Genomic DNA, 243,352 nt, shown 5'->3' with positions numbered 1-243,352 from the left:
CTCTGCCCATCCGACACGACGGCGAAAAGGTGCGGCATGCCCAAGAGAGAAATGAGGACCGGCGAAGTCGTAAGCTGGATTATGAAGTCGAGAAGAGGCGGGCCAACAACGAGTATCTGGTCCACGAGAGGATGGGTCGGCGAGCGCGTTCGAATCGCGGCAACCGAAGTCGCAAGGACTACAGCCTGGAGGAAATGTCCTCGTCGAGGAGAACTTCAGAGCTAGAGGAGACTTTCCGGGATCTACGAGAGCGCGCTTTGCGATCGAAGGTTAGACGATCGGGCGATCTGGAGCAACGCGTCGCCGAGAGCTCACATTCTAAGACGAGGAGATCGCGCGCTGTCGAACACCTCGAGAAAGACACGAGATACGCGATGGATCGCGGAAAAGGGGACAAAAATGAGGATGGAACGATTGAAGACGAGGCGAATTCGAAAGATAAGCTGAACAGATCGAGAAGATACCCAAAGATAGAAGACTTTCATCCGTACGACGTTGATACAATCAGACGGTTTTGGGCCGCCGATCCGGACGATAGCTGGACCTCCAGTACATTGCAAGTACAAGGTGATTATTTCGGGGATTATTTGGACGCCGATAGCCCGCCGCGAAAGAGATCCGCGTCGGAGAATCCGGCCGACAAGAGTATAACCTATAAGGATCTCCTGAGAATGAAGAGGGAGCTCGAGGAACGCGAGAGGGATGAGGATATTCCCGAGAGGAGGGAGAAGAGAAACGAGGATGACTCAAGGTGCAGTTCTGAGGTGACGACCTTAACCGTGGGTTGTTCCACGGCGGACAGGATGGAGTTTCAAAGTGACTGTGTCGACGACGACGCTATCACTGGTAATTATCTACCTTTTCTTTCCCTTTACTGTCATACCGAGAACCTTAGCCGCACTGACCCCTTGAATACGATCACAATACCGTGAGCAACGAAGGAGGATTATTTTTTCAAGGCATTTTGAGTGTAGAATTCGACGCGGCTCGGAAAGTGTTTTCTTAATGCTAGAAGGACTGACGATTATAGTCTAGAGGTAGATAAGCGTTTATTCTAACAAAAATTCTCTTTGTGAAGGAAAAAATTTTATTTCTACAACTTAACTCTTATAATTTTTATTAATTGTGCATTTTTACTAGGAAAATTGCGTATCTTATAAAAAAGAGAAACGTTGATTCTGATCAAAGGATTCATAAGTGACTCAATAAAAGATCCCATTCTAATTATATAGAAAATTGAATTCCAATGAAATTATATGTGAAATGAGTTATTTTTCACATATAATGTAGCTTATAATTATCAAAAAGATGTCGCAGATACAAGGTTTAATAATGGATAGTTTTTAAACTATTCAAAGTAAAACTATCAAAATAAAATTGTGCTCACAGAACATTTTTAATACTCAAAAATTATTCATTATTGAGCCTTATATCTATGACATCTTTTGTTTACTACATTACAAGCTACAGAATATATGAAAACTAACTCATTTCATCAGGACCAAAGTTTCCATGTGTGTGTGTGTGTGTGTGTATTGCAGGATCCTTTGAACTAATCTATCTAAAAGATATGACAGATATTTTAAAGAAAAAAAATATCTTTATATATTATATATATATATATAATTAAATTTTTTCATAATCTTATTAATATATATATCAGTTGAAAAAAGAGAGATGATTTTAGGAAATAAAAGAAATAAGAGCTCTCTATATTCCATCAAATAATCACAAAATACCAGAAAACATTGAAAATTTGATGTTAATTAAGTCAGTGTTAGCACATAATAAAGCTCACCGACGACATAATGCTTATCACACTTACAAAAGTATTATCCAGAGACAGTATAACGAATTCGAGCCTTTCAGTATTAAAGCGACAATATTAACACGCGCATTTCTTATCGAGCCCGAAACTTGCGCCCTGTTTATCAATCTCGGTAATGTCGTAACTTCATTACGATGGTCGAAGTGATACTCAAGCGCGCTCCCCTGCCGTGATTCCGCATCAAGATTGAAATGCCTGAATGTTTGAAAGAACCGCGAGGCACATTCGCTCCTCACCTCCTTCCATTTTCGCTGTGTAGACTGGCGCTTCTCAGTCCTATGGATATTCTCTCGACCCTCGACACTGAAGTTTATTTTGGGGGGAATAATGGCACTCGAAGGGTAACGGCCGTCGAGACGCTAACCCCCCCTCACCCGACCGTTATTATCCCGAAACTTTCTCCAACCCTCCCGTGTTTCGCCAAGACCTCTGGCAGCCTCGTGCTTTCTCTTTACCTTCCAGCCTACTCCTGCCACGGTAGATGGTTCGACGCCGAGGGCACGCAGTTCGTGATCGCCACCCCGTTGGCGCGCAGAACAGCGTGGTCGAACAGCGAGAACAACAGGGCGCAGCCCTACAGGAACAGCCGTAGACTGTGCTTCATGTACAAAGAGAGCGGCGGAGTTGTCAGTTTGACTGCCAGCACCATAGCGTGTCAGAGGGGCATCCCACCGCCCGCGCCGATGTTGGCCTTCAACGCTACCAGCACCGGTAAGTGGCAACCTCCGTCAACCCTTTCGCTTTCCGTCGCTATGCCATTTCATCCTTGGATTAGCATTAATTTGAGAACGTTAGATACTAGAACACGCAATGTAGTTTGATATATTACATTAGAAACACACATGAAATAATTTTAAATTCATTAATATTTCATCAAATATTGTTAGCGGAAATACTAAAAATATCAAAATTTAATTATTACTATTATATATTTAATTTAATTATTATTTAAAAATACTTCATTAAATATTGTTAGTCAATAATTAGTTAAATTATTGAATAGAAAATGAAATTATTTATTTTAAAGTAATATTTAAAGACCATTTAATAAACTTTTTATTTCTTCATGCAAAAATAAAACATGTTAATAAGAATAAAATATATTAAAATTTTCTATATATTAAAATATATTATATTATAATATAATAGTTTTCCATATATTCGCTTAAATAATTGTCTAAACATTCTTCCATTATCCAATTCACCACAAAGAAATTTATTTCAATATACATATTGTTAAAGAAAGAGAAATTATATGTATAAAATAAGTTTCTTGATGTCTATTAAACAATAAATATAAATTTTATATTAAAATATCGACATATTCTCTTGATATCGTGGGAATTTGGCAAACTCATTGCGACTGTGCCCGACCGGGAAAACGCGACGAAATTCTCCGTCCTTCCGCAAAACGTTCAGTATACTCCAATAACTTCCTCGTGACGTGAAGGCTGCGCCATCCAATCGAAATCGCGGAGTCAGCGATTGTCATCCATTGCGCCGCTCGAAATCTCGTCGCGGAGGGTGCGTGACAGCCACGTATAATCTAGCGCGACATTTGCGTAGCTCTCTGTGACAAATAGACTGCGACAGCGCGTTGATAAACGCTGAATTATGCGTCACCAGACCTAAGGCTATCTTGTAGGCGCGAAATAATCATTAAATATGGAACATATATTAGCAGCATTAATTATGATATTCATTTTACTGGCAGCCTCAGTTTTGATCTAATCAGATGTTATTATGCTGTATGAAAACATCTTTTATTTTCTCTAGGATTTAAACTACACAACAAATGCAAGATTTATATTCATCATAATTAGAAAAAAACCGACATATTAATTTATAAAAAAAAACATTCAAATTAATAATTAATTTTTAAAAAATATCTTCCACACACTCTCTGCTATTATGTCCAAAATTATTAGGCATCCTTATAAATTTTATAATTCTTATATAAATTAATATAAATACACCAAAATTTGTACGACTTTATTAATAAATTATTAATATTTAATATTTTATTACACTTCTTTTTTGTTATTAATTATTTACTGTAAATAAATATTTACTTAGTACTGTTCAAAGAAATACATATTAAGATTTAGTAAATTTTTTTTTTCAGTGTACGCATGGATCTTAATTACTTTTGGAAAAATATTAAAAGAGAAAGTATTTAAAAGAAAAACGCTAATATTAAATAAGATGTCTAATAATTTTGTGCATGTAATGTGGCTATAGAGTGGAATTTTATATTCAGTACGTATATTTTTGAAGAAAATATTTAGCACGTACTAATTGTAAAAAGTTTTTTGCATATGTATGAGAAAGAAATTGACTAATCATACACGAAAAGAACGATTTCACTGAAGTATCTAAACTGCTGGCTACAGATATGAATATAATTTTGTTAGAATATAAAAATAATTACGTAAGAATCTCAAATGTGATGAGCAATGCTACAAAAAGTTTTGATATTCTAGAAACTAGCTTGAGCTACATAATTATTTTCATGGTGCAACAAAATTATTTTCAAATCTGTCTAGCTAAATTTTTAGATACTTCAGTAAAACCATCCTTTCCATATAAGTACAATAAATGTTGCTTAGCTAAGAAGCAAAATATGCATCGCTTCTATCTCGCATGAAGCTAAGTGTACGAAAATACACTGTAAAATAGTAAAAATTGGTGACCTTCTATTTGCAGGTCAGTGCATGGAAGCGAACGGCGGACAGATCGGCCGATCGACGTACCTGACGATCGTCCTGCTGACGACGGTCACAGTGATATTCAGGTGATTCTAATCGAAAGGGCGACAATTATTCGAAATCAATTAAGGATCGAACTCAAACGCGGTGTCGGACACTCAGTGAAGATCGTTATAAGAAATATTCGCGATACAGTGATCGGCCGTGCGTGGCTCGATCGATCGGGCGGTATGTAACAACTGCAGATGAGTGCGATCTTAGACCGTGAATGAGAAAGATACGGAAAAAGAGGAGCCCATCGACCGATTAGACAATCGTGCTCGTGGCTCCTGTTAGTTTCTTCAAACTGTCGGGAGAAACTCGCGTTCGTGCGATCGTCGTTCCGAGGCCAAAGGGCAGTCGGCGTCGTCGATGATAAGGATTAACGAATGACGGACGACAGGATCGCACGAGAGATCATCCTGCGAAGAATCGATGGAAGATCTGCAAAAAAAACTCCTGGATTTTTGCAACAATTCCGACGTGTACGATTTTATTGGGGAGAGTCAGACGTCGAAGGAAACATCGGCGGCGTAAATCGCGATCGAAGCGATCGAGAGAGCATCTCGAGCGTGAGTTTTCCCTGGCCAATAGATTTTTTTACCAGACGTAGCGCGTAGGCACTAAGATTGAAATCGGGCGGAGTTGACGGAGTTGTTAGGCGATTTTTATGGTTAGGCCATATCACGATCGTCGGTATCGCGACGAATGAAACGCGGACCTCGGGCGAAGGACCGCAATTCGCCCTCGTAAGATCGATCGTCCCGGAGTCCTCTCGTTCTTAGCTGATAAAACGCGCGATCGTTACTCTTTAGGACGAACAGAAAAAGATGACTACTACGAAGAGACTATATTCTCAATAAGTGCAAAAAAGAAAGGGAAGATGAAGAAGCATTTACTCGGTAAATATTTTCTTCGCCGGGCGCGCGCACGCTCATTTCTTTGCTCATTCTCGGGCATGTACCCTCAATAAGTACCGAATAATCGACGATACGCGTAATAATTATATCGATTAATTACAAGTAATATACGCTGTCGTTTTTTCGACGGATCGAGGCGGATCCCCGCTTGTCCTGAAGTGACGCCGCGAAGGATGAAGAGAAATGAATCGCGGGTGAGTCGCTCGTTCTTCATAGGACGAGCTTAGCCGAACGAGAGCGGTTTAGCTGAGCGACAAACTGAGAATGAGGGTAGTGAGCCTTAATTAGCATGGCGGAGTCCTCTAGCCGATAAGAACAAACGTGTAATATTATTTCACCCCGAACCAGTCGAGGATTAAAGAAGGTCAAGAGATTATTAAACGAGACTAGGGGCTCCGTTCTGGATGTCACTATGGTACACCGGTTCTCTCTTCCTCGGGGCTCACACGGCTCACCACATTTTTCTTTATTCATGCGTCGAGAGGGGCCGCCGAGGAAATCGCACGACGCGACGCGTCCCTCCGCGTAGAAAGGCAGACGGGTGATCCTTTGATCTATATTTTCGCTTCATTAGCATCTCGTTAGACGCGACGCAAATGCAACAACTCCCCGCCTGATCCTAAGTTTTTATTCGTCGAAGATAAAGATCGCGTGCGATGTCACCGTCAAGTCGGGGGAATTGCCTTTAACGTTAAATGTGCGGTGGCAGCGCGAGATCTTTGTTTCCTGATGAGCAATCGATTAGCTTAATTAACGACGGGACGTGCGCGGACAATGTCTCTTCGGCGATGACCCGCTCGGCGCGAAATGTTAATGTTAAGCAATAAGCAATAAAGAAACACGAAATATGTATACAGAGACGTACACACACGCAGACACAGACGTTTACGCGGCAGCAGTACGCTCGAGAGAACAGTGATAAAGAGGAGATAGTGGAATCGAGCGTGAAGGCGTTAACTCGAAGGAGGAACTCAATCGGTTCCAATTTTCGCAATTAATGACGTCAAGAAGAAGGCCGGACGGTGTAGGACGCTACGATATTATTGTAACTAATACAGAGTCTATATTATATATATTATTGTACAACCATCTTTGTAATAATTAAGCTGTAATCGAGTGACGAGAGATGTAGAAGAAAGCGACAAACAAAGAGGAAGTTAGGAACAACAGACAGAGTGAGTGAGTGAGTGAGTGAGTGAGTGAGTGAGTGAGTGAAAACTGAAGCGTGTGTGCGAAAATGAAAGAAAATTGGAATGAGAGAGGGGGGGGGACTGGGGCATGAAAAAGAGTGAACCATAGGAAAAAGCCAATCGCTATTTTAGCACTTTTTCAATCGCGTCGTACGTAATTTCTACACCATTAAGATTTTTCGTCGGATTTTGGTTTAATCAATCAACGACGTCGGCGAGATCGGTTCTTGAGAGGAAGCAAGATGCGATGAAAGTCTCATCGAGTCGTCATTCGCCGTTCGTTCATCCGCGTTCAATTACTTTGTTCTTTCTCTTGTTGATCTCGATCGAAATTGCTCGTGACGTCATGACTTACGTTTTCGCAAGAATTTCGTCGATTCGTGTTATTTGCGTTTATACTTTTACTCCAATCGGTCGTCGAGATCGTTAAGATGCCTTTTCATGCTGATGCTCGATATTCATTTTCAGCATCAAAATAGATTATATGATCAAAATTGACGCTAGAAAATGAAAAATGCATGAAAATGATGTAGCGTCATGTATATGGCATTCATTTCTTTCTAATATTATAACAACATTGCAACTTTCTAGAAATAACATTGCAAACATTGCAGCAATGTTGCTGCAAGCTTCTGTATGAGAATAAATCTTGCTTTCAGCGTTAGACGCTAAGCGTCCAATTAAAACAACGCTAACGCTACTCTTTAATGGGTGCTTTCTAATTGTGAAATCACTAGATACTTTTGTGCACACGGCGATACAAGTTGTGTTCCAATTATTGTAATCGTCGACAAAGCACTACACATCCGTATTCATCTTGAGACTATTAGTGATCGGCTGCGTAAATTTGTTTTCCAGTAACAATTGCATGTTACTAATCATGGCTATAATTGAAATTAGAGGACGTTGAATGGCCGGTATTTTTGCTTTTTTTCGTTCAAAATAAGCGGAAAAATCTACATTCCCATACAGCATACTTTATCCCAGCGATGTTCCTGCGAATGTTCTCAGAACGTTGGGATATTCTGATGTTCTTCAAAACGTCTCTTAAACATCTGTGTTATATAGATTTAATCTATCCGAAATTGTACACAACGTACACATTCTGTTCAGTTAAGTCGTGCACAATATTACACTTCGTGCATTCCTGTGTACATTTGTGTTATGATACGTTGAGCAATTGGAAAATACCCAGCATCTCAAAGAAATGGCACCTTTAAACATCGCATGTTATTTCACGCCTACTCAAGGATCCTCTCGGACAACGCACTTCATTGGGCGGCAGTATCTCCGTTTCAGGGTTCTCAGAAGAGAGGGGCTCGATCGACTTTCGTTGACCTCTCGGTGGGTTGGTACACCGTGAAGGTATTATTATTGTCAGTGCGCACAACAATTGCGAATATAGCGCGGTTTCGTACCACGTGCGAACGACGCATTCTCATTTTTCACCGACAGGTAGGACTTAGGCTATTTAGGACACTAAGCGGTTATCACATTAGGAGCCATACTGTACCTACGAGCGCAACGTATACATATATATAGCGTATATGAAAAGTAGTGTTAATATCGGGTCTAGCCGTTAAGATTTCTCTAGCTTCTTAGGGATAATAAGCTCATTGTGAACAGCAATCAGATCTGATCTAGATGCCCCGCGGTCACGAATCACGTATGTACAATCCTAATGAAGCCCAATCGTCAATCTCGCGTCTAACGACGCGACTTTCGTGATAATTCAAAGTCTAATGTCGAAGGAGTGTGCGACTTTCGATGGAAAAACAAGAGAAAACGAGTAATCTATTCTATCCGTTCTAGGAATTTCAAAAACTAATATAAAATTAATTTTAAATTTCCTGAATTTTACAATGTCAATTTTCGCGAACTGAACTTTTTGAAAACTAAAACTTTCTAACAAAACAATTTATGAAAGATCTTATTTTTTAAACGTTTTTGCCATCACTGATTTCGATTCTGGCCTAAGAATTCTAAAATTCGAATTTAAAAAAAATGATCTGACTATCGTGAAATTCGATTTTAGGAAGTTCTTGATATCGCTGAGTTTCATGTAGTCTGAAACTGTAGAATTTCAAAAGGGTAGTAACATCCAATGAGAGAGGATCTAATGTCACAAGGCTCATAATCAGAGTTTGAAAATCAGTTCGAAAATCAGTACTAACTGTTTGCGTAGCATTGATGAGCTTCAAATAACGTGAAATTGGAAACTGGATGTTATTTCGCAGTTAAAAATTTCCAAAAATCATGTTTTATGATAACGAGATCTTTTTTTAATTCTGTTCGTTATAATTATCAAATTACCACAAATTTCATAAAAATTAAGCGAGCAATGTACAAAATAAAAGGAGGTGATCCCCAAATGAGATCGCCAGTCCACAAAGGATTAAACAGTGAATTAGATCGTATCCTTCAATTCGATAAATTGTGCAAAATGTTGTGCGGAAGATTGTATTCCGTATGATCCGAAAACTATTCAAAGCCCCGAATATTAACTGAAATTTTTATAATTTTGAAGAAATAGCTTTGAATTAAGCGTATTAATATAATTGTGTTGCCAATCGGAATATCAGTTGTTTGTTATTCGCTAAATCGCGGTCAGCAAAATAAATATTTTTGTTTAGAATGTTGTTAAAAAATTATTCAAATGCGAATGATGACACATCACACGAAAAAATCATTCAAATTTCGTGCCCGTGATTTTTAAAAAATTATTTTACCTGTATTGCCAGACGAATATTTCAATCATATATATTTTGCTCCTACATATTTCTGTTTGCTTTTATGATCCCGCTATATGCGAAGCTATGGAATGCATGCAATAATCAGATTAAGCAAAGCTGATGGCAAAGAGAAGAGCGGAACGGACGGGCGGTATTAAAGAATGAAAATGGTTATTCAAACATTGCAAAATATATATACGCGCGTGTGTTTTGCTTTCTAACTTTCCCTCCCTACATTCGAAAATGAGCGTTTTAGAAGTTGTGCTTCATTATCTACACAAAAATGAAGCTCTATATTAACATTGTCATTATACAAGAAAATATTTTAATATCACTAAACAAATTTTGGTCAACATTTTATTTCTCAACAGGTAATAGCTGTTTTTTGTAGATCTTTTTACACGATAAAGATATATTTTTCAAAAAATTCTATCATCCTCTTCAATTTTTATAAACCCTATTTTGAATTTCTTATGTAATAATACAAATTCGTAATATGTGTAATATGTGGCTATAAGAAATTTAAATATTTTTTTACTGTATATGAAAATAAATGATGATGGTATGGAGTCCTTTTTGTTGCTTATGTGATACAATTTCCAAAAATAAATCTATTTAATAGAGCTCTCTTATTTAATTTTAATATTCTTTTTGATATAATTTTATAATATACTAAAATAATAAAATTTATCGGTAATATTTGATGATAAAAGATTACAAAGTCTTCCCAACATCTAAATTGTGGTTTTTATGTATCTTGCTTTGTAAAGTGAAAGAAAAAGGTTGTAAATTGTTATAAATTTGTAGAGTTTTTTAAGAAATAAAGTCCTTGATTTCTCAAAATTTGTGGGAGTGATGGAACTTTTTAAACTTTGTGTTCTTTTTCAGCAGTAAAAATACTTACGGATCACTATTCAGGTTGAGAAACAGAAACTTTATAAATGAATGTAATAAATGAAACCAAAATATTTTGATCATTGACCACATATTGATTCCTGTGAGAAGACAACTTTACGAATTTTACATAATGTCGCATCATGCATAGAATTTCAGCGAAAAACCGCGTTTCGAGAGCGGAAGACGCGAGAATGTAGTCGAGTAAACGCTCGAATATTCTATTATTTTCGATTTGCCTGACGCAAACAACGTCGAGGGATTCAATAATTATCAGAGCATCCCCAAACATCGTTACTAACCCCGACTACCTCCGCTCGATTCGCTCTCTCTTTCACCCTCCCTCTCTTGCCAAACATTATGCACGGCATTTAATGAGATTGATGCAATCGTCCGATGCATTTAATCCTGCCAATTTACATTGCACCCTAATATCGTGCGCGAGCATTCCGCTAATGGAGTCATGGAGTCGCTAATGAGAAACAGAAACATTTTTCTCACTCGTTATTGTTTTCAATAGATTAGACCACCAGTAGAAAATTGCAAAAACTGACCGTTCCCTTCTGAGAGAAAATTCGCATTTTATTACGCTGTTTGCTTGATTTTTCGTTCAATTACAGTGGAAATTACGTGAAAATTATAAAATATTTACGACAGACCAGATGTGAGTGAACATTTCGCTTAATATAAAAAGTCGAAATCAAATCTAATTAAATCCTCCTTTCTTTTGGACACAAAACCGTTTAAATTTCCTTTTAGAATTATCCTCTGTTTCTTTCCGTCCGCCTTTTGTCCCACCGTCGAAGCTTGAGTACGCAAAATTTCGTAAAAAAGCATTCTACGTCCATTTTCGTTGAGAAAACGTCGATTTCATGTAATTCACAAGAGGAGAACCAGAAATTGAAACGCGCTTTTGAAATGTGGTTTGTTGCAAAAGATTGGTCCAGAACCGATTGACTTTTTTCCGATACATAGTTGATATAAATACAATTCGGATTAATGCTTTTTCATCATCACTTCGACAATGCAGTAGACAACAATGTTGTATTCGCATTAATCCACAAAATTAAATTCGTAAGTTAAATTTATAATGTCAAATTATACTCAATTTAAGTTATTTTTAATCATTTTTGTAGGTCGCCATTGCTTCTACTTAATATGTCATTAATTTAATTAGAACAATGGAGTTAAATAATTTCACTCAAGAAAATGTATTATTTAATTTAAGTTTATTATTTATATACTAAGTGCATACGCTAATATGGATGTTGTTTACTTTGAAACCACAGAAATTAATTGATTTACATTTTGACACACTTGGGAATTAAAAATCACAAAAGATTATTTAATTCAAAGGATTACCATTGCTCTTTTTTAATATCAAACTATATATTTATACCGTCTATGCATGGAATAAAAATCGATTAATCCTTTATTATAATACTTATTTCCTCTTTTCCTTGAGGTCTATTATCCTGCTAAGTAAGTGGTTAATTAATAACATCAAAAATTATTTTTTTTTAATTAAGATGTGTCTGAGAAGTTAGGATTTGAAAGTCTTAATATGAGTACGAAAAACTATCTTTTGTAACAAACTACATTTCAAAAGCGCGTTTCCACTTCTGGACCTTCCCTTATTAGAGAACGGAGTTGTTGAATTCTCTTTTTAGATACATAGCTCAGCGAAACTGAGTAGCGTTCAGCGAAACAAGCCAGAAAGTTGTTTGTAACAGCTAACGCCAATATTTTTGTTCGAAGCACCGTTCTGTGAAACTCATTCGTTGCAACAATCCCCTGAACGACTATAAGACGCGCTATTCTCGCGAACGCGTTGTACGCGGTTGATTTCACCGCAGTGCGGATGTGGCTTCGAAACCGATGTGAATACCAAACCGGGATTAGAGTACCGCGTGCATAGCAGTCATCCGGGCCGACGTACCGACGATTAACGATTTTATGGAAGCTCGTCTGATGGGATTATCGGATTACTTCCGTGTCGGTGCGAGTACTCCGCGCGTAGTATATTGCTCTCCGCGCCGCGGATTATGTTCTCATTCTTAAGATCGTCGCTGCCACCGACTGTGTCTCTTGAGAGATTTCGGATGTCCCCTGCAACCGAATCGCGGCGAAATTGGCCTCGTGACAAACGGACGATTCGAGTATACAGGATCATCAACCCTAGGTCTGTTATTTATTGCTGCATTCGACTGCATGACAAATGTTTTGGTTGTACATTATCAACTAAAAGTATCAGCAAAAAAAGCCAATATTGAAAATTTTTAGTCGTAAATACGCCCTAAAACCAACTGCAAGAAACAAAATAACAAATAATTTGACTTATAATGACCTAAGCAGTAATGATTATATTTCATTGTCTTAAGTAAATAACGAGTTTTAAACAAGTGAATAGAAATTAACTATGGCATAAAATTTATTAGACTTTTATTAATATATGTATATAAATTTAATTTGTAATGCTACTTTCTCATCAAATTTGTAAATAAGTACTACCAAACGCGATTTTACATAACAATCAAAGTAAACAAAAAAATTAATAACTTTTAGGCCAATTAGAGAATTGTGTTCAAATTTTACACAGATGCTCAGACACAATGATAGAACTAATAATAGATCTATGAAATTTTTGTATTTTTGGTATTGTTTTAAGATAGATACACATTCTTAAAACTTTCTTTCCCGCTTCCGTCAAACTTCAAATATATGTATATCTTATTTATTTCATTTTAAGTAAATCAGTGTATATTAATTCAGCTACAAACGACAGATCTTTAATAAACCGAATTAGTCGCTTTTGCAACAGACTAAGTAAAAAAACCATAAATTGAAAGTATTTAATTTTAAAGAAAATTATGTTATTTTAATTAAGTATATCACGCGTATAAAATAATATTCAGATAATGTTTTGTTTCTTGTGCTATTTTCACGCTACATAAGCATTTATTATTATTTATTATGTTCTTTTAATTTGAGAACAGATAATCAGAGCCTTTACATTATTAACTTTCTTTCTTACTAATTGCTTTCAATCAAATCTCTTTTTTTATTTATGCTTCAAATTAGTGTTTAGCATCTTTCTGGATTATTTGAATCATAATTCTCAGAATTCTTATTTTAGTTACTGCATTCTATTTTTGTTAGATAATAATCGAAATAAACTGAATTAGCTACCTGTATTTCTAGACTAAAAACTTAAATTAATATATTTCCAAAATAAACGACCTAATTTATTTTTGAACGAATAAGAAATGGGTTAAAACATGAATAAAAGTGATAATTCAGAATTTAATTGCAAAATAATATGAAATTTTACTTTGCTATTCTGTTAGTTTTTCTCTGTATATTGATATTAAAATATTTTTACTTACATTAAAATGTTATGCGATATTATTATGATACTGTGCTGCTATCGCTTTATTTTTATTTCTCGGAACATGTCAGGAATAAATGTTTGAGGCACATATAACGTTTCCAGTATTATTAAATATGATTCACTTTTAAATATTGATATATTTCAATGTTATTATTATTACTAGCCTTATTATCATATCTTTATTGAAAGACGGAGCAATGAGATGGATACAAAAACGATTTCCGGTTATCTCCACTGAAAAAAAAAATAAAAAAGCAACGGGCATGTTCGCGAGTTCGCAATTTATATCGTCATAAATATATTTACGGTTATGACTCCGATATCGCTAAACGCACGACGCTTTATTTCATAGCTTCCGGAAATATTGTAGATTCGTCGACTTACCGCGCCTCACGGAAGGATCGATACTCCGATAAAATCCCGCCCGCCCATACACAGTCGTTCGAAAACAATTCCGTGCTTATTTCCCTTCGCGAATCATACGCATATCCGGCCTACGAAAAAATCGGGAGAAGTATCGGGGATATCCTGTCCGCGGCGACAACTTGCGTCTCATATCAGCCCTTCGTTATCAAAAATAGTCCACCCATCAGGAGCATAGTAAGGACAAATCTATTGTTACATCAAACAGCTTGTCATCCTACTGCAGATCTAACCCAAATCAATTTTTATTTTGAAAACTTAAAGAAATTCTTATATATCCTTTTATTATTTTAAAGAAAAAATTTTTAACTGACAAAATTCGCAGTATTAATATAATTATACAGATGTTAATAATTATATGAATAACTGCCATTATGTGAAATTATTTATTGTAAAAAAATTGTGTTTCTTTTTAAAATTTCGAGATGTTCTAAACTTTTGAACGGTAGTGTCAGATAAGAAATACATTTTCTTAAAGTTCTTGCTTCAATGTGTTCCTGTTGAAGATATGAAAGTCATACATTCTAAAAAATGTCGTGTATTTAACACCATGCAATGTCTATATAATTCTCATCATGCTATGTGTATGTAATTAACCAACAAGTAAATTTAAAATTCCTGGTGTTTATATCAACGTCATCATGATATGGATTTAATACCATAAATATGTGAATTTAAAACCCATGGTGTTAAATCCACGTCATATTAATTTAACACTAACCAGTGATAATTATATAGACACCGCATGACGTTAAATTCATACCACTATTTTGTAATGATATCAGTCACTTAATTATGATTTCGAGAAACAAAAAGTCTTTTCAACATATTTTCTTTGAACTAATCTTAAATTGATAGGTTTAAGAGAAAAGCGACTACTATTATCGTTTACACTATCGTTTTCACCCTTCCATATCTAAAAACGGTTATAAGCTTTATATTCTGAGAAGTTATTCGACTCTAACGTGTTGGTCTTATTCGCGTTGGAAGCGTACGCACACGAGCAACATCCACGACTGGAAAATCGTCGTTGTCCGGAGATTAGAGTGCCTCCGGTGCCATATGGGGAAACAGCAAAACTTCCCCCAATCTGTAGGAGGTAACGACTCCCGCGTGTGCGAGGATGAGAGCCGCGATGCGTCTCGATTACGAGAGTACAAGAGGGGAGAGGGGAAAAGAAAAATGCGACTCGCTGATAGCCCGCGTTTTTCACGGTCCGAATGCCGGAAAGTTCTTGAGCATCATTGCCGTGGATTTAACTTTTCGCGGCAACGAATGGTAAGCGGACGATTTTTCTAATTTCGCTAAATTCTAATCTTCGCATTTGCCATCTAAAATGGTTTCTGGTCATCTTCCTCAGCTATATATAAAGTCAGCCAATGAACTTGATATACACTTCAAAAAGAGAGGAATTTTTTTACTATTCCACTTATTACATTTACGATGCGACAGCGTAACTGTAGAGTGATAGCAAAGAGATATTAAATATCGATAACATCCATCCTTTTTTTGTGTTCTTCGTCAAATTAAATTATTTTGGATCATTATTAAAAATAACTGGATAAATAAATTTAGATCCAAAATAATTCTCGACACAAATAAGCGAAGAAGACTATATTTGAAAGAAGATCTTGATGCTTAATTAGAGTTGCCACAAAACTGGAAATCAAGAAAAATTGTCAGGGAAATTAAAAACGGTCAGGGAAATCAGGAAAAAGTCAGGAAATTTTGCAACATTTCCTGGGAAATTAAAATTCTTTAAAGAAGTTTAATATGCGTTCATCATACCTATGCAGTTTTTAGAATACTACCAACTTAACAATTAAAAATGCGATCAGTTAGCAACATTAATAGTAATTTACATTGCTATATTAAATTGATTTTTCAAAACATTTAACAGTTTTCAAATCAGGACGAAAATACAAAAAATTTCAAAATATTATTAAAAATTAGAAAAATTGTGAAGTTTTGTTTGGAAATTAAAGAAAAATTATGGAATTTTAGAGGAATTTATGATAACCTTGTTAATAATATTTTTGTACGAATCTTATTCCAATTCAAGCAAATTGCTCGCCTATTTTTTATCAATCTTGAAACACAGTCCTAAACTAAAGTTGAAATAATATGTATGTAATATCACAAAATAATTCTTACCATTTCTCGCTATTTCCATCTAAAAGAAACATATTTCCCCACGGACGATCGTGATCTTTCTTTATAAACGCAAAAGTCAAGAAGATAAGACAGAAATGGATTAGTTCCCATTATGTCTCTACTTGCCGAATGTGTAGTTGAGACGTTCACCCTACGGTAGAGCACAATTTTGCCCTGCGGAGGTCAACATAAAAAATGCGTTCTCAGAACATGCGGAGTAGCTACGAGCCGCCGAGGCTTTCGCAAACCCCGGGACACGTCGCCGCCTTCCTCTCTCGAGTATAGCATAGTCGCACCCTCCGTCGATTCGAGGACGTTTTCAATCAAGGGACAATCATCCCTCGACGAGCAATCCAAGTTCTATCGGATCATTCCGCCGTTCCGTCCCCCGACGAGACACGCGGTTAGATTCGTCCTCCCCTCTCTATTTTCCCTCGTTCTTATCCGAACAACGGTAGGAATAACTTCCGCTACACCCTCACCGATAGCCCACCCCGAATGTACAACTGCGAATGCGTGCGCGAGATGCAATTACGCTATCCCGCATTTCGAATAATATTTGAATGTTCTCGCATCGAATTGATTCCCGATTGGTTTCCTCGCACTGATTTCAAGAATGACTTTTATTCGAATTTTTCATCGATAAGGGATAAAATAATTTTCTCCTACACTGAAAAAAATACTAAATCTTAATAAATATTTATTTGAATAGATCTAATTGTAAGTACATTTATTAAATCTAAACGTATATTTATTTAATACGAAAACCATTAATTTAATTTAATTATCACTTTTTTATTGAGTAAATATTTATTTACAGTAAATAATGTTAACTCAATACTGTTAAGAAAAATTTTGCATTTTCTTTGGATATAAGTAGTAACATAGTAAGTAGCATGAATTAAATTTAGAGATTAATTGATGAAACAGATTCTGTTATTTATAAATGCATTACTATCATTATTAATAATTTTTGTATAAGTTTTTTCATATATATTTGCTCTACAAATAATACTAGCACGATAAATTTAATACAAACATTCTTGTGAATAATTATCAAGATTTAATTTATGGAAATAAAGCTATAATATCTAATAATTTTATTTAAAAATAATAGTGAAATGCCCATATTATTGAGATCAACATGAAAACCCAATCGAGAAACAATTATTAATTTTCAATGTCGTTGGGCACAGAGTGGTGCAATTTTACGCAATTAGAACGGGTTGCTGATATGCGTATATGCGCATATTATGATTTCGATATGTGTACATAGATATACTTTGCGTGCATATTGTGCGTCCAAGAAAAAGCACGTTTGTGACAACGAGCGCAAAAACCGCGGGGCAATGTGTAAAAAAGAGAACGTCGACATTCACTATCATCGTCTAGTATTTTATTCTCGCACACTGAATTTGAGAGATCGAATCGGATTATCCGACACGAATAGTTGAAATGGAATCGAAGAACCGACCTATTCTGATATTAATGCGAAATTTCGACAAATGTACTGTAACGCGAGTTGAAAATTGCCGCTAAAGGCAGATCCCATTTCATCGGAATAACGTGGTAGAACGTTATAATTGCATAACATTAATTTTTTAACGGTATTACAGAATATGAAAAACTCGGAATCGAAGAGGAGAGACACAATATCTGGCATTAATGTAAAAGAATGAAACAATATTATTTATTCTGATTTTAATATTTTTTATATTTTAATGTAACATTAATATACGAATACGGCGTATATTAATATTATTATGTTTTTATTTCTTTTTTTATAGTTACACAACTTTTTTACTTTTACTGGCAATAAATTATATAATATAATAATTTATAATTTTAAATAACTTGCATTATAACTTGCGTAATATCATTGTATAACTTCAAAGAAAGTTTATAAGAAGTTTATGGAATTATTCCTTTTTGTTCTTCAAATACATATACACGTCTGATATTTTTATTATGTCTCGACGTAAATGGAAAATCGGTTCACCTAATTTTCAGGTTAGATAATCCCTTTCGAGCTCGTTAAGAAGTTTCGCCATTGGCGCGACGAGAGGAAACTGGATACATGATCGCTTCGAATTTGCATACTTCCTCGTAGTCTAAACCTCGTTTGCTTAGGCGAATTGTCGAAGTAAAGCAACGACGATCGGTCGACAATTCGTGCAACGCAAGTAGTTCTCCCAGCGATTTACCGAACCGGAACAGAATCCAGGTCAGATGAGCAATGGAAAAGTCTGTTTACCGAATACAGTATGTTCATGGAAATGCCGAAGCAGCCAATAATGGAATAAGCTATTGATCGACAAACAAGTACAGTAAAAATCCACAAAAGGTTTCCATTGATAATAACAAATAAAAACAATAAAAAATTATGTTTCCCTTTTTCAAATTAAAATTTAAGATACAAGTGCATTGAAAAATTAATTAAAAATTAATTTAGCCTTAAACTTTTGTTCAATTTTCAAAGAGAGATGAAGAAAAAATCATTTAATGACACTTTCCTTATTAAATTTATGGAATTTGTTAAAGATTGACATTACTCTGTTTGATCTATATACTTACTGTTGCAAATACATGTAACAAATACACATCGCATGGCGATTTCTATCGAATACGATTACTGAGTCGGCCTTTTCATGCGCGTGAGCGCGAAACGAGCACGTCGCTGCCATTTACGGTCGCACAATTTTCCGGCACCTCTGCTGCCATTTCTCTCCGGCTTTAATCGCTTGCTCGACATCGTCCCGACAATACGAATTGATGATCGAACGTAAAATCGATCGCTCACGTCGCGTGCCGAAAGCTTGGCTCAGCGAAGTCCATTAAGATCTCGCATTATGTGTCGCGAATCATGCCTCGAACACTTTAAATCGACCAGTTCGACTGTAATTTCGCGATTACACAACGGACAATCATTTACGGACTTCCGTTGTTGATGGAGTTTTCGATATAATAAATAGGTGCGGTGTTATCTTTTTGCAAGTGCGTATTTCTTCCTTCAAGCAATATTTTATTTACGATCTTTTTATCTTCGAATTACTTATCTTTAACCCTTCATTACTCGCGTGAGGTATCCAAGACACCCCGACCGTATAAATTTGTTAAATGTATGAATGCATTATATAACATTATTTAAACACATTATATTTAGCGCAAATTATTTTACACTTAAAAAACGTTTTTTCCTTCATCTTTATGTAAAGGATATATAAAATATGATTTTGAATTTGGATTTGATATATGTAGAATATGACGCTCGTTTCTTTAGTCTACAGCTCATATTGTCACAACCTAATGTGTGTATTTCGCAGCTAGCGACAATATTGAAAATTCTCTCGGACAGATCCTCTGTATAACCGATGACGTCTCTAAAGCCGTCGTCGAACAACACTATTTCATTGGAGGAATCGATCAGTTTTGTTACGTGAGTAATTCTCGCCGGTGCGATTGGCATTGTTATATAAAGTATACACCAGAGCATGTGCAATTAATTGCTAAAATTTCGGATTCTCAAGATCTTAAAATCTACTTAATGAATAAAATCAAGACTTTATTTATTCACTTTGAACGGTATTCATAGTCGATTTTTATATTGAAGATTCTCTTAAATACAGTCTCAGGATGTCAGCCAATCGGAAGGCTGTATTAGCATCTTAAGATATTACTTAAGACGGTCTTAAAATAAGAACGGATTATGAATATCGGCCTTTATTTAATATTTAATCCTAAATCAAAGAAAACCATGAAAATTGAGATATAATATTGGGGTATCAAAAACACGCGAGTAATGTAGGAATAATGTTATATTATTCTTAATGTCAAAGATCACGAATAGTTAGATAAATTTTTTAGGGGCGTATATCCGTTTGCGACTTCAATGTTAATTATAAGTAATTGCAATGTTTGCGCAGTTGTAGAAGTGTAATCATTATCCAATCATCCTGACATGCGCCATTATGAGAAACGAAACTGAACGATGTGACGATTTGCGATGAGATCAGCGAAAAATACGATTTAGTAATTTGTCGAATGAATGGCAAAAGCAATATTGAATGTGTGGGTGCGTGCGTGATATTACCATAGCGTGCGAATTGTGAGAAAAGGAAAGACAAGTGTGTAAGCTACCTGTGCCTTGTAACAAACTATATATGTATGTATATATGCAACACTTGAGAAAAAGAACGTAAATACACCTTATATATATATATATAGAGATACACGTGACACATTGACGCGTACACGCATACGTACATACAAACGAGATACTCTTATGATAATCTATTTAAACAATCGTTGCCGTCTCTTCTGAAGCAAAAACCCCCTCTCAGAATTTCATTGCAATGCCCGCAGAGAGAGAGAGAGAGAGAGAGAGAGAGAGAGAGAGAGAGAGAAAGAGAGAGATAACGGAGCAAAAATGACGAAGAAGTAAAAGGAAAAGAAATGAAAAAGATATGTTGTTGAATAAAATAGCAATAATCGAATTTCAGACTGAATTATGATTGAATATTATACCGCAAGTCTTTGTTGTCGCGGCGGCGACGCGCGAGTGTGTTAATTATTATAAATACTGTTACAGTGTCTTGCTACAACTGGGGAGATTAAAATAAAATCTCGAAGCTCGAAATATCTTTGGAGATTTTATTTCTGCCTATGAAGATATAACCCTAAAATAATGTAATAATAATAATTTTTTTATCATTATTAATAAGATGGTTCAACAAACAAAAAAACCAGAACAACTATTTTATAGTTTTTTTTTGAACGCTGAATACGAATCTGGCTTCCAAATTGTTTTATTATGTCACAATTTTGAAAAATTTACAAAGAGGGATTTTTTACACATTTTGTTATATTACAACTATGATGCGTGACATGCTGAAGAAGTTATTGCAATCAAAATTAAGCATATTGTTAGAACTCTTAATCTTCCAAAGGATTTTTTAGTGTTGACTATGTATTTAATAAGATATTTATGATTAAATATAGGATCTAACGATTTATCAAATAGCTTTCAATTATGTTTAATTAAACATAAGTTTTTAAGGCGGCTGTATACAAATGTAGTATCATAAAATTGACCAATTCAAAACCATGAACGACATCTATACATCTTGCAATAATCCAGATGTTTTCCAAGTTTTGACATCCGTCATATTGAATCCACCATTTTGAATTGGTCAATTTTGATATTGAATTCGCATTCAATAGCCAATAGAACTCTTAAATTTAAGTAAATATAGTTAAAAACTATTTGTTAAATTATCACTTTTAATTCACAACTTTTCCTACTCCACATTTATAACTATGAATATTCTATTAACTGTAGCCAATACTAAAAAATCCTTTTCAGGGCTGAAAGTCCTAACAACATACTTAATTTTGATTGCAATTAGACTTCTCCAATATATCATACATTATTGTAATATGACAAAGTACATAAAAATAGCTTTTTGCAAATTTAATTGCAAATTTCTCAAAATTGTGACGTGATGAAGGAATTTGAAAGACGCATTCGTATTAAACATTTAAAACTATTTAAAAAACTATTAAAAAATGACTAGTCTTCCGATGTTCAAAAAAATAAGTCATTTTTTTGTCGAACAGTATAATTATAGTATAGTATATTGATCACTTTAATTGATTCATCACAGTTTCTCAGTGAACAAGATAGGGAACAACCAGAATCAGCAAAACTTTATGGCCAAATTGACGTTTCTTCGCTTTTGCAGAAAGAAGTATGTCTTGGGATCGAATTCTTTTTCTCGCTTGTGCTTTTCCGGATTTATCGCCAGCCGTTGTTGCGTTGCGAGCGGCCAATTGGCGAAGAGCGATGCCCCTTTTTGATTTAAGGTCTCTCTTTCTTTACGATCGCGCAGTCGACTGTCTCGCACGGCTATAACAGCAATGCACGAACACATAAATTCTTTCTACCGGAGTTGGCTGGCACGTGGCAAGATCGAGATTCGGCGTGCGAGCTTCCGCCGTTATTTACTGCCATTTGCACGGGAAAGCGGGAGGAAGAGGAGGCGGTGGCTGGTTTTGATGGATGTCGCGGGATAAGTACTTTTTCTTCGTCCTTCGAGATCGTTTTGTAATTTAATGAAAATAAAAAAGAAATCGCGGGTATTCCCTGTCCGACGGAAGAAGATACATCGTCGCGGATTGCGAATCGCGAATGTGCGTCGCATCGGCGAGACATTGCTGCATCTCCTGAGATGTTAAAGAAGAAACGACCAGGTAATGTATGATACTACAGCTTTGGTCATAAATAAAAAGCATCCTCAACTTATTGCATTTTCTTGGAAAAAGCAGTAATAAAATTCAAAAAGCTAACGAAATATTAAAATTATTATAAAAGTCAATGTCGCGCCCTTATTTCAAAAGTGACACAACGTAAAAAATTAAATTTCCTAGAAAAAGGAAAAAATTATTTTTCAACTTAACAGAAAATTATTGACTAATCAAATAATATCGGTAAAAAATATATATTCTTAATATAATTAAATTATTTTTGCCATTTTTAAAAACCACTCTTTTTTTGAAATGTGACAATTTTTTTAAACCATCTATTTTAAATTTTATGACATTCTGATGATATTTTTATAAAATTAAGTTGACTTTTGCTAATTGATAAGATAGAGAAGAAGATGGCACCCCAGTTACATTTTACACAATAACTTTGTTAATAATTAATATTTATGTTTAAAATTTGACAATTACATTCATTAAAATGTTGTTGAATCGATTCTGGACTCAAAATTACGAAATATTTATTACTTAGGATACTATTAATAAAAATGTGGCGACATTGCATAATGACTCGAAGAAAAAAATGGGTGGCAATGTACCTTCCATAAAAATAGCCTTAAAATATTAGTTTTGTTTAGAAAACAGTATTTGGTTACAAAATTAACAAAAAAATAAAACATTTTAAAATATATGCAAATGAATATATATACACTCACATAACTTCTGCATATAAGCTGCTCAGTACTAAAAATCTCAGTACTAAAAATAATACATGCAATATAAACTAGATTAATAGTAGAGCTACAATTGAACATATCAAATAATTATTTTGAAAACCTCAAAAAAGAGGTCGTGAGTAATCAATATGTATAGAGGGCCACATTAGCAAAATACCATAGTATTGTTTAAATTTGCATAACTCAAAATATATACAATCAAATAAAATATTAAATAGCAAATAACACACTCAAAAATATATATATTCATGTGATAATACGCTCAAGTTTAAGAAAAATGAGGAAGTAAGTGTAATTAAATGCTAAAATGTATCTCAGAAACGTTTCAAAATACTTGAAAGTAAAAACGCATTATAATAAGTACTGGTTATTGAGTATTAGTAATATTAGCGTAATGGTATAACGGCAAGCTACTGAACTAATAATTCCATAAGTAATTATTATTTTGGCTACAATAGCGGAGATATTAAGGGAGGTCACAATATATACACTAGCCATAATACCACCTTCTCCTTTAATATTTACCTAACTCATTCATAGTAATAACTCGAAAATTACACTTATTTAGTTGTGCCACTTTTGAAGTTAAAAAGCGTTATTTTTTAATAAAACTATATTTTAATTTATTTTTCGTCAGCTCCATAATGTTTACGCCAATTTGTGGAGCTGCTTTTTTTACTGAGGCTATATTAGTTTTCAAATAAGTAGGAGTTTTCATTGTACATACACGTTTACAAATATTTAAAATGTGAATTACCTATATACAGCTATGAACGTGTTGTAAAAAGTTATTAATTATGAAGTATTCCTTTCCCTTGTGAATTTCTGTCCTCTAAGAACGAATACGATTGCTTAATATTAGTTTAGGCTTGTTCATCCTTGCGCAGCGAAAATTATGATCGATGATGATAGAGCATTATTATTTTCACACTTGTTTATCATATTTCTGTTTATAATGGATTCATTTATGTTCTCCGCTGTTTTTTTATTGTAGATTTCTCATGAATTCCCATTAAAATGAGCATGATAGAAATTAAAAGCTTAATAAAGACGAGGCATATTTTTTCCAAAGAGCATGATAAAAGCAATAATACAATGAAATTACAATTCGATATGTATGACGATTATGATATCTTTCTGCAGAAAGATCTTTCTGCACATAATTCCATAGAAGTAAATGATAATAGCTACGAAGAGTCATAGATCGCTCACTCAGCATGTTACACAAAAGAAACAAAACTGCTCACCCTAGTATCAGCATTTTATCATCTATTCTATTGGCATTATCCCTTTTCCAGCGCGACACGAATTTCCGCACAAAAGGAATATGTTTCAACCACATTGCGAAATTAATATCATTATATCGATCACCGCGTAAATACTGATATGACTTTATATATATGGCAAAACTCATTATATCTTACGTGAAGTATTAAATGCAAGAAAAATGTCGTTTTCACCAATCTGAAATCATAATATTTTAGACCTGCATTATTGAAAGGAAATGCTGATTAAATTAAGCGTCAAGACTTGAATATGTACGTTATTTAATTTATTCTAATTGATAAATGATAGTCTCATTCAAATCATCTCTAATATAATTTTTAAAAGTATTTTTTATTTTGCTTTTATCCTATTTTTACTTTATCGCATTTAATAATCATAAAATAATTATTAAACGCAATCACGACAGCATTATCATCATTATTAATTAAAATTTAATATTCTTTTTATTTCAAGCTTTCAGTAATTCGGTGGTTTCATAAGCCTCTCATTGGTTAGCTTAAAAATAACAAATAAACGAAAAACAATGCCTAGAAAACAATGTGATTTCTGGAAATTTAACTGGGCTACAACACGCTTTTCAAACTGCAATGTCTAATTATATTTTACTGATAATTAGGAGTTGATATGAAAGATTTTTACAACGCGTACGTATATAATAATATTCGTTTATAAAATGCAACATGGAATTGTTTCATTCTCATTAACGAGTATTTATCGAGTTTTCTGTTAACAGATATATTCCAGAAATAGATTTCTCAAAAACAATACTCGACTATTATATTGCAGATAATAAATAAATTACCTGATTGGTATATAACAATTTCTCTCTAAATATAATATTCAGAGTATAAATTTATCTTATACTGATTATGAGTTAATTAGATCAGTGTCAGATAATTTTCTTGTTAAATCTTTAATAAGATTTGGCAATATGAGACAAATATATTACTTCTAATGATTTTATTATGATTCCAGTTTCATAAATCGGTATTCATGTCTTATTCTTATCTTTCAAGATCTTTTAATATGATAATAGGCTCTGGGATTGCTTTATGACATTTTAAGAGACTATATTTAGGACAGTCTTAGATATAGAGGACTCGACTATGAATACCGGCCACATAGAGATAATCTATTTCTTCATATAAAATAAGTCAATCAAAAATATTTTTTATTAAAATCATTTTATAATTTTATCAAATATTATCGCGTAGAAGATAGTGTAGGTGTTTTTATGGTCGTATATTTCTATTGTTCTAAGACCAAAACAGGATATCTTGATGACTCCTATAATTAAGAACGCGCGATAACATCGTTTTATTTTTGTTATTGTATGTATGCATTATGTATCATCCGGCTTTTTGTATCGTGTGATTTAAGCCACTACCGAATGCTGAATGGTATAAGAAAACATGTTGAAAACGCATTTGTTGGCGCATTTTCTATTGAAAAAGATGGACAGATATCCGATTTTTTCGCAACCGAGTTTGCAATTCGGTCGCGGCACGAGCAAGATCGATAACAGTATTACCGGTCAACGCATCGTTCAGATTGGAAAATAATCTGTATATCTCACCCTATCTGCCCACGTATGTCGCCGCGTCGTGTGTTTTGAATATGTCCTATTACCTAACACGCTAGCATTCTGCGTAGAACAATTGAGATCGCGTGACAGACGGCCGTCTCTATCCGGTTGAATCAGACAACGCGACACGACGTGAGGAGATAGGTGCACGACCAGATATTTTTTAATCACGCATTACGCCCACCATAAATCTTTCCGAGCGTTGTTATCGTGCTGGATGCACTGTCCAAGGACCATATTTCATTGCCTAAGACGCATAATACGATGCATAATACAGCATTACATTTCGGGCACGACCGATGTATATTTTGCGGGGAATATAATTTATATATGTCAGTGATCTGCATATGAAGATTTTCTAAGGTTTTCTCGCAACGTACAAATATTTCAAAAGATACATATTTATTTTATTTTCCGATTCACAGGCGGTATCTGCAATCGAAAAACTCAGAACTTAAGAGCGACAAATGGATCGGCACTTAAATGTAGCGAAATGACTTGTTTATGATTCTTACGAGTCGACAACCACAGTTTATCCTATCAGCTTGTAGTTTTCTGCTAAGTAATTGCTGTTTGGCTGTAATCTCATCGTAATAATCTATCAGTGCTTACCGTCCGGTTGTTGAATGAATTTTCTTCTTGCGACTATACTGTCATCAAAGATTGAACTCATAGTTTAGAATTTCTAGAACTGTATTAATTAAAAGTTTCTTTTTACAAAATTCGACAAAAAGTTTAATCTAAAAATTCCGAGAAAACACGTTGTAGATTTTTAGCTTATATAATTATAATTAATGATGCAAATTTTCAAATTTTATAAGATGATTAATGCATGATAATCAGCTTCTCTCAATTTTAAAATATGTAAGTTCATTACAACTCAACTTCAAAAATTCTGTAATCTTGCGATAAATTTTGTAAAAACGACACTTGATATTCCAATATCATGCCGCAAAATAATCGAAAATTATATTAATGAGAAATACAAGTGTCAAATGACAAATCAAAGTCGACATTCTATCAATATAGTGTTCTAATTCAATTTTATTTATAGCGATCGAAATTTTTTCATTGTATCAATCGTTTCTCTACAGAAGGCAACGAGTAATTAACATCTTCATTAACATTCGTGACTGAAATCTTGGATAAAGTTCTTTTCGCGTTTTATCTTGCAATCTATTAATTATCGAGAGCATGCTTCACGGTTCTGTTAGTGAATACTTTAAGCTAATCCATAACTAAATAATAATGCTATTTATTAGTTATTTTCTCAAGATATATGCCTCGCAAAACTCTTCTATTCACATGACTCCATCTGGTATAATATCACAGACAGTCGCAATTGTCCAGATGCTTCTTCAATATTGCAATAACACTAATGCGCATACCTACAGTTGTACGGCTCACTTTTAAGAGGAGTCACCATAAATCTACAAAGAAGCCGTAAAATGATTATAAACGGTTGAAGTTGCACTTAACTACGCGCCGACGTTGATTTAACGCGGGCTTTGCGCGGCCGAAAGTGTATATTGTTGCGGACGTCTTTCCCTAACGAAGTATCGCCGGCGAAATCTAGTTTCAACACTTTGCGCCATAAGCTCACTACGAAGCTTGTTTAAAGGATCTTCAAGAACGATTATAGAAGTAAGCCCGGAGTGACCGAGCGTCGCGTGGGAGGAGGAAGAGGAGGAAAAAGTTTATTCGATCAAAGCAATTATTGAAAATTGCCGTACGGACGATCGAAAACTCACCGTAATCGACTCGTTATTACTTCCGACTTTCTGAAACGTTCGATGTTAATTTAAGAGATTAATTAAGAACTCTCGAGGTTTCTTTGCGGTGCATCAACATCCTGTAGATATCAGTACTCTTGAAGTGGAACGTGAGTATTCTCGAAATACTTAGGCAAATATTGTAGAAATAAACTTTTTTAAATTTAATTAAATTTTTCAGATAGAAATTAAAAGATGCATATGAGAATATCAATATAAATATTTTCTCTCATTTTGATTTAACATAGAAAACTCACTTCTGAAAATTATGTAACTATTTTAATATGTACTCTCTAAATCTGAATCAGTGGATATCAGTGCCAAGTATGCCACTGGTAATTAGTGACTATCCACTGATTCAGATTTAGAGAGTAACATCTCGTTAAATTCATACTAATTATCTTATAAACATTAGTAAGTGAAAGTCAATTGAGAAATGTTCAACATGAATGAGTGAAGATTATATTTGATTTAAAAAAAAACCGAATTTTAGTGCCTAATAATATTTTTGAATTTATATTTTTACAATTTCTAGTTATGCAAAATTATATAATATTATAATAAAATTATATTATAAATTTTTTGTACAAATACTCCTTTTGTGAAAATATGCGAAAACAATTTGATTAGAAACAAACTCTTGTTTTGAAGTTAATTTTCGTTCATGTTATTTTTATGAAGTCACTGTGTCGAGGGGACGCTCTGCTAAGCGAAAGCAGGTGCGCCCTTTAATAATTATAATCCTTGCGTGGAGGACATCTTTCCTCAAGAGGCGAGAGAGAAGCAAATTATACACGTAAACGAGAAGCACTCCATGTTGGCAAACGAGACGAACCGAACCCGTTTCAAGACTCGATTCCGAGTTTCCGGTAACAAACGGTGCAACGTTGAGCCCTCTGCTTTTTTTTGCCTATCACCGTCTTCTTTTTGTTTTCGAACTCTGCAATCTGGCCATTTACGGACTACCAAGGAACTCTTTCTCTTCCTCTTTTTACGTCAGTGCATCGAAGAGGCGTGTTACAGCATGCCATATAATAATGCAATTTACGACGAATTGCTGTTATCGTGACGAATTTCGGTATTCGTGCGGCGAGATTTAAACTTTTCACCGAAAAGAAGAAATGAGAATGTTTAGTGCATTTTACGTGAACACCTGCTGTTCGCATATACATATAAATAGATTCGAGAATGATTCTCTCTTTTTAGCTAAAAAAAATTTACGAATTTAAGTTAAAACTCTAATATCAAAAAATTGTTAAAAATCAAACATATTTGAAATATTTTTCTAAAAAAGAAAGTGATCAGTGAAATAAATAAATCACAAATTCTCTCTCTCAGATCACGTGAGCAATAATTAATATCGGAATAACGGCACTAAGTATTAATCATTGTTCTAGCTTTTCTTTGCGTTCGTCTTTGCGCAATTTAGGCGAAACATGCTGCCATTTAATCACTTAGGAACTACCAGGAAGCACGATTTTTCTTTCGTATCGGCGGAGCAGCTGCAACATTACAACCCCGTAATCATTTGTGATGTCATAATTTATCTCAATCTGGGAAATATGGTATCGACTTTCAAGGAATTGGAATTTTTATAGGGCAGCTGGTGTCCTAAGTGATAAGCTGATGATGAAACAGCAGATTAAATATGAATCACATGAACGAGCTCATTATTTCTGACTTTCCACCTAAAAATTCTATACATTTTAACATTTTATTGGTAAACTCTACCGCTATAATTATTAAATCATAAAATCATATTCCCCTTCAAACCCTGTCTACTTATATTGTAATCAAATGTACATCAAATTTAAAGACATTTTATTCGTTGAAATTATTTAATTCATATCAACATCATTTGAAATCAGATGTATATAATAATGTATATGTTGAAAAAATAGTCAAAATTTTGAGAAAAATTAATTTAGTATGAATTACTTATTGAAGAGTGCCCTTGAATTAAAAAAAAATTTAACATAATTCCAACAAAATTAAGTCTGAAGGAGTTTAAATATATCTTTTCAATATTCTTAAAAAAAAATCTGACTTTATCTCAAGTCAAAAGATATATCATTCATACTGCTTTTACAACGCTTATATGTTTCCTTATCGTGCAATTTATCATCTCCTAATACGTCAATTACGTGTTACGTTCATATAAATTATGACATTATATGTTTGTTCCCAATATACCCCTACAGATCCTTTTATATTGCATAACAACTCAATAGTTCCATGATCGCGTAATGCAAGTTGCGTAATCACAAAGATACAAAGACGAAGAGTCGGAGATGCATAAAAATAGAAGACGACTAACAGGGCAAAGGGAAGAAGGGCAGTTCGCTAAACATTCCGCGAAATAAACCGGTATTCGCATTTGCATCGTGCAGAAAATTAAGCGAAGTGCTCAACAGACAAGGAAGATATATCTGCTCGTAGTTAAAACGACTTTTATCGCGGCCCTTTTATTATCTCATCGTACATGAAGCCCTTTGTATATGCGCCTTTCAGCGACCATTTATTCTCGGTGAGTCAGATTTATTTAACGATAAAAAAGAATGTAAGATCTAGATGTTTCCAGAGTCTAATCGCCTGAAAGTCGATATACCAATTAAGAGAGCGAATTAATTATCCGCTTCATATTGCACAAGAAGTAGCATGAACGAGCATGAAAATGTGCGCTTGAAACTTTTATTGAAATCATGATTAAGTGTACCATATCGGCAAAATCAGGCACGTGGTTGAACTTTTTAACCATCTAATGTGTTTATTGTTGATGTGAAGTCTAGACGGCTCAATATAGCAATGTTCGGTGGACAAAAAAAGATGGAATGTACTAATAACATAAATGAATTTACAATACCTATTGCTTTTTCACGAGCTAGTAACAGCCTATCTGTTTGAATGTACGGATAATACGATTATGAAACAAATAGGCTGACCACAATTTCACTTTTTGACGTGATTCGCTTTCCCGGCGCTGTAATGGCAAAATGATCACTTATCAAGGGTGGAATGGCAGAAAGAGAGGGAGAAGAGAGAGAGAGAGAGAGAGAGAGAGAGAGAGAAACTACGTTATGTCGAATCAAATTTGCAATAGCTAATTATGGTGCGGTATAATCCGTTAATGAAGCTATACGTTAATTCGACGTAGAACGAGTTCTACCAGAGCATTATTTATAACAAACGCTGACAAATCCCTCGCCGAAAGCGCTCAATCGAAAAATTTTCCAATGTTATTTGGAAATTATATCTACTCGGCTGACGCGTGACATTATCATTTTGTGTATCATTTATGACGTGCGATACAATTCCGAATTCATACATTTTTAAACGTATAAGGTATCGCGCGATAACGGTAGTTTAGTCCGATCGCGACATTATTTTTTTTAGATCGAAAAATTCAAACGGAACGTGCAATAATTAATGAAGAAATTGAAATATTAAAACAATGACGCATACAAAAAATAACTCTTGCAGAAATTCAATAGTGGCCAATTAAATACTAAAAAACAGAGTAATTAAGAGTAATTAAAAAAGAAATACTTATTTGAAATATTTAAAATACTGAACAACAGTTTTTAATACTTAAAATAGTTAAAATAAATAAGTAATTACTATTTTTTAGTGTTAAATTTTAGTGGTTAAATTTAGTATTATTAGATTTTTTATAAGAAAAAATTCTGCAGTGACACATAAAGATAGCACCTATAAAGTGCTATTACATCTAACGCTAAAATCTTCGCTCGTGGATGAGTTAACTTACTTCTATCACGTGAATGGTCAACGTTATACAGTGATTATAAAGTAAGTTATAAAATTATTATTGGTTTCTTTAATTTTTTGTGGATAATGTATTTAACATACAACAATTACATATTAATGGATAGCGAAACTCTTAAAGTTTTATTTTAAACCCCTCAATTTAGTATATCAGAATTACCACAAATTCTTCACCCTGAAAATCCATAACTTCTTTAAAATTCCATAAATTTTCCCTCTTCTCTCTGATTTCCGAACAAAATTTCATGAGTTTCCTTATTGATTCTTTCAATAATATTTTGAAATTTTTTTTAGTTTTGTCCTGATTTGGAAACTATCTAATATTTTGTTGAAATAGCAATTTATCATAGCAATATAAATTATTATTAATGTTTTTAATAGTGTAATTGTAAACGGTTAAGGAAATCAGGCAAAGTCAGAGAATTTTGCAAAATTTTCTGGAAAATTAAAATTCTTGACTTTAAGGAAGTTTAATATGCATGTATCATATTTATTGTATTTTAAATGCACTACCCACAAAAATTCATGAAATCCTAACAATCATTTGGAATAATGTAATATATCGCTCGTTAAATAACAAATATATCATGTGTGATTTATAGTTGGTCAATTTAGGTCAAATTTATAGCTGTTTCAAAATTCTCAAATAAGGGCCACACATTTCCCAGTTGGAACATTCTACATTCTATTAGTAGGATATGTCATATAACTTGGGTCTCTAGCGATGCAATTAACACGTTTCTCATCAAATGTACAGTTGATTGTACACATAGAAAACTTTCGTTCATTTTATAACTACCGTTATAGGTGTACCTACAAATATTCGGCAGGGAAAATTATGCACATGGAAATGTTTCTCAAAGAAGTTCGTTTACTGAAGCATTTCTTACTTTACAATTCCAATAAGGAGCGTATTAAGTATAGTAGGTAAAGAGGCTTTCATTTGCATATTTCTAAAAATAGCATTCTCTGAGTCATTTGTATTCATGACTAGAAGAATTTCATACTAATTGAAACTAATTGTATGAAATGGGTAACAATGTAAGAGCTAATTTTTTAATATTATGTAAATATTTATAACTTTCTCACATCATGCTTATACTATCTTCAAAATAGAATTATTATTCACATATGTGAAATATATTATCTTGATAAAAAATATTATCTAGACAGTAAAAGACACTGCACTGAGAAAAAAATATCTTAATTTCAAAGAAATATTTCTTTGCTCGTATTCAAACAAATTAGGTATTATTTTGGATCAATGAAAATTTCTTTGAAATTAAAATATGTTTTTAAAGTAAAAAAATCTTAATTTCAAAGAAATTGATCCAAAATTGAACAAAATGTTTTAAAATGTACTCTCTAAATCTGAATCAGTGAATATAGTCACTAATTATCCAGTGGTATACTTGGTACCGATAATCAGTGAAGTTCAACTAAAAAAGAAAGAACGTTTAAGCATTATATAACTAAAATACTGATATTTTTTCAAGTTAATTTCAATTTTCCAATACAATATTCATTGAATTTAAGCATTAAAACAAGGTTAGTTAGATCACATAATAAAGATTAGCTAGGTTAGGGATCTCACATTTAATTCACTGATTACCAGTGGCATACTTGACACTGATTCAGATTTAGAAAGTACTTAAATTCTAACAATAAGATGAATGAATAATATATGAGTCAATTTAACATATAAATTTTAATTTTACTGAAAATCTATCTTTTCATGGTTTACTTACAAAACTGTGTCAATATTCCTCTTTTTTGTATTTATTCTTTTACATAATATTTGTGTAACCTTCTAACATATTCATCTTGTTGTTAAATTAACCCAAACAGTTCGAGTGGACCTTTTGGGACATGCGATTTATGTTAAATTCGACACGTTTTTTTTCAACTGTGTAACACGGAAAATCGGAGATTATAATAAATAAAGTTTCCAAGTAGCAAGTGGCATTATTTGTTATTATTTCGACATCAAAGTGACATCTTTGATGACATTTTGACGTCAAAATGATGACACATAACGTCACCTTACTATCTAATTAGTACAAATTTAACTGGTTTATATTTATAGTGAAATTACCACACGTGATTAATAATACAGTCAACGTAGGCGCGAAATGTAATCGAGTTATTTCACAAATGGTTCTTATTCTGTGACTGCCGTCTCCTAGCTCGAAATCACGGCATCACGAAGGTAAGATGATGGAAAGCAAGGCCGCGCCGCGTCGCCGGCCATTCATCGCACTCTTGGAATTCGTGTCAATCGCGTGTAATCCGGACGATCTGGAGGATCTAAGCGTGCGGGGGAAGAACTCGTGCAATGTGCCGTGAGGTACGTCATTCCGCGCATTCGTCTCGTCATTCCGTGACATCACGGCACCATGTGTACCGCGAATATCTCGCCGTCATTGTTCGGCGTATCGCTCACGTGTGACTTATTGCACGATAAACACATCTGGTCCCCTTCGTTCAGATAGAATTAGCTCCCTTGCCAAGTCAGTGTCAAGGTGATCGGTCGTTTAGATCCCACCATCGGTCGTGTTGATGGACGTATTCATACACTACGGTGACATACCTAGTTTGACATTATTTTCGCCGTAAACACGTATTTGATGGCGTACTACAACAAACAACATATGTAGGGTTGATGTGCGCGATAATCCATTAATTTTACAAATACACCTCGACTTGTAATAAAATTGTAATAAAAAGAACTGTAATTTAAAAAAATTACAATGAAAAGATTTCGTAAATTTAAAAATATATGCCGACTCCTTTTTATTTTACGATTGAATTAAATAATGTTAATTTTACTATCCAAAAATAATGTATAATAATATAAAAGATAAAGTATAATGAAATACCACAAAGAGAATAATTCTAATTAAGTATGAAGGATTTCTATTTTCGAAAGCAGATCTTAAAGGGTTTAATTATTTAACGTGAATTTATATACATCTGTATTTCCACAAATCGCGTGCCGAATTTTCTGCAAACTCGAAACGCATTTATGCATAAAATCAGAATAGTAATATTACATATTAAATTCTACAAGCGCGCGCAATTTAATAATTTTGATACTAATAAGCATTTAATAAGTACAAGAATCGTTTGAAAAGTTTTGAGCCTAACATAGAAACAAGTATTTTTTCGGTCAAATTCAGTTTTATTTTTCAACATAGTCTCCTTTTAAGTTTTAATACATTTTTCCCAGCGATGCTCTCATTCCTTTAAATCTCATTCAAATAATAGTTAGCGTGTTGTTCTGCAAAATAGGCTTCTACGGATGTAATCCACTATTTTAACTGTTTCTTCGCTCAGGAGTGAAGTAGTGGATCCAAGTTTCATCAACAGTTATTAATCGACGTAAAAAATCCGACTCGTGTGTGCGTTTCGCTTAAACCGCTCCAACAGAGTCTTGGAAATGTATATTCGATTTTTTCCATTTTTACAAAATCACTGACATCGATTGGCACAAATGAACTGTCAAACAACAATTGAGTGTCCACAATGGCTACAATTTTCACAGATATCTTTCAAAATATGTACGATTGTAGTACCAGAATGGTTTTGACGAGTAATGCCATCTTTATGTTGAGACTCAAAACTTTTCAAACGACCCTCGTATATTCATTATATGATGTTAATAATTAATCATCTGAATAAAAGATAAGAACTATAACTAAAAGAAAATACATGCGATTTTATGGAAGTTACATGTTCATGACTGGAAAATTACCTAAATATGATTGGAAATTTACAATTTCCAATCATATTTAAGCAATTTAGATAATTTTCCAGTCATAAACATGTAATTTCCATGTAAAATTACATGTATTTTTTTCAGTGTACACTATCTATTTCACTCTCTCCCTCTCTCTCTCTCTCTCTCTCTCTCTCTCTCCTCTCTCTTCTCTTTATCGCTTTCTTTCTTTAAAAGAAATTTTCAAAATATAATTTATTTTGATACCATTAAGTACATGTAATACACATAAATATAATATTGCTGTTCTATTTTCGAAGTTTTATTGCTTTTTGTTGACAACTTTGTTGATAATTTTATTAATAGATATTTGTGTTCGTTAGATAAAACCCGAGTGATTGAAATTTTAATAATTATTTAAATTTTTATAATTACTTATAAGCACTCATTTTCTCACTATTGCGAATTGGTACATCAACGAATGTAACGATCAATTTTTAATGAGCTTTATGGGCTGCAACTTGACGAACGTGCAATGATCTCAATTGAATTCAATAAACATCAATTAATGTAATCTTGATTTGCTATGTCATGTTGCTTTGTCATGTTGTCATCACATATGTACGCATGCGAATAGGTCAATGCGTATTAATAACTTGAGATCCTTTATTCCGTGAAGTAACGAACTGCAATTGCTGCGAATGAATGATACATCAATTTTTTTTATTGAACCTAGATTAGAAAATTATAATGAATAGACAAAAAAATAAAACCTTTGGAGTTGCAACATAGTTCCTCAGTAACATACATGAAAAAAAAGGTTTTACTAAAGTATTAATTTAAAAATTTAGCTGGATACAGATCTGAAAGTAATTTTATTAGACTTTAAAAATAATTATGTAGGACACCTCAAACTAGTTTTTGCAGCATTCAGTTTTGCATCTCATCACACTTTCCTGATTATTTAAATGATCCAATAAAATTATTTTCAGATCTGTATCCAGCTAAATTTTTAATACTTCAGTAAAATCGTTCTTTTTGTGTAATATTGGATTGCCATTTTTATTACTAATTATTACGGAGCATACAAAAAGACTTTCTTAAATCAATTATAATATGCTCATATATAAGCTCATATATATATATAAGCAAAACTATTATAATCCTGCTTCAAAGATTTTAGTCTTGATTTGATTGAATTTGTGTTGATGCTAGTATTACTTTGCACTCAATTCAAGACTTGCTTAATAAAAAATTTTGCATGAATACAAATTCAATCAAATTAACATTAAAATCTTTAAAGCAAGATTATATTTGTGCTTTCATATATATATACATATTATATACTATATATACACATATATATGAGCATATTATAGTTGATTTAAGAATAGTTTTTTTTTTGCAAGAGAGTATATTAATGATATAATGAATATATGTTTAAAAAATTGTAATTATAAAATTTTTTCTTGGCATAAATAAAAATGAGATCGAAAATATATCGATTCTTCTTATCAGATAATCTGCGTGATAAGAGTTTGGAAGAAAAAAATACTCGAATCTAATTCGTCTATTACCAATGTTATCTAATACTAATAAATAGAGCGTTATCTAATACTAATAAATAGAAAATAAACGCAAGATAACGAGATAACGAAACGTTTCTTATCTAACATAATAGTTTCGAAGTCATCCGAGTCAAAATCAATTGGACAAAAACTGATCTAGTTTATTATTATAGCTAACTCATCACTTTCTGAACTCTATAATATTTTAAGAGCTAACTTTAAAAATATTTATTGATTTTATTCATTTGTCTCAAAATTTATTAATAGAATTAAGAGCAACACTTTTACATATTTTGTATTTCTTTTCCAGTTATATGAAAATGATTTACTAGGTAAAAGGTTACTTTAAAAAAAAAAAAAAAACAACATGAAGGCAAAGTCAGACTTGTGCACAAGTAGTTTGTATTAAATTTTCCTAAAACTCACATGAATCCCACATGTCTCAGACAAGAAGATTGCACGGTTAGTAATTTTTATTCGCACGACTTGACGAGAACCGACACTCGTCGAACAACTTATCGAGCATTTCATCAAAGATAAAACCCGAATTAGCGCGATATAAAACGGCATCTATAATGAGATTTTAAGGCCTAAAATGTAAACTTTTAACTCTTAAACCGTAAGAAACTGACCAATCATAATAGATTATTCTCCTTCTTTTTGTTCTCTGTAATGTTTGTATTCTGTAATGGTCATTTTTTTACAGCTTAAGACTTAAGCTTAAGTTTTATGCCTTAAAATCTCATTGTAAATGTCGCTTAAAATAACACTTAACATCATCGTAGGACCGCAAAAGGCGTGCAAAATTAAACGATCGCTGGCACAGAATAAACGAGCAATCGGAAACAAGATGGAGGTGGAGGGGTACACCATGCATGGGAGTAAAGATTTTAGTATGAAGGAAGGGGGGAGACCCTCTTACACACAGGATTTATATATACGAGCGATCTCGCGCGGGCCTTTACAAGTCGCGTCGTACGCTCGGCCGAACCGGTCGGTTTACACAGTGATCACGGCTTCGCGTTTCCGCGGGAAACGGCAATTTTGTAGGAAGAATCGTCGCGGATGTACCGATTGTTATCAACATAATCGGTCACTTCTAATGGTGAGCTTGATTTTTTTACGAAACAAAAAGATGATCGCATCGGTTGACAGTAATGGAGTACTTTAAGTCGTGTACGAGCTACAATAGACAGTGTTATCACGTGACTCGCGCACTTTATCGTTGCTCTCTATCGTTATTACATTATAAATAACGATATCAATATGGTTGCTGATAGTGAAACAATGTGATAATGAATTTCACTGAAAAATTATTTTATCGAAAGAATGGTTTTGCTGAAGAATTTAATAGTTTAATTAAATGCAGATCTAAAAATAACTTTGTTGGACCATAAAAATAATTATGTAGAACATTTAACGTTGATAATGCTGTGGAAAGTTTTAACATTCTACACAATTATTTTGTTATACACAATTATTTTGATGGTCTAAAGAAAATTATTTTCTGGTCTGTATCTAAATAAGTTTTTTCCATGTTGAAATTGAGAAAAGAATTGTATGACAATCAATAACGTATAATTCAACTTGTAAGTTAATGCGCAACGCAATACTCGAAAGAATAAAAAATTAAGTGCAAAAAATAAAATAAAGAATAATTCTAATAACGCGAAATATGATTATAGCTGCGAGTGTTACAGAAACTTATTCTTTTCAACTTACTGTCTAAAGAACTATATTTTCTTTAGCCACAAACTCCTAACTACAATCATCCGCAACAAAACTAGAAAACTTCATGAACTCAAGATCAAGCTCAAGGACTTGGAGCATCGGAAACCACGGGAAAATGCAATCGGCAAAGCTTCAATTGGAGATTAAAGTTGAGATCGTCGTTCAGTGATCGCGTTTATCAACAAGCTGGATCCCCTTCACGGTGCCGAGTCTATGATCGAAAGCGTTTGCTCACCGGGATGATAACCACATGGTTTTAGATGTAATAGAATCAAGAAATCATTTCAGATAATTTGTATTCTTACAAATTCAATTCTATCGATCGGTCGATAACGACATAGTGGTATGTTTCTTGATTTTATTTCAAATATGAAATATTAAATCAAGCTGGAATATATAAATGTAATAAAATAATAGTATAATAAATTTTTGAAATCTAATTATAAAATTTTTAATATAAAATTTGTAATTTTGTGATTTTTGATAGAACTTTTCATAAAATTTATATGTGCTGTTTAAGAAAAATATTATTTAAAAAATTTGTAAGCACGTTTTAAATATGTAGAAAAATTTTCTTCTTTTTTTTATATATAAATGTCTCTCTCAAATCATATTACTTCCAAAATTAATGACTAATGTAATAAAGCAGACAAGTTTAAATCTCTGTCGTTCAAAGTCACTCAAAGAAACATTCTTTCTGTCAATGAATGAAAATTTTTGACGCGGACTCCCTCTAGATTTCTGATTACGAGCACACATATTTCAGCGGCCTTTAATAAAAAGCTTCTCGTTACAGACGATCTCGTGAAGTCAGTTGTAACGCGTGCAGAGATTGGATGTCTCTGCATCTCTCGATGGTAGATTTTAACTGTCACGGCTGAGCGAAATTTGACAGGTGAGTGAACGTTGTGGCGCAAACTTTTATCGGTAAATCAAGGACGATAAAAACCGGCAGTATGCGTCGTAATAATCGTGATTGCTCGTGAAACAAACTGAAATAACGCTACAGATAATGAACGGCGCGACAATGGCGGAAATAAGCCGAGCAAAGCGAATTATTACGATGCTACCTACGCCTAATCTGTAACCATTACTGGTACCTCAATAGTGAAACACATACACTCGCATTCTTTTCTTTTTAGATGAAACATGGTTGTAATAAATTTTGACTCGCCTTCCGTTAGTTACATTTAGCAGAAAAAGCAACTTTGCAATTGTACAATTTTTTATTATCATTAGTTTTTGCCCTTAGTTAACTCCTCACAAGATCTAATTGTAAATGTATAAACCAATCATATTAAAGAATATTACAATAATTGTAAAACGGCTTTTTCTGCTGAACGCAGCTATTATTCGCGGTTCTCTATTTATGATATTATTTATATATGTATATTGTGGTTTATACATATAAAGTTTCTTTCGCGTGGTTTCACTGAAGAAATGTTAAAAGCGAAACATCAAAAGTATCATTTAAACCATCTATGTTTGAGAGGGAATGCGTGGCGAGAATTTTGCACCGCACGCATTTACGACAAAGCAATTCGTCATTTTCGTCGATCGCTCAATGATTTAATTTCCGCGAAACTAGCCGTGAAATCAAAATCGATCAGTGGCAAAGGGGAAAGGGGACCTATCACTCGGTGTCGCGAGATCGACCATCGGCAAACGTGTAGTTATTCGAAACCAGGAAAAACGAGGGCATTGAATGCGGTTGCAAATAGGCCGTAAGTCATTGGCACAAAACACGTTTTGCACACATACAATAAAACGCGCATCACTGATTTTCGTAAATTGCGGAAATTTCTCGCGCATCCAGCGATTCCTGTGCTCGTGATTCTTGCTATAAATATTCGCAATATTATTACCTACTTGAAAAAATATTGAGCGAGAGATGTCGACATTAAATAATAATTAATTGTGTCAATCATTTTTAGATAACAAAATCACTCTCGTATATGATAAAATTAAAAGCTTTAAATATAGAGCCTGTTTGAGATTTCATATTCTGCGATAACTTTTATTATGATTACAAAAATTAATTAATTATTTTAAGTTATTAATTGTGAGATAATGTTAAAATCTCTTTGATACATTTTTACAAAAATATTTGATATCTGATTGTATAATATAATATATAATAAAATTTGTAAATTATATAAATATATATATAATGTGGATATCACAGGATATTGCGATAAAATAATATTTTAAATATTCAATATTTTAATGAAATAACACAGTGTATTTAGGAATTAAATTATAATTAAATACTAATATTTTACAGAAAAATGCATATGTGCATATGCAAATATGCTTTATTTAAAAAATAATACATATTGAGTGTATTTGTATAAAAACTTTTCAAACACACACACACACAGAAATGCTTAGTCATTCTGTTGAGTATCACAATCGCATCGCTGCATCAAATGAAGCTCATTATCGTTACATCTCAATCGAATATTGCGTCGATATATATTACTCAGCGACTCTTCGCGATATGACGAAGGAAGTGGAGATCGAGTATTATCATGAATTTGTATGAGCACATCGCACGTGAACAAGTTATTTAACCATGATAATTGATCGCCCGTTATTATCGATAAAATTTTAAAACAAAAGGTGTTTTCTATTTGATGATACAAATCGACACAAGAGTCGTTCTATCTTTGTTATTCATTGAATTCAAATAAGATAAACGTGTAGTCAACTTGTGTCATTAAATGAAAAGCACCCAAAGTCTTTAATAGTCGACAATAGAAAGTGTCTTATTGTAAAAACATTGCAACTTGCAACTTCAAAATTTAACTGACAGAATTTTTTTCCATTCTAGTTACTTCGGTATCACGTTTCACCGGCACAATATCGTTACTGTCGTAGATGGCTTTTTGAAAATGGAATAAAATGATAAAATTTCAATGAAGCCATTTATACTATTTCGCAAAAAACTGCCGGTGTGCATCAAACGTCACTAAAAAATAAATACTTCTAATCAACGAAAAAGGCCAATTGTCGGCATTACGACAGCACGTGAACATCACCAAGAAAGATGCATAAATATTGGCCAGTCGTGCCAGTCGATTAATCCGCGATTCCGTCGATATTGATATTAAAAACTCAATAAATTGTGAATTATTCATGAATGCACCGGGATCGGGCATATGGGCTTACGCGAGCTTTTTAACTTCTTCTCATACTGGCTGAAACGACGCTTTATCGACGCTATAGAATAGCGACAAAAAGCACGCGCGCGGCACATCGCACGAACACAGTGTTAACGACGCAAGTTGTTTTTGTTGAAAATTTTGCAACATCGCCTACAGCGTACCGTAAACAAAACTGCACTATCCGCAACAAATGGAAATTTTGCAACAGATCCGATATGCAATACACGATTCGCGGTACCGTTACGAGATACCACATTCGTATTCTATTATTAACCCTTTCGTTATAGCCGTCTCTACACATTATACGAGCCGTGCACATACTTCAAAGCGATTGCACCTAAAACATATATGACTGTCTTAAATATATCGTTATTCTTCACGATAAGAAGAGTATCGAGCATGGAATAAACAAAGTCTTTTTAAATGCTGTGATATCTATCCGAGGGAGTAACCATTTAATGTAATCGTGGGACAGAGTCCTCGAAATCATAAAATTCATATGAAATCTCTATGTATAATCCAATAATTACATATGCAACCACGAGAAATCATTATATAATATTAAATAAAATCGTATATTTTACCAAATTACTTCGTAGTGAAAAAAATTATTTGTAATCAGATGAAATTATATGAAATCGTGTAATCTGTGGAACAGTATTTCAGCTAGTGGTTACCCCTTCCTGGTGATATCGATAAATGTATATCGTATTGTATTACTCATCGTTTTAAAATATGAGTGCTCCATATGTATCAAATGACAGTTCATACTACACGGAAGTCTCTGCGTAGCGGGCGACTGCAATTGCTTAGTAACGAAAGGGTTAAGCAATGAGAGAGAAGATTGATCTAGAGTATGAAATCGTAGAGTACCAATTTTTTTTACCGGATACAAGGATTTCAACTGATACAAGAAAAGATATTCCTTACGTAAAACCAGTGTTATTTTATATGTGTATTGTTTCATTCTGCTTAATAAATTATAGGTAAAAATTTAATATTATAAACATTTTTTAATGTTTGTCATAAATTACTATAATATTTTATAAATTACTATTAATAGCACATAAAAACTGAAATACTTATTTTGTTTATATACAACAAAATAAGAAAGAATTGAAACTGAACATCAAACAGGAAGAAGAAAGTATGAGTAGATTACAGAGATATAATATATAACGGAAGGGGGGGAATGGTTTTGCCGAAGTACTTAAAAATTTAACTTCTAGATACAGATCTGAAAATAAATTTTGTTAGACTATAAAAATAATTATATAAGTAATACTAAAAACTAATTGCTAGAATGTCAAATTTTTTTGTATCTTTACCGATCATGCTTGAGTTTCCTATTTTGATGGTCTAACAAAATTATTTTCAGATCCGTATCTACCTAAATTTTAAAATATTTTAGCAAAATCGTTCTTCCATATAGGAAGGCCAAAGACGTACAATAATTATATTTTTCAACTGTTCATTTCAACGATAACTAAATAACGCATTGTCGATAAGAAAGTTATCGATGAGTCAGAACATCGATAATCACAGAATTATGAAACTGGACGTATGTTGCTACCTGCTATTTCTATACAATCGTACTAAAACAAATTACAATGACATTGTTCTTGTACCAATAATTAAAAAATGACAAATTCAGAGAAATTTAGAGAAAACCATTCTAATAGGGACAAACTTTACTTAGGGACACAAAGTTCAATTCTATGATTGTCCCTGAAAAACGGAGATGTTCTACAGTAATCTTAGGGTCATGAGACAAAAAAGTCTTAAGCAATAAAACGTAAGCAGTAAGTGAATTGGTCAATTACACACTGAGAGAAATGTTAATGAAATAATGTTTTGGTACGTATGACTATTATTTATTTTGTTAATATGTGACTAATAAAAACTTTCTTACTTTTTGATTAAAAAATTGTGTTGTTCAAATAAAAATTTAGTTATTTTAGTCAAATTTTGATTAGAGAGTAACACAATTTTAAATAAAAAATAAGAAAATTTTTGTTAATCACATGTCAATAAAATAAATGATTATACGTACTAAACATTTCTCTCAGTGTAGTATAGAGACTGCAAGGCCATAACATAAGCATGTAATCCATGTTGATTTTCTTACTGTTACTGCTTAAGTATTTTGTGTGCCATGGTCTTTAATCTAACTGCGTTACAGCCTGTCGAACTCTGAAGGCGATTTAAATTCTCTTGACAGTCAAGGTAAAATGGACAAATAGTAACTATCGTAGATAAAATATTATTAGCCGAGATAAAAATGTTATTAGCATTCGTAGCCTTCGTTCTTGATTAGCGTAGTGTTGCGCACCGCATTATTATGCAAGCTATTGACATTGCATTTGACAAGGAATTTTCTCGTATCGAGCTCAAAGTATCACGCAATCTTTTCATCAGAATAGAAAAACAAAATGCGCAAATTCTCGTGAAATTTTTGTCAAAAAGAAGTGTTTTGGATTAAATAGAAACCGATTCGAATGAATCAACGAATCTACTCGGAAAATGATGCGATGAAAATGCAAAGACGGCAAATCTATTAGCGACGATTCTACAGTGATAAATAATAAATAAATAATTATTGCCTAAGACTTGCTTCTATTAATATCGCGAGCTTTCTTATTCTCAGCGCCGAGGAGTGCGTCCGTCAAACGCGTGGCATGTTTCTCGCGTGCAACGCGATATCGATCGGTCACGAGACAATGCCCGATCTTGTTATCGATGCACACGTGACTCACAAAGCGTTCTTCCTCATAAATAAGACAATCGAGCTACACGAGTAGCTTCTCGATCTAATGTATGCGCTCATCAGCCAACCATGTTAATGATTAATATTTCTTAAATTAATCAAGATAATTCAACATGTTAACGATTCATCAGTACATACGTTACATATAGGGATAAAAATCGTCTATAAATTAATTAACATTTATTAATTAAGAATGTTAATTTTGCAATGATTTTTCTATTATTTAATTTAAAATTAAAGTAATAAACCGACGATATGTGTGAGTCGCCCCTCTAAAAAAAATTGTGTATTTTTATCTAAAGATGCTAGATTAGAAAGAAATATATAAGTTTGCTTTATTGACGAGATATTAATCGGTTTCGATTAATTCTTTTTTAAAGCGATAAACAGAACAATTTGGCGAATTAAATTGCAGTCTTGCAAATTTAATTATATTCTGAAGTATTAACCAGAATTTATTTTCAAATAGAGCTTATCTTCCTGAGTTATTCGCATCGCTCCCGTTCAGTACGGAGGGGATTTTATTCCATTTCCATTATCACGATAAATAACGTTAAATAAAATTACAACGAAACGTCACGAAGTCATAAGCGTCAGAGCAACGATAATTTGACCGTTATAATGAGAAATGTAAATAGAGCTTAATACACGGCCGCTTATTGTTCGAGGATATCGGACACTCGGTTGTGCGAATTAGCGATTCGGCGGAATGGGATAAACAAATGGCATAATTAAATATTCACTCTCATTCCACTGGTTTGTAAATTCGACCGGATTTCGTTCCGCCAACAACATACGACGATACCATTTTTATTTATTTACACGATGACACGTTACGAGCGGAAATTGCGTATTGCCTATATCTCATACGTGCGCGATATGTATATTATATTTCGCATTACATTGAATTTTACAACGCGGTACCATCGTGTGAGAACGAGGATATATTTATTTGAACGCGTGCGCCGCAATTAATTCGATTATTTACTTACGCGTTATATACGTGCGCTCTGGTTATTAACTGTCATAATTTGTACGCCAGGAATTTCTACTTTACACTTTGCAATTTTGCCAGCTAAAGAGATAATCGCACTTGGTGAAACTACACGTTTCGTGAGCACCGTGTTATACAAGACGTCCCGTGCGCAGTTCGCTAAATACAGTGTACATACTGCATATATCTCTACAGATATATGTAGTATGTACATTCTTTGAAGTCAATTATTTCTACGAGTGGAAACGTCGATTAATAATTGTGAACTACGGATCAGAAAGCTCTTTAGGAATTTGTAACAAGAAAAATCGATCCAAAAAATATAAAATTTAATAGTCAATCTACGCATTTTACAAAATCACTCTCTATATCATAAGAATACTGGTTTTCCTATTTTTTTATGCATGCATTTTATCAGTAAACGTCTACTAACTACTTACGCATATATAGTAGTTAAGTATGTAATACTTGTAAACCAGATCTGGAATGTTGAACATACTTTCCACAGACTAAGATTATTAATAGAATAAATGATTATGTATCCTTGACTGGTCGAATCTTTTCTAATCAACTTCTCGATCGATTGATCGACTGTTAGAGACGATGCTATCTTGTTACTGTCACTTCAGGAAAAACCCATGATGAGTTCGACAGTTAATGACAGACTCATCGTGAGCTTTTCTCAAGTGGGTCAATTAAATATTCCGCCATTCAATCAATCTGAACATCTAGTATTTTCATTAATCATTAATGAGAGATTTCACGATGAAATTCAAAGCAGATCAAGGTGCAGAAATTAAATCAATTTATTGACATTTTTATTTATATTTCTTTTAATGAATTAAGTAACAAAACTTAACTTTTTTGCTAATAATATGTATAATAGAATAACAATCCAGCATGTCTATTTTTTTAAGAGCAAACATTATTGGAATAATTAAACAGTTTGTTGCTTAATAAATTAAAAATTTGACCTATATTCTCGTAATAATCAATATTAATTAAATAATAGCAGAATATATTTAATTAATTAAAATTTTCAGTCAGTAGTTTTTACGTTTATTTTTCACTTTGTATATATCTTAAAAATTAAATATTTCTAGTAACCAATAATATCTTCCGATTCCATTTTTAAGAAGAGTACGTAAAATATAAGATTATCTCTCTAAAAGAAACTTTAATTCCAACATGAGTAATGCATATTAGAACACCGCTATTTTACGAGATCGTAAATTCACGATGGGAATAGAATTAGAAACAGAAAACCGCGGAGCAACAACAATGAATATATTTTATGGAATTGAAACAAAATAACCGGTACCGCTAAATAAAACAAACTAAGTAAAATAAATAAAAGAAAGAACCACATGCAAACATCGCATGCGGATTTGTATTATATAGTTTTTATAAAAACAAACCAAGAGAATGCCATAAGCTAGCGGCGATGTAACATACATAACATATATACATATATGCTGTAATATAAGCTACCTGGGAAATAACAAAATTAATAGTCAATTGATTGGTTTTATTATTATTTGTAATTTATTATTTATTATTCTAAAAAATTGAATATGACCATTTGGAAAAAGAGATATTTGAATGAATTATTCTTTTATGAAAAAGCGCGGAATTAATGAATATTAAATTCTGAAGAGAAGAATGATATTATATATGTATATATATATGTGTGTGTGTAAAATAATGAACATACATTTAACTCTGATTCGTTCCGAAATTTCCTTAACTGATATCTACGAATCCAATGTACTTCAAATTAATATATATTTACTTAAAGTAATTAAACAATTTTTTATATTTTAAAGGTCAAAATCTGAGAAATATAAGATCACATGCGATATAAAATTATCTAAGGTTGTAAAAAGTATTTGTTACAATCAATTTTTCGCATAAGTGAAAGAAATGTCCAGGGTCATTGGACCCGCAAATATCGATTAGGATAAAAAAGAGATTGAGAAATATTAAATAAAATATGATATAAACTGTCAGATTTCTAGCAATTTATGATTTAAACATAATACTTTGATGTATTCATTTTCATCGCTGTTTGAAATGTGAACGTTTTAAACATCTAATATTTATAAAAACACTTTGTACTTATAAAGAATACATATTTTTATGGCGAAATATGTATTGTCAATCATGATATTATTTTTACATTTTCTAAATATTAGCAACACATTGTTATTTCTTTGCTATTTAAGCGCTGCTTTCTCAAACATCTCACGAAATCCGATATTGTGATACGATCAAACGCGTTGGACGGTGATATTAATATTGGAAACAGGATCCACAATAAAGGGTAGACTGGCAAGGAACTCGTAAATTTACGTCGATAACCGACTATAAAAGCATACAGGAAAAGCGTGAGGTGACCGCAGAATAAATCGTTTGAAAAAATATAACAAACTACATTTATATGAAAGAAAAAAAGATTCTGCTCATAAGAGATCTAATTTTTGGTATGCAAAGATACCTAATACGACGTAGTTAAATATCACAGCTAATTATTTCAATATTAAATTAATGGCTAATTTTAAATAAAAAAAGATAAGTGATGTTCATCAAGTCTTCTAATAGCATCAGAAATATCGCGATATGTATTAACGATATTTTTCGAAAATGAGCTACCGCCATATCATTGTGAGAATAATATCGTGCCAATAGTCCGCGCTTACAACGTACCTCGTCGCCAACCATGAAATTCACGCTCCAATAGACAATGCCCATCAATATTCATACGATAAAAGCATGAGTGCTCAAATTTTGACGTAGCTATTACAAGCTGTTTTCGCGACCCCACTCGTACGTACACGAATCCTGGCAATCGTACGGTTATTCTCGTAGAAAATGACAGGATACGTTAATGCAGCCCGTCGCATAAACGACGGCCACAGTGTACCTAATGATTTATAATACGCGACAGCGCGTGCAACTCTATTTTCGCGTCGATAATTTGTTTTCGAATATACGTAATAAACTATAGGATCAAACGGAAATTAATGAAAGCTGAATTCGCTCTTTTCGCGGCTATAATTTCGCTATTGCGATCGTTGAACAGAGAAAAATCGTATGCGAATTATAATGAATATATTGTTGTTCTCTCACATTGCGGGAAATGCGCAAACATGGATATGTCGCAAAAATGAATCCACCATTATCGAGCGAAAATCGCTCGATTGAGCGAGTGTAGATACTAAACGAAGGAAAATTGTATTGTAGATGAATATTACTCTCTCACACATATTGTAGGAATAAAATCGGTACGTAACGTGGATGTGATAGAAAATTAGATAAATTACTGTTTAGTCATGTAAATATTTCATAAACATCAAGCAATCGAAACAGGCGATAAACAATGGTAAAATGCAAAAGGCTTTTCGAATTAGTGAAAAGTGAATGATTGAACTACCTCTTGTTGCTTGATTAACCTGTAACAGAAACATATATTTTTTGTGATACTAAAGAAATATATAAATTTTTAAGATTCACTAAAACTTTTTGTTATTATAATCTTTTAGAAAAAGTTTTAAAATTTTTAACTATATAAAAAATTGTAACATTTGACTTTTTTTTAGCATAAATATAGTATGATAATTAGCCCACATGAATAAAATAAAAACATGAAAATTAAGATTATAAAACAAAATTATTTCAAATTCACTATTCAGGCTGGGTTGTTTCCACCTTTCGATAAACTTCAGCTCACTAACTCTCTAACTCTCTAACTCTCTAATGCTTTTATTCTTTTACTCTTTTGTTTATCCATTAGACAAATTATCACATAGTTTATCCGGAGATGGAACAATCCCTCAAAAATTAGAAAAATCCCAGGGTCACCAAAACCTACGTTCTGTACAGAAAGAATGGTTTTGATGAAGTATTTAAAAATTTAGCTAGACGCGCTGATCTGAAAATAATTTTATTGGATCATCAAAATAATTATGTAGGACAATCGAGTTGGTTGCTAGAATGTCAAAACTTTTTGTAGGATTACTCATTATGCTTGAGCGATTCACATAATAATTTTGATAATCCAACAAAATTATTTTCAAATCTGTATCTAACTAAATTTTAGATACTTCAGTAACATTGTTTTTTCTGGAAGTTACGGGTTAATTTAATTTCCAATAACGATTTTGCTAAAATATCTAATATCAAAATTTATAGAAGCCACGATAGGCGACGATACCTACTTGGAAAAAACGGTATTGCTAAAATTTCTAAAAATTTAGCTAGATACAAATCTGAAAATAACTTTGTTGGAAAATAACTTTGTAGGACACTCATGAAAGCATGACAATGTTGCAAAAAATTTTGACATTCTAGAAGTCAGCTCGAGTGTTCTACATAATTATTTTGATGGTCCAACAAAATTATTTTCAGATTTGTATTTATCTAAAGTTTTAGATATTTTAGCAAAATCTTTTTTTTTTTCATGTATTGATATGATTTGATCGAACATTGGTTGATTATTGGTCAATCATTAGAAAGATCGTTTCTGCGAAACAACGTTATTATGTCCACTTTACAATGATTTACAACCCATCTTGAAATGAAGATATATACAAGAAGGTGTAAGGGTTCAGGTCGAGCGGTCGTGCGTGCAACGCTGACTTTATAAAAAAAGGAAAGCCTCGATAAAATCGGGAATAGAGCTATAAAAAATTTCTCGACGGCGGTCAACGACGGACGGCGGCGGAGAGTGGCCAGCGGTCGCATATTTCGCGCTCCATCGATCGGCCGAGAGGGCCCCGAGCGAGCGACAAAAGCCGGCTGAGCGGCGGCGACAGCGCGCGGCGCGGAGTATTTAAAACCGTTTAACCGGGCAGTTAATTACGCCAATAATTCCATCGATGGAATAATAATGCTGATGCCGTCCGTTGAGTCGCGGCGCGCGCCCCAATAAATTCGACCGGCGAGAGAATCAGAAAGGCCGAGTCGAGTCGTCCAGACTAGCGCACCACGCGACTACGCACACCTCCCGCAATGATATATTGAGCGACGCGTGCCTGTAATGTCGACATTTTGCCTTAATGTATCACGGAAAATACGGTAAGAGAGAAAGAGGGAGTGGGTCCCCTAAAATATCCTCACAAATATACGAAGGTGAAACATTCTCTACCTCGATGATGTTCTGATGGCGAATATTAAGAAAACAATTACGCCGTAAACAAAATTGGGATATTGTTGCTTTGGATATTATACTTTTCGGTGACTGATGCAAATTTTGCAAAGCGCGGTTTTTTTATTAAAACTTAATTCTATAAATTTTCAGGTAGAGATATCACTTAAGAAAATACGTGAACGATCCTTCTTATCTCCAAGAGATGTAAGACATAGAAATTAATAAGTAAATAATTTTACAAGATATATAAATCCATAAAATTGATATAATTATTCTTTTATTAAAAAAAGAAACGTTGTACATTCTAAATTTTTCAGAGTGAATCTTCCTCAAAACGATTGAAAATTTACTCCAATCGATATTATATATTTATTACTTATAATTTATTTGTATCCTGTGAATTTTTCAAAATAAAATCTCATTCAAAAAGAAATAAAATTCACTCCAATCGATAGTGGAAATACTGCCACTCAGAATGGAATGACATTTCATTTTTCGTAAGAATGAATGTTTAACTCTAATCATAGTGAATGTTTTATTCACTTAGAGTGAAACATCAGTCAAGATGACTTCAATATGAGACCTATAGGAGTACGTTCCGTTTCACGTGATTTCACGCATGATGCACATCATTTATCCTTGTTGTTTACGAAATGTTAAACAAGGATAAATGATGCATCGTGCGTGAAACGAAACGTATATCCCAGAAGTTTTAACCTAAAAAATATTATACTATATTTAAACTCAATAAACATCTTATTAGCATTCTATCTTTAAAAACATTATCGATATTTCTATACATATAATATGTCGACAAAACATAATATCGACATGACAATCAATATGTGATTCGTTTATTAAACTTCTTCTTGCATTGTTTCTGATTATTATAGATTATAGTGATGTAGAATATTTCAGATTCACGCTTTAATTTTTCTTACGAATGAAAATATTCACTCCACGATACAGAAGAATTTACTCCATACATATGAAAAGTCACTCCAACTTGAGTGATTCGATAATCACTTCATTTTTCGAGTGGAATTTCATTTTCAAGAAATTTAGGGAGTACGACGTGTATCATTTGTCCGTTGAGGCATAAGATAAAAATATATCTCCTAAAATCTGTGGAATTTCAGAAGCAGAGCACGATCGTATCAGCATAATGTTGTGTCTCCGAAATATTAATTAAAATATTATTAAGTCGCGTTAAATTATATTTTCTAATCAGCAGTGAACGTTAACCCATATTGAAATGTGAGCGATTAAGTAATTGACTACGATAAGAAATTAGCATGAAACGAGCATTAAGTCGATCCAATAGCCTCATTCGATATTTAATATTTAATTTATGATAATTGTTATTATACTCGACCGCCTAGATTTTAATGCGTGCAAATCGTTCGCGATATCGCAATACAAATTAAGGAATAACACGCGACAGTGCATACGCGGAGGTAACATTATTAACAAAAAGGGTAAAAAATATTTCCCAATACTATACGAGACAAAAAATCATTTGTTATTTTCGTACTTAATTAAATTCGCAGTATAATAATCGCTATTAAACGAATTTACCTAAATGCGAAATAAATGAGCGATTATTTTCCCCTATGCCCTTCTGCTTTATTTTTATGAAATACTATCCCTTTAATCCGGCTCTAATTAGGATCTTTTACGACGTGGAGTTGCGTACGTATTTTTTTTATTTCTTTTTTGCGCATTACATGCACGTATCTCGGCTCGAATGGATTCACAGAGTTAGATATCAAAAATAAAAATTCTATCCTATTCCCTCTCTCTTTTTCTCTCTCGTCGGTATGTTCTAGAATATAGCATTTTTCAAGTTCTTTCGGTCGTGGTCCACAGTAGAAATACATTTCACATAACGAATCAGTACACGTACATATACAAAAATTTCATGAAAGCATATTTACCCTTGCTACATATAATAGAGTAGAAACATGACAATGTTAATATAAAATACGATTTTACGAATAAAAATGTAGTGAGTAAAAAAAAAGAATTACATGAGAGCGAGATATCGGAAATGTGCCGAATATGAGCATTCTGATAAAAAAAACGTATTCTCTTACGATTAGATTACCGTAAAGAGAATTACTCGATTTATTGATTTCCGTGTAATCCGGCTTATTTTAGTATTAGCGTCAAACCCTGTTGTCTCTTTCGCTAAAATCTATCTTTCTTTTCATCACTTTTCTCATACGAATTTTCTGTGGCACATCAAAGTAAATCTCGTTTGTTTTCGTCACTCGGTATCGCGTTCGATATATTATTCTCTCTTCTTCTCTCCTTTCTCTTCTCTCGCGCAATTTTATCATACTCCTATTTTTTTTTCTATTCTTTGAAATACAGCTAGCCTTTTCGCAATTTCGATGGAACTTTGACCGAGATTTGACCCACTATAAAGCACGTGTTAAGTTTATCATCGACTAAGCACTAATTGTAAGTGCGAAAATAGGAAAAAGAAAAAAGCAAATGGAGCTGCTGAACGGAAATAGTAAACGAAATCATTTAAATTGACGCTAACACACGAAATTCAACCGAATTTTCGTTTTTTGATCTACAGCAAAAGGGATGGGAAACATTTAAATGATCAAACCTATCAGTGAAATGACCCTTATTGGGCGTTTAATTAATCGCGTTAATGTTAATTAGGATTGATTGTTAAAATTAGTTAAATTTTCTTTCTTCGTCTACTATCATTAAATGAATTATACATAGAGAGAATAATTTTGCTAAAGTATCTAAAAATTTAGTTAGATACAAATCTAATAATAATTTTGTTGGATTATTAAAGTAATTTTACAGGATGTTAATTGCTAGAATATCAAAACTTTTTGTAGAATTGCTCATCATGCTTGAATTTTCTACATAATTAATTTTTATAGTCCAACAAAATTATTTTTAGAACTGTATCTAGCTAAATTTTTAAATACTTTAGCAAAATCGTTCTTTCCGTGCAATGCAAAGGTCATGTTTTTACACATCTGAAACAATTATCCAAATGCACGATTCTTACGAAAAGAAATTTTCTTTAGATGCTAAAGATTCACTGTTAAAAGTTTCAATGCTTTTTTGGTTGAACGTACATTGCATTCTCTTATAGTTATTTACAGAAATCTAATACTGGTCAATATTGAAAGGCAGTAATTAATTACTATTTTAAATATTAAAAACGCTGTTGTGTTCAGTGCTTCTAATACTTCTAATGTGCTTCTAGTACTTTTAATAAGTAATTAGTTACCGTTTTCCAGTAATAAAGTGGCCAGTATTAAATCGAACATTATTAGATATTTCTGTAAATGTTAATAGAGATAATACAAATAACTTTCGATGAAACGCACCCATACACTTGAATGAAAAGAAGGAAATTTTTTATGATCAGAAATTCTCTGTCGAGGAGTCTTGCATGGAAATGCTTCTCTTGCTTTTAAGAAAATAATGAGTAAATATGGACTTTATATTGTCGGCGCTATGAAAATTTCTCTTTGAATAAAGTTCTTCACTATTTTTAATACAAGCAGTTGCCGTGGGAGCGTCACGCACTTTACAATGATAAAAATAAAAGATTATTCGAAATTTTAGAATAATAATATAGCATTAAAGAAGCAGAAGAAGAAGAATTTAAAGCAAAGCAATAGTAAAATAAAAATAAAAATTAAATTTATTGAGATTCACTTGAAATGGGATAAGATAAATTCATTATCAATTAAGAAAAGAATTTATGATTGATGCCACACATACACATAAAATAATTTTAAATTCTAACATGAATGTTATCGCGTTTCATAAAAATTTGTAAAGTTCTCTTCCTGGGAAAAAATGTTTCTTATATAATAATATATAATTCTATAAAATTATATATAATTATATAAAAAAATTGACATATTTTATATACAATTATATATAATTATATATAAAACATGTCCATATATAACATTTTTTCCGGGTTATTATTGTTTATTTATTATGGAACATAAGGAACTACATTAATTGGAAAACAACATAACACTCGGTTATTACGGCACATGGATTGGAATTTGCACATAATTTCGATTGGGAGAATATTAAAATTTTAGATAAAGAAAAGTTCTTAAACAAACGACTAGCAGCAAAAATGATTTACATACATAAACAGAAAAATAGCTTTAACGTACAAAGTGACACAGAATTTTTAGATCCATTATATATGCTACTTTAATTTAAAAAAATTGATGCTTCCCTCTTTTCTATAGTTTTATTGAAGGTCTATTTGTGTTATTGTGTGACAAACGTTCTCAGTAGACCCGTGACAAACGTATTATCAATAATCGCATAATGTTAATCTTCAAACATCTCTATGTAAGATTTTAATTAATTATTTTATTTAATTACCATCAGTGTAATTTCAATCTTATTTATTAAATATTTATACCTTTGACGCAACTCATTATTTAGTAAACTTGGAAATCTAATGGACAATTTTAACATATGAATGCGAATGCGAACTTTATCCACAGTTCATATAAAAGACGAACAATATTTTTGTAAGTAACACAATCTAACGATGAGAAATTATAATCGATTGCAAAAAAGTTGAACATTATATTGTCCTACGAATACTTAATAAGTTGTATTTTTTTGAATGTATTATATTCTCATTATTTAGGCTCGGTTGCATCAATGTTACTTTGACTTTAAGCAAGACTTAAAATTCTCTCTGTTTCGTTTTAAAGCCGAAAAAAAGACAGAGACAAAGAAAGTTTTAAGCCTCGCTTAAAATCAAAGTAACGTTGGTGCAATCGGGCCTTAGTTCTCTTAATAATTCCTTTTTATTAAATTTAAAAAAATAGTATTTTGCTACGTTAAGTTTATATACTATATATAGTAAATATACAGGGTGTTCCATTTTAAACGATGCATTGAGATTTCTCGAAAACTATGGTAGATACGGAAAAATGTTTCAAACAAAAGTTGTATCAGTCATCCCTGCGAGAGTACGAATTTTGCCGCCAAATGTCACTCCAGCTGACAGCTGTGGCGCGTCATGCGTCACGTGCTCATTGGCTCATTGTTGATGTCGCGTTCCGTTATTCCTTATCGCTTTTTTAACTGCGAAAGCTTATCGAGATTGTGTCGGTAACAAAACGTCGTCGCGTTCGCGTTCATTGCCATCGTCCTGATATTCTTATAACGGAGAACACTCGTGAAATGATGTTTACGATAACGAACGGCACTCGCCGACGTCGTCGTTATCGTTCAACGCTCTGATAGCAGCGAAAATTTGAGATATCCGTGAAGATCCGAGACGATCTTCCAATCATCGATATCATCGACAAGTGGCACTTGTAACGAGATGCCACAGCGCGTAAAGTGTTATCGTAAAGCACGAATTGTCGTGATGACCTCGCACATTTTGAGGTTAAACCCGTCGTTCCTCACATCCTTTCCGCGTTCGTGCCATCGGCGGGAGCCCTAACTCCTCGGATGCGCTGAACGCCGCGAAAGAGCGTGATGATAATGGCGTTTTTGAAACGATAACTGCATTAATTGAATGCCTCATTAAGGAGCGATTAATATCAGCCTAAACGTAGCACGTTATCTTGTTTCAGTCATTGTGCAACATGGCTTTGTTACGATACTCATGGGTCTTGTTACTATCAGGTGAAACAAAAAAGAAGCATAGAGAAGTATATACAACCCTAAACACAAAGAAAGCAACAGTAACATTACACCACAATATTATAATCTTTCATTCATCAATATAAATATATAGCATCATGTTATAATATTATAGTTCCATTTATTAATATAAATATTTAATATTACATGACAATAATGTAATTTTCCGCTCATCAATATAAATATGAATATAACACACGTACATAACAATTACACAGTCGTTATGCACAATATGTGTTATATTCATGTACTAAAATTCACTGCCAGCACTGAGAAACCTATACTTGCACTTCAGATTTTCAGTACTGGTAGTAAATTTTGGAATACGGTCTACATAGTTAAGTAGGAAATTATAACAATTGATAATGTTACGATTAGTTTGTGTTCAGTGGGAATGTTTTCATTTTTGTTACTGTAGATTACATGTCGTTCATATTTGCAGTTTTGACATGCGTTCAGGGAGACCTTAGGGTATCACCGCAGGATTTAAAAGTACAACTCAATAAGTGGAGCTCGTTCAATTTTTCACTGACGTGAGTAGCTTGTTATGTGTCGCTAACTTAAGCTATTACATTGAATTGTACTGTGGATATCGTCGAGTACTTATAAATTTTATTGGCTATCGGAAGTTGTAATATGAGCTGTTGTATTGCTTTTAGGGACATGTATGTGTTGACAGTGTTGATATAGGGTACTTTCCAGCAAGAGATACAAATGACATATTGTAACGCATGAATTATTTCATCTTTGTTTAACACTGTTATCAAACAACAAGGATGCGACGATTCATTGTATTAAGGTCCAGACACAATAAAAAGCACAAACAACAGCAACAGGAAATTACACACAGGCAATAGATTTTAATCTACCAGGAAATGCTGTATATTGATACACAATTTCTGATAGATCGAAATCCACACACAGCACAGAATCTTGCAGCAACATTGCTGTAACATTTGTAGTGTTGCTGCAATATTGCTGAAATGACCTGTGCTATATAGGAATTTATTGCCTGTGTGTTATTCCTTGTTTCTATTGCCTGTGCTTTTCATTGGTCTGAGTGCACTGTTTTCTGTGTCTCTTGCTGGAAAACACCCATAGTTGTTACTTATGTCTGTGAGATAAATTAAGTGCATTATTAGAAACCTTTGTTGTATGTATGCATGACAAAAAGTGCTTTAAAACTAATGTTTGTGTTCTATCACCTTCACCTATATCAAGCATATATTAGTTAATCTAAGCATGCCATGGCGACAGAATTCGTTTTGTCCCCTTTTAAAACTGATAACAGCAGACATCTAATGACATTAAAATGTAATATTGTTTTCGGACTTTATACTGTACATTCAATTACAGAATGATAAATCAATGATAGCTTGAATGATAGGCTTATGTCAGTGTGCTTCAGAATTGCAACCATGCATATAAATGAGATTACTAAAAATGAGATTTTTTATTAGTCGTATCTTACTTTGCAGGGAACCGTTAGAACCTGATAGCAAAACTGCAGTCGTTACAATAGATGTACAGCATCCTGATCTGCTATCTACAAACCTATCAAACTTTTCTATTACACCGAGGGACTCAAAAACTGAATGGGTTATTTATGTTAAAGGTCTGAGCGCAGGTCACTTGATTGTTAGCGCTAACGTAACCCCTAGTGATATCACGGAGTAAGTATAGGAATGTTTTATAGAGATTTAACAAGCTCTTTTTTTACATTTTGATTAAACGTTCCAATCGGATGTTGATATTTTAAATAACAGTGATTATGAACGTATATTTGATATAAATATTCATAATCAAGTATTGTGAAACAATAAACAGCGGGGAACAGAGACCTATGGCACTGATGCTTTCGTTCCCTCCCTATCTTCATGACTAATTCTGAAAAGATACAGAAGAGGCCTGTTCTTTTTGGCTTCCTTTCCTACTGGAGAGAAAAGAAAGAAAGATGAACTAGTGCAAAAGTTCAGTCAAAAAGAACAGGCCTATTATCAGTGTTACATTCACATTTTATTAGACTAAGACTGCTAGCTAAGATTGCACAGATAGCCTCTTGACCTAATTTTACCAACCAAGCTGTAACTTAAAGTTCCATTAGTCTGTCTCCAGATGTTGAACAGATTATTTCCTAGTTCAATTGCAGTGTCTAATAATTGATGTATCTAAATAATTTTTTATATATAATTTTTTTATATAATTTATTTATAAATAATTTTAACATTTTTGTAACAATGATAAGTGAAATTTATCGAATATATATCAGTGATGAAATATCTGTAAATACTGGAATTAATGCTACTATTTATTATTTAAACTTGTTGGTATTTTTTAAAATCAGTTTTCAGAAAGTGTTGTGTGAAATAAAATTGCAATCATTATCAAAACTGTTGAAAAATGTCTATGTATAAAATTATTATTATACCGCGAGATCAGTTACATAATATCGATTTAAAGTGAGCAAATTCTATTTCTGTTATTTTTATTTAACATATTTTTAAAAATAATATTTTAACGGTGAATGCAAAGAAATAACTTGTATATCTCTTTTCAGTTTCTCCCAAGCGTTTGTTAGAGTAACAATAGAGAAATCGGATACGTTATATCACATCAGTGCTGTGGTTGGATGGATATATTTTTTAGCATGGAGCGTAAGCTTCTATCCACAAATCTATTCTAATTATAAACGTAAAAGTGTTGTGGGTCTTAATTTTGACTTCGTATCACTAAATCTTATCGGTTTTCTTATGTACGCACTGTTCAATTGCGGTCTCTACTGGATACCTGAGATTGAGGTAAAACATTGCTATTTGTTTCTATATCTTGCAATGAAATAAAAAAGAGAGACAGAAAGCGCTAAACATTGAGATATTTTTATAAATAAATAGTCTTTAGTAAGAATGTAAAAGAAAAATGCGCGTATTATGACGATTAATTAATTTATTAAAATATTTTCAGAATCAGTATTTCGAACGATATCCAAAAGGCTTAAATCCTGTACAAATCAATGATATATTTTTTGCATTACATGCAGTATTTGCTACTACAGTGACTGTCGGACAATGTTTTATTTATGAGGTAACTAAATGTCGAGACAGCATATTATTATATTTTAAGGGGATTTTAAAGCGAAGCCCGAATTCCGACGAAGTCACCAGAGGTCACTGTTTTTCCAGCGACATGTCTATATACTTTATATACTACCACATTAATATCTCACGCAATCTATGATACACGCAGTCGCACATTCGTGTCAATTTTCGTATAACAAATTCGTCGCGATAAAACATCTAAGTCTAATTCTAAGAACTCGACGTTATTTGTTCGTGCAAACTACGTGGATTACTATTTTGTAAGTACAGGTTGCAAAACTTTTATGTCACGCAAATGTTGTCACGACTTGAGATCCTAGAAAAGGATTATCGAATCTGTGAAAGAGAAAAAAATATTTGTTATACAAAAAAATTATTATTTAGTCGGAAATACAGATGGCTTTAGGATCCCCTTAAAATAGCTATTTGTAGAAATTGAAATTTAATCGTATTTATTTTTACTCCAGATTGGCAATCAAAGAGTATCAACGACTGCACGTATTATCCACGGAATATTTGCGATTTTTATACTAATATCTTTAATATTATCTTCCGTGAAGACAATTCAGTGGCTAGATTTTCTCTACTACTGTAGCTACGTTAAGCTCAGCGTAACGCTTATTAAATACGTACCGCAAGCATTTTACAATTATAGGAGAAAGTCCACTGTCGGCTGGAGTATAGGAAATGTATTTTTAGATTTTACGGGTGGCATTTTATCAATGCTACAGATGATACTCAACGCTTATAACTATGGTAAACACACAAATGTACAACTAGATTTACTTTCGTCTTGTATACAGAATGCGTAAATTAATGTTTATGAGATATTAATGTCATAAATTTTTATCTCAGACGATTGGGAGAGTATTTTCGGAGACCCAACCAAATTCGGTCTTGGATTCTTTTCTGTGGCATTTGATGTATTTTTCTTAATTCAGCACTACGTTCTGTACAGGTATGTATACATGCATGCTTTAATATTGCTTGCGCTTTGCATCCAATCTTTTTTATCGAATAACTTTTTTAGAAATCCTGAGCCTGTGCTAATAATAAAATAAAAATAACACCTTGCGGGTTAAGCTTTTATGTAAGATCCAATGATTAGATATTAAGGTTTCATGCAAGTAGAAAGTGGAGATGTTCACTGATCTTTTGTGTTGCACTTTTGATGATATGTTAATAATCATTATTAATTGCATGATTTTATTAACTATTAATATAACAGCGGACTTCGATACTTCATTATTCGTATTATTCTAATTACATTTAATTGTATAAATATTATACCCAATGAGAGATAGTACGTTAAACATACGAGAATAGAATACCCATTTATGATTTTGTTAATCGCATATATATGTATGCCATTTCGTCTTACCTATTTAATGAGCTACGTAATTGTAGATATGACGTAGAGCAAGACTTTGATTTTACAGACATAACGATGAGAAGATGATTGACCTGAATGGCAGAATATAGCGACTCTTCGACGAGGACTTAATTTCCCTTCCTTAAAATTCTTTCCTGATTCATATTTTATATAGATGTTTTTATATATTCATATAAATCTTTGCACGAATATTTTCTCATTTATCATTATTATGTACATAGGATATAATAGATAGAATATAAAGTTTAAAATGCGTACACAAAACGAATATATACCAGCATGCGCGATATCAAAAGATATATAAATTTTTGTATATTCTTTTTTCTTCTCAGTATTGATATTTATAAAAATATTTCATAAAGAATGTTTTTAAAAAATTATATAAGTAAAAGGTTTGTATTTATATTGCGTATATCTGCAATATAAATAATTTTTACTTTTATAATTTTTATTAATAAATTTTATTTAATTTTAAGTCGAAACATATATGAATTAATATCATAGCTATGACAGAAAATATTTATATTTTTTCTAAACATTTTAAATATGATATTTTATTAAAGATATTTAAATTAAGAAGATAGTACAAATTACTGTCATAGGATAAAAAATCATTCTAACATTGAATTGGAACAGTATCGAAATAAAAATGAGAAGAGAATAACGCATTCTCACGAGAAGTTTGCACAAATAAATGACGTATTTTTGATAATATTTGTCAAATAAATTATAAAAAATAAAGAATCGTATTTAGTAGTTTACATTGAATATAAAATAAAAATATGTTTAAAAAGAAGATGATATATGGATGTTGAAAGATTTTTTTCAATGTAGTTAAATTTTTGTTGAAGAATCAGAGAATTATATATTGACGTTACAATAAATGATTATTATTGACGTTGTTATAATAAAAATAATATTTTATGGAGCCAATATTTATCTCGACACGAAGTTCCATTTCCATTATTTTCACACTGTCCCATTTGTTCATTACGCATCGAATTAAATCCCCATCCGAGATAATTACAGTTGGTATTTTAAATACTAATGTGATATTGACACGTTATACTATATGCCCAGTATAATACTATTTACCATTATATTTTATTAGGTTACCGAAGGATAAATGTAAAAATCAGGGTTCATCATTCGCATGAGGCATGTTTCGCGTTTGTTATAATATTATTATTATTGTTGTTGTTGTATTATGCATTAAAAAGATTTAATTGTTGTAAGTTTTGTAAATTGCACAGTGGTAAAAGACTGCGGCGATTTTATAGCTATAACTTGGGAGAATAGTCGTCCGAATAGATTTGGGTGCTAAATATGATTTTGTGCGTGCCATCCCATGTCGAATGTGTGAAATTGTGTGATTTTATTTTCATTAACCGGGAATAAACATCTATCCCAGACAGCATATATCCATGATCGGAACATAACACATCTTAAAGTTTTTAAGACTTTTTGTGATATATAATGTTTATGCTCGGAAAAAGATACAGAGGTAGCAACAATGAAAGTGACAACTATATAAGTTTTACATGTAGAATTAATTTATATAGTTAAAAAAATTAATGTACGTAATTGAATATACTATTGAATAAATTATTTTATATATTGCAATAATTATAAAATGGTTTGTTTAATTGTGTACAAGACATAATAGTGGCAATTATAAAAAAAAACGACTTAATGACGTTTTTAAGACGTTACATCCCAATTTTGGACGTGATGCTGTTTGAGATATCTTCATTTTCTCGTTTCGAATCACGAGTGCCTAACAATAACTAAAAGGTTTCGTCGGTAAATATAAGCCCCATTATTTTTTATGTGACATTTGTTATCCCCGAGATAAATAAATGAATCGATTGAAAAGTTTCACGACAGGAACTTAATCGCGAAATTAATGCTCGGAAGGTTTTTGAGGAGAGAGAGGTTAAAATTCTTTTCAGATAACACTGTTTCATTTGAATGTGTAATAACTGAGGTAATAACTATTCATGTCGAATGATTATGAATATGTATATGCAGACGAAGTTTCTCTACTTGTACGTATTTTCTAAAAATTGTAACGATAAAATAAAAATAAGTGAATTTGCCAGTGCTCACCCGGAACTCTCCCCCTTTTACTGCCAATAAGGATTGGCCACTTTGATTCCCGGATTAATCCAGGAAATGGATTATGTATTTTGAAATGACATGTGAATTTTGCTTGCTTTTGTAATTTTTAGGGTTTTTCAATTTTTTTTCAATTCGCATTAAATAATTAATCAAATTTGTCGACGTACAATATTAGGTGCAAACGCTTCAACGCTTAGCATATATATTTTTATCAGATACCGTCAAAACAACATGCAGAAATAAAAAGTGAAGTTCCAATGTTTTACTTTTATTTTTTTTATTTTATCGTATTAAAGGTTGGTCATAATTGGTGTTGATTAAAATAAGAGTAAACGATATAATTTAGATAGTTTTCACAATTTTTAAAATTTGTACGCTTTTTTAATTAGCGCTTCACTCGCTTTTTTGCTTCTTTTTACATTTTTTTAAATTTTCGCAGCATACTTGGAGATCTTTTGCGGTACACTAGTTAAAAATAGAGATCTTCTAATCAAAATCTGGCCATGACAAGAGGTCCAACATTTTTGATAAAATATGCAACTGATATATTTTATCTCATTCTGCAATGATACGAGAGAGAAAAAACAATATGTGCTATCTCGCGCTGATTAACGCGATTCGACAAAAAATGTTAGACCAATCATACGTATGCTATCTCATGACCAGACTAATTGTTTTCTTTTAGGAGACATTCGACACAAATATCGTCTTATCTGTTATTCAATATATAAATCAACACTGTTAAATTCATAATGTCCAATTATATCTAATTTGAGTTATTTGTAAACATTTTTATAGGTCGCCACTGCTCTTATTCAATATATTGTTAATTTAACAATGAAGTTGAACAATTTAAAAACTAGCAAACGCAAATCAAATTCTGTCCTAGATTCAATTCTATCCAATCTAATTTTATCCTATTACTTTTTGCATTCTTAGGACAAATTTTGATTGACTGTAACCAAATCGATTATTACGTATCCTTCAAATTGTTTTACGTGTCTTCTTCTACCATGATCAAATGTAAAAAAAATCGTAACTGTAAAGTTATAAACAAATCGACCAATCACAGCCAAAAGTGCGGTCTTACACTTTAGAATGCTCGATCATGATTGGCGATATCTTACAATTAAAACTTTTACGTGTGACAGCCTTAACTAAAAAAAATGTATTAAATTTGATTCAATTTATTACATATAATTTATTAATAATTTAGTTTATTATTTACTAAGTGCGTACCTTAATGTAGACCAGGCCCGTCCAATTTGAGCTGCAAAGCCATCGATATAAAAAAATTCAATGTAAGATTTTAGAACTATAAAATGTTGATAAGCGTCACTTAGATGCGTACAACACTTTACAGTCCCCGAAATCTTACCTACATTGAATTTTTTTGCGTCGATGGCTTTGCATTTTGGCTCCGAAACTCAAATTGGACAGGCCTGAATTATAGACGTTGATTATTTTGAAACTAATTACATAAATTGACTAATTTATGACACACTTTATTTTAAAGTTTTGGAAGTTAAAAATAACAAAATATATTATTTTAACTCAAGAAATTGAGTTATCGTTGCTCCTTTGATACATAACATATCGAAGAAGGATAGAACGATGTTTGTGTCGACTGTGCTTTCTAAAAGGAAAGGGTCCCTATAATTAAAAAAACCCTGAGATCACAATCGACCCCCAGTTCATTAACTCGACTAATTCTACTAATCAGCTTAACACACTTTATTTTAACGATATTTGAAAAATTTATGATCTCCCCCATCCCTCGTTCCCGAGCGTGTCGGGAGATCACGAATCTCCGTGATCGCCGCTCGCCACTCTCAATGTGCTTAAAAAAAAATGTGTCGCAATTCCTTTCCTTGCAGGAATCGCGCGGACTATACCGAGCTGCCCGGCCATTGCCAGGAGGAGCCCGAGGGCGCGTGCAGCGCATGAAAATATGAAAAATCGCTTATCGCATCGCAAAATCGTCGTCCCCCTGTTAGAACGCTTAAGAGTAACGCTCGTCGCAACGCACCCTCCTATCTTCGTCGTACGGCACACGCACGATATCCCATTTGCGCCTCGCGAGAAGAGGACGTGGATAGCCATCCATGTCCTCCCGCTCCTCGATCGGAATCAAAGTCGAAGAGGATTGACTTACCCCATCAAGTCGTATCTTACGCCGTCTCTCCCGGCAGTCGTGGCACCTCCTTCACCGTCTTGTGGAGACGCACGATTACCAAACTCTACCGATCGAGCCTCCTCTCAGGACGAATCGCACGCAAAAAGCACCAACCGCCCGTGTGTGTATACCGCACCGAAAGAAACGCGTAGACTGCCGGGTCCGGTAGCGTCGATTACCGCGCATTTTGAATATATTTCGATAATCGCAATTCGATTGTACGGCAGCGCGCGCAGCCATCGCCGTTCATTCGCCGTACCCGAACGCCACGTGACCGTCCCGATGGTCCAACTGCGCAGAGCTTCAAGTCGTTTCGTCAAGTCGATCTTCTCGTTGATCATCTCGGCAGGTAAGCTTTGTTCCATTGTCTCTCCGTGAGGTTTTCTCGTTGTTTTATGAGTGTAAACTTGATAGTTTAATGAGCGTGAGATAATTTTGAATCGTCAAATAAGTAACGCGTCACTATGCTCGATATTGCCGAGCATGAATAACATAACCTATAAAAAATATCTTAGTAAACACCAATTAATATATATTTTTATCAATGTAGATTAATTTTGATCTCAGTTTAATTTACCCTTTATCCTTTTCTAATTCAATTAGTTTAATTTTAATCTTTGTTCAACTAACTCTTCATCTCTTTCTAGTTCTAAAAATTAAAAAAAAAGATGAGCAAATTGAGTCGAGATTAAAGTTACACATTCTATTCATTGGTAGAAACGGGCATTGTTCTTAGAACTAAAAAAGAAGATAAAAAGTAAATTAAACCAACATTAAAATTAATTTACATTGATAATAAAAGGCATAAAAGAAACAGATCAATGTTATAATTTTACACTCAACAATATAAGTGTAATATATATTGTACATAATAGACACACATTGTTAAATGTGAAGTTAATAAATTATAACATTAATATATATATTATATTATTTTTAAGTTAGTATTGACAGGGATGATATTCATGTAATATAAAATATTTAATAGCGAATTCAGTTACTTGCATTATACTATATTAAACTGCATTACACTGTATATTAAAAGCTGCTATATATTAATTTAGTAGAGAAAGTAAAAGTATATGAACAGTTAAATGATTAAAAATTCAATGATATTGTTACCTTGTTATTTAACAGAGTTAAATAATGACGAGATAAGATTAATAAGATATAATCAACAAATAAGTTAATCAGAGTTCGATCGGAGTCGCCTTGTCCTCGTGCAAATATGTAAAATGTTGTATGTAACAATTTATATTTTGGATGGAATATTAATAACCTTGTAAGCTATAGAGATACTTCCTTATTTCAGAATGACTTCGCTTGCACGAATTGGTAACTCTGCGACTGTCTTGCGTAGAAGTTTTAATTGCTGGACGGCAGCGATAACGAAGAAACACAGACCGGTATATGAACAGTCGTATCCTACAACACTCGTTTTTTCCGACGGGAGTAGTGTAGAGATCGAGTATCACGAGCCGCGGAAGATAATAGTCCTACCTCTGAATCTCGCGGAACTCACAGAGGCAGAACAGAAGCAGAGACTCGAAATGCGTAAGCCGAAAAGTAAAATAGTTATAACCGAGGAATATGAGGATAGCTTCGATGAGAATAGATATCTCAATTTTAACAAGTGATTATGTCATTATTTGAAATGTGTACTGTAAATATTGTTTGTGTGAAAATATGTATTAATTCATTGAAATCTCTGAAGGTCTTATTTTTTGTCTAATGTAATGTTTATAGATAATTATATTCATTTTCTTCATAGTAAATATTACTATAAATTTTTGTAATGTACTAAAATATATCAAATATCATAATTTAATAATAGTAAATAGGTTTAATTATTTCTATAATTGAACAGTACTGTAAATTGTACTTATGATAAAATATGACATACCACATATGAGTGTTGAGTGATACATACAATGTTCTGTAAACACGGATTTCCAATATTTATAATAATACGATATAACAGCATTAAAAAATAAAATTCTATATAACGCGAAGATAACGGTCATCACTTCTCTGCCTATCCCATTCCATGTTTCTCGCTATCGATTGCTTAAATTGAAATTTAATAAAACATTCTTCATAATAAAAAGAGAATTGTACGCATGCATGAAATGAACGTAATAATTCCTTGAGTTTTATTGAAAACGACCTTGAACTTGTATTGCAAAAGAAAGTAGACTATACGCCACGGAAATCGAATCGATTACAGGCCCCATACCGCTTTCGAATAATATTCCTTTCTCATTGGGCAATAATCGTTTGGATAAACTTGTTTTCACATCCGCATGAGGGGGCCTTGTAACCAGGCGAGGTGAAATTCCTCGTAACGCGTGACGGATGTGGGCAAATTATAACAAGTTCCTTTTCTCAGGTTAAACGAAATTTCGTCGCCTTGATTCGTACACATCGCATTTTATTGATATTTTATGGTTGCTTCGGATTTATTTTACATTACGTCAGATAATTGAACATTTTTACTGACATAAAAAGAAATTCAATCGTCATTTGTACCAATTCCCAGGTAGCAAGGCAACGTTTTAATAATGTCTTATTGACGTTAAAGACGTCATTAAAACGGTATTACAACGTCATTTGACGTCACTTTGCTACTTGGGTTGTATCATTTATATCATTTATATCATTTATATCACGAGCATGACGTTCTTCAGGGGACAGGATTTGTTGGGGACTGCGACTGATTACCGGTCATTAAACGATGGAATATTTTTTTGCGCAAGTAGCACACGTGCCTTATCATTTCTGTGGTATGTTGCGTGACAAAAGGGGGCTCGCTGTGACCGACGACGATGTCGTTTGTTTTAGAACGATTTCCTCCGCGACGACTTTCTCCGATTCTCACCTTCGCGCACCAGCATACACTTTTCGTCGTCCTCACGCTAATCGTAAATAATTATTCGACGAAACGGCGGATGAACTTTCAACGACGTGTAAGGATTGAAAGTCTTATCGCGGTGAAGGCGCGGGCAAGCGAAAGTGATGGATTGGCGCGAATCATTATGATCGATGATTAAAAACAGTTTTGCTTGAGAAAGGCGGATGTGGCAGATGTGTTGCAAATTTGTCACAACCTCATCGAGTAGCAAATAATATCTACACGGAAGCTCTAAAGCCCGTTAGCAATCCAATAATTTTTTGTTACTTGCTATCGCTGAATGTTTTTAACGTACATCAATTTGTAGAAATATCTTATCTACATTAAAGCGATCACAGAAACATTTAAGTGTCATTTCCGCTCTAGTGTCCTCATATGTTTCTAGCAATTGGTTCTTTTACAGAAATTTAATACTGACCAATGTAATAGTGGCTAATTTATTTAATACTGAAAGACAGTAATTAATTGCTTATTTTAAATATTAAAGTCACTGTTGTTTTGTGCTTTTAGTACTCAAAATAAATAAGTAATTACTTTCTTTCAATAATAAATTGGCTATACTGAAAGAAAAAATTGGCTGCTGCAGCAAATTAGATGGTAAAATATGGCATAGCATTTTTAATTGGTTGCAGCAGCCAATCGAAATCCTATACTGACATTACGGATAGGCTAACGCAATGAAAAATTGACTGCTGCAGCCAATTAAAAATGCTATGCCATATTTTACCATCTAATTTGCTGCAGCAGCCAATCTTGTTTTTTAGTGTAGTATTTATAATTAATTTATATTAAATTTTTGTAAGGGTTGTCCAAACACTGAAGAAACAAAGTAGTGTATTGTAAGCATAATATGGCGCGGATAACTGCAGAAGATTTGCTTTCTTTTTATTCTCAATAGTAATAAAAAGAAAAAAGTGTGAGCATGACCAAGTCGGACTTTTTTACTGAATGCATTTTTTTTTCGTAATGTAGAATTAGTAAATCAATTTTTTCATTTTCTATTTAATTTCTATTGTATCTGTTTCAACAATCTTGAAAATTTCTCAACATACATTTTCTTTCACGTTACTGCATACATTTTTCTGCATTATATATTTTATCATATATTTTATAGTAGATTATTGCGTAACGCGTTTAGATCGCATTGGATAATTGCATTCGTTCTCAGCATACCGTATGTATTGTTTTGGTAAAAATTAAAGAAAGCGTGATCTAATATGTCGGCGCGTCGATCCGAACATAATTATGGCAAGTACTTTCGGCCACGGTGAAATCATCGTTGCGACAGAAAATTGCGAGAAAATTTTTTGTTAAGCAACCACAGGGGATATACAGGTCGTCAAATATACTGGAACGCGTTCAGCATACGATGGCACCGCTAATATGGTTCGGGGTTTTATTACAACGAATGTTACTTGAGACGTTTGTACTGGCACAACGGGATCGATTATATCAACTGGCGACGTCGCGGAACATTAAGCAAGACGTTATCTTTCTTTACTGATAATAATCCAGGTATTTTTAACTAAGTATATTTAACTAGGAAAAACAATTAACGTGACCTTCAATGAAATTTTCATAATAATTAATTTATAATTCAATAGAAAACATTGTGTCTGTTTTAATTTAATTACCAAAGTATTTTTCGTCAATTTTTCTGCCAATTATTTTCGCTAATTTCGAAATATTATAATTTTCATGTTTTTTGGCATTACGATTATTATGCTGCATCATATTTAATAAACGTTTCCTCTTTTTAGAGTGTAATCGAATTGTAACAATAAAATATAATATAATAAGAAGAAAGATTTATGATACAATCATTATATGAAATTGATAAAAATTTATTATAGCAGATTTCGAAAATTTTTATTTGATGTTTTATTAAAAAATTAAAACTCATATTTTTATAATTTATTAAATATGTTATTATTTATATATATATATATATATAAATGTCTCTCTAAGAGATATAAATTTCTCCTGATAAAGCTACAAAGGAAATAAAACTCTTATTATTGTAGTGAATTATTATTTGCTTTTTGCATAATTATCCACTGCTTATCTTGACATATCGAATGTCAGCTTATAAATCGTACGAATTTTGTACACATGTTACATTGTTTATCTTGTACATAGAAAGTTTTCTATAATGTGTTGCAGTTATAAGAAATAGATTAAAAAAATTTTACATAAAAATCACTAAGATGTGATCACTGCATGTCCATATTTTATGAATATGCTTTGTGCATATAATTTTATGCATATCTATAGTTATGCCTATACGTATATTGACCAACTAATTAAAATCTTATCAACTTTCCAATAATTACATTGAAAAGAAATCAAGATGAAAAAACATATAAATTATAAATCGATACAATAAGGCTTGAATTTCCTGATTATTTATTAACTTATTTAGCTTAGTATGTATTTTCTAACCCAATTTCTGTCAATTAATTTCTATCAGAATTATCAAATGCTGGCTATTCAAACATTGCATTGCAATTGGTCGGAAATCTTTAAGTAGGAAATCTTTAAGTAGTTTTTTTAATAATATCTTAAATGATAAATAAATTATATTTTTTAAAAATACGTTTCAAGATTATATTTGACCTTGTTAACGGTTTTTAAAATGTTATATCTATTTGTGCTAATATTTCTTGATATATTATTTTTATGCAAACTGTAGTAAAATAATTTTCAGTTTATAAATACATTATTTCAGTATATCCATGGGCGTAGCCAATGGAAGGAGGGGGACAGAGGGACCATGCCAAATTTTAAAGAACAATAATAACTAAAACCGCTTAAACGGATTATGTTTAATGAGTTCACAAGAAATTAATTTTAGAAAAGGAGAAAGAATTGAAGATGAAAGTTACAGAAAAAACTGAAAATTCCAAATGGCTAGTACTATAAATTTAAGATTTTCAGTTCAAAAAATCAATTTACAATTTTAAGAGAAAAATAAAATAAATTAATAAATAAATATATGTGACTTTATGATTTACCTGCCAGTAATTAATTAAAAATAATATTTAATGTAAAACAAAACAAGCCCAATAATCATTACCGCTCCACTACTCTCCTGCTCTTCAGGTTCAAAAGTCTCAACTCTAATTTGCCCCCCTCCCCCTAAACAAAATTCTGACTACGTCTTAATGTTTGCTACTTTATATTTTTGTCAATGAGTTTGATAATTGGATGTATATTATTATATACATCCAATTTGACAATAAGTTTGATAACTGAAATATTCTGGAAATCAAAGAGACTAAATTTTAATAAAAACTAATTTTTAGTTGTATTTAATTTCTAATCAGTGGCTTAAATTTCGACTCTTATTCATCGAACTTTTTCACGTTATTTTCTAAGCTGTGAAGAGAGTCCTTTCTAGTCCCAAGGTACGATTCCCCAGTGTCGTCTTCTAAAGCGATGGAGAACTTGCGAAGTGGAGGAACCGACCGGTCATAGTCTAAACCGTTCGCTGTTTGTGACAGGTAAAGAGACGGCGTAATACCACGGTGGGAGTCAGTTCTGTTATAGTAGGCCACGAGGCAGCAGCAACTCTCGTGCTCCTGCAGACCTTGCTCGCGTACACAGCGCACGTTCGGCTTCGCTCTCTCTCCTCGTTTCAACGCGCGCGAGTATCGTATCGTTAAAAAAATCACGTTGTGAGCTACGGCGTTTCGAGAGATTAATTCCGAACGAACGTTATCGTGTTGGTGAAATTGCTGAAAAAAAAATAAACAATTCGAGGCAAGAATCGTGTGAAAATCGATGTTCAGTCATCACAACTTTCGTCGCACGTTTCGGAACCGAGGAACTGTAAGAACGTGAAATCTGGTTCCTCGTACACGAATATCCGTGCGTTCGTCGCGGATATGTTGGAACGTCAGTAATAACAGCGAACTTGCGCAAGAGAAGCGAATTCGGAGCCGGATTTCTTTCACGTCGGAGAAAGCAGACGGCTGATTGAGTCGACAAGTATAAAATAAATCGCGATGTAGCGTTTCCTGTCTCTATCTCAATCAACTCTGACCACAAAATAAATACCCACAATGAGGAAATCGCTCACGTTTTACGTTTTAAGTTTTTTACATTGATAGCACGCGACCTAGAACTATCACTTAAGACTAACTATCGCTTGGAACAAATTCCTAACGAATCAGTGGCGATCTTTTGATGTTGCTATTAGAAGAAACAAATGAACGATCGACCTTGCAGGAATAAACTGGATCGAAAAAAAGAACGATTCATCGATTCTTTTTTTTAATACATAGAAACTTTTCTTGCCGGCTTTAACGTCAAGTAAGACAACGTCAGGATGCACACTTGACGTTTTGATGTCTTCCTAATGCGATTTACCGTCGAACGATGGGTTTATGACCATCCGCAATGATGATGGACTTTTAAAGAGGTTTCCGGGATTGTCCAGAGAGGTGAGATGATTGGCAAACTTCTTCTGGCTCTTTGGATATTACGATGGACCAGTTTTATCGGTAAGCAATATTTTAATAAAGAAGTTTTTCATAGAAACCAAACGAATCTAAAAAGTTAAATTTTCAGGAAACAAAACTTCTCATTTTTGAACGTTTATTGTATAAATATGTAATTTTTATTATTAACAAGTAACAGAAATGAAAATAATTAAGTTTTAGATTTTAATTAATATTTTAAGAACTCATTAAAAAAATAAAAACTTTTAGACTTGTTTGGTTTTGCAATAATTTTGTATTGTCTATTTATCTTATAATACTTTATATTTATATTTACCTTTTTTATAATATTAATAATGATAAAGGTGGAGAAGAAAATATTTGTTAAGTAGTATAGAACAAAATAACTTTTTCACTTTTTATTTATAAAATTTTATAAATGGTTCTTAATACAAACATCCCTTTACAAATGATAAAGTCTTATATTTTCCGTTTCCCCCATTTGAATTTTGCCAAAACAAAATTCACGATTTAACGTTACTGATAGAGAACGATTTGACTTTATAACTCAGATAAAAAAATAGGCTTATTTGGTTCTTGTGGGCCCTTCATTTAACCCAAATAAATAACAGAGTAACTATATATAATAATAAAATTAAATTAATTTTAATCCTTTTTGTGTCGTCATTTCTCTTGAAAATTCCGTAATAATCACACCGGAGTCAAAACGACCCAGTAACGGGTTATTGTATTCATTTTCGTTCTTTCAAATAGAAGGAAAAAAATTACTGAACTTTAAACATTGTAGAATATATAAATACAGCAGCTCTTCATAAAGATTTTAATTTTAACATATTAAAAAAAAATTGCGAAGATAAAGTGTGAACTTTTTTATTTAAAAAATTATAACTATTTTAATTTTAATTTTTTTTTTATAAAAGTTTATAGCTACACACACATATTTTTAGAAAAAGATAATACAATGATTTGCATTCCAAAAAAGGTATTTACATATTTTAAGAAACGAAGGAGGTTATTTTTGGAAAAAAGAAGTGTGAAATTGTTGCGTATAAAAGAGTGATTATTATACTAATTAGAGATACAGATCCTCAACATTTTTAGGGTCAATTTAACATGTGAAAGGATTAATGTTATTAAAATATTAAAATTAAAGTTTAACTAAGTTCACAAAGCAAGTTGCAATAATACATACAATTAAAAAATACATAATAAATGAATTTTCATTCAATGGATAGATTTAATGAATATCATTTTTAAAAATGTTTTCATTGATATATTTATTTTAAACGGTCAATCTATATAATGTCTTTTAAATATCTCTTTTTTGCGACACGGACATCTAAATGACACGTCTTTTAAATATGCATATATTCGTAACCCGAATTTATTTCGTAGAAATTAAAAATACCGACGTTAATCCTAAATATGTGTGTCACAGGGGTATTACCGATACTTCGTTAAAAGTTTCGATAAGTCTGATAGTTAATGTCTGTTGGCTGTCGCTGCAATTAATTAATTTTAAATAAATGCACCATTTATTTTACTATTCTCCTTTTTCCTCTTTCCTTTAACTTTCTTGTCATTAATTGCTAAAGATATAATAGCTTACATAATGTAATTGTTTAATTTGAGAGAAAGACAGTTACTCGTCTGAGAGTTATAAATATATCAGACTTTGATAGATCCTTGCTGTTGTTTCTCACCATTGTTTCTCAGATAATGTATTCATGGCATACAGTATCTCTCTAGTTGCAACAAATCGGTTAACGAGACATGATTATTTAATCATGCCAAACCGGTACGTTGAGGTCAGCAGCGACGTGTTTTTTAAGCGTATTTTCCAGACATCGGACTGACCACGTCGTCTGTTTTCACTTGGGCACTTCGCCCGAAAGAGGTCCTAGGAAATGAAGCGTTCAAATGTATTTGCGTATAAGAATTTGCATTTCAATATGGAGTTTCGAATTTATGTACACGTCGGGAATACATTTCGCAATACTTCTTGACAATTTTCAATGTACGTTCAAGTATCATAATAGTTGCAATTAACATAATTTTTCAGGAATATTACCACGCAATTATACGTTCTTGTCTTAATATCTATAATTTTAAGAATAATTTTCTTATCATATCAGGAAGTAAATGTTCGAACGCACCGAGAAGCTCGGTTAAAAAGAAAATAAATTATTACAAGTTACGTAATTTAATATATGAAGGCCAAAAGAAAAAAAGAAAATATTGAATATAAGAAAAATGAAAATCTAAAGCCCTGCGCACAATGGAGGAAATATTAGGAATAGGAAATATTGAGCTTTCAATCTATCAGAAACCGTGTATTCTAGTGTAACTGGTATCTGATAAGTTGAAATTTTAATATTTATTCCTGTTCCTAATATTGTGCGCAGACTCTTAGAAAGATGAACATACACTGAGAAAAATGGTCTGGTTGGATTAAATAGTAATTCTGGTGGAAAATGGACGAATCAGAATTTTCTGGTTAAATCTATTAGAATTCTAGTTGAGATAATTAGAATTCTGATTGATGTAATTATTCTGGTAAAAATGAGAATTCTAGTAGATTTTACCAGAAATATTGTATCAACCAGAATTCCTGTTATCTCAAATTCCTGTTATCTAGAATTCTAATAAATTTAATCAGAAAATTCTGATTCGTCCATTTTCAACCAGAAATTTTTTTCAGTGTAAAGTATTATAACACACATGTTTTTTTTTCTTATATCCAGTTTCATTAATGTAAGACTAACTTTAATCTCGGTTTAATTTACTGTTTATCTTTTCTGTCATTTTAAAAATTAGAAAAAGATAAACACAATAAGTTAAAGTTAATCTTACATTAATTGGTGGAAACAAGTATAAAGAGACATTAAAGAAATTGAATACTAAAAAGACGAAAGCTAAAAAAGGTAAACATAAAATGTTACAGAGTGCTTCTCTTAAATAGCTTTTCTTCGTGTTGCATTTGCCGTGTAAAATCACTTGTGCTCTTTAGGGTCAATGAAAAAATTTGCGGGAGAGAGATTTCATATATGCATAATGACATAGGTGCAAATTTCACGGACGCGTTGTTGCAAGAAACGTTCGGAAAGGTTACGCCAATAGCAGTGAAAGCGACGTTGTACCAATATTATATGCATACACGTGAGAGATATTAGAGATTAATGCAATGATCTCGGATAGTCTCGCGTAACGACGCGACATCCACACGAACGTGCGACTAAATTTCCGTTTTCGCCGCGGCGAGAGATTGCACCTTTCCATTTATTCTGAAACTGACTTGAAATCTCGAATCGATTCGGAAATTGATTTACTATAATAGTAACCTGAACGAAAAGAATGAATTTGCTGAAGAATGATTTATCTAAAAATTTAACTAGATCCATAAATTATTTTGTTGGACTATCAAATAATTATGTAGAATGCTAATGAGCAATGCTGCACTGAAAAAAGAGTCTGATAATACCCATCAAATGTCAAATGAAATAATTTTCATTAATATACATTCGGTTAATATAATTAAAAATAATTTTAATTTTCGAAACATTTAGTAAACATTATCAAACATAATATAACCAACCGTTTGGTGTAACATTTATTATAATTATTTAGAAAAGTAAAATTATTTTTTATTAGATTAATCGAACATTTGATTGGAATTATTTTATTTAACATTTGATAATCGTTACCAGACTCTTTTCTCTATGCAAAAAGTTTTAATTCTAGCAACCATCTTGGGTTACATATTTATTTTGATAATTTAAAAAAATTATTTTCAGGTCTCTGTGTAACTAAATTTTTTAATATTGTTGCAAAACCGTTCTTTCCATGTGGTTATCGGTTCGCGCAATAATAAATGCTATGTTATTCGTAACTCAATAACTACGTAGAATTATTCTAGAAAGCGTAATAGTAATTATGCAGTCAAATGTAATATGCAATTTTAGTGAGATTTAACAATGAATCGTATTCGAGAGGTTTGCAAATATTTCCTCGGAGTTTAGTAAAAAATTTGGATTTCTATTGCTCAACGTGAAAGTTTGTCTAATCTTTTCATTCATCGTGTGGCGTGAACTGAAAATTCAAGTACCATAATTCTTCGTTGCGACTTTTAAATGAATTGTCCGTTTTTGATTGAGGAAATAACAGAAAACGTAAGATATTTTGCGGTCTTCGTGAAAGCATTTTGTTCATACGGCCGTGAAACTGCGGCCAATTACTTTCATCGGTTATACACAATCCAGCAAAATAAAATTTTATTCAAAATAACTGTGTAGTCGTTTACGTTCGCAAAGGCACAATGAAGATAGCGGAAAGAGCAGGAAGTACATATTTTTAACGGCCTCAAGCTTCCAACGACACGAAGAAAGCCAGATCCTCGTTATAGTTGCAATACATGACATTTCAATTATATTAAAAAGACTGAAATTACCGCAAGACATGGATTTTAATTAACAACACTCTCTCTCTACTATTATTCTTTAATTATTCTCTTGAGATTATTTTGCCTCATGTGATTTATTCAAAGCGTGTATTCGAATAACACTAAGAATATATTACACGTATTTTTTTAAATAAAATTTAAAAAATATGAAAGAATCACAGACTTTCTAAATTGCATATGAAAGTAATACCAAAGTTTATAGCGATTTAAAACCAGAGACTAAAAATTATTTTAATAAAAAGTAGACGTGTTTTTAAAAAATAATTAATATTAAACAAAAAATAATTAAGATAATTAAATATGTATTTTAAATATGTATATACCTTTGTGTATGTTTAATATTGAGAATAAATCGATCGGGCTCGAAACGCCGTTTGTATTATTTTTTGTTTAGTTCTTATTAATTATATTATTCTTTATTTAAATATTATTTTCTTATGGTGCATAGCCCTTCTCAACACTTTTATTATTAATTTATATTGATTGAACCATATTACATGATGTATTTTAAGAGATAATTAAAATAATTAATCAATAAAATAATTAAGATAAAAATTTTCATTTAAACTATAAAATTGTATCATTAAACATAAATATTTATTAAACGTAAACCTTGTTATATTATTTCTATAATATTAAATATATATTTTATATATATTACTATATATATAAATGTTATAATATTTATATAAAAATATTTTTATAAGGAAAGTCTAAATTTCCAACTCCAGTTATTTTTTGCAAAGTCTATACGACTGATACATCCTTAAATCATAGGTTTCACTAAACATTAAATTTATGTTTCTAGAAGAAATGAATATTGATCTTTTGCATATCGATTCATTGATCAATAGTTGATTCATAAATGATATTTTAAGATCGAATTCCTCTATGAATCATCAACATGCGAGCTATTTCGCGAGTCATCATGGATTTAACCCTTTTTTTTACAGAATGCATGGCTCAGTATCACCTTTCTCCAAGCAATTAATTTCTCTCTGCAATGCAAGAGAGGAACATAGAGACAAACGCGGCACGCACGAGAGATCGTATCTCTTGGACTCGGAGAGCATCGTTTATTTTCAATTAGGTCGAGTCATTTCTACCCGATAGATGATCACCAATCAGTACATCGGTTAAGATAATATCTTGAACGAAAAATATCTCTACGTTCAATCACATACATCAACCAATATAAATACTATTCGAGATGAATACCGCTATATTATTAACACAAATACATTTATGTGGAATGCTAAACAGCGTGATTTTTAGATTAGCGCTGTTGTAATTAATTATGTGATCTAGTCTTGACAAATAAAAGAACGAATCTTCATTAACCATGAATTTACATACCATCATATACAAATGTGTATAAAAAATAAGAACTCCCCGATAGGATCGAAAGAGAAAGTTTTCCAAAAGCATTTATTTCCAACTGGGTCACAAGGTCATTGATCTTACAGTGAATAAGTAAATCGAAGTGACTTTCGAGTGACAAAATAAAAAATTGGCTGTCAAATCTTCACTAGCAGAATCAATTTTGCGGTATAAAAAATTTTGCAAATTTAAATTCTCACACTGTCAAATGATAAAATATTTTATAAAACGAGAATGAGAAAATATTTTATAAAACAATAATATATCTCAAACGCATTCGTGTTACGCGCAATATCAAGATTAATGGTTACATCGTACCTTCTTTTTGTTCCCTTTTGATGATATTTTAACCAATCTCCATCAAATTTGGGTCACCGTTCCACTTTAAATCCACCCACGAGGTCTTGTGAAACGGTTGAAGTGGAAAAAGACCTGCCGGTGAACGTCGGGTTTTCAACGGCGGTTAAGCCGGTTTCATCGTGTTTAAAGATATAAGTTTTAATCTTTGAGAGTCATCATTGATGTCATTAACCCTTCGGTGCCCCCGTGGTTTAAGAGTGAAAGGAGCAAAGTGGCCCATACTTAACAAAGACTATTGCGCAAACTTGTTGGCGCGACGTATGTAATGCATTTCAAAGTAGCACGACGTGCATGCGCTAGAAAAATTTTGTGCAACAGTAAGTTTGCGCAAGTTGTTATGTAAGAATAAAGATGTGGAAGATTCATGTGGAAAATTTAATTTAATTTAATTATTTTATTTTTAATTTTATTTTTGTTTTAAGTTCTTTATCAATGGTTTAAGTAACTAGTAGTATTATTATCAAATCGACAATTAGTGTAATTGATATTATTATTTCAACTTGAGTTATAACTGCATTTCAACTCCAACAGTAAGCGCACTTTATGTAACTCAAAAATGTATTATTTAGAATTTACATATTGTCTTCTTACTTCACGACTAAAAAAATAAATTTGCCAAGAAAGGAGAAAAAAAATTTTTTTGACAGATAATTATTGTCTAATCAAATAATATCGGCAAAAGATATATATTTTTAATATGATTATGTCCTTTTTGTCATTTCTATTTCAAAATTCTTAAAAAATCATTCCTTTCTAACTGACTATGACGATTTTTTTTAATTATCCTTTTTGAATTGTAATGATTTTGACGATTTCTTATTTAGTTGAGTTAGTTCATATTTGATTATTGATAGAGAATAGTAATGTTTACTTAACTTATTCATGTAAAATAATAACGTGAAAATTACGTTTTTTTAATTGTGTCACTTTTAAAGTAAGGAAGCGATATAAAAATATTATTAGGCAACAAAATTTAGTCTCAATAGTATTGATTTTCTCTCCTTACCTATTTGATTTATTCATATAGTGGTAGATTAACATATACTATTGTTTAATTATTTTATTTTTCACAATGAATTTTATTTCATGAATGGTGAGATAATAAAAAAGCGAATCTTCACGTTTGGCATCGAAATGTTACAGAAAGAATAAAATTTTTTTTATTTCTTTCTTTCTACGTTACCTCTATATATTAAAACCGTACTAAGTTCTAATAAAGTATTACCCAAGTTTCGAGAGTTCATAAAAAGCGTCTTTAGATATATGCCTCAGCGAGAAGAAAAATTGCGGAGTAGCGAGACGGCATTACTAGTCGACGAAACGAAAAGAGTGTTAATTTTCATATTCTACGTGACAACCGACGATCACAAAACGGTCCACGAAGAAAGCATGGATTACGTCTAAACAAACCTGGGAACGTCTGATTATCAAATCACCTACGTAATAGCAATTTTACCATCGCGCAAAATCGGTCTCCTACCGTCGTTGGTCCCATTATGCCGGTCATATTGTTGTTTCGTAATTATGCCCAGAGACCAGATTCCGGGTTACGAGGAAGCGAGGTGACGTTTTCAGTTCGTTGCTTCGACGACACTGAAACCTGACAGGGCAGGGGAGAGGATAAATACTCGAGGAGGGGAAAAAGATTGAGCAATTATTTCTAGTCGCGGCGCGTTGTTATGCCGTGACAGAACGATTCGACGGTGACAGTAGCCGGTCGCGAAACGGTATCCCATAATTTCTTTGTTCCCTCTCAAGATGACATTGAATTTACGATTAACGTCGAGCATTATCCAACCGAAGGAGGTATGATTGACCCGGAAACGTGACTTCCTGGCGAAATATTCTGGTTTTGAATGTCGTAAGCTCAGTGTCATCTTCAATGTCTCCAACGGAGAAACCCTTTCTTGCGGAATACCATAAAATTAACTGAAACTACCTGGCGTGGACGAACGGATGAGAATTATCGTCCATACTTTCTATTCAAGTCATGGAGCATGATCGTCATGAACACACAGCAGAGTATTTATCTTAATTTTTCGTTGCCAATGTAAAATGCTCGATTTATTGATACTTTCCTTACTTGCGTATATTAATTCTGGACAAGGATATAAAGTTTTTATTACTTTCAACATGAATATATTACACATTTTATCGTTTCTAATCGAATCTATATAATAGCACGCTATAAATTATCGTTCTATACATCGTACGCGTTTATTTCCTGTCCATACGGAAAGAACGATTTTACCGAAATATTTAAAAATTTAATTAAATAGAAATTCGAAATTAATTTTAGTTTTTGGATCATCAAAATAATTATGTACAACGCTCAAATTTTTGCTGGAATGATAAAACTTTTTGCAGCATTGCTTATCATTTAAGATTCCTATCCTCAAAAAAATATCTGTGTGGATTTAACACCTCTGGTATGAATTTAATACCCATGCGATGTCTGTATAGCTCTCACTGTGTTGGTATTAATATTAATATCAACATAGTGTGGATTTCAAGCCTCTGGTATCAATATCATCATATGGTGTATTTAAAATCCATGATTTTAAATCCATATCATATTAACACCAACACAATGAGAATTATATAGACGCCGCTATTTTTTAGAGTGTATACGTAATTATTTTGATGGTCCAGCAAAATTATTTTCAGATCTGTATTCAATTAAATTTTTAGATACTTCAGAAAAATCGTTGTTCCTGTGCAAATATTTAAATTTACAATTTCAAATTAATAAAGTTAGAGTAGAAAGATACTGCGTACATTGCGATAAATTTTCTAAATAACCGGCTGTAATTGCATATATACGTGTACGTTCGTACGCGCGTAGGGAGAAGTCGAGAAATTCTAGAGCCGTGTTGGATACTTTCTCTGGCAAAACGGCGTTCATTTCCTTTTTCTTTTCTCGTCATGAATCCTCTCTATCAGCCGGCAGCCAAGCTCTCTAAGGAGCTTCCTGAATAATTATGACTCATAATTATTGGACATTGAAAATATAATCTGCAATAGACGTATACTAAAATATGACTTACTTCTCGTTAGTCCTATTTATCAATTTCCTTATTGACGAAACATATACCTATTTGCATGAACATTCGCGGTCTGTTAATTGTCACTCTGATCACTCAGCAATCTCAGCAATCATACTCGTTCAAGCGCTAAATGTTTTGCGATAGGCAATTAAATAGGATCTCCAGAGCTTGGATCAAAGTAAAAAATATAACTGAAGGTATTACTAGTCACGCTGCGTTGAAAGTTAAAAAGACAGAATTATTAAATGGCGGGTGAGGTAGCGAAATTTTATTCGAGCGTCATGCCACGTTGAAAGTTAAAAGAAGGTAAAATTACTAAATATCAAATTATGCAACGAGCATTTTAGTAAAATTAGTAAGACTAGCAATTTGTGGCTTGAATAGTTTCACGAGAACTTCTTCTCTTCTGAGAGATGTCAGTTTAATTTATCTGCCGGAAGGAACCGCCTCATTTTCTACGGTCGATGGACAGATGACCGGTCATAATTTTACGCGTATATTTTCGCGAGGGGAAAAATAATGTATTGTAAGTAGGCGGAGAAGGTATTTAAAGTTATTAACGCAATTTACGTCAGTCATAGCTATTCTCGGTTTAATTGTCCACTTAAAATAAAAAAAAAGTTAATTATTTTCCCAGGAAAAAACAAATTTATTGCAATATCTAAAACTTTAATTAGATCTAAAAATATGTAATCCTATTGAGCAATGTTGTAAAACATTTTCTTATTTTAGAAACCAATTTATATTTCCTACATCATTACTTTAATAACTCAACAAAATTATTTTCAAGTCTGTATTTAGCTAAATTTGTAGATACTTCAACAAAACTATTTTTATCGTTAATAAATTTTTTCGTGTATCGTTGCTTTTTTAATAAATATTCAAACTGTACATAATAAAAAAAATTACCGTGAAGTCTTATTATGTAGAAATATATAATAAGGAAGAATATGCCATAATTCCCAGTCGTGTAACACTTGAGAAAGCTATTCTTAAGTTTCAAGACAGGTTTCGTGTGAGATTTTTCAGCTGAGCATAATTATCATGCAAATGTATAAAAACTATTTCGAGAATCCCGCTATTGTCCGAATCGTTTCAAAAATTATGCTTCGGTAGCTCGGACATTTATCGGAGCGCGCAGGAAGCGATCGTGCGCAAAGTTTCACGAGCGCAAACAAGACTCCGCGCTATTATTTAACTGCTAAACATCCACTTCCGCAACGCCCCAGTTTCTTGTAATTTTCTCCAAGTCTCGCGCACGCAGTTGCACGCAAGTTGTGATCAGCGATTACGCAGTGGCATCGGCCACAACGGGGACCTTGAAAAGAGATTTATCGCATTCTCAGCCCATCTCGGTGAAATTCAAGAGGTGCAGCTGCGAGGAATCGCTGACTTTCATCGATGATTATCACGGCGCGCCCACGCTTTCCGTAAATTCCTCTTTAAGTATCAAACTGTCCGTCTGTGATGACTACATGACGATTCATGCTTAGATAAAACTATCATACTTTCTTATTCAGAATATAGTTCCGGAATATAATTTCTTACATAATGCAATTTTTGGAATGATTCTATTTTCAAATTCTTTAAATAAAATTTTAATAATGTAATTAAAATAAATAATTAAAATTTATATAAACAAAATAAGTTGGAGAGTAACTCTCTCTAGTTGGCAAAGCAATAATAACTTAATTTAAACGATCAAGATACGAGCAAATAAAATGTTTAAATAAAAGTATTTAACAATTTAATGAAAAAACATACAGAATACTTCTTACAGAATACAGTCTTACAAATTAATTAAAATTAAAATGTAAAATAACAATGAGGAGCCAAATCAACAACTAAATGAACAATTTCACCATATCCAAACTAAAAATATAAGTAATTGATATAATATTCTTATAACTAATTCATTGTTTAACGGCGAGAATCACATTAAGTTTATTATGTAAAATAATCAGTCAGAAATGTGAAAGTTAATCAAGTCTGAAATGTATGTAGCCACTGTAAAATAACATTTTTGTCTTTAACTCATAACTGGAACATATGATGAGTCCTAGTGATTCTGAGAGACTTTTCCTAATTTTTATATAATAATAATTTGGGATAATTTTATGTTTCACAATCTTATTTTTCACAGTTTTGAACTTGAAAAATTAAAAAAAGTAAAATTAACGTTGTAACAGAAATTTTAATAGGTTGCAAATTTGAATAGGTCCTTGTACGTTCCTTTAGCGAAAATATATGTTGTTATTACAGATTAAGAAAACTATTTTAATTTCAAACGCATGTATACTTGGAACTTGACATCGTTAAGATTAATGTAATTTTAATGTATAGTTGTTTGTAAGTTAATCTCAGTTGGATTTGCTTCAATTTTTTGTCCGTGTTTGTTTTTTCATTGTATAAAAGAAGCAAATATGTTAAGATCAATTTTTTTGTCGAGTTAGCCTCTCTTTTATTATACAGACAAGTGTAATAATAAAGTAGTCAAGATACACTTATACTTGAAGAAGTCAGACTTTGCTCGATAACAGGTGATGTACGTGGTCCGCTATTTGCTAGCGTGCAAGTATTAAAAAACGGTTTACTAATGGGCGAACACGTAATCGCCGGACATTTGCATGCACATGTGCGATCGGCATTGTGCCCGTAAAGCGCATCAAAACACTGATAACGGTACTTCAATGCAACAGAGTATAACGTATAATCCGTGATTTAAAACGTTCTTTCCTCGTATTTTTTTCTCTTCCGTACTTCACTCACTTGGAAACTTTTGTTTTATTTACTTTAGAACATTTTGTTCACCCAAAATTTTTATTTCTTTTTTTTACTTTAGAACCATATAACTTTTTTCAGCGGTTTGTGACGCCTAAGCTTTTAAAACCTTTTAAATCTCTCACGTTAGGTTTGAATATGTTAGAATAATTAACATTTGAACATTTTGCTCACTCAAACATTTGTTTATTTTATTTACTTTAGAACCATAATTTCTTACAACACGTCGTGACGCTTAAGCTCCTAAAAACTTCTCAAACCTGTCACTAGATTTCCTAATAATTAACACTTGGATACTTCGTTCACTTGGAAACTTTTATTTACTTTAGAATTATGACTTCTTCCAACCAGTCATAACTAAATTCCCAAATTTTTTTAAGCATTTCAACATTAAACTTGTTGATAATTAACATTCGGATACTTCGCTCATTTAGAATTCTTTTATTTTATTTACTTTAAAATAATGATTTCTTTTAGCGAGTGTGTGATGTCTGAGTTCTCAAGACTTGTCAAATTTCTCATGTTGGAATAATTAACAATCGGAATATATTAGGTGTTGCCAAGGAGAAATTAAATGTGAATGATGAAAAGAACAAGGTCTGCCGATATGTAAGGTGTGTTCTAAAAAAAGAATCCCGCTGTTTGTAAAGCATGTTTCTTGAAATTGCTCAATAAATCTGAAACGGCGAAAGGTGGTACGGAATAATCGAAATAATCTATTTCGACAAGCAACCTCGCGAGGGAGAAAGAGAGAGCTTCGCGCGACGGGATTCCGTCGATCGCCAGGTGCACGCAGTATCGGTGCAGCGCGAAGGTGTCGGCCCGATCACCTTTGAGTTCACTCACCTCAAGTCACTGGAAACTGTGTCATCAGCCAATTTTAAAATCACGCTACCAGTCTCGACCCTTCTCCTACCGTCGACATCCTCCCGCTCTCGGGATTCTCACCGTGGGATACTCCGCGAACCGCAAACAGGCTGACTATCATTGTCTTCGGAGATCACGGAAAATCGGCGTCTTCGATGACGACCGACTCGGAAATTATACCACTGATTTCTGAGAACGAGATCATGCGACACGAAATCACGATCGTGGTCTAAATCAGAAAGCGAACCCACCTCGATAATTATTTCCGCGATAATTATTCGTGAACTGCTTAGTGTTCTTGAGTCGCATCATTATTCCACCAATGATAATTTCTCATCTTAATTTTTGCGACATAGTACATAATTATTATCTATCTATGTAGGGTGTCCCACTTCATCCGCCCGCATTATCTCTTAATGATGTATTCTTCATCTAATTCCGAGTTAATCTTTTCTCGACGAAAGTGTCGAGACACATGCAGTTTTTCGCATAATTAACGAACGTGAATAAATATTGAACTGAATAATAATACAAGAAAAAATGTACGACGAAAGCAACATAGATCGCAGCACATGATTTGGTCGGAATTAATTAAAGGACTCTGCACTAATTATATGGAAAATTAAGTCTCGGTGAAATGAGTTAGTTTTCACACGTAATATAATTAATAATGTGATGAACAAAAGATGTCACAGACACAGGGCTCAATAATGGATAATTTTTTTATCTATACAGTGTATCAAAAATGCGAAAGTTGTCCAACAGAACATCTTTGATATTCCAGCAAACAAGTGTTATTTATCGTCATTTTAAGATTTTAAAGATAAAATGACGTCTTTAATGTTATTTTTATGTCAAAATGATAAATAAAATCAGTTTGTTGAGACATCATTATAACTCAAAAGATATCCATTATTGAGCTTCATGTCTATATGGGCGGTATTCATAGTTTTTATTTCAAGTCCATCTTAAGTAATATCTTAAGATACTAACACATCTTACAACATTTTAAGACTGTATTTAAGACAGTCTTAAATATAAGAACCAACTATCAATATCAATTTATGATATCTTTGGTTCACCGCTTTATAAGCTACATTAATTGTATGTGAAAACTAATTTATTTCACTGGGACTCAATTTTCCATATTAGTGCTGATTCTTTCATTTGACTGCTTGATCGCTGTTATAAAAAATCGGTGAGTATTACGCTCTGACCTTCTGGGGATTCTTCATAAGATTGTGTCGTAACGAATTCAACGGTCTGAAAATACGAGGCATTTCGAGAGGCGAACTATGTGACTTGTTTCGCTTTCCAAGGACGTCGATCAACGGTATGACGAAACGATCAATGAATCGCGTGCCCGTGCTCTTAATGACATGCACTCGTATGCTACTTCTGATTCACGCGAGGGGATTGCTATGAGGGCCTGCTCGTCTATGGCGATTGCGAGTCTTAGTATCCCAATATAATATACTTACGAACACGAAATTTCACTTGTTGTTCATTAGACTACAAATTCAAGTGTAATAAATGGCTTCATATATTTTTGTGATTTAGTTTTCCATAAAAATGCAAATAATAATGAATTTACGGAAAGAATAATTTTGCCGAAGTATCTCAAAATTTAGATAGATACAAGTCTGAAAATAATTTTGTTGAATCATCAAAATAATTAGGAAACTCTAGCATAATAAGCAATGCTGCAAAGTTTTGATATTATACCAAAGTTTGGTTGTCTTGTATAATTACTTTGATAATCCAACGGAATTATTTTCAAATTTGTAACTAAATTTTTAGATATTTCAGCAAAACTATTCTTTCCGTGGACACATTTAATGTAAAGTATATAGTTATTTTTACGCAGAAAACTAAATCACACACATACATTAAAAATACTTGCCCATCCAACAACGATTTTTATCGTATCCTTTTTATATCCTTAAATTCTGTTCTAATTTTACTGTATTCTGTTTATACAATACATATACATATACAGAATGCAAAATTTTTAATCATCAAATATTATCTATTATTAAGTTTAATATCTAAAAGATTATAAAAGAAGATTGAAATACATATATATTCATTTTCTTTAATTAAGAAAATTTAATTAAGGAAAGACAGAGTGGGTAAATACTTTTACGATAGTGTATATGGAAGTACTTATTATTACACACTTGAATTCGAAGTGCAAATGTAGCACAAGTTCGTTTATTAAATAAGCAGCGAACACTCAATCAAATGCCGATGTTTGGTACCGTCAAGAAAGGGAACAAACGGCTTAAGGTTGATTTGTAATAGGCCATAATCTGTTAACTCCGTAATCTATAAGAATTGACCAATCATAGTCGATTATTCTCCTCTCATTCGACTGTGATTGGTCAACTCTACAGATTACGGAAAAAGTTAACAGTTACGGCCTATTATAAACCAACCCTTACAAACACAAACATGAATGTCCAAACATTCGCAATCACTGTTCGTTCAGCGTTTGTTCACTGAATGTATACCAGCTATAGATGCTGAATTTTCTCGCTATTGTTACGCCCGCAAAAATTATGTCTGTAAAAGTACGAAACGAATACTCAGCAGGTCCCGTTGCAAAGACCGGACCTCGCCGTGACGTACCGTTAACCCTGCTCCTCCTCGTTTGCGATCGTAATCGGTCATCGTTCACTTAATCCGCTTCTCCCAATTAGGAACGTATGAGTGATCGTCATGTTACGAGTTATCGATCTGTTACGAAGAAATGATCATTCTCCAGATACTACTGTAAATTGTAAGCTTCCGTTATAGTATATAAAGTATCAGTTCCCCTGAGGTAAGATTTCGCTATACTTTTGTAACGTGATAACTGTAACTCGGAAAAAAAGTAGATTCCTAACATCTTCGCGCATGGAATCTCTTCTTGTAATTAGTTTAGTCTCGGGTCAGTCCCATTAAAAGGAAAGGCGGTGAATGTGGGGCGCCTTGCACACACGATACCTTTTTATGAAGACGTATCTCTGATAAGATTTCACACGCGGCACTCGAGTGTCGAAGCTTCGACCGTGACAGAGCAATAATGCCATTGTTTGACAACAGTAATAGGCAATGTATGTTTTACTCGGATTAAGTTAACGCGAGTGAAATAAGCTTTCATTAATGTTTCACCATCGGAGAATCCTCGGAAAATATATAATTATGATAATAAACGATTAATGTTAGTGCTAACGATTTGTAGATATCATACTTCTCCGCACTCGGTTTAATATAAATCGACAAAAGATAATTTATTATTAATGACGAAAGGAGTTCGAGAAGACACATATCATTCCTCAAAGAACGATTCCTCAAAGCTCGTGCCATGTAATTATGTGAGTTAATTACCGTGAGGTATATCGTGTACAATACTGCTGTGTGTATTTACGAGGTAAATTTAACGATATCTTTTACTAATGCCTGTTTCTATCAACGTATTTAATATCGACGTAGATTTAACTTACTCTTCATCTCTTCCTAGTTCAAAGAATTACAAAAAAAGAAGAAGTAAAAAGAATACGAAAAAAAAAATTGAGTAGTAAAGCTTGCTGAGCGAATTCAACATCTATGATTAAGAAAATTTACTGGTTCAATAAAGAAATTATGTTTGTAAACAATTATCAGTATGCTAATTTAGCTAATTTTTTGTTGAAAATTACTAATGTAACAAGTTTTCTTCATTACAGCAGCAGAAATATGCGTCATCTTAGCTAGTATGTTTTGTTAAAAATTTTGATGTATATATTGGATTGATTTTTATAGAAATAAATTATTTTTGTTGTATTAATGCTGTGTTATTACAAATATAATTACCTATAATCGTTAATTTTATTCAGCTGTACAACTTTGCTACTTTGACATGGAAAATAGGCTGTGGATTTGCAGAATCAGTGAAGATTTAATTAATTTAAAATCTCTTTTCCGTGAAGAAGAATTGAACCAAAATTAAAATTAATTTACATTGGTGGAAACGAACATAAATAGCCGATTAAACTTTCATGCGATTGGAAAAGTATAGCGGCATCTGAAAAGTTCTATTCTTTTCGATGGGTTGTTTTATTTGAATTTGGATTCTCACAACCGAATCCATTCGTTTCTTGTTTCAAGTAAAACAATTACGATTATTTAGGACGTTGATTGCGAAAATGAATTAGATAAAACGTGACCGTATGGTTAGAAAAGCTAGAAGCAACAAAGTTCCCGCAAATTATAAATAATATTAAATAATATTAAAATCATACATTTTGCTAAAGAAAAGTAAAAACTTTCTTGTTGCTATTTATAGAGCTGTTTTTAACCACTTCAGAACATTCTTCAAATTATTTTTCGCGAAGAAATATTATAGTATTTTATCAGAAAACGATAATGAATGTCACGTGAATCGTTGAAATGCTGTTGCAGACAGTCTCTAGTTCTTCTCTCCGCCTTCGGTATCCGTGATTTCCCTTTTTCACCGCTCTCCCTCACTCGTTCATTTTGTGGAGCGACTTTAGCGAGCAAAAAGTCGAGCGGCACGCTCGCCTAAGTGACCGTTGTACGAAGACTGGTACTTCTCCGACCGAGATCTCCCAGAGGCCTTTCCGATTTTCCTTTTGTCAGTTTCTCCCGTCGCAATCAGGTAGATCAGTCCACTGGCATGGATTCTCATGCCTCTCCGTCTCGTTTTTCGCAAAACGAGTATCAGTCGACAGATCAGTGTCGCTTTATTTTCACAAGTCATGAGAATGTATGTAAATTAATCTGCCAACTCATTCCCATAGCTTCATTAAGGCGGCTCGTACCAGACACCTAGTTCCCATTCACTCCGATATGGAAACGACACTTTGGGCCGCTTCTTTTGCCTTCTACTCCGAGGTAGCACCGGTCAGAACTGGGTTGTAAGGTCAGGATATGTTCACCGATTCAATCGCTGACTACTTGGCCCGCAAAGAGACGGGCATTAACCCTGTCCAAGACGATAAAGAACGACTATATAGAGAGAATGACCGAGTCTGCGGTTCGTCCGGAAAGCATCCTCCGGAATACCTGAGTCCGGAATAACTGAGTATTAAACTAGAATTTTATAAAAGTTTAATGTCTCTTCTTCTTTAACTGAAGAATACGTTTTAACTGAAGAATTTTAGTTTACAACTGAAACTCATTTAGCCGCTAATGGAAAACTATGTATGCTTTGACAGCTTTGTCGAAAAAAAGTCGACTCCAAGTTGGCCAGCGGGGTCTGTCATTAAAAAATAATGTGGCAGAAGTGGGACGCTTTGTATGTACGTGACGTGACATAAAATTCACGCGTAGTCATTGCAAATACATCGTTCGAGACTGTAAGCTAAGAAGGTTAAAATGTCACTATTTTCCAGTTAGTTTGTAGCAATCTATTGTACGCGACAGTTCACTTCCTGTTTGTTTTATGTTTTCAAATATATTGGAAAAAATTGTAAATTGCTTATAGCGTTATTAAAAAGACATTTCAATCAAATGGGATGAACGTTGCAGTTTTGCATTGTAGGAATCTGATGGATAAAGAACGATTTAGGACGACGCGAATAATAATTTTTATCGCTGACCGTCACTAACTATAAAATTATCCTAAAATTGCGTAGGTATCCGTGTATAATGTCATAGATGCGTTGGGAATTCTCCGAGTCATCTTGAATGATTATAGTATTCTTCAAAAGAAGGATGGGAATCATAAAATTTAGTGAGGTATTCTTCTACATTCTCTTCGCGCGCAGAAAGTGCATATGATATGACACTATCTTAACCATCTTGAAGACTACAATAGAATTCACTTATAAATAAACATAAAGTGTTTTAATTTTCCAATGTAAATCCCTGACCGATATATTTTTTAGCATATCTTTTTAGCATTATAGACAGTTAAGATCTTTCAATGAATTTTGCTGCGGTATCGTTTTTCATCTCTCTTTAGCGGTGTATTACACAAATAGCATTTGATGAAAAACAGAACAATTATTGCAATATGCGTTTTCTAATTCTATATATTTTACTTTCCCTGGAATATTATGGGGTTTTTTGTATTCTCATATTCTGGATTCAATAGAAGAACTATTAAATTTTTCTTCTTTTTTCTTCTTCTAGTTTTCAATGTGATCTCTTCACGTTTAATTAAAATCGACCTATTACTTCATAATAAAAATAATAAATAGCAAATACATTCTTGGCGAGCTATGTCATTGAATATTAATAAATTTAATATTCATAATTTAATTTCTATAAAAACTTTAACAGCTCCAACTCTCTTATTAGATCAGACTCTGTTTATTCACTCATTACCATTTCGAATTGTGACGTCAGAAGCGAGAAAATACCCTATAAAAATTTTGCAAAATGTATTCTAATATGGAAATACGATTCAATAAAGCAATCGATAAAATGGACTTGCAAAAACTTTTTCTTTGTTGATTAATTAATAATAAATAACCATATATTCATCTGGAAATAAATTGTATATATCTAAAGCAAAATAAACTATAATATATTTACAGCTACAAACTATTAAATTAATAATATTAAGTGAAAATCAATCGATTAAATTAGTAATGTATATGTTAATTCTCGTTGTTTAATTTCTCGTTGAAATAAGAAGGTAATTCCCATTTTATAAATTTATTTTATTGATTATATAAATGTTGTTTTGTATTAAAAAGTATATTTATTTAAATATAATTTGTATGAATTTTGGTGTGTCTTCTTGTTTCTGACGTCACAGTCTGAGAAAGTAGTGGTGATCGAGTGAACAGTATTAGCCTTAATTACAGTCGTATGTTCGCTGTTGGACAATTAATCGTCTTCTGTTAACATTTTCAGTGGCATCAAGCTGTGCTTGTAAAAGGGAAAACATGGAAATCACCGCGATTTAAATTAAATACGCTTACAGCGACTTTAATGCCACGTTTACTGACACGCATAACCGCGGTTGCATGTTCTACTAGCTACAATTCTTTATCGATCATTTTATGTAAATTATACCTTATATATTATAAATTGTGAATATGCATATAAAATTCTTCGTACTTGTTACGGGCTTTTAACATTATTGTAATGTTCTCGAAATAAGTTTACAATGACTTAAATAAGATGTTATTATCATGTTTGCCTTTAGCAATCGCTATTTAACATTATGCGTGACGTATGATTCACTTTATTACACTATAAATAAAAATATTTTTGTCATTTACTCGTTGTTTTTATCAATTATTTTGCGATCTTCTCTTTTGAAAAAGAAAATTAAATAAGCTTTTTCAACTGAAACTCAATGTTAAAACTAAATAATTATCACTCGAAACGTTTCTTCAGTAAAAAAAGACTTCGGATCTAACAAAAAATCTGTTCCGAACTTTTAACTTTGCTGTTCAAATAAAAATAATGTTCAAAATAAATTTACAATGATTTAAATAAAATTTCATTACATTTTTATTATATATTTTTGTCAACCTATCTAACACTATGTAAGATGTGCTACTTACCTTATTACGCTAAAATATCTACGATTTATCCGATTACTTTTATCAACTTTGCAATTTCTTTTCTGAAGAAAAGAAGTAAATAAACTTCCTCGTCTGAAGCTTGTTTGTTAAGAAAAAAAATTGCTTAGGATCCAACAAAGATTCTGTTACGGTTCTTTTAATATACCGTTATATAACGTTCGAAGTAGATTTACAATGATTTAAATCAAATGTTATTATATTTGTTTTTAGCAATTGCTATATAATATACCATGTGGAATGTATTATTTTATTTTACTCAAAATATTTTGAGATTATTTATTTGCGATTATTATTTGCTTTATCCGATTGTTTTTTTTGCAATTTTCTCTTTATCTGATTGCTATTTTGCGATCTTCTCTTCTGTAAAAAACAAATAAATAAGCTTCTTGGCCTGAAGCTTATTTCGTTAAACTTCACCAATTACTTGAGGCGTTTGTTAAGAAAAAAATGACTCGAATCTAACAAAGAATGGCAGACTACAGGCATTTGTCATTGCCTTTATCTGATTAATATCTTATCCGCTAGGAGTGCACCTGCTATATATTATAATTGAATTACGGGACTGGTAATAAGAATTGGTATAATAATAAGCAATGAAGCTTAAACGAGGGAATACCTACGATTTTGTCAAGTGTAAAATATTGCCATAGCGTTCCAGGAAATTGTTATTCAGGCGTTATACTGTATAATAATGATAGCGGCCGCGAGCCATGAACCGGGAAAGCCGTTATAAGTATTCGCACAAATAATGCACCGAAACGCTCTTTAACCATTGAATAAACTTTACTTGAATTTACAAGAATTAGACATACCCTTTCAAAATTAAATATACCCTTTCAAAACATGATTGATAAAATGATTGATAATGCTTAATTTCTCGAGATCCAATTTCTAATAACAACTTCTTTAATTAAGTAACTTTCTATATAAAGTTAATTAATTCTGTCTGTTAGCTAAATTTATTAACATAAAATGACGCAAAACAAAATGCATTTATATGTATCTTTTCTTTATATAACGATATTTCAGCAGAACCCGTTGCGGGACAGGTGTTTTCGTCCTCCGATGAAAGTTTGGACGAAAAGAACGACGTGGAAATTTTTCGCGCTGTCGTCGAGTCAATGAGGCAATGGATGCTTCACAAAAGGGTTAATCACAGAGGAAAAAGAGAGGTGTCCAAGGTTTGCTATGAGGACATCGGGTGCTTCGAAGATACTGGACCCTTCAGTTATCTGGAGATGCTACCGTCACCGCCAAAGGACGTTGGAACTAGGTAAAAAACACGACAGATATCGGATAGCATCTACAAAAAAAAACGTCCTAGTTGACACCAACTAAAAGTGACATAATATTAATGTTATAATTTCGCACTCAATGACGTAATTGTTATGTAACATCATATGTTATACAGCCTTGGCCAAAAGTATTAAGCACCTGTACTTTTTCATTTATCTAGAGTTGTTTTATTTACATTACTTATTAGTTATCGGCATTATACATAAGTTTAAAGTTATTTTTTCGAACTAAAGATAATTCACAATAAATATCGTAAATCAAATAATTAAAACATTAAATAATAGTTAATAAAGTGCCCAATACTTTTGATCAAGATTGTATATTATATTTCGTTTAATGTGAAATTACAACATAGATGTTATGTTACTTTTAATTAGTAATCGACTAGGGTGGTGTAAATTCTCTGTTACGGAAAATTTCTAATATTGTATTACGTGATAATGTGCAGTATGTGAGATCATATCATTGGGATATAAAATATTTTTATTTTAGAAAATTGTGTAATTGGCGTTCTCTTTCGTTAGGTTCCTCGTATATGGAAGTAGAAAGGCAAGATCGATCCCCATGGAGGTGCCCGCCGATGACATAAATGATAACGTCCGCCGTGCCATAGACCCTAATCTTCCAACCAAAGTGATCGTGCATGGATTTGGAAGCGATTGCAACCATTTATGGGTTTACGATATGCGATCCGCGTTAATGAGCATCCACGATTGCAATATAGGTACTTATGTAACAAAATTTACGTAACTACATTTAATGACTCGTGTCCAACCGATTTAAAAAAAATAAAAACCTGGCCTACATCTTTGAATGCGTACAAGAATTTGCAAAAAATGTAACGATAAACGTTGCCTCTATATTTCTTCTAACAAAGAAAATATTATTTTATGAATCTATTATTTATTATCTATTAAATAAAACGATTATTTGATAATAAATTAATTTTCTTTAATAACAATAATGCAATAGTCAGGCTTGTATAATTTATATGTATAATTATGCTGTTAGACACAGATTATAAGATGCAATTATAATTTAACAAGTTCACTGATATTTACTTTTTAATAATAATAATTAAGTATATATAATAATTAAACAATTACGATCTTACATTCATATATGTATAAATGTTCTTTTCGTTGAATGTTAATTGCATAATTACACACTTCTAGTTTGTGTGGATTGGGGACCTGGTAGCGCTGTACCCAATTACGTAAGGGCAGCGGCCAACACACGATTAGTTGGCCGACAATTGGCAAAATTAATTCGTAGTTTAAACGTGCCGCTGGAAAACGTACATTTCATTGGATTTAGTCTAGGAGCCCATGTGGCCGGATTCGCCGGTGCTGAGCTCGGAAATGTCTCCAGAATTACCGGTAAGTCAAACATTCTACACGTGATCACTGCGATCTTATCGTAAAATTTTACGTAAAATCGAGTTTTACATAAAATAAATTTTACATAACTCGACAGGTATTTAAATAACAGGTTTTCGTGAAACTATAATGTATGTAAATCGAATCTTCAGGTAGGGGAGATTGAGGTCGGTTGTCACATTTTTTGGATGACTTTTAGAAAAAGATGGATATAAGATTTTAAAACACTATTTACGTTATAATACATTTATATATCTTAGATATTAAAAAATATATTATCTTGACTGATTGATATTTATAGGCCTAGTGTACTGTGTACTTTAAATTAATACATCTTTGTTTAAAGTTAACGTAATTGAACTATTTTTTTTATTTTAAAAATCAAAATTCGAGTAATAAAATTATGTAACTTAAAATTATGTAAGATTGTAAAAAATATTATAACAATTTTTCACATGTAGTTAAAAAAAATTGGGATTCACTGGGTTCGCGAATATCGATTGGGGTTGAACTGCTTTTATTACTCATTTTTATTTAATAAATATATTTTTTAAAAGCGATATATTTCGCTTAATTGCGCATTTATATCGTGATATGGTTTTCAATTTATTCTATGTGTCACATTTGCAACGCACATCTCCTACGACATTAACTCAAGTCATTGTATTCGTTTGTATTTGCATTGACTTGGATCGTCTAACGACAATCTCCGTGTAAATTTCTTGTGTGCGAGACATCTCGATGATCGCAATCTGAGCCATTCGAGCACAATCTCTGGCGTATAATCGATTATTAGAGAGTAACTGTAACAAGGTCCCGCTCTCGACAACCATTTAGATGCATTTAAATGCTCGCTGCATTCTATGCCTCTTACCTCGACACGCGCTGATGCCTTTCGATCGAAACCAACACAGTGAATTATCGATCATGCGTTTTTTTCACTATCTAGGTATCATACGTGTACTCGGGTTTCTCCGGAATTTCGATAAAATGGGACGAGCAGTTCTCAAATTTTAAATTATTACACTAGGAAAAATGTTTTATTTTATAAACTAAAATTTTACTGTAACTACAAAAATTTAGTTAAAATGCCGAACAGTAATTGTTATAAAATATACCTAACAAAACTATTTTATGTTTAAAATAAACTGTTTAGCTTGTATAAACAAATTTTTTTGTTATTTACGAAGCAGAAATATGTATTTCATAGAAGCGCAACTAAATTTTTTCTTATATGTGTAAATAAGAAAATTGGCTGCTAAAAAAGTACCTTAACTAAATGGTTTTATTGAAAATACTAAATTATTTTAATGCAGAACAAATGATATCCTTCCGCCGATTATACGTTTCACGCTTTTTCAACGCTATTTTATATAAGTAGAATCAAGAAACAATTCTTTTTATAATTTGCACCTAATTCGCTGTCACGAGTATTTCATCAACTTGAAGCTTCGAATTGTATTTTTATTCATCACATATCTTTTAACGTAATTTCTTTTAATTTGTTGTTCAAGTTTCAACAAAAAGAAACTTATTTTCTAAACTTGAGAAGTAATTTATATATCCTTTCATTGCCGTTTCATGCTTTTTCAAGGCTACTTATTCATATAAAGTAGAAAAGCATTTTTCGCCATTTTTATCCCGATTCCATACGTTCACCATCGCGAAGATAAATGAATAATTAGTTATGCGCGACGCTTAAAGTAAAAGCATTATCTATAATAACTTGCGCACCTGTAGGAGCAACCGGTTGATATTTTTATGGTAAGTGTATTTATTATATTACTTTAGTAATTTAGCATCCGAATGCTTATTCATGATGCTGACTGCCTCTATTAGAAACTGAAATGAAATTTCTCTTAAAATGTGATAGCAATCTTGGCGAAAATGATTGCAGGGACGTTAAAGACCGTTACTTAGTACAACTTTTCAGATCAATAATAGTTCTCTATTTTTTTAATTTTTATGATCATTATTTTAAGCATTAAATGAAAAACTCGTAGATGAAGATTATGAAATACACATTTCGTTTTCGTATGCCAATAGGATTGGATCCCGCAGGGCCACTTTTCGAGTCGCATGATCCGAGGGTTCGTCTGGATGCAACGGATGCAAATTTCGTCGATGTTATTCACAGCAACGGTGAGCAGCTCATCTTGGGTGGACTCGGCTCATGGCAGCCCATGGGCGACGTGGATTATTATCCGAATGGTGGAAAAATGCAAAGCGGATGCTCGAATATTTTCGTCGGTGCCGTTTCTGACATTATTTGGTGTAAGTTTCTCAGGCATATATATCGCTATAAAAAATACCCAAAGCTGACACATCGGAATCTGTCACACAGGATAATTTTGCTGAACTAACTATAAAACTTTAGCTAGATACAAATCTGAAAAGAATTTTGTTGGATCATCTAAATAATTATTTAGCAATTTTTTAAGCATGATAAGCAATGCTGTAAAACATTTTATCATTCTTATAACATTCTTGCAGTTTGAGCTTTCTTCATAATTATTTTGATGGTTCAACAAAATTATTTTCGAATTTGTATCTAACTAAATTTTTTTTACTTCAGCAAAGCCGTCCTTTCCGTGCATTTAATTTATGTTGATTAAAAGGCGCTAATTAATTTCAAGAAATTCTTTATCCAGTTATATAATGCTAAAATAGCATAACTCGTAGAAAACAAAACAGATGTGTTTATTTTAATGATAATAATTCAAATTTGCAGCACAACTGTGTAACATATAAAGAATATAATTTAATGGATCCAATAGATCCATCAGCTTTCGTAGTTAAAGTACAAGGTGATGAATCTCTATATTATATAACAATGTAATCATTACAGCGAGTGCGGTCGAGGGCAGATCGTTGTGCAACCATCGTCGAGCGTACAAGTTCTTCACTGACTCCGTAAGTCCGAAATGCCGATTTCCATCGTTTCCCTGCGAACAAGGGTACGATGGCTTATTGAAGGGTGACTGTTTCCCCTGCGGCATGGATGGTACGAATCGACCCTGCGGCGACATGGGTTATTACAGCAACGAATCACCTGCCAGGGGCCAGCTTTACTTAATGACGAGAGACGAGGAGCCCTTTTGCGCTCATCAATACCAGATCAAAGTCTACAACAGCCGCAGCGAGAGATCCACCAAGACCTATGGCAAACTTCAGGTGAGCGTCCGAGACGAATCTTTCAGCGAGTAGCAAATAGCAATGGGGATTCCATTTCTCTTTCACGAAAAGAACTTTTTAAGAAATTTTTAAGATATTTCAGCAAAATTGTTCGTTTTGTGTGCAAATTTGCTATACATTCATATAATTTACTATTAAGCATAATACTTACAATTAAAAATTAGAAATTATTCCTGTTCTATTCTATTTTCAAGTAAATAAAAAATATAGAAATTAGAAATTATTTCTGCTTTACTTTTGCTGCAAACAGCTTTCACGAATCTATTTTTTCAGATCATTTCTTCGTCTTATTGTTAGATCGAAAATAAAAGTGAAAGTTCTAAAATCTTCTTCGTGGCAGGTATCTCAGAATCTTATGGATTTCTTTCAGATTACACTTGTGGGAAAAAGTTCTTACAATGACACGTTTGCGATGACTCGCAAGGACGAAGAACTTTTGGTAGGGGCCATTCTTCAAAAAATCGTCGTGCCGCATCCTACGGTCACTCATCTCGAAGCGATCGAAGTAAGTGTATTGATTGTATGATGTATTAATTATATTTCCATATTGAAAATTAAATTTCGGTATAAGTAATAATTTATATCTTTGCATAACTAGAAATTACTAGTGTTTTATTTTTGGCTGTAATTACATAAACACAGATTCTTAATTAACATATTTTTTTTTAAATACTATAAAATTTTACTTTAACATTAGTATAATTAATTGTTAATTTACATTTGAGATGCCAGACATTTAACCAGAAATAATCCATTAATCTTATGCCAGTTTCTACCAATGTAATTTAATTTTAATCTCGGTTCAACTAATTCTTCATCTTTATCTAATTCTCTCTAATTGAAATAATTAGAAAAAGATGAAGAATAAGTTGATAGAAATGTACATTGGTAGAAACAGGCATTAATAAATTAGAATAAAAAATTGAAAACAGCAAAACCAGCAATTGGTTCTACATTGCTATGCATAATAAATTATGTAATTATTTTATGTTTTGTTAACAGATCAAATACACGGCATACAGCGGCTGGATATCGTCCGGCTTGGTGTCGTGGACCATCGACAAAGTGGCTATAACCGACAGTTTCGGCAAGATTCTATCGGTTTGTAAGAAGGGCTTAATTCTAGAATCCGATCGGTCAGTTTACCTCCCCCTTTACCCCGGCGAATGCAACATACCTTTGGACACCGACAACTCCACTGTGTCTTCCTCGGTACCGATACTCGAACACGTGGAGATGGAGGACAGACAGGGTGGCATAGGACCCTTCACGAAGGAGCAAAACTACGAGATAAAGAATCCTCCAGGATACTCCGTAGAGATTCTGCCGACAGATAGAATGTCGCAGAAGCGAAATCTCGGTCCGTTCACGAAGGAGCAGAATCGACACGTGTCCGAGGTCGAGACGGGAACAACCTTCGAAGATACAGAGAAGCGGCGCAACGTCGCGAATCCGTGGATCGTCCTGGACATATCCGGTGATGGCGACTCGAACTCGCTGGAGAACGCCGAGTCGGAGCAAGGACGGAGCTTCTCCGGCGCCACGAATCTGATCTACCATGCCTCGACAGTGTCGGAGCGTGTCGCTGAGACCACTGCGACCACTGTCTCGACTACCACGGAATACGTGCCGGAGATCAGGGAACCGGTGTTGCGTCCGAGTAAGAAGGACGCCGGTCGATCACTCAAGTTGCCCGAGATCACGGAACCGATCCTGCGTCCACGCGCTACCAGGCACAACACGCAGAACGAAGTGGTACTACACGAGAAGCAACACGAAGAGATACAGGAGACCTCATCGACCTCCACGAGAGCGTTCACCGTGCAGTTTCTACCCGAGCGATTGGCTGGTATCCTGGCGCAAGCGGAACGATACGCCCGACAAACTCTGCTGCCCCTGATCTCGCAGTACACACCAAGCTTTGTGACCGGTATACGGCACGAAGAGCCAAAGTATTTTCCTCTTTTGAGTGAAATAGTGCGTCCAAGGAGCGTCGATAACACTGCAGAGATCAGTAGGACGACTAGTCGACCATGGAACGGCGATCAAATCCTACGGGTGGAAATCGGCCAGCGCAAGTCCGAGAAGACCTCGTTCAACCTCGACGATAAACTTTATGAGCAGTCCACCTCGAGCGCTCAAACAGAGAAGAACAAGAATGAGCATATTGTATCGAGAGTTGAGGAATCGCCGATGGTAGTCGAGGCTGTGTATCCGGAGAAAACAGTCAGCACCAATTCCACCGGTCTCGAGACGAAAGCAATGAGCAAGGATAGCGATTGGCAACCAATTGGTGAATCAATTGGTGAATCGACCTTGAAGAGCTCTCCATCGCGAAGGGACTCAAACGTTTCGCGATCGCTAGACTGGTCGATCGATCACAGTCATGACTGGACTTCGCAAAAGGTCAACACAAACGTGGAAACTGAAGTCAAGCAACATGACAACGATTGGGTGCCGATCACGGTCAAGAGCGACGCTATCTCGACGACCGCGCGAATTGCGACGTCGAGTGAGGAAACGGTGGCGACGACGATCCCGACGGTAAAGATCGATACCGTCGACAATTCGCGAAAATCCGCCGAAGATGATATCCTCGACGAGACGACAAAGGAAGCTACGATCGCAAACACGTACGAGAGGAAATTCATACCTCTAATTGACTTCGAGGAGACGATCAGCGACCTACCCTCGTTGACCGATATTAACGATGTTTCGAGTTCCACGACGGTTGCCACGCATATCCAGAAGATTCCGCGATACAAGACAACAAAAAGTGCCAGAACAATAATACACCCCACGATGATGTTCCCATACGCTTACGAGCGAAAAAATGATCCTAGAACGAGATATATACCGCTGATTCCAGAAGAGGATATGGGCAAAGCCTATCCGATGCTCGAAAAGGATCGTTAACATTACGTATACTAAAGAATGATTTAAAAAATGAGACTTAAAAGTTTTTTTTTAATTAAAACATTCGCAAAATGCAAGATCATATCTTTTAAAGCACCTTATTATCTATTAAGATTGAAAAACAAACTTTATATTTCTTCGGTAAAATTCGAAATTCATTTTTCTCCGTTTCTTTGTTTATATTATAAAAACAACATCAAAAACTTAGGAACTTATGGGATTACCGGCATCGTTAGAAAACGAAAGATCGGTAACTTAGGATTATTTTAATCAGATAAGAAAAGTTTTCATAGTTCAGATTTTTAAAAATCTAAAGAAAATTATCTGTTGTTTCGAAAATAAAAACAAAATCGCGAATTCCTAATATACTGCTTGACTCAAATTATAAAAAAATTATAACTTGTACTGCAAGAGTGATTTTTTATCGACAATTTCATTTCTAAGTCAGAAAGATTGATTTATAATAAATCTTTTTCAAAGTAAATTTTGAAATGAAATTTTGTTGCGAAAGGTACAACAAATAGTCTGTGATGAAAAATAATGCGATTTAAAATCAGTGTTCAGATTCTTATCTCTTGCCCCAAAATTAAACGCGCTATTTCTTATATAATGATGATATTAGATATAAAATAAAAAGATAAGTGTAATTTGTGGTAAAATGAAATATCGTGCCTTATAATAATTGCCGTGTATCATCTTATTGACAAACAAGTGCTTTTTTTAACGAGTTTATAAAAATAATTGTGTTAAAACTGCAGAAAAATAACCGCAAATTTTTCCTTTGGTCATCAGCATTGTTAAGACTTAATGACTTTAGAAAAAATCTTTAATAACTTTCTTTTTTTTTTCATAAAAATTGGGAGCCCTTAACTTTATTACCTTTGTATATATATAGGAATTTTTTACATAGCTATATATATATATATATACACAACACACATATATATAGCTTCGCCTTTTACTATTAATCATAACTATTATCATCGCCGTCATCGCTGCCATTAATTCTTTTTTTCCACGCTTATTTATGCCCAATTTATGAGTAGTGATCAGTGATCACGAGAATCGGATGTTCACAGCGCTCGCTATTTATATATATATATATATATATATACACATGCATATACATATATATACATATATATATAATTTTTACATTGTATATATCTCGATGACCAACGCGGAGAGCCACAAGGAAACCCGACATATCACGCGTATCCTCTTCGTAGTACAATAATATAAAGAACTAGAAGATACAGGACTACAACAGTAGTCGTAGATTCTAGATAACAGTTGAAAAGTATGGAAGAGACGACGTTTGCATAGATTTATATATAGATATATAATCTTTATAACTGTTTTTACTTAAAATAAATAACCCATATCTTTCTTTTTTAAAAATGCGCCTCTCGGTCCACTAACGCCGCTTTCATATTCTCTCTCTCTCTCTCTCTCTCTCTCTCTCTCTCTCTCTCTCTCTCTTTCCCTCCTCACTCACGCACTCACACTCGCAACATGTATCCCGTAAACTCCATCACACCGTAAACCACGCATTTATTGCCCTTTATCAATCAGGTTGAACCTCAGGATATGCCCACATTCCTGATATGTCCGCATGCTTAAGAACTAACTCGTTCGCAGTCCTTCCCTCGCTTCGATTATTCAGGTACCGATTGACGCATCGAGGAGAAAAAGAAGGCCCCGATTCGACGAGCGAAAATTAAAACAAAAAAAAAGAAAAAAAAAGAAACGCAGACACACAGCGCGCATCCTATTATACACGAGGAAGAAGAGACTGCGAATATCGTTGACGCGATTTCGAGCATCTCTATTTACAATACGACCTATTACATAACAAACGCACAGTCTTATGGAGTAAACCCGTGAGCGAACTTCGACAAGTAAAAAGGTATCGTCACATTAGTCTATCACTCTACGATTGTAGATTTGGTTCGACTCGCTGTCTGAGCGACAAAACGATTCACGTTATATATGCGAAAGTCGTAGCTACCTACATAGATATCGTTTTTGGACGTGTACACTTTCTTTCTATAACGCACACATTCGCACATGCATGCACGCATACACACCGGTGCAGCAGGCACCATCCATTCACCCTGTCTCGCACGTTCTCAGTCTCACTCTCTTTTCCATTGTATATAAATATACCGACGTTCAAAAACAAAAAGGGAGAAGACCATCGGGCACAAGCAGGGCACCCGATTTCATCTCGCGCTCATTTCACGCTCGCTATTTCAACTATAAATACTACAAGTTTTAGCGCTACAACGTACAAAAGATAAGGCCGCCACATTAATACACTGACTAGATCAGTTTCATATATTCTCTTTTCAAAGTGAAGAAACTCTCTCGGCTATACGCGCAACACGTCAACAAGAATATCCAGGACACGGTGTACCTCTGCCAACAAAAAAATATATATGTATACATATATGCATTACCGTTACATATCCGGCACTTTGTATCCCGAGCTATTAACACGCGAAACTGCGAATCACTGAAAAAGCACGTAGTGACGTCGATGAACTTCGCGCTGTGTCGACGTCAGTACGTTAAAGACAAAATAAGGATTTCGCAAACGCGACATAGGCCTCTGTAGATGTGAAACTTAAGGGCTCTCTCTTGATCTCTCACTGCAGCATGCTAGATAATGATATTAGGAAAAGAATAAACAAATTTTTCTCTTATATCGCATAAGTTTCTGTACTATCATCAATAGAAAATAAATTTCAATAAAATAAAGGTTTCCTTGTCTAATAAATAACTATATATTGCGACACGATTTGTATTCATATCAAACTTGACGGTTAATTTTAATTTAAATTAATTAAGATTTATAGCTATTATTTCATTTGATTGTAAAGAATATTTCATTTGATTGAAAAGAAATTTTAAAATTTTAATAATAATAAATAGTTGTATATAAAAAAATTTAATTTATTTTAACATAAACAGGAAAAATAAATACGACTGCAGTAACAGGCCAGCGAACCCTTAGGTACAAAAATAAAAATTAAAAATTGATAGGATTGTTAATAACACATTAGAAAGAAAAAAATACAACACAATCCGACAAAGTTAATCATATCAATCAAAAAATTAAGAATGGCGAGATAAGAACCTTTGGCCTGGCAATCCGCCTATTCGACTTAAATAAAAAAAGTCATTCGCCCTTATTTGTCGTCGATCTGTATAGTTATTCTTGCAATAATCGGTAATACCCATGGTTCGTGTGCATAAGGACGGAGATGGCTACTAGGAACTGCGAGGCACTGCAAAATATGTCAATCGCGAGGTAATCGATTAGCGCTACGTTCAACGCTAATCTCGAACGCAGTTTTTTGACAAAATTCGCTATTGCTTCGTTCTCCCCTCCCTACCTCTTTATCTTTTTCGAACGGCGCATCGTTGTAGCCAAGTTACATGAAACGCGACTCGTGTTGCGTATAAAAGATCCTGTGTTGATGGCTCCGTCAAATTTCAGTCGTTATAGCTCAATAATGTATGTATGTATGTATGTAGATTATCAAAAAACATCACAGTCAGGTTACTAGGTTTTTAGAGAAGTGTCTGTAAGCATGCGTCGCATGCGTGTTATCAGCTATCCTGTCTACAAGTTACGAATGACGCGCCGATACTGTATAATCGCCTTTTCCACTCGCCCCAAATCTTTTATGCGCAAGAAGACCGATTGTTACTATCATTAAGATAACATACATTCTTCACTCTTCAACTATAAGAAACACGTTAATTATTGTGTATCTGTCCCAGAATTCTCGCCGGCATATGATAACGAGCCTCTGTCGAACTCTCTTCGGGACCTGTATCGCGTTTCATATACGATTCTTTTCACGCGGGCGCTGTTTGTCAAAAGGAAACAATAAGAAATTGCCAAAAGCCTCAGGCGTAATATCACTTTTTGTCGAATAACGCAAGTTTACTGCGCACGGCACCTTCGCACACGACTAGCCGTTGCGCGGCCGAGATGCTGCTGATGGGCACGGGCCCTTCTAGACTGGCCCGTAGCAGAGTCAGGCGACTAGGACCAGCAGTATCGCCGTGATCACCGAGTCTACCCGCTTGCTTCCTCTCAAAGTATTCGACAATTTTCGAGATGGTCTTGCTTGACGAGCCGATGCCATTCAGTCGATCCTCCCAGCAGGCATCGCCGCCGCCTAAGCTGGCAATGTCCTCGGAGGAGTCCGTGTAGATCGAACTAGTTCGATGGTCGTCCAGCAGGAACAGACTGCTTGCTGCCGAGCTGCTGAGAGTCGACGTGTGCCGTCGATTCGGCGGCTCTGGACTCAGGTCTTCGCCGACGCAACTCCAGAAGCCTGATTCGCAGCTGCCACGTCTTCGCGGCTCCCAGCCATCTCGAAAGAGCGGATGGGCGAACAAACTTGCGACGCCCACCTTGGTAGCGACCTAAAAACACACGTGTGGTACGTGTGTTAGTAAATATGATAAAAACATATATTTTCAAACGCAATAATCGGAACTTTAAACATGTATGAATCATATAAATATTTTTAAAGCGACATGCACATATACATGTATGCTCTAAATAGCTTATGCTTTAAAGAGATAGTGTAGAGCAAAGTTTTTTCGTCCCTTTCTCACGATAATGTTTATATTTCTGAACAACATACTGAACATTTTATATAATTATGCTTGTATGCATGTCACTGTAAAGAGAGAGATATTGTTTGCTGCCGTAAATTTTATATTATTTTAAGATTAAAACTGATGGAATAGTCCCTATCTCATACTTAATCATTTATGCTAAATCTGTGCACCTACCTTTCTCTCCCATTTCTTTCTGGCAGTAGGACTGCTCGGTTCGGAATTTGGCTTCTTTCTGTCCAGAATCTTGGCAATACTATCGTTTTGTGCCGGTTTGAACTTGCTGCACGTGCTGTCGGTGATGTTGGGTCGCACGTCCTCCAAAGAGGGCAGCTCTAAACAGCTAGAGAACAGATCGCCGAGGATCTTCTTAACGCCGCCCAATGCGTGAAATGGATTCGCCGTCATCGGTCTGTAATGCGGATCGCGACGGCTGGCGAGTTCAGCTACTCTCCTGGCAGAATGGCATCTTGCCTTATCCGATGGCGTCGCGTTATCGCAACCTCTCGCGTCCGCCGATTGGCTTCTAAGTTTTGCGGTACGCCGCTTCGTCGTGCGTCCTTCCCGTGCAATCTCGTCCATGCTGGACATCAGCGTTGGATCAACGGTTGACTGCCGTTTACCGATGTTACTCTTCAGTTCCTCCTCATAGGCTGCTATCATAGTTTCCAGGCTAGTCATAATTTCCGGAAAGGTCGGTCTCGATTTAGGTTCGTACTGCAAATAAACGATAGCACCATTTACAATTCGGATTCATAAATTAACAAATTTAATCAATAAATGAAATTGAATATTGAAATTTAATAAATATCCGCATCAAATATTTCGCATCGTGAGTGCATGCATGCGTACATCGTACTCCAATCTGGTAACAGCTATACTAATCTCCATGGCCATTCGCACCGAATCCGCGCGTTGCATGTCTTTACAGTTAGATATCATCATACTCACCGTGCAGCAATTGAAGGCGAGTTGGAGGAAAGCAGGCGGCGGATCGGCGGCCGCGCAGATCTCCGCCACGGCTAGGTAATCGAGGCCAAAGTTATCTGAGCGTGGCAGAACGTCCGGATCCGCGGGCACCCGGCCGATCAGCTCGCACACGACGATGCCGAAGGAGAATACGTCGGACCTGTGATCGTACCATTGGCCCTTGAGGCACTCGGGCGACATCCAGTAAGGACTGCCGACTGTGCTGAGCCGGTAGCCTGTGCTGGGATCGGGTATCTTTGCAGCCAGTCCGAAATCGCCCACCACTGCGGTCATCTCGTTATTGCACTCGTCCTTCTTGATCAGCACGTTCTTCGACGTGAGATCGCGGTGGAAGAGACCGCGGCTATGTAGATAGGCCATACCGCGAGCCACGTCTCTCGCTAGATTCATACGGACGAGGTGCGGTAACGACGTGGGCCGCGACATGATCAGCTGCTCCAGGCTGCCGCCGTTAATATATTCTGTCAACGCGTGCAGCTGACCCTCGTGCACGCACACTCCCATAAACCTGAAAAGAAAAAGACGAGATTGATCATCGGTAGTAAGGCGTTTGAGAAAATTTTCAATTCATTCTAACGATAATTCGAACGAGAATTATAGTCAGAATTTCTTACTGAAATTTTTGTTACAAAAGAAATACCTCAGTATATCATTATTTAGAAACGAGTTATCACTTCACTTTCAACTTTATCTAAAAAAATATATTCAAAAGGAAATTGATATATAAGCTTATAAAAGCTTTTTGCTTCCGTAATCTAACATATGAAGTAATTAAGATAACTGATAAAAATAAAGCCGATACTATTATCGAACGATAAATCGAACGATAAATTATAACGAAACGATTAAATTATAATACAATGTATGACAGCTTAGACTTTTTAAACATCTTTAAATGTAGGACACACCTGCGATCTTCGTTTTTACTTTAACGCAAGTACTTTAACGTAAATAATTGCAGTGCTCGCAAAGTGAAGTAATAACTCGCTTTTAAATAATAATGCACTGAAATTTTGCTTTTGTAAGCAAAAATCTCAGTAAGAAATTCTAATTATAATTCCGCTTTTGAGAGATTCAAGGATTTAAATGAACTACTATAGATCACAGAAGGTTTCCGGATGAAAAGTTGCAGGTCTTTGTTTTGTAAAATTTGATAGATACTATTTATTTCAAAGCATATAATAGAACGACGTAAATAAAGGGATAGAAACATGTATTCATTTAAAAAATACATATACACGTATTAATTTAACATTTAACTTTGGCCGAAAGTGGCCCTTCTCATATTTAGGTGATGATTCTCACATAAACGGACGTTTTGTTTCCAATCTTATTGATAAAAAAATTTTATACTTTCGTTAAGTAAAGCTCGGATCGTTAAAGGTTTAAATGTAATGCTGCAGTAATATTTTCAAAATGGTCACAAGGTAAAAGATATTTATCGCGTGACGTTGTAAGCGCAGGTGAATTCAGAACTCGTCGCTTTTATCAATTCAATGATTTTCAGACAAGATTAGATAATACGAAAGCGAACAAAGGAAGAATAGAGCAAAGTTGGCGAACGATCATGATAACATTATAGGTGTCACACTTTATATGTACCATATCTACTTTCTCCTTATAAGATATAATAATAAACAAGATAAAATGTACGAAGATGAATATATAAATAGATAAAAAAAATACATGTACACATAATTTATGATTCGATAAAAATAACAAAAAATTATTGAAAATTCAATATTACGCAATAAATATGTCTGAGAAACGATAAATGGTAAAAAAACGAATATAAATTGCGCTAAAATGCAAGAAAATATTTATAATTAATATTGTCGAATATTGTTTGCAAATCACACGCACATCGCCATTTATTGAATAATAAAACCAAATGCAAGTGTGCTTTCAAGATGATTAAAGGGTTTAGACAGCTTTAATATGTATCTGCATATTGTAATTTAATCGTCGCAATATTACCGACGTTATCTTTATAACTACTATGCTAGATTAAGTCTCGGAGAGAATTACACATCGCCTTGCTTCAAGGAAATATTATGGTCTCGTTTATCAAAGGATATCTTCGAGATAATATTACTAAATATTCAATAATGTATATTATTCAATGACAAATATTGCCAAGTGTCACACCATTAGTCCTTCAATCTTTAATTTATAACACATAGCGAGCATTCGTTAAAACATTTCCATTAATTTTATCGTTATTTATGCATCAATTAATAACAATAATTAATTTATATATATATATATATATAAACTGACTACACGATAAAATAACAAATTTAGTTATATGATTTGCATTATAAATCATAATTAACTTTCAAAGTATAGCATAAGGGACAATGTTGTAAGTTTTTACGATTTTCTCTTCTTATTTTAATAAATAACAAAAACAGCAAATGAGAATTTATTCCAAAAAGATGCAGAAATTGCGATAAAACAACTTGATTATATCCCGAAAAGTACTCCGCTGCTTGCATTTCTCTTGCAAGTTAATCGGTGAATGCATTTTGCGTTATCGCTAGGATAAGATCTTGCATAAATGGTAGAGCTGAGAAGAAGAAAATCGCGCGTTGCGTCGTGTCGTCCCGATTTCGAGGCGTTTCTCGTCGAGCACGTCGTCGTGGTTTCTCCCACAAAGCGACAGGGGGAAAAAAAGGAAGAGGATAAACAAACCACGCGAGCGAAAGAGAAATTTCTGGCGAAGAATTTTTCTCGGGTAAAACCGACGGTATGCATATACGATGCTCCAGATTCATTTTTTGCTGATCAGATAGGAAGAGAAATTGTCGCTCTCTTCGTGCTTCCTCAGGTTTGTCGTTTACGCGATTGATACATAGTAGAAATATTAATTATTACATGTCACGTCGAAGAATTTTTTAAATTAAATACACGTTTTACACTAATTGTAAGTACAGTCTTTTATTAAATATGAAAAAAATAACTTCAAATTAACCGAATAATTTAAGCACTTGTATATTATAGAACATTTTATAAATTATTTTTGATAGTTCGCAATATAATTTAGCATAATGTGCGTAACGAGAGGAAAAGATTTTCAAAGATTATACAGCTATAAGGGTGAAAGTCAAAATGATAAGGTAAACGAAGGTAGGTATACATCAACATAAAAGTAATGCGAATGAAACAGAAGCGATTTGTTGGAGAGATATAATTGTAGTCAATCTCTTTTTTATAACTTTTTTAGAAAAGGACTGTGATTCACCTTAAATTGATATATACGGTACCCCTTCATTCATCTTATTATTTCGATTTTTATTCTTATAGCTATATAATCTTTGTAAATCTTTTCTCTTCCCGTTACGCATTATGCAAGGGTTGCTCTCTTTTAACTCTAGAAGTACCAACATTTCACTAAAAAGACCAAGTGAATAAATTACTATGAAAATAAAGAAAGTGATGAAAAATCAAATATTTCATCAATATAAAAAATATAATTATTAGAAAGTCAAAAAATTAAAAAATTTTCTTTTATATAAGAAATATAATATTAACGTAAAAAAATTAAAACAATCAATTTATGACCTCTTGATACTTCGTGTAAACTGTTTACTTTTTCGACCAACTCTTTGTATTTGTTCTTTTGCCTTCCATTTTTATTCATTTCTGATTAACTGATATACGTAATCTTACACCAAATATAATATTTCATTATTTTCTTATAGCTACATAATTCAGAAGTTTAATTTACTTAAAAAAAGTTTCTTAATTATTTACATATTAAATATATCAATTTAGTGTTTTAAAAATTATTCTTATAAAATTATTCCTTGACATTTCCGTTAATTACTTTCCAATTTTACATTCGAATAAGTCTACTTTGCATTAGAGAGGTGCGAGAGATTTTGCGATATACCGCAAGCGTCGCGATTAAAGTCAGTGCGATATGTAACTGGCTTTTTAATTGCGAAATCATACGTGATTTAAAATCGCACTTGCGATTAATATTCTACACCTATTCTTTAATTCTTTTAAGCCATGTAAACAATTCGACTAACGCGCAATAAAAAACTGATATCTAATTTTATATCTCGTGAAGAATTTTTTCTTTAAAAACGTATTTCAAATTTTATTAGGGATTTTTCAATTCTATTTCTATTACTAAAAAAATGCTTTTGTATTGATTGCATTCTAACAATTATTTTTTATTATTCATCTGTCATTGCTCTGAATTACTGAAGATTTTTAATGAGACAAAAATGAGCAGTTGAATAAATGTATAATATATTGTAAATATATAAAAATCGCGACACGATATATTGCATCCCGATTTTTATATGTGTATTATATATTATATAAATTGTTCTGAATTTTAAAGAAGATTGCGATGCACAATTTTGAAAATTGTTTCCTGCTTTCCATCAGATCTGAAACTTTACATCAATATATTATATTCGTTCTCTGCTGATTTTGCTTCAGGAACCCGTATTACGGGTCTTGAAACGAAGTGAAAATGATAAAAGTGAACAAATTCACTAGATGTTGATCCCGCAACAAAGTTATAATATTCTAGTAAATTCGATCACTTTTGTAATTTTCAGCTCGTTTCAAGAATCGTAATATAAGTTTCCTGATTACAACATAAGTACGCATGATGCATGTAAGTTCGATGCCAAGTGGTCGATACGAGCGTCTGACTGCCGCATCATTATTATCACTAGTTGAGCGCCAGAACAGCGTTTTCTCTTTCATGCAGCTAGGCGAATTCATTTTCCGCAAGCCAAATATTACGTACAAGGGCGTTCTCGTGTGTAACGAGCATCGGCAAATCGATTGGGAGCAAGAATTATACGGAGTTCTCGAAGACGCAAGATATTTTCGGTTGTTTTCATTCAGTCGCTCTCGTCGTGAAAGTGATGGCGCGCCGATTGTCTAATCCGGAAAGTCGTTCCAAGAATTATGACTGGGATACTACCGTTGAATATTCGATACTACAGTATGATATATATTATGGCACCGATGTTTACAGCTGATTCTACGAAATTAATGCGGCATCTTATGCCACACTACAACAGTAATACTCTAAAAAATATCGTGTCAATATTATATAATTAGTTATTAAAATATATTATGACATTTATGGCAATAACAGCTATCTATCAGGGACGCTATTGTTTTTTTGAAAATAAATATTAATTATTGACAGGTTCAATATGGCAATAATCATTGATAAACGACACATCAAGATAATTCTTTAACTTACATATAAAAGATAATATTATTGATAGGTTGAATGTGGCAATAATCGTTGATAAACGACACATCAAGATAATTCATTAACTTACATATAGAAGATAATATTATTTGTTAATAAATTACGAAAAAAATGACTTCAGATTAACCGCACAATTTAAGCAATTTGTATAATAGAATATATATTTTATAATTATTTTTTACAATTCACAACATAACTGAAATTTATAAATATTTGAAGTAAATCGAACACAGATCAAATGTCAATGTCGTATTATTATATTGTCAGGCGGTGTTTAAAAATAGTGATGCTTTTATTTTTAGAACACCTTGCGCAATGTCAACACTTCCTGAAATTAATGCAAGTCGTTTGTATAAACGCTATCACAACGCTATAGCAACCCCGGTTACGACGCAACGAGCGCGGGTGTCACGATACACGTGGCAAATGCCGCGAGTGAAAATGATAACTATTTTTACGGCTGAGTCAGCCGGGTGTGCGAAACGGAGGATCCTGGGAGGATCCGCGGAGTTTTCGCGGAGGCCTCGCCGAGGGAAATGCCAGAAATAAGATCCGCTAGGTCCGCGACGAGTAAACACCGCATCCGAATCTGGGCCAAGCCGTTTATATCGTCGGAATGCGTTGTCGCGGTGAAACGCGTCGTCGCGCTAGTAACGCTCGGCGTGTTATGTCATAATTGAGAAGTATTGGTTCCGAAAAACAAAAAAAATAAACTGAAAAACCTCTCTATTTTGAACTTTTCCCGAAGTATAACTTCTAAATATTTATCGTGATGGATTTTGCACAAAATTATTCGCAGAGATGCAGCATCAAATTCCAGATCTGGTGAAAAACAAACTTATTTGGATATAAAATTGGAAATTAAAATTGACGAAAATAAATATAAAATAAAATAAAATGTTGAAATAGGAGTAATTTTCAAAATACTCAATAATTAATATTTAATATGTAAACAGTCTTTTTCAAGCAAATTAAACTCCTCAAGCGAAAATAATGAAATATCATATTCATTTCTTGTAACGCACGAATAAAATTTATCACAATATATTATCACGATTAAAATTAAAAATGTATCATTAGGAAAAATATTTTGTTCTATAAACCAAAATTTCGCTGTAACAACAAAAATTTGACTGAAATGTATTAAACAAATATTTTTGTTATTTACAAAGCAGAGAAATTATTTTGCAAAAGCAACTAAATTTTTTGTTAAATAAAATATTTGATTGTTAAAAAATGTTTCAACTGAGTAATTTTATTGAAGGCATTAAATGTTTTTTCTTAGTGTGTGTAAGAAATAAAATATCTTTCCTGTCTCGGAATATAAAATTATGTATACACAATTGTTGACAGCCACAAATCAATTTTTGACTACACATCTAATTTCACAAGTTATAAAATAAAAAATGTAGTGCAGCCTGCACTTTAGATTCTGTTTTCTGCTATGCACTTAGCAAGAATTTTCGCAACGGATATTACGTGCCGAGCTAACCGCTATTACCGCTAGGCGACGTATTATGTCGTAATTCGTAACGAGCGTAGTTAAAGCGTAATACCGTTTTTTCTAATTTTTATCCATTTTAGTGAGCTCCCAAGCGAGAGAAATTTCAACGATATAATCGCCATGATAAATCAAACGATAACGCTCTATAATGTGGATTGGTGTAGACTAAAACGAAATACTGCAAGTACATGGTCGCCACGTGTTTCGGTAATATCGTATAGTGTCACTTGATACGACAATCTTGAGCCAGCATTTTGGCACGATGCCGGAAAGAAGGTTAAATTGATTCGTGACAAGACGAAACAAATGTGAGGCGCAAGCATGAGAGTTTTGCTATAAATCGACTATGATAAATAGTGCAATTCTTCTTCAAAATATAATTTTATTTAACATATTGAAACTATAAATAAAATTGATACGTAGAAATAGTTATAAACAATAAATATTACAAACTTTAAAATTCAGGCAGCTGTAAAAAGCTTCATTAAAAAAGAATGAAATTTAAATTAAAAAAAAGTTTTTAATGCTTAAAATCTCTATTCTTGGAAAATTGCTACGTTTATTTAGTTTTTGTGAGTTTAATATTTTTTGTATGTATAGAAAACGAGCTGGATAAAATGGAAAATTTTTTTTCACTTTGTGGATCTGTTATGTGTTTAAAAAAAAACTTGTGAAAATTTTTTACTTTTTAACGTTTTCCTTATAAAATCGTTTTTAAAAAATATTCCTAAGATTTTTGTTACTGAAATCACGGATTAAATAAAAGGAACATTTCGACTTTAATTGTCCATAATTGTGTTAAAAATTATCATCCCGCAATCCAAAAAAACAGATTCTTAAAGCTGAAACTTTGCTCTATCGAATGGTCATAATTTTTTTGACAAGATACAAATGAAGTACAAACTTTTGTTCCGACCCATATGAAGAATAATTGTATAATAGAGTATAATAAAAAAATGTAATAACTTAATGATTAGTGTTGTCGTTAAATTTTTATCGGAAAATCAAAAAATGTTATCAAAAATGCATAACATCGCGCAGATTTTCTTCCTACCAGCCATCGTTCTTGAATTTTGCTCGCATTGAACTAACTCGTATAAAAGAGGGTCGACGCATCTGCTCGTAACACAAGCAGGCAAGCAGAGCGGAAAAAGTTTATTGTATCATCTTCATCGAATTCGACCAAGCAATTTTGTTTAATCGCAAAACGTAGTTTCACCGGCAAAAATGAATTGGATTCAATTCTGGCACCTCAACTCACCTGAGTATGTTTGGATGGCTAAGCTTGTTCATAAGCTGGACTTCTTTGAGCATATTCGGTCTATTCGCCGCCAGCTGATTCATCTTGAGCACCATCACCTGACTCGTCACTTTGTGAGTAACCTGGAAAAACGAAACGAACATGGAGGTTAGTGACATATTACCGTGCCATTGCGTGGCGCTATTATTGACGTTAGATCATACGACAGCTGCATACGTAACCGTACAGATTCTTTGCGTTACAAATTTTGCCGAGGTCATAAATGTAAGAAGCGCTGTTCTGCTTCGACTGATGGCGATGTGTTGAGTTATCTCGAGACATTCCATAAAAATTCTATCAAAATCTTATATAGAATTTATTTTTATGTTATCAAATAATATATAAAGATAAGAATCAAGCTAAGAAAAAAATCTGTTAAAATTTAGATCTCTATTAAAATATTCTCGATATAGATATATAATAATAAAAAAATTAAATTGCGCGTAAGACTTGGTACATGATTTTGCATATATTTTATTTATGAGCAATTATCATACTACACTGTGTTTGTATATCCTAAAGTTAATTACAGGTGTAAAATTTCTAATTCGACTTTTGATTTATTAAATCGCGATTAAGACAGAGGCCTGAGCAACCTACATAACTCGTAATCATATCTTTATCTTCTAAGAATGACCTTAATGCATTGAGCTAATTTCATCATGATAGTGCAAAACGTTTATACGTTTCTTGTGAAACTGATACGAGTATAGGATATATCAAAGTCATTTAATACTTTGATGACGACTACGATAACACGCAGTCAAATCTTCTTTAAACTTCTTCATTATTTATTATTATTACATCCTTACTTTTTTGTAATTTTAAATGCTTCGAAAATTAAATCCTAAATAAAAGTTGTTTAAAAAATTATTAAATATTAATCGAACAAGATTCTTATTATTAATAATAAGTTAGAAATGAGATCGTCTTGTTATTAAATTTGTTTATTATCAACACAAATACAAAAAAATCGATTTTTTTCAGATCGATCAAATATTTCTATTTTATCGTACATCCTAATACCTACATTAGGTACTGGCAAATCGCTTAAGTACTCAAAGACGACGGCGGCAGATGCATTTCTCATCGCCAAGCCAACGAAACGAAGATTTTCGTCGCCCCGTTTTCACATGGTGCGACTAATACGCGCGAGAGAACATCGGAGCGATATTCTCGCGAAAGAGAAACTTATTAATGAAACTGTGGCATCTGGCCGGCGTAAGATGAGCTCGTAAAGGCGCCGGCCGTGTTGCTCGCGGCATCATTCAACGAAAATGGACATACGGGCCGCAATTCCTTTATTAGCCTTGAAAGTTGCCGCGCGTGATTGCTTAATGAGTGCGATCACCGCAGCTTCGCATATAGCAGTTTCGATTATCGCAGAATGTCGTAGACTGCCCGACAAAAAACGACCTCATGGAAATATTACTGAAAGGATTCAATTTCTCTCATACAAATTCCTGTATTATGTTACAATGGCTACGTTTACACCATACGCTTAGTCCGCGGCCTAAATGCACGGTGTAAACGTAGCCAATAAATTGAGAAATCAGGTCTACTATGGAATTACCTAATGGAATAAACATATAAAATGTTTATCGAAGAGCATTACCAATTCCGTCAAGGAAACTATCATTGTATGGAAAAAGTGATTCGGTCAAATTGGTTATTTGAAATTGAGATATTTTGTAAATTATGAGATGATAATCAAAAGTTTCTTCAGGCAAAACCATAAAAAAAAGACAGATTTTGGTGTAGCATTATTAAAAAATTGCTATTTTGAGTGTAATTGTATTGAAATACTTTTCAATACACAATTACAATTACAGTCAATACTTTTATGCACAAAATAATGAGATGAATCAATTGATATAAAGAAAACATTTATTTCTTAAAAAAAATTTATATAATACAATTTGCAATATGCATACTTGTCGTATGCAAACTACATACGATATGTGTGCAAATTACATATTTTTTTACAGAAATAACTATATATGCTTTCTTTATATCAATTGACTCATCTCATATTATTCCATGTATAAAAGTATTAAAGTACGTTAAAAAAATGAATAGTTTAATAGATAAAAATATTTTTTAGTCCGATTAGACCCAAAATAACAACTTTCAAATACTGCAAAATTCGTTCATTTTTTATGGTTTTGTCTAAGGAAACTTTTGATCAGCATCTTGTAATCTACAAACTATAACAATTTTAGCTAATTTCATCGAGAAACCACTTTTCCATATAACTGGTACATATTCCTGTATCTATCTACCGAAGAACCTGTTACAGAATTTTTACGTTGATAAAATACGTATACTGTACGTGTTACTAAATCTTTAACGTTAAAATAAAATATATGTACTGTATATGAAATGTGCTATGTTACACAGATACTAAAAACGTTAATTATATTATATATCTGTCTTGTTCGTCAGTAACTTCTAATTAAAGAATCACCTTCACAGATTCGCGAGAAACGCAGACATAAATTTTTGGAATAGCGATAACACTAAAGCGATTTCGCATTTACAAACGTATGTATGTTCTCGTATATAAAAGAATTCGACGCGATATATATCTCGCAACGGCACGAAAGCATCTTCCGAGAATCCAAGAGATGCAAGACGCGTCAAGAGAGAGAACTACTGGATTACATCAACTTACTCTTGCAGTCGATCTTCGCGGCGTTGAAAGACGTAATGCACTCTTTTACATTCCAGCGCTCGCGCATTTTATCGTTCATCTCGAATTTCGTCTCAACTCGAAAAAGAAGTCGGCTGGAGATGAGATGCGAAAAGTGATGAAAATGAAGACATGAAATGTGTGTGTGTGGGAAACACGAGGGGGGGAGGAGAATCTCTCTTTCGCAGTCGGTATCGTCGCATAAGATGAAAATTTCGGGGGTTAAAAAGTCGAGAATAATATCCGAGAGGAATCTGGCCAGGATTCCTTGGCTTGGCTCACAGTTGGGTCGCGTCCAAACCGTGACGAATACGAAAGAGACGGAGGAGTACGAGTCCGTCGTAAACAGAACGACCGCGAGTCGTTGGTTGCTTTGCGACAAAAGGATGGAGAACGTAAAAGAGAGCGCCGTTTGACGCCGACGATTTTTGTTTTTGTTAAAACCGCTCGACCGAAAAATTAAACATGTCATAAATTCGCGTCACGCTTGTTCTCGCTACAACAGATACTTGAGTAAGAGATTGGATACCATTTAGACAACTTTTGATTGGTTCGCCACATTCAGAAAGGTGCTTAAGATAAAAGAGATAGATATAAGATAGAATGGAGATGCATGAATATCTTGTTCTATCTCAAGCAGGTTCTAAAAAATATAACGGACTAAACATACATTATAAAATTACTTGAAAAATTACAGTTATAGTGGATAATTTTTTGAGTTCCGCTATATTAAAAACGTGTTTTTATACTTACTTTATTTATAAACACGTGTAACGTTACAATTTACAAAAAATTGTTATAGTAGTTAAACAATTTGTAAAAATAAACAATTGAAGTTAAGTTTATAGACATATTTATGTATATATTAATTCGCCAACGAATTGCAATTTTTTTTAAGATATGTTATTGATATATATAATGTACAAACATAAAAATGCAAATAGGTATAATACGTGTGCAAATATATTATCATTATGTTAATAATATTACAAAAATTTATATTACATAGAAACTATAAAATGTATTATTATTATTATTGTAATTTTCTGTTTAATATAAAGATATATTTACAATTATATAAAAACATAAGTATATATTAATATTTTTTTGCAAATATTATTTTTGTAAAAATGTACAATTTCTAATTTATTATAAATTCCTACACATATTATTTTTTAATATAATGTAATGTAGAGTTTTTATACACTTTTTTACAGTATATGTCCAATCTCTTACTTGAGGATATTTCTCTAATTTTCGCCGTTTTTTTAAAACCTTTTACGCCGTCTTTTTTATGGAACATATGTTTCACGAGTTTTTCTCAACGTAAAATATACAGGACACTTCTAGCAACATATTTTTAGTTAGAAGTAGGAAGTCGATCGATTTACGATCAATCTTTCTTCAGCAAAATTGTTTATAAGAGTCATTTGTTTCGCGAATGTTCAATATTTTATACTAAATCGGGCAGATTACTTCTCATTTTCAATTAAAACATCAAAGAACGATCGTAATGAGAAAGTAATTTAGCATCATGATCATGACACTGCGATACTGTCACAGCGAATAAATAAAAGTACTTGAAATATATATAAGTCGGTCGCAATCGAAACGCTTCACCGGTTTTCTCCACGTGAGGCTAAAGATCCTCTACTTTAGTGTCGAATAAATTATCGTTAATACGCGACGTGAAGTCGCTGACTTTCATTTATTCCTTCATTTATTTCATCGCAAATTGCGACGAAATGACGAATGCGAGTAATTGATCTCGCTTGATTCCGCGTGTGTAATAAACGATTCGTCTGTAATGAGACACGTTGCATTTGCAGATCCGCCAGACACCCCAATTTCCAATTCTTCGTAGAAAAGCCAAATATAGCTTCCTTACTTCAAAAGTAAAATAATTAAAAAAACATGATTTTCGAATTATAAAATGAGTAAACATGTAAACATTACCAGGGTTCCTTCCTAAATTCCTCCAAAAATTCCTCATCCTAAAGTTCCATAACTTTTCCGTGATTTCCAGACAAAATTTCATGATTTCTTATTACCTTTTCAATAATATTTTGAAATTTTTTGTATTTCCGTCCTGATTTGGAAACTGTTAATGTTGATAATACTGCTTGCATTTAATTATTAGTAGTATTCCCTAAAACTACGTAGATAAATATGATGTACGCATATTAAACTTCTTTAAAATTAAGAATTTTAATTTTCTAGAAAATTTTACGAAATTTCCTAACTTTTCCCTGATTTTCCTAACCATTTCACATTTCCCCTATTTCCATGATTTCCAGTTTTGTGGTAACCCTGTATAATCCTATCAATCATCAAATATCCAAACTACCAAATAAGCTTCATAAAAAATCATCTAAAGATAGTTTATGAAAAAAATCATCAAAAGCGTTACAATTAAAAAAGAGTAGTTTTTAAAGATTGTGAAACGAAAATGATAAAAATATTACGCGATATTATTTGATTAGTCAATAATTTTCTGTCAAGTTGAGAAATGTTTTGCCTCCCCCCACTTTTCTGGAAAATTTATAGTAAATTAGATTAAACGCATTCGGTGCGCATTAAAACCCTCGTTTTACACAAATTGACGTAAAAATGTGTGTTTAATAGAAATATAGAAATTAGTTAAACCGCGAAATCTTCAATATGTTTTATTGTGCTGTTAGGTAAAATATATGTATTTTCTACTCATACACTCAGGATAAATCAGTATACAACGGCTTTAATATACACTAGTGAGTTCATCAACAAAGCTATTAATTTTTTATGTTGTGTCACTTTTGAAGCAAGGAAATGATAGAAGAATAAATGCTCGAGTAATATATTTATGGCAGTACAGCGATACTCGATCATTCCAATTATACGTTTACAAGTTCAAATATACATTCTACCTATGTATTATGCCTCATTATATAAGAAAGTCATTTATCATAATTTTTAGAAAAAAAATTTATGAAACTCAAGATAATCGACGATCCATATATCATTTAATATTTTTTTCCCTTCTCAACAGATACATACACGAAAGAAAAAGAAGTAAATGTGGAAGCGAATACAAGACAAGCTAGCGAATCGATCGATAGGAAGATTGGACACTGTTTGGTCACTTGCGCCGATTCATTTGAATAATTCTCATTGTCTGGAAAGCTTCGGCCTTGCATGTTTTCTACGCATTACGCGCCATTGTGTTTACGACCGCGGAGAGAAAGCACGCACGGTAATTACATTGTAGCGGCGAGTGATTAATGCCTCCTTGAGCGCCGCATGCGTAATGCGAAACACGTTTCGCACCTCTTCACCCACACGTGAAGGAGGCTGCGTGTAAGGACGATCTGTACAAAAGGAAAATTAAATAAAACGAAAGCCAGTCGTCGTTATTTGAAAACAAGACATCAAAATAATGACTAAGAAATGCCAATTTAGAGACTGGAACAATCAGCTTCAGTTCTTTTATAGATGGAAGCAAAAAAATTATTTTTTTTAATATATTCATTTGCGTCTTTATACGTTTTGAAATTCTAAGATAATAACATCGATTATTTTAATCTCGAATGATAACAAATAAAATGCTTGTATATGTATTATCAAACTCACTAATGCAAATATTTCATGATTTTTTAAATAAAGGATCAATAACAATTTAAAATCATTTAATTTTTGTTATCTTTATAGAGAGAAATTAAATTTTGTTGAATGATGCTATCGATTTTTAGATGATTCAATCACTGAGGGATTTATTTTATAAGAACAGAGAAGAGCGAACACTCCATCTAACAAGTGTCGTTCTGGGAAGCTATGATGCAATTAAGAGTAGCAAATCAATTAGCAAGCGCATTGGACTTTGTAAGTTCGAAAGTCCTTTCTACAAAGGTCTGCCTCGTATGTTCGCAATCACTGTCAACTATCGCAGTCAACCGTCTAATTATGCGCCAAAGAGATGAAAAGCGTCAAATAAGGGATGCAGAAGCGAGACGAAAGCTTGGAAGAAATACGTACTTAAATTTTATGTGTTTCGTAAAATATTTTATATTAATATTTATAATTATATAATATGTGACTTAATATTTTTATTTGAATAAATATAAAAAGAAATAAAAACTGTATAATTTCTTACTTTGTAATAAATTACAAATTTAATATATAACAATAATGCTTTTTTTTCAAACCACTTTTTAGTAATATTATTTTTAACCCAATAACAGAAAATGTTATGAGAAATATATCGTTTAATTAATTATTATTTAATTACAATTTAATCTCTGAAATGCAACTCAAATAATATTCACAAAATAAAAATAAAACAAAAATATATTCATATATAATATAATTCATTTAATTGTTATAACAATTTTGAAATTGAATTATTATAAATTTTGTGAAACTTATAATAATTTGATGTGTGATGCTTAGCATCAAAATTTGAGAAATTCGTGAAACTATAAATATTTATAATTTCACGAAGTAGCGAAAATCAATTAAAACCAATATGGTAACCGGACGTGCGAGAGACTTTCTAGACTTAAACCTTTTCAGGTGGAAATCCACATGCCGCGGCCGCTTACTAAAGGTTAACTGCACTCACATGTAAATGTATTCTGCGGATTAACACACGAGCCGTAACGGCACGACAGTTATAATTTTTATCGCATATAGCTATCGCCAACTTTAGCAGAAATGTATACTTATTAAGTGATACCTATTTATAATATTATAGACTTCATGTTATATAAGTTGCAACGATGACATAAAGGCTTTTGCGAAATTTTCTCTAATGGCTCTAGATCTTTCCTTTGCCATATGTCTCCATTTAACATTTATTGAAGTATACAAGTCTTCGTGACTACTGACATCCTGTATGATTATGGAAAATTGGATTTCATGAGAATGCAAGTCTGTAAAACGTAGGAATACATGGCTAAATTGATGCGTTAGTCGTGACTACTAAACATTACTCGATAAGCAACATATTGCGTTCGAAAGATATTACTTAACTTCGTATTTATTTTATACTACCGTATTTATTTTACATTTATTTTACCTTCGTATTTATTTTGCATTATTTACCAAGTGCCAATACATTTATTGCGTTTTTAAGACCTTGCGAAAACTAACTTTTGTAAAAGAATCAATCAAAAATGTTTATTTTACGAAATTTTAAAAAATTGAACTTTTCAGAATTCAGCATTTAATAACACTCGACAATCGTTATTCTATGAATTAATGTTTTATAATGTAAATCTGCAGAAAAAACAGGAAAAATATCTGCTAAAGTGGATTTTATTAACTGCGGCAAAGGTCAACACGACCCGCGTGCCGAGTCTTAATCCTGCAAACGAGAAACACGATTATTCACAGCCCCGCGCGTCGTGATGTCGGGAATAAATGTCGAGAGGAAGTGATAGTCAAGGTCACGACAACGTACAATGAATGAGAATTTCTCAGGCGAACGAACGCACAATGTATCGATCGATTTCTTTCTCACAGCGCGTGTCTCGTGAGACTTTCTCCTTATTTCTAAAGATCGCGAGCGAAAGATAGAACATTCAAGCATTTTCTTTTCTTTTTTCTCAATAGTCAATGTACCGAAATGTGCCTCGCGAAACGCATACCACACATTCTGCTTCCGTTTAATAAGTATATAACAATTAACAGAAACCTAGATTATATCGCACGCAATGCAAGCCACACGGATGCGTATGCGTAATTATGACATGAATGCAGAAGTAAGAAATGTTTTTCATACGCTGTTGAAAGCAATTAAGCGAGCATTTCGACCATTTTAAATCCCGATATCACGTAAGTCAAGAATTGAGAGAGAAGAGATTTCATATTTTTATTTAACTTTCTGTCTGCAATCTGGATCTTTTTAATACAAGTGAAATTTTATTCTCAAATTTCTCCGAAGAAAAAACTAAATAAAGATTTTAAGAGTTTAAAACTATTTAATAATAATATAATAGAGATGTTAAAAAGTAACTCTGAATTCTTCTACATTTTTTTAGAATAGTAAAAAAAATTATATAAAAAAGATTTACATTGCAGATGGAGGGTTAAAAATAATATAAAAATAATATTAATTAAATATATATAAACACAATATAAAATAATATAAATTTTATTATTTTCGAATCAACAATGCTTCCAATATTTCCAAAAATGTTTGTTTGTGTATCACGAAAGAAAAAAATATTAACGATTAAAGATGCTGCAAATAAAAAATAAATTCGAAATAAAGAAGACGAATGGAGTAATGACAAAAATATTAATATCGTTTATAATATAACGATAATTTCATCATATATCAATTCACGATCTCAGTAGAGAAGGAAAGATCTTGGGAAGGCACGATGCCGATCAAGAGGTAGAAGAGAACTTGTCATGCGCGCACACGTACATATGCGCCGGAGAAATTTACCATTTACGTGTCAAGGATATTTTACTAAATAATAAATGACGATTTCACGCGCTCTTCCTGTCTCTGTCTCCGATCAGATTAATTAATGACTATCAGGTTCGAGTAACAATCTCAGAATTTCAATATTGTCACTCCTATCTATATTTCCTCGTTACATTCGCGACAGCGAGATTTCTATAATTATCTGGAATAAATAAAAGAAGAATATGTCAACCTACATTTAAATGACGTCAGTCTCAGTTAATCTCGGTCCTGCTCATTGATAATTATATACGTCAGCTTGTTGACTTGAAAAGTGCAATGATGCAAAAAACATGATACTTTTACAATACATAGACATTTCAGTGGAGAATTTGTTACTTTCCATAAAATTTTATCAACATTTGACGTGCAAGTCACGAAAAGCTTTTTATGTCCTTCTATCAATGTAGATTAATTTTAATCTCGATTTAACTTTTTATCTTCTTCTAGTTCTAAGAATTAGAAAAAGAGAAAGAGCAAATTATCTCGAGATTAAAGTTGATCTATATTGAGAAAGAGAAATGAGCTTTACTGAAATAAAAAAACCCTCCATTAATTATATGAAAAATTGGGTCCCAGTGAAACAAGTTAGTTTTCACTTATAATGCAGCTTATAATGTAATAAACAGATGTTATACGCAAGATTATGGTTAGTTTTTAGCTATGGTATATCAAAGATGCTTCGTGAGCAACAAGTTTACATTTATGACATCATAGCTCAAAAATTATTCATTATTGAGCCTTCTCATGCAGCACAACATTGCTGCAACATTTGCAATGTTACTGCAATATTGCTGGAACGTTGTAATATTGCGATAATATTACTGGAATGATCTGTTGTGTATAAATTGTGTCTATTTACATCTTTTGTGTATTCACTATATTATAAGTTACATTATTATATGTAAAAACAAACATATTTCACTGGAATTCAATTTTCCATATAATTATTGGAGTCCTTCGTTTCGGTAAAAGGCTTTTCATAAATTGCACGTCAAATATTGATAAAATTTGATGAAAAGTAACAAATTCTCTCCATTGAATTTTGTTGTAGTAAAAATATTATTTTGCGTCATTGCTTTCCAAGTCAACAAACTGATGTTATTGTTAGTGCAAAGTCCTTTTATGAAGACAAAATCTTTATTTTTTTTCATTCTTTTGTCATTTTGTACAAATCGGAGATTAGATGTACAAGAAACCGGAAGAATAGTAGGTATCTTTCCTCTTTAAGAATGCAGAGTAGTTTTTACATGCCGCAATAAACGCCTGCGCGATACCGATTTGCAGCCTTGGCTGCGGAAGTATGCGAGCCGACACGCACGTGTCGCGCAGGTGGGAACGGTAACGAATCGAATCGTGAGGAAGGCAAACGAGCGAACGACCGAGCGAGACTCATTAGAGAGTGTTCGTACTCCATGGCCAGCGCGCCGTGACCGGCTTTCTCATTTACTTCCAGCATATTCTCGTCCGCGTGAGGGGGGGAAGGAAATGCCTCGGTGTTGCTTGCAAACTCTTGAGTCACCAGCAAGGTCGTCGTTTCCGATGGACGGATGCGAGCAGCGAGGTGATGCCAGCCGAATCCGTCAGTGTTCGTTTCTCGCTCAAGTCAGCACCGTTAACTCTTCTCTGAATTATTTATTTAATATTCATGCGATATGAACCGTTTCAATATTTTGCACGGTAAAAATCTTGTGATTAATGCGCATAGTTTTGCATAGAAACGAAAGTTACCATAGAAAGAATAATAAAGCTAGTGAATTGAGAAGTAATAACATGGTTATCATTTTTCTCGCCTCACTTTTGTGTATAATTAATATGCAATGACATTTCGTTTTAAATTAAAAGGTACAATATAAAAAAATATAAAAATATAAAGTGTAAAATAGATCAGATTTTTTTTCGCGTAGATTCTTGTAAAAATTAGAAACAATTTCAAGGAAAACTTAAATGCTTCTTCACAATACAATTTATTATTTTTCTTCAGACAATAAATGGTAGAAATATGATTCTCCTTGTTTCATTTATCGATTTATATTTTAATTGGTACCAGTTAATTCGGCACTTTAGTTACGGTCGATGAAATTTCATTTTTTTTTTGTTAATTAAAACATCCGGAATATCTACCTATTGTCAATTATAATTAGGAAGAACGCGAGTTCGCAATTAATATCGTAATTTCCGTGAAATACGACATTTGCAAAGTTTCCGCTCCACATGGTCACGAAGTACGTCGTAATCATAAAATTTAATTTTTCAATTATAACTGCAACTGATTAATTCTATCAAAAATTACCGTAAGACCGACACGTTTGACAATTCACGCGGTTGATCTTCTAGTCAACGGCTTTCTCTTAAAAATAATGTATTTATTTCATATTTCTCAAAATGTCACACAGGAAAATTTGTAAGAAATTTAACACATTTTACATGTCGAATTGTGTTAAATTAACATTTGGATATGTTAAAAATTCAACACAAAACTTTACCAACGCCATAAGTAGACCGATTTTAACAAAAATATAAAACGTTTTCACTGTGTAAAAAATATTTTCAGATATACATTAGATTTAAATGTAGCAAAAATAAAATTTAAAAGATTTAATTATAATTTGTGGCCTTAATTAATGGTGTAATATCTATATTATAACAATTGCAGATAGAAATAATTGTATTATCGATCGATCGATCTCGCTTCCCTGTAGAATTAATTAAATAACTCTTCTTTTCAGGAAGTTTCTACTTTCCGTTTACTCACGGTTTCACATTTCAAATTAATTATAAGGTGAGAAATTAGAAGAACGTTAACCATATCGTGACTTTTCATAGCGGTGATTACATATAGCGAACGCAGCGAATGTTTCGATGCGAATGGCTGGAACAATCAGGCAAATCGCAGGAATGGCGCTCTTAGAAAACCGTTGCTTCGGCGATTTGCGATAAAGTAGAAATTGCTACAATTTCAATGCAATTGCGTTATTTTATATCGCGCATAATCTCATGCATAAATCTATTGGATTAAAGCAAAGAGTCGTAGCGCTACTTCATTTATATTATGTTCAGATGTTTTTAAGAAAATTTAGCAATTATACCATTCGATAGAGTGGAGAACATTTTAAGTTTTTACGTTAAAAAGTCGAAATTAAATTGTCGCAAGTTTTTTTGGGTCACGTGACAGACCCAAAAACAAAGTGAGAAGAAAATTTCCCATTTTATTAAATTTCTGTATGTAAAAATTATAGATATCAAACTGACAGAAACTCAAAAAATATAACGATTTTTCGAAAGAAGAGATTTTAAACTTTAAAAACGTTTTTTAATTTAAATTTTGTTCATTTTTAACAAAGTTACAGCTACTTGAATTTTAAAGTTCCTAACACTAAGAACTTTTTTACAATTTATATATTTTAATTCAGAATATTATATTTTTCGTAAACCAATTGAGATTTTTTTAAATAAAAAAGAATAAAAATCGATATTTTCTATAATAAAATATCTATATTAAATATCATATTTCTTTCTTACCCCGAAAAGTTCTATTTTGCTTCCCTTTCTTATTTTTCTTGTTTTTTTTTTATATAAGCTAGTTTACAAAATATAAATAACGATTGGTATTTCGACGTAAATTTTTCATAGTTTTAAATATTCAAAACAAATAAATAAATTACACGATTTCAAATTCTGCAAATTTATCGTAGGAATGAAATAAAATACATACGAGCCGTTTGCGAATTCATATAGGAAATATTACCAAACGGTTAACTAAATTATGAGGCACTCACGGAAAGAGCAGTTTTGCTGAAGTATCTAAAAATTTAACTAGACACAGATCTGAAAATGATTTTGTTGAACCATCAAAATAATTAATTATATAGGACACTTAAATTGATTGCAGAATGGCAAAACTTTTTGCAGCATTGTTCAGCATGCTTGATATTTTTATACATAGAAAAATACATACTGTATACGCAAGTGATAATAATTATTTGTTTTAAGTATTTCAAAAGTTTATATATCCGCAATCTATCATAAGTTCATCACAAGTATCAAGATTATTCGAAATATATTCTAAATCTTCAATTTTATTAATACCTTTCAAGAAAAAATAAATTCTTGTTTTGAGTATATATTAATGAGTTTTTCTAAAATTTGTAATAAGTATATATTTTAAGATTATTAAAAGAATAAAAATAAATTGAGTATAATCATTTTTCTTAGCAACAAAATATTTTTCAGTGTACATAATCATTTTGATAGACCAATAAAATTATTTTCCGATTTGTATCTAGCTAAATTTTTAGATACTTCATCAAAATTGTTTTTTCCATATATCTTCAGTCGCGTTATATCTAGCGAGCTGACTTTCGCCTATTACTTGCGAGACACTCACATATCGAATCATTGCGATGTCCGCGATGTTCGATTCCGCGGTCCGAACATCACGTGCGATCGATGAAGCGTTCATTCTTAACCGGCTCTTCCATGTCCGTCGACTCCCGATCATCGCCAATATAATTGCATGCTATAACCATTATGCGTGTCATTATCGATGATTCACTACGTTTTCACTACGAGCAGCGGACTTGCTCGCTGTCGTTCGCACATACCGTTCGAAGAAGCTCACAGTGGGTTACAGTTACCAATGTAGACAATAATTGCATTCCACGGCGACACGGCGATTTGTCCACGGCGGTGGTGCGCGATTAAAGAGAATTCGAACGAGGGATTCCTTCCGATCTCTTCGTCTCGACTTTCGCTCGATCGAGGATTAATGCCGCCGGCGCGAAATCATGATCGGGACAGTATATATACAAGGTGTACGAGAACGAAGCACCGCTTCCTCACAGTTACTACTAATTTCTCGACGAATTTGAAACCGATCTTTTACTCAGCAAGTGAGAATTTTCCCACTCATTTATTAAAAAATAAATTTTGCTTTGAAAATTTTATTTATTTAAAATTTTAAAAATTTATTTTATTTTTTGAAAATAAAATGCTTCAAGTATTTAATAAAAAATATCTGAAAATCTGAAGAATATAATTACAGAAATAAACGTTTAACTTGGAAAATTTTAACTGAACGTTAAAGCAAAGAGTCACACGAGAAATTGGCACACGTGGAACGATGTGATTCTTACTCATAGAAATAGATAAGTCCTAATTTTCTGATGATGATTGCTCTCTTTTTTCCATCAAGTGGCCGAGCAGAACGAGAGCTGTAATTGAACACGTAACGAATGATGATATCGAGGTGAGGCCTTAGTGAAGGGAAATTCTATCGCGTCTGCGGGCGACCCGCATCAAAAGATTTAAGCCAACAGGGAGGATGAGAACGCGTGTAGGTGGAATGGATGAACGGAGAACAAACGAGAGGAAGAGAGCTACTCCTCCTCCTCGCGGATTGCTGTGAGAACATCTCGTAAGACTCTCGTTTCTCTCAAGAGGCCCCTCGCGAGAGCCTCGTTCGAGCGAGGAAGCACCACCTCGTTTCCTCGCAACAACGACAGTTTCGCAACGGATGGTCGGTTGCATAATGTGCAATTGCTCGAAACGATCCCGGGCCCGAAATACAGTATACGATAAGCGACGGAATGTACACTTCGGATGCACCTTATACAATATTCATATGAGCTTCGCGGTTAATGGGAAAAGATAAGAAAGGCGAATCACCGTTCGTTTCACAGAATTGCGTCCTTCAATACGACACAAAACTTCGGACGCGGTTACACGCTGTAATGCACAATGGTTTTGTATTGCAAATCAGCCTGCTGATCGACAAGAAACTAAATTCATCTATACCATATTTTATGTTTTAAACATGGAATTCCTTGTTAATTATGATAGTCAACTTATAATGACAGAATCGTTCAATATACCTAATGATAAAATTTTTTAGTTATAACAAATTATAAAGATTTTTGCAAGTACAATGAGAAAAAGATAATCAAAAATTTATTTGTGGAATATAATATTTATTTTATTGATATAAAATTAAATATGGCAAAATAAAACTTTATTCCTAATAAATAAACTACCTATTTTATTTTTTTATAATTAATGAAAATATTTCACAGAAATGTATATTTCATTATCACGGTCAAACTTTTTCATAATCAATAAATATCAAAGAAAATATCATAGGTAACATTGGCTTCTGAATATTTCAACTTTTTTTCTCAGTATAGAGCTCCAAAGACACAAATGGGGAAAACTTAATCTTAACACAATTTCAATTCATTGTATATAAAACCCAAGTTCGAAATTAAATTACCAAGATATTACCAAGATATAAGTTGGAAAAGATGTAAGATTACAACAAAGTTTACCCGATTTTTTTCTATTAAAGAAAGATCGAGTTTAAGTATCCACCTAAAGAGTATGCCATTAATATAAAAATAACGTTCTAATATCTATACAGAACGTTTTCTTTAACTTGAGCATTTAAAACATCTCTTGTTTTTAGTGATACGAGAAAATGTCAAAGGGAAAAATTGTTCCGAAAGGACAAATATTAGGTACGATAAGCAAAACATTTGTTTCAGATCATATTTTTTGAAGTTTCAAGATTATCACCATTTTTTAAAATGGAATTAATGATTTTTTTACATAATATGATTCCTTTAATTATTCTGCAATTAAAAAATTATGCAAATTGCAATATATAATTAATATATCCTTTTTAAAAATAACTATGTTTTTTTTTACACCAATTAATCTGTCTCATTATTCTGTACATAAATGTATTAATAAGGTATACTTACTAAAAAATAAATAAATATATACATGTATATAATTTATAAAATATTTTATATTTCATGTCTAAATGTGTTAGAATAAATTATAAAATATCTTGTAAAGTATTAAAAACAACGAATACTTTAAATGCTTGAGATAAAAGAAACCCTGTATACTATTTAAAGAGAGAAATAACGTGATCTTTTGAAGTATTATAAAGCTAAAATTAAAGTCAAAATTACATTTGGCAACATTTAGAATGATGTATATTTTACAAATTAGCCTGGATGAGAAGTGTTGATGTAACGTTAACAAACTACTTTAACATGTGCTACGCAAACTTGGCTCGCTACTCGGCTGAAAAGATTCAAGTTCGGACTTCTTATTCGTCGTAATACGCGCATTATGATTCGTCGCGATACACGGAGACACAACTACGCATATGGAAACTCGTCGCAGTTTAAAAATAGACCCTCTGCATCTTTTCTTGATCCTTTTCTCCGACATTGTTGAGTGCTTCGTGAATTTCGCCAGTTCGTGCCATTTTCATGCTATACGGAGAGATTCGTTTCTCAATTTTATGTAACTTGGAATAATTTCAAAACAACATACTACGTTAATCACAATAAATCTTTGCCTGAGAAGTAGACAGAAACAATTTAAAAATTAGTTAACAATTATTTATTTCGTCAATAAAACAAGCTCAACAAGTGCAGCATTTATTATCGTTTATCGTTGTTTATCGTGACTTATCACTAACCTTGGTCATCCTGGCGATCATTAAAACGTGCCTGATTATCAATGTTAAATTATCAGTTGATCTTCTTTTATTATTCGAATTTTGCAATCAAAGATTTACGTAACTGAAAAACAATCAAAAATAGTATCCACTTCATACATAACTACTGATATTCATTTCTAGCGTTAATATATTCAAGATAAATTTTCATTATCAATCATAGCTAAACTTTTAGTAGGTATCTTTTATTTAAATATAGTATATCATAAATGTTAATATTAACCGTGAATCTAAATATGATCATAAAAGACAAGAGATTAATCAATTGTCTGCAAAGTTTTAGGCCAGTATTTATATAGTTCGTTTTTATTTTAAGATAGTCTTAAGTAATGTCTTACTTACTGCTAATGCGGCTCTGTGATTGCTTATACATGACATCTTAAGATTTATGTACTTAAAAACTTATATATTTATATATTTCAATTTTTTAATAAACTTATATACTTAAATTTGTTTATAACCAATAAATATTCTAAGAGCTGTTTTCTATTTCTACCTAAGAGTTTCAAATTCTTATTGACCGACGAATCTAGAAAACTACTTCACTTATTTACAATTTGCTCATAAGAATAATGGCAACGATCGCTCATCGTTACGCGGCATTTGACGTTACTCCAAACTCTGTAGTTTCATCATTCTTGCAGCGAGAAAATGCGGAATCTTGCATGAAACGGTAGTTTACTTGAACAAGCGAAAATTGAGACATATGTAAAGATATGTATATAAGTGTATATTTAAAGTTTGAATAACGATTTGATGACTATTTTTTAATTTATAAACCTAAATCCCGAACATTCACTATCAAGATTCATATAAGTGTATACTTGAATAAATGATTGTTAAATCTTTAAATTTTAGTACCTCATTTCCTAACAGCTTTCTTGAATTCTATTTTTATCGATATTTTATATTTTATTTAGACAGAGAATGTACCTGATTTTCTGTACCTCAAGATATACGAGAAAATCTCTAAATATAACCTTTTTTTTCACCAATTCCACTAATCCTAATTCTGATTTCGGCGATAATGCTACTTTTAGGTTTGAGATCAAACGAACTATTCGGACACAGATTTTGTAAGCGAGTTTGCTCGCAGTTAGTGATTGAAGAGCATGCGACCGCATGCTCGGCTAGAAAATTGATGTACTTGCTCAAAACTCTTGGCACGGCAATTGCCTTATCGTGCCAAGAATGCATGACCTCTGAGCCCCTAGTGACCCTATCTCGGTTGCTGTTAACTTTCAAAATTCTCCGAAATGTTTCGATTTTATTATAATTATAATAATTTTCTTTAAAAAAAATTATTTCTTTTCTTTTCCCGCAATTTGCTCCTTTACAAATTTCCTATTATTATAAATAAAATAAATCTCAATAATAAACTTATAACAAAAAGATGTAAAATTAATAAATAGATAGTTTCTTCTCTATGTTTTGAAAAACTAATTTAAATCCTCGAATTTATTAAATACCAAATATAATTATAGTAGTTTCTTATAATTTTTATAATTGTCCAAATTTAATCACTGTAGTTTCTTATTACTTTTTTTCACCATAAAATTAATTATCAAGCTTATATATATTGCATATATTATATACATATATATATATATAAATTCTTATAATATTTTATTATATTAAGTTATATTAAATATTTACTGAAAATTCTAATTTACAATATAACACATCCTTATCAAATATTGTGTGTATACTTTGAAATTATTATATGATGTCGACCGACATCCTATTGCATGCCATTTGACAATAGATAAAATAAATAGAGAGCAATTATATCAGCAAAATATGTCAGCCTCTGACTCACCGAATCATTCATCAACCTTCCGATTAATAATATTAGTCATATTTGAAAGGAGATTGCAAGTAGAATTTGACCTATGGCACAAACGACAGGATCGATTCTATCCACGATAACATCGAGAAGCACGAGTTTATTTTTAAACGAGGGTCTCGCTAATGCGCTCAAGCAGAGGTGCGCTATCCAACATCTGGTGGAACAGAAAAATATTATCCTTGCCGAGGGCAACGGTGGAAAGACGAGAGAAAGAGCGTGGTTGAAGTTATTCCGCGGAGCACGAAAATTGAACCTCGTGAAAGTGAGATAAAATCAGTTACTTATTAAAATGAATTTAACCCGACTTAATGCCGACTTTCGGTACGAATATATAAAACGTAGGAGTATAGGAGAATCAGTGATAAAAATAAAACAAAAAAATTCGATTTCCTGAAAGCCACTTTTACCTGTTTCTACTAATGTAATTTAATCTTAATCTCGGTTCAACTAACTCTTCATCTTGTTCTAATTTTAAGAATTAGAAAATGATAAAGAGTAAATTTAAACCGAGATTAAATTTAATCTACATTGGTGGTAGAAACGGGCATATATGACGAAAAGAGTCCGAAAGGCTACGTAATCGCGCGAAGTCCGAGGTTTGTGCACCGCTGCGTCGGAGGAATCACCGCAGTCACTACGAAGCGTGCTCAATTTCCTGTTGACCTATTTATAATGCGCCTATCCACGCCGGAGAAGCCACGGCATACTTCTCAAGGTCCCGGATCGCTCGGCTGACTTGTAGTGTAGGTAGGTAGGTAGGTAGGTAGGTAGATAGGTAGATAGGTAGGTAGGTAGGTAGGTAGGTAGATAGGTAGGTAGTCCAGTGCAGCCGTCACCTCGGCGGGTACATCTGCCACGAACGTGGGCCGGCAAATGCGCAAAATTGCGGACTGCATGAATATCGCGGAACTGGAGCAGCTTTCCGGCCACTTTTACCACTTGCACGCGGTGAAGTTAGATCGATAGAAAGAAGGAAAGACGTGTGTATAAATCTCTCCGTAGGACACAGAATGCGGTGTCGCGAGCTTAACAGCGAATCGATCGATTTCCGCAAAATTGCTACATGACTCTATCTCGAGTCAACATGCCCATCTCTCGTCGATTCACCGTTACGATAATAGCGTGATGGATAAAGCGATATAATTTATTTACGTCCATTTCATGCTTACGAGGCTTCCTGTTTGCAAATTCTAATTGCTACAATCTCTAGTTGCACATCTGTTACTTCCACATTTATGTACGTTTTGCTACGTTCAAGGATTAGTTTGAGAATGTATTTAAACTTTTTCATGTAACTTTCATAACTTTCATTTAACACTTAGAACTACCGATTAATTTCTACTATTTGAATATATATATATATATATATATATACACACATAAGGATGAATTAGATGTATGTATAATCTCTGCAAAAAGTGAATGAAATTGGAATTTTTATATTTTCCGTATTAAAATAAATATTCATATAAAGCAATTCAATAAGGTCAATTTTAAAATATTTAACAATACAATTTTATAGTTTAAATGAAAATTTTCTCATTTTATTTCAATTATTTTTAAAATAGAGACATCTACTTCTTACTAAAATAATTTTTTATTCAGGTTCTAAATCACCGCCAAACTTTTTTTGTATTATTTTCAAATAAATATAGATAAATTGTAATTTTTTTCATATCTTCATTTTGTTAAAAAAATACATTTAAAAAACATATTTTTAAAAATGGAATAAAAGGACAAAGTAGATTGATTAATTTAATTATATATTACAATAAAGATTATATGTAGACAGTGTTATAAGACTGTGATACGTGAATACATAACTAAGTAACATAAGTAATGAAAGCTTAGATGATATGAGCTAGACTTTAGTATTTAAACATAAGAATTATAGACAATTCTCAAAAAGTACTGTTATTTGGATAATTTAAAAAAAAAATTACAAATCAGTCATTTTGATTGTTTGATTAAATTCTAGTAAATTAAGAATAAAATCGACAAAAAAATTTTGTGTTAAATAAGCTTTTCTTAGGCCCAGTTCCACAACTCACAGTTAACTCTTAACCGAAGTTCTTAACTTGTTTCTCATCTCTTTCCAATTTTAGAATTAGAAAGAGACAATGAATAAGTTGAACCTCGGTTAAGAGTTAACCGTGAGTTGTGGAACTGGGCTTTATTCCTATAATTTCTAGAATAGATATTCACAGGTAATTTTTACAAAGTCCTGATATCAGTCGAGAAAAATGAAGTCAAGGATGAGACCCTACGATAATTATACGTATTCCTGGCCGTAAATAAACACAATGATTTACGTAAGCTACCGTGACACTATTCTGAAGTCGCAACGTCGCTTCTGCATTTGTAAACGTAAATGTCACATATGTAAAGTGTGTGCGACCATGAAATTTTATAGAAAAGTACATTATAGCAAGTGCTGTGCATCGTCCAAATAGTCCGCTTCGTTTGAAATATTTTCATTTGTCAAAAGATGTCGTCGCTTAAACTTGGAACGTAGAACCATTTCCTTGCCAATGAAAAATTCCATCGTGGTTTCCTACTTTTTGTAACAGCAACTAACGTAAAAATTCGTGACGTGAAGACAGGTAAGAAGTAGATTGTTCCGTATCTTCTATTTACTCGAGATTTTGCGTAAAATATTTGCTAACACTTGCATTTTCTCCTTTCGCTGTTTATGCGATAAATATTATCTTTATCGTGTTGGCTTCGTGGAATTATATATCGCTCACATGACTCAGAATCACTGAATTGCGAATGAAAAATTCCTCCTCCGCAGCTTCTTTCGTTTCGCGGAGTAATAGAATTTAATAGTTTGAAGACCAAGGAAAAAGCGGATCTTTTTTGACAAGATCTACAGAGAGTGAAGGTTTAATGCGTTTCCGGAAAATCGTGCCGGGACAAAAAAATACATCTTCCAATCGTTGCCGATGAGTAACCGCGTGATTACGAGTGGAATTAATTTCACGAGGCTACGCGTTCGTGCCGGGTAGCCGTATCTAATCTCCATCGAGATATTAATCTACAAAGATAGAGAGCATTCCATACAGCGAGATACGGCGAGCGTCCGTTTCGAATTCGCGATTGTTGTTCATGAACAATGGCGAGAATTAAGAAGAAGCAGATTGCTATACCATACGGGAGAAAAACTTTCTAACGAGCCTCCTCTAACGCGATCAAATATGTATCTTGAAATCTGATAGTGTCCTCGATAGGTGAACGTTCGGATTTTCGTTCTACTGTTCAGTAAAGCAAAAAAATATTACATTAATTATTTAATTTTAATCCTTAAAAACATCTTTTCGGTATGGCATACCAGATTTCTTTTTCTCATGTTTTTTCCATTGCATATAATTTTTTTAAATAAAGATACATACATTTGTTTAGTACCGATATGTTTCTTGATGTCTGGCGTTTTCATTGAAAAATAATTTTTTACAATATATTTATTTTTATAAAAATTATTAAATTAGGTTGAGTATGTTATAACTCGGTTTTTCTCATAGTATGGCATTTAAAAGTTAAATGACGTAATTATTCAAGATATATACCTAATACATTTTATGGGTGCTTATTTGCACAGAATTGCAAAGAGGAGGGAGGAATATTTTATTAATGATCTATTTAAAAAATATTATCTTCTTTATTACCATTTATATTAATTTCTAGCGTTAACATATCCCAAATAAACTTCCATTATCAATACAGTTAACTTTTAATAGATGTTTTTTTATTTGAAATTTTTTTTTCAATGTAAGACACGATCAATATTTCTTTTACGCAAAATCGAGAGATTACTAATTATTTTTTTCACGCAGTGTATACATTATAATAATAATTTCTCTTTCCATCAAATATCGCCTTACCTTGTAAACTTCCGAGAAGAAGCCCGCACCGATCTTCTCCATGTAAAAGTCGTCCAGGCGATTCAATGAGGCGACGGCATGCCTGAGCGCCTGACAGGACGCCCCAGTACGCCTCTTCGAACTCGAGTCCTGAAACGTTTCGCCTGAGCAAATCGTCAATCCGTGCACCGCACCACTCTCCGCCATCTCCGTGGGCCGCCAAGGAGAATCGCGGCATTTCTCCTTGAATTCCTTGTAGCTCCTCGGCGAGCTGGACAATTGAAGTTCCGTGGGCAGATCCTGCGGTAGGCAGGACGCGCAATTCTGCTGCAACGTGTCGCTACTAATCCTCCTCGCTGTCCAATCCTTGGACAGCGTTGAAGTGGTGAAATCACTTTCGCAGGTGTCATCCTCGCAAGGCGCAGTGGTGATCGCGGAATCACCGGCGCCATCCTTGACGTCAACCGCCTTCGAAACCACTGGCTTCTGATGCGCGTGCAAGTGATCGCTCACAACTGGCATATTAGATGCGCCATTCGACGTAAAATAATTCGCGCACGTATCCGTCAAGAGGTCCTCGTTATCGGATCTCTTTCCGCCCGACAGCGACGTATAAATCATTTCGGAAGATCTCGCGGAAGATAATTTGGCAGCGACCGTACCTGAGGGGGTGTATCCCTGCAAGCACTTGGACTGCTGCTCGTTACATGTCGTCTGGTGCTCCTTGTCGCTCGGAGGCTCTCGATTAACGGTAATAATCTTCTTCACAGTTTTTGTATAGTCTCTCGCACATAACTCGACGTTAAGGTTTCTCGCAGTCGAGGTAGACTGCGGTCGTCGTGATCTGCCGACGCCGGTCTTGGAGTAATTCGAGCAGTTTTGACCGGAGGGATTCTTTTGTATCGCGTTGGCGTGATTCCTGCCAATTTGTGACAAACCTTCCTTCGGCGAACACTTGGCCGCAGTCTTGGAACAAGCAGTTGCACAGATCGTCGTTATTTCGTCAGTCCTGCAAGGTTTAGGGGATTCCATCGCGACAGATGTGGTGTCCAACAAGTTGGCAGGCGATTGCAGAGAGTTGCTGGGAGCCTCGGAGACCACGGTGGACGAATCGTCGGCGTTGTCCTTCGTCGGTCGCCAAGGTCTCACCTTGTCGTCGGCGTTCACTTCGACGCTGTGCCCGTCGTCGCCGGCTTGGTGCACGACTTGGCTGACGTTTGGCCGCTGTTATTATTAGGCGGACCCGGCGTGTTTGACGGCGGCACTTTCCCGAACATCTTCGCTGTTATTGCCACGAGACGGTCGCGCAAGATGACGCGAGACGACAGTAGCAACAGCCCCGCGTGCGTCGCATCACACGCGGCCGACTCGATGATGCGCCTCTCGATAGTCGTCACGGTGTCGTCCTACCGTATCCCGCGACGAACAAAGAATAGTTTTGTACAGATGCTAATTCGAACAGGTGGCTGCTTAAACTGCGAATGAACGCAGTGATGATGTCACGATTCGAATGTGTTCAGGCGATGATAACGACGGCAAGGTACCTCCGTTTTTTGCAATGTGCAGCTTTGAGTTCGAATACGGTACAGATTAAGTGATATAATCAAAGAATCGCGTTCGCGACTTGGTCAAGCAACATTCTCAGAGCACACGATATCGTAGTGCCTTAATTGGCAAAGAAATCGAGCCTCCTTTCTTTCTTCGTATGTTCGAGAGCGTGCTTCAAGAAAAATTTAAGGAAGTCAAAGGTTCTGTTGCTTCGCCGGTCAAGGACATTGGAATTCGTAGGAAGACATAGGTATTTCGGAGCAGAACGACGGAAAATCGTCTCGTACGTTTCTGGTACAACGTTGGAAGACACTCGTCTTCGACGAATAGATTCGAAGACAAAGGAAGCGGAGACGAAGACGAAGGTTTCGCGATCGACGCTAGTTTGTTTCCTTTTTGGCAGTGGCGTCACGCGTTGAAATCACAGTCGATGGGTCACAAACAGACGTTATCCCCCGTAGGGCGAACCAGGATACGTCACAGATTCGAAACGAAACGTAGGAAGAGCGCGGTACCGGAACTTGGCACGGTTCTCCCCTCGTCGCCAGTGGACGACTCCTCGTGGGCTGACTCAGATCTTCCTGAAATAAAGTTGCACCGACAGGTGATCGGTTTAGTGTCGAAAATTTCAAGGAACATTGACGTAATGAAAAAGATAAATATATACGCGTTGTTTGAGTATACACATTCCTGAATGTCTACAAAGAAAAAAACGAGTTTTCGGATCTACACGGAAAGGATGATTTTGCTGAAGTATTTAAAAATGTAACTAGATCTGAAAATAATTTTGTTGGATCATTAAAATAATTATGTAGAACGTAAGCGTTGATAATAATGTTGCAAAAAGTTGTAACATTTTAGCAATTAGTTTGAGCATCTTGATTAATTTAATAACCCAATAAAATCTATTTTCAGATCTACATATATTTTTAGATACCTAATACTTATATGTATAAAAGATATAGCTAGATACGAGTCCGAAAATAATTTTGTTGGACCAAACTAATTACGTAGGAATTTCAAGCATGATGAGTAATACTGTAAAGTTTTGACATTCTAGCAATCAGTTTGTGTCATACAAAATTATTTTAAGAGTCCAACAAAATTATTTTCAGATCCTGTATGTAAATTTTTAGATGCTTCAACAAAACTGTTTTTTCTTTGTTTTGTCTTAAAATTTAAAACATTATCTTGTAGATAAATGTCTTCAAATTTTAAGATATACTTTAGAAGCCATTGGTATTCTTAAGGCATTCTTTAGAGTACTACTACATAATACACACAGAAAATATATCTCTATATCTAATCATATCCTTCTATTGCTAAAAAAAAGTTATTATTCAATTTACTTTCTTTCTTTTAAGTAACGGTTGCTTTAACAAAGAATATTTTTTTAATTGAAACATTAAAATATCTACTTATTATAAATTTAAAAAAACTCATTAATATGTATTTAAAACAAGAATTTATTTTCTCTTGATGAATAATGTAAAAGTGATCGAAAAACCGATTGTAATAAACAAATTGAATATGTTTTTATTTAATAATCTTGATTGAAGTATCAAACTTCTTGAAATTTTCAGAATGTATTTTGAATAAAGATGCTTGTGTGATGAACTTATAATAAAGATTTGTGGTAAAAACTTTTGAAATAAGTAATTATTATTTGCGTACAGTATATATTTTTCTGTGTGTAAGTTCAATACTAGTATATTTTTTTAAAATACATAAACATTTCTAAAAGACCATTCTTTAAACGTTTTTGTTGTTTAAAATGCTATATAGAATTGTTTCTTTTCTGGATCTTCAAAAAGTCCCGAAAGGACGATAATTCTTCATATACAAGTATCAAGAAAGTCACTGAAAATACGATAAAAAAACCTCAGAAAATATTCAGAAATGCTTTCAAATGCATTAGAACGTAAACAAAGTAAAATCTTAAAATTTTTTTACCATTACAAGAAAGTTAATTTAAATAATGGTTTCATAATTATGTATGATCATTCATCATATGCAATAATAACCTGTAACTTTTTGTATATTTCCAATCTGTTTTCAGCATACATCAGAAATAAATATAATACGTAAAATTAGATCTTGCTTGTTTGCAATATACAAATGTTCATTACCTCTTGTGTGAAAATATTAGATTAACCTCTAAAATGGTAAAATTAATGATTGCGCGCGGTCACGACTTTAATATACCTAATGAAATAAAACCAAATCATAAAACTACTAAAATATAAAATAGAAAACGTTTAACTTTAACCGTTATAATATTAGAGAAATCGTCCGAGGTAAAGACTATCTTTACGCGTAATAACTTTGAAATTTGTGTGACACATCCAGGATATTCCATTTTATTTCATTCAATCATACAATTTTCTTTAATTACCAAATACATCTAATTAAATAAATTTAAATCATAAAAGTATTAAAAATAAACGTTTTGGTTCTAACCTAATAATATTAGAAAAACTGTGTTAGTGTAAAAAATTATACTAATTGTAAGACAAGATGTACAGTCCGATCTCCGAAGTGGTAACGTAACGAGTGGTTTCCGCGATTTGAAGGCATCATGACGCAGCGCGCATCTCGAAGCCATAAATCACAAGTAACTGAAATCGATTTTCCCCTCGATAATCAAATTTTCACACGTAACGAACATCGCGTAGATTGCCGTCGTAGATTGACATTGGGATATTTTCTCTGTATTTTCGCGGATATATCTCAGACCTGCTGGAGAAATCGTGAGTAACGGGAGAAGCAAACTGTGTAAGCTGGTTATAATAGACTGTTTTTCATTTATTATCAAGCACATCGCAGCGTATTTTACAGCGATAACGAGCAGAATGTGTCAATTTCTCGAGGAGAAATAAATGTTTTTCTGTCAAAGTCGTTTTTAATAAAAAAGAATATTAGAGATTCATAAATTTATTATTAAATCACACGCAAGAGCTCCAGAGATTTCTAACAAATCGTCGGAAATTTTGGGATTGCAAAGGCAAACGAAATAAAGAGACATTTCGATAGAGATATATCTGCGGAAATATTCTTTTGTCATTTTCAGCGATCTTAAAATCGTTCAGCTACCAAGTTTCTTAAACCACATACAATTAGTATAGAAATTTTCTTTTTGCGCTTACGTCGGTGACACTATCATTGTTTTTACAAAAACGCGTCAAGACACTCAAGGACAATTCTTATTTGTACCGAAATAATCATACATAAAGAAACTATTATTTGAAATTACTTGTAGTTTTCGATAATTTGGATAATATTCAAAATCGAAATTTAAAAATAATTAAATTTTTTTAAATAATAAAAATTAAAATAATTAAACTTTTAAGATATATTGTTCGATAGTAATGTTAATAAATAAATATCATCGAAAATTGAGATAATCTCTTCTTTATCGAAACTAATACTGCATTAATTTAAAATAAGTTTAATCTTAAAGTTTCTAGAAGATCTAAAATTTCCTTTTACTACTTTAAAATTAAACGTATTATTAGGAACTACGATAAACCATGGTAACAATAATGTAGTTTTTTCTCTAAAATAGAAATATGAAAAAAGAGGAGTGAAAATTTTTACCGTTAATAGAGAAATTTTTCACTTTTCATGCTTTCGCCTTCGAAAAAAAGTTGTATAATCGGTCCTTTCATCATATTGTTCAATAATAAAAAAGGTTCAATAATAAAATCAGGATTTTATAGAGGTCTATTATCTGAAAAAACAAATAACTTTGTCTATTTGCGTTTTTTATAGAATATAATGACTTGCCGTGAGAATCTCGCGTGTTATTACATGTCGCGTTTATTATTTGTAGCAAGTACCAAATCATGAAATTTTCATTAAAAAAAAAGACCAAAATCATCATTGCACAATGTGTTTGCCCGATAGTCAAGTGTTCGATAAGACTGAGCCACACTTACGTGACGTGTTTTTACCGCATAATTACATTGCACGATTACGACACAGTCAAGTAGATATGTATATACGGAGTATCGCATCCACGTAACGCCCGCACTCGTATCGACTCGGCCCAATATTCGCCGAATAAACAGGTGTAAGATTACATTAGATCTGGTCTTTTTAACTAAACTTCTCTTGCATCGTTCATCTTTTCTCTTTTTTTTCCAACGTGAAAAGAAGAAGAAGGAGAAAGATGAATCGTACGAGAACTTCAGTTAAAAAGAATAAAGGGGGAGAAATTTGCAAACGATGTCGCTATAAACAAACTCTCATGATTTGTAAACGACAGCTTTAAGAATTAACAAAAATAACAATTTCATGGATGTTTGCGCCGATTTTTCAATTAACATTGCACTGCAAAATCGTGACAAGTTTTCGTTAGAAACCGTGTGCTCGTAAACACAAGTTGTTAATTATTATCGAAAATGACTGTTAACCATCCTTGATGTTTTTTATCTTCGTCGTTACTTCATACTACACTGTAAAAAATAAAATGTTAATTTTAACTTAAAGACGTATAGTAAACTTCCTGAAATATGTTAAAATGTTAAAAATATTAATTTTTTGATGTCTCAGAAAGTCCACTATACGTTTTTAAGTTAAAATTAACATTTTATTTTTTACAGTAATTGTTATTACGCAGGTTTCATTTTACGCTTATTGCGTGACATCGTACGATGTAAATAACTATGTAACATCGGTATTAATCTTAGGTAATCGGTATTAATTTTGAAATATTCTAAGGTAGTATTAATTTTGTAATATTATATTATATGTACATACTATATATTTAATATTGTCGTACGGCAAAGGAGGATACAACTTTTAAGCATTTTCACAACCATTCGGGAATTTATTTCTATACATTTTCTTATATACGTTTTTCTACGTAGAAACCGAAATTTATCATTATAATTGACGCTGTACTCAAGAAAAAATATTAGTACATTGAAATAATGCCAATAGAATTAAATCGTCATTATATACCGGGAAGAAATTAAACATTTTTCGACGAAAATGATGAATCATTGTATTATTCCTGTATAAATATGGGATGGAAAACAACGTTTATCGTTAGGTAAGCTTTAAAGAGTAATAAACGATAATGAAATCATATTCTTCAATTAACTTGAAACGAAATCTAAAATATCATTTTAACCCGAGGCACAGTTAGGACGATATTAACGAGTGATGTAGAAAGTTGGAAAGTTGCGACGAATGAAGAAATCAGCGGAAACGTCCAGAGATACGTCAATAACGTTTCCACCGTCACGAGAAGATTAAACCGAGGGATATACACCGTTTTCAACGACATGTCAAAACACATCCAGAGGGAAAACGGATTACGACGAAAGACGGCATCGCTGTCGCGGACTTAATGTCCACTTCTACCAATGTAGATTAACTTTAATCTCGGTCTAATTCACTGTTTATCCTTTTCTAATTCTTGAGAACTGGAAAAAGATAGAAAGTAAATTAAACCGAGATTAAAGTTCATCTACATAAGACTCATGTTCATTTCTATCAATGTGGAATAACTTTAATTTTGATTCAATTTACCCTTTTCTAATGATTAGAATTAAAAAAAAAAAAGTAAATTAACCCGAGATTAAAATTAATTTACACATTGATAGAAATTGATATAAATTCTTTACCGGTTTTCTTTTACTTTCGAAAGAAAGTAATTACAATCGGCGGAAAATAATGCTCGAATCATTGAAGAAAATATTTGAAAAATATAAATCAGCATGTAATTTCCAAATCACATGGCGTTAAGCATAGTGTCACATTACATATTGAAGACTGAGGATTGTGAATTAGAGATTAAACTGAGTAAAATATCTGGTTGAAAATAGACGAACCAGAAAACTCTGATTACATCAGAATTTCAGTTATCACAATTAGATTAGTAGGATCAGAAAGTTCTGATTCGTCCAATTTCAATTAAAATTCTAATTACTCCAACCAGACATTTTTCTCAGTGTAAAATTTGACCAATCGGATAATTTCAATTATATCTATTTCGTTCTGATTGGTTGAATTCTAATTTTCAATTCGCAATTCTTATTCCTCAATGCAGTATTTAAAGCCCTTATCACACTATACATAGAAGATTAAGAAGATTGAGGAATTGAAGATTAAATGCTATCTCTCTCAAATAAGTTTAATTTTAATTCATGTAAATGATTGAATTCTAATGTTCAATTCACAACCCTTAATTTTCAATGCATAGTGTGTGGGATTATGAATTTTATGCTCATTTTTATTAATATAAATTATTTTAATCTCGGCTACTCTTCATCTTTTTCTAGTTCTAAGAATTAGACAAAAATGAAGAATAAGTTGAAGAGATTGAAGTTGATCTATGCTCTAAAAGACAACTTTTGGAATGAATGTCACTCTGAAGAGTGAAATCTCACTTTTGAAAATTAAGCTACTTTTTTTAAGATTAGCTCAATTTTCACTTTTTAGATCCAATTCCATCAATATAAGATTAACTTTAATCTCGATTCATTACTCCATCATCTTTTTTTTTGTTTTAAGAATTAGAAAAAAATGAAGAACAAGTTCAACCAAGATTAAAATTTTCTATCGATAGAAACAGGCATTAAAGTGAGATTCCATTCCAAACAACTTGGAGAATACATTGATGGAAACGGACTTTAGAGAATTGAAGAGAACAAATACACACAGGATACTTACGGTGCATCGGGTTTTGGATCGTCGTCGTCGTTCGAGAAGACTATTCGAGTCCCGGAATCTCGTTTGCTTCGATATTCCGGGATGGAAGAACCGGAGAAATGTCTCGGCGACGCTGACAGCTCTCTCGCGCGGCGTCGCCTCGCGTGGAAAGCGTCGTCTCGCGTCGCCTCACGTCGCACGCACGCAAACAAGCAAGTACTCGTGACGTCCGGACGCTTTTAGACGGCCTTGAACCACGTGAGGAAGAATTCGGGGCCTGCTGGCCGCGGTCCTACCGGACGCTCCTTCCCTCGAAGATCCTGATTTCGACTTCGGCCAGACGAGTCGAAACGTTTCCTCTCACTCATCCATGCTGTCACTTGATGTGTTTACCTTCTCTCGACGGCGAAAGAGAAAGAGAAAGAGGGAGAAAGAGAGCCCATCCGACGCCGTTGCGTGCATCGGCGCGTCTCGGCGAGCGGACGCGGGACGACCAGGTAGACTGCCGTCGCGGATTTTCGGACGGGTCGCTGACACTCGACACGGTCGCGCGCCCCGGGTAAACAGAGGACAGGAGCAGACAGGAGGAAGAGGAGAGACGTGGCGGAAGAGGGTGGTGGGGTAAAGCACAACACTGTGTACGAAATTAATATGCAGTTTCGTTCGGTTTTAAATCGCCGCCGGTGTGCGAAGGGAGATAATCCGCGACGCGACGCGTCGAAACGGATCGTTCGCGTCTCACCACTGCGATTTACTCTTTCGCGTGTGATCTCAAGAGACTCGTCGACGACGCAGCAGCTTCCCGACGCAACGCAGCTACTCGCGACGGGTACCCGCACACTCACTGACAACGCCAGACGGCGGCCATTATGGGAATGTCGGGAATGAGTCGTCGCGACGGATGCGCCAACGCCACCGCACGGCGAGAGCCCGAAACGGGCCTGTTGTACCCTTTCCTGCTCCGCACATTTGCTTGCCGCTTCCCCTCACCGCTTGGATCCGTGGCCGATCGATTGTGTATCTTGAAATTCTTGAAATAAGATGAAAATTACAACACTGAGCAAATTCAATGGAATATTTATAATTTCATTGGTCAATATCTAGCAAATCATTTTTGTAATTTTCATTTCGAGATACATAATCGATTCCCTTCTATCGATCGATCGATCGACGATGAAAAGCGCGCCATTTTCAAGTACTTTCAACCCAGTAAACGAGAATGGATCGTAATGGATTCAGATTTTCGGAAGTTTCGCATTCGCGAACGTTGAATAAATTCTTTTCAATCCCAATACACTTTTATTTATTTATAGGAATTGCATGAAGCACATTTTTGTGCCTTTCAATCTAAAAAGGTTTCAGTTTTTTAAGTGCATCGTGAATACTGCTCAATTCAAAATTCTAAATTGAAAATGTAGTTTTTTTCTTATTAAAGGATTATATTAAAAATATTCAATACAATTCATATGCATCATATATTACGGGAAAGAAGCGGAAGTTTATTCGGCAAAATCGAATTTTAATTAATCGGCTACGAATCCTTGTACTACATACGTCTCGCTTTTCGTGAATTTGATATCGCGGTCTTTAATTTGTAGATCGTATTTTATTCCGTTGCATGCAACAAATTCGAATTTGTGCTTTTCAAATCGGTTATTTTTTTATGGAGAAGCACAGATCGACGAATTCCACTGCATGCCCATCGCTCGTTCGCTTCATGACACTCGAACGACACGGCGTGGGAATCAGGATAGGAGAAACTGTATCACTCTCTCGCGATTTCGAGGGACGTTTCGCGGGACGCGCGTAAAATTAATTTATGGAAATTTCTATTCCGCCCCGCATGGCAGAACGGCCTTGTCTCTATATACTGTGTCGGACGAGTGCCACTTGTAAAATGAGATGAAAGTGTGAGAATGCGCATCCTCGTATATGCATGTGCCTTTCACCGTCCGTCCTCAGACTGCGATTAACTTAATTGGCGATGAACTTATTAAATAATATTCATATTTAACCTAATAATATGTAACATTTCATTAATTTAAATAAGAATTGTTAATTATTAGTAGTAATTTAGAAGATGGAAAAGAATAGATTAGAAAGAATAAAATATAGCTAGAAATTTTTTGTAATCAATCTTTCCGCTGGATGAACTGAATTATTTTGAGAGCGACTTCAACTCCGATTAACTTAATAGGCAATTAATTTATCAAGGTAACATCTGTGATATTTATTAACATGGACGGAGTTAACAAATTCTGTTGTTTATTCGATCTAATGAAAATTTTTCTCAGAATTTTTATACAAATTGTAACACTTTTCAGAAATATAAAGAACGTTTTCTTTTCTAACAATAAAAAATATTAAGAATGTTTTCTTTTTTAACAATAAGAAAAAAATTAAACATATTCTTAGAATTTTTCATATATGTAAATTTTAAAATATTTTACGGTTTCTATAATTATTTTTATAGCTATAAAATTTCTGGTGAAATCTTATAAAATCTGAAAAGTTAAATTTAGTTTTATCCTTTTCAAAAATTATAGAAAATGAGGAATTTTTAAATTTTTTAAATATTTCAGAATTTATGTATACATATAAAGAATTTATTTGGAAAAAATATAAACTTTCTCGGCACTTTAAAGAGTATTCTAATTTATATTTTAAAAATCTGAGAAATTTTTTCAAAAGTTAGAAAATTATTTAGCAATTTTGAAAAATGCTGAAGTTTATATAAAAATTTTGAAAAACTATATGAACAATTTTAAGAAAAATTTTCACCAGAATAACTTAAAAAAAATTTAATTAGGGATTAATTGTATAATTAAAAACTTTGATAAAAGCAAACGTGCTCTCTATAAGATTTAATCGAAATCACTTCGAAAGATAATTGCATGCTCGATTGATATTTTTTTTATTTAGAAGATAATTTGCGTAATTACAGAATTGAAAAAAGATTAGAAATTTTTTTTAAATCCTCGCAGTATGAAATTTTGTTAGAATTTCATATTTTTGCTAATTTTTGTTTAAATTGCATTAAAAATCACTGATCTAGTAACTTATTCTAGTAATTTATTGCGATGAAATGCGAGGTCTGTTCGCGTTGCATACACTTTTTGCACTCAGGGGTGCGTTCCAAAATTCAACTCTATCATCTGTCAACTCCGAGCTTCCGAGCTCCGATCGACTGCACGTGGTTATTTCGAGCGTTATTATTATAAAAATATTGCGATAGTTTTATAATAAAGTTATATTATTAGTAAATATGAAGTTTCGCAGTAAGTGTGTTAAATATATCAAAAAAAATTCGAAGCTTTACGTACTTTATGGAAGACTTAAAATATGTATTAGGTTATGTCCATTAGAATGGTTCAATCTGCCCATATCTTTACAGTTAATAGTAATTAATAAAAACAGACATTATCATGCATTTGTCATTACCTTATTATTACATTAATGTAATTTTTCTAAAAATAATTTTCTCATTTTAATGTTATTGCGATTATTATATAGATAAGCAAAGTAAGCGCATGCCGGCGCGGAAGAGGTACAAGATCGAGAAAAAGGTTCGTGAACACAACCGAAAAATGAAGAAAGAGGCTAAGAAAAATTCTAGAAGTCAGTGCTCTAATTTATCAAATATAAGGCCTATTCCTTTTGGCTGAACTTTTGCACCCGTCCATCTTTCTTCCTCTTCTTTCTTCCTGGAGAGAAAAGGAAAAAAATGAACTGGTGCAAAAGTTCAGTCAAATAGAGATATACATTTGTATTTAAAATAGTTTGATAAGTACAATTTTATTTTTATTCAGAAAAGCCCAAGATAGTAGAAATACCGAATCAGTGTCCGTTCAAAGAGGATATATTGAAAGAAGTAGAGGCAATGAAGAAGCAACGAGAGGAGGAAAAACAGAAGCAGAAGGAAGCAGCGCGTGAGAGAAAACGCGAGCAACTCGTCAAGGATGGTCTCCAGGGATTAGTTAAACAGGCTGAGAATAAGCAGTTGGCACATAAACCGATGGAAATAGATTCTGCTCAAGATCAAATAAAAAAAGGCGTTGCTAAAGAAGAAAATTCACTTAAAGCTTATTATAAAGAATTCAAAAAGGTTCTAGATGCAGCCGACGTTATTCTTGAAGTTGTCGATGCTCGTGATCCATTGGGAACACGATGCAAAGAGGCAAGTTTTGTGAAGTTTATATTCCAAATAACTTATTAATCTATTAGATTAATATACATTTATATTTTTACATCAAATAAGGGGAAAAATAAGCTGAAACAACGAGCAAATTAAAAGTTTTGCCTTAATTAATAATCTATATTTCATTTCATATTTAATATGCATAACGTTTCAACCTTGCTAAGTCCTCTTCAATCACAATATTAATATTAATACATATGAATTACTTTCATCCCATACACAATTCTTTAAAAATATGTCAGTAACAACCTAAAATTCCTATAAAATTAACGATAGTTATTATTTGCAGTACTATTTTAATTACACACAGTTTATAACGAAAAAAATAGAAATAGTAATGTTACATATTTATCGTCATATTTTTAAAAAATTGGGATGAAAGTAATTCATATGTATTAATATTATTATTGCGGATGAAGATGACTTAGGTAAGGTCGAAAACGTTTGGCATATTAAATATGAAATGATATACAGATTATTAATTAAAGCAAGATCTTTGATTTGCTCGTTGTTTTGGCCTTTTTTTCTTATTATTATTAATTACAATACGAACTCCGTCATTATTTTGTTGTCACTAATATCTGAATACAGGTAGAAGAAACAGTCAGAGCTGCAGGAAACAAGAGACTGGTGTTGGTTCTGAACAAGGCTGATTTGATTCCCAGAGATAATTTAGATCAATGGCTAAAGTATTTGAGGGCCAGTTTACCTGCCGTGGCATTTAAGTCGTCCACACAAAACCAAGCGAATCGATTAGGCAGAAGAAAATTAGGAAAGAAAACGGAATCCATGATACAGAGCAACACTTGCTTTGGAGCGGAATTGCTTCTGTCGCTACTCGGAAATTATTGTAGAAATAGTAATAACGTAAAAACAAGCATTAGAGTGGGTGTTGTTGGTTTGCCAAACGTAGGAAAATCTAGCGTTATTAATTCTTTAAAACGTAATAAAGCGTGCAACGTAGGAAATATACCAGGTAATTAATTAATTACTTATTGACAATTCTTATATCAGCTATGCTCTTTAAACCATGTCGTTTGTTTTAGCGATTACATTTTCGAGTTTGTTAATTCTTTTTTTAATTAAAAAAATTGTTTTCTGTAGTAATTTATAATTAATGAAACATTTGTATAATTAAGCCAATTAATTAATATTTGTACACTTATTGATCCAATTTATAATTTTTTTAAATTTCAGGAATAACGAAAACGATGCAAATTGTTCAATTAGATTCTAAAATAAAATTGTTAGATTCTCCTGGTATAGTATTCGCTAATTCGGATGAAAATTCTGATGATACATCTGTAGCTCTAAAAAATGCTGTAAGAATTCAAGCATTGAAAGATCCTTTTAAGCCAGCGACTGCGATTTTGAAAAGAGTCTCGCGACAACAGATAATAGAGTTATACGATATGCAAGATTTTTCAACACCAGATGAATTTTTCGCCATGAAAGCAGCACGAATGGGAAAATATAAGAAAGGCGGAATACCTGATGCGGCTGCTGCTGCGCGCGGCATTATTGAAGATTGGAATTCTGGAAAAATCAGGTTGGTTTTATTATACTATTCCAAATCTTTACACAGTGATAATATCTAACATTTAAAATATTTTTGTTAGATATTATACAGTTCCACCTGAACAACCGATATGTCACATATCTGCCGAGATAGTCAATCAAGTAGCTAAAGAATTCGATATTGAAAGTTTTGCTGCAGAAGAAAGAATGATGCTCGATAATTTTGCGACACATTCTGCAAATGATCCTACCACAGATCCTGTCTTGATCAATAGTACAGGTCCTGTCACAATGGAGATCGAAATACAAAAGGAAGCGGTACGATGAGTATTAGAAATTTATTGAATATGGATGGATACATGGGATATTTATCGAAACTTGTATACACTATAAAAATTATTTTATGTAGTATTTGGCCGGTATGTTGTTGCAGGAATACAAAGTGCAGAAGAAATTGAAAAAGAAATTACAAAATACGAAGAAGGATAAGTCTACTGAAAGAAAGAAGAAATCAGATCCACTTTTCGAAATTGAAGGCAATCAAAAACTAAATAAACTCAAGAAACTTCAATTCAAGAAGGAAAAAAAAGAACGATTGAGAAGAGGTATAAAAAAAATTAAGAAAAAAAAGATTAAATATAATATTTATTTTTTTCAAAATGTCACTTCTCAATTTCCAGAAAAAGCTACTATGAAGCTAGCGGGACAGCTTGAAGAATTTAAATTTACTTCCGATGATTATGACTTCAATACAGACTTTACAACTACGTAGATTATTGTCATAAATATAGTACGTGTATCTATGGTTATCAATATTTTTTGTATACTACAACGTATATACATATGTATATACATGTATGATGTCTACATTACATGTATACTATATAACAATGTGTTGTGAGAATATTATATCAATTCTAACTAGGATTATTTTCTTTTTATGCAACCGATACCCATGTTAACTCTTATATTATAGAATAAATATTATAGAATAAAAAGAGCTATCTATCTTGTATGTCACACGATTAAAGAAATTTTATTTTTGTATCTACGTGCAATAACTGTGTATAAAATCTTAAATATTTTTTTCATTTCACGAAAGCAGAAAAACAACTAGGAATTAAAATGATGGCATCCCGATTGCGCAATCGATACAGAGAATCTAACTCGCTGTAACTTCAACTGATTAACAGAACGCGACAAGTGTCAATTCGATAAGAATAACTAGATAAAGCAAAGGATATAACCGAAAGTACGAATGCGAGCGAGGAGTTAGTCAAAATTTACCGTCTACGCATTATTTTGACCGTCAGTGTGATTCGGAAATAGGATAACGTCGCGAAAGTAATAAAGATGAAATTATGTAATGAGTTACGCGAGTCTAAGTGGAATAAAGGTTTATTTTTTTTTCTATAAACAATAAAAGCATGAGTTTATTTCTTTCTCCACATTCCGAGTTCCAGCGATATCCGGAGCTCGGTGTCGGAATTGCGGCACAATAGTTGGTTAAGTTTTATTTTCCTGGATCAGATGATTCTGAATAAACACAATTTTTATTTGTTTCGCTTGGAAAGTTTTTAACAAAAACCAGAATTTCCGAACATAAAAATCATATCAATAGAAAGTTTTTTTTACTTTAAAAAACATATTTTAATTTCAAAGAAATTTTCATTGATCCAAAGTAATAATTTGTTTGAATACGAGCAAAGAAATATTTCTTTGAAATTAAAATATTTTTTTCTCAGTATACGGAATTCTGGTTTGGGTATCTTGTTAAGTACAACAGACGGCAATAAAGTTTTTAATTTTGGACAACAGCTTAGCGATGATTGTATCCGTCTATCTTTTTACAACTTGACTCCGATATTGTTATTTATACACTGAAGAGGAGGACCTAATCTTATGGTCGAAACGTCTGTAATTGGTGATTGACATATATATTATATTTAGATAACACATGTACAACTGTATCGGCTCTCATTGGCACTGTTTCCTTTATTGATTTAATCTTTGGAGCCTTTTTCAATTTTAATTGTTAAATCTAAGAATCTTATCACTCGGATTTATGTACGGAGTCCCGAGTACTGCGCGCCACACCAGTAGAAATCAAAAGAAGAAAGAGATACTGGATTCGAAGAATTTTTGACGAAAAACTTAATGGACAGAAATGAATATTTTCCTAGTATTTTAAATACAAGACGTTTAAATTATAAGTAAAATATTGTCTTAATACGATCCGATAGGATCCAAATGACACACAAGAATTACTATACATGATGCATATTAATACTGTAACCTGGAATAAGTCTTACAAGTTTTTTGATCACATCAATATGAGTTTGAATGTTTAAATGTTAAAATATAAAGAAAGCGCATATTCTTTAAAATAAACAATTTTTAATGTGATTATTTGAAAGTAGAATAATAAATAAATATACATGTGAAATTATTTAGAAAACATCTTGCTTCGGTTATGGAATTCAGTTATTAGAATTGTATGGGATTTAATAGCGTGATTAAAAGCATTAAACTTATGATATTATTATAAAATGAGTAGTAATACATGTACATATGTGCCCAACATATGAATCATGTTAATCTACACAAGAGAAGTGGGACGAGAACTGCACATATGCACTGTGATAACGAGTAGATAAGTGCTCTAGCACTGTGTGTATCAAGTATTTGTCATGCGATTGATGCGATTAACTATTACACGAGAAACGTAACTCGACTATTATTATAATACGACTACACGTAATTATAAAAGTAAACCGACTTACTGCACTTATAATATATTTACAATTAGCCTTTTTTTTAAAGGCAAAATTACACACACTTTCCGTTTTTTTTATTATCACGGTTCAGTTTTTAGCTATTATCTACTTATTTATATTTAAATTAGTTTATCTCATTTTTCTCTTTTTTTCAAACAACGATAATTTTTATAACATTGCAGCTATCACATGAAGATTCTATACAATTTTGTAGATAAAGCGAATGTAAAAACAAGTCATATACATGCAAATAAAATAGATAGCAAAGAAACAATAAAATATATTATTATATGATAACATATATTAGGCGATTTTGGCGTGCTTCTGGTATAGCAATCAAAAGCAACCGCGGTTGGGGCTATCTTTGTCTTCTGATCCCTGAAAACGAAGATAGCCTCAACCGTGGTTGCTTTTGGTTGCTATACTAGAAACATGCCAAAATTCGTCTATTATTACGATAGTATTGCATCTGTTATTCGTGAAGTAGTGCAGTGAGCACAACCTAGTGGAGAAACTCACGCCACACAGTTGCATGATGAAATTATACAATTAAAACATACAAATCACGTAATGGATTGTTCCAAATCAAGTACGTGATTTTTTAAAAGTACGTAATTTGAAAAATCACATGATATGTTATTTTTTCTTCTATTTCTTTCATTCAATTCTTTAAAATTCGATAACTATAAAATCACATGATAGATAAAATTATTTCTGATATCACATGATTTTTCAAATTGAATTATTTAAAAAAATCACGTATTGAATTGCAACAAGCCGTTACATGATTTATATAATGTTTTAATTACATAATTTTATTATGTAACGTTGTGATATGATATTGTTCAGAAGGGCAATGCTGTAGTTGATAATAAAGCCAAATCATTCAATCGACGGTGGCCGCCTAGTGAGCAACGGACAGAGGTCGGCGCATTATTAATGTTAAAGATCATACGTCTCTGCGACGTTTGAACAAAGTGCAGTGGTTAGAATTATATACGCAAAAAATAAGCATCGGAATCATCAGAGAAGATAGAAGAAAACAGATAAAATGCGCGTTAAACCTTTGGGTCAGTCACCTAAGGTTTGGCAAGTGATAGAGAAGAAGAATAAGGATGGGAAGCTGATGAAGTTCACGATTCAGGAGATTCCCGAGGATCGGTATGAGGACGCGATTCAACACATGTGCACATATTTTTTAGCCGATGAACCAACTTGTCAATGTTTGAGTAAGTTTTACCGATTACTCGAAAACCTAGTGATCTTAATAATGTTCTCATTTACTATTTGTAAATTTAATTGTAAGATAAGATAAGCTATAATTAGAATAAGTAAGATCTCTCTCTCTCTCTCTCTCTTTCTCAGATTATTTTTATTTTTAGAATGATTCCTAAAGAAAAAAAATTATTTATCTTTTATTACAATTACTCATTATACCTGTTTCACGTCACTTTTTACTCTATCTTATTTGTAGATGCAAAAAATGATCCTCTATTTTTACATGATATAAATGTGCTATGGCGTACGCTACTCCCAGAAGGCATATCCGTAGCTGCATTTATTGACAATCCCAATGGTAGCAAATCCATAATCGCTGGTTTGAATGTTTTGAGTGTCGATGTTAAAAACCAAAAAGATAAATTATCCGATTATCAGGTTAGCTACAATAAACTTTGTTAGTAAATTTGGTTACTCTTGGTTACTGTATTCGAGTTCACACACACATTCTATTATGAGTACTTATAAATGCAAACAGTGTTTCCAGACATTTATGATAAATATAAGGAGGGACGTGTTGGATTAAATTGTCAAATTGAACAATTTTTGTTAAGTAATCTGTGTCTTCTAGATTTTGTTGAATATTGACATGCCTTGATTTTTTCCTACGGGAGTATGTCAATGATTTAGTGCAGATGTGTACTCTTGTTGACATCCAAAATGAGCTCAGTGGGATATGTCGTGATTTGCAATAGTTCTAATAGAATTTTCCTAAGAATGTGTTAATGAGTGCATCATAGATGTAATGTAATGCTTGTGCATCATAGATGTAATGTAATGAGCAAGTTATCATTTTAAATATTTGTAATAATAAAATAAACAAAATAAAATCAAGAAATATATTTGATTTTTTAAATTCTATTCTAATTATTTTACAGAAATCAAGCAGCTTTCAAGATTAAAAACTGATACCTAACACATCTTAAAAATACATTGTCGAATACAGATTACTTAACAAAAATTGTTGAATTTAACGAGATGTCTCCCTTTAAAGATTATCGCAATTATCGAAAATTCCCTGTATAATATAATTAAACATAATTATATATATGATATTATAATTCTAAGTTTTATCATAACAATACTGTCATATGGAACATGACTTATCAGCGTATAAATATTTATTCATTATATAATGATCATCAAATGTTTTAATTTCTTATTCGTACTTTTCGCCTTTTGTCGTAACATTGTTTTAAGGAGATTTTTTCATATCTATAAATTTTTTAAGTGTTATATTATGGCAGTATATAATATTATATGATTGACAATATGATAAAATTGAGAATTGTTTCAGTTTAAATCAGAGAAACTCAAAAATACGTATGAAATTCTAAATAAAACGAAGCTAGTGTACGAACGTTACGACGTTGACAAGCATATATATGCTGTTGGACTTAGCGTCGAACCCGATTATCGAGGGTACGGATTAAGCAAGGAATTACTAAAAGTCAGGTATAACTTACTAGGACATTAGTCCGCACATAAAGAATACATTAAGTTATTGATTCTTCACCACTTCACACACATGCCACAGTTCATATAGTCTAAAGTCCTTCAATAAAATTGCATAAATCTTTTTAGGATAAAGTAGCATTTTAATTTTTTCTAATATAAATCTTGCATTCAAGATCTTGCATCCAAGCCATTGTAATAATTTTATACTAGATTTCCATTAATTTAATATCTATCATATTAATCAAATTTATCAATGTTTCATGACTTACAAAAAAATCTCAATCTAGAGATCTTATCGGATCTGCGTATGGAGTGCCAGCAACAGCTACTGCATTTACATCGATGATTTCGCAAAAGTCAGCAGCAGGTGCGGGATTCGAAGAATTCTTAACAACAAACTTCGCCGATGTGGTGGACAAGGACGGAAAAGAATATTTTCCTAATATTAATTCTAAAGCATTTAAAATCATGGGCAAACGGATTAATACAGCCCAATAGGCGAGCGATATTCATAAATAAAGAGATTCACTAATTTTGTAACTTGGAATAAATTTTAGAATTTATTGCAGATTGCATAAAGTTTATCTAATGCAAACTGCCCAAAAATATTTTTCAATATTACCGCAATGTACATTGAAACGAATAACGAAATCATTATTATCAGCACAATAATATCGGCTTCCTGTTATAATGTAGACAAATTTAATTTCCGTTCCGATAAACATGCATCCGCGGCATTCAGATATGTGTTCGGAATAGATAACGTTTTATGATATATCTTCTCTATATACGAAGAAAAATGTGGATGATTGCATGTAACTCGCCAAAAAATTTTATCGAATATCATGTATCATCCTCTAATGAAATATGGAATGATTGATTGAAGTAGTTTTCCCAAGTTTGATGCGAAGAGCAACGGAAAAAAATTAATCGTATTTTAAATGTATGTATGACAGTGGACTCTCAAAATTAAATATTCCTAAATTGTAATATTCCCAAAAAAGAATTTTTGGAAGTAATTCAACTTGTTCTTAACTTGACATTTTTGGTTTAACAGGAAGATTTTTAGACAAATTTTAGCACACCTCGTGTGATTCACATGTCGAATGGACAACAATGATTTATCATAGCTTAGCATTAAATCTGTCAAATAAGGAATATATTGGACGAAACAACGCGTTACAGCTTGATGTATCAATAATTTATCGAAATTTTATATGTAAAATTCCGATACGAATTTTATATGTAAAAGCGACTTTCGATGTAACACAAGTTTAATTTTATATTTAACACTTTGAAAGCGTTATATCGATGTAAGAATAGCACTGAAGAGGATCCTAAATGAAGGATAGAAACATTTGCGTAATTAATTTAATATGATATCCGAATAAACATACACAGTAATAACCGGTGTCGGCTCTTATTGGCATGATTATACTGATGACTTTCTTTTTCAGATAGGGGATACCGGGGCTAGTTGTCGTACGGGGGTTGAGTATAAAAATGTTTATAACTCAAATAGGACATGGGAGAAAAATCTCTTTTTTTGACTGTAAATTGCTGATATAATATTAATTTGTTGTATAAAATGATTTGCACGACAAGCATTGTATATATTATTCATAACGATTTTTAAGAAAATGAAGTTGATGAGTAAATTTTTCTTATCACCTATTTTATTGTCTGATAAGTCTTGCATTTACTGCCAGCACAGAAAATGCTATAGTTTACGTTACGTGCACTATAGATTTCCAGTATTGGCAGTCAATTTTGAAACAGCCTTAGAGAGTTTATGGCACGTAACACAGCGCAAGCGATAATCGTCGCTACTTAACGATAACGACATCGTCGTTACAAAATTAGAGAATAGACATACTGGTAAGCATATGGTGAGAATAGACATACGGACAGAAGTCGGCGCATTATTAATGTTAAAGATCATACGTTTCTGCGACGTTTGAACAAAGTGCAGTAGTTCGAATTATATACGCAAAAAATAAGCATTGGAATCATCAGAGCAGATAGAAGAAAACAAATAAAATGCGCGTTAAACCTTTGGGTCAGCCACCTAAGATTTGGCAAGTGATAGAGAAGAAGAATAAGGATGGGAAGCTGATGAAGTTCACGATTCAGGAGATTCCCGAGGATCGGTATGAGGACGCGATTCAACACATGTGCACATACTTTTTAGTCGATGAACCAATTTGTCAATGTTTGAGTAAGTTTTATCGATTACTCGAAAACCTAGTGATCTTAATAATGTTCTCATTTTCTATTTGTAAATTTAATTGTAAGATAAAATAAGCTATAATTAGAATAAGTAAGACCTCTCTCTTTCTCTCTCTCTCTCTCTCTCTCAATTATTTTTATTTTTAGAATGATTCCTAAAGAAAAAAAATTATTTATCTTTTATTACAATTACTCATTATACCTGTTTCACGTCACTTTTTACTCTATCTTATTTGTAGATGCAAAAAATGATTCTCTATTTTTACATGATATGATTATGCTATGGCGTATGCTACTCCCAGAAGGCATATCCATAGCTGCATTCATCGATAATCCCAATGGTGGCAAATCCATAATCGCCGGTATGAATGTTTTAGGTGTCAATGTTAGAAACCAAAAAGATAATATATCCGATTATCAGGTTAGCTACATTAAACTTTATTAGTAAATTTGGTTACTCTTGATTACTGTATTCGAGTTTACACACACATTCTATTATGAGTACTTATAAGTGCAAACAGTGTTTCCAGACATTTATGGTAAATATAAAGAGGGGGGTGTTGGATTAAATTATCAAATTGAACAATTTTTGTTAAGTAATCTGTGTCTCCTATATATATAGATTTTGTCGAATATTGACATGCCTTTTTTCCTACGGGAGTATGTCAATGATTTAGTGTAGGTGCAGATGTGTACTCTTGTTGACATCCAAAATGAGCTCATTAATGGGATATGTCATGTGATTTGCAATAGTTCTAAAAGAATTTTCCTAAGAATGCGTCATAGATGTAATGCAATGTTTGTATAATGAGCAAGTTATCATTTTTAATATTTGTAGTAATAAAATAAACAAAATAAAATCAAGAAATATATTTGATTTTTTAAATTCTATTCTAATTACTTTACAGAAATCAAACAGCCTTCAAGATAAAAACTGACAAAAACTGACACCTAAAATCTTAAAAATACATTATCGAATACAGATTACTTAACAAAAATTGTTGAATTTAACCAGATGTCCCCTTTAAAGATTATCGCAATTATCGAAAATTCCCTGTATAATATAATTAAACATAATTATATATATGATATTATAATTCTAAGTTTTATCATAACAATACTGTCATATGGAATATGACATATCAGCGTATAAATATTTATTCATTATACAATGTTTTAATTTCTTATTCGTACTTTTCGCCTTTTGTCGTAACATTGTTTTAAGGAGATTTTTTCATATCTATAAATTTTTTAAGTGTTATATTATGGCAGTATATAATATTATATGATTGACAATATGATAAAATTGATAATTGTTTCAGTATAAATCAGAGAAACTAAAACATACGCGTGAAATTCTAAATAAAACGAAGATGGTGTACGAACGTTACGAAGTTGATAAGTACCTATATACTCTTGGACTTAGCGTCGAACCCGATTATCGTGGGTATGGATTAGGCAAGGAATTACTAAAAGTCAGGTATGACTTACTAGGACATTAGTTAGCACATAAAGAATACATTAAGTTATTGATTCTTCATCACTACACACACATGCCACAGTTCATATATATAGTCTAAAGTCCTTCAATAAAATTGCATAAATCTTTTTAGGATAAAATAGCATTTTAATTTTTTCTAATATAAATTTTGCATTCAAGATCTTGCATCCAAGCCATTGTAATAATTGTATACTAAGTTTCCATTAATTTAATATCTATCATATTAATCAAATTTATCAATGTTTCATGACTTACAAAAAAATCTCAATCTAGAGATCTTATCGGATCTGCGTATGGAGTGCCAGCAACAGCTACTGCAGTCACATCGATAAATTCGCAAAAGGCAGCAGCAGGTGCGGGATTCGAAGAATTCTTAACAACAAACTACGCTGATATGGTGGACAAGGACGGAAAAGAATATTTTCCTAATATTAATTCTAAAGCATTGAAAATCATGGGCAAACGGATTAATACAGCCCAATAGGCGAGCGGTATTCATAAATAAAGAGATTCACTTAATTTTGTAATTTGTAATAAATTTTAAAATTTATTGCAGCGCCAAGTGTTTTTACATGAAAAATTATTCTATTTAAATTAAATTTTTTGATTTTATACGGTTAATTCTTTAATTTTTTGAGGTAACACTTAAATTGAGCAAAGAAACGCAATTTTGTGATGATTTGTATAAGTTTTGAAGGAGAATAAATAACCACTACTTTAGTTGGTAGAGAAAATCTTTGAATGAATTGTGATTAAATAACCACTACTTTAGTTGGAAGAGGAAATGTCTTTGAATGAATTGTGATATGATAATTTCATTTAAGAGGAATTTAAACCATTTGGTTGTAATATTCCCAAAAAAGAATTTTTGGAAGTAATTCAACTTGTTCTTAATTCGACATTTTTTACGTTTGACGGGAAGATTTTTAGACAAATTTTAGCACACCTCGTGTGATTCACATGTCGAATGGACAACAACGGTTTATCATAGCTTAGCATAATATTAATTTGTTGTATAAATTGATCGACAATTTGATACATATAAAAATAAAACTCATTAAAAATTTATTCTATTTTTCTTCCGTAGAAACTTTAGAAAATCTCTCTTTTTCTCTCTCTCTCTCTCTCTTAATGCAGTTATCGGACTTACCATGTTTCTCTTAATTAATATAATGTGATTAAACAATAAGCTTGCAATTTTATTGTACAATTAGCAGCAACATCTGTACCAAACACGTTATATAAATATGCATCAAACATGTTATATAAATATCCGATAATGTTAATCTATAGAAGAGGAGTAAAAGGAGAATTGCATGTGCACTTTGTGATAACAAGTAAATAAGTGTTGTCTAGTTACTGTTAAATATTTATCGTGCGATTAATCCGAGTTAATTATAGGAACATACAATTATATACATAGACTGTCATACATATTATAAAAAATGTGACTAGATATAATTATAATAGCAAGCTTACTTTCACGCAACAATATGTTTAAAATTAGTCTTTTTTAAGAGATGAATCTACAATTATACTTGTTTCTCCTGTTTACAATTACGGTATAATTTTTAGCTACAACTCATTCACATTTAAATTGTTTACTTATCTTATTTTTCCCTTCCTTTTAAATTTTAAGCAGCGATAATTTTATAACGTTGCAGCTTTATATACGAGAGCTATCTCTTCAGAATGCATTTGTGTAATTTTGTAGATAAAGCAAATGAAGAAAAAACTCACACATGTGTACAAACAAGTTAGACAGGAAAGACGATAACATTATACATCACGATAGCATTGCAGGTTGTACCCGTTATTTGCAAGTAGCGCAGAGAGCGTAATGTTTGGAGCCTCGATTAGAGTTCTGAGATCACGTCAACTGTAGCTGACTCTCCCCACTTAGTTGATAATTAAACCAGACCAGTCGCTTGACCGGCTCGACAGTAGCTGCTTTGTAAGCAACGAACGGAAGTCGACGCATTATAAATGTTGAAGATCGCACGTTTTCGTGACATTTGGACAAAATGTCCTTTGACAAGATTATACACGCAGAAAGTAAACATCGGAGTCATCGGAGTAGATTTACAAAAGGAAATAGATAAAATGCAACGCATCAGACCGTTGGGACAACCGCCTAAAGTCTGGCAGCAAGTAGAGAAGAAAGATAAAGACGGGAAACTAAGGAAGTTTACGATTCAGGAGATTCCCGAAGATCGGTATGAAGATGCAGTTCAACACATGTGCACATTTTTCTTAGCCGATGAACCAACATGCCAATGTTTAAGTAAGTTTCACCGATTATTCGAAAATCTAGTGTTCTTTTGATGACTTTCTCGTTTATTGTCCACAAATTTGATTGCAAGAAAAAATAAGTAAAGCTGTCATTTTAAAAAAATAAAGAAATATCAGATTATTTTTATTGTTATAATATTTTCGATCTGATCAGATTTGCACCGATTTGGGTTGGATAATGTTCTATTATTGGTTGACGTTACATGTTCTACCAACAGGAGAACGTACAACGTCATTAGTAATCCAACCCAACAAACACCAAGTTACATGTACATGTTAATTGTAATATTCTACTCAACAACATAACTGTAATATAATACACATGTTATATTACAGTTATATTGTTGAGTGGGAAATTACGACTAACACGTACGTTATATGTAACTTGATGTTTTCTGGGAACAGATCGGTGCAAACTCGCTCGGACTGAATACGCTATTAGAATGATTCCTAATGGGGAAGAAAACGATTACCTTTTATAATCATATTTAGTTACATGTTATATTTGTTTTTTGTCACTTTTTGCTTTATCTTTTTTGTAGATGCAGTAAATGACCCTTTATTTATACAAGACATAAGCACGCTATGGCGTCTACTGGTTGCACAAGGTATATCCATAGCTGCATTCGCTAACGATCCCAACGGTGGAAAGCCTGTAATTGCTGGCATAAATACTCTGGGTGTCGATGTTAAAAATAAGAAAGACAGCATTTCTGGTTATCAGGTTAGTTACATAAAGCTTTGTTAATATAAATTAGATTGTTCTATTCAAGTTCGTCATTGTTCGTGGAATTTTTGTTAAAGTGGAAATTTTGTTAAAGTCCTTATAAGAAAGTGTGCTTATAATATAATTATATATAATATAATACAATATAATTATATTATATTATATAATTATAAATTTTAACTATGCTGTGTCATATGAGAATAGGGCTGCCATATGTAAAATCACTAATAACCTAAATTTTTTTTCAATGTTAATATTAATTTTCTCATCGTAAATTTCAATTATTTAATATAACATCTAACACTTTTATACCCAAAAGTTGCTTTCAGAAATAAGATGAAAGTTCAAATAGTTACAAAGTATATTTATTAATTTTGTATTTATTTAATTAAAATATTGAAATGAAGCTGGAATATAATCATTATAATATGTAATAATATTAATATATAATATATAATGAAATTAAAAGGTTAAAAATGAGCTGTTAGGAATCGGCGCTGTAATAATTGCGCAAGATTGATAAATTTGGTTGGAATAATGTTCAAATATTAGACATAGAACTACAATAAAAGATTAATATCAGAAATGATAAACATTAAACGACAAAAGAATTTAATTAATTTAAACAAAGACACTGAGTTACTTACAAGGGAAGTTTCACAACTATCCGGAACCGATTTGATTCTCCATGAAATATGTTGTTAAACACGAAAAGAGGCACGTATTTTTTTATATGGCAGCCCTATATGAGAACAGTAAAAAGGTCAAACATCAGTGTACTTTGAGTATGTCATCATAAATAATGATCGTCACATATTTTGATGTTTTGATTGGAATTTTTCGTCTTTTGTCGTAATATTGGGTCAAGGAGTCTTTTTGTTTCCTATCTATAAGTTATTAAGTATTATATTGTCGCAACGTACGATTGTATAACTAAGAATAAGTTGAATTGATAATCATTACAGTTTAAGTCAGAAAATTGCAAACATGTGCTCGAAATCGTAAGTGGTACAACAAAGATGGTATATGAGCATTACAAAGTTGACAAATATCTATATGCTATTGGACTTAGTGTAGATCCTGATTATCGAGGGTACGGATTAGGCAAGGATATTCTGAAAATCAGGTATGATTTTGTGAAAAAATTAGTTCGTTCATGAATAATAGATTATGCTATTGATCCTTCGCCACTTCACATTCATAAGTTCTTTAAAAAAATTTTTTCAGAACAAAGTTTTTCAATTTTTTCTAATAAATTATATATCCGAATAATACAGATCACGTGTCATTCTTGATTTGTCTTAACCTTTGTGATATAATTTTATATTACTTATAAAAAAAATGTTAAAAAATTAAATTTAATATTTTTAAGAATATATTATAAATTGACCAAATTTTATATGGGCCAAATCTGTATTTATTCTATCTTATCAATAAGTTGGCTTTTTATTATTAATACAAAAATCATTTAAAATTTTTTTATATTTGATTTTATTAATTTAATGTCTATCATATTGATCAGTTTCATTTTTCAATTTTTTGCGTAACTTATAAAAAAATCTTAATCTAGGGATCGTATCGGACCTATGTACGGAGTGCCAGCAACGTCCACTGTGTTTTCGTCAATAATTTCACAGAAGTCAGCAGCGGGTGCAGGATTCGAAGTACTCAGTATAAAAAATTTCGCCGATATGATAGACAAGAATGGAAAAGAATATTTTCCTGGAATTAATTCCAAGGATTTTAAAATCATGGGTAAAAGATTGTCTTAATATGATCTGATGAATGGAGCGATATTCAAGAATAACGAGATTTATATTTAAATTTGTAACCTGGAGTGTATTAAGTTTTACAATTTCTGTTGCGAACTGCTTAATATTGCTCAATGTTATCTTAGCGCACATTGAAACAAATGGTAATAAAAACCTTATTATTATCAGCGCATTATTATCAGCTTTCTGTCGAATTAAAGGCAGACATAATTTCCGTTTCGATAAAAATATAATACATCCGCGGCATCGGAATAGACATTACAAAATTTTAACACTATTCTTTCTATACATACGCAGCAAAATGCGAATTGCTTGTAGCAAATGCGAATTGCATGTAGCGAAAACTCGTACCGAATAATATATATATATATATATATCATCTTCTATGAGATAATGAACGATTGTTAATTTTTTTTACTAAATTTAATGTAAAAAGCCAATAGGAGAAAGTGATCACATTTTATTTGGAAATAAAATGCTAGGACTTTTCTTCCTGAAACACAAGATCATCTATTTACTGTTGCATTGCTCATTTTTTTAAATATACTTAAATATACTTAAATATACTTAAATATTACGTATCTATTTTTTTATAAATTAATTGTGACTCAAAACAAAGTGTATATTATATATGTATAGAAATAATTTTGTATTGAAAGTAAAACCTACCGAAATAAAAATTTTTAATAAATCTTAATAAATATGTAAATAACATTTTTGGAATTATATTATGAATAAAAAATGACTAATATTTTACTAGATTAAAATTACTAATTTTTACTAGAATTTTATATACCAAATTATTTTTACATTTTTTAGTTTAGTATACAGTATATTATTTGTATAATATTTGTATAATAAAATAATATTTGTATAATAAAGTAAACAAATAAAGAGAGAAAGATCGCTGTGTGTAGTATAATCTTTTCTTCTTGGCCTAATTAATTCACAAGTTTGTCGAGTAAAAAAATCATTCACTTTTAATTTATTTAAAAGAGGTGTTTAAACGTTATCTCTCTCTCCTCTCTCTCTCTCTCTCTCTCTCTCTCTCTTTCATTGCGACTTGTATTGTTTCTTTAAAAAGTTCATATTCATATTCTTCTTGTCGCACTCTTCATGGAATACCACGATATCATTTGTTTGTTAATTTAACGCTATTTGTGGGCCTCTATTTTGTAATTCTTAACGACAACGTCGATATCATTACGTTATCGTTGCGCAGGTTTTGTACATAGTAAAAAGTTGAGCAATGACAATGTAATGTCATCGAATTACAGAATAGGGGCCCTGATAATTATAATTTGCCAAATAATTATCTAGCAAGAGTTGTTAGAAAATTACTTGAGTAGTCTTACCTGGCTATAAAGTAGTTCCGCTTATATTGAATATAATTATGGTTAAAATGGGTCATAATGTAATTATTATATCAATATGAGTTGGAACGTTTAAATAAAAATATAAAAAACATACATATTTCTTAAGATATGTAATTTTTGACATATTTTGTATATTTGAAAATAGAATAACTACAAGAATTTAAAATTTATGTAAAAAATCACGTGTTTTTAATGTATCTTACAAAAAATGGTACTGTTGATATTTTTGTTAAAATTTTACTCGTGCAAAGAGAGAGCTCATTAAAATGTTTACTACATTTTTTTAGCTTACGTAAAAATTTTAAAAACTACTAAAAAAATTCAAGTTTTTAAAATTACTACATATGTTTTTATAATTGCGCGGTTGTAAGAGAGAAGAGAGAGAGAGAGAAGAAGAGAGAGAAAAAGAGAGAAGAAGTATTGAACTTACAATTTTATAGTAAATTAACAGGTATATTATTATATGTACCTACGTATATATTAAATAAGTTGCGTAAATATTTGATGTTAATATGTAGAAAAATAGAAAATTGCATCATGTAGTGAAGAACAAATAAATATAGTACCACCAAATAATATTTATTGTGTTATTAATATGACTTATTGCAAACGTGTATAAATTATTATAATATTACTACATATAACTTCAAATGCAAAATGCTCTTTAATTTCGCAATATATCCTTATTATTTTACTTCACATGTATTAATAACAATCTGAATTAGATATAATATTACAGAAACTTATTGGATTAGAAAAATATGGGGTGTGTATTTATTTTTTTGAGAGGCAAATAAAATTACATTTATACTTTATTTTCATTCGAAAAGTTTTTAGATCGTGCTATTGCTTCTTCGCATTTAAATTTTATTTCATTTTTTCTTTTTTTAAATGACTTTTTGAACTTACAACTATCATACGAGAACTATTTACATACTTTTGTAATGTTATCTTTGTGCTGGTTATAAAATGTCCAGAACGATCATCATCGTCAATTGACATTAGACTATTGCATTTTAAAAACAGTTAAATCACTTGTAGATTGTTTTTCAAAAGTACCGAATGCTAGCCGAAACATCTTTCTATAGCACTTTTACTCATTATCAGTTTGCTATTGCATTTTAAAAACAGTTAAATCACTTGCTTTTCAAAAGTACCGAATGCTTGCCGAAACATCTTTCTATAGCACTTTCACTCATTATCAGTTTGTAACAAAATCGCTTAATTAACGCACACGCTGTTCTATACCATTCATTTCAACGAACGATAAAATTACAAAAATATAAAAAACGATAAAAAATTATCAGAAAAAGAACAACTTATAACTTTGAATGTCAGTACGTGGCAGATTTAATTTAGAAGAGATACAGTGTGCTATTTAGAGTGGTAGTTGATAATTATAAGTGGTTGGCGAGTATACTCGTTCCTTGATTTATAGCTGCGGAGTACCTATTCATTCCACGGTTTTTTTTACGCGATTGAGAATCGTGTAAATGGAGTCTGCTAGTATAAAAAAAACGCAAGAGAAAAGCCCATATATATATATGTTGTAAAATCATTTATTTCATATATTTGCACAAAAACAATAATAAAAGTTCAAAATACCGCATGAACGGAAGGATATATTTTACCGAGTAAAAAAACCATGTATAAAAAGTAAATCAGGGATGAGTGCACTTTTTCGTGTATCAATAATAATCTTGAGATTGATATTATGGAAGCTTATTGAATTTATCAAAAATATACAGCGTATTATTTTAATAAAAAGTGTTAAAAAAGTATTATATTTTACTTTCATCATCTATTTTTAATTTGTGTTACTATTTATATTCACATCAAATTCACCATTTTATTTCTCAATTTACCTCATTTCCTCCGTCTCTTTAAAACAACATTTTTTCTAAAATTGTTCTTATTGTATCAGAAGGATAAAGTATGTTTTGTAAGAACATGTCTCCACAATTTTGGAAATAAAGGAGAGAAATGTAGAAAAAAAATGCATACAAAATAGCTAGGAAAAACGATAACACATTTTCATTACCTTAACATAATAGTACTAAATGACATTTGCGAATAACGAAGCAAACATAACGTCATATTTATTAATAATAAAGGCAGACTATTCGATCGACAGTGGTCTTCTGGTGAACAATTGTAGAGATTGTCGCATAATTAATAATAAGATTAATTAATAACCGATTTGGTGGACAAAGATAACAATTATGGGGTGTATTTCTCTATTAATTGCGTGTTTAAAATAATGGATAAAAAGATGTCTTAATATAGCCCTATGAACAATGCGGTGTAAGAATTACATAATATATGAGAATTAAGTAATTTTCATTTAATTTTATACTATGGAGTAAGTCTTTTCCAATTTTTATTGTGATCTGCTCAATATTCCGCATACAACATCGTGATGCATTGATACGAATGACAATAAAGGGCGCCTTTTCGGCGAGTTGAGCTTACGTCAAGTCCATTATTATCGGCTTCTTGTCGAAACGCGGGCAGGCGTAACTTCCGTTCCGTTAAACATGCACTCGTGACATTTGGATGCACTTGGAATATATAGGTGTTACAAAATTTTAATGACATACCTCCTGTGCATACGCAGCGAAATGCGGGTTGTATGTTACATGTTGGAACACGTACCGTAATTTGTAGCGATGTTGGTCGTGTGGTCAGAATTTAAGATTGTGGACATTATGCATATCAAAGAGAGAAATCTATATATAATCAATGAGTGTTAAAGAAGCATTATATGAAACATATCAAATCAATATGAATTATAATATTAAATTATAATATTGAATCAATATCAAAATTGCAAAACTTTATGCATTTGTTAATAATAAATTTGTTATTTATGTATTTGTTAATAATAAAACAATACAAAATCAGTAAATATTACATGTAATACAATTATTGTGTATTAAGAAATAAAAGAAAATGATAAGAAACTTTGTGATTACAAGAAATTTCTGTATCTAATTAAACTTTCTGTAATTTTTACATATAGTTTGTAACTTTCTTTACCCAAATATGTAGTTATTATAGTTGTTTAATGAAACTATTTGGCAAACATTAACAAACACGCGTGTAATTGTATCGACATATTTGCCAATCCTGAGTAAATATAAGTACTTGTTGCTCCAACAAGTGGTCGGATTTTATTGTGTGAGCTTATCTTTATCTCTTTCGATTCCGATTGGTTTGTTTTAATTCCAGTCAATTTCGATCAGATGTAATCAATTTCAATGGTTTTAACTCTATCTGATATCGCGAAATCTCATTTAGTGTTAATTAACTTCACGGATTATCGAGGATTATTCTTGAAATCTATTTGAGCTTAACCTATCCAATACCCCGGAAATAAGCAATTGTTCAGATATGCATGAAGTGTCGTTATTGAAATTCAAATAATGCAAATGTTACATATATTATATGTTTCTATAATATATTTATACACATACATATGTATAAGTTTATATTTTTGTATCATAAATATCAATTTATTCTTACTAGCAAAATGGCCAAAACAGTTATCTCATTCTCTAAATTTCTTGGACTAAAATCTCACTCTACACAGAGTGAAAATACGACCATTTTTGAAAAATAGTGAAAATATTTCACTTCTTGAAAAAAAAGTGACAATTTTCATTATCTTTTAGTGAAATTTCACTCCAAAGAAGTGAAATCTCATTCCAAAAAAGAAGTAAAATATGTGTATTAATAATATTTTCATATCTTTAAAATAAAAAATTAAATCATCTTTTATATTCCTTACTTTATATAGAATTAAAACGACTTTTTATCAAATGAAAAACTACTTCAATTTATGCTTGCATTGTTTTTAATTAAATTTACTTGAATAAAAGTAATTTCATTTGAAGTAATTTAATTTTACAATATGTAAATTTGTCCCTTATCCTTTTCTCTTTTCTCTCTCTCTCTCTCTCTCTCTCTTTCTCGCCCACCGGCTTTGTCTTTCTGTATCATTTTGCCTCAATCAACAAACCACGTAATAAAAGCTAGTGTCACGTCGTATTTTATTATTAATACATTACGGAGGTGTATTAATTTGTGTATTGTTTTATTGTTATGGGGGTAAATTCGCGAATCCTTCGACACGTGCGCGAGCGTGGGCGCGCGAGTGCGCGGCGCCGCGTCGGACCGGTGATTCCTTCTCTCGGACCGGCGCTTCGACGCGCCTTCAGTCGCGTTCCGCGCGTCGTACAAGAGAGTGTGTTTTTACTCGCATTCCGTCTGTTGCTGGACCATTTTTACTCTTTACCCATCCGTTTATCCGAGCGATACGTGACAAAATGCAAGTTTGAGATCCAAGAAACTGAAAAACAAAATAAACGCATAAAACTACCTGCGTGATTATCAGCAGGTGTATTGTTCTGCTTCTCAGAACAATACTAAAAACTCAATTTTCAAAAGAAAAAGACATTAATGCTCGGATCCATCGATCAAGATCGCTCGAGAAAATGATCTAATATTGTCGGTCGTTTCTTTCGTGTATATGTGCTGCAAAACAGATCAAGATCGATAGACAGTGGTTTTTGCGTTTAGTGGAGAAACGGGTTTTTCCGAGGTATAATCGACATCTTTCTTATGGACATAGTCGTGACAGATTTCTTATAACCAGCATTGAGACATAATGTCCGTCAATTTTTCGTGAGCATATATACACGCCCTTACTAAGATAAACTTAAAGAAAAAAATATAACTTGTTGCGGAATAAGATATTGATGTAAGATTGTTAATGTCCGTCAAATCATTCTTCATCAGTGTTTCATGTGAGGACTCCTTTTCTTCTTTATAAGGGTGAATGCCTCGCTTTTCGTTTATAATACTATTTTCCGGGCAATTAAAATTAATGTGGTGATAGAAAGAAAATAGAAGTAAGGTTAATTATTAACGACATGATGTAAAATTAATATCAACAATCATTTTATTCTCTCATACTAAATATAATATAATACACTCTATACTGTGTTGTTTAATTTATTTAATTTAACTTAATTTAATAAAATTCAAAACTAATTAAAATTATTTTTTTAACAAAAAATGAAAATTACTAAATAAACGAAGATAAAAAGTTTAACATATTTAGCTCTTTAATTCACGCATTATATTAACATATTTCTATAATAGATTTCAGTTTATTAATGAATAAATAAATAAGTATTTTGTATTAATATGTACAGAAGCATATGATAATAAATTTATTTTTTAAATCTGACACTAGTTGGATTAAGTATATTAAAATGTTAATACAAGTTGATAGTTATTTAATTTATTCGTTAATAATTTAATTGAAATTCGAAAATACGTTTATATAGTGTTATAAATTAAAGAGTTAATTACATTAAATTTAATATATTCCTTCATTTATTTTTGTCTTTTGTTGAAAAATTAATTTTATTTAGTTTTAAATTTTAATTTATTTAATTTACAAATTTAAAAGTTAAACTAAATTAAATTAAATTAAATTGAACAAAATAATACCGTTTTCTATTATTTTTGAGATAAGACTGGAGAGTAAGAATATTAGTTATTTCGTTATTCTTCTTCGCTGAATTCATTTTACATCTATACATATATATATATATAAAATCCATTTATTTCGCCAAATTCATAAAAACATACAATTCACACGTTCATCCTCAGATTGTTCTCTTGTCCAATTTCCAGTTTAAATTTATCATCGTTTCAAAGTGTCAATGATAGAGTATGAAGTCGGTCGTAAATTTAGACTAGAAACAAAAGTGGAATAACAAACTCGTAGAAAGCAATTTGATTCTAAAACTTGACGCAGTGTCCACGTTTCCTTCGAGAATATTTATTTTTTTTAGAACAAAAGAGGTGCACGAGGTACTCTTCTTTTGTCTTCATTCTTGTCTCAGTGCAACAAATTTTCGATTTGAAATAACTATAAAAAAAATACGCATGCATATGTTTTTCTTTATTTTCATAATACGCGCACGGAAAAAAAAGATTAGCTGCCACAGCTAAAAATTAGGTATGGCAGTTAAATTCAGTAGTTATTACATGGACACCTATAACGTCGTCTCTGCGAGGTCTAATTTTCATTAACTGTAAGGCTTAAATATTATCATTGTAACAGACAAGCATTTTGCTATTATGTCGATGTATTGATCATTACAGCAAACGTTTTCTGTATAGTAGACAATTTGGTGGCAAGTACAGTTTCAGCAAACCATATTTAGCTGTGGTAGAAACAATTTTCTTTTACATGGACATATCCGACAAATGACAACTTCATGTTGCTAAATAAATTGACTGTAACAGACATGCATATTTTGCTATCACGTCCTTATATTAGCTACAGCAGCAAATCCTTTGTATGTATTAGCAAATTTCATAGCTATAGTAGCTATAGTAGCTAATGCAATTTCAGCTAATCAGAATTAGCTGTGATCAGAAACATTTTTTTTTCGTGTGGGAAAAATATTTGTGTCAAATACGTATACTCGTATATCTCTTTGGGGATTTTATAATAGGGTAAAAGACCATATTACTGACAGTGTATACATTACTGTCAATCAAAATTAAAATGCATTTTGAGGTGGAAAAAGTATATCTTACATTGTTTTATTAATTTTTAATAGAATTTGTAATATATCTAATTATTATTACAACAGTTAACTGAAAATGAAAACCAATCCTTTAATTACAAATAAAACTTAAAGTTCGAGAAACGCATTTTTCTACTGAATTATGTCCATTTTTATTAGTGAAGTGGATAATAAATAGTTGCAAAGATGAGCGATTGTAGGAAAATTTGATCAGAGTAAGTCAAACGAAAACTCATTTTTTTTATGAAATAATGTTGAAATAAAAAGAAAAAAATTAAATATTGAATAAATTTATTAATTTGTATAATGTATTCATTAATGCCAGTAATTTACTTTTTTGTATTTTTCCTAATACTGTCAACAGAGTATTATAGTCATCAATCACGAGATGAGCATACTGGCGTCTCGTAAAAACAGATAATACAATCTCAATGTGTCAATATCAACATGTGTCGTGTGTGTCCTTAGGTACCCAAGACTCAAGATTGCTCGAATCATCGAATATTTTCGAAGGTATTATTATTGTAATACACACACACTATTATTCCAATACTAAGTATGTTAAATATTATTCTAATACATCGGATATTATTCTCAAATATTATTCTCGAATATTATTCTCAAAATTAAAATCATTAAAAAAAATAAAAAGTAGGCTATCTACGTTATTACTTACTACTGTTATTAAAAAATATATTTTATGAAAAAAGTAGTTTCCGAATGATTAATTTTATGTTCCATTTATTAATATGAATTATATTATTTTAATATACATATTTTAATATATATACATATGTATATTATTTCAATAAAAGCATTTAAAAATATTTCAAAAGTTAAAATTATTTAATTACTTATTATCTAAAACACAAAGAGACTAAGTTTACAGGTACAATAATTTAATATGAAAAACTGTCAGTAATACATTCATCTGGTTGCTAGTATTACGAACAACAAAATTTTAAGGCTGCCAGTATTAGGTGCAACTAAGTTTGGTCTTTATTTTATTAAATAAAAAAAAAACAGTTAATTTTATTTAAACTCTTTTATTTTATTTGTAAAGTTCATAATTGAAATAATTAAAAATAAATATTTTTAATATTTTTTTTATATATATATATAAATTATCATTAATTGTATAAATATATTAAATCAAATATGACTAAACGCTTATATATAATATGCCAGTAATATGGTCTTTTACTCTACATATTAAGGGTTTTTATTATTTTTCAATGTTTCATGAAAATATTGAAAAGCGAAATATAAAACTAAAAGAATTAAAGCGATACCAATCTTTGACTGACATGCAGCAGTTTCGCAGATCGCGCTGCCTTTGCTCCATTTTTCACAATTTTGCTTGTCTTTTTATGTGAAACCTGTATCCCCCCTTCTACTTTCCGTGTAATAATACTTTAAGTGATTTTTCTTTTGCAAATAATCACAAGTCACGTCAATTAAAAAAAAATGCAGTACGTGAACTAAGAATTAAAAAGAAAAAAAAAGATAATTTATAAAAATACACGGTCATCTTTTTTGCTCCCAATAATAATCTCTCCATAAATCGCTTCGATTAACGACGTTATGTGTTATTAGTTCCCTACCATCGATGTCATGTGTTCCTTTGAATCGTTGTATCATGAGTATCGCACCATTGCACAGGAGATCAAAGAGAAGCCATCCATCGTCAATATTTTTTTTAGAATCAGCAGTTTATAACACCTTGTAACACCCTTTACTTGCGGCGATTAGAAAAAGATAGGGTACTTCGGACTCGATGTGGTGAGTTGCGCCTTCGAGATATCCAGTTTCTCAAAAGATCTCTAAAGACTAAATTCTCATGTACATCGAGAGATTACTAAAGGTGCAATACGATCAAGATTATTTTCTCTCTTTGCTATAATTACCACTAATAAAAAAAAATATAAAATAAAATACTTCTGTCATTTTTTATTTCTAGAAGTCTCTTGAAAAGAATGAAATTCTTAAATATTTCATTATTCTTCATTTCTACAAATTTCTTGAAAAGGATAAAATTAGGTGAACATTATTCAACTTGAATAATATTTACCTTTAATCTAAATTAATTATATGTAACGAATTATTTTTTATGATTCTTTTTTAAGCTGAATGAATTTGAAATACCTGAAATTAAGAAGAAATAATATGTAAAAATTACATCTTTTTTAAAAATCTATTTTCTTCTGTATAGAAGAATCTGTAACATAAATTGAAATCAATTATATGTATAAATATAGACTAGAAATAAAACAAAAATTCTGAGATCCACAGTAATTGTTTTTTAATTAGATAAAATAATCGGAATGTGATGCAAAATTAACTCTAAAAGGATAATATAGTATACACACATCTATATATATAATATCATTTTTATTTTATTATAAGATACGTGAAAATAAAATTTCTTTTATTGTCTTCCTATATTTTCGCGATTCAAAAATCTATTTTTTATTTTTATCTTTTTCAATATTTTTGGTAAAATATTGTTAATATTATGTAAAATATTTTTTAATGTAACACACTTGTAAACAAATGGCAATAAATTGTGAACTAGATGCGTTAGTAAATTTGATTGAAGACAAAGTGATCATTTCAATAAATCCTGCAAAAAATATTTTTGCTCGTAGGATATTGCGAGAGAAAGAAGAAGAATAGTACTATTCTTAAAAATTCGCTTCAATATCAGAAACATTTACGGCATTCATGCAGCGTCGTAGGATTTTTATATAATACAATACTGTCACTGAGAGAAGGAATTTTGTTAAAAAATAAGTCACTTTTACGTGAAAGATATTTTCTTCGTTTCGCTTTTCTTTCTTTCAAAACAGAGTCGTGTGAATACGTACGATAAAATATCGACGTAGAAAGCTTTTTCTGGAAAGATCTTTTAATTCTGCATTGATGAACAAATAATCATGTTTAACGTGAGTCGTTGATTCGTGTGACTAGTTAGAACTCAAGTATGTCAAGCTCGAATATTAAACTTTGCTTTGTATATATTAATTTTATTTTGTTGAAATGTATCAATAAAATTCGCTATTTGCTACTGTTAATCGCATTTTGAGGGAGCATGATTTGCCTTAGTAACATTAAATTTGATATTAAGCATAGTTTATGAAATTATACATATAATTTGTTTATAATCAACACGTACATTGATTGACAACACGATTTTATATAAATATATATTAACACAATGTTAATTTATATAATTCACGCAAAAATTTTGCTTAATTATTAATTATCCGTAATTTACGTAGAGATTTTTCTTAATTATGCTGCATCTAAAATCAAATTGCTATATAAATCTTTTATAAAAAAAATATATCTTACAGAAAAAATTAATCGTAGCGTCTTTATAAGACTCTACTAAGTCCTTAAAAAAATTTGTATACTAATAAATACTAATTTTGACTTATTTAAGGTAATCTAGTGATACTAAATTTGTAAAAGTATAGTTAAAGTTACTCGGTATCGACGTATTATATGTAATATTGCATATATGTATTAATATTTAACTTCGATATTAGATACAATGTAAATAAACAAAGTTATATTTGAAACGTAGTAAGTTTTACATGTTGAACATGAAACGATTATTTGCTGAACACACTGTAATGGCAAGATAAGTAACTGGTATAGTTTCCTAGAATTAATTTAGATGTCGATGCAAACATCTAAAATTGATTCCTACATTTACATTTGTAACAATGATAAAATATACATATAATATAATATATATAAAAATAAAAAAACAAATATAAATCGTTCTTTCCAAGACTATTTTTCCAATATTTATGTGTGACTTGCGATGTTTAGCAAGATATTAATTATAATTTTAATAGGAACAGTATTTCATAACTTTCAAAGTGCAAATTTTCAATTCTATTTTTTCTATCCGATCTATTTAATTTATTCTTATATTTCATAGACGTATATATAAAAAGCAATAAGTTTCAAATATATTAATCTGCACTCAAAAAAGTGATCTTGCAGTTATAGCGAAAATTATCTAAGTACGAAAAATAGCTAAAACAGATAAATTTCTAGCAAATACTACAATATTGGATATGTATTGCATCTAATCATATAGGTGACAGAGATAGAATTTAGATTTGTGCTATAAATTCTATGCATATGATACGTAATTTTCTATTAGATACAAAAAACAGCTATAATTCTAGCTGGAGCAGTAAAATATTTTTTTGCGTGTGTATTAAATTTTTGCATTACAGATAAATTGCGATGAATACGTTTTTGTTTGATTTTAAATTTATTCCTTATCGTCACTACAAGTATCATAAAAACAAGTCATACGTATTGTTAAAATTACATTCTTATATTTACATAATAAGTGAAACTGTTACTGAATGAAATAGAAATTTTTTTTATTAGATTTCCAATGATTTACTCCAACAATCCATGAGTTTTCTATTACTAAAATCACAGAATGGACAAAAGTTCACATCGTTGCTTCGTTTTCCAATTAATACGAGGGTAGTTCGAAAAGTTCTCGGCTTGACACAGAAATAACACTACAAATATCAAACTGTTATAATTTTAGACAAATTTGATCCTTTACAGGATTATTGTTAAAATTTTGAACAGATGTGTTCATTAGTTTCTTTATTTCGATTATGTAAAGCAGCCAACTTTTGATTTTTTCATGACAATTCACCCGCTTACGTTTCTGTAATTGAAGAAATTTAAGCGAATATATTGCTATGATGGATCCAAACGTTGGTTACTTTAGGGCGTGTTCGGATTCCTACCCGGATGCTCCCCGGGTGTCATGTTATTCTTGTTTGACGTTCGGTAAACAACAAGAATGGAGTGATATCTGAGTGACATTCGAGTGGGAATTTGAACCCAGCACTACACGATTAAAACAAAGAAATTAATGAACGTATCTATCTGAAATTTTAACAGTAACACTGTGAAGGACCAAACTTGTCTAAATTTATAGCAGTTTGATATTTGTGGCGTTATTTCTGTGTCAGGCCGAGAACTTTTCGAACTATCCTCGTATATTACTAATTATAATATATATAATCAATATTAATTGTATGTTTCCGGGTGCGTCAAGTATTCTCATATATTATAATTTATCAAAGTCATATCAGCAGCAAACGGCAAATAATTTTATTTGGATGAGCAAATAATCGCACGACGCTTTTATCCTAGGCCGATATAGAAGAAAGATAGTAATAATCAAATATATGTTTCCGATTATATGTCGAGTGTTTTTATAAATTATCAGTCATATCAGCAGCGAATGACAAATAATAATAATTCCATTTTCGTGCAGATGCGCAAACAATCGCTCATAATTTTCATCCTAGATTGAAAGAGGAAAAAGAAAGAACAATCTGATATAAACCGCATCAGGAAATTATTTTTGGTCCGGAGAGAGTAGCAATCCTTTGCTCGTTATGCGCTTCACTAACTGAGGGGGTAGTGAAGCATATAACGGACACCCCTATTCAGTTTGTGTTGGAAAACACGGTTTTCGATTTACATTCCAGAACTTCTCAAAGTTGCTTTTGCCGTGATTGCTGTTGGATATATGTCAAAGTGCTCCACAAAGGCATAACGAATATTCGCGGAGCATATTCATACTGAAATTAATCGTCGACTCGGGAATAACAACGTTTATTTAACAACGCTCGATTGTTTACACGGGATGTAATTGAGTGCCCAGAAACCAATCGACTCGTTTGACTTTTGACAAATATTGAAAAAACAGTAATTCAATACAAAATCGATGTAAAATGTAAACTATAGCTATATTAATGTCTCTTGCAATCTGCCCTTGATAAAGCTAACCCATTTGTATACATTTAACTATGCAGACATATATTTTATTTTGAAAAATTATAATATTCTCATATATAATTCCAGTTTATGAACTTACAATTCAAAAGTTTTGAAATGCGCAGCAATGTTATTTAAGGAGATTTGTCTAACGCGATTCCACTTTTAATCTTTTCTCGAGCTTTAACGCTGTGAAAATGTGAATAGCGTTAATCTCTTCGGATCCCTTTTTATTTTTATTATGGCGTCGAGCGACGCAAACGCGTGTGTGTTAATGCGCTCCGGAAATGTACGAGATGTATCACATGACGCGCTAAGATTTAGTACAAGCGGATAATCAAAGCAAACGGTCAGTCACCTAGAAATAAATATTTCTTCGAGACCCATTCAAAAATATGAAATAGGAAGGTTCCTAATTAATTAGCTAATAGCCAACTACGCGCACTCCGCTAGTATCTCGTATTCAAAATAGAATGACACGTCAATCGACCGAACCACTAAATTGACCAAATCAAATAGCCCTGCGGATAATATATTGTCTACATCCCACATTGTAATACACTCAATTTTCAAACGTCACTTAATTTGCTTACATAATAGTAGTTGTTTACATACAAATTTGTATGTAAATTTAAATTTTGTATTAATTTATATGGAAATTTCAAGAAACACTCTTTTATAATATCTGCATTAATGTTAATAAGAATAATGCTTACACTGTGTTCTTTTTTCAAAAATTTCTCTATAACGAGATGTTTAAAAATGCACAATTTGATATACGGAGTTGGGACAAATTGATTATTTAACAAGTACGTATTGCGATTTAACGTTTATTTTTACTTTTGATTTAATATCGTGCTAAAATAAAGTTCTGTATTTACATATCTGTCTTTTTAAAAAGCAAAATAATGCATATTATTATTAAATTTACATTATGCGTTTTCCGCAGAGATATAAAAACCATTATGTACAAAATAAAGCTTGTCCTAACGTTTAGAGAAACGACCAGAAGGGTTGTTATGTTAACAACAAAGCGGAAATGTTCATATTATTATCTAGCACTCCTTAATCAGCTCGCTCGTGACAAAAGACAAAACTACCGGAAGAAATTTATGTTCCATCTGTCAAAGAGATGTTGCGCGACACGAAATACTTAATATCCGTTAGCACAATGGCTGTTTGTTCATCTGTCAACTCGTGTTACTACTATTATAATATGTACGTAATAAATCATTGCGATATCATAGGAGATGTATCATTTGACGGGCTCATCAAGATCCAAAAGGTCACAAAACAAGCTCTTCATTCATACGAGCGACAAATTGACCACGTTGTTTTGCGATGGTGTACAAACGAGCAACATCGGATTTGCCATCAAATTGCTCTACGAAACACGAACAAAAAGTAAAAATCGGAGCTGTAATTCTTCCGCTCGGCGGATTTCTTGAGCGGAAAATATCGTAGTGCCCAACTCTTGGCGAACAACGAGGCGATTCGAACGTAAATTTTCGTGATATCGACTTTCTTCTTTATTTTTCTTGGCCGCTGCTTCCGCGATACGATCGGCGCGATTATAGAAATTGGTCTCATCGTTAAATATGACTTTGTTTTTACTTAGAAGTTACATAGACAGATTGATTTCTAATGTAACACAATATATACAATGAAATTATATTAACTTTTATTTATTACATTATTATATTCTGCTCGAACATTAAATTTTATAATTTAATATACATAAATATCAATATTTATAGCAGCGTCTTTAATTTGTATAATATTTCGAGAAACTCTTTTACTGTTCATGTGCAATTTTAAGTTAAAATAAAAATTTTGTGGCAATATTTAATATAAAAAAGTTATTCTGATTTACAAGATTTTGGTTTCTCAATATCTGAATAATAATTCTTATGTATTTTATTTCGTGAAATAAAAGACAAAAGTTGTAAATTGTTTAATTTTATGGAATCTTTTCACAAAAATAAAGACCTTGATTTCTCAAAATCTAAAGGTGATGGAACTTTTTTAATCTCACATTCTTTTTCAGCAACTAAAAATACATAAGATGTTGAGAAATAGAAATCTTGTAAATCAGTGCTTTCTGATTTATTTCTTTCTGGCTTCTTTTTTTTAACAATGATATGTTCATTATTCGTAATTAATATCTCTCGATTTTACGATTATACTGTTTTCATTGCTGTGCAATGTTATTTTAAGATTGGGATTATGTAATCGATAAGCACTTATTTTCCTTACAATTTCAACTGTGAAAATTCAACGAGCAACATTATCTCTTAGCACATTGACTGTCATTAATGTCATTCGCATATGAATGACACTCAATTTCATGTAAAACTTACTGCAGTCCAAACACATTTCCTTTCACAATTTACATACTTTCTTTTTTTGCAATAAAATATCATTGAATAACGAGTCTTCTTACAAAAATTTGGTGTCATTCATATATGAATGACGCGATAATAATCAATATGTTAAAATGTATTTTACACGTTGTTCTTAAAAATAAAATTTAGTTAAACAAATTATAAGTATAAGATAGTTGAATAAAATTCAACATCATTAATTTGACGCAAAGTAATAAAATTAGATTACTACTTATGATTAAAAATACCCTATGATATTTTTTGTATATTTTTCATCTAAATGGATCTTTATATTGAATTCAATTTTTTTACATTAAGCAGATAAAGTTCCGGCTCACTTGGACGACCATTAAATGCATTCTTCATGCAAAAGGAAACAAACTGTTTTCTTAAGAACTCAATCTCAGTGAATGCAATCATAAACAAGTGATATTCAATTTCGTGCTGTCTGAGAGACCATAACTTTCGTCTAACTGGCACGCGCATTATGTGCAACGATGATATCCGTGCGGGAACACACTCGTATTTCTTCCCGTTTCGAACATGCTCGGACTGAGTCGTTCAATTACTCCTTCAAATATTCCTAGCGCAACGAGTGAATCACGGAAGATCAGAAACAAGACATCATGGACCTTCCTGCACTCTGCTAAATGCTTCGTGTCGCAGGATAACTAACAGAAGTCAAACTCAAGTCGTTGCGAGAGTTGTCTCCTCAAACACGAGATCAGCTAACATTCAACAGACGACATGACTCTTTCACGGGAAGCTCATGGAGCGAAAACCTGAGCGGCGGATCGTGTGGATATTGTCGATCGGAACGATCATGTCCGGGAACGCTTACCGAGCGCGGATCGACGATTGGAATTTGACGTCCGGTTTCGATCTGGAGCGCGTCGAAGAATTAGAGAACGTCACCGACGAGCTCTACCCCATACTGGATTACATCAACGTTACATCGCTGCCAGATGTCAATACGACGGAGGAGATTGACTCGTTTTACTTCTACGAGGTGAGAAGAATTTCATATTTTCGATTTTATTTTTTGCATTTTTCGTGACAGGAAATGTTACAAATTGTACGTGGTATGTAATTGTTGGAGCAGCCATTTTTTAATCCATCGCACAAATATTTGTATGACAAAAATTTTTAAATCTTTATGTCTAAAACATATATTATTCTTCAAAATTTTAAAATATATACATCATATATAAATTATTTGAATAAAGCAGTTATTAATATTTCAGCTTTTATTTAATTTCTTTGATTTGTTTTTTAATTTACTAACCCATTATCAGCGCTTCGCACGCGTTGACCTCGATCAATCTTAGGTTTAGCTTCATTCTTACAAACTGGTCTATACGATGATTCATATTAAATTGACATGAATCCCTAACAAAATGGAATTTCAATTGTTGTGAATGGTCTTTTTGTGACGGAAGAAAATCATTTAATTTCAAGACATTCCAATCGGTGACCCTTTATACTTACATTATGTGACATATTTACACAAATTATGAATATAGACAAAAAAACTTATTAATAATTTTTTCCTTCAAATTTTAAGTTTTTAATCGGTATCTGAAAATCCTTTACATCCGACATATTGGATCAGGCATTTTTCAATTTCAAATTTTAAGTTCGGAATCGGAATTCGCGTCTACGAAAACCCTCCAACGCTACTGAAATTAGGCGATTTTTAGCGTTTTCGTCCGCTATATTGGTTCAGCCATTTTTATAATTTGTTTTTTAATTTAACGATGAGGTTTGAGTTCCTAAAATATTATTATTTTGTCATTTATTTGATTTATTACCTTTTTTGCTGCAATGTCGAAAAAAAACCAGCTTTAGATTTGTTATTAGCTTTATACACGGCAATACATCTGCAACTTTTTGTGTACATATATAATATATATATGTATATGTGTGTATTTGTATATATACTTTTTACATATATACATATAAAATATTAATATAAAATTTAAATTTTTAATTATGATCTTTTATGAAATATTTAGCTAGACATATGTTAATGCAAAAGTATTCGACATATGAATATTATTTTTAATTGCAATAAAAATAATCTTTTATATGTGAATTTCGATGGTCTTGTTACACTTTGTTTATTCTAAGTAAACAAAGTGTAAATACTACGTTCGTTTTATAACAGAATGCTATCGAGTGATTTGAATTGCAAGACTGACTGCAGACTGTACAATAAAATACGATTGGGTGTATTCGCAATCACACCTTTGCTTCCAGCAAAATCGTTCTTGACTACTGACTAGTGTAGGTGTCGCAATATGATTTTACACGAAAGCATCTCCTTTTTAAATCTGAAATGCGTTTAAAACGCAAATTATGCCAAGACGCGTTCTAGGAAATTACTTGTAAAAATTAAATTTTGAACACTACTGTGTACGTTCCATTATGTATTCTATTCAGAATATTCACGAATGGTTTTTCTCACTTATTAGTATCGCGTTCGCATAACGAATTCATATAGAACTTCGCTTTTACGTCGTTTCATTTTTTTCGCGCTAGAACTCGCGCAAATAAAGAGCGATAAGAACGAATGATTTTAGTTACGACCCTTTTTAAGAAGCATGATAGAAATCCTGATAAAGTTTGAAACTGCTTATTTTTGCATGTATCCTTGTAGCGCGCTATCTCACATGAATATCGAGTGTTTTTCTCTCTTCTTTTTAATTTTCACACTTATAAACCGTTAACACACGCAACACTTGCTCCGCGCGTGTGATAAATCAACAACAAGAATATTGGATGGAACATATTATTTTTAATTATCGGACAAAAGCACTCGCATAAAAGCGCAGAATGTTTCGCAAAACAATTTAAATTATTATGCAATTTGTTATCATTACGCAATATGCTCTTGTCTGCATTTTCCAGTTATAACTGTGAGCAAAAAAGCAAAAAGAAAAAAAGAGAAAAACATCATGTAAACAACCGTAAACATCGAGAATAATAAATATTTTAAAACCACTTATAAAATGAAAATTATGCATTATAAGATTGTATAGGACAGATTCATAATATATAATTCCCATTTTTATACAAAACGTATATTTAATGAAATTTGGAAGTAACGCCTTTTGGATTAAATTAAATTGCAGATAATTATACACGTAATTTCCTCCTTGCTTGTTAATAGCAAGAGAGCACGAGAGATTGCTTGGAGCGACGCGCTGTCGCTTTCAGAAAGGAGAGAGACTTGGTGCACAAAATACCATCTAGTGAATCTAATCAGGAGTGATCAGGCTTCTAATCGAAGTAACTCCCCAGTCTATAGAATTTTTTTTTAATTAAGAGATATACGAACAAAAACTGAGAGCTTTAACTTTTATTATGCTATTTATATCTGACACGTATGTGGACCCTGTATTTTTATTCTTCATATTTTGATTTTCATCTTTTCTATATTTTAAATTATTAGATTATAGGTACTTTGCTTCCATCTTTCCGCAAATGTTTGCTATTTACAAAGAATTAACGTGTGTGTATGATTATTATACATGATATGCAAATGTGCGAGTCTGCAGTGTATTTGAGCTTGGATCTGTGTGTTTGTTGAACTCAAATGAGTGCGAATCATCTCTGAGGAAAATAATTACGCAGTATTGTTTAATTCATTTATAGATTATGTTTTTTATTATTGATGAAATCAATTTAAATGTCGGAAAAATACAGAACTCATGCTCTCACAGCGCAACCGGTGATAGTTATTGTCCGTTTTTTAGCTGCATAATTCAAGAACTTATTCTATATTTGTACCACATATACATACCGTATAAAGTAGAAGAAAAAGAAACAGATAGAGATAAAACGTTTTCTTTTTCCTTTGTACGTACATATATTATTTTGTATTATACGACAAAACTATCGCTAATGATGTGTCAAGATATACGGGGAATTTCTCACAATGTGAATTTTTATATCGGATTTACATGTTTGCGGATGAGTCATACTATTATTCAAGATTATAAAGTATTTCGTGCTGTATAATAAAAATTTATACAAAATGTAAAGTTCCGTTATCATATACTTTATCGCTATAGCAATCGTTTTAGATAAAAGCTTCCGTTTACAACTTAGCTTTGAGTAGTCACTTAATCCATAAAGCAAAGATAAACAGATAAGAGAAAATAATACTAACAACAGAAACACAGGTACATATTTTCGTCAAAAATGAAAACAGGCTTATCAAAACAGGAAGAATTAAGTATTATTAATAAGTTTAAAACAAGATTGCTATATTGAATAAATCAACTAAATAAGAGAAACTTTCAACTATGATCAAAGTTGTATATGCTTTAATAATAACTGTGTATGTTATTTATTTGAAATACATACGTCTATTTCAGATATAGGCAGGATGTTGTATGGCTCCATATGAGAGTAGCGGACTCGTAATTGACAGGTCGCGAATTCAAATTCCGCATCTCGTATATATGGAAAATTTCGTAATCCATACTGGCTTAACGAGAGTTATAGAAGATATTTCTCTTTAGATCTAGATGATTTTTTGACTAGATGCAGATATATATAAGGACTGATATGACCCATCTCCCTTATTACTATTACTACTTCGGATGACTGCGCACTGATTATTTTCGGATTTGTACATAATTAAATTAAAATAATAATAGTCTCACAAATTAAATTTGATTTGCCGATTTGAAGATCAAATTATTATTATTATTATTGCGAAAAATATTACCTCGGCAGGGATTTATCCTAATGATAATTCTTTAAATCGACGATTAAATATAATTTATGAGATTATTATTATTATTATTTTAGTTTGATTGTGTGACAAGTTCAAAAGTAATTGGCCTATAGTCATACATATAAAGTAAATGTATTTAAAACAAATTATAGAATTTATATAGAAAATATATAGAATTATTATTCCAACATCTACAACTTTAAACGCAGTTGACGCTTTTTTTACCTAGTCCAAGTAGACTAAAAGCAGGGAATATGGAATAGCGTTTTTTAAATTAACATTGTTCCGATATGAATGCATATGAGGCTTTAAATTTACATACAGAACTCTTGAAGAATATGTTAACTACAACGTCTAATAAATGAAAGTCGCCAAAATTTAAGTCCAACGTCAATATTAACAAAAAAGTAAAAAGTGTGAAAATGGGGAGACCTAAAAAATGAGATGTAATATGGAATATCAGTGAAATTTAGGTAATAATAATAAATAACATGATAAACAAAGTCTAAATTTATTTATTTATATAAACTGATCAAGAAAAATAGTTAAAAACAGTTCATATTTTTATCGTACAATAACGCACAGAAAATATAATAGCATTATTGGACATAAGCTGGCAAATAAGCTGGTAATATGGAATATAACCTATAATCGCAAATAAGCTGGTAATGTGTGGAATACATCCTATAACCTATCCTACCTGATCACGAATAAGTTGCTAATATGGAACCTATTCTATGTATATTCTCAACCCTCGATGTACTCCACACTACCTGCATGTCGTCATACGGTAAACAAAGTCTTTTTATATCAATAAACAAATTAGAAATCGCAATTTGTCTGCATAATATTGTTCATACAACATTATTAAAAGCGTCTATGTAATATAAGCATTAACAAGCTTATCTTCAGTGAGAACACTTTTTAGAAAAAAACGCCGAATCTCCTGACGCAACAAAAATAATTAAATGTTTATTGTGATGAAACGTTTTGTCGGACTGAACTCATAGCTTGTTATGACATGTTTGGTAGCAATTGCAACAATTTTCAGCGATTGCCACTAGATTGCAATGATTCGTTTAGAAAATAAGCCACTATTCCATTAGCAGCCTATTCCGCATTCCCTGTTTTTACTCTATGTTATTATGTATTAAATATAAATTTCAATATTTTCTTAAACATTCTAGGTATTTTGGATATTTCCTCTATTATCTAAGTTGCGTAAAAAAAGAATTATGCTCCCGCTTTCTATGTGATCACAATAGTTTTATACATGAGATTTTTCTCGCGTCGGTATTCGTCTCTCCTTCGCCACGCAGTTGCGTATGTCGGACGCATCATGAAGCCGGTGTATACGCAATATGCACGCAGCATTGAAAGCATGACGACGACGACGACGACGCGCCGACGGCGGCGGTGGTGGCGGCGGCGACGAAGGTTCCTTCTTTCGCGATTGCAGAAACCACGTCGGAGAAACTCGCTTATTTTTACTAGGAATGCGTCTCGAGCCGCGAAAAGAAAAAGAGCTTGGCAGAGAGAAAAAGAAAGGGCGAGAGGGGGAGGGGGAGAGGGAGTCGCTGACGCGATGCTGGAAACAGGCGTCCGATAAAATTAAGCTGCCACAGAGCATCCGAGGCAGCGAAAACGATTTTTTTTTCTATTTCTTTTTCTTTTTCTTTTTCTTCTCCAAGAGTTGCCTATGACATTTTCCACGCGAGATAATTGACGTAATGAGAACGATTGCGCTAAAATGTAGACTCTTTGTGCATCCATAACAATATTAAATTTCCAATCAAAACTTTTCGCGCAATGCTATAGAACTATATTTACACAGACAACATCCCCCTAGTTCAATATACCTTTCGTGCTTTTTCATCTGACCTCAACTGGCATTTCTATTTCCGTTATTAGTACCAGCCTGTTTCTCTTCCCTTTTGTAACTCGACTTTACTTATAGATTCATTGACAAGTTGAAATTTTTTGAGTGAAAATGAAATTTTTCCGAATGAATGAAATTTTTACTTGACGTCACGTCAGTTCTTCACGAATAATGATCGTATTGAAACTCTGTACATGGGATGAGTTTGTATGTGTGTGTGAGCGCAAAGATTCATTTTAATTTTGCTTTAACAAGAATTTTATTCTTTAATAAATTTTTTTAATTTTTGCATGTTATATTATTGCATATGCTTTTTTAATCTTGTAAATGCTTTGTCGTTTTTAAATTTTTTTAAAGAAGATTGAGTTTTTCGATTAGTTAGACATTTAAGTGCGAGAAAATGGAGATATTTAAATGTCAAGAGAACGCGCGCGGATTTAAATTGGTCAAAGAACTTACAGTTGTCCGATAGACAGAACGTACAGTGTATTCTCGCAACGCGTTGTCTCGTTGGTTATCCAATTTACGCCTATCCAGTTTCTCGTACAAACGTGTACGAATTTAACTGCATTACAGTATAAGCTGCATTGTTTGCATGCAGCTGCGCCGGTTAAGCTTATTTCAACGCATCTGCACTACGTTACGGAACAATACCTGTTCCGTTGAAGCCACGCTTCGTACGTTCTTCAACAATTTTACCGAACGCGTTAACTAACATTGCTTTCGCTAACGTTGTTTTGTCAAATTATCTATGGTTGATCATGCATCTTTTATACAAATATGGAATTAATAAATTTGGAATTAATGAATTTTGAATCTTCTAATTGACAACCCTCCCTTCATTAAGTCAACAATAATCGAGCGCGAAAGTGAAAGGATTGGCGTCACAGAAAAAACGGTTTTACATTGAAGTATCTAAAAATTTAGCTAAATACAGATCTGAAAATAATTTTATTGGATTATCAAAATAATTATATAGAAAACACTCAATCTGCAAATCCAAGTGTATAATAAATATTTTCATATACGCGTGATTTAATTTTTTGTGTAAAAATAATATTATGCTATATATTTACATATGTAAATCCTTTTTATATGCAGTACAGTATATTATTTTATTTATTTTTCCTTGTAAATATAATACTATACTACACCGGAAAAGAATCTTGTCGCATTAATTGGAATTCTGATAGATTCAACCATAAAAGTACAAATTAGACACTTATAGTTAAATCTATTAAGTATTTTAGTCGAAATAACCAGAAATTTTTTTAATTACGATAACTATAATTCGGATTGGTCAGAATTCGATTTGTTTATACAATCAATCTTATTAGTTTGTACCAGAACATTTTTCTTAGTGTACAGGTTTACATATGTAAATCCATTTTTGTATGCACACATATATGAAGGTACTTATTACACACTTGGATTTGTATTCTGACGAAAATAAAGATTGAAGAGTAAGTCGAGTGTAAGGGGAAAGTGACAGAAGAATAAACGAAGCTTCTAGGAGACGAAAATTGAGACAACGTAAAAGAAGTGTTTATGTATCTTCTACATTTTGTTGTCTTATACTTTTCGCTTTCTAGAAGCTTTGTTTACGCTTCTATCACTTTCCCCTTACATTAGACCTACGTTCCGATTTTATTTCCGCTAGGCCGATGTGATTGCTAGAATGTCAATATTTTTTGGAATATTGCTTATCATGCTTGAGTATCTTATTCATAATTAATTTAATTATTATAATCAATTATTTGATAATTATTTGATTGTTAAAAAAATTATTTTAAAATCTGTATCTATTTAAATTTTTTAATATTTCAGTAAAATCATTTCCTTTGTGTATTGACTCTTCATATCGATATGACGAAAAGTAACGATCCATTCGAATTACGAAGAATGCGGCGATTTTCCGCTCTCTCACGATAATCGACAATTATGACGCGAACGAAAGTTTCCTCATCGCCGTAACTTTATCTGCTCGTAAAAGCCAGGTATCTTCTGCGAGTCTGATTGAACGTTACGAGCCATTATGCATACTTTTTGCGGGCGGTCGGTTCGGCTATGGCGATACAAGGTACAAGCACGAAAATGCGAGGAGGCCGCGCGCATAAAAAAATGTGTAATAATGCGAAATACAACTTAATCGCAGATTCGCTGCAGAACGTTGCGAGATGCGTGGTTCGATTTTACGGACCCGAGAGAAAGCGATGCGACGAATTAGCCCTTGAAATTACTTCGCAGAAAAATACTCTCATTCTACGTAATAACGACGATATACAATATATACTCGTACAATATATAGAGGCAAAAGAGCTCTTACAAATAAGTCCTGTCTCTCGTAAAATTGTTCACAATCATCTGGTTGATGACGTTCCAGCAGCAGAAGCGATTAGTGGTCGCGACTCTTTAACTCGTTCATTTTTACAGTTCATTGAATTGATTGAATTGGCTTTCACGAAAAATCAGATGAAACGAGGAACAATTATGTAGCATTTGTGATTCGCGCAGATGGAAAAAATAATATTATCTTAAATTATTAGATCTCTCTCTTTAATAAAATAAATATTTTGTTAATTCAACAGAACGCGGAAAGAGAACGATTTTGGTGAAATAATAACTAAAAAGAAATCGATCTGAAAATAATTTTGTTGGGTCATTAATAATTACGTAGGAAACTCAAGTATGATGAGAATACTGCAAAAAGTTTTGACATTTTATGAATCAGTTTGAGCATTCTACATAATTATTTTAATAATTCATAAAAATTAATTTTAGATCAGTATCTAGCAAAATTTTTAAATACTTTAGTAAAATGGTTTCTTCCAACTAGTAATATGTTGCAGTTTTGAATTCAATATAATTTAACGAAAGTCAATTCTTTCTCATGAGATACAGTAGAGTGTGAAATGTAGATCATTAACGATACAGCGACACGGCTTGTGCGTCTTACATAATTATTTTGATATAAAGTATTAACAAATTTTCAAATCTGATATCCAGTATTTTTACACACTTCAGTAAAACCGTTCCTTTTGTGAACAAATACTTGTTTTGTTAAAATAAAAGCATGATATATTGTATTAATAAGATTATTTCTAATTAGACTAATACCGTTAATAGAACATTGTTTTTTCCGTGTACGCTTCTGAGCATTTGCAAATTTCAACAATCCCGTTTACACATGGAAAGAACAGTTTAGCTTAATATCTAAAAATTTAGCTATATGCAGATCTCTGAATATAATTTCGTTTAGATCAGAATAATTATTTAAAATGATGGTTGCTAGAACGTTAAAATTTTTTACAGCGTTGTCATCAATGTTTAATTATTTTAATAATCTATAACAAAATTATTTTTAGATCTGCATCTAGCACAATTTTTAGATACTTCAGCAAAGTTTATTCTTTTCGTTTTTTCTATGTAATTAAAAATAGTAATTAAAAATATACTTGCTGCAAGAAATGATTAAACATTTTTTAACTCTTTAGCTTCCTTTTTTTCTATATTTAATGCCAGAATTTTTATTTAAAGGCAAAATGCCCGTTAAAATGTGAATGTATTCGCAATATACTCTAAAATGTTTTACCTCGATCTTGTTTCGAACAATTACACTTAAATAATCGTATTTGAAAGGCAATTAAGAAAATTATCGTTCTTTAGCACGCGCCATATACGGGCACACATACAGCGTGAGTGAACTGACAATTATTTGACGTTATCATTCCAGAGATAAAATCGCAGCCTCTTTTTCCGTGGACGCGTATTTAAAATTGAAGTTTCTCTTTCAGCGAGCGCGCTTAAGAGCGCCGTTTCTCATTCGAGCGCACGAAAAAGAATGGTCGATGACTCTTGCTTATACGTTCTTTTAACATAGGAACGTATAAGTGAAATTTCTTCTTAAACGATGCAACAAAAAACTACCCCCCGTGTGACATTCCGTGGCCATGCTCGTCGTAATTGCAAGCGGAACGAGCGTGTAACAAGTTGCGCGCGAGCCGTGCGTCGTGAAAAAGAGCCTCATAAAAATCATGTTCCCATTAGAGCGCACGGTTCGTTCCCTTGATAAATTTTATGGTAGACGTACGACTTGGCACGTATCTCCGCCCCGCGAAGAAAGTTATTTCCATGGCCGTACTTCACGGCAGGGTAGAGAGGCGTTTCTCTGCCATATACATAGATCGATTATATACTCCGTCTTTCACAACGAGTATTTGATAAATCCGAGATGGCAAAGTTATAATTTATACAACTCTTTGAGGGTTGATCATTCGTTTTTCGTTAGAGTGATCAGAGTATCCCCATGAAAAAATCTTCGCAAAGATAAATGCGTCCAAAAGAGAAAGTCAGTCCTGCTTTTCATTCAGTAAAACTGGCTTTGGGCAATTTTCTAGTAATTGTTGAGTTAAACTAATAATATAATATTGGTAATTTGTTTAGATTACGTGGCGTGAAATAGAGTTTGTCTACGTCTAATCGTTAAATATGTAATTAAACATGCAAAATATTTTTTGCTTATTATTTATAAAATAATATAATATATCAAAGATGTATGTATGTAGCACATTTGAAAGCATTAGTAAAGTATAAAAATATTATGAGTGTAAATTGTTTTATTATATTGCAAGTATTTGTGAAAAAGCACAATTTTTTTATTGGTTTAAAAGTTATTTAAATTAGGTTTTTTTGCTTGCTTTAATTCTTATGTAAAGTCGTACTAAAAAAATAAAATTTTGTAGTACTTATTTGCAAATTTGATTAAATAGTAGTATTACGAATTAAATCAAATTTTTTATATATAATAATAAAAGTTTAATAAATATTTGTTAAAACATTTATTTGGATCCACTTACTCTTTTAAAAGTTTAAAACTGTGACACAAAGTATGGTTCTTGCACTTTAGAAACCATTATAATTTAAATTGTTTTATTTTTGTTGCATGATGTATATGACCAAAACTTTTTTAATGGTGTTAATTGATTTTTTTAGCTAATTTCTTTTGGCTAACACTTTTAGCTGATATTGTACAGCTAAAATATCTTTAAAAGAAAATGTATAAAATTCTTTTAACGATAGTGCTTTGTTAATTGTTAATGGCAGAGTAGATTGAAGTCATAGATTGAAAGTTTTATTGCATCGGCAAAATGTAGTTATTTTCATTTTTGTACATAGAGATAGTATCAATAAAGTTTTTGCGGAAATTAAATCGAAACATTGCGGATGCAGTGTTTGCTGCTTTTACCCATTTGCAATTTACACGATCCGTTTAAACGGCGACTATACGTATATCAATTATCCTATTCTGACGATGCACTTGCCGTTCCGTTTTCATGTTCCTCTATTCGACAGTCACTTTGCTGAGTAGATGGCGATATTAATTACAACCCAGGTGCTGTGCCTTTTAATTAAGTGTCACGAGGCGACGTAAGTCGTTGCGATTAGTTCTGTTCCTCTATATCTCTAATCTCATTGAAATACACTGTTTGCATAGGATTTCGTTCCTTTCACAGCATATCACTCTTAACAAGTAATCGAATATAAAATAATTCGTATTAATCATCTTTCGACTTCTTTTAATTTTTAATATGTCTCTGTATTTTATGATATTCTGACATTTCCGACACGTAAGTAATCAGTAAATTAAATATTACAGATGTATTATACTTTTCAAATTAAAAGTTATTAAATTAAAAGTGAAACAAGAAAAATATTACTACTTATTATTTATAATGAAGCATAAAGTCAAAGAGTGTAGATACTGCGTCACTCTTACTTGAGATATAAAGATATTTTTTTTGTGTAATTGTAAATACTTTTAACGAACCTCTCTTTTGTTCTTTATATTAATTTCCATATAATTAAATATAAATTAAAAAATGCTCATTTTTAATTAAAACGATCTAATAAAGGAGATATTTTTAGTATATAATATTGAAAATATATTATTTATGAATCTTTCAATAACTATAATCCACAGTTTTTATTAATTTTTGTATGTTCATAATAAAAGAATCTATCTGATACTTTAATACATTTTGATAAAACATTCAGCATTGTTTTAAGATTTATCAGTTTATGAGAAATTATTTATTCACGTTCTATTGTAATAAAAAAGTATTATGTATCCGTCCCTTAACTATACAAGAGCTTCTTTCTATATTTTAAATATTATTTTTTGAATGACAAAAATAAATGATAAAAAGTAAAAGCATTTGACAATGAATAATGTTCAGCGATAATATAAGCCACATGCAATATTAATTTTTTTATCGCTTACATATGTATGTATTATTTATTAATAAACCGATATTGCCGTATTGATATTTCAAGACGAAAGAAGAATGAAAATACGCGCGATAATGCACGTTGTTTTGCTATTTTATTTTTAAAGTACAGATACTGCACTAAAGTTCAACTTTTGAATAAAACATCTCAGTTTAAGAAATTGTAAAACCATAAGAGTTAAGGCGTTCATTCATGGTCGAATAAATTCGAAATATCGAAATAAAAAAATACACATATTGCACCGAAAAATCATATTTAAAATTATAAAAAAAAATTATAAATTAAAAAATTCGTAAATATTTTTATAAGCATAAAATCGTATTAACAATGCGCAATTTTTGTGCCACATATCGACATATTTCTTTGCAATTATGTATAAACTTAATGGGTCATTAAAGTACTCAAAAGGTATTATTTCAAATGAACTTTTTTAAATCTAAATTACAATTTTATTTAAAAGTTAAAAATTATCATTAACACATATAGTCCGCTACTTGCCGTTCCTTCGTTTACCCGCCGTAACTTTTTTAACTAACTCCTTCCTTTCCGCAACGAACTAGTCGAGATAATCATTGAGATAATCACTTAAGATTAATTAAGTATGCATTCGAATGACACATTTCTTCAAACGATAATTGTTACGCATGTTGTGGTGAAGGCAGGATAATTAATTCATCGGTGTCAGAATTTTCGCAATAAATTATTGTAATGAGTTATATTCATCTCAGTTCACTTTTGATGCCTTAAATCATAAGAGTTCGAAAACTTTTTCAATAAATTTCATTGCATATCTCTCTTTCTATAAATATACATTGTCTCTTCGCTAGAGAATTCGCATAATATAAATAATATACCTTTAATTTTATTTCACTTTATACAATTAGCGTTGAAAAGATTAAACTCGAGCTTATGGTATTATACCTGAATAATTGAATTTTACAATATAATTCGTAGTTATAATTGAAGATTTATATTCCGACTTGCTTCACTTCTAACAATAAGAAAAGCATTGAGAGAGAGAGAGAGAGAGAGAGAGAGAGAGAGAGAGATAAATACATTTTAGAAATATAGAAGAATATCATACAAGTAAACGTGCTATTTTTGAAAGAAAATGATTGAGTTGTTTTATGGTTTGTGAAAAAGTATTTAAATTTTAAGATACGCCGAGCTATATCCATTTATAACATTTGATATACACGTATATATTTTTTTTTTTTAACAGCATTCTCGATGAGTTACATAGGAAAAGTTAAAAGCACCGAAAAACATACTAGATAATGCATCAATTTTATGTAGCACAAATTTGCTACTTTTGAGAAAAATATTATATTTATATTTAACAGAATACATCATTAAAGTCTTCTTTTAATTAATGTATTATTACAATTTAATTTATTATACACATATATATATAACACTTTATTACAGTTATTTAATTATATTAGTCTGTCTTTAATAGTCTTGTTATCAACATTTTATCAATTCATTTAATTATCGTGGCTGGATGATGTCTTTATTATTGTGGGCTTCGAAGTAGCAATTATTATTCCATTAATTAATTTATTTACCGTAGCTCGATGATAATGTCTTCATTAGTATTAGCTTCGAAGCAACTATTATCATTTAATCTTAAAATTAAATCTCCAAGCTCCGCTATGCATTTGTATACTTAATGTATATATATATATATGTATATACATATATAAAATAATATATGTAACACAGTATTGATTGAAATAAATACAAAATAAATGTATTTAATGGTAATTAACACATATTATTAATTATATTGAAATTGACGCTATGATCGCTTAATTAACAAACCCAATAGCATATTTATTAACTCTCTCTGAGGTATATATGTAATAATTTCGTGCATCGTTCAATCAGAATCGCTTATATCTACAAACATGACATAAATGTCGATTGAAATAATCTAATTCTGTTGCACTGTTATAATTTATAGCTCTTTAGTCGTTTAATCACCGATTACCGAAGCCAATACGCGTTGTTACGCATCTAAATGATAATTGGCCGACGATAATTTTCACAAACTACCATGGCGTTCCGCTGTAAATCAACTATACTGACTAATTGATCCCGATCTCTCGCGAGAAATACCGGAGTCTCAATTGAAAGTGTTTTCATGCAACCGAGAGCTTTTGTATTTTTATGTAAACGCTTTTTGCACACATAAAACTTTTGTAGATCTTCGATCCTTCTCTGAGAAATTTTAATTTTTTATTTAATTATATATATATATAAAAATTTCGATTTTTCAAAACAAAAATATTTTAATAAATAAAATAGTAAATATTCATACATGGTCAATTCTTTCAAAAGTCAATGACCTAAAATATGTTGTTTAGCGAAACTGGCAAAACTTCTTCAGTACGTAATACGAGTACAACCGAGGCGGGGGTGGGGAGAGAGGTGCAGAGGCTCCGCTTCTCTCCTTGCCTATCACATTAATAACTTTTAATTGAAAAAAATAACACTGAGGAATTAGGTATTAAACTGCTTTGTGATTAAAAAGGACTGTAAACGAATGTTTATTACTGATAGCAACATATACGCTATGGCTTTGCTTTTGATACATGGTTCTATTTTGTGTAGGAATCTAATCTCTTCGCTATCCATTATTTTTATTGTATACTGTAGACTCATTTATTTAAGACAAAGATTTATACGCATGTGGCTACAGAGCATGCATATTATACTTGTCGGAAACAATAATGTGTCCAATAAATTTTTTGTTAATAACTTTTTAATAAGTAACGAGTGACAGTTAAAATCTTTTAAATGTTATTTGGAATCATTACCTTGACAACGTGTGTCAAAGTTATTGACTTTTGACGTGGTTGGTCTTACATGGATATTTATCAATAAAATTATTAAGTTACTCCTTTAAAGACTATTTGAAATGAAATAAAAAAATATAATACTTTTTACTTTTTTCTACGTTTCAGAAGTTTGATTCTTGAAGAAAGTCATTTATTTTCACCCGCATATAACTTAAAAATTATTGATTTCTTCAAGTTTTTCTGAAGAAAAGTTTTAATGCCCATTCTTGCTGTATTAAACCTTTACTTTTCCCAGCAAAGTGTTGACTAAGAGCTTTCTACAAGTTTTCAAATTTTTATATCGTTTTTTACAAACGGCAATAATAGCAAATCTTGATAGGTACTACAGTTAGCGTTGATAAGACGCGTAAAAAAATGTAAAAAAAAATTCGCCTCAGAAAGCTGGAGATCAACTTTATCAATGTAAAATTGAATAAAGATTGGGAATAAAAAGATATTCGAGAAGACGTTAAGCTAAAGACTTTTAATGGTTATATTTTCTCTCTGAATGCACATATCATTAAACACGGCATGACACTTCTGGGTTATCCTATCGAACAGCGGGTTACATGCACCATCGAACACATGATTTGGTCATTACCGTGTTACCATGTGACATAATCGCTTCCATATCACATCTGCAATAACCATAACGGTCGATACGGCAGACGTACCATCGTTACTGTCAGTTATGATCGCTCCTTTATGCATTTGTGCTGATAGGCGGCTTCCTAGATTTTTAGAAAATAACGGCTCGGATATCAGAAGACCAAAAAAAATGTACTACCCGAAAGCTATAGGTGATGACGACTTTTCACTCTTTTCCTAACTTGAGTAGTTGTGATCCTTTGGGGAGAAACACTCGACGAACGCGAGCTCATTCGAACGAATTCGAAATACCTGATGGGAAAATATTCCCTTTGGGAACCATGATCTGGAGTATAAAGGCACCGGAGTGACTTGAGCTTAAATATTGCAACCATTATTTTTAAATTTTGCCACATAATGTACAAGGAACTTCCGTTGAAGATAAAATTAAAAAATAAAGTACTTTTAAATTACTGCTTGGACGTAATTAATAATAAATCTTAGATAAACTGTAAAATATTGAAATTAGTTTAACTTTAAACTCGCGATATTGCCGTCTTTCAGACACATACGGAATTCTGAAATAAACATGTCAATTTTCCAAGTATAAAAGTTACAGCTGTCAAAACGAAGTTGTTAAATTTTTTAATTTTACTGTCTGAGGCAAAATGGATTATATTGAGTAATATTATTCAGTGCGATTGTAATTGGTAACTTGACTGTATTTGTCAATGTATTATTAAATTTTTAATTGTCTACTGTACAAAATTGTAATTTTGAATCTACAATGAACATAAAATTTAATTATATCAACTTCAACGATACGTCTGCCAAAGAATTCGTGAATTCATCATGTTATATTCTGTATATAAAATAAAAAATAATGATATATAAAAAATAAACTAAAATAAAAAATTAAGTACCTGCATATACATATATGTATGTACTTGGTTTCTGTACTTGTACCTAGTTTATATTCTATCTAAAAACTATCCTATATAAGATACATAATATAAATTCTTATTTATTGAAAATAAAAGTTCTAAATTGCTGTTCTCGAGTTAAGTTTCAATGCATTTTATATTTTTGTAATGTGATTTTGACTTTATACTCTACATTTGTTGCCGATTATACGCTCTCGAAAACTGTCACAAACGTGCTGCACATGTAATCAAAATGTCAAAGCTCGTAGCACGAGTCTCTTGTTAGGATGCAATCTCGATCAAAGTGTCGTGTATGACAGGGTTATGCGTTCCGAAAAGTCATGATTTCCGTTATTGCACCTAGAGTTGACGTCTCGCAGCGACAACGAGTCATTGACAACTACGACAACTACGACTTTATAGGATAATTCCGGTATATAAGCCGCACCTATCATAAAGGCATGTAACAGAGCAGTTGCGGAAACATTACCCCGACTCCTTCTATTTTTTCTGACTTCTGCGGCGTAAATCCCAGCGCGGCATATTTGCCGGAGTTACCCTATAGTAAAACTCAAAACATCGTAACAAAATCGATTGTCCTTTCATCATAAATTCTTTTGTCCATCTATTCTCAACGAAAATAATAAGGCATCTATCACTTTTCTTCCTTTCAAACAATTCGTGATTAAAAATAAAACTTCAAAGAAAAGAAGATATAAAGTCCTTTATACCTTTTTAAGTCTTTTATATTTTTAAATTGATATTTTTTTAAATTAATATCAAATAGAATTTGTTTCAAAGTTTGATGTAAAAAATTTAGTTAAAAAGTTACGATGTGAAAATTAGGAGAATGAAATACCTAAGTGATAATTATCTTCAACATTGTCGTTAAGGAATCCTCGATCCTTGAATTGACGGAAGAGAGAGAACATTCGGTGGTTCTAAGCCATCAATTATACGTAACTACGATTTAGCAGCTTGGCCGAATATAATCCGATCATTATTTTGCGTTATAGCGGTCCCGTCGTCGACGCGCCAGTTTCTCCATAAACGGCGTGTCTATCGATTCCCGATGTTCTATTTCACGAAATAGATTTACGACGATGATTTCTGTTTAGGACTTTAAGAGTATCAGATTGCGCGGCGACAGATCTCCTAGCTCGATAAAATGTACGTCGTATCGTATTGTTGTAACGCGTCCGAGTTTAAACGGAGGTATGTATGAAGCTAATGGTAAATGCGGATCATCATGGCAAACGCGATCGTAATGACGCGTCGCACGTAATAGTAATAAAGTGGCAGCCGTCACCATTAGGGTTATCGCAGACATTACATTCCCGAGTCAGCGCTATTGCATTTTTAAGGTAATTAAATGTAAATAACTTGAATAATGCGCTTAAAATCGATTAAATTCTGTACTACCTTCTTTTAAATTTATCAAAATTCACACACATGCTGAGATATACAGGGTGTTTCCAAATTAAATCGCAAAACTTCGGGAGCGTGTAGAGGAGTAAAAAACTAAGAAAAAAAGTCCTATAGACATATGCTCGTTTTTGCTCCGTTTCAGAGAAATCGAAAAAAAATGTTTACATTTCTTGCCATATCTAGCACCGACATATTTGATTACATTTTCCACTTTCTGTTATGAATTTGTCAGTCGCTCTTTGAAAGCCTTTAACAGTAGATGAATTTTGTCTTTTGCAATATGCCGCGTACGTATTCTAATAGTGAATATGCTGATATGGTTTTTGTATACGGTTTCTGCAACGGTAATGCTTTAAAGGCGGTGCGAGAATATGCACGACGATTTCCAAACAGAAGAGTGCCAAACCGAAGAGTGTTTATGTTGACATTTAATAGATTGCGAGAGACTGGATCATTTTCAATTCGACAAGAAAACAACCGATTTCAAGCAGCGTTACGAAGAGATTTGCAGGCAGGGAATCGTATTTTACAACATTTTGACAATCATCCTGAGACCAGCGTTCGGAATGCGTCGGCTGTATTGGGAGTGTCACCACAAACAATTTGGCGAACTGTAAAAGGAGATAATCGCTATCCCTACCACATTCAAAAAGTGCAAAATTTATTACCTCAAGATCATTGGAACAGATTGAACTTTTGTAACTGGTACCTTCAGACATGCCACAATGATATTTTATTTCCATCTAAAATAATGTGGTCAGATGAGGCAACATTTACCAGAGGTGGAATAATTAATCAAAGGAATTATGATATATGGACTCATCAAAATCCCAGGTCTGTTAGAGAATACAAATTTCAGCAAGAGTTTTCTGTTAATGTCTGGCTTGGAATTTGGAACGACGTTTTAGTGGGACCGTTTTTTTTACCTGCAAGATTAAATGGGGACCGTTTTCTAAATTTCTTGGAGAATGAATTTTCTGACTATTTAGAAAACATCCCATTACAACAACGTACTGAAATGTGGTTTCAATTAGATGGATGCCCTGCTCATTACAGCAGAGTCGCTAGAACCTGGTTAGATAGAAAATTCCCACAACGATGGATTGGACGTGGAGGAGCAGTACATTGGGCAACTCGTTCGCCCGACTTAACGCCATTAGATTTCTATGCATGGGGTACTCTGAAGCAAGAAGTTTATTCTTCGCCTATTCAATCAGAGCAACATTTGAGAAATCGTATCGTAGCTGCAGCGAACAGAATATCGCAAGAACAGTGCCTGGCTGCTACAAGAGCCGTGTTTGACAGATGCAATGCTTGTATTGCTGCAAGAGGTGCACATTTCGAACAAAATCTTCATTAAAAAGTTTATAAATAAAATAATTAAAATAATAAATTAAATATATTTTTTTCTTTTTTCGTGATTTCCTGCGAAACAAAGCAAAAAGGAGCATATGTCTATAGGACTTTTTTTCTTAGTTTTTTACTCCTCTACACGCTCCCGAAGTTTTGCCATTTAATTTGGAAACACCCTGTATATAGATATAGATATATATGAAGTATATAAATATATTATAACATACAAAATTTGCTCGAATAAGCTCTAAACGCAAATTTCTATCTGTTCGTATATAATCCTTTACTTAATCCTTTAATAAATATTTACAAAGAACCATAATAGCGAATCGTTAAGAATTATTCGTGATTATTGATTAGTCCTATTTAATAATTAATTATTATCGTACATTGATTATATTTCGTAATTATAATAATTGAACGATTTCGTTTGTAAGTATTAATTTGCAATTTTAAGCAAATAATTTTTGAGTATTAATTTGCAATTTTAAGCAAATAATTCCCCGGAAATTCCGAACGATGCCGGAATATACTTTGACCCTCTCGCCCGTTTCTCGCTGACCTAGCAGCCACCCCCTTATTCATTAATTTCAGTTGTGTGAACAACCTTTTGTTTATGGAATACGTCGTTATTGGTACCGAGAGAGAATTCAATGTAGATATGAATAGTGTAGATAACATTGCACAAGGCAATTCCAAATGGAGTTTCACGTCAAAAGGGGAATTTTCGTCTAGAAGCTGAAAAAGTAACTTATTTGGCTTCTTTATCTTTCGCTATTATGGTTTAATCAATAATAGTCTGCAGTGATTTGTGAAAGTTCTCATTTCCCCATTCTATGGGTTTGAAATTAAAATATTAAAATTTGTTTTACTTGTTGAATGTAATTTTTGACACTGGACCACTAAAATAGATATTTCAAAATGTGTAAGTAACAATGGCAGCCTGTCAAAGCAAAAATATTGATATTTATCAAGTTTGACATATGTTTCATTAATATTTTTGAATTTTTGCATCCATATTGAGCCTCTTTTCTTACGCTATTATTCAATCAGTGATGGTCCGTGGCGATTTGTGGGACCTTTCATTTTCGTCCTGAGCAAGAAATAAAAAATCAAACAATATCATTTTTCAGACCGCGTATGTGAAAGACACAACCGATAAATAAGAGCCCTATATGGTCGAAGTTAGATCTTAAAATGCTTTAAATAATTTAATTTTGAATCACTAAATATGATATATATGTACTTGACATATATACCACATTGTAGTCTAACGAACTGTGCACCGAAATATTTCCGGACTAAACACAATTAAACCACTATAGTAAATTTCGCGAATTAAATTAAATTCTAATAATTTCGATGTTCAATCAGGCATCATATTTCAAAGATATTAATATGCTGAAAAACTGTAATTAAATTTATTGCGAAAAATATTACCTCGGTCGGAAGTCGAATCCGGATCTCTTGTATTCCGTACGAGCGTTCTGAGCCATTAGACTTATACCGAGGTTGGTCTAATGGCTCAGGACGCTCGTACGGGGAATACAAGAGATCCGGATTCGACTTCCGGCCGAGGTAATATTTTTCGCAATAAATTTAATTACAGTTTTTCAGCATATTAATATCTTTGAAATATGATGCCTGATTGAACATCGAAATTATTAGAATTTAATTTAATTCGCGAAATTTTAATACTATAGTGGTTTAATTGTGTTTAGCCCGGAAATATTTCGGTGCACAGTTCGTTAGACTACAATTGTGGTATATATGTCAAGTACATATATATCATATTTAGTGATTCAAGATTGAATTATTTAAAGCATTTTAAGATCTAGAAAATAATCAAAGTTTATTTTACTCGTTGAATGTTATTTTTGGTATTAGGCCATTAAAATGCTTTAAATGCCTTAAATTATAAAAATAATAAAATGACGATCTGTCAAAATAAAAGTACATATATCTTTTATGTGTTAAAAATTCAAAATACTTGTTTTCTTTAAAAAAATTCTTAAAAACATCTTATTTTTTAGCTTCTACGTAGACGAGAATTTTCCTTCAAAATTAGATTAAATAAACGGAAGATGTGCGAAAATCTTTTCAAACGAAGACGATATTATCTGGATTAATTGAAGAAGTCAATCGTTTACAAAGGGTCAACCTCTTCGTGTAGGAGATTGATGATTCGCCCAGCGCAGCGCGATCAGATTTCGGACTCCAGCAGAAACGCTGATATCTTCATCCCGAATAATTCTTCTTAATACCCAATCTTTTTTCTTTTAGATAAATCTCTATTGATAAAAAAAGGGACATTGAGAATAACACTGTCTTTCCGTAACATTTTCTTCTTTTGTACGTTTGGTCATGGAACGAGAATTGTCATAGTAAAATAAATGTGACACGTGATATAGTTATAGGGTAGAGCGGGCCTAGTTGTGACACTTTTTTTTTAAATTATTATAAATCTTCACACAATTATGATAGATTAATGGTAAATGCTTTAAAATATTGCATGTTCATTTGGCTCAATAATTAAATACTTATAAATCCTTAATATATCTTTAAATAAGAAAAAAATTATGTTAATTACAAGAATGCAAAGTGGACCAATATGCCCCATCTATGGGGCATGTTGAGCATCCTCGAAGGATAAGTTGAGCCATGAGAAGGTAACCGTTTAATGAGATTATATATCATTAAAAACATGAAAGGATTATGTGTATATTAATCAAATTTTTATTATTTGCATCTTAAATATAATAATTTGTAATATTCTTTCTTTTTAAATGCTTTAATTAACAAAATTAGAAAAACTAAAATCTTTACTCTTTATAATAATAATTAAACGTAAAATATATGTTTAATCGTTGACATAGAATAAAAAGCATTGATGAAGACAGATTTCATTTAATCAGTTGAGTTTATAAGATTAGTTATGAGGTACTGGCCCAACAAGCCCCATATCGGTGTTGACTGAAATACTTTTTTATAACTAAAAAACCGTAAATAAAGTAGCAACTTAAACATTAAAGTTAAAAAATACGATAATAACTTACCTAAAAAACATATGTGATTATTATCAATCGCTCTAATTACCATGTAGACCAAAAAGAATACTCATCTAATAATTTTACTTTTGATATATTGTACAAAAACGAAAAAGCGCACGTATTTGGCTGTTGATAGCCCGACACAGATTATTGTATTAAGGTACAATAATCTCTGTCTTTGTGCTACATTACGCAAGCATAGACGTATCTATATATATTTTGGTTATTTAGATATTTGCATTTAACCAACTTGCCCCTATGCTCAAATAACCTCGCTCTACCCTACTTTATAATAATAAAAATTTAATAATCATCATTCTTTAGGATATTTTAAGAGATATTATCTTAAAATAGTATTGAAAAATTGTGTTTCAAAAATATAACGATAGCATCTTGTAACTGTTATTATTTGTAATTTTAAGATTAGTAAATGTATATAATAATAGCAGTTTATATTACAGTTATGGTATTAACTTTCTTTGCTGCTACTAGTTTGTTGCGTATGCAAATAATAATAGCGCTGAAAGTAATTTTACTTTAGAGAACTACAGTCTAGAAATCTGTATTATATTCTCAAAAGGAATGGAACATGAGCTCCCCCCAACGTCGCGGCATTAAGAAAGCTATTACATACATGCATACACACACATATACATACAAAATTGTAATCTTTGTGCTATAGCGCGATAAATAAATATAACATTCATGCACTATTGTAATCATGTTTATAAATTTATCAACTGAGCAAAAAGGAAGAAATTATCATTGGAGAACTTATTTAATACGTAAATTAACATTAATTTATCTTAAGAGGATCGTAGATATGTTAAGAAGTTGGGATTAATGTTATGACTATTCACATCTGCAATTTAATGCCAAAGTTTTTGATGAGATTCTCATGATAAATATGTGCAATATTATCGCGCGACGAATATCAGAATCTAAATCAGTCATTAATTTATCAAGATTTAGAAAAAATGGAATACATTTAAGTAATTAATTTGTTAATTAGGTTTAAATATTAATGTATTCGTAAAAATAAGCAAAAATAATAATAATACATTAAGAATCGTTACATGTTTTTTAGTTAAAAATTTAATTTTCTATAAATCAACAATCAGATTAATGACGTAAATCAATGATCAATAATGTAAATAAATAATGTTGGAGAAACGATTATTGTATGGAAATACAATATATACGTAACGTTTGTACGATAGGTTTGTAGATATTATACATATGCAATACATATTTGCACGAAATCTGTTCGCAAATATTTGCTATATATGTTTCGCCACAATGGAGGGAATTGTAAAAGCAGTTTGTGCTCGAAAGATGCGGAAATCGCCGCACGGTTTCACGAGCTTTTAACCGACACTTAAGTGCTCGACTATTTTGTAATCTATGATGTATGATGTTTTCTGCGTGAAAGCGCACCCTTTAACCGAAAGCGCCATCATATTTTTCGCCGACGTTGAGTGAAAATCCACTATAAATCCGCTCGTGGGAAACGACGTGAAATAAAGAGACAGATAATCCAAAGATACGAGTTAAGAATTATGCTTCAAGGAGTTATGTATGTCCAAACAAATGTCTCAAGCTTGTGTTTATAGTCGTTTAAATGTCGCAAAAGTATTATATTATGTGAGTAACTTGGTATAAAAAGTTACATATTTTAAGACGTGAATAATAATCGCATAATTAATTGAGGCATAATTAAGGATTCAGCCTTGAAAAGTAGAACAATTATTCGCAGACAAATATTAAAATATACATGATTAATTATAGCTATAATTTACTGTATTATTAAAGATGAAGTACTATATTTTTGAATTCTAATTCAAGCTTATAAATATATCATTAAAAATTAAAGAATTCAGAGAAATGACATCCTAAAATTAATTTTGATATTATACAATATGGCAAAATTAATAAGATCGAAATAATATAAATCTATAAAATTAAAGCGTGACAGGCTATTTGTGTGCACATTTGAAATTAAAATTTAATATTTAACTTTATGTCGGTAATATAATCTTAAGAAAAATTTATAAGTAATTTTATTTCTTTTAAACAGATGTATAACAGACTGTTTTAAATGACATGTCGTTGTGCATTTAATGTGCTATTTATCTTTAACTTTAAAAAAATAATTGGTAGCTTAATTTTATTAATTTTAGATGTAAACATTACGTTATTTTTAATTTTAATTCTATTAGCATCTCATTTCTCACAAATTCTTTTATTTTTATTGTTATTTTTTTATTTTTAATATTCTAGCAGTTCTAATATACCTACTAATCGTACTATCTCTAAATATTTCTCGAGTACTATGTATTCTTAATTATCTTAATAACTCCAACATTCCTAATAGTTCTAACAGTTTTAAATCATTGAATGTAAATTCTAACTAATATTCTCTTTTCTAAATTTTCACTTATACGTATTATTGCATTTTCGTCTTATTGTCAAGTGCATTGATTATGATCATAGACGTCAGATACACGGTCTATGATACTGTCCAGCAAGATCCCGCGATCAAGTTCCATTTGCTGGCAGATCCAGTGGGATTCCTAACTCGCGTCCTACAACGTACCCTACTTGCTAGATAATCCAATAGGATTATTAATCCACGGTCACCTAAGATTTGACAAATGTGCTATAATCGCGATTTAATTTGCGAACACATGGTAAGACAATTTTCCTGTTTCCATATTCAATTATGTGTAATCACATATATATAGATATGTAAAAGAATATATACTTTACTTTAAATATTATTTACACATTCTAATATTGACTACTTACACTGTTAAATCTATAGTATCAAATTTAACAATGGTTACATTTGACACTATACAGTGTAAAGTTTAATTACCGTTTTAGTATAAAATAATTATATATTTAGAAACAACTTAAATTAACAATAAATTAAATTTGACACTATATATTCAGTAATGTATCTTACATAGATTTCTCATAGTCAACTCTTCGGGACATTAAATTGAACTTTTCTATTTCGTTGTATCTATCTAACCAAATGCATTCTTTGGCAACATTTCAATCCAGTTGAGTAGAAAAACTCCATCTATTGCCCGCTGATTATATAGCACAGATAAGCGTAAACTTTTTACGCTCGTTATATTTAATTATAAATCATTAATATATTGGTCACAAGAGAGAGAGAGAGAGAGTTGTGAAATACAAACTTCAATTTTTTAAAATAATGTTTATTAAAATATTTAAACAATATTTATTAAACAATGTTTTTTTCGTGATTTTTAACTTCGTGTAATTTTATTCGTATTATTTATTCGTGATCTATTCGCATAGTTTTTTTAATATTATACAAAATTGTAAAAATTTAGAAAAAATTATAAAAAAATATAAAAAATTAATTGTTCTGTATTAATTAAAAAATTTTATTTATGTATTATAAAATATAAGTGATCAAAATTAAAGCATACGAAATACAAATTATTGAAAGTTTAAAAAACAACACACAATTCTTTAACTCTGCATCACGATCGCCACAATAGAAATACTTTGGTCACTATAATTTATACAGCGCGCAGCGTTACAATTCTGAGGCTGAATAAACATCATTGCAAATGCAATGAATGAATAAATAACGTCATAATTTTGGTTACATTGGCATTTATTCGATAATTGTTTATTATTGTTATAGCAAAAGTATTCTCGGTCGGTTTGTAAAATATTATTTGTAATATTTAAATTCTGTCCTCATAATATTCTTAATTTATATATTTTTTGATGCGATATATACCATAAAGCTACAATAAGTTAATTCTAATTTCTTTGCAAGCTTTTCCATTACCTTTACTATGAAAGAGTTATTTTGTCACTCATCGATTGATGCGCAACAGTGGAGTTTATCAGTCACGTAGCTACGTTGATTCTGTAGCAATTATAAAAACTAAATTAAAGCAACGCTCAAAATAACACTACGACATTTTTTTGTAGCACAGATTTTTTTAAAAGCGCGCACTAATTATACAACATGTGCACATGCCCTCCCCTCCCATCTACTATACTTATTTCTCTATGCAGATCTCTATGCAAATTAATCGTTTGGACAACGCCAAAAAATTATGATTATAAATATAAATAATTATAGTTTGTTTTAAATGACAAAAAAACTTTATAAAAATGTTCTCAAGAACTTTTGTAGAATTTAAAAATTCTTTATCTATTGTATATATGGTAATTATTATTTTTAAATCATCGAAATAAAATAATCCGAAAAGGAAACAATTAATTTTGCATAAGTAATAAATAATACTCGCCGGAAGGTTGCTCCGCCGGCGTCCGATACTTTTTCTAGGCCACCTCTTCCTTTCAGATTGTTTGGGTCGAATCGTCAGTTTCTTAAATTCCCTCGGCAACACTCTTCCTGTTATTTTCTAATTATATGAATAAATAATTTAATTAAAGGGAAATAGATAATATATTTGTATATGATATATGTATATAAAAATCAATTACACTTACCATCTTTTCTCAAACTGTTCGAGTTGTCAGTGCTGTAGAATTCCCTCGATACAATTAACACTCGCAAAAACGCGAGTAACTACGATTGCACAATATTTTATGACACTCTTGAACTTAAAACGCGAATTAACAATCGACTTCATCTGCAAAAACCGTTTGCAATAACTAGGTTATCTTAAACGTGTTCAGAGTCGGATAATTGTCCTAATTTACCTAATTAAAGATTTAGCCTCAAATGGTAAGGATATGTACTATCCGACCATAGAAAAAAATATTCTCAAAAAGTGAGGAACGCAATGAGGATCATTTGTATTCTGCATTGGTATTCTGAATCGATTGCCTGCCTTTCCACTCATTGTAAAGTCAATTAAACTATTTAATACTCAAATTCTCTCCAAAATGCCATAGTACGTGGTCCGATGATTTTTTCGTGCTAAACACGATGTTGTCATCAGAATTTGCGTAGCACATCAGGAATTTTTAGTAAAAAAATCATTCCAATTCATTATTTTAATTTATTGAAAATTCTGATATGCTACGCAAATTCTCAGCGCGAAAAAATCTTCGGAATATATACTGTAGCACTTCAAAGAAAAAAAGTGATTTTTTTGAACTGTACAATTATATAGAAAGTCTTGAATTCAAACACTATAACTTGATGAAAATAAGTCGTACGATCATAAACTAAAAATTCGTTGAGAGAGAGAGAGAGAGAGAGAGAGAGAAACTTTTGAATTGTACTTTTAGACTTTTAGTAGACTTTATTTAGAAAAAAGTTTTTGTTTTAATAAAACGAGAGAAACAAGTATTGGAAACGGCCAGAGATTCATTTTTGATCCATTTCACGTCAATTTATTCAAAATTCTGATGTGCATACGCAATTCTGCTAACAGTATCATGTTCAGCATAAAAAATCTTCGGGATATGTACTATGGCAATTTGGAGAGAAAAAAATAGTAATTTTTTGTCGAACAATATTATTAAGGTCGATTGCGATCATCGCATGAATAGTAATCACGCCCGAAATAATCGCGCTTGAGAACGTGAAGAAGAGAACACGGTCATATACTAATTACTAGAATCGTGTGGTATTTTATACGGCACTTTTAGACGCGCGACACTACGAACTGGCTGCGGTTCGTTTATTCAGTTCGGCGATGAGTACGTTGAGTTTCCCCATCATTGGGTTTTTATACCCTCAGGACCTCTTTCACCAATCCCGATTAACGCTAATCGATGGTTAACTCAATCATCATGATTGTCAACGTGAGAACTAAACATAGTTTATCTCAGAAAAGGAAGAGAGAGGAGACATTCTAATACATTAAGCTGCTGTTGGCATTTCTGCGAGTTGATCGTCGATTAATTTAACCAAAAGTTGGTGAAAGAGGTTCTCAGGATACTGGACCCCTCCATCATTTCAGAGTCGTACTCGTGAAAGGGTTATTGTCGGCGAAAAATCATGTAATTATTGGTATTTAAAGAATGGGTATCAAACGCTGATCATTTCGTCCTTACCGCAAAATATTTAACACGTTATATATAATCAATATGTTGTACAATGCATCATAAATTAATTATTTAAAAGCGGTGAATATATGACAATATTCTGCTATTTGAATCACTCGATGAAATATGTAGTATAGTAATTTACGTTATAAATTCAATAATAATCGTGTTTAACGTCTCGCGTCACTTGTTGCATTCGCATTTCGAAGAGTATAAAGCTCGATCTATAAGATTGACTGATGCTTATTGCATCAGCCAATCCGATGCATTGATTTTAAAAGTGATATTTCGAGATTGGCTGATGCAAACTTGTGACCTGTGACTTGCGTTCTGCGTCTTATGTAGATCGGACTTAATGTAGCGATACGTTACGCTCCACTACTGCTCCTTTGAACGTTTACGTATAAAGCTGATTCTACATTAATCGCTTCGCAGCGTTGCAAACGAATCGCAAGCAATACGGTCCAATCAACGTCAAGTTGGCTCGTCTTTGATTGGACCGCAATGCTTGCGACGCTGCAATGCGACTAATGTAGAGCCATCTTAAGAGATAGCAGAGACTTTGTGTATGTAGCATTGCAGGGGGTTTAGTTATAAGAATAAATAATAAAATTATGCATCAATTAAATTACTGCGCAGAAATACTTCATGTTTTGTAAAATAAATTGATCATGTTGAATATATCCCGTTTCTTATGCTTAAAATTAATTTAATAAATATTTCAATAAAATATCGTACATTAAATCTAACATTTCAAATAAGATTAATCTTTGGTATACATTATACAGTCAAAAATAAAAAAAATATTTATGTAATTATTCTTTTATGTCAGCTAATTTAAATGTCAATTATACGAGAAAGACAAAGTTACGTGATTTTAATATAAGTTAAGAATCCGCTTTATAGTTTTAATAAGTAAGAAAATAAAGTTTAATCGTCAAAGAAATATGACGATTTACTTTTTTGTCTCTAATTATTAATTTTATTCTACTAAAAATGTAAAATCTGCAAACGTAATTATTAAAAATACTGTTCCACAAAGATAGTAAACATTGAGAAATGTAAAAAAAATTGAATCTAAGTTAATATAACAATTATTGTTTATCACAAAACAATAAATTTGCGTTTCTTATTGTTATAGTAGTGTAGTTCGTGTTTTTTTTTTCATTTCGATATCTGCATGAGTCAAATATCTATCTGTTTCAATTAAACTGTTTTTGGATATTTCTACAACGCTTAATTAAGAAAATTAATTATACTATCACATAATCGTTAATTGTTCGTAAGAGATGATCACATCGCATTCCAGAGCATTCATAATCGAAAAGTAATGCGACAAAACACAGAACGACTTGCACCATTACTTGCTGGTTTGAGATTCATCATGCGAATGATAGAGCGAAGGATTTTTTGTAAGCATAATGCGTAACTACAAAAAAAAAACGCCAAGACCGCATGTCAGCTGATACATTGTTACTACGAAAAATTCAATAATTTATTTTATGAATTTACATCAAATGTATTCTGTTTTTTTTAGTTACGTTTCGAGATAGTCTCAAATGGCCTATTGCATTAAAAATATGTTATGTGTTATTCATAATTAGAATCAACAACTTGTTGACTGTTCATCTAAATCTATATATCCTACAAGATCGATAAAAGATTCGTCCCACTTGGTGTTTATAATGCTTATGAGCATTATTTGTCCTTGTTTAATACTTGATAAACAACAAGGAAATGAAAAGCGTTGCGAGCTTCAAGTGAAATGCAGCCATAGTAAATTAATTTGTATTCTCGTGAACTATAATAAGACAATTGCGAGATACAGGAAAATAGAAACACGAAAAGTGAAGCGTGTGTAATCGTACGAAAAAAAGAACGGAAATCCAATCTTCCATCGCAAGTCGATTTCGTGCGTCTTGTTAGATATTTTCGGAGGAGTGGTAATGTTTCCAGGAGAAGACGATTTCCGATGGCAATCCCGAGGGATGTATTCTAAGAGAAGAGCCTCTCTCCAAATTGTACTATCGTAATATCGATTTAATAAAGCTTGCACTTGAGATGGGCATACATTTATGTTAACAATATGCGACACAAGCTTCTGCTGTAGATCGAAAATCTTACGTTCGATTCCTGCGCATACATGTCCAAGACAAACATCTCTTCGATGGGAAGTAACATTTGCACAAACAACAAGAGAATGATAATATTCTATAAATTTCTACATATTTCTACATATTTGATGGGAAAATGATAAAAATTATGCGCGATGTTTTCTCACGAAAGACAATAATTTTCTTAGCTACAATTTGAATAATATTTTCATTTCAAATCTTTGATGACTATATCAGTAAATGGAAAATGGTTAGTTAAGAAATATACTGCTTAATAATTTTCTGCTTCTTTTTGTTTAATACAGAAGTATAATAAAGGTTTGAGTAATGAAAATTGATGATGTTTAAACTCGTTTTTTAATATTTTTTCGTAGTCGTCATCTAATAAAATTCTCGACTTTTTCTCGGAAGGTGAATATCTATCGGTACATCGACAACTGATAGACCGCGAGGAATCCTGTCGCGATTTATCGGTCCCTGTGGAATCGTATACGTATATCGATTTGCACCGCGTCAGGCACTTTTTTGCCGAACACTGGACTGATTCTGGACTCACGATGCTTGAACATTTACTCAATTACATTTCGATGTTAACAAGACTTGATATTTCCGTCATAAAAAAAAAAAAGTTCGATATTACGATTTTTCAAAGAAATCAGCGCTAATTATTTGCATTGATTATAAATTTATTAAACATTTCATAATAATTTTGTTTCTCTCTATATATAAAATTGTTTTCAACTCACTTAAACGTACACTCCAGACCTAAAGTTTAGAACACTTTTAAAAAATTGACATATTTAGGATTATTTATTTAAATATTCATAACAGTGTGCTTTTAACAATAATTTTTTAGATTCAATAACTATTATTTTATTTAAAAAATATATTTTTATAAATATTTAAATAAATATCGCATAAATCAATTTTTTTTAAATGTTTCCAAACTTTTAATCTGGAGTGTATATATCACTGTGTTCGTATGCGCGCGCGCGCGCGCGCGCGCGTGTGTGTGTGTGTGTGTGTGTGTGTGTGTGTGTGTGTGTGTATGATGGTAGATTATTTAAGGAAACAACAAATTAACTTCAATTAAGTTCATAAAATGCAAAGATCACTTTAAATGCGATATTTTAAAGTACATATTTTACAAATCGTGGATTTACTCCAGTATTCGATCTAAATCTGCTATTTATGATTATATTCAAAATGCGAGGATTTTTGGTAGTCCTTATCTTGCGACTTTTCGGAAAGTGAAAAAGGGAAAGAATCTCCCTGTCCTTCCATTCAATCAGTTATCGATGATATGCGGTTTACGTTATTCAGCCGTGTTAGCTATCATAAAAAAAAAGAGTTGTCTCTCATGGAAAAGAGAAAGAACAAGTGGGGAGAAAAATCATATTTCATATATGTTCACGACACGTTTTTGCTGGTAAAATTTTCCGGTTTTTCTGGATACCTATTGCGTCACCGATCGTTTTTTATTTCGCCCTTCCCAGTTGCCCATTCTACTCGCTTGGGGTAGCCGAAAAATAACGATGGTTTAACGGGAAAAGAGATCTGCAGAGGCCGATTGACTCGACGAATTCTCCCCCTTGATATCTTTTTTGCCGCGAAGGCAAAGCGACCATAACCAGGCGGTATCATTTTAACGTGACATTTCATTTTAGACATGGGAGCAAATCTTTTTTATATTCGCCATTCGTCGTCAGGTAATACGGGAATAATACGGGATATGTGGGGCTATATTATTCCCGATATCGCACTGATAGCAATTTCAAATCAATTGCGCATCGATAGATTTAATTAGATAGTATTTACACAATAAAAGTTAGATCGCTTTATTTTGTACAGCGAGAATTCATATCGCCGTGTAATCTGTGTGTAAACTTTCAAAATGAGATCACGTTTATATATTGATTAATATTTACCGATGATAGCGGAAAAATAAACTTTATGTTTATTGATGATACATCAAATTTTATGTTGAGATAATCCATATAAATTATCTGCAACAATTCTGTTTTAAATTATTATCTTGGAAAATATATATAATAAATAGCGTCTAGATGTTCGCCATCGAAGAAATGGGTGTCTAGGTGTTCGCCATCGAAGAAATGAGTGTCTAGGTGTTTGCAGTCGAGGAAGTGGGCGTCTAGGTGTTTGCCATCGAGGAAGTGGGTGTCTATGTATTCGCTGTCGGGGAAATGAGTATCTAGGTGTTCGCCATTGAGAAACTAAATGTCTAAGTGTTCGCCGTCGAGAAAGTGGGTGTCTAGGTGTTCGCCGTCAAGGAATTAAGTGTTTAAGTATTCAGTAAGACACGAAACCACAGCGGATCGCTTCTGATTGATTACGCGATTATGCGATACGCGACAAATACGCCTCATGGGACTCCAGTATTAGGATTTGTAACTCGTAACTTGCGTCGACCAATCAAATCGTATCAAATTGTATCAGCTACTACGCGTTATTCTAGTCGTCTCAATTTGATTGGTCTTTGTATTGAAGGTCTTCCTATTGAAGGATCTTCCGATCCAAATGACTTTAATTCTTCTTATATGAAATTTTTAGATTGCAATTCAAAGACATTTTCCTTTCCAACCATAGTAATTACAAAATTTTATCATTCGTATCTGCGATAAATTTTTTTGCGAATAAAATTTATCGTGTGGATTTCACGAAACTTGATTTCTTTGAAAAGATCTATCATCCTCTAAGAAATCAAGTTTTATTAAGGAACTTGTATCCTCTCTCCGATACATTTAAGGTGTAGCGCATATCGGAAAGCGCCGCACGTCGTCTAACAATACTAGTTCACGTCTTTTGATTTTGTTTTTGAAAGGGGATTGTTACACATTATGCGTAATGTTGCGTATTATACCTTATAGCTGGTCTGAACCAAGGACGATCTTTATAATTGCAGGGTACAGATTTCTTGACAAAAGTTGATTCTTTTGGTGAGATCTATTTCCTGAAGTTTGTCTCATGGGCCCTGAAACTATCTTGTGTAATGTCGTAATTAAATTTTCGCAACACTAGACGTGATTAGATTTCTATTATTAGTCAACTTCTCTTTGCTGTGACATGCTTCTTACAAAATTTTGTCGAACAAAACTGACAACCGAGTTAGCTTTTCTGTCTTTGTCTTTAACAGAATAGAATAGAGATTTCACAAAGTACGTGACAAACTACTCTACGTTACATTTTCAGGAAGCTTTTATAAGTAAAATGAAGCCATGAAACTTCTTTATAAGGTAGAGAGTCTTCGGTGCGCAGATGCTGCATTTGCTACTTCGAAGTGTACTAGTGAAGTCGTGATATTTGCGGGGTTTCGATATGATTATGCGATAGCTCACGTAATGGAAAGTGTTTTGTTATACCTTTTATCTATTTTCAAACTAGCAATTCGGAGAATAAGTTTCCTTATATAAACTTTTATACACACGTATTCTTTTTTTATTACAAGGTAATTTCAAAAAATTTTTCTTTTCCATTTATTCTCAAGTTAATCTTTGAATTGATATATATTATACAATTAATGTTATATACGTAATTAATGTAGGGTGACAAGTTGGCGTTTCCTATAAAATGGCGTTTCATTTGTTTCGTTTAACTTACTTGTTGCAAAGTAATTACAATAGCTTAAGCTATTATAATGTAACGGAATATCCGGATCTTTTCCGTTTTTTTCTGATCTCGGTATCCTTCCGATCACGATATTGCATCGTTTCGGCTTTCATGCTATTCTTGGAAGGGTATAATTTGAAAACGTGGAAAATCACTTTAGAATTTATCGAAGGCTACGCGAGATTAGTGATAAAGCACTATTTTCTGTGTTTCAGCAACATCGGTAGTAGATATCCCTCCCTTAATAAGTAGTCATCGTACCAACTTTATTACCAGTCTTTAATAAGCGTGTACGCTTTCCAAGTAGTGCAAACGACCCCGCCGTTATCGTTGACGCGATGATAAGGTAATTTACATGTTCACCCGCCCCTAAACTTGGTATTCCCTTTAGGAGCATTGGCATTTATTCTCAAGGACCGAAGGTTTTTTCACTTCTTTTTCCTTTAGGAGAAAGCGAGAAAGCAAGAGAAACCTGAAGTATTGAAACATCGATATTTTATGAGATTAATTTCGTGTACACAAATTTTTTGTGATTTTTACAGAGGATTCTAAGATATACAAAAGTTATCAATCATAAAAATTTAATTAGTACTCAAGCTTTTGCTTTATTTCTCTTCCAATGAAAATGTCGAGATACTAGCAATTCGCCAACAAAATATATGATTGAGGCTGAATTCCGAGATTGAAAGCTAATTAAATTCGCGAGATAATTACTAATACACAATTAAAAATTCAGTTGTAAAAGTTAATGAAAAACAAAGTTAAATTAAATTATGAATTAATTAACGAATAAAGAGTTTCATTTTGCGCATGTAACAGAATTTAACTTGAGATTTAATTATCAAGATACTTTAATTGTCATATTCTAATCACAAATATTAAAAATTTATGAAAATGATGGGCTATTTTTAAAATTTTTTATATATATAAAGAGAAATTGACACTAATAAGATACTCCTAAGGAGATTCTTTATATACAATCTGTTATATCATTGTTATATACCTGTTATATCGTCATTACTGATAAGACACTGCCTGAATATTGAACTGATATTATACATGATCTTATCATTATTATCATCATCCCTATTATATAGATATAAGACTTAATAACACGGCACGATAACATCTTTGACATTAGTAACGCAAGATACCAATTTATGATAAGCAAGTTTGTAAAACAGAAAATTCTTACGAGCTTTCGCTAGACCGGTGAAACGTAAAATCTTATTCTTAATCCTGGAAATACTGAAAGCGCTCCGCAGTAAAAGTTCAATGGCGTAAGCTCGACAGAATTTTAAAATATTCTTAAAAATCTCCTGATGTATCTTTGGAATAATTACATTAAATTAAATATAATCTAAAAGAATGGTTTCACTCACAACACGTTCTTTTTTTTTAAATATCAGAATTACAAAAAGATATGAAGAGAATAGTTTTTTTTAATCAAAAACCAACCAAAAATCCGACAGAATTAAAAAAAATGTTCTAAAGCAGGCCTGCAGCCGAGTTGCACATTTTAACCGATTTTGCCTATCGTCATTTCCACTTTTGTTTCATAGCATTTAAACCGTGCGCGGAAACATAAAACGCACGAACTCAAGGATGATATTAGCCGTAATTCATATAGGGTACTATATAGGGCTAGAGGACTTTGATTAGGGGACCTTTGATTTTTTTCAGTATGCAAACTTAATTAACATTGTGTTCTATTTTGAAGTGTTACTTTTGAGTTTCTAACATAATAATAATAATAAAAATTTGTAAACAGTGTATATGAGGCAATATGTTACAAAGTTCTATAGCCCTATAGTGCCTTATATGAGTTTGAGCGTTTTGTCTCTTCACACGATTTAAATGCTATGAAACAAAAGGAGTGGATGACGATAAGCAAAATTGGTTGAAATGTGCAACTCGGCTGCAGGCCTGTTGTAGAGAGAGAGGGGGTAGAGGGAGGGGGAGAGAGAGAGAGAGAGAGAGAGAGAAATCTTCTGATGTTTTGAAATAATTTAACTAAATTAAATATAATATAAAAGAATATGATTTAATTTGCACGCACATTTTTTTTTAAATATAAGCGTTGTGAAAAGATACGAAAAAAATAATTTTTTAAACAAAAATTTACTAATATAAAATTAACATTTTCTATTTATAACATACGTATAACGTATTATATATTCAAGTATAATTTTATTTTTAATTTAATTGGTTAATGTTATTCAACACATATAAATTTTATAAACTGTTTATAAATAAAACCTAAAGATTTTATAAATAATTTGAAAAAAATTACAAAAGCAGTTTCATTTAAACAAGCTTCGTTTCTTGTAAGGAAAAATATTTTAGATTTTGACAGTTAAAGATTACGCCATTGTTCTCGCAGCATCTTCTCTACGTGTATTAGGTTAAACCACCTTAAAGGCGAACATTTAATTTCACTCTGTCTTTATAGGGATTTCCGTAGTTCGCTTTACTGCGTCCTATTTTACTACCGTGTAGTATTTTATCGTCTCCTCCCCCCCTTCCGCTTACAATGCGAAAAGGCTGCCAAGGATCGAACGCTTGCGCCAGACAAAGCGTATCGCTTTTCAGAGAGCTTTGCAATCTACTACCCTTGTGATTCGTTACAATCGGACCGCGAAAATTGGCACGACATTCGCAATTTTTCTATCATCCCATATCATCCATTCCTTTATCTCTCATTGGGAATTACTGATAATTAGAAAAATACCGAAAAATTTGGCAACTCTTCGAATATAATTCACATATTCTCATTGGATAAACAATCCGTTGATAGTTAGTAATTCGATTACTTTGAACAAACTTATTTACGATTACTGTTTACTTGCATTTCCCAAAAATTTAAACAAACTATCAGGAAGTACTCTTGGTTCTTGTTTTAAATTAATATCATAAAATTTGTAAGAATATCCTGTGCCAAATTTAAAATTGACTTACAATCAGAAAAACTAACGAGATATTAAAATTGTTTAGAGAAATATCTAAAAATATTGCCTCATGAAGTAGTTATGTAGGGGAAGACCGGGGCTAAGCTGGCATTTGAATTTTGAGTGGCAAAAATATATCTTATGAGTTCCTAATTTATATTGTAGATAACATCTCGTGTGTCTTTTTTACCAACGAAGTTTGGTTAATTTAGGTGCCGCGTTGTTATGTTTAGGTAGTTAAACGTGTTTTCGATAGTCAAAAGTAATTTTTGAGATTTCATTTTCCGAATCACATCATTTTTTGTGTATATGGATGAAATGAAGTTGCAAATATCAAAACTTTTTATTATTGCCATTTTATAGTCTTATAATCACTCTATAAAACGCTAATAATTATTTGACTAACATCGTTTACTTTGTTACTGAAAATTGCAATTGAAGAAAGGGTGCCCCGGTCTCTCCCTATATTTAAAAAAATTAAATTCATTCCAGAATTACCATACGCACTTATTATCTAAAGAAATAAGATAAATGTATTAGATAATGTATAGATATAATCCAATTACTGAACGAAATGACAAAAATTTTAACTTTTATTAAGTTTTTAATTCGTACAACTTTATAAATAAATTTGTCTTGTTAAATTTTTATATATAACTAATTTATTTAGTTGTAAATATATTAAAAGCTTAATATCTAATTTGTGTCATTTCGTCCAATAATTAAGTTATGTCCACTAACCATCCATTAATTGGTACTTTACCTTAGTTTATTTTTTTTTAATAAAATCTTCCGATTTTATAATAGCATTATTAATGACACGAAAAATCGCTTATTTTGACTAGTTGTCAACAAAAGAATCGCATCGGTTAAAACTGAGATTTGTTTTGTACAAAAATTATCCGATTGCCTAATAAGGCTCCGGCTAAAGGAATTAATGGAATCATAAATATGCATGGAAGTGTACAAAGCTGCGAATTAACTAACAATTCACGGCACGTTTCAGTTTTCGCAAGGTGCTGGCCTTTCTCGGCCCAACCTCGACTTTGCGCAACACTATGATGCATAAAGTCGTTGTAACTGCCAGTATACTGTAACTGCCCCTATAATTGGACACTGGAGAACATCTTCCGTTGCACTTGAGCATCGAATTCCATGCACGTTCGTGCCCCTGGGTAACTTCGTGCATTTTATATATGTATCTGAATGTTTCATACGTTCACAGTAAAAGAACGTGTACTGTAAAAATCTTGACTGTAAATCGTGATTGTAAATAGTACACAATATCAGGCAATATGTTGTGCCAACCTGAGAAATTCGATATTGCTTTAAGCATGTGTTTCACGTTACGGATTAATGGCTGTTCTTATTTTAACAGAACCGCTTGGAAACCGATAATGAAACGTTATTTCACTACTTGCACAATAATAACATAATCTGGGTTAGTTTTATGCACCAAAATAATCACCGATCGCGGCGGAATCGGGATGTCTCGGATTTTTATGTTCTCTGATATGCGCGATCGATCTCCCAAAGAATTTTTATGTTCTGATATTGCGATTTCGGCGGCGCGATTGATGGGATCGTAAAAGCGTGTCATTTAGAGTCAATAATAAATTGATAGCAAATTATCGACAGATTTTTTTATGTAAAGTTTCTTTACGATCAATATTTTAGGCAGAGTTAAGCATTTTGTAATCGATTACCGATTACACGATTACACTCACAATTACTTAAGTTATTATTCTGTATATTTGGAGACACGAATGCGTTCACTGCGTTTCTTAATGTTCGCTTTATTCTGTATATTTGGAGACACGAATGCGTTCACTGTGTTTCTTAATGTTCGCAACGATCGCAAGGATCATTTTATTCTTGTTGCCATCAAATGTTAAAGGCTGAAATGACGCAAGAAATATTCATCGAATAAGGTAGAAATAAAACAATACAAAAATTGCACTTTAAATTTTTTTAAACATGGTAATAACTATGTTGAAGAATATAAGTTCTATTGTATATAGAGTTTGTGTAGAAGAGTTCGACGTAATCCACAACTTTTGATAATCAATTACTGTACAAAACATTCCTGTAATTAAGATTACAAGATTTGTTTAAGTAATTAATTATCGAAAATAATCGATTACGCCCAACTCTGATTTTAGCCTTTAGTTTTAAATTTCATCATTAAAGAGACGAAGTTTATTACGCTTTTGGAATCATGTTATTCTGTCATTAATAATCAAGTTTGACGTTAAATTCTATTTTTAGTTCATTAATTTGCTTGTATTGCACACATGAAATAATATTGAAATATGCATCAATAATAAAAAATGTGGTATGTTTTTTTGACAAGAACTATAATTTACATTCTGTATTATTTTATATATAGTTTATATATAATATATAAAAAATAAAGCATTGCGAAAATTTAAATTTGTATTCATTTTTAATTTAATCTTTCTTTCAATAAAAAGTATTATATCTCTTTTTTTTAAGTATTTGTTGTTGATTTAATTTGTAGCGTTATTCATTATTAACTCATATCATTTAAAGAATCAGTGAATAGCTTTTCATGTGTACTAAACATTTCTGGAAAAATTGAATAAAAGGTATTTATTAAAAATATTTATTTAATATAAGTAATAACAGATACTAAATTGATGCAACACTCTTGCTATACCTATATGTGGTGCCGGCAAGATAGCCGACAAGTGGTCGAGATGTCGAACTGTCTCGCCGTCTCGTTTATTACGAGGAAAGGGAGAAGTAATTTGCAGTGCGCAAGAAGGACTCTTAAATTTTTACGACCGACTCTCCGCTACAGTACTTAAATGAGATTCCTAGCAAGTTTCTTCTAACTTCGGCCGCAAATAGAGATTCTCAAACCAAAAGTGTAGTTTAAGTGTTGTAGCACTAGTAATAAAGAAAATTGAATAGACCGTTATGTTCAATTTAATAACGTCGCAATTCATTCATTCAATTACAAGTAATATTCGCCTAAGTTTTTATTAGTCAAAACAGAATTTTGTTTCTTTGCTCATTGCAAGACAAAGATTCAACTCTACAACATCTTTTTTGTCAAACCAAACTTAAGATTTAAATAGGACATTTATAAATAACATTAAATTTTAATTTATGTATTTATTATTTTTAAAGAAAAGTAAATTAAAGTAAAAGTAAATCATATCATGATGTAATAAAGCTCTTATCTATAATTTGTTATAAATAAGCACTTTTATAATTTTTATATATGGACGTTTAAATTTTGAATTTTACTTTTGACGCAGTTAACATTGAAAGTTTAACATCGTGACAGAATTCTACAGATAATCGTTTGAAGAATTAATTGCTATCCGCAATGTATCTACATTTAATAAATCCTGTGACGGATAAAGATCATAGATCACAATTAAAATCTTACAAGATGCACTTCGCGGACATCTTGTGCTTGAATCCTCAAAATCCCATTCGAGAAATAAATGGCGCGGTACGGTGTAATTGTCGAATGCTTTGCTTTTCGCTCGATTTCCATCTCTTCGTCCCATCACGTTTGTTTTGCGCTCTATAAACCTGCATATACACAGTGCTTCTAATATGATACAATTAATTTTTCCTTTCTTTCTTTCTCTCTCTCTCTCTTTCTCTTTCTTCATCAAATTAGAAGTATCTCCAACAGCACAAAAATTGCAGCAATATTGTAGCAATATTATACGTTACAGCAATGTTGCAGCAATATTGCAGTAATATTGCTATAAGTTTTGTGCTGTTGGGGATTGCGTGTACTGAACTAATATATAAGAATAAAATATCAATAATATCCATGTGCTCTGGAAAGGGCTAATTCTTTATATCTCAGCATTTGCGCATTTCATTTATATATATAACTATTATAGGAATGTTAAAATAATATTATATTTATCGAAAATGATATAATATTATATAATTTCACGTAATAGTGCATGCTAATAATAAATTAGTAAAATGTTTGAGAAACCTGTTATGCTTTAAACATGTTTGTGTTTTCATTTACTTTATTTTACATTCTTAAAGCAAATTTGAGAGCAATTACTTTCAAGCAATTGCCGTATATACATAAAATGCAAAAACAAGATAAAAGCTTATGTTTGACAGGTTCATCGTACATATATCTTAACTCAAACGTCATTACTGCCATAGGAACTGCTCTTACAAGACAAAGTAAACAGACCGTTTACTCATTAAACTCGGATATACAAGATTTCTCGTAGGTTGAACAAATTGAGGATGATTTAATAATATCAGTAGTCTTCGTTAACCCTTCCTTTTCAAAGATTTCCACCTTTACAATAACGTTTTGCATATATAACAAGATGGAAATTTCTTCCTGAGCTTCTTTATGAAAACATTGATATTATTTTATTATAATTAGATCTGCAAAATTTTATGCATTAAAATGATTATAAAAATTTTTGGCTAATTGTAAGGTTTAAATTAAATTTAATAAATCAAAAGTAAACAATTTAATTAAATAACACTATGATCTTTTTCTTAATGCATAAAGATATATATAAAAAAATGATACTTTATTATAGAACAACGTTTGTAACACTTGATATTATTTTGCAATAATTTAATTACCTATTGCAAAATTTATTATTAGCAATATTATATCAATATTATATTAATATTTAATAAATTAATTATGTTCAAAAATATGAAGCTGTAAGTCTCTTTGCTCATTTCTTTATTTTTTCTTCAAAATTTTTATCAAGATTTTCATCAATCTGTAATTAAATTAAAACTAATTTTCTTTTTTGTATTAATCATGTTTTCTCTCTTTCTTACTTATTTATAAACATTAAAATTTTCACAATATTTAATGCTTCTTTCATCAATCGGTTTTTTGCACCGTTATTATATATAATACAAATATTCTTTTCTTTTTATAAAACAGAATTTCTTTTATTATTCTTATTAATTATTAACTCTTAACGTATTTTACGTACTTTAAATTGTTATCAATACTTTATACATAGATTTAAAATCGTATTACATGAATTTATAAAAAGTAAAAGAAAAGTGTAAAAAAGGTGAAACATCCTAAATAGTTGTGACAATTCACTGTTTAGGACGCGATAATTGTGCAATTATGACTAATTGGGATTCCTACGTATCGGACATTCTTTCTAAAAGGAAGATGCACTTATTAGGATTCGCGTATACATGTGAGCGTGCATTTTGAAATATAGTGTTCCACGCATTCCGTTACAAAACCACCGCCCACGGTTACACGTCGCACCTCTCACGAGACACGAGCCACGCATTATGTATGCATGAAAAACTTTTTTATCAGTACAGAGTATCACAACGCGAAATAATAATTTCCAAAATGTAGAAGTGCACTCAATCTATGAACGCTATTATTGCATTATATGTACATCGAAACCATTGTACGGACTTGAACTAATTTTAACGTTAATCACAATCTACATCTGCGATTATTACTGTGATTTTTAATTTCGACAAATTCTTAGATCTCTTTCAATTAAGAAATTCAATGTATTTACATAATTTTTGTATATTTAACATTTAAATTTTTATTATTTTTAGAATATATGTTTGTTAAAATTGATAAATAGTTTGACAAATATACCTAGGTAACAAGTTGTAGTCATTTTGACGTTAATTATTTTAAATTGTTATCATGTTACCTATTCAAAATGTAATAATGACGTCTTCTGTTTGATCAATTAATGACGTTATTTATTTATCTATTCTAAGACATATTTATGTCATACTTATTGACGTCGAATAAATGTCCAATCTACGACATAATAATAACGTTATTAGTAATAAATTAATAATATCATTCATATTAATAAACGATTTATCATTCATTTATATCGTTAATAACACGAAAATAACGACGTGCTTTTGACGTCGGCTTATATGCTTTTGATGGCTGAGACAAATCCAAATCATTGTCACGATGATTAGACGTCAGATTCGTCAAGAATGACTGATTAATAACGTCAAATAGACGACACTTTGTTACCTAGGTATATCCCAAAAATAAAGTAACAGTGAATTAAAATAGTATTAAGAATACAACGTATTTTTTACTTAAATAAATTACTTTCACTGTCTACCGATTTAAAGTTATAATGTTTTCGAGTAAATTTGAACCCAGCCTAGGTCGGATTAGTGACGTCACATGCTCCACTTTGGTCTCTGATTGAACGTGATCATGGTACTTTCGAGTTAACCGACTTAGGTTTGGTTCAAACTCACTGCACTCCAAAACGCTATTAGTTTCAAGAAAATTTAGTTAAATAGATTAAAGTTCGAAATATTCAAGTCAAATTTACAAAATTTAAAACGATTGTTATTCTCTATATTTGCATTTGAAAAAGAAATACATTTAAATATAAAAAAATAAGATATTCTATAAGTAGTTTTACATACGAATTGACTTTTACTATCGAGTTTAGTTTTAAAAAAAAATAATAGCATAATTTTATTATTTCGCACGCACGTTTCCAGATTCAATACATTCCATGATTTTTTCATATAAAGCTGATCGAAAATACTCGTAATGTCACATTAACATAAAAACAAAAAAATATAATCTGTTATAATAAAATCCTTTTGTTTTAATAAATACTTAGAATTCTCTTCTGATCATGAAATGTTAAAGTTATCTATGAATGAAATTATCAGTTAAATCGAGTTTTTAAATCGTTCAAATCTATGTTAAACATATTTAAGAAATGTGAAATTGTGTAACGGCGATTTACAGAGACTAATTGAAAGTGTAACTGCAAACTGGACGCGTTTGTTTCGCTCACTGGATAATGTATATATAAACGCATATTGCGCACAGCGGTGAAGTAATCACGACATGAAATACGTTAAGTCGACAAGCCGGTGAAGTAACTTTGGTGCGGCGAAATGAAATTATGCCGCCGAAAAAAGATTAATAAATAAATAAAACAAGATGCGCGCGGTATAAAGTGCGACGCACTCCTACGGTGTAGTAAATGTAACGCGGAATAAAGACGCGAATGTGCCACCACGAGGTATCGGGAGGGTGTAAAAATTTACATGAGCAAAGGCTTGAGCCTGTTATTACGCTGCCATTTCGAGACTGCGTGTCGTCGACCTTAGAACGAGTCGAAACGGCTCGTTCTGCACAGCCACGCTCGTCATCTCAAAAGACCTGATGAAACGAGGATGTCGCTACCTCGTTGCTGTTGAGATTGAGATGAAAGTCAGTTGTTGACTCTTTTACGAACGATTCTTCATCTCGCCTTCTCTGGTATCTGGGCCTCGCGAAATAATCCGATCTTTTTGTAAAATTATGTTAGAACGGAGGATAATGTTTAATCCAATTAACCGTTACAAGTTTTTGAGACAGTAATATTTAACGTCTTGTTATGATTGTGTTAAATTTACAATGCTGTACTTTTTAAATTATATTTGTTAAGTATTTTTATCTAATGAGAAATTACAATGGAATCAACGTCGAATAGACGTCGATTTGACGTCGATTCGATGATTTCGACGTCGAATCGACATCGATTGATGTCATTTCTCACTGGGTAGATATTAGCTCAAAAAATACGACTCGTAAATTCAAGATACATATATTGAAATCAATATATGTATATACTATATATTTATATAAAATTTAAATCTTGATTAACAGGTGTTTGAATATCTCTTCGTAAATCTTACGTTGGAATAAAGGAACATTAGTTTTATATGAAACACAAAAATTTATAAATATTATTATTGTAATCTTATCATGATATCAAGATTGAAATTTTTAATTATTTGCCATCGAAACTTTTGTAATTACAATAAAAATGCTTTGAATGTAACACCCGAGAGTTAATTCTCTTCAGTTTAAGACAAGAATACCTAAATAGATCTTACGTAAGAAACATTTTCGCACGAAAGGATGGGGAATAAAATGCAAAAATTTCGGAATACGAAGCAGTTTGATAGTGGCTTTCAGCTCCATAGTTTTTATTTCGCGAATTGAATTAAATTCACAATGCCGGAGCTTGGATCTGGCATCTCATAAACTCGAGGATACCGCGAAGATTTTGTCCGCGAAGAATACAAATGAGCATAGTAGCAATGTTCCGATGGAATATCTCACGATTACGTCATTTTTTCTCTATTGTCGGAAACACCGTATAGCGTCCTCGACTGCGTTATACTCAGCCCGCAAAAGTTTTCTATGAAACCATCCCACAAGGTACAAACTACGATATAATAGCCTAACTTCAGAAAAAAGTACTAAAATAAAAGAAGATTGCAATTTTCTCTGGAAATTATTTTCCTCGTTTATTTAATTGCGAAAACTAATTAATTTCTGGAACGCTAAAGTTTTTTATATGATTAATAGCATATCAATTGTTTTGTAAAATTTCCACAAATTATGATAACAATATAAAGTCTTATTTTCTGGGTTATTCTTCTTTTACGCTTTAAAATGCGTGGTCGAAAACCTCTCTGAGATTTTTTCGTTGAGATATTTAACTTTTCGTAAAATGCGAAAAAATTGTAAGTGTCTAATACTTTTGCATATGACTGTATCGTTTGCCTACATCACTTTTGCCGACAGTTCATTTGCGCACAAAAATTATTGCCTGCAGCTCGATTGCCTACATGCACTTTTGCGCACAAATAAAATTTCCAGGGGCAAAATCACATTTGTCTACTTTGAGAATATTTTTTTCTTAAAAAAATTTTTTTATATGATATTAAAGAAAACAAAGATTTGTTTTAATATTACAGAGTTAAATATTAAATTTTGTTAAATTTTAAAAACTAAAAAATAAAGAAATGAGCAGGGGAACATTATAATCAGATGAGATTTTTTTCTTTCTTTGTAACTATCTCGAATTCCACGCAAGATAGTTGTCTTTTTGAAATTCTAAGTTCTGTCATGACAGAAGACCATTTTATCGTATCGCAAAGGAGGAAATAAATTCAGATAAGATGTTTACATACAGTGGAAAGATTCTATGAAAGCTCTCTGTATAAAAAGTTAATTTGTTTTTATAACTCAGAAATCTGATTATAACGCAAACAATTAAAAATTATGATATTTTCTCGAAACAATTTTTTTAATTTTAAAAAATAAAGTTTTTTTAATCTTTAAAAAAAAGTTTATTAATTATATATATATACGTTGGAATGTGAAATAGGTAGTTCATAATTATAGTTAATTTCATTACATTCGTTTGGAGCTTGATGTTGGTTTCCGTTTTAACTTCGCAATGTATTTACATGATTTCATGATTGCTTTATAATGTATGTATATCATAATATATGCTACGTACGTAACGTCAATTTTAATGCACAGTAAAATTACTTTCACAGAGTTTATGTTGGGCGAAACTATTTACAAATATGAAAATTGCGAATAGAGAGGAGATATATAAAACAATTAGAATTAGGTAAAACTTATATATGTATACAGCAAAATAAAAAATATTTTTTAAAAAGTATTTTCTATATTTTTTATATTTTTACTTAAATGTCATATTAATTGAGTAATCAATAAAATTACTTGTTTTAAAAGTCATGAAATTAATAAAAAGTTGTTTAACACTTTTCCTTTAATAATAAATATTTAGCATAAGGGAGTTTATCGAAGAGAAATAAATATTGCGTAACTATTTTTTTTACAATATGGGGAAAGAAGAAAAATAAAACATCCATTTGTCTCGGATTTGTTTTCGAATCTAATACATCCAAATGCACTGTACTATTTTGATAAGTTTTTTCGTAGATAAAAACCGAGGTTAAATAACAAAATACTAAAGTATGCAATATCCAAACTAATCATGCATAGCGTCGTTTTGTAGGTTATGTCAAGACCTTTGAAATGGTGTATAGTATTGCCAGATACGACCTCTGTAGCGCTTTGTACATAGCCGCGAAATTCAAAAGACAAAAAAGCGGAAGGGAGATATTTGACAACCTAATATTAAGATAAAACTTTATCATTTTTTATTATAAAAGAATATTTTGCAGCAACAATTCACTCTACTATTATCAGAGATATATACATATCTTAAAATAAATCAATAAACAGATTTATTGTTTTATTTGGTAGTTTATGAGTTTTATAAATGTTTTTCTGAATAAGAATTTTCCGAAAAAAAAACAAGCTAAATGTCAGAAGTTGCGGAAAACACTCGTGTGTCGCGGAAGAGAGAAAGTAGTTTATATATCTCTTTGCTCTGACTGCCATCATTTCACACTACTAAAAGGTTTGTATTTTCAAGCGCAATATTAATCATTTTAGCACGTTGAGTCATGAATATCGTTGTCTGTCAAAATATTTATTTACGAAATTACGTATAATTTACGAAATTACATATAGAATATATTAGTCATAAATGAAAGAAAATTGTATACGATAATTTTAGTGTATGTATACAAAGCTAAATAAGTGGAAATAGTATATAAGATTTTTTTTACTTTATCTCTCTTTCTAGATTATTTTTTATCAAAAACCAATAATAAAGCAAATTCAGTTCGGTTTAGAAAAAAGTTCAGTTTTTGTGTATCATGCGCCTAAAGAATATATTGCAACATCTTATAATTTTTATACAACACAATATAACTTTTTCAATTATGATTAAATTTCTACAATTCTTAAAATTTATATTATGTTATTGTCGCAATACTAAATTATTGAACTTCTTTTTTATTATTAGAGCAAGTTTACACTTTTTTTTATTTATACATAATACGGTATACGTACACTACAGTATGTAATACTACTAATACAGTATAGTATCATTGCTTCCAATTGCTCTCGCTCTTTGATCACTGATTCGCGTGCGCGTATTGAGTTCTAGAAAACATAAAGCCAACATTCTTTACTCGTCCATCAGGAGTCTACTTATGCAGAAAATTGATATATATTTAAACGTGCATTCTCCTTATTACTATATGAGGAAGCGACATCGTTAAATTTACGCTTCTCGCTCGGTTATTACGAATTACGAATTACGAGCAACTCATTACTCTTCACGTAACCATCTACTGTGGTTAGAGATCTTCCTTAAGGACAGCATTACCACGTTGCCGCTCGACGATTTACCGTGGCTCGTTATGATTATACGATGCCACTACGGCTCGTTACCGGCATTTCTCTTGTTGCGTCCAATGTAATAACGATACCGTAACTAGCTAATCCCACGCTTGCAACTATAAAATTGTATCCATTCCCCGAGAAACGAGATTTCATATATTATACAGTAAATACAGTCGACTGAAAAAGTATGTAAATATTGACATGTGAATTGAGATTATATTCTTCGCGTACTTTCGTGATACTTTAATCTTTTCAATAATTTTATTATTAAATTCTAATAATTCAATTATTATATAAAAAATTTAAATTTTTCTGGATTTGTATAATACACACTACACACACACACACACACACACACACACACTTTAAAGATATTTAAAAAAATTAAAATCATCGTTTTATGCTTCAAAAAAGAATTGTTTTACTTCTTAAAGTACAATAAGAAATTGTCATGTTTGGATTTGAGTTGTATATTGTAAATTAAAGTTTAAATTTATTTTAGATTAGATTTAATTATTTTACTCATAAATTTAAATAATTTTTAAGTTTTGTGTTTAATTTGTTAAATTAAAAATTTTTTTTAATTTAACCTTCTTGCATTGGATTTTTAATTTTTTTTTTCTTGAAAGAGAATGTAAACATATACTTTCTTCGCAAGCAAATAATCTATTTGTCCTGATTACAGCACTGCTAAAGAATTACGAGCGTTGAATTAGTAAATAGCAGAAGGAAGAGAAAGAATCGCACGTGCGAAAGACGTCGTTTCTTACGACGACTCATAAAAATAAAACCCCGACTCTGTATACATTATAAACTCTCTTTAAAAACAATTTTCGCTCGTTATCGCGGCCTCTCAATGCCGTTCATAAAGTAGCAAATGTACTCATGCTTTACGCGGCTACATAGATTTTTGCTCAGGCAGACGTGACAATTTACGTTTAAATAATCGCATTCAAAGCTCTACGATAAATTCTACAAGTCTAATAATAATTCTTATTTTTATATTTTATTGTAATTTGTAATTGCTTCGAATATAAGTATTCGATTGGCATTAAATAAGATAACTACTTTTGCTGTTGCCTGTTTGTAAGTAATTACATGAATAGTTAAATCACTGTACCCATGTAAATATTGAAAATCTCTCATATTTTGAATTAATATATCCAAAAATGTTTCCTATTTCGTGAATCTGATCACTAGTTTTCAATATTGAACTTAACAAAAATCGCAACGCTTAGGTAGAGTTACCTTACTGGATAAAATTACTTTATAATTGTCTCACATCTGATAATTATATTATCTAATAATTGAAATTTCCCTATTTCACATGAGATTAGCAAATAGCGGAATAAGGGAATACAATTCATAATTTATTATATTAACCCAACATTAATCTTATGCACGGATTATACTTATCAACTTCGTCCACTGCTTCGTAAATTGGCGTGGGACCACTTAACAGTGGTCCACTTAACAGTTTGCCACTCGACGACGAGTTATCCCAACGCTCAATTACGCGCAACAGATTTTCACAGGGAGTAAAAACGGTTCGTTTATGGTGGATTAAATGGATTATACGTTGCTGTTCGCCGTTAGCTTTCCTTCACCGGTATCGTCTGCGAAAAGCGCACGCATGTATCCACGGCGAAACGAGATCGTAAATCAAGGCAATTTTTTTACGATCAACGAAATTACGCTGTAATATGGCTAAGTGCTTTATAAAGTACACGAGGCAATGGTAGAAATCGCATGGATGAAAGTCTGCCATCTCGTCATTTATTCCCGTCACCCATTGATGATGAATCGTATGGATCCACTTACAATTAGATGGTGTCGCCACATCTACTATGTCGATTGGTTTGTATGTCAGGAAAAATCTTTTGGTTGACACGAGATGTATTCGAAACGTGACCCGTCTTTTGACGTCTTGCGTTAGATGGAATTTTGTGGAGGAAATGATAGAAAGCTTTCAGTCACACCATTACGTGAATCTGATTAGGTATAAATGTCATTAAGGATAAAATTAATTATTTCGCCTGAACCATATCCTCAATACATAGAGGAAGGTCACCGATACTGACATAGGTCTCCTAAAGCGACATCCCCTTATTTCTTAGAAACTAACCTTTGCACCTTATTAATACAAATAAAAACGTGATCTGTTTAGCTAATTAAAGAAGTACAAACAGGACTTCAGGAAACTTCAGGAAAGTAGATAAATAATAAAATCATATAAATTAATATAAAAGTTAATTTAAAATAATGTTAATTTGTAGCCTATTTATTTAAAAATTAAAATTATATTGTATAATCAATTCGCGGAATTTATAAAATTATCATTAAAATTGAACGCAATACCAAACATTCTGCATAATTTATATCTTTGTTTAATATTCAAATTGCTCTCAAAAGAATATAATATTAATATTTTCATGTGGTCCGTCAAAGTGCATATTCAAATAGACTCATAAAATAATGGGCAGTGATTAAATGCCAAGCCAAATAGTCTTCAGACTAAAACATAAGAAAGAGATAGTATTTAATATCTTACATTTTCCACTATTCGTAATCCTCCTGACGAAATTATTCGCCAATGTTTTTACGAAAATACATGTTTAACAAAAAAAAATGCATATAATTAATGTAGCCCACAATTAGTGCCAAGCTGAGTGATTGAAAGCCTTGATCGTTAAAATATAATTTTTATGAACCTTTACGAAAGTATAATTGAGAATAGAGACTCTATTTAAATTTAATAATAAAAATGCCATGCAGAAACAGATACGAACAGTATCTCCAGATAGGAAGGAAAATCAGAAAGTAAAGTGAATTTATTTATGTAAGCGGTACATACGTGGCTTTGAGGTCAGCCAAAAATCTTTGCAGATAGCATCAGAAGTGGCTCGTTATATTTTGCAAAACTGAGCGATTATAGTGAAAAATTATGTTGTATATATTTTGCTAACGTGCATTTTACGTAAGGAATAAATAAATTTACTTTTTGATTTCCTCTCGTACTATGACATTTAGTTGCCAATTACTCAATATTTCAGTTATTAGTAAACAATATTCCATTTGTTAGTAAACAACATTTATTTTGTAAGACAATCAAATTTGATACTCAACATATCTAGTTCGTTTTTTGAATTAGAGAAATTCCATTCTAATTTTAAAGCAATATATAGTTATTGAAAACATTATCGCATTAATTTTGACGTCTATAATGAAATTGTGAATCAGTCGATAGCATGTTCGCAATTCCGTGCATGTGCTATCAATTTCTATCAATCACTGAATTTTTTATTCGAAACGGGCGTCTCGACGCTTCCGACAAGCGCCTTCTTGCAGATCACGCGATCCCATTTGCGCCCCCCGGTCATACTGTAATAAACAATCGCCCGGCGATCGGTGTGGCAGAGCCTTTGCCGCACACGATATGCATATGCGTGACTAAAGTAGCCTCACGCATGATCCGTGACGATAAATCGGGTGGAATATAAAACGATGCAAATTACTGAGAATATTTTCGTGTTCCTTTTATAAAAAATTCTTTTATAATAAATTCTGATAATGCGTGGATACCTAAATTAATTAAATTCTTCTTTCTTAATTTTATAATTAGAATAGTATACATGTCTAATATGTATGTAAGTACACATTTCAATACAACAGTTTCAATTATTTGTAAAGCTATGTGTAATTACACAAAAAGGATTTTAAAATTTTTAAAGAAATATTAAAGCTTCAGTTCCACATTATAAAATAAATGAATGTAAAAGTAACAGAATTATTTAAAGTTACATGACTACTTAAAGCAATCATTTAATTTTTAATGTGACCTTCTTATGATTCTCTACTTCAACTATATAATTATCAGATTTACATGTTTAATAACATGGAGCTTATATTTCGCTTAGCCAAGAATTATTCTCTTGCACATTTTGCTCTTCCAGTCTAGTAATGCGGTAATATCATAGATAATGACAGAAGTGTAATCATGGGTCGCGGTCACGATACGAAACTTTGCATACGAATCTCGCGCTCGACAAACTCGGGAATCAACTTTATCAGACGATCGATGTTGAGCTTGAGGGTGACATGAGTAATTGCATTTCGCATTCGAAACTGGAAAGTGGTGCAGATCGGATGCGAACGGAGAATCGCGATTTGCGATGTACATGATATTCTAGACAGTGTACCATTTCTCCCAACTATTAACACTGTGAATCAAACTGAACTGACACGACGTCGCAAAGTATCGATAGTTTATAAACAATAACACAGTACACATGAAGTACATAAAATCAATGAACATTTTAGCACCTACAGATCCTTTGCATAAACGTTTCAAAAACAAAAGCTCTGGCGAAATAAAATTAATTACTGCACTACATGATTTTATTGAAGTATCTAAAAATTTAACTAAATATATAAATCTGAAAATAATTTTATTGGACCATCAAAATAATTATAGACGCTTAAATTGGTTACTAAAATGTTAAAATTTTTTGCAACGTTGCTCATGATACCTGAGTTTTCTACATATTTATTTTAATGGCTTTAACAAAATTATTTTCAGATCTAGCTAATTTCTTTTAAATATTTCAATAAATTTTTAATTTTGTTCTTTCCATATACTATTGTATGTAATATTTAGAATCTCCTTTGTTCAATTTAGTTATTTAAGAAAATAATACAAATAATTGTATTATATACTAAAGAATATATTCTCTATTCAATAAAGCAGATACATATGTATACTTACTTAAAATTTAATATTTATATTACTGGCAGGAATGGTTATATTATTCCTATCATACAATATAAACATTTTAATAAATTCAATATAATATGTAGAATGCAAAACCGTTTTGAAATATCATTTCAAAGAGATTATTATTTGCAACGTAAAACATTTTCAATAAAACACAAACAATGTTTCCTATTATGTTATAAAAACTATTTTTAACTTATCTGTGAACATTCTCTTCTATTACGTCAGTTTTATTGCAAAATTATATTGATTTTTCGTCTGTTTTTTTTTCTAGTCGACCAATAAAATCACTGTCAAGTTCAGTAAAAAAAATAAAAGAGTAATATTTATCTATAAATAAAGCCTACAACACACAATGCTTGTTTTCCTGCTGGATTGTTTGCGTTTCAGTAAATTAATAGGATTACGTCACAGAATGCAGAATTTCTAATAATTTATTAGAACGCAAGCAATTCAACAGGAAAACGAACACATCATAAGCTTAATTTAAAGAAAAAATTAAAACCCAATTAAAATATTACTTTACTGATTAATTTTAATTACGTAAAATTATAAATATTATTATATGTATAGATATATTATAAAAATTTAAATAAAAGTAATTAATTAATAAATTTACCGATAATTCTAAGATTTTTGTCTTTATGTCTGCTATATTAACACAGTTTTATTTTTCTAAGCATTATTGAAACGTGCTATTTCATGCATGTCATATTAGATCGAATTAGTAAAAACTGTTGGATTAAGAATTAGTCACGGCAAATGGATAACAATCTACGCAAATTTAAGCTTGTGGACGCTCTGGTATTATATTCGATAGGATTGGATGACCTAAATAATCGGCTGTCGAATAATTCTCTTTCATAGTTCGCAGTTTGCGGAATAGAAACATAGTGCTGAATGTGGAGAAAAAGCAGAGGGAGACGAGTAGGATACGAGTTTTGTGATCCACGATTTTCGTCGATTTGGCGATATTTTCTCATCCGATGAGTAGATATCAAAGTAATTCGCACATCCATTGGGAAAGAAATATCAATGCTGACAAATTCTTTTGAATCAAAATACATAAATTATGATAGGCTAGACACCTAAAACAAATTTTTTCTGCGCTTACAAATTTTATTCATAAAATAATTTACGACATTAACTAGATTTGATTATCAGTTCGCAAAATTCAATTACTTTTTTAAAGAATAGAAAGGGCATGTAAGAGTCAATTACAAAATTCTTAACATACGAAATAAACAAACTCCTTCCTTCCAAAGATCATGTAGAACGGAAAAGATTGGAAGAAGCCGATATTCAGCAGTGGATGAAATCAGGCTGATATAGATAGAAAATCAGTAAATAAAACATAGACAATACAATTACTCTCAATTAATGAAAATGTCTTATGTTCATAAGTTTTATTCCAATTGTGGTTTGTGTTTTATCCCAAATCTATATTAATTTTAATATTATTTTGAAAGAAATCATACTATATAATTAATCCACATTTTATTTTCATTTTTTATATTTTTAATGTATATACTTTTAATATATTTTTATGGTAATAGAATACCAAAATATTATTAAAGAATTATTCTATTAGTTAACAAAACATTAATAGAGTATTAATAAAATATTTTTATTGTATTGTAATATTATGAATATTCTTAATAATAAATAGATGTTGGAATGTTATAATATTATAAATATTTTATTAATAATAGATGGATATTAGAATATTAATTTAATGGAATATTCATTTTTTAACCAAACTAAAAAGGACATTAAAATGGATTGTATAGTTATTTTGATGTGTAATACATCAATATTTTGCAAAAAGTGGATTTATTATACAATATATTTTTCTTGAAAATAACTTAATAAATTTTGTCCAGAATATATATGTCCAGAAGACTAGCTTTGATTGCGACTATCATATGGCGTTCGAATTACAATTGAATGTAATTATGACTTTGTACATGATTTATCGATTAAAGACGGTTCTTAAAAAAAAATACTAACTTTGTGCCTACAGGCTCATTGCCTTTTACACATTTATGTTTAAATTTTTATAAATTTTCTTTATTAGCAATTACTTTTACTATTGTGATCATTTTTATTTGTTTTCAAAGCTAAAATAATGAAATTTTTAAGTTGCATTCCCAACCCACATTGCAACATAGTCGTAATATTCAAATGACATTATCAATGAAATGCGTTGACGCACAATTGTTCAATTCAATTAAAACACAAGTTGGGTGTCCACGAATATTTGAAACTTATTGCAACTGATTATTACTATGAAAACAAAGCATGTAAGTGTTAAATCGCATTAAAGGCTTATATAGGGATATATGCTGATTATTCATTCTCGTAAAATCATGTCGTGTATCATAATAGCCGCATTTATGATCGAGCAAATCAGTTTGCTATTCATATTAAGCACGGCGTGCACCATGCAAACGATATTGAAATTAACACTCATATGTTTCTCTCATTACATAGCGTGCAATGTACGAAATGATATACGGGACCACATAATTTAAACTAACCATCAAATCAATTGTTTACACGAGTCGTGCAAATCAATAAATAACATTCTGTCACGTCAAAATACAATCATAATGCATGTGCATTCATATAATAAAGAACAATAAAATAGAGTCAAAATTTGCCTGTCAAGAGAACATTTAAAATCGGTTTATCTTTATATTATTGAACTTAAATATGAAGTTTAAAATTATCCAAAATCTAAGCAATTTTGTGAGGCAAAGTCTTGTTTTGCATCGAATATATAATATATTAAATATTAAAAATCGAATATAGTATAATATATTAAAAAGTCCTGGATTTTGTATAATTTTAAATCTGAATTTTGTATAATTTTAAGTTTCACATTCGATTCAGCAGGTTCAATAATATAAAAACAGATACGATTGCAAAATACATATTTAGATACTCTAAAATTTTTCAAGAAAGAGCCATAATTCTATTAACTAAATTAGAAAATCGCTAATTTCACAGAGATGAGAGAAACGCTTTTCTTCTTATAGACGGAGCAATTTGCGGTGCTATGGCTACTATTTGCTGTGATAGTCGCCGGTAATACTGCAGTTCTTGCCGGACTTCTGCTGGGAAAACGTAGAAAATCTCGAATGAATTTCTTCATCATGCAATTAGCTTTTGCCGGTAAGTGTTTTTATTTTTAACTATAATTAATTAAAAAAGTTTTCATCTTTTATGAAAATACATCAGCTTTAAACTAGACAATAAATTCTATTACGTGTATCAACAATTTGTAAAAATAATCTGCACAATCGATAGAACTGCAGAAGATAATAAAACGGTCTAAAAAACAAGAGCGCCACGATCGAAACTTTGTTTTATTTCCTCATTGTCAATATTTGCCCGAACGAGAATTGTGGACAGAGATTACCGTTACGTTTGCTCCCAAAACCTTCGCTTCTGATATCTAATTCAGGCTCTGGAGAATCGATAGCGCATCCTCTTTCATGTACACGTTTGCAGGTAAACATTCCTTTTCTTCTTCTCACTGACGTATCTTTATGTACAGAATATCGAAAACGCGAACGATATCGCGCGTATATGCAAAAATTTTTGTATCCCGAATACTAACTACATCTACATGTAGGTATTGATCGAAAATGAATGTAAGTATACTTTTACTTAATACGAGATTGTATCAATAGAAATATATCTTCTTTACAATATACACTACTCAATAAAATTAAAGGATCACTTATTCCACCCTGCAAAAATAGGCAAACTTCGAGATAGAATTAACTTCGTCAAAAATCATCGTATCGAGATTTAAAAAAAAAAAACATTTTAAAGCTTGAAATCTCTACTTTTCAAACCTGTACTTTAAAAAACCGTATTGCTCATATTTCATAAAGTTACACAAACATAAATGAAGATGCATCAGATCTCAAAATTTTTTACGAAATTTGCGAAGTTCCACGGAGCCAAGTAAAAATTGTGCACAAATACGGTTTACAGCTTTCGAAAGAGTGAATCTTTATCTTTAATTTGCTTTTTTGTTGGGCTCTGTACGATTTTTTTTCACCGAGTTATTCAACGTTGAATCAAAAACGACCCTTTTTGCTTTGATGTTGAATAACTCGGTGAAAAAAAATACTACGAAGCTTCATAAAAAACGAAATTGAAGGTAAAGATTCACTCTTTCGAAAGATGTAAACCGCATTTATGTACAATTTTTACTTGGCTCCGTGGAACTTCGCAAATTTCGTAAAAAATTTTGAGATCTGATGCATCTTTATTTATGTTTGTGTAACTTTATGAAATATGAGCAATACGGTTTTTTAAAGTACAGGTTTGAAAAGTAGAGATTTCAAGCTTTAAAATATCGATACGATGATTTTTGACGAAGTTATTCTATCTCGAAATTTGCCTATTTTTGCAGGGTGGAACAAGTGATCCTTTAATTTTGTTGAGTAGTGTACATATATATTGCTATAATTGCGACTGATTAAATATCACTTTTTTTTCTAATATTTGTATAAACTTGTAAGCGATTTAAAAACATAACTTATATTCTTATCATAAATAACAAAAGTAATCTGATGCAAGAACTGATATTTTTGCGAGAAATTAGTATAATAAACCAACTTGGTTTTCCAATAAAGAAGTTTACTGTTCATATATGTCCTCTAATAAAAGATATCGAACTGATCATACGTGCATGTCTATTTTCGAACTTGCACCAGAAAGCATCTAACGATAAAATAAAAGAAATGGGTCGTCTTTTTTACGGTTTTCTGAACTGCGATTTAAATTTTGCCTTTAATTTTAGCGTATGCAACTAAATTTAATTTTTATAATTTCTTTTTTTTTTAAATAACTTGTATACACTGTATATTTAAAAACACACATACACACACATACACACCACGCACACACTCACATACGCACAAATACAGTCTGTCTGTCACATACAGTGTACCTATATTATTCCTATCACGTTTCCACAAAATATCTTAGTATTACGTGACAGCTAATGGCTATCTTTCTTGCATTATTCGCGTAATAACTTACAATACTAAAAGCAATGTATTTAAGTTAATGTCTAGAGAGATGACAGAGAAAAAAAATCTTTTATGGCATAGCATAAAAAAACATATCACAGAAAATACGAGGAAAAGTGCATTTTAAAATAGAGAAGACATTTATTGAGTGATATTTGAAAACATTTAAAGTAAACTTTATGTACATCAAAAATCAAAAGTTACTAAAAATACTTAAAATATTGTACATAAATAAAAATATTTAAATTATAAAAAGAAAGGGGGTAATTATCTAGTAATAAATTGGCCTTCATTTTAAAATATATAAAAAATTAGTATATATTATATATGTCTAAAATGTGTTCGTTTCTATAAAATAATATCTTAAAAAATACATATGTTTAAATATACAAGAAATATTTTTTTAAATTATTTAATACTTATTTAAAAATTAAGAATTGATATTCACTGATTTGAAAATAAGGATATCAAAATTGGTTATAAGTTTTCCAATTATTTAAACTTCTTGTTCGCATAACAAATGATAGCAAGAAGAATCGTAATATAGTATTGTGCTGATGCAACGAAGTGTATTATACAATGTCGTACACAGTATAGAAAATTGCTTTTACAATCAAGCTGAATTTAAGAATACCTATTGGGATATTTCCTGTAGTGATTGTCACTACAAACGTGCTTCTCAATAGACATGCGACATCGCTATTCCAAGGAAAGACTCTCTAAATAACGATGTCGCATTCTTCATTCTTGTGTGCTAAAAATGTGAAATGTTCTTGTGAGAGAAAATGTTTGTTTTTAAAAATAAATATTAATATTTTAAAAATATTTGACAAAAAAAATGTATGTAAATATAAGGTATATGTATAATATAAAAAATAATATACATGTATATTATAAGAATATAGAATTTTCATTTGTTCACTTTTAGATATTTTCACACACAACTTCTGTGTATGTGTCTTATAACAAATTATATTACACATACATATCCCTATTATTACAATACTTTAATAATGTGTAATTAATGATATTTATACAGAAGTTATTTTTATCACGCGAATTTTTTAGCCTCTTACACAAAACAATGAACTATTATCTAATAAATTTTTAATTGTAAAAATGTAATTATTTTTAAATAAATTTTTAAGAGATGTAGATGTTTAATCTGTAAATAAAAAAATCTTATTTCTAAACTGTACAGAAAGTGCTTTCAAGTGTCGACTAACAAATTGCTACTAATTAGTTGCCAATGCATGCTTTATCATCGGTCTTTTGTGATCTTATTACATTTGTTAGCTAAGTTATCAAAGAAACGATAAAGCTTCGCTAATGGACAGTAAAGTTACAATTCCATCTTCTTTTCCCATCTTCGTCCTCATTTTTATGAGAAATTAATTGTGAGGAGCAAACAGATATAACACGAATCTCAATAAGAAGATTCGGACGTGATAAAAAGCATTCTTAATTCATTTATAATGATAGTATTACTCTAATGATGAATTTACAGAATTAATAAGATATTTAAAATCTTTTATAGACGTGTATTTATCAGGAATATAGTTTTTCTTCAGCAAAAGTATTTATGATATTTTCATTTTGCGTTGTATTTCAATTGTTGTGCTAATGAAGAAAATTTAAGAAAAGTTGAAAAATCCGACTGTTGATTGCGGAATACAAAAATATCATGGGATTTACACGTTATCTTACGACTTAGATCAGAAGGACTTTTTTCTGTAACTGCAAAATGCCCCCTTATTGTCCTGCCTACCCGTATTTTTTCATTTATTCGTGCCTATTTGTGTATACAATGTATTTCCACCCATATATTCTTGATCTACATTCATAAAAGTACAGTAACACCGCGAATATGATCCATTATAGCAGAAATGTCTGAAATACATCATAGGGATGTCCTTAAAGTATTACATATCCCAAGTAAAATAAAAGAGATGTCTTTAGGATATTTCTTTGATGTATAGACACATCTGCTGTATGGGATACGTTAGTGCCTAACTATGTCCTATCGTGTTCTGGTAAATCAGCGGAATAACCTAATCGCGATCACACTAAATAAATAATCAATAATTTAAAAAACAAAAGAACTCGCAACTTGCGAGCAAATTTGCCCTCCCGAAGGTAATTACCCTCCCGAATATTTAGTTTACCTTTATTATATCTTTTAAACTTTATTTGATTGGTGTTACACACCAATCTACCTTGTATAGATCCTCTTCATCTTCTTTCTTCTGGCCAGATTGAACTCACCTTCTACTGTTTCTGGCCAATATTCTGGCTTCATATGCCAGAAATCACAAGGAGAAATACTCCTTTTTACTGCCGGCTAATCATTGCCGGTAATAAACGTAAGCTTTTACGCCTTTGTACGATACGCGAAACACGAACGCGTCGAGAAAGGGCCATCACATTAATGAAATCAGTTAATCAAAACTAATGTAATAATTCTATTGATATACGAATAAATTATGCGTTTATTCTTTACTCGCGTTTATTCGCAATTAGA

The 243,352-nt window shown here is 32.0% G+C and overlaps 5 protein-coding genes and 2 pseudogenes across 9 annotated transcripts; 6 read left to right on the top strand and 1 right to left on the bottom strand.

Annotated features, from left to right (window-relative positions):
* Positions 1 to 37,968: 37,968 nt before the first annotated feature.
* Positions 37,969 to 65,059, top strand: Ctns (lysosomal cystine transporter cystinosin). 3 transcript variants are annotated; one of them, XM_018445354.1, is made up of 11 exons: positions 37,969 to 38,095; positions 38,739 to 39,064; positions 39,518 to 39,616; positions 56,414 to 56,465; positions 56,926 to 57,016; positions 57,962 to 58,156; positions 59,041 to 59,281; positions 59,445 to 59,564; positions 60,046 to 60,334; positions 60,434 to 60,536; positions 64,970 to 65,059. In XM_018445354.1, the coding sequence occupies exons 4-11, from the start codon at positions 56,426 to 56,428 to the stop codon at positions 65,037 to 65,039; spliced, it is 1,149 nt and encodes a 382-aa protein (XP_018300856.1). In that variant the 5' UTR covers positions 37,969 to 38,095; positions 38,739 to 39,064; positions 39,518 to 39,616; positions 56,414 to 56,425; the 3' UTR covers positions 65,040 to 65,059. The 3 variants fall into 3 exon arrangements, with proteins under 3 accessions (XP_018300856.1, XP_018300858.1, XP_018300857.1); XM_018445356.1 differs by lacking the exon at positions 64,970 to 65,059 and adding an exon at positions 61,018 to 61,115; XM_018445355.1 differs by lacking the exons at positions 37,969 to 38,095; positions 38,739 to 39,064; positions 39,518 to 39,616 and having other exon boundaries at positions 55,901 to 56,465.
* A 6-nt stretch (positions 65,060 to 65,065) lies between these two features.
* Positions 65,066 to 66,920, top strand: mRpL55 (mitochondrial ribosomal protein L55). The gene is made up of 2 exons (XM_018445357.1): positions 65,066 to 65,617; positions 66,581 to 66,920. The coding sequence occupies exon 2, from the start codon at positions 66,582 to 66,584 to the stop codon at positions 66,903 to 66,905; it is 324 nt and encodes a 107-aa protein (XP_018300859.1). The 5' UTR covers positions 65,066 to 65,617; position 66,581; the 3' UTR covers positions 66,906 to 66,920.
* Positions 66,921 to 71,725: 4,805 nt separating this feature from the next.
* Positions 71,726 to 101,988, top strand: LOC108721043 (uncharacterized). Of its 2 annotated transcripts, none has more exons than XM_018445363.1 (8): positions 71,726 to 72,684; positions 94,098 to 94,338; positions 94,886 to 95,085; positions 95,537 to 95,740; positions 97,787 to 98,014; positions 98,589 to 98,914; positions 99,306 to 99,440; positions 99,938 to 101,988. In XM_018445363.1, the coding sequence occupies exons 1-8, from the start codon at positions 72,630 to 72,632 to the stop codon at positions 101,849 to 101,851; spliced, it is 3,303 nt and encodes a 1,100-aa protein (XP_018300865.1). In that variant the 5' UTR covers positions 71,726 to 72,629; the 3' UTR covers positions 101,852 to 101,988. The 2 variants fall into 2 exon arrangements, with proteins under 2 accessions (XP_018300865.1, XP_018300864.1); XM_018445362.1 differs by having other exon boundaries at positions 94,095 to 94,338.
* A 2,870-nt stretch (positions 101,989 to 104,858) lies between these two features.
* On the bottom strand, positions 104,859 to 139,215 carry cdi (serine/threonine kinase). The gene is given in 6 exon segments (XM_018445342.1): positions 104,859 to 106,297; positions 106,673 to 107,212; positions 107,447 to 107,993; positions 115,505 to 115,626; positions 137,948 to 139,095; positions 139,098 to 139,215. Coding segments are annotated over 6 exon segments (2,976 nt in total). The 5' UTR covers positions 139,204 to 139,215; the 3' UTR covers positions 104,859 to 105,784.
* Positions 139,216 to 139,401: 186 nt separating this feature from the next.
* On the top strand, positions 139,402 to 152,646 carry Ns1 (Nucleostemin 1). 2 transcript variants are annotated; one of them, XM_018445344.1, is made up of 8 exons: positions 139,402 to 139,466; positions 149,648 to 149,752; positions 149,944 to 150,311; positions 150,924 to 151,308; positions 151,530 to 151,881; positions 151,952 to 152,168; positions 152,284 to 152,455; positions 152,531 to 152,646. In XM_018445344.1, exons 2-8 carry the CDS (start codon positions 149,665 to 149,667, stop codon positions 152,620 to 152,622), a joined length of 1,674 nt encoding a protein of 557 aa, XP_018300846.1. In that variant the 5' UTR covers positions 139,402 to 139,466; positions 149,648 to 149,664; the 3' UTR covers positions 152,623 to 152,646. The 2 variants fall into 2 exon arrangements, with proteins under 2 accessions (XP_018300846.1, XP_018300845.1); XM_018445343.1 differs by lacking the exon at positions 139,402 to 139,466 and adding an exon at positions 149,303 to 149,412.
* Positions 152,647 to 155,098: 2,452 nt separating this feature from the next.
* Positions 155,099 to 165,884, top strand: LOC108720989 (uncharacterized; annotated as a pseudogene).
* Positions 159,043 to 161,579, top strand: LOC108721032 (uncharacterized; annotated as a pseudogene).
* Positions 165,885 to 243,352: the final 77,468 nt, after the last annotated feature.

The sequence above is a fragment of the Mycetomoellerius zeteki genome, unplaced genomic scaffold (assembly GCF_001594055.1).
Source record: "Mycetomoellerius zeteki isolate Tzet28-1 unplaced genomic scaffold, Tzet1.0 scaffold158, whole genome shotgun sequence".
In the NCBI taxonomy this organism is placed as follows: Eukaryota; Metazoa; Arthropoda; class Insecta; order Hymenoptera; family Formicidae; genus Mycetomoellerius; species Mycetomoellerius zeteki.
Note: the sequence above shows the minus strand (reverse complement) of the source record. Positions and strands in the feature narration are given on the sequence as shown.

Coding starts and splice junctions, on each gene's coding strand:
- Ctns (XM_018445354.1), top strand. CDS start 56,426: ATGGCTTTGTTACGATACTCATGGGTCTTGTTACTATCAG. Junction 57,017..57,961: donor TCGTTCAATTTTTCACTGAC/GTGAGTAGCTTG, acceptor CTTACTTTGCAG/GGAACCGTTAGAACCTGATA. Junction 58,157..59,040: donor ACCCCTAGTGATATCACGGA/GTAAGTATAGGA, acceptor ATCTCTTTTCAG/TTTCTCCCAAGCGTTTGTTA.
- mRpL55 (XM_018445357.1), top strand. CDS start 66,582: ATGACTTCGCTTGCACGAATTGGTAACTCTGCGACTGTCTTGCGTAGA.
- LOC108721043 (XM_018445362.1), top strand. CDS start 72,630: ATGATTGGCAAACTTCTTCTGGCTCTTTGGATATTACGATGGACCAGT. Junction 72,685..94,094: donor ACGATGGACCAGTTTTATCG/GTAAGCAATATT, acceptor ACGATATTTCAG/CAGAACCCGTTGCGGGACAG. Junction 98,015..98,588: donor CGTTTCTGACATTATTTGGT/GTAAGTTTCTCA, acceptor TAATCATTACAG/CGAGTGCGGTCGAGGGCAGA.
- Ns1 (XM_018445343.1), top strand. Junction 151,882..151,951: donor TGGAATTCTGGAAAAATCAG/GTTGGTTTTATT, acceptor TATTTTTGTTAG/ATATTATACAGTTCCACCTG. Junction 152,169..152,283: donor TCGAAATACAAAAGGAAGCG/GTACGATGAGTA, acceptor ATGTTGTTGCAG/GAATACAAAGTGCAGAAGAA.